The sequence below is a fragment of the Emys orbicularis genome, chromosome 2 (assembly GCF_028017835.1).
Source record: "Emys orbicularis isolate rEmyOrb1 chromosome 2, rEmyOrb1.hap1, whole genome shotgun sequence".
In the NCBI taxonomy this organism is placed as follows: Eukaryota; Metazoa; Chordata; order Testudines; family Emydidae; genus Emys; species Emys orbicularis.
Window position 1 is genome coordinate 150,509,605 of NC_088684.1, and position 288,358 is coordinate 150,797,962.

Below are 288,358 nucleotides of genomic sequence, written 5' to 3' on the forward strand. Positions count from 1 at the left end.
AACATTCTACTGCAGCTGAGATGCTGGAAAGCAGGCGAACAGACCAAGAGAGAAGGGGTTAAAGTCATATATTTGTATTGGATACCAACCTTCCAGCCACGGGGAACTGTTCCCCTTTCACTAGAGTCCTTCAGTCTCTTTGCATTACTTTTGGTGCCATATAACACTTTAAAAGCTCCCTGGCTGACGGATGTGGCCGGAGGCCGAGATCTGCTGGGAGAACTATAATGTATTGAGTAGAGCCTCCTCAGTAAAGGACGGTGGTATAGCTGTTAAATTGAGTATGGAATGATTTTTAGCTTCTCCTGGAGCTTTTTTCTATCACTATTTATTTTCAGCTCTAATCTGGGACTGGGGATTTGGAGAGGACGTGTGGTTTTCTGTCTGGATGATCCATGGTTGTTGAGATGTTGTCATTCAAACTAGGCAAAAACTCAGCAACTGCAGAGCAAGAGAGGCACGAGGAGCTGGCAGCCCTGGAACTGAATTATTGATTAACACAACGCTGTCTACTGTATGTGCATTAAAGAGGGAAGCACAAAAAGTCACCTGAACTGTTCAATAAATAAAGCCGTTAAAAGAAATGAATTTCATGTGTACCAATATTGAGAGCATATGCAGAGCTATAGTACAATGAAGTCCTTTCTTATGGCTGGTGTCAATAGAAGGCAACAAATAAAAAGTAGGTTGGAAGTTTGAGAGAATATTAAAGTTTGACAATCAATAATTTTCCTTTGTTACCGAAGAATATTCAGTTCTGGAGACCTAAAAGAGAAATGTCTTGCATAAATTTTGAAAGTATCTTTATTAAAACCAATTGTTTGGGTCAGGCTTGTGCCTTTTTTTTCCCGTACTGCAAATATCAAACTTTAATCCTTTCTGAAAATAAAGATCAAGCAGTCACTTTAACTAAATACCTTTTCACTGCACTTTAATATCCCATTTTATTAATATCTGTGCATGTCTTTGTTTGCTCTTTAAGTCTTGCAATGAGTCCAGTGTGGTGATGGTTTTGGGGGGAGGGAAGAAGAGAAAATATCCTTTATGATTAGGATATGTAGGGTTTTTTTACTTTCTTTTATTCTCAAAGTTTGTTACATTTCCCTAACCTCCCAATTATGTGTCTTTTATATTGAGAATTGAGCCTATATCTAAGAGTATGTCTACACTACCCACCAGATCGTCGGGTAGCGATTGATCCAGCGGGGGTCGCTTTATCGTGTCTAGTCTAGATGTGATAAATCGATCCCTGAGTGCTCTCCCATCAACTCCTGCACTCCACCGCCGCGAGAGGCCCAGGCGGAGTCGATGGGGGAGTGGCAGCAGTCGACTCACCGCGGTGAAGACACCACGGTAAGTCGATCTAAGTACGTCAACTTCAGCTGTGTTATTCACGTAGCTGAAATTGCGTAACTTCGATCGATTCCCCCCTCCCCCCCAGTGTAGACCAGGCCTAAGAAATAATAACTGCATCATGATTACTGAAAAGAATCAGATTATGCACAAGGAAAAATAACTGTTAACATTGTTTGTACATGAGAAAATATATCCAGTAAGGTAGCTTGCAGTATCTTCTTTACTAAAGGCCATGTTGCAGCATTGGTTTTGTTGTTGTTGTTGTTGTTGTTGTTTTTAAGCAGAAGTCTTCACTGAAATCAGTGAAGACTTCTGCTTAAAAATTAATGGCACACTATGGCCATAACAGTGGTAAATTCCATGGTGATATAAATTGCATTTTGTTTTTTGAAGATTTAAAATGAACCTCTCTTAAACCCTGGAAGAAATTTACAGCATGCTTGAGAAACTGCATTTTGCCTTAGAACATCATACATAGAACTTTTGAACAACCTATCTTTGCTGTCCACAAGATCTCCATCGGAGTCTCAGTCTTGCTGGTATTGTAAATACATGATGGTTGAAGGTGTAAGTTAGGCAGAAAACAACTCTGCTTCCCTGCCATGAAAATAAGCAGTGTCCCATATAAAATAGAATGATTGCCTTTGCTGGCCATCAGCAGCACACAATGAAGAAGGAGCAGTCATATCAGCCCAGGATGGAGAGATGCCAAACAGACATACTTGGGCCCCATAAAAATGCCAAGGGACTAGTCCTGACAATTACACCAGCATAGCATCATCATCATAGCAAGAAACATTTGCTGCCTATGAATACTTAGCTGTGCAGAAAATTCACTTTCTCTGAGCGTTTTTTCAAGCATACTTCAGTTGCTTGAATGTTAGTGGAAATCCAACACAATGGGGCTGTGTGCAGACAGGTTGTGACGTTTACCTAATTCCAAAATCCAGAGTTACTGCATTGACTCCAGTGCAGATTCTGTGGATTTTCACCAGTGAAACTGAGAACCTCATTTCATCTGTTGAGACCTGAGTTCACTTACAAGAGAGCTAGCTTTTGTTGGGGATGGTATGGCATGAGTTAAAATGTATGGGTCTGACCCAAAGCCAAATGAAGTAAATGGGAATCGTTAGATGGACTTTAATAGGCTTTGGATCAGACCATATGTAGGTGATGTGGGTGCTAATTTTCACCATTTATATCCCACTGAATTTGGTGCAAAGACTCCTATGGTAGCTGTGCTCAGACTTTAGTTGGGCTGAATTTGATCCATTTTTAAAAAAAATATTGTAACTGCTTATTTTGCATCCTTCTACCATTGCCATTTTACTAACTACTGACAATGAATCAAAGAATTTTATAAATACAAAAATAATAGAGAGGGAGAAAGAACACCACTGTAATTACACTGGCTGGAAAACACAACATTTTTTTCATCAGTCATATGAAATATTCTACACTGGGGTTCACAGTTTAATGTATTTAATATGACTCACTGAGACAAGCACACAGTCAGACAATATGATTTTTCATTGTTGGCATCTGGCTGCTACAAGGGTCACTACAATTGTAATAGCTCCCTTGATATGATAGTTCTGTCTCAGCCACATAGTTACTGTGCTGATTTATTTTTTAATCTGTAGGTTTGGTATATGTCAGTGTAAATGTGTATCAGTGTCTTGCATTACCAATTTTGTGTGTGTGTGTGCAGCTTTGCAGTTTTCCCCATTTGCTGCTCTTTTGCTGTTTTCCCCCTATGATTATTATTATTATTTTATTTTATTCTGGTAGCAGCTAAGGACCCAGCCCACTCCTGAACTGCAACATCCCTGCCATTTAACACTAGGCCTCTCCTGATAAGAGACCGCCAATCATGACACATGCATTCTGAATCAGTGGTTTTATTTTATTCTGCTATATTGGCATAGTTTCCTTTTCATCCTTTTTAGTTCCTGTGGAATTCACACACTTTCATGTCTCTGAGAATAAGGTTCAATGCAAAGCTGTCTGTGTATAGCTCCAGTTATGGTAAGAAAGGGGGAATGTTTCCAAGGCTTATGTTTTGTGGCGGAGATTTAAAAAAGTACAGCATCCCACCTCTTCATAATTTGGTACACTATACGTCAGTATTTTCTGCATGAATCAAGAGTAAATATATTAGAAATTGCTGAGGTGTAACAAATTTATTTGATAACTAGGCCAAAAAGAGCACTTGTCTTCAGACAGACACAAAAGTAATACTAAACAGAGTAACAATGAACCATTCCTACAGTTACTGTGCAGTATCCTACAGCAACTCAATGCTATCAGCAAAATAGTACTAGTTTTTTAAACTCTGCTTTCTGATCCTCTCTCTCTCTGTGTCTCAGGAAACTAACTAGGTGTGAGAATTTTGATGAACACTTCAATGTAATTTTACATAATTTAATGTTGCCATGTAAATCTCTTTTATAGGTCCCTTTAGATGGAATTTAATGCGGCAAAAACCTTGTCATCAGAAGGATTAATGTCTGCATTAGCATTTCCGCAATAAAATCTGAAGCTAAGTGGTGGAGGCCACAGACACCTCAAACCTGGATTCTACAGCTCTACATTAAGTGCTGGAGTTTTTATTACTTGCTGTAGGGAAGCCTTTGCCAATGCTTACAAGGAACTGTTTATCCCTGCTTCTCTGGGTCCTGTTTGATGGAGGTCTCCTAACACCACTGCATCCACAACTACAACAGACTTTAGAAGCACAGCCGAGAGAAAATGTTGTCACAATGCCAGGGAGGAGGTCATCCGCCCAGCGGGTCAAACGAGGCTGGGTATGGAATCAGTTTTTTGTGCTGGAGGAATACATGGGCTCTGAACCCCAGTATGTGGGAAAGGTAATTTTTTTACTTTTTCTTTAAATGCTGAAGTGACACACAGATAGTAATATAAGCTATAAATGTGTACGTTTTAGACAGGATGAATTTTCTCCATCCTTCCCTCCCCCTCCCAACTCCCATAAAGTTAAACTGAGTCTTCTGGCGTTATATTTTGTGTATCTGGTGGATCATACAAAATATGAATGCAAAACTGTGCTCAAATTAAATTGACATTTAGAAAGTCCCTCACTTTTCCTGCAGCTTAAAAATAAATAAATGAATGAATAAATAAATAAATAACCTATATTTTGGTGTTTCGTACATGTCGCCATGTAAGAAAAGAGAACAACAAAGCTATTAATAATGCAGTTTACATACTGTATAGGGATCAGATCTTCAGCTGGTGTAAATTATCATAGCTCCATTTGTTTCTGTGCAGTTATGTTGATTTATATCAGCTGAAAATTAGACCCTATTTGTTAGAATACTAGGGTACAAACAACTCCCCACCCCAGCATATAATTAATGTGGATATCAATATTTTTTTATCCACAGATTTATAACCTTTACTATCTATGTTCACATTGGACTAATTTTCTTATCCCTTGCTTTGGAGATAAAATAAATCTGGGAATTCTGAAACATTTTGGTGTAGTATGTATAACTAAACCTAGTAGGATCTATTATATTGCTGTTCATTGTTAGAATTAGATGTAAGATCAATCTCAGGGGTTGGATTTGGACCTGCCATTCTAGGGCCCAGGGACAAGCATACTGCCACTTGATCCATACTTAGGTACTGTATGCTTAGACTGTCATTTCTGTGTTTGGGTACCATTACTCACATTAGTTTTTGGCAAACAATTGTTTTTGGTCTGTTAAGGACAAATCATATTATGGTACCATATGCTTCACTTTCTGATCATTTCTACTGTTGCCATGCATGTCTGACAGGTGGACAGGTTGCCTCATATCACATGATTCAAACAAATATATTAATCTGATGCAGCTCTTGTAGTGTGTGTGTGTGTGTGTGTGTGTGTGTGTGTGTGTGTGTTACACTGATCATTATTTCTTCTGTGGTGCATGAATAAGTTGGCAACCAGTTGGGTGGGGTGGGGGCAACGGTGAGAAAAGTGTCTTCAGAAATGAAAGATAAGACACAACCTAAAGTATCCGGCAGTCAATGTTCAGAGTTGCACAGAGGTTGGAGGAGTAGTTAACAGCTCCAATTAAGTTTTAGTAGGATACGTCAAAATCTGTATGATGCACTGGAAATTGACCGAGTGATGTTTTACCTAATTAATATTTTTCCTCTCTTCTGTTATGCATAAATTCTACTTTGACCACAGGACTTTACTCACTGGAAGTCAGAGGCCAATGATTCATTCCTTGGGCACTCAAAACTGCCACTGAAATGAGTGTTGGAGTTTTGCTTGCAGCAGAAATGCAGCATCATGCATTGACTCTCAGCTTATTATCATAGAGATTTTTTTTCCATCATTGTTTTAAATTTAAATGGTTCTGTCTATGTGGGGAATGAATACCATATTCTAACTGTAACCTGAATGATATTTTCAACAACTTCACTTCTCTACCATTCCTGCCCCAAGCAAACCCCTCAGAACCAGGGAAAGAAGAATAGAAGACTCCATAAAATCCAATAGGGACTTTGCTTTGCCAATCTAAAGTGGAATGTGTTCAAATATTATAGCTTTGGGCATTAATAAAATCCTAAAATAGAGATAGATACAATTTTGAAATGCAAAATATATATAATGAGGACAAAACACAAAAGGTAACATGGTGAACCTGTTTACCACCCTCCTCCCCCAGCCCCCACAAAAGCAAACTAATATGATGATAAAATTTGGTCCTTGATGCTGTGTCTGAGATTTACTGTACCTATAGTTCCTGGAGTCATGCAGTGTTTAGTGACATTAGGAAAAGTTGCTCACACACTGTAGTGATCAGAGTGGTATACAGACATGGATAGATAAACAATGTAGCTTTATATCTTATTGTATTCTGTATTGGGTTTTTCAAATTACTTTAGCATTGTTTATTTGAGATTGAGACAGGATTTGTCAAACAAGCATCAAATCAAAGTAGTTGAAAAATCCTGATATACTACAGTGCTGCTGATCTGACACAAGCCTGATCTTCTGAGCACACGGAGGTGAGAAACCCTGTATCTCCTCCCCAGTGGAAGTCAAATTTGCTACAGTTGTACATTATAGTTTCTCGTAAAACCTTGCAATGGGATTTCCTCTCTAGCATCTTCTATATAGGACAGAGGAAGGGATGAATTAAATCACATCGTCTCCCGTGGTACAGGATTGCTAAGCTTTCCTCTGTCGCAGCACACAGAGATGCTAACATAGCACCACCATGGCTCATAGGTCTTTATGATCTTATGTAAGATGATTGGCTAATAATTCTGGGCAATTTTAGACTGACAAAGGGATACCTGGGTCATATTAGGCTTGCATGAACAATGGGTAACATTTGTGCATCTTTACTTGTCAAACCAAAAGAACCATTATGGTTAAGGAGCAATATTGGTCATGAGTAGGATTTACAGATTAACCAGGCCTGTCTTTAATTCTGAAGTCTTTTTTTTAACTGATTCAAGTTGCTGGAAAGAGGAGTTCTTTATCACACATAGGTGTATGGATATAATTGCACTTTAAGATAAGTAATATTGATGCATCTTGAGTACTTAGTGTACACTTTAAGGAAATGTGCCCCTAGTGTGCCACTTCTACCTAGAAGATAAAAATAAAATATGAAGGATCTGCTCGTGGAACACACAATAATTGAGAAAAGGTAATGAATGCCTCATTAAAATTGAGGCAGAAAACACAGATCTGATTCCAGGACATGAAAACTGTTTGAGCTGATCATGTATTGAAACAATGTATGGTTCTACTTTATGCTTATTATCAATTACCTCTGTGAGGCAGAATTTTATCCATCATAAGCATTTATCTCCAAATATATATATACACCTCTACCCCAATATAACGTGACCCGATATAACAGGGGTTCGCATACAATGCGGTAAAGCAGCGCTCCGGCGGATCAGCGTGTCAGCTCCCAGCCACGGTGCTCTGCTTCCCACCGCCGGTGAGTGTGGGGAGGTTGGGGAAAGGATGCCCCCCGTACTCTCCTGCGGTGGGAAGTGGAGCGCCGCGGCTGGGAGCTGGAGGAGTGGAGCGGACTGGGGCTGGGCTGCTCCGCTTCCACCGCTGCCAGTGAGTGCGGGACCTTTCCCCAACCCCCCACCCCCAGCGACACGGCTGGGGCCGGGGCAAGGAAAGCAGAGCGGGCTGGGGCCACGGCACTCTGCTTCCCGCTGCCGGTGAGTACGGGGGCGTCCTTTCCCCAACCTCCCCGCACTCACCAGCAGCGGGAAGCGGAGCGCCGCGGCTGGGAGCTGGCAGAGTGGAACGGGCTGGGGCCGGGCTGCTCCACTTCCCGCCGCTGCCGGTGAGTGCCCGTCAGGGGGCGGGGGTGTGTGGATAGGGGTCGGGGGAGTTGGGTAGGGGGTGGGATCCTGGGGGTGATTAGGGAGGGGGTCTCTGGAGGGGGCGGTTAGGGGACAAGGAGCAGTGGGGCCAAAGCAAGTTCGATATAACGCTGTCTCAGCTATAGCATGGTAAGATTTTTTTGGCTCCGGGGGACCGCATTATATCAGGGTAGAGGTGTGTGTGTGTGTGTGTGTGTGTGTATCAGGGGTCGGCAAAGTTTGGCACGCGGCTCGCCAGGGTAAGCACCCTAGCGGGCCAGGCCAGTTTATTTACCTGGTGACGCGGCAGGTTCGGCAGATCGCGGCCCCCACTGGCCGCAGTTCGCCGTCCCGGGCCAATGGGGGCAGCGGGAAGCCGCAGCCAGCACATCCCTCGCCCGCGCCGCTTCCCGCCGCCCCCATTGGCCCGGGACGGCGAACCGCGGCGAGTGGGGGCCGCAATCGGCCGAACCTGCTGTGTCAGCAGGTAAATAAACTGGCCCGGCCCGCTAGGGTGCTTACCCTGGCAAGCCGCATGCTGAACGTTGCCGACCCCTGGTGTGTGTGTGTGTGTGTTTGTGTGTGTGTGTGTATATATATATATATATATATATATATATATATATATATATATATATATATATATATATGAAATTAACTGCTCTATCCTAGATATACAGCTATTTACTTATTTACTATACTTTCAGTTGGAGATTATATATATATATATAACTGAAAGTATATCTCCAACTGAAAGTATAGTAAATTATAAATATAATCTCCAACTGAAAGTATAGTAAATAGAGTAAATATCTAGAGCAGTAATTTAACCTTTTGAATACTAGCAAGGGATGCACACCCAATTGGGAAGGGGATATTCACAGACATTTCCCCACTGGATGATATGAAACTTCTATTGGAGAGACAAGGTGGATGAGGTAGTATCTTTTATTGGACCAACTTTCTGTTGGTGAGAGAGACAAGCTTTTAAGCCACACAAAGCTCTTCTTCAAGTCTGGGAAAGGTACTCTCAGCATCACAGCAAAATGCAGCAGATTTTTAGTATAAGTACTTACAATATATGCTAAGGGACCATTCAAGTTAGAGTGGCCCGATAACACCTCTGCAGTCATAAGACAAAAAGAGGGGGTTAGTGCATTACAGATTGTTGTAATATGCCATGCATCCAGTGTCACTGTTCAGTCCATGATTTTATGTGTCTAGCAGAGTAATGAGTTTAAGCTCCCAGGCTCATCTTTTGAAAGTGTTTTGCAGGTTTCCTTTGAGGATGAGGACTCTTAGGTCAGACAGAGAGTGATGGCTTTGTGAAAAGTGTTTGCCCACAGGTGATGGGGTGTTTTTGTCTTTTATCATTTTCCTGTGTGAGTTCATTCAAGATCATAGTGATTCTCTAGTTTCACCCACATAGCTGTTATTGGGACATGTAGAGCACTGGATGAGGTACACCATTTGTTGTGATAGGCATGTGTAGGATCCATGAATCTTGAAAAGCGTGTTGAGGGGGGCTGTTGATCATTGTGGCAGTGGAGATATATCTCAGGTTTTGCATGTGGTGCACAAATGAGTTCCTAAATATTTTCGAAAATCCAATGTTTGCTTTATTTGTAATGATTCTTTAGCATCAAGTTAAAGCTGTATATTTGGGAAGCAATTCTTGACTTAGCACTACTTTATTATATCTTGAAGGTCAAGGCCGGCTCTAACTTTTTGGCCGCCCCAAGCAAAAAAAAAGAGTGCCGCCCTCCATAGCGCCACCATAACACACACCCTCAGCACCGCGACAACACCCCCCGCGGAGCGCTGTGCCGCCGAACCCCCCGCTGAACCCCCCAGCCCCCCCCCGTGGTGCGCCGCACCCCCAACCCCCCCAGTCCCCCGCGGAGCACCGCCAAACCCCTCAGCCCCCCGCGGAGCGCTGCGCAGCCGAACACACACCCCCCCCCGCGGAGCGCCGCCGAAGCCCCCAGCCCCCCACAGAGCGCAGCGCTGCTGAACCCCCCCGCCGCCACACACACCTCCTGCCGAGCGCCGCTGAGCCGCCCGACCGAACCCCCCCCAAAAAACTCTGAGCGCCCCCCACCACCCCAAGATTGGCCGCCCCTTACCAGGTGCCGCTCCAAGCACGTGCTTGGTCGGCTGGTGCCTGGAGCCGGCCCTGTTGAAGGTGTTATTAAGTGCATTGGAATGTCCAGGATTTTTCATTTGGCATGTAATACTATATTTTGTGCTTGGAATTACAGCTTTTGTATCTTTTTCTTCCAGCCAGGATAACAGGACAATTCTCTGATGGGTGCACTGTTGGTTATATTGCTTATTATAGAACTGCAGCACTAACAATATCTCTGTAATTTATAAATAAAGGTTTAATGTGCTTATTAAATCAGCTGCCAATTTCACTAAACATTTAGGGATGACTACTTAATTTTGGAAGCCACCTGGAACAGAACGGAAGAGATTTACAGCAGTAATGTCAGATATTATCAGCCAAAACTCTCAATCCAGTTTATGTTGGTTTTCAGGAAACTATTTTAAAAAGTGTCAGGTTGCATTTCAAAAGATAGTTGTAGAAACTGATGGGGATTAGGCTAGTTCACAGTTAGAGAACCTGAAATAGTGCTTAACGTTGACACATTCAAAGCTGTCCGTAAAGAATTCTCTTGACAACACACTTTGGCCTTTGTAAATGGAACAGTAAATCAAAGTTTCAGAAATCCTGTGCCTGCGTATTGGACAGTAGTGTGGGAGCACAGTAAGAATCTGCCAGATTTACAGGCAAGAGACTCAGGGAAGTCTCTATAGCAGTTCTAGATTAAAATGCAAATATTGTGCCCAGTACTGCCCTGCGTTCTATTTGTGCAAATCAGGGGGATTTTTGCATGCTTATTGGATTGTAGAAATAAATCAATTTCATTTGTTGTCCTTGATGTCACTTTCCCGGCATCCTGATGCATTAAAAATCACATAAACATTATATGTGTGTGTGTGTGTGTGTGTGTGTGTGTGTGTGTGTGTGTGTGTGTGTGTATAAATAAATAATGTTTGTAATTTTTAATGCCTCAAGATGCGGAAAAGTGACATCAAGCACAGCAAATGAAATTGATTTATTTCCGTGTGTGTGTGTGTGTGTGTGTGTGTGTATATATATATATATATATATATATATATATATATATATATATATATATATAAACACAAAGGGCAAGATTCTCTCCTCAGACCTCTGTTTGGCACAGAAGGGTGAGGTATATGCGGGGACCCTGATCCTCAGGACTAGCTCTAGCCCCAACACAATTTAAAGCTGCTAGCAGTCCTTGGATATAAGTTTCTTAATGGTCCTTACGCCATTGCAGGATAGGTGTAACACCGTATTGCTCCACTATGCCCTCTCTGCATTCAGTCATGCCCCTGCTGTTCCCTCTACACCAGTGTGGGAAGGCAGATGTCCACACCAGGGAGCCATTGGGGAAATTATCTTTATGGTTCCTGATAATCTGGCCAACAAACATGAAATATGAACACTGGAGCACACACACTCTTAATGGGAAATGAGTTGCTGGCATCAGCCCATTTCATGATGGACAGATATCAATATTACAAAAATCACCAGCATGTTTGGTGCCTGTGTTGGCAGGCTCAGAAGAGATACCAAGGACAGAATGTTCCAGGAGAGTGAACTGCCCTTTCTCACACAGGCTGATGCCTCCAAAACAAAATTGGATGATGGGGACGCATAGGGAAGGAAGCTTGAACGGCATGTGCTATAATTCTCCTCTAGATAAATAGAAGACTTCTGGTTCTGGGGCACTTAATCTGACACTGTTTACAAACACTACATTCACTTGAAGGAAATAAAACAATACAATTAAAAGGAAGATAAGTCCATACGTATATTTTGAAACCATATTGCCCTTTAAACAAAAATCTTAGTCTAAATCTTTATTGAGGCATGTGCCTTGGCTAATCTGATTTTCTTTTAAATTATATGTGTAATAGATTTCTATTGTTGAGTAATACCATGGTAACATTTCATTTGCCAGCTGTCACACAGCTTTTGTGCTAGCACATCTGATTCAAAACTCACAAATGAGAACAGGCTACTGAAAAAAGAAATGGGAAGAGCTCTCTGTATCATTCCCATTAGTCATTCATATGATGTCACTTTCAAGGAGATAAAAGAGATGATGTTCCATGGACTATTGCTTATGACATATGTTAATTCAATCCCTTGAGAAGGACATCCCAGTTACTCACTTGTTGGATATAAAGAATTGTGGGCAAATTGCATTTAAAGTTAAATGAACAGCTTCAGACAGCAGTAGTTCTATTAATAATCTATTCAGCATGTTTTCTAACCCCACCAGAAACTCTCATGGCCATTTTCAACCCTATGGATGAAATTTCCCACAAATTTCAGTGGGAGATGAACCAATGTACTGGAGGTTAAAATTGGGACTCTTGTTTGGTAGTTTAGATGCTTCTGTTCAAATAGAGTATGTCTACACAGCAGCCAGCCTGTGATTTACATCTCATGTACACATACCCATGCTAGCTGAAATCTAGCTAGATTGCTAAAAATAGAGGTGAGGTCAAGACAATGAGGGTTTTAGAAGCAAGTACATTCCCAGGAGGCCAGGGGAATTGTGCAGCCCACACTGAAGCCAATGACACCACATCCTCACTGCTATTTTTAGTGAGCTAACTAGAGGTCAGCGCAGGTATGTCTACAGAAGCTGCAAACCACACCTCCAATTACGTTTAGATAAACCCTTAATCAGTGATGTTCTTTCTTAGCTATATGCCTCTTGTGGGTATTGTTGTGATGATTGCTTTGTTCCTAACACATATACTTTCTTTTAAGAATATATGAGACATTAATAATACTTAGCACTTTTAATCTTCAAAGGGCTTTACAAAAAATCAGGTAATTCTCACAATGTCTCTGTGAAGTTCACTAGCAGAGCAGCAGTATCCCAGTTTTAGATATGGGAAAATTGAGGAAGAGAGGTTAAGTGGCTTGCTCGAGATCACAGAGGGAATCAGCACTGGGATTAGAACTCATGTGACTATGCTCAGACCATTTGACCTCACATCTCTCCTTTAATATTAAGTAGTGAAAAATGGAGGATTTTGAAAGTTTTGCATCCTGTTCATTGCATAAAGTACACAAGACTCACAATATATTTGACAGATGCACATGAAATTGTGGAATGGAATTTTGTAAAGTAGAGCTGTAGAAATACATAAACTCCCAGTAGCAACGTAAATTTGCTTTTAATGTTTCCCTTTGTAAGTTTATCTTTTGTATGAATTTTCTAAAACACAGTATCACTGAAGCATGTTGTAAAGGATTGTGATTTAAATATAACACACTTGTTGCTGCTGTTGTTGATCTAATGGATTTGCTTCTTTAAAACTTGATATCGGGCAGTTTATGTGGAAAATTAGAAACCCAGGTATCTATCACAGCAACAGCTTCTGCCTGTGATTTTTATATTGCTAAGAATTACATAAAATATGTGGTGATCAAACAAACCAGATGAAACCTTCATTTTAATTTGTTTCAGGAAAGGACAAAAAAGTGGATTTATGATGAGAGGGAGACCCAGGTGGAATGGGAGGACAAACTCTTTGAGTTGGGACACACTTTATGATAGAGGTAAAGGGGGCTGATCAATGATCATTCCTCACACACTAAGGAGGTCACAAAAGAGAGGGGTTACGGTTGTGAGACATCAGCAATCAATGGTGATATGGAATTCAGTCAGAGGTAGCAGAGTGTGTTGTGACTGTGAGGACTATTCAGTGGTTTCCCTGCTTGGATGCAACCGATCTCATGAGACATCTAGACACAAACTACTAGATGGTGATGAGGATAAGCCTGTGATTGTGATCTAAGGATGTGTAGGAGAGAGTTCATGGAAGCTAAATTTAGATGATTAGAAAAAAGGCTATTTGTGTGTGTAGTAGGTTTCCCTAAAATGCTTCTGTTTGTACATGCAGGTTCAGACAGATGTGGGATTGTCAGAAGCACAATGAATGGTGTGAAGGAGGAGGATTTAAAAGCACTTGGGAACTTTGTGGATCAATAAGAGTGAATGCATAAGGGATGGGCTCTAATTTAACCAAAGTGGAACATGACTGCTGGCAGAGATGATTTGCAAGGTCTGAAGGGGATTTTAATCTAGATGCTGAGGAAAAGCTGACAGATATTGAGGAACACTCAAGTTAGACATAGACATCTGGTAATCCAAAAACAACTCTGTGTCCAATAAAGGATTAAAACAGAAATTATATCAGAACTGAAGGAGGAACAGGTTGAGATCACGAAATTAAATTCTGGAAAACCAAAAGAGTGTCAGGCTAGGGAGATAAAAATAGCTAGACAGCTAAAAATAAAAATGAATAAATGTCCCACAATCCCTAGATCAATGCAAGAATCTTATAAGTAAAAACTAGGGTTTCTTGAAATAGAAGGTGGTCATAACCTAATAGGCATTACTGAAACATGGTGAGATGATACAAATCAATGGGATACCATAATACTGCCCTAAAAACTATACCTAAAAGATTTAATAGAATCTAGTGAGATGCAATTCAGAATAGACCATACAGTAGAATTTTTATAGATACAAATCCAAAGTAATAAGAATTCAGATATACTAGTAATGTTATTCTGCTGGCCTCAGTATCACCAAAGGATACTAGTGCACAATGTTGTGGAGCCACATAGGAGCCACAACTCAAACATCCCATTTTATATGAAGTTCAGTGGTAAAGTTCATCTTAATGTCTTAGCTTTAATCTAAACTTGGAGATCAACAGCTCTCACTGTTACATGAGTGTTTGAAGCGTGAGAGCCTTTGGGTTGGCATGCCAACTGCTCAAAACATCTTCTCTCAACACCTCACTCAGTAAACTGGCTCCCATACAACATCAAGTCACATTCAAAGTCTCAGTTTTAATCTCCAACACCCTTTTTGGAATTGCCCAAGATACTTTGTAGACTACTGTTCTTTACATGGCGAGGGCCTCTCTCATCAGCTATTTTCATCAGGTACAACAAAACTGTTGATGTCAAGGGTGAAACTTGTAAGAAGCAGAGACAGAAGTGGGGAAAGAAAACTGTCAAAACAAAAATTGACCTGATTGCTTTAATGCTACTAGGAAGGCAATTAGTCCACTGGCTGACTATGATGATATTCTTTGTAAGAGATAGGTGAGGTACAAGGGCATATATGGATAGATGAGAGAATCAGAAGGAAATGGACACGTTTGAACTTGAAATGAAATTACATGTTGTTTTAATTGTTAGTTTCTAGTTTAAATTTTAATTTCCTTTGGACTAAGGTACAGCAACCTAAATTCACAAACACACTAATAAAAGGATCTTGGTTTTTATTGTGTGGCTGTACTAGAAAATGTGAACAGGGCAGTAAAGGAACAGGATGAAAACAGAATAATATGAGATGAAATTTTGAATAAAAACCCTAAAGAATAAAAGATAATGATGCTGAACAGAAGCAGAAATTGCAGCAGTAGAAAGGTGCAGCGGGAGCTACAGAAATGGCATTAATGGAAATAAGGGGTGAAATACTGACCCTGCTGAAGTCAATAGGAGTTTTGCCATTGACTTCAATAGAGCCAGGATTCCAACAGAAACACTATGCTACCAAACCTCCCTGGCTTCCATTTCTGCATACCACTTGCCATGGGATTTATAATTTGTAATCTATCTTAATTTCTTACCTTGCTTCAGCTATTTACTGGTGCCGTTGCTAGTAGTGATAAAGTTTCTAACTAATACAGCAAGCATAATTTTGAATGGCAGTTTGGATTAATCTGTCATCAGCACTTACTGTTAGTTTGCTACTTACTGTGGTTTGTTTTGATTCTTCTTAGTTTATTGGTTTTAATTATATGGATTGCTATCACTCAAAATAAATACAAAAGATTTATTTTGCTGAAGGCATCAAAAGTGGAAAGGGGCAGAACTAGCCTCTCACACAATACATGATATCTCCACATGCTCCATGCTGTATTATTGTTTGGTTTAATCATGTATTTGGTAAAATAGTTCTCTCTACTAGTTTATTGTATGGAGTTGCTATGGAGCCCTTAAGCTTCCGTAGGCTGAAGTCTAAGGCCTGGTCTACACTAACCCCCAAATTCGAACTAAGGTACGCAACTTCAGCTACGTGAATAACGTAGCTGAAGTCGACATACCTTAGTTCGAACTTACCGTGGTTCAGACGCGGTCCACACGCGGTAGGCAGGCTCCCCGTCGACTCCGCGGTACTCCTCTCGCCGAGCTGGAGTACCGCAGTCGACGGCGAGCGCTTCCGGGATCGATTTATCGCGTCCAGACCAGACACGATAAATCGAACCCGGAACTTCGATTGCCAGCCGTCGAACTACCGCGGTAGTGTAGACCTGGCCTTAGTGGTGTCTCAATGGTGCAGGGCAACATATGTGATTAGTGGATGACCAGGGTGTTTCTGTGGTGTTTGCCCAGTGATAGTCATCATCAACCAATGACTTGAGGTGTATCCGTGCTACCCACAGAGCCACTGAGGGCATAAGAACCACCATCAGTTCATTCTCCGACAACTGCCTGCTGAGCAGTCACTGCTGCTTCTGGCTACAAGGAGCAGCAGCTCAATAGCATGATCTAGTCTGGTCTAGTGGAGAAAGTACAGAGTTGAGAGAAAGGTTCTTCTATATTCTAATCCTAAATCTAATACTAATTTCTATGCTGGCCTTTTCCAGCCAGCTGACAGCTTTTTTGCCTCAATTTCATCACATGTAAATTGAAGATATTATTTAATGATTCTGAATCGGGAGTTGTGATAAATTAGCTAATGTTTGTAGAGAATCGTTGCATTCACAAGGATGCATACACACTATTGCCAACCTGAGAGATCAAAAATGATGAATCAGACCTTCAAAAATAAAGATTAGCCCCCAAAAAATGAGATTTAAAAAAAAAATGCCTAAAAGCATTATTTGATCTTTTGACTTTTTAATCCCCTCTGCCTCTGTGTGTGTGTGTGTGTGTGTGTGTGTGTGTGTGTGTGTGTGTGTGTGTGATATGATTTCAGGTTGAAAGATCTACTTTTAATGCACACCTCTCTCTCTCGCTCACTGGTCAGATGGAGACTCCAGAGACACATAGACTTTAAGGTCAGAAGGGAATTGTGATCATTTAGTCTGACCTCCTGCACATTGCAGGCCACAGAACCTCTCTCATCCACTCCTGTAATAGACCCTTAACCGCTGGATGACTTATTGAAGTCCTCAAATCATAGTTTAAAGACTTCAAGTTACAGATTATCCACCATTCTCACTAGTTTAAACCTGCAAGTGATCCGTACCCCATGCTGCAGAGGAAGGTGGAAAAAAGTCCAGGGTCTCTGCCCATCTGACCCCAGAAGAAAATTCCGTCCTGACCCCAAGCATGGTAATCATTTAGATCCTGAGCAGGTGGGCAAGATGCAGCAGGCAGATACCTGGGAAAGAATTCTCTGTAATATCTCAGAGCCCTTGGCATCTAGTGTCCCATCTTCGGCTGCCTGGGGATTTTTGCTACTGGCATTTGCCAATGGGCCACATGCCATGTAGGCATTTCCCCTTTCTTAGAGGTGAGAAGAGAGTAACTGCCATCCATTTCCTATTGCTGTCTTTACCCAGCAGCAACACTTTGTCTCCTGATATCCCAGAGGACTTCTCTACCATTGATCCAGGAGCACCTCTTCCCCAGCTCCCCCATCCTGCCTCCCTCTGTCCCAGTGCTTCTCAGATCCTAACATCTGCCCCCTTCCAGCCACTCACTAGGACTGCTGCAAGGGGATCAAAGTCTTTCACATGTATTAAGCCCCTGGGGCCTGAACGAAGTCCAGCCACTGCCCCAACCCTGTGATGCTAGGCATGCTCACAGAACCCAGGCCTCCTATTTGGCATTCCCTTCTGATAGCTGGACCTGGTGCCCAACCACCTAACACCTCTGAATACCATGATGACCCTTCAGACTCCCTTGTGCTTAAACATACCCTTCCCAGAACTCCACTGAAAGGTGTGAAGCTCCCGGTTTACAGTTTAGCACTCTCAGGGGCAAACAGCAGTTGTGAAGAAGTTAACTCATGTTCACACCCTTGGCAAAGAGTCTAACATGTTAATGCTCTTTTACTTAATCATGTAAAGCACAGAAGAGTACAGTTCATATAAAACAATAAATACTATACATGTTCCTGCTTCAGTTCCTTCACCACTCCAGGGCATTCTTTGGGCTGGGGTCAGAGTCCCTTGGTTTGTCCAGACTCCTCCTTCAGTGCATGGCTTGTGGGCTGCATCATGTGTGGCTGAATTTTCCTCATTCATTGGGGGAAAATGGCCCTTGAGCAAAACAGCTTCTGCCCTTTTAAATCTTTTTAGTCCCCCTCTGTCAGGTGATACCCTTGCCAGCTTCATCACATGAGCACAAACCCCTTCCAGGTGACATCATTGCCAAGGTGACCTCCCCCACTGCTAAACCAATTCCCCTGAATAGGGACCAGTCTTTTGTCTATAGTGAATAGATTTCTAATGTTTGGGGACTTGGTCAGTTGCCCTCTATTGTTGTTCTTTTTTCACCAGCCTTTGGAATCTCAACCCAACATGGATACAAATAGACCAGAGGCAAGACAAAAGGGTCCACATTCAAAATGGAGTTTTCAGCCTGACACAGCCCCATAGGGTTCATAATCTTACACAGAAGTCATATATTGAAACAAGGAAAGAAGAAATGGGACCGCTAAACACTGAGGATGGGTGGAGATTAAAGATAATCTAGGCATGGCCGAAGACCTAAACTAATACTTTGCCTACATTTTTAATAAAGGTAATGAAGAGTTTAGGGGTAGTGGCAGGATGGCTAATGGAAATGAGGATATGGAAGTAGAAATTACCACTTCTGAAGTGGAAGTCAAACACAAACAGCTTAATGGGACTAAACTGGGGGTTCCAGATAATCTCCTCCAAGAATATGAAAGGAACTGGCACATGAAATTGCACACCCAATAGCAAGGATTTTTAATTAATCTGTAAACTTGGAGGGTTGTGCTCTATGACTGGAGAATTGCTAATATTGAATCTATTTTAAGAAAGGGGGGGAAACGTAATCTGGGAAACTACAGATTTCTTAGTTTGATCCCAATGTATGCAAGGTCTTAGAACAAATTTTGAAAGAGAAAATAGTTAAGGACATAGAGGTAAATGGTAATTGGGATAAAATGAAATATGGTTTTACAAAAGGTAGATCGCTTTATTTGACAAGATAATTGATTTTTTAGACAAAGAAAATGCAGTAGATCTAATCTATCTGGATTTCAGGAAGGCATTTGATACAATTCCATGTAGGAAATTATTAGTTAAATTGGAGAAGATGGGGATTTATATGAAAATTTAAAATGGATAAGGAACTGGTTAAAGGGGTGACTACAATGGGTCATGATGAAAGGTGAACTATCAGGATGGAGAGAGATTACTAGTGGAGTTTTTCAGGGATTGGTCTTGGGATCAAAGATATAACATTTTTATTAATGACCTTGGTACAAAAAGTGGTCTGTGCTAATAAAATTTGTGGATGACACAAAGTTTGGAGGTATTGCCAATATGGAGGAGGACTGGAATTTCATACAAGAAAATCTGGATGACCTTGAAAATAGGAGTAATAGAAATGGGATGAAGTTTAATAGTGCAAAGTCATGCGCGGTGGAACTAACAAATATACATTTTGCTATAAGCTGGGGACTTATCAGTTGGAAGTGACAGAGGACAAGAAAGACGAGGGTGGGTTCATTGGTTAATTAGTTGTATGATCCACCAATGTGATGTGGCTGCGAAAAAGGTTAATGCAATCTTAGGATGCATCAGGCAAGGTATTTCTAGTAGAGATAGGGAAATATTAGTACAATTATACAAGGCACTGGTGAGACCTCATCAGGAATACTGTGTGCAATTCTGGTCTCCCATGTGTAAGAAAGATTAATTCAAAATGGAACGGGTGCAGAGAAGTGATTTCTCCTCATCAGAGGAATGGGAAACCTATTTTATGAGAGGAGATCCATAAAAGCTTGGCTTGTTTAGTCTAACCAAACAAAGGCTGATTAAAGATATGATTGCTCTCGATAAATATATCAGGGAGGGAGAGGAATTCTTTAAATTAAACTCCAATGTTGACATAAGAAAAAATGGATATAAATTGGCACTCAACAAGTTTAGGCTTGAAATTAGATGAAAGTTCTACCCATCAGAGGAGTAAAGTTCTGGAGCCTGGAAGCCTTCTAAGGGAAACAATGGGGGCAAAAAACCTAACTGGCTTCAAGAGTGAGCTTGATAAGTTTGTGGAGGAAATGGTATGTTGAAACTGCCTTAAATGGCATGTAGCCGTTCGGTGACTGCTGGTTCCAAATATCTCCCTGGACAGTGATGGAACAATAAATGGGGAGGACTCTGAATTACTAAAGAGAATTCCTTCCTAGGTGTCTGGATGTTTGGTCTTGCCGAAATGCTCAGGGTCCAACTGACCACCATATTTGCAATCAGAAAGGAATTTTCCACTGGGTCAGATTGGCAGACACTTTGTGGGGAGGGGAGGTTTGCCTTCCTCTGCAACCTGAGGCACTGGTCAATTGCAGATTCAAACTAGTGTAAAGGATGGATTCTCTGTAACTTGAAGTCTTTAAACCATGATTTGAGACTTCAGTAACTCATCCAGAGGTTATGGATCTATTATATGAGTAGGTGAACAAGGTTCTGTGGCCTGCAATGTGCAGGAGGTCAGACTAAATGATCAAAATTGTCCCTTCTGGCATTAAAGTCCCTGAATATATGAATCTATTGTACAGAAAGATTCCAATATCAATACACCAAGTCGCACCACAATGAGTTCCAAGATTCCCTATTTTTCTGCCCTTCCCTGCCCCAGGAATCTCTCCTAAAGAGTCATACATGAAGTCAGAGCTCAGTGTGCAACACTCCTCCTGCAGGCACCTAAATCCCATGGCTTGCAATCAGTTTGTGAGAGCAGGCAAAACTGCACCACTGCCCTACCCTTGCTGCTTAGAGGAGATACCCCTCATCCCCCGCTACCCCCTGGCTGGTGGAGCTGCCATCTCCCATCCCCACCACTGTCCTCTGACTCCCTCTTAGCTTCTCTCCTTCCTCCACATTCCTCTGCAACCTTTAAATCTGCCTTCTGCTCCCACAGTGCCCTGCTCCTCTTCACTCTCCCCATATACCTTTCACAGTGCCTCATCTCTGCTGCTCCCCACAGTCCCTATATCTTCTCCAGCCCCCTGAACCACAGAGTAGCAGCCATAAGCCATTTTGTCTGTGGGCTGCTTCAATCTCATTGAAAATAGTGGGATGTGACAGCCAATTTTAAGGCTAGCCTTGCTCCCACAAGAAGATAGTCTATAGGGAAATGGCAGCCGTCTTGATGACTTCAGACTTATTGCTAGTCATAGGAGATGGTGACCATTTTGAATAAGAGAAAATTCATGAGTTGGCAGTCTTTCATCATGTTTTCATGAGACCAATTTAAAAAAAAAACCCACAAAATTGCTAGAGTAGTGATAAAATAATGAGAGTTGGCAATATTGCCCACACTACCCTCCTGTGACTAGTGGCTTACTGGCGCCACACCAACGAAGTAGAGAATTGGCCATTGGAAAACGTTTTGCATGTTGGCAATTAAGTGATAGAATCCAGCACAGTTCTAAAAATAAGATAATTACTAGTAGTAATAGTAAGTTGGCTCTGCTTATCCTCCACTAGATGTCTGATGGTCATCTCTGTTAAGAAAAAAAAAGTCAGAAATGTTTGGCAATGCTCCCCCAAAATCATGTGGTTGACTTTATAAAATCCTGAGGCCAGCCCTATGTATAGAAGTATGATCAAGACAGATAGGAGTCAATTCAAGTTTTGAATTGAAATTTTTCTACCCAAGAATTATCCTACATACTCAAAATTCTTAACTATGATTATGGATTCCACAGTATTTCCCCATACTTAGAACAGGACATTTTCCTGTACTTAGAATGTAAATAACTGCAGTATCTCAGATAACACAATGTGGCAACTGTTTGGTAAATGCTGAATCTTTAATAGTGAGCACTGTAGTACAGTGCAGCTTAAGGAAGTGTTAAGTGAGTCTACGTCTACACTACCAGCACTACGTCTACACTACGTCTACACTACCAGCTTCAGTGCTGCAGTTATGCTGCTTTAGCACTGGTGGTACAGACAATTGATACAGTGATGGAAATTGTTTTTCTGTCACTGTAATAAAAGCACCACCTTGAGACATGATAGGCAAGTCGACAGAAGAATTATTCTATCAACCTAGTGGTGGCTATGCCAGGGCTCAGATCGTTTTAATTACATGTGTCAAGGATATGAATTTTTTACATGCCTGAGTGACGTAGATAGGTCAATCAAAGTTTGAGGTGTAGACCAGGCCTGAGTGTCATATAAATGCTATTTGCTTTGTCAAGAGACAACTGGCCATATCCTATAAGGTCCTGAGTACTACCTGTGGGAGAACTGTGATGAATTGGGGGGGTTCTATCAAGTTCTGACTTGTGGATGATTTTATGAGATTGTATCATGAAATTATTGTGTCATGGAAAGCCTATATGTTTGTGAAGCAATCCTTAAATTAGCCAGAGACAATGGTGAGCATCTATTAAACACACACACACACACACACACACACACACACACACACACACACACACACACACATCTTGGGACAATGGTTCTGCTCTAGCTGGCAGAAGATACTTCCTACTTGTGTCTGGAAGGAAGGGGGTTTTGCAATTAATGGAAAGTTACCAGGCGAACAAAAGGAGCAAGAGACCCCAACAGGAGTCTATACAGGGACTCACGTGGGGGAAGAGGGGAGGAAACTGGGAGTGAGAGCCATCTTGTACCAGAGTAAGATGGGATAAAGGCTGCTGCAAGGGCAGGATAGGCAATGTGGTGAATAGCCTTCCTGCTTACCTGGCTGATGGAACCCAGATGCTCTCTGAAGGAAGGGTGAGCTAGTGAGGGACATTGGATTTAGAATGTTTTATTGTTATGTGTGATCTGTACTAGCCTGTGCTTTTCATGATTAAGTATAAAGAACTTAAAGTCGATAGACTGAACAAAGTGTGTGTTTGTGTGTTGACTGCTTCACAACTATTGATTGTCCCTGATGGAAATAAACTGCAAATCAGAAGCTTCACACCTTTTGGATGGTGTTCTGGGAGCGGGGTATGTTTAAGTACTGGTGAGTCAGAGGGGTCAGGGCTGTGCCCAGAGGGGCTACGTGGTTGAACAGCGGGTTTCAACACTCAGAAAGGAGGTGCCAGAGAGAAGGTCTGCCCCCTAAATACTCTGAGATTGGGATAGTGGCTGGACTCTGTTCAGAAGCTTAACACACCTCAAGGGATCCAGAGCACAGAGGCTTGGGTTCCCTTCACAGCTATCCTAAAGGTGGCCAGGAAGGGGAACTCACTAGGATCTGTGACCAAGAACATCTTCCAATTCCCTCTGAAATCTTTGAGAGTTGAAGGTGTTTAAGACTTTGCAGGGTTGGGCCCAAGGTGGATGTCATGACTCCATGCTGCTATCTTGATTACAATGTTTCTATTCTTCTTATCTATTTAAATATTTAGATTTTTATATCAAATCCAGCTCTGTGATATCCTACATCTTATGATAGATTCTGCACTCTTAGATGGTGTAGTCTTATTTATAATGCCAATGGGACGACTCATGAAAAAAGGCCTACTCAACACGAGTAAGGATCAAACTCTGGCCCCTTGTATCTGTTCTTGATACAATAAATAGCAATAAGTAAGAGGAAGTGAACATAAGGCACACCTGTCTCCTATTTGCTTCTGTGGAAGAACTTTTTGTTCATCTGGTAAGTTCAAAGGGTCCATAAGAGGTGTTGGAGTTTCCCACAACATTCCATGGACCATCCTTTTAAATTATTTTTTTAGGCTCACTTGCTGGTGATGTTCTCCCAAATCCTTTCCCTTCTGTTACTTGGAGCACTGTATAGTAGATGATAATGGATGTTCACTAAAGGCTCAATCTTGTAGGTTACTGAGCACCCCTTTGGAGGTACTGAGCACTTCTCATGCCACAGGCCCTTAGATTTGATGGATTTTAAACAAATCACACTTTGAAACTCATGTGCAGTTAAAAATAAATACATCTAATTTACGTAACTAACATCAACGTTTTGTGAATCTTTATGAGGAAAACTCCAAAATGCAAAGTAAACACCAGATAATTTTTGCCAATAGTATGTGCTGAATGTATGGATTGAGTAAACATTCTTGTCTATAAGGGATGTTTATACTAGACTTCTGATTCTCTGTACTCCTATGACTGTTTAAAAATGTACTCTGATGCCCAATTCCCAGGAGCTCTTTTAAGAAGCTTGAGGGGAGGCTTAAGCATAATGATGATTTTTTTCTGTGTAAAGATGGTTCAAGTGGGGCATGTCAATAAACTTGTTTTAATTAGAAAAGGACACCCTTTTTAACTCTGTCTATGGCCATAAGCAAAAAAATAATCCCTGGAAAATATGTTAAATCACCGAGTTGAGAAGATGCCAATGTTCTGTTAGGATCCTGCTAGTCATGTTGCTTCTTAGCAATAATGAACTAGCAAGTTGTTAACCAACTTGGAGCCCTGGACCATATTCTGAAATATTCTATTCAATTTAATGTAAATATGGAGTATAATGCCGCTGGAGACAGTGGGGTTTGTGGGTGCTCAGCACCTTTGAAAATGAGGCCATTTTTTCTTTTGGTGCCTACATATGGATTTTAATCACCAAGTCTGAAAATATTGAGCGGTGTGTGGGTGTGTGTATACACACACATACATTCACATATTTATAACTTGCATGCACAGTAATCCATTAGGGAGGTGTAGTGAGCCTTCCTCTCTATGCAGTCTGATCAATCATCATAATCACCGTTTGTATTGTGAGGAACCTTCTGTTTGTTCTTGCAATAAGTTTTCCTCCTTCTGAAAACAAAAGCATATCGGTTAAGTGAAAGCCAGGAAAAAAAAAATCTCATTTTAATGATTAGGGCAATGTACAAATCTTGAACACTTTTTCGAGACAATAATAAAATCCAATTAATAGCCCTTAGTTGTCAACACCAGCTGTATCAATCTGACAGCAGGTAACTGCTTCTAGTTTAACCCTAATTGATGCCAGTGGTAGAGACCTTGAATAAATCGATGAATGTCTGTGGATTCAGAAGAAGATTCACACATAATCCTAATTAATTCTGGCAGCTGGCATTCGAGCAGCTTAACAGCTGTCATAAATATGCTGCAAAGATGAAACAATGACCAGTTCAGTAATATATATATATACATTGCAGTTTTGTCAAGAAATAGAAAATCATAGAACTAACTTACAATACTTGCTTTTCGTGAATAGCTCTTGTGCTGTACAGACTAGTTTCATATACCTTAAAAATTAAATGGACACAAAACAATCCTTACCTATGTTTTTTTTTTTTTTTTTTTTTTTGTAAAGGGGAGGGTTAAAAAACTTGTTATATTTTACACAAAATATAAAGTAAAGCTAGACTGATTTGATTTGCTCACATAATACTACAGTATTCCAGTTGCAAATACTATGGGGGATTTATAGCGTCTGATTCTTGACTGCTTTGTGTCCCTAAATAATAATTTATACCTGTGCAAACTGGATATAAATTGCTGCTACTTGTATGCTGTGTCATTTTCCACCCATTTTGCACAGGTATAAAATATGGGTGCAAGGCAGTGGAGAATCAGACCTGTAAATATTTTATTGGTTCACTTAAAAAAAAAAAAAAAGACACTAACATTACGGTAAGGTTTAGTATAAGTATTTTATATATATTTGAGAGTGTACCACATGAAAATGCCCTACATATTGCACTTATTCCCCTCTCTATAAAATGTAAGCATTCATATAGGTATATATATATATATGGGCCTTGTCACTATCGTCTCTGAATATCTCAGTCATTGTCCTCACATTCCCAGATGGGGAACTGAGGAAGAGGGTAGATTCATGGACTTACCCAAGGTCATACAGGAAGTCTGTGTCAGAACCGTGTCCAGGTCTCCTGAGTCATAGTCCAATGCTCTGTATAGACCATCCTTCGTACCTCCTATCTATACTATAGTTAGAGAGCCAAATTCAGTGCAGTGGCACGGGGTATATACATCAGTGCAGAATTTGGCCTTGTGTTTTTCATTCACGTTTAATGCTTTATTTTATTAATTGTCTTACCAAAAATAGTGTGTGTTATGTGAATGACGGCCTACAATTTGGTGGTTGGCAACTACCCTGGTGAGGAGATATGCCCTGTTGAAAATTAAATAAAAGGCTTATTGATGAGGTTTCTCTAAATCCAGTAATTATGGTTCTTATTAGATTCAGTGTGCAGCTTCTAAGTCAGGCAACTTGATATTAACAGTACCAAATTTACAACTGCAAGGTGAACTAAGCTCCAGGGAGTGAAGGGAGGGGGGAAGAGAGGGAAATTGTCATCTCCAACAAGTCTACATGCCTGAACCATCACACTAAACTACACTAGTATTAGACGAACAAGAGAAAAATATGCAACAAAAAAGTACCGTGCAGTTAAAATCATAATATTCTACTCAATTTTTCCTTTACACTTCATATTGCGTCTTTAGTTTTTTTCCCCTTATTTTGGTTGGATAAGTTGCCTTTTATTTACTTCCTGTAAGAGGTGTCCAACTTCCAAAAGTTGATTTTACAGTATTTGCAATAATTGTTTGCTAAAAATATGTTAAATGATTCTGGCACAACTGATCATTTCGTTAAATAATCTTCAAGTGTTAATAATAGCAACTTCTGGAAACAATCACATACATAATGAGCCACCCAATCGTTATTTGATCAATGATATCACTTTTCCAACAAACTATGGGCTTGTCTACACTTAAACTACTGCAGCAGCACCATTGCAGTGCTTCGGTGAAGACACTACCTATGCTGACAGGAAGGGTTGTCCCCAGACGTGGTAACTAGGTCAATGGGAGAGATCTCCCAACAATTTAGCACTGTCTACACTGGGGGTTAGGTCGGCTTAACTGTGTCACTCAGGGGTGTGGATTTTTCATACCCTGAGAGAGAGATGTAGTTATACTGACCTACTTTCCTAGTGTAGATCGGCCTACAGTTATGTAGTTTTTGAAAATAGTCTTTATTTCATATTTTTATTGTCCTGTATAATGGGAGAATAATGGTTGTGTACTCAATATGAGTACATGATGCAAATGCCACAAGTCAGTTGTTTTATATAAAAGAAGTAATTACTAACTAGCAGCACATAATCCACAAAACTAGAAATAAGAACTCATTCATTCCATTTATGGATGTCAGCTCCATTTTTATGACTATTACCAATGGAGAAATCCATATATTAGTGTAAGCCAGATGAATATGCACATTTTTTGCTTCAGTAGTTAGTCTCCAGTGTAACTAAAGTAGCTTGCACTGCAGGAAGAAAGTAAGTTTTAAAAAAGAAATACATGCAAAATTATGCAAGGACTTTGCTAACCATTGATATTATATCATGATTATGTATTTAAATAGCTGAAGTTATTTACAATCTTAATGTGCATGGGTGATATAAATTAAAGGACAGGATGAACAAGGGCCTAAAACAGTGCCCGTGCAAGAGATAATGGTGACATTTGTCAAAATGTTGCCAATACCCTACACATTTTGGCAGATTTTATTAATGCAAATGCATTTTACAGAATCTGTGTTCAGTTAGAGACAAGGATATAAATTTTCATTCCCCCCATCGAATTCCACTTCATTTCATGATATACTAGCACTAATTTTATAAGCAGTCAATAATAAATGTATATTCTTACTTACGGAGAAGATACCATAAATTGTAATTTAGATGTAAACTAAAGGAATAATCACCGATGCATTGAGTTGTATGCTGGACTGAATAAACTGGGTCTTTCCTTTTCTTTTCCTTTAAAAGAGTGAAATATGGTCAGGATAATAGGAAATGTGGTTTTTTTTTCTTTTTCTTTTTCAAAGACCTAGAATTCAAGAGCTAGCTAATATTTTCTCCCAGTTAATCAAAATCAAGTATGAAGGTGTTAAACAGATTGACTTTAGGGCTAAATGAACATTGTCATGTTCAGATTCAGCTCCTCTTTGCTTAAGGTTTAAACAAACCCTCCAATCTTTTCAATATTTTGTGTCTCACATGGTGTTTAGTTGTACTCTATAGAGCTAATGCCAAATATCATCAGAAAGGGGAGAAACTATATAGAACTTCACTATACAGTAATTTATATGATTACTATGTGGAGTCTTTTTTTAGTCCTTTGCCATTAATATTTTATTGAGAATACTGTTGAATGAATGTATGTGCCCAAGTTACCTTTATGGGAGAGTTAAAAAAAAAGACTGCCATTTTTAATCTAGTCAATTAAAAAAAAGAGTTAAAATTAATTTGAGTTAGGGAGCCATTCTGCCATTTTCTTTTTGTTTGTTTGATGGTTTTACAGTTACATTTTCCTCTATTTAAAACATGTTTTTCTGTCTCCTGTTGCTGTGTGAAAAGCCCCCACAAAGAACATGGGCCAGATCTAACACCTATTGATGTCAACGTTAGTCTTTCCATATTCTTCCATGAACATTTGACTTGGCCCTAACTAATGGATTATTGAGGGAAAGAGTGAAATTGAAAATGCAAAGTGTTGCCAATCACAAAGTAAACAACTGGATAAAACTAAGGAAACACGTACACTTATAACAAGTATTTGGTTAAAATATAGGCTTTGATTGTGCAAAGACTTATGTACATAGTTAACTTTAAGTGCATAAGTAGTCCCATTAAATTCAAGTATATGCATAAATCTAAGCTGGATGGGCCCTCAGACACATCTGTAATTTTTTTAAGTCACCAGTCTCCTTTAAATTTGCTAATTTTAAAAGAACACCCCAGAATATGGAAAAGGAGAAGGAGCATGTCTACTGGGGATAGGGAAGGGACTCTGCCATGTTCTATCCTCTGCTGAAGTCTGTGAGAGAATTTATACTAGTGGTGTAAGTTAGGGCTGTCCACGTACAGCCATAATTTACAGCACCAGCCAGCCAGCCCTGAATCAGAGAACTGTAATGCGCTTTCTCTAGCTGCCACTCTCCAATACATCTGAGTGCAGCTTGGGCATGGTTGAGTGTAGGACCTTTGTCTAGTAGCTTGGTATCAGACATGCCAAACCTGTGAAAAAAATGCAGAAATTGGGCTTGTTTTTGGCTTAATTGGCTTGTGAGTTGCTTGTTGGCTAGTTTTTGGCTTGTAGCTTGTTGTAGCTTGTTGCTTCTTTTTTTTGATCGGCTCCCGGCAAGCAGGGGCAAGGGGGGGAGAGAGTCGGGGTGCACAGCGGGCCCACCACAGTCCCAGACTGCACGCCGGAGGGATCTAGTCAATAGAGTGTTGGGGTTCTTAGGGATTGGCTTGTTTTGGCCTTGTTTTGAAATGGGATGAGCTTGATTTTTGGCTTACTGTGAAAGTCGGGGCACTTATTTACCATGTGAATGTTGGGAACTGTGCTTGGTATAACTGTCTTGAGAGGATGAGAAAGGTACATGAGGTAAAGGAAAGGGTTTTGCCCCAAGAAAGACAACAATGTAAAGACAAGACCTTAGTGCAGCAAGCAATTAGAGGCTGGTAAGTGTACAAAATTAATGTGAATAGGTTATTGCAGGGCAAATGAGAAATGAAAAAAGAATGTGATGATAAACTTAATTTAGGAAACAATGAAATGATGGACTTTTGTTGAAATACTGAAAGAAATGCAAGGCAAAGTTCAGTTAAAAAAAGAAAAGGAAAAGGAGATCAACTCAATAACGAATTTGTCAAGAGAAAATTATTTTCCATATGAAAAAAATGTAAAAAGGGCTATGAAGAGTAGAAATCATTCTAAAAAAAAAAAAGCTTGAAAGATCTTAATGCATACTGATTCCTAAAGGCAATAGTTTCTCCTGAAAATATGTTAATGAAATTATTCATTATAATTGCATCTAAAATACAAAAGTGAATCTTGCAAAGTTTTTTTAATATATATAAAAGAGACAGAAAGAGGGATGCATATATTATTCACAAACCTTGATAGAGAATTCTTGCACTTAGAATCCAGTTTAAAATTCCATCTGGTTTCTTTTCCATGTTCCTTTTTAAATGTGTATTTTTGAAATACTTGTCATTTTCCACATGTATAATCCATTTGCCCCTTTGTCTGGAAACATTTACTAGCTGTTTTGTAACCTCTATTAGTAATGCAGAATCTAGGAGATGTGATTTATGTGTGTTTGATCACATTTTGATTTTTCCCTTACAGGGAAAAGAATGAATCAGAAATACAGTCATCCCTCCTTCCATCTATTCATCTATGTAACTATTAGTGATGGGCAAGTTTTAATAACCACTTCATCCAGTTCTTTCCCCATGGATTGATCCTCCACATTTCCCTCTCAGAGTCCCTTTGGATCCTTGATATTTCTTGCTCTTTACTATTCCCATCCTCAAGCCTTCATTGGGTTGACCTACTTTCATACTGAGGAAGGATAAGGGGCTGCTGATATATCTAATTGACCCTGTTCCTCTTCTCCTGAATTAGCTAGAGTAGTGACTAAGACTGATGTGGCACATTCCCTTCTTAAATGCTTCCAATGAAAGCTCTGTGAAGTTAGGTGGCTCTGATTCAAACAAGTTCACACATCTGATCTTCACATTGTTGTTTGTTCTAACACAAAACACAAACTCAAACTGACATTCATCCAAAACTGCCAAGTTATGTCTGGTTTTGGAAAGCAGCCAATGGATAGGGCACTGGAGTGGGCATCAGGAAACTTGGGTTCTGTACCAAGATTCTGCCATTATCCTGCTATATGACATTGGGTAGTCCCTTCATCCCATCAGCCTCTCTCTGATGACATGCAGACTGGCTTCATATTCTTCTCACTCTTACAATTGGATTATCTCTGTTTATCATTTCCGGGTGATCATTGCAAGGAAAAGATGTAGGGGTTATCATAGACAGTTGTCTCAACACACGCTGTCAGTGAAATTCTGTGGCAAAAAGGGCTAATGTGATCCCTGGATGTATCAAAAGAGGATCAGCAAGTAGAAGTAGATAAATGATCTTGCCTTCGTACACAGCATTGGTAAGCTCACTACCAGAATACTGTGTCCAGTTCTGGTGTCCACATTTCAAGAAGGATGTGGAATTACAGGAGAGAGTTCAAAGGAGGGACCCAAAAATTATCCAGGGGCTGGAAAACAAACCTTACAATGTGAGGGTTAAGGGGTTCAACTTATTTTCTTATCAAAAAGAAGGTTGAGAGTTGATCACTATATATGGGGGGAGGGGGTTCAACCTCGTTGGCAAAGACATAACAAGATCCAGTGGCTGGAAGTTGAAGTTAGACAAATTCAACCTTGAAACAAGATGCATTTTTTTTTTTTTTACAACTTCATCTAAAGCAGAAGAGACTGGCCACAGCTGGAGATGGGACATAGGACAGAGCAGACCAGTGCTCAGAAGTGGTACAGATAATCTTTTTTGTTTTGTTTTGTTTTCTGATTGATGTTTGGCTGGTGGGTCTTTCTCATATGCTCAGAATCTTACTGATTTTCAGATCTGGGGTTGGGAAAGAATTCCCCCCCCCGGATCAGTTTGGCAGGGATCACAGGGGTTCTCACCTTCCTCTGACGCATGGGGTATGGTTTTCCTACTGGGATCACATGGATGTATTTCAGGCATTGGTAGCACCTTAGTCTCTCTTGTTCTTTGTCTGTGACAGGGAGCTTAGTTTTCTGAGGTTTCCTATGGCTTAATATAGAGGTATCTGGGTAAAATTTAATAACCTGTGATATATAGGAGGTCAGACTAGATAACCTGGTGCTCCCTTCTGGCCTTAAAAGCTATGAAGCTCTATAAAAAGGTTAGATATGTTAATGAAAGGTGGAATTCTATTTTGTATGGCCCAAATTCTGGTTTTGTTAATAAGTGGCTGATGCAAGCCCTATATGGCTCATCAGTGGTTTGGGGCATTAGCACAGCTGCTCACATATAGATCTTTCATCAGGAAGATGGAAATGCTACTATGTTAGAGTGTCAGCTGTGACTTGTACATAGCATTGGGAGGAAGGAAAATTTATTTTATTTTGCTTTCATTTTTCCTGAGGTCCCCACTGCTCCAGTAGTGAAAACACTGCTCTCAAAAAAATAATATTTCAACCAGATTTTCATCTTAATACCCTTCCTTTACCTTACTATGATCTGTCTAATTCTGCCTTCCTAATGTACAGTGGATAAGTCAAGGTACAGAACAAACATATTAATCAGCATTAGCTAGTCTGGGCAGGTGAGGAAGTTAACTAATAAATTAGAAAAAAAAAGCTTACTGTATTTATGAACGTCCAATTTCTAAGCAGAAGCCTCACCACCTGCTTTCTGCTCTCCAAATGAATATTTGAAAAAAATATGGAGTTTAATTGCTTTCTGTTATAACAAAAGCATCACCCTCAGAAGGTTGATGTTGTGCTGGGGCACAACTTATTTGTACTTTTATAGCACAAAATTTCATGTTGTGACAGGTGCTTGAGATCCCATAACAGCAATATGTGCTTCCTGTAGATGTATTATTAAAATGAAAAAGATGCACTTTTAAGGCACAGGTATAGTAAATCAAAAGCTTATTTTTGTTTAAATATTTTTCTTCATCTATGCTATATAATTTTTGTCAAAGCATATTTTACAGTGCTCAAAGCAAGGCCAGCTGCATGCCAGTGAGTGATGACCCTATGCCAAATGTTTAAAAATGTACTTTATAAGTGAGTGCTTTACTTTTTCATGTTTTTAGCCAGTCTGTTGGAAAACCTAGCACATGCATCGGCAACCTTTGGCCCGCGGCCCGCCAGGGTAAGCCCCCTGGCGGGGCGGGCCGGTTTGTTTATCTGCCGCGTCCGCAGGTTCAGCCGATCTCGGCTCCCACTGGCCGCAGTTTGCCGCTCCAGGCCAATGGGGGCTGCGGGAAGCGGCGCAGGCTGAGGTATGTGCTGGCCGCCGCTTCCCGCAGCCCCCATTGGCCTGGAGCGGTGAATCGCGGCCAGTGGAAGCCTCGATCGGCAGAACCTGTTGACGCGGCAGGTAAACAAACCGGCCCGGCCCGCCAGGGGGCTTACCCTGGCGGGCCGTGTGCCAAAGGTTGCCAATCCCTGACCTAGCATTTGGGCTACATCCTATACTCTAAGTGAGATCTACATGTGGCCCACCATAATAGAGATGATTGTTCTATTGTGCAGAGATGGACAGGGGGCATGGAAAGGTGGGTGTATTTTGGCAGGAGAGGAATGGTGGGCAGGTACTCAAGGCCTGACCTTGTTCTCATTGAAACAGGTGACACAACTATCATTGATTTCAATGGTACAGGGTCAAGTCCTTAGATTATATGAATAGTGAACACTGGGGCCCCGAGCCCTGCTTGTGGCTTTCAGATGGTACAGGGTCAAGTCCTTAGATTATATGAATAGTGAACACTGGGGCCCCGAGCCCTGCTTGTGGCTTTCAGATGTTATTACAATATAAATGACAATAAAGCTATGGAGCACAGCCTAGCAGGAGAGTCCACAGTGGGTGTTCAGTGTGGACTTTTGGGGTCAGATCTATTTCCCTGAGGCTGTAGGAGGGGCTGCATAGATGCTACAAACCTTGCCTTCTAGATAACATGAGCATTCAGACCTAGCCCCAACCTCTTGCATTGGATTTGGCCCTGAATATGAGATTGCTCTGATGAGAACTTTCATTATATATAATTTCTTCAAATAGATGATTATAAATCCTCTGTATCAAGTTTAAAGAGAAGTTTTATTTCCTATGTTAATGGAGTTACAAGCAGTAACTTTTCACATTTTAATATTTAACTAGAATATTTCCCCAAAAAACCTGGATTTGCATTTTCTTGCAAACTAATTTTCTCCAAACTCATTAGCCAATCAATGCAACCACCTGTCTCTAATTTAATTTGCATGAAACAAAACCAAAGTTAGTTTACGTAATAAGTTCCATGAAGAAATTGGGTCCTTACAGTAATTGACTTATTGTCCTATGTAAATTAGATTTCATTATTTCCCATTGTTAAATAAGGATCTTTTTATGGTGCTAATATTGCTAAAGTAATAAACAAACATATGCTAATTAATTTAGGATTAGCTAATCTAATTTCAAATGGCTATCAGTGCTCTGTGATTTCATTAGTGAACATGTAGTTTCTTTATAGCTGTCTTCTCAAGTATGGTTAAGATTCATTATCTTTCAGCAAGGATGGTGTAATGCGTTAGCTTAGCCAAGCTAATTTGTAGCACAAGTTCTCTGTTCCTCAGTGAGTGAAATATATTATTTGCTCTATAGGAAGAATGCAGAGATTTGTTTTTATCATAGATCTTTTGCATTTAGAAGGATTATTTTTAAAGAGCAATCACTCCACTCAATACCTCAAAAAAACTACAATCCACAGTTTGTATTCTGATATCCCTGCACTATTTTGTTTATGAAGTTTAACATATTAGTAGTGAGTCCAGAGGTGGGGCTTTTTGCAAATAAAAATACTTGCTTATAGCAGGCATATTTCTTAATCTACTTTTCCATATGTGGAGTAAGACTCTTAAGACACCTATAATGGGGACTGTGTTGTAAATCCATGAAAATGAAAATTCAGACAGCAATGGGAGTAGGTGTTCTATGCTGCCTAGAAGGTCTCCAGCTCATGAACTCTTATTATCTAATAGCCAATTCTGATTTTGGATTCAAAGAGGCATGAAGAGCTTCTATCTAGAGCAGGGGTCGGCAACGTTTGGCACGCGGCTCGCCAGGGTAAGCACCGTGGCGGGCCGGGCCAGTTTATTTACCTGCTGACGCAGCAGGTTCGGCCGATCGTGGCCCCCACTGGCCGCGGTTTGCCGTCCTGGGCCAATGGGGGCTGCGGGAAGCCGCGGCCAGCACATCCCTCGCCCGCGCCGCTTCCTACCCCCCCCCATTGGCCCGGGACGGCGAACCGCGGCCAGTGGGGGCCGCGATCGGCCGAACCTGCTGCGTCAGCAGGTAAATAAACTGGCCCGGCCCGCCAGGGTGCTGACCCCTGATCTAGAGGGAACATTTCTCCTACTATGAACAAAGGGGAAGGTGTGCTGCAGCTTCTGGAGATGTGGCTGCCTTTCTCATAAATAGAAACTTCATCAAACCCAGATGAATTCATCAGAGGCAAATCTGACTGTCAATATCTATAGCTACTTACCAGTGAGAGAAACCCTCCTCCCATGCGCATTGGTATATAGATAAGGCCAACTCCCATATAACCAACAACTCCTGTGCCAATAAACATACTTCAGAATCATTTCAGTCTAAGAGAAGGATTATTACTAGAACTGTGCAAATCTTCCCTTGATCAACTTTTATTCCTAACATAACTCTCAGACCATTAGTCAAATATGCATAAAAGATTGTAAACATGGGACATTGCATGGTTTTCTATCAAAATCCTGTGTCACTTGTGTGGTTTTGACACGGAACTAGTCTCTAATTAATACTTTCCCCTAAGACACAAGTTAGTCTTAGCACTTTTGAGAAAGAAGATTATTAGTTTGAGTAAGAAAACCAAAATAGCCCTATTTTGTTTCTATTTGTTTCAGAGGGAAAGGGCATCATACGCTTTATAGCAACTTTTCAGGAAACCAAAGGTGAGATTCATTGACATTACTAGGGCCAGGATATCACCATATGGGCACAATTATGCCTCTCTGGTGCCTGGAGAGATTTTGCCTTTTTAAATCCTAGGGAAGGGGTCGGCAACCTCTGGCACGCGGCTCGCCAGGGTAAGCCAGTTTGTTTACCTGCCGCGTCTGCAGGTTCGGCCGATCGCGGCTCCCACTGGCCGCGGTTCGCCGTTCCAGGCCAATGGGCACGGCGGGAAGCGGTGCAGGCCAAGGGATGTGCTGACCACAGCTTCCCGCTGCTCCCATTGGCCTGGAGCGGTGAATCACGGCCAGTGGGAGCTGCGATCGGCCGAACCTGTTGACGCGGCAGGTAAACAAACTGGCCCGGCCTGCCAGGGTGCTTACCCTGGTGAGCCGCATGCCAGAGGTTGCCAACCCCTGTCCTAGGGGCTCTAGATGTTCCAGGGAGGACATGCAGAGGGACTTGGTGTACCTGTAGAACAAGCATAACCACAGCTTCTCCAGAGCACACCTGTCAGTCGGCAAGATGGCTGGGCACAGCCAGACACATCCCTCCCAGCTTGCTCTACTCTTCTCCTATGTGCCTCATCACCTGTAGCCAAATTATGGCTGCTTTCTGTGTACTATGGAGTAATAACTTGTCTGTTCCCTCTCTCCACACCACAGCAATGTTGGAGATGGCCATAGTTTGGCCTCATAAGGATAAAGGAATATTGGTAGGACTACTGGTATAGAAACCATAGGTCTTAATGGATCTATATACTTATGACTGTTCCATTTCATACTGCTCTTTAATTTCCCAATCTATTACACTCTATTTTCCACTAATTGCTCTGGGTATTTTTCATTATTCCTTAAAAACATGCAGTGTTTGTCTACACCACTGCTTAAATTGATGTAACTTTCGTTGCTCAGGGATGTTAAAATGACCCTCCCCCCTCAAGTGACGTAAATTACATCAACTTAAAGTGATGTCCATATCGCACTATGTCAAAAGGAGACACTCTCCTGCCAACATAGCTTCTACCTCTCGCGGAGTGCGTCTTCATAAGATGCACTAGAGTGGTGCAGCTGCGCTGAAGTAGCACGGTTGTTTAGAATTGCCCAAAGACATGAAAAGACAGAAAATTGTTTATGTACATTGAGAGAACATAAATTCAACAACCAAATTTTGATACAATTGTATTGGGATAGCCTGGGAACCAGCAGAGACAATAAATAGCCAATCATTTAAAAAAAAATAAAAACACACAAACAAACACTGCTATACAGAAGATGCTATTCAGTCTCAAGCCATGGAGGATATTTTTTTTCTTTTGGTTATTAGCGCTCAGGTACATATTATAAAAGGATTCACAGAAATAATTCATAATTATATTTTGCAGTTTCTGATGGAAAAACATGAATTTCTTCAAAACTTTTCGTCCACTGCTATCTGAAAGACTATGAAGAGATAAACATAGGAAAGGAAGTGGACAGCTGAGCACTTAAACATCATTATGTTGATTTTCCTATAAACAACTGAAATGCTTGGGGATTTATAATGCATTCAGAATCTTTGTAATAGCATAACATTCTGTATGGTCCAGTATAAATGCTGCTTGATTAAAAAAAAACAAACAAAACCCCCCAAACCTGAAGAACAAAATGTGTCTGGCAGTTTACTTATACCTCAGGAGTCTGCTTTTATCAGTTTTGAAAGTAGATTGATTGAAACACTCCAGTAAGAGAGACATTTATTTGTGCCTGCAAAATTGCCAGAACATATTTTAGTGAGACTAACTAGATAAAAATGCCAACTATACAATGTCCGTTACTTTATATATAGCTGTATTTATTTCTTTTTATTTATATTTACTACACTCACTGGTCCTTCATGCCTCACCTGTATGAATGCACTCTACATGCAAAGTTTCATTGAAATCATTGATACTATCCATAAAAATAGTGCTAACGCATGAGTAAAACACTGCAGGATCATACTCTTTATTCTTATTTATAATATGCAAAAGCTTGGAAATGAAATTTATATCCATACGTTTGATATGTTTTCCTGTTTCTACTGGAGCTTGAATTGAATATAGCTCTCTTGATAAGTCGGCCTGATTCTGCCATTAATATGCACTCTGCTCCCTCTGATTTCTATGGTAGTTCTGCATGTGGAATGATAATGGGGTCATCCAGTGACATCATGCTGCATGGAACGCAAACCAAGCAGAGCTTCAAAGCATGCAATTCCCGTATATTTCCCTTTCTCTTCATCTAAAATGTCCCCATTATTCCAACCACCTCAGCTACACACTGCTGCTCTTTCTGTGGCAGCTTCTTCTTCTTCCTATTATTTCAACCTGTTTTAAGCAACAGTACTTCAGTTTTGACTCTGCTGTTAAGCAGCCACTGTTAAAACTGTACTCACGGGCCTTTAGATGATCCATGGTGCAAAGTTCATCAGCTGATCAGACTGGAAACCAACCACCCAGGAAACAAGACAACACACCTCTCTTAAGGTGGTGTTGGGGCCTCCACTTATTACTGTTTGTATTACTCAGAGGCCTTAATTAGCATCACAGGCCCTTTGTGTTAGGCACTGTACAGGTACATAGTAGGACACTGTTTCAGTCCCGAGGAGTTCATTCTCTCAAACTGTCCCTCTCACAGCTGCTCCCAGTCAGGGGAAACCCTGCTCTCCTCCGCTCTAGCCACTGATGCTGCCTCCAGAGCAACTTCTCCATTATAACCCCCAAACGGCAATATCTTCATAGTGGTAAGAGAACTTGAGTCCTGATCCAGCCTCTGCTGCTAGAACTACTCAACTCCCTTCCACCTCCAGTGCCTGACATTATCACCAGAGAGGCCATTAGAGCTCAGTTCCATCCACCCCAGCTGCCATTGCTGCCTCCATAGCTGCCTATCCTCCATGGCAGCAACTAGCATCAGACATCATGGCTAGTGAGGGAATAACTGAATTTATAATGGAAGGAAATATTTGAATTTTGGCTGTTTTAAACAGAATGAGAGGCTGATGTTCTCCTTTCATTAATGTTATGTTTTGGTGTGTGACTTGTACTATTAACATGGCTGTTTAGAAATTAAATCTCAAGTAAAAGTTTTGAAGAGAAATTCTGGCCCTATTGAAGTCAATGGGAATTTATTCACTGATATCAATGGGATCGAGATTGACACTTGGAAGCTCATTTGCAGTGCAGAACAAGGGGCACTAGTAAAATGCAGTTAACAAAACTTCTTCTGTAGTATGATAACTCTGTGCTCCTAATAGTGTAATCTGGCTTAATCAAACTAGAGATGAGCATGAACCAAATCCCAGATTTGTATCCTACAAACTCCAGAGAAGTGCAAATTTCGATTTAGAACTGAACTTTGTATTTTGGACCCATCTCTGCCAAAGACCGTTCTGATATTACATCATTCACTGATGTGTAGTTAAATACAATTTTGCAGCCAATTAAGGTGCTTGAGCTACAGGCAGATGCCAAGCTGAGGTTTTCCTGAGTACAGAATAAATGTGTGGAAAGAATTAGAGAGACAAAGTGGGTGAGGTAATATCTTTTGCTGGACCAACTTCTGTTGACGAGAAAGAGAAGCTTTTGATGTCCTGGGACTAACACGGCTACAACAACACTGCAAACATGGACAAAATATACTATTAGTGAATAATAATAAATGTAAGAGTTTAAATCTTGGGCTGGATAGTACCAAAAACATGACCAGTATCTTAGGGCCTGACTACACTTAAAATGCTACAATGAAACAACTGCACCCCTGCAGCCACACCACTGTAGTGCTTCAGTTTAGACACTCCCTATACTGAATATAAGAACAGAAAAATGGCCATACTGGGTCAGACCAAAGGTCTGTCTATTCCAGGATCCAGTCTTCCAACAGTGACAGATGCTTCATAGGGAATGAACAGAACAGGTAGTCATCAAGTCACCCATTCCCTGCTTCTGGGAAACAAAGGCTAGGGACACCATCCCTGCCCATCCTGGCTAATAGCCATTGATGGACCTATTCTCCATAAATTTATCTAGTTCTTTTTTTGAACCCTGTTGTGGCCTTCACAACATTCTCTGGCAAAGAGTTCCACAGGTTGACTGTGCATTGTGTGAAGAAATACTTCCTGTTGTTTGTTTTAAACCTGCTGCCTATTAGTTTCATTTGGTGACCCCTAGTTCTTGTGTTATGAGGAGGAGTAAATACCATTTATTTATTTATTTTCCCCACAAAAGCCATGATTTTATAGACTTCAATCAATCCCTCCCCCCCCCCCCCGTAGTCATCTCTTTTCCAAACTGAAAAGTCCCAGTCTTATTCATCTCTCCCAATCACTCTACTGATGGAAGGGGTTCTTCTGTTGGCATGGATAATCCACCCGCCTGAGAGGCAGTAGCTAAGTTGACAGAAGAATTCTTCCATCGCCCTAATGCTGTCTACATGGGGACTTAGGTTAGCTTAACTCTGGATTTTTCACACCCCTGACCAATGTAGTTAAACTGACCTAATTTTCTAGTGCAGAACAAGCCTCAGTTAAGAAGGATGTAATTGCAAATAATAAGTGAGATACCTTAGGGTTGGTCTACACTGGGAACTTACATCAGCATAGCTGCGTCTCTCCGACATGTGAAAAATCCATACTCCTGAGACAGAGTTATGCTGACCTAACCCCTGGCGTAGACAGTGCTGGGTCAAAGGAAGAATTCTTCTGTTGACCTAGCTACTGTCTCTCAGGAAGGTGGATTAGCTATGCTGATGGAGAACCCTTCCCATTGGCATAGGTAGTATTGACACTGAAGTGCTACAGCGGTGGTCTGTCGTTTCTACTGCAAGGCCCCTGGTACAATGAAGTCTGCTTTAAACAACCATCCAAGGAACCAACAAAGCCTCCCTATTTATTATGGGATTTGAGTGTCATATCTTTCTCTGATTATATTTAAGCAAAGTTCTTCTTGAATTAGACAAGATAGGCAAAGGGTGGCAGAAAGGAAACGTTATCCCCATTTTGTTGAGTATAAGCCAAGGCACAGAGAGATTCTGCAGCTTGCTCAGAGCCACACAGTGAAATCTTTGACACGGTGGGAAATTGGATCCAGATCCCCTGAGTCACAGCCCAGTGTTTTAGGCTATTGCCTAAGCTTGCTTAGGCAAGACTATTGCGTGTTTGTGTGGAAGCACGCTATTAAGTGGGAACTCTTGGAGTTAGGCACAATGACTCTCACAGCTCAACAGTGTGCTGCTATTATTCCACCCTTTGACAGAGGACAGGAAAAGCTTACATCTAAGGTGCCACAAGTACTCCTGTTATTTTTGCGGATACAGACTAACACGGCTGCTACTCTGAAACCTATCATGTAAAGTGTCAGTTCTTCTTACCTGTGGAAATCAGGGTGGGGGATTAAGACCAAAGACCATTTTTGCCCCCTCTGGAGAGTCTAGCACCAGTAGGGCTTCTAGAGTCATATGGACTGTGCCCTCCTGGAGCATAGGAGCTGTAATTGTGTCTAATCCTACACAGAGAGGCACAAGGCAGGTTTTATCCTCACACCACCATGCAGGGTTAAGATCTAGCAGACCTTGGCTGACAGGCTATTTTGCTTTTAATTTTTTGACCAAGTTGGAATTTAAAAAGCTGAGGAGAGTGTGAGAGAGATTTAGAATACAGAGGACATTCCACAGCAGATTATGCTGTTGTATGGCAGATCCTATTTTGGGCTTATTAAAGTACTTGACAATTTCTCATTACTATATTCAGTAAAATGATTTTTTCAACTTTGTGATCCAATATAAACTGATATTTTGTTCCTGGTTCAAAAAGAACGAGACCTGGTCAAATTATTTACTGTTCCAGGCCATGTCAAACTGTGACAGGCAGATTGAAGCAGAATTTTTCTGTTCTATTTTTCCCTACATGTTCTGATATATCATTATCCAACAAAAATTAGATGCTTTAAATGACAGCACTTTAAAATGAATGATTTGTATAATATCTTGTTGTTTTTTAAATTCAATGGTATGGGAGGAAAAGAGATATTGTATCTATTTGGAATGTAATTAGTGAAGAGAGAAATTAAAAAAAAAAGATAAAAAATTGCATAACTTCACATAATTCAAATATCAAAATCAAGGACTCTTAATCTATACCAGCCCAAATTAAAAGACTTTTGCTCCAGAACACCATACAATCTTAGTAGAATTTAACAACAAAGTGAAATAAATAAACAAACCAGTGAAAGATTTATTTGCTACTTAGTCTCAATCAATGTCAAATTAAGCATAAGCTTTTATAATCCCTTTAAAATCTTTGACTTCTACAAATGCAGTGGATTTAAATCAATGCTGTTTCAGTGCATGCTGCCAAGAGCTGTGTTTACTGAAAGGGAGTCAAGGGACCACACAATTACAGTGCATATGCAAGTCTCTCTCCTCATCTTCAAGTGAAAGGGATCTTTTCTTCCCTTGATGTAGGAGCAGGGCCTCCCATTCACGTTAATATGGGCTGAATCTTTTGTCATGGAGATTCCGCTGGAACTTTCCCCTGAAATATAGTCACAGTAACATGCTTGCATTCTGTCAGGCAAGCCACAGTTTTCAACAAAGGTATATTTGTGGAAATGCAGGAGGATTCTCTCCAGTAATCTTTGTGTCCCTACTTACCATAAGGGAAACTGGGACTTCAGAGATTAAAAGGAAATGATGTTTTTTGTGGGTTCTACACCATTAAATATGTAGAAGTCTCCCTGTCAACCACAGTGGTAGCTGTGAGGCAGCTGCCATTTTGTTTGTCACTTCAGATACAGAATGGCACAGAGCAGATCACTTTGTTCTCTCTCTCTCGCTCGCTCTCTCTCTCTCCCGGGCATTATATTTTTTCTCCATATATCTCCTTGTCATTTTCCTTAATCTGAACTGAAACACAAAATGTAGTTGCCTTAAACGGCCCCCTACCCGAGGCAGGGAGACTCCTGCACATTTAAAGGTGCAGTACACACACAACAGTATGACATCTGGAACCCTAAGACTCCCTCAGTGCCAACTGGCACAGGGCCCACTGTTCTGAAACAGTAACTCCTCTCAGGCCTGACAAACTCACTGTACCCAACATGTTGCTTTCATATTATTTATCCAAAAAGTGTCTGGTAAGGTATCAAATGAAAGCCAGACACACACTGGTGGCTAATATAATTGTGAAATACTATATAAGGAGTTGTGTATATGTAACCCACACACCTTCTGGGTGTGGTGTTCTGTCCTATCTAGTAGTTGCAAGACCACTTAAAGGGAGAGATAAAATGAGTCTGCTCTACAGCCTTAGCTAACAGCCAGTTGGCTTTTAATTCATGTGGTAGAGGCTCATGCACTAAGCTCCTGGGGTCCCCCGTTCGATCCTGCCCACTGATGACCGGAGTCTGTCGGCGTTACATGTACATACTGAAACTATGCTTTAAAGTCTGTAACAAGGCAGAGCTCACAACCAGGTTTTCTGCCAGACAAAGCATGTCTATTCACCTATCCCTGTTGTAAATTAAGCATTGCGAAGCCAACACAATGGAATCCAGGGCCGCCTGGAGGGGGGGGCAAGTGGGGCAATTTGCCCCAGGCCCCGGGCACCGCAGGGGCCCCCACGAGAGTTTTTCGGGGCCCCTGGAGCAGGGTCCTTCATTCGCTCCGGGGGCCCCGGAAAACTCTCGCGGGGCCCGGGCCCCCGGAGCTTCTTCCGCTCCGGGTCTTCAGCGGCAATTCGGCGGCGGGGGGATCCTTCCGCTCCGGGACCCGCCGCCGAAGTGCCCTGAAGACCCGCGGCGGGGGGTCCTTCCACCCCCGGACCCGCCGCCGAAGTGCCAGGCCCCCTGAATCCTCTGGGCGGCCCTGATAGAATCTCCAATTATATGTGAAAGTCAACAGGAAAAAAGGTTGATATGGGGGAGGGGAGGGGAGATTGTGAAACAAACAGGAGTATGAGAAGACACCTTGAAGCCAACACCCAGGAAGAGAACCACAGGTGTCAATCTGTTTTGGGAGGAGAAAACATTGATTATTGGAAAATATAAGGAGATGCAAAAAACATTCTGTCATCCATTTACAGAGGAAACCCCTTGAAGGGCTTGGGGTATTCATGAAAACATGGATCTTGGTTGTGCCTGAAAACCAGTGGCTCTGTCAAAGGCTGAATCCTTGAGAGGAAATATACTTTATTAAATAGGAAAGATAACTATTGGTAAGTGTAGATTTAGGATTGCATGTTATAAGTTTTCTTGTGGGTATTCACCCACGAAAGCTTATGCTCCAATACATCTGTTAGTCTATAAGGTGCCACAGGACTCTTTGTTGCTTTTTAAAGATCCAGACTAACATGGCTACCCCTCTGATACTTTTATTGTTATTGTTATCCTTGCTCACTAACTCTTCAATCTTATCCTTGTTAATAAACTTACGTTCATTTTCACTATAAATAGATTCCAGTGCTGTCTTGTTATAAAAAGGATCTGTCCTAAATTGTACTAGTCAAACTGTGAGTACACTCTTTCATCAGTGACAGCTTACCTGGTAATTTCTGTGAGTGTCCAGTGACAGGGCTGGATCCTCCTGAGGGAATGCTTTGGGGACTCGGTGGCTGGTATGCCTGTTACTAAGCTGAACGTAGAGAGTGAGGTGTGCAGAGGCCTGGAAGACAGTGTTTGTGTGGCCAGATGGTGTTGGTTTCAGAGAGCTGAGCTACAGCAGGCACAAACAAGACTGCTTCATACTAAGGGGAGGTAGGGCTGAAGTGCCTCACAAATCTGTGCACCCCTGGAGGGTGTTGTAATATCATTTCTCTTCAGACACCTACATAGCTACAAGGGTGCAAGCCCTGAATTTCAAGGTCATTTATTTACCTTTACTGCTTTAATCTATATCTATGTAATACCACCTAGCTCTTATATAGTGCTTTTTCATCAGTAGATCTCAAAGCCTTCACAGTCTTTGACATATTTATTCTCACGACACCCATGGGAAGGAAGTATTATTTCCCCCTTTTAACAGATGGAAAACTAAGGCACAGAGAGGCTAAGGGTATTCCTACACTGCAATGTAAGCCTGTGCTTGAGCCCAGACTCAAGCCTAATGCCCCTTGCATCTACACTGCAATTGCGCTAACACGATGCTCCGATCCAGGGTCTCAGGACCCTGCAGGGCTGGAGGGTCCAAAATCAAGTTAATCCAGGACCCAGGGACCAAACTCTATTGCTCTGCAACATAGATGAAGCCCCACTTGACTTGGGTGTGGGAATCAGCCAAAAGTATCCCATAATTCCATAGTACATCTTCCTTAGTCCTCTCTACCCCAACAATCTGCAATACACTCTATTGAAAATGAAAGCCACCTCTCACTCGCCCCCTCCCTACCCCGGCAAATGGCAGCAACTCAGGTCATTGTTAACCCATTTTCTTCTGATCACTGGTCTGTAAGCACACTGTCAGAGAGCCTCCTGGGTTTGCAATGGAGAGCAAACAAATCAAGCCTTTTGCAAAGTGAGCTGCTTCCTGGTAACATGCAGGGTGGGCAGTAAAGTTTTCCCACAGTGCACCACGCTACTAGGGCTAGAGCAGCCACATTTGGGGCGGGGGCAGGGCAGGAACTAGGGACTCTGCGGTATGGTTAGTTTGACTCGGGTCAGCACACTGCAGTATGTACACCAGAGCCCTAGGTCTGAGCACAGGTTAGAAAAGTCTTGACATATGGTTAAAATACAATGTAGATGCTCAAACCCAGGGTTCCCTAACATTGGTCAGCTGACTCGAGTCCACACAGGAAGTCTGTGGCAGAGCAGTGAATTGAACCTGAGTCTTCCTCTAGGCTAGTTCCCTAACCACTGGACTATCCTTTCTCTCTTAGGACTCATAATTTGGTCCATTAAAGAATTTTCACCCCTCGGTTGTAATAATAATCGCAGTTCTTCCTTGGCTTACATGTGATCATTAACATTTCATATTTTTCTATTTATGTTTGTAGAGGTAAAAAAATTCTAGGTCCGACTGTAGGTCTCATGAATATTACTTTCTCAGCTGAATTTCTTATTATTTGTCAATATTTCTTACACTGGACACAAGCAGAAACCATGCTGTTATTCCAAACTAATATTAGCAGCATATTTTAGTGGCCTAATCCTGCAGCCTTAACAGAAGTATTCCTACTGAAGTCAGCAGTACAATTCATGTGGGAAAGGAAAGGCTACAGCATTGGGCAACTTTTACAGGTGTCCTAAGCAGTTAAATCTAATGGAAATAATTGTTTATGATCATGACCCATTATGAGATGATGTGCGAAATCTCACACGTAAACTATAATTATACATAATTTGAAATTCATGTATGTGCCCATTGTTGTTAATGATATTTCCTTTGTAAAACCTACATAGTTAATTGATGAGGAATGAGGAAAAGAACGCACATTGACATGATTTTATATCTTATAGCTTAAGGCATCCATACAATATCATTCTGCAGAAAATAGGTCACCTTCACACATCCTTGAAAGAAATCAGATTTTGTAATTTCAGTACATGATCAAAAAGACATCATTTTACAGTGAAGAAACCTAACTTGGCCAGCAATTTAATTTCAGTAGCAACTTACACTATTGCATTCCTCCTTGTTCCTATCTTCATGAGCAATTGCAATCTCTTTTCACAAAGAAAATCATCATAAATGTCAATCAATCAAAGTCATAGACTGTCTTCTAAACATGTGTATTTTAAGTTTTCATTAAAGATTTAATAAGTTTAATATGAGAGCTTTGGAAGTAGCACGTATATGTTTCTATTATATTTACTCATGGAACATAAATAATATTTTCATGTCTGTTCATAATTTATGTATGTGTTACAGTGGGGAGCATGCTGTAAAATTATATATATTGCTAGTATTTGGGACACAAAAAGGTGCAGTTCTTTTCTGATATTCATACAGTGAATTCTGTTACAATAAGGTAAGAACTAAGCACATTATTACTAAATAAATAATTGTACTGCAGCTCTACACTTGCCATTTTAATTATAGCAAGGTCAACGGGTTTTCTGTAGACCCGGGCCATAGCCAACAACATAAATATGGAATTCGGTTTTAAGTTCCAATTTATTACATCCACTTTTTTCAAAGAAGAAATAAAAATTATTTGTAGGGTGATATTTTCTGGTCACAACTGTGACTTCCCTCACCCCCACAAGCCTCTTTTGAGTACAGTAGCCCTTCCTCTATTCCTCAGCTTCAACCATCAGAGTTGAGTTCTTCCCTACCCACTTGAAATCTGGCTAAATACTATGACAGAGCTGAATGAGGCCTGATCCTCCATGGGTGTAAATCAAATAGTCTGCTGTCAATGAAAATACTGATTTATACAAGGTGAGGATCTGGTCCTGACTTTTCAGCCACAAGGCAGTCAGTGTATCATAAATTGCAGACCCATGCCAGTGAGAATTTTGGACAAGGCCCCATGTGCTCCACAGCATGCTTTACCTAAATTCTGCATTAGGTCCCTGGATCCACTTTTGTGTAGCTGACTGTTAATTTTGGTGGCTATTTCATATTAATGAATAAAAAGAGAGGTTTTTTTTAAACTAAATATGAAACTCATTAATACAATGAAATTAGTAGCCCCTGTGTAAATTATTGCCATTACATCCCTATGTGGAGAAGTCAGGGAGATCATTGTAAGATGAGCACAAATGCTGGATGTTCTGCTGAGATCATCAAAAGCAAACTAGTTAACAGAGTGGATATTTAAACTGTTGGAGGGGGGGGCAGTGGGAGTTCAAGTATCTCTTTTCTGTTGGTGGTGGTAGTGAATGCACAATGGCCTTGAGAAGAGATAAGCACCCGCCATTTCCCACTGACTTCAGTGGTATCAGACCCTTTTTAAGATGGCTGTAAGCCAGCACTGAAAGCTTGAGTTGCTGAATAGTTATTTGTACAGCATCAGCAGCAAACAGCCTAGGTCAGATTGCACCTGGCCAGGTGGCAAAAATTAAAACAAAACAAAAATAGGTTTGGGGAGTGTTTCATGTTTGTCATTTAAAACCAACCCCAAGTTTAAAAGTGAGTTCTTGGAAACTGTACAGAAATGTACATTGATTCACTGAAGTCAGTGGAATTACACTGTTGCGATCAGAATCAGGCCCTGAACTCAAAGCCCACATGGTGCTGCCTCCTCTTTTATCTCAAGATAGTTAAATTTAGCAAGTAAAACTGCAGAGCTAGTAAAGGTGCCTTATCTTGTAGGGAACAAATCTATTTGTAAAGTTATCTTGTCTGACTGTAAAGATTTTCAAATAAATTAGGTTTGTGCGGACATGATGATGTTGCTAAACACGTACAATAGTCTTCCACTTGCAGCTGCATCTTACAATGAATATTGCATGACACATATTATAGTGCAGTCATTGTGGCTCTGATTCAGGAAAGCATTGAAACATGTGTAAGTCCATCCATATGCAGGACAACACTTAATTATATTCTTACCTTTTAGTGTGTGCTGAAAAATAAGCATGTGGCCAAGTGCTGTCCTCAACAGAGGTGTTTCCTGAATTGGTGCTTACCGTATATACTCGTTCATAAACCGAATTTTTTTAGTAAAAAAGGGAAGCACCAGAGAAGGGGGTCGGCTTATGAATGGGTATAGAGAGGGAGAGGTGGGACACAGCCCCTCCCCCAAAGAGAGGGAGCAAGGAGAGGCAGCACAGCCAGCAGAGACAGAAGGGAAGAGGTGGGGCCAGATTCTCTCCGCTTCTGGCCACGCTGCTTTCCCTCCAGCCTCCGAAGCAGCTGCAGCTCCAGAGCTGGCAGGCTGCAGCCGTGCCACTCAGCCCCGCCCCTCAGAGCAGGCTGCGGCCACGCCACCTGGTGTGGCTTGCCTGAGCAGGCAGCCACCGCGCCGCCCAGCCTGCCAGGGCAGCTCCAGCCAGGACAGAGACATCCTCTGTGGCCCTCCCCAGATAAGGTGGGAAGGGATGGGATGGGGAGAGTGTTGGGGTCCTGGGCTAGGGTAGGGTCATGTGGGGGGTGGTCACAGCGGTTACTCCCCTGACTCCCAGCTTCTCCCCCCAAAAAAATTTCCCCACCAGTTGCTGTCCTGGCCCATCAGGGTAAGCAGCTGGCGCGCCTTTGTTTACTTAGGTTTACCTCTGTGTCTGCGGATGCTGGAGGTAAACAAACAATCTCGGCCCACCAGCAGCTTATCCTGATGGCCCAGGAGCCAAAGTTTGCTGACTCCTGAATTATAGGGTCGGCTTATGAATGGGCTATAAAAAAATTCCATTTTTACTTATTCACCTTGGGAGGGTCGGCTTATAAACGAACCGGCTTATGATCAAGTATATATGGTATATTAGTGACTAGCAAACCATATTGGAATTTTCCATTGAAATGTATTGTTGTTATTAAATATTTATATTGTCGTTGTGCCTAGAGGCCTTGACCATGTCAGGACCCCATTGGGGTAAGTGCTGTACAAACATATAGAAAATCAATCCCTGTTCCAAAACACTTACATTCTGAAAGACAAAACATAAGAGGTGGATGAGAAAAACAAAGGGAGTCAGGGTGACAGCAGGGGGGAGATGGGAATGACAAAAGTACACAAATCTTAGTTAGGATCAATAAGCACAGCTTGCCACCTGACTAACCAGAAATAGACTGTGGCAGTATTGCGAACTCTTGAGATCTTTGGTGTGCTTTTTCTTAAAGACTCAGTTCCTGGAGTCATGAGATTCAGTTATGGGACTGCTGGCTTTAATTATAAAAAACTATAACGAAATTTCTAGCCTTTACAGCTGCAGAGGAAATCTTGGGACCATGAACTCAAAAGACTAAAAACCAAGATGACAAAAAGAATCTAAAGCTTATTATTTTTGAAGTCATATGAATTGTAAGCCTATCACATGATTTTTGAACACTTGGGTTGGTAAGACGACCACACTCATTTTCATGTTAATTACCAACCACTCCATCAGATGGTCAAATCTCTCTATCACTACTCACATGTATTGGATTTGAGCTGAGATGAAAGAACCCTAGCAAATCTTATTTTTTCAACTAGAAATGAATGTTGGTATGGATTCAGGTAAACCAAGCAATAAATAAATGTGTCACGGTTGTATTACTTGAATCCAGTAAAAATAATTTACCACCAGAAGTAATTGCATACTGTATTAAAATAGGATTAGTAAGAAATAAGGCCAGATCTGTCTGTCTCTCTCTCTGTCTGTGTATGTATGCATATAAAAATGTGTGTGTGTTCCAATTTTAAATAAATGAGGAAATCTAGTTACAAAACCAAGTAATTCTTGACTAGAGTTTGGGTGTTTGTTTGTTTGTTTGTTTGTTTTTACTCTTTATATGTGTTACTAGTGCTGCATTTTTTCATTTAGAGGTACATTTTTCATATCTGTGGGTAATCATGTTTTCATAGATTCTAAAGCCAGAAGGGACCACTGTGATCATCTAGTGTGACCTCCTGCATAACACAGGCCATAGAACTTCCTCAAAATAATTCCTAGAGAAGAGCTTTTAGAAAAACATCCAATCTTGATTTATGTAGAACAAGTAAAATATGTATTTTATGGTATGGCAGGGATCGGCAACCTTTGGCACGCAGCTCACCAGGATAAGCACCCTGGCGGGCCGGGCCGGTTTGTTTACCTGCCGTGTCCACAGGTTCGGCCGATCGCGGCTCCCACTGGCCGCAGTTCATCGCTCCAGGCGAATGGGGGCTGCGGGGAGCAGCGTGGGCCGAAGGATGTGCTGGCCGCCACTTCCCGACGCCTCCATTTGCCTGGAGCAGCGAACCACGGCCAGTGGGAGCCGTGATCGGCCGAACCTGCAGACGCGGCAGGTAAACAAACTGGCCCAGCCCACCAGGGTAAGCACCCTGGCGTGCCGCATGCCAAAGGTTGCCGATCCCTGTGCTATGACATGAATTATTGCTGCATGCTCGATAATGCACCAGAATGTAACACACTTGTGATTATGGAAAAAAACAGGCTCTAACGCTGAAGTCAATGAGACTCCACAATGGGTTCCTGGGGCCATAAAGGTCCATGATAACTGATACCTGTGCAGTATCAGGGCCAGGTCAGATCAGGTATAGTGCTGTCTCTTCCCTAATGTCTTTTTTTTTTTTAATCAATACTGTTATTAAAAGGCAGCTGCAGTCCTTAATGGAAAAATTGGGGATGAATTGCTGTACTTAAATTAAACCTTTGTGACAGGAGGAGATAATGTTTTGTTTAATTGGATAATTGGTGGTTTAATTTAAATATAAATAACCTTCAGCTTTGTTTGGCAAACAGAAATAATTAGGAATGGGTTAGATGTTTAATTCCTGTTGTTTAATTCCTGTCTAATGCTAATAGCATCAGAAACTTTATTGGATAGCATATGTAAAGTATTATAATCTTTACTTTAAATGGCTGTTTAAATGCTTCATATGTGCTGTTTATTTTTATAAATCTTTGAAAAGACTAATCAATCTTCCTGTATAATAATAAAATGTAATAATTATATACACACACACACACCAGGAAAAGCAGCTAAAGGTATATGACACCAAAACAAAATGGCCACGGTGATGATCAATGCATAGTTTGCTGATTTCACACATTTTATTAATGCTGGTTATTTTTTGGTGTTATTTTATTATTTGTTATTTGTATTATCATAGCACCTGGGAGCCACAGTCATGAACAAGGACCCCGCTGTGCCAGACACGCTACAAACATAAAACAAAAAGACAGACCCTGGCCCAAAGAGCTTACAATCTAAGTAAACAAACTCTCTTGTGCTTACTATCTATATAGTCATCATTAGTTTCCCTTAACACATAATTCAAGGTACCATTCAAGGAAAAGATTAAATGACCTGTTAATACCTCTCCCATCATAGGGGGGAAAACGGGAGGGGGGGGGAAGGCTGTGTGTGTGTGTGTGTTTGGCTTAAGTGGCTTACAGATTGTTGTAATAAGTCATAAATCCAGTGTCTCTGTTCGGTCCATGATATTAGTGATTTTTGCTAATACAAATATGTACACAATATAGATCTTTAAACAGAGAGGATAGATTTGGATCCAAACTGGAAATTTTCAGAGGTGTTGGTATCAAGACTATCTATATTTCCGATTTCTGCAATGGCCATCGCTCACATAGCCATCATTTTACCAGACATTACACAACAATTAATTTCCCCATGCCTTAACTTACACAGCTAACTATTTTCATGCCTCTACACAAGCCACCATTCCATATTTTCATCACTAAGCTTCAGTTATGTTGCTTTGGTTACTTGGACTGGCGTGGTTCCACAGCTTATTAAAGAAGTGGGAGAATGGAGATATAGAGCAAGGAGGAAAGTAAAAGTAAATAAGTAAGTAACAGAGAGAGAGAGAGTGAGTGAGTGTGTGTGTGTGTGTGTTTGAGAGAGAGAGTAATTAAAGGGGAGAGGGAAGGAGGATCCTGCAGGAGGAATTGTATAATGTAACCCTTCTGCCCATCAGAGCTGGCAGCAACAAGGGCTGGGTTCAATATCTAGGGGTTCTGTTTCAATAACACAATGCAAAACCGGCTCAAGCCCCCACCCAGTGACTTGGGACAATTATATACCACCTCCCTGGGTGCCTCTAAGAGGCAATACTTCCCCTGTCACAAGCACAGAGTCTGAGTGTAGCAAAAGCCTTTTAGTAAAGGAGGGAAACAATGCGGCATTATGTTGGGGAAACACCACAAACAGGATTCATAACACAAACCATGAGCAAAAGACGCACCCCCAAGGAAGTTTGGCAGTGTCCTTTTCCCCTCAGGGTCTTAAATCCAGCAACCCAAAAGTCACCCCTACCACAGTTTCTGTCCTTAGTCAGAGCAGCCCCCCCAGAGTTCAGAAGTTCCTCTGCAGAGTTTGCCTCCCAGCCTCGGCGGAAGGTGGGGAGGTATGGGGGCAGCTTACATGCTCCCCTGCTCTTGTTGATGGCCGATTGCCACACCTCTCTGTGGGCTTCTGCTGCAGTCTTCACCAGGAGCCCCGCTAGCCACTCACCAGTATGCCTTCAGGTCCCCTCCCCCCACACTTAACAGAACTCGCAGTAACTTCAGCTCTTTAATGATTTCAGCTGGTAGTAGGGAAACCTCAGTGCTGGTGCACCAAAAGCCCAAAGTAAGTCTAATGCTTAGACCTAGGTATCAGTGATTTCAGCTTTGCAGCATGTAACAAGACTCCTAATGGAATCAAAATTAGCTCTGTTATTACACAATGGAGAGAGGGAAAGAGAAGAGGTCAACGTGGTGTTTCAGGGCCAATACTACCAGATACAAATACTTATCCCCAACCTCTCTCAATTCACTGGGTTTTGGAACCCATGTCCTTTGCCTAGCGAATGAGTCCCTCCGTCATAAAATGCCAAGTACAGTTCTACTGTCCTTGATTCACATAACCAGGATAACAGCACTTTATCACTCCTGCCCCAATAACAAAGAGACTGGGGATCCCACAGCAGCCAAAGTGACCATTTGGGCAAGTAGTCTCATCATGCTAGGCAGGGTGGGTGTGCCCATGCAAACGAGATCAGCTCCTGGAATCCTTTTCCACAGCTCACCACTAGATGTCAGGGTAGAGCCCATTCTGACTCTGCTTACAATAATAAAAAATGAAACTAGCTACAAGTGGCAAAGACTGAGAAGATTTAGGCATGGGCTGTATAAAGAGGAGGTTGGCGCTCACATGCGAAGGTTAACAATGAAGAGTATACACCTAACATACTGTTTTGCAGCCCAAACCTGCACTGTAATATAGCATCAAAAGAGTTAGTCTGCTATAGGAATTTTCGTCTGTACCCTTAGATAACCTTATGAACTTGGCTAATATAACCTTGCATATCAGAGTATAACAGAGGCTGCATCTGTTAGTTTGGAGTCTGATTTAGGTGTTTGTTTCCCCCCCCTGCTTTTAGAGGTTTCTTTTCTTTTCTTTTTCTTTTCAGAACTGTTACTGAATTCAATAGGCTCACAAATCCACGGGGAACTTAATTATTCAGCATCCATTTTGCAGCTCCTGCGCATTTTGTAAACTACATATAATCTTGGCAAGAGCATAACAGGCCTTGTACACCTTACAAAATGTGTAGGAGTGTATGAGCAACTTAATTATTCAGCATCTGTATCAGAGTTCCTTTGCCCTTTATGAAGTGAATTTGGCCTTTTGCCTACCTAAGGAAATGTGCACTGGTCCTTTCAAAGTTGTGTTGACTTTCTGAGAGGATTAATATAAACTATTCGGATGTCATGAATGGAGCAAGAGAACATCTCCAAGGACCAAACACTGGTAATCCACATTACTACCTGAAGACTATTTGCCAATTGTGCCACGACTCCTGTGCACCTTATGAAGTATAAGGGCTGACACACTTGCTGAAGTTTTATGCACTTTCCAGTGTAATATGCCCCATAAAGTGTGTGGGAATAATTAACATGCTGAATAATTAAATTGTCTGAGAACAGGTATGGACTTCGTAAGGCTGTAACACATTTGTTAAGTTTCTGAAGCAGTAAGGACCTCATTCAGCAAAGTACTTAAACACTCGTTTAACTTTAAGAAATGCTGAATTCCATCCCTGTTCAGTAAAACACCTAAGCATGTACTTATTTTACTGAAGTCAGCGAGACTTCAGCATGTGCTTTACTGGGACCTAGTATGTTGGTATTCCTGAGAGAGTCATCAGATGCCAGCTGTGTGTTCTTAAGTTCCTATACTCCAGCACATCTACTTTTTTCTCAGATGTTATGAGTGTTCTTGCTCTTTTAAAGTTCAGTCTTGTCAAAAACCACTGCATATGTAGAAACATGTAACTGTTTTCCAGTAGGGGCATAAAAGGTATTTATAAAAGTTAAACAGCTTGCATTTTGCAAAAGAAGAGCTTGCTCCTGCATTAGGTTCTTAGCGACTGAGCTTGCTTACAGGTATTCATGTTGCTTGTTTGGTGGCAATCACATAAGGTATAACCCAGGATATGTATTCACATGGGGTTAAATGATATGGAATACCAAAGACAGAATCCTGACCCTCCTAAAGTGGAGATTCCTTCATTAGAAGGATAGCACAAATTCATTAACAGAAGTAGCAGCCAGAGACTTTTTTCATCAGTCAAGCCTTTACAATGTTCTACTGCAGCTAGGAGATATTGTAGAAGAACTTGATCTCCTTCAGCAATTAATTCAATCGGGTGACTGTATGGTGCATAATAAACCTGTGAATTCACAGTTCACATGAAGTCAAATACCATGACTTTATTTTCAAAGGGAGTGAGCAATTGTATGATCACCCATTAAATTTATTGCTAAGATAGCAGTAATCTTATCTCATTTTTAAAGTCATGAGCTCATGCCTGTGGGGCTCAGAAAAAGAATTTCTCCCAGATAAACTCAATGTACATATGCCTTACATAGGTGACTATGTGTATTATGGTGATTTTCACCGCCTCTGAAGCAGAGTATTAGCTACAAGATAGCAGCCTAAGATCGGATGCTAGAGTGGATGAAGCAAATCCTGATCTCTTTTGGCAAATCCTCTATGGAAGACATTCACTCTCTTTATTGGAGTTTATTATAAAATAATGAATTGACTAAGGATAATCTATTAATGTCCAAGTACATTTAGCAAAGGTACTTAACAAGTATCTCCATGATAACAATCATATACAGCTGATATTTTTAACACCCAACTTCTCAATGGTACATGTTTTTTTGTTGCATATATCAGTAGATGATGGTATGATATGTGTGTCATGATAAGTGAGAGATTCTAGAGTTCCTTTTATTAATCATTGTCTTTATTTGCTGTCATACAGAGAAATATTCATGATTTTCTGCACTAACAGTGTTTGCTGTAAGAAATCTTTAATTTTACATATGGGAAAGCTTTGCCTAAACAACGATATGACATTAAAAATTATCTCTATGTTACTGGGATACAGAGAGCAAGAGAGCTAATTTGAATAATGCTGGGAATGAATCCTTCATGTGTTCAAAGCTTCATGGTTTTTTTAATACTCAAGAATTACAAAGAAAACACGATAGCAAAGGAAATTGGCATGGATGCAATAATTTGTAGTTACTGTACAGTAAATTCAGTTCACTCCAATATTTAAACAAAGCTGATGCTCTGAGTTAAGATTTGAGGGGAGGGGTCTATTCTCTTTCCCTTTAGCTTTGCTCAAAGAGCAGAAAAGCAGGAAATAGAAAATAGAAAATAAATAAAAGCCACAAGAAAAAAATGGAATGAAACAAAATTACTGTTGGACACAGTGATAGAAAAAGCGCTCTCTCAAATTTTTATGTGCACTTTTCAACTCGGACTAGACGAGGATAAATGTCTTTTCTTTCAGTGCAGTACACTTTGCAACATATAAATCAGATACAGAATAGCAAGCACTTATTCTGTAGACTAAACTGCTTTCTGTAAAGTTTAAAGCAATGAAAGTCAAGATCAGCCTGTACTCTTGTGCACACCCAGCAGATCCTAGTCTTCTCTCTCGCTCTCTTGGCATCTGATTTTCACGCACCATCTGAGCTGATGTGGGGAACATCAACAATAACACCACCACCAATAGCAAACAGCTGTCTGGATGCAGATCTATAGTTCCATCACCTACACAACTGTTTGTTTATTTTTTTAAATAGCTTCTTATTTGAAATCTAAGTGAATTTGGAACTCAGTGGGATTAAGGCTAGGTGATGCAGCTGGTTAATGTGCTCTTTTTCTGCTGGAGAATTTGGTTCATTTGAGATTAGTGATGATTTATCGTATTTAGGGAGACACTGTATATCTGCAAATCACCTCATAATTTGTATAGCTCAAAATAGACTAAAAGTAAGTGCCAGGTCTGCCTATTGTCCAATAATGGATTTCATCAGCAAAATCAAAGGACAAAACAGCTTGATGAAATAAATATAATGGGCCAGGTCCTCAGCTAGTGCAAAACAGCATCACTCTATTGAAAGTAATGGCGCTACACTGACTGGTGATCTAGCCCATTGCTAGTATGGAACGCAGTGAACATATTTTTGACAACTGAACTTGTAATGCTGCAAAATATAACACTTGCAAGGCCTATTGTGTCTGAACGAACCACATTAATTTGCAGTTGTGCTTCTCTTCCAATTTAAGCTGCTTTTCACTCAACCATTCTCTCAGAAACCTTTATTTTCTTTCCCCCCCCCCTCCATATTCTTTATATTTTTCTCCCAGGGCCACTTTTAAGAACAGCAATTTTTCATTCCTCTCTGGTAGAATGGAAACTCATAGCTACCATGTACAGTGATGTCTGGTTCATTATTAGCCTGTCATGGATTCTCCAACTGGCAAATAGGAATCACAGTCTACCATCCCTGATCCAAAGCCAGAGGGGAAGAGAAATTATGGTTGGTGTGGCTCTCCCTGTTTGCAAATTCCTGTTTCCAAACCACAAACATTTGGCTTGTGTCATTCCCTCCTTCGTCATAGCTACTAGAACAGCTCAGATCACATGATACAGATACAAAAAACATACCTTAATTTCAGTAACATACATGCAGAAAGTGTTGCAATTCTCTGTGCCATATTAAGATTTTTCTGTTTTATTCATTTTCATTTTGGTTTTCTCTTCTTGTACTCCTCAAATGCCTTTAAACCTACATTTGAAAGCAGCTTTAACTGACCAAAGTATAATGGTGCAGCAGGATGCATGGTCACTAACCACTTTAATTTACGTGATGAAGAGAGAGACATTAATTATCTCAGGGCTGCAGCCATTATCTTTTCATTTCACAAACAAAGGGGATGTTTGATTCTCAGCAGCGGGTGGATAAGCTGCCTTTGAATCAAATATCTAAACAGTATTGTTAAATTTATTCACCTAAATTTGGGTTATTGCTGATTATGTACTCTATGTATCATATGACTTTCTAAAACAAACTCTGTGTTTGTGGATAATCTAAGCCCTATACCCATAGGTACAAACACTTTTCTCAACCTATGTATTACGTAATTTTTTTAACATTAGCTTTAATAATTTTTTTATACCTAGCACACAATGGGAGGAACACACTATGCTAAAGTGGTGAGGTAATTTAAACCCCACCTATAGGGTAGCTAGATGCAGGGTCAGGTACCCATTACCTCAGAGAGGAGCAGGGTTGGGCTAAAAAAGCTTAGGAAGGGGAATCTGTTTGTGTGAGTGCTCTTTCTATCCCACAAACCATGACCTCCTCCTGAGTCACAAGAACCTAGATTCAATTTCAAGAGAAGAATGGGCTATAAATGTTAATAAATGTCTTTACCGCTTCCTTTGTAACTCAGCTTCTTGCCCCATTACTGAGACCATTTAGCTAGTTCTCAGTAATGCATTTTTGGTATAATTTACTTTCACTTTCCATGTTTTCTCTATTGTGTTTTGCCTTCTACAATGCATAATATAAATAAAGCCTATAACTGACTGCACGGTTTAAGGAAATTCACTCTGAAGCATCTTGAAAGGTCTTTTCCAGGCTATGTCCATTACAGCAGATCTGCTTACACCTTATTAGATGGGACTAGTAGCATCTAAAATGTCACCCCTTGTTTAAGTCTATGGCAAACCAGGGAGTTCAGACTACTGTGACATAACTTTGGGCATCCATTAAAGTTTTCTAGCTTCATCTTAAATATGAGTGTGAAACCGATATCAGCATGTACAAAAGAAACCTGATGATATTATTTATTGTTACTATTGTGGTAGTTCCTGTCCCCACAAACAGGGATTAAAGCCCTATTCTATTAGGCACTATTCAAACAAATAAAAAAAAAGATGGTCCTTGAGCCAGAAATCTTGCAGTTTGGGTTTTTATCCCATTAAGAATAAACAATTACCATTCCAACGGGCTGGCAGATGTGCGGAACTGTGAGGCGGAAACTACTGAGTTCCAGCCTCAGTTTTCCCTCTGAGGGCAGGTCTACACTACAGATTTACAGTGGCACAATTGCATGGATGCAGCTGCACTGCTGTAGCACTTGTAGTGAAGATGCTCTAAGTCGATAGGAGAGAATTCTGCCGTCGGCTTAATAACTCCTCCTCCATGAGAGGCAGTAGCTATGTCAGTGGGAGAAGCTCTCCCGCCAACATAGCGCCATCCACACCGGCAGTTAGGTAAATATAACTACATCACCAGGGGTCTGGATTATTCGCATCTCTGAGAGATGTAGTTATACCCATGGATGTTGACTCCGTGGGTGCTCCCCGCCCCACCCCCCCTCCCCAGCTCACCTCTGCCTCCGCTTCACCTCCTCCCCTGAGCGGGCCACCGTGTCCTGCTTCTCCCCACTCCCTCCCAGCAATTGTGCCACAAAACAGCTATTTTGCGTGGCAAGCCTGGGAGGGGGGGGGGAGGAGGAGGAACGCAGTGCACTTGGGGAAGAGGCGGGGCCAGGGTGAGGATTTGGGGAGGGATCCTATAGGGGCAGGGAGGGGGCAGAGTCGGGGCGGGGCGCGAGCTCCCACCAGTGCCAACAAAAGTTGGCGCTTGTGGTTATACCAAAGTAATTTTGTATTGTAGACCAGGGCTCTGTGGGGAAAATCACTTAGGCCATGTCTACACTACCACTTATGCTGGCAAAATTTATGTTGTTCAGGGGTGTGAAAAACACACCCCCCCCCCGTGCAACATAAGTTTCACCGGCATAAGTGGTAGTGTGCACAGAGCTATGTCGGCAGGAAACTTCTCCCGCCACCATAGCAACCGTTGCTCGTTGAGGTGGTTTTACCAGTTTCACATTAAACCATTGCTTCTGTAAATCACCAGCACATTTCAGCACTTGCAATAAAACAAAAGTAGGATTGTTGTTTTTTAAAGAAAGGGTACAGATTTAACTAGAAATGAGAGCACATGATGGAAATAAATGGTTACAAGACAAAACAAAACAAAACAAAACCAAACACCTGGATCTACATGTATCAATAGTTTCTTTCCTAGCTAATAAAGTAGGGTGTCCCCCCCCCCCCCCGAAATTCAGTCTGTTGCAGAGCTGGCTGGTTTCACAGGAACAAGAATACCAACATCCATGCGCTCCCCCCACCATGCTCCACAAGGGGCTTCCTCAGCAAATGGCTCACCAGTGCTTCTCCCTCCCTGTGTTATACTGAAAACAGTCTTTTTGTTTACAGTCACAGACAGGGTGAATCTCTCTCTTGTTCTAAAGTTCCATTTTTACCTGCAATTGATTTTGATTGTTTGTCATTTATTGGGAAACCACCAGAGGCAAAGTCCTAGTATCGCACAAGGCTAAACAATTGAGCTTTGCATTGCGTCACTGGCTAAATAGGGCATGGGGGCAACTTCTCCCTGCCCAAAAGGGCCATCACCGAGGCTCGTTATCCATTAGTGACTAATTTTATTTTATTCCTAAAAATATTACCTGTACATACATCTTGCAATTATTATAATTTCTCTAGATACTTTATGGGTAAATATCCTGTAAGATATGTGTTTGGTGTAGTGAGATTGTGAGGTCTGAGGTGAGAGATATTTGTAAAGAGCAGGCGGCCCTTTGCCAAGTGGTTGCTGTGTCACAGGATATAATGAAACTACTGTAGTTCACAGTAGGGAGTGTGCTAAATGATTAATATTTGAACATTGAAGTCAATGGGGTTGCATGGGTATAAGTGAGGGTAGAATCTGACCTTGAATGAGTTCTAATTTCAGATTCCTGGCTTGCTTAGAACCAAGTTATAACACAGTAAATTCATTATGCCTTTTAAATGAAGTTTGGAGTTTTAAACAAACCTATCATCTAAAAGCAAAACTCAGTCACAACATCTGCATGTGTGTAAAAGCCAAATGAATGTCATGTGTTTGACACGCAACTGCAAATCAGCTCATGTTTGCTCTAAACTAGGCCGAGGTTTGCTTAAAGTGGTAGCCAACCTTCTGATGAACTTGGTTTTAGCTTTAAATTTGTAGTCAAAACCTGGTGCATTTGAGCTTTTATGTTAAGGAATTTGCATGGCTCTAATTAGTTAGGATTTTGAAATACTTCCTTCCTAGATATTAGTAAATGATACAAATGACCTTTGGCATATTGCCAGCCATTTCCTCTTATACCTAGAAGACATTAAGAGGGCACAAAATAATCTGTCTTCCAGCACAGAATGATCCATTAATATTCCCCCCCCCCTTCTTTTTTTCTGTTGTTAAGCTTCATTCTGACTTGGACAAGGGAGCGGGCACTGTTAAATACACCCTCTCAGGAGATGGAGCTGGCACAGTGTTTACCATCGACGAGACCACAGGGGACATACACGCCATAAGGAGCCTTGATAGAGAAGAAAAGCCTTTCTACACACTCCGTGCTCAGGCTGTGGACATAGACACCAGGAAACCACTGGAGCCTGAATCAGAGTTCATCATCAAAGTGCAGGACATTAATGATAATGAGCCAAAGTTCCTAGATGGTCCATATGTTGCCAGTGTACCAGAAATGTCTCCAGTGGGTGAGTAATAAATATACACCTCTTGATAACTAACTAGATCCTACTTACTGGTTTTCAATGTTAATTTCCTACTGAGGAAGCTGCAGGGGAAATTTAGCTCCTAAAATTCATGGTTAGAACACAGAAAATGGCTGGGTTTGTTCTTAGGAATATACAGATTTCAATTTTATTTTAGCATTATCTTCTTACATTCAAATCTCTTCTCTTCCCCACAGTTAATGCATAAGTGGCTACCAAGGGATTTAAGTCATAGCCTGCACTGGGAAGGATTGGGGGAAAGTATGTTTAGGGCTGTTCAGCAGTAGGCACCAGGATAACTCAAATAAAATGGGTCCATGGCTTTGTGAGGAATGCAAACAGGAAGGGTGTTTTGCACATTGTAGTGTGCTCTCTCCTTGTACCAGCTCAGTTATCCAGAGCAGAGACTTGGCATGGAACCATAGCACCAGGCTATCTCCTACCCCTGCTCCACATGGTGGTGCTAGATTCACACAGTCTTTGCACTCAGGGTGATTATGACAGGTGCCTGTGCAGTGGTACAATGGGGAAAAGACTCTTGGTGCCTGGTCCCCACTACTTTGTGCATCCACCGGAACAGTCACAATCTGGCTCTTAAATGGTCACAAACTGTGCTCACATCATGATCAGCTATCCATACAACTTGGGGATAGAAACAAGGATTTTAATTCAAACAACAAGAACCAGTTTCTCTCCCAAGGTATCACTACCTGACTAACAATAATTTTGCTTAGTTCTGATTTATGGGGTAGGGGGCAGAAGCTTTCAAATATCTGTGTATAGGGTGCCTGGTTGCTGCTGTTTATTACCCTCTGCACTCACTCCAAAACCGCTTCCCCTTTTCCTAGCACATTCACAAATCAGAATTGCTCATCACCTCCTAGGCTATAATTTAAAACTCCAAGTATGAACAATTGCTAAGGCTGTCAAACTCTGAAACTGTAGAGACGGCTTTTCCTGGACCCCTAACCAAACAGCACATATAATGGAGACTGGATAGACTATCATGGGGGCAAAAAAGGGTTAGCCAGCTACCTAAATTGTCCTATGGAATTAACTGGGATGTATATGAAATTTGTATATGTGATATGATCAGGCAGTCAGATCATATCATTCTGACCTAACAAGTGGGTTCAGAGAAGTTCACTGAGTTCTAAAAAAGCACATGCAGTTCAATTAGTTAATAATAGAAAGGACTGGTTAGATTTTTGAGTTCAAAATATAGTTCCCATGAGAGGATGCATCAGATAGTAAATGGATGCTAACAGGATATGATCTTACACCAAAGGACAAAAAGAAATGATGACCAATAACACTGTTTGCATGATTAGGGAATTCTTTTCTTTTTTTCCCCTATTGTTGATAGGTATGTTTATATAGAAACTAACAAAATAGAACCAGATGTCTTATTGCATGAGGAGCTGCTTTCAGGTTCTGCTGTGCAGTATGTCTATTACACTGAACTAAGCACTGTGAGCTAGATTCACAAAGGGGCTTAGGTACCTAACTGCCCTTGTAGATGCCCACGTCCAAAAAGTAGGCACCACTGACATTCAAATATCCACTGCTCTGCTGCTGCCTAACCCAGTAGGCACATAAATCCTCATACATGAGGAAATTGGGCCTTTTCTTCTCAGATGCAAATCTTACCACTGTTATTGGTGCTCTGTGGATGCTACCTGAGACAAACCTTGAAGACCTCTTGGCAGTTTCAACTGTGCAGGATGTAGCTTCCTCTCTTCTAAGTAGGGTCCCCAGCTAAGAAGATTCTACACTTGTCCTTTGACCTCTGCCCTGGCCACTGGTTCATTTTCAGGTGAAATTAGAGGTGCTGGATACCATGTACAAATCCCCCAGTGGTCACAGCTTCCTTTATCATCTTATATACTCAACTGTTAAACTGCATTGAGATTAAGCATTTTGTTTGACTCTGCTTGGAAGCTCATTGATGCAGAGGACATGAGGATAGTACACTCATTCGCAGGCCTTCTCCCCTGGAATTCTCTTCAGCTAGAAGTTACATTCTACAGGCTGCTGTGCACATTGAGGACTTCCTTTTTCCTTGATACTTTCCCATCACAGCCCTTGTATGTAAGGTAATACATTGTAATGAATCGATTTCAGTATCTTTTTTCAGTGTTGACAGTTGGTGATTTACATAGCAAGTTAAAAGTGTTTATTCATAGAGTGTTTATGGTGAAGCAGTTCTCGTAGAAAGGACAACTGAATACTTAAAGGAATAACATGGAGTTCCTTAGGGAAATACTTTTCAGAGGGTGCCAGAGTTTCTTGTTTACTGTTTGGTTACTAATACTATTGCCTCTCCAAAATTGCAGTGGACTGCAAAGTATCTATTCTAAATTGTTGTACAACCTGCAAAGAAAGAAGATTAGAATGTAAATCAATTGTCATATACTAGGTCAGACCTGTTGTCCATCTACTCGGATATCCAGTCTCTAACAGTAGTCAGTACTAGAAGTTTCAGAGGAAGGTGCAAGAAGTAGTATCATTATTTATTTATTTTAAAATAGTAGAACACTTTCAGAAGTTTCTGTTTTTAAAGACTTTAATGATTAAGTTATAGAGTTCCACACATAACAGTAAACAAAAACAAAAAACCAAAACCAACACATACAGAAATGCACAAATAAGGGATTCAAAGATATCTGGAGGCAGGGCATGTGTGTGTGTAATTGAGCCCATTTATAAGAAAATATTGCCAGTGTTGTCCTTGACAGTGGGAGTTATTCTGCCTCCGCAGCTTTTAATTAATAAGTATCTAAAAATGTGTGCCCTAAAATATTTATATTATTGTTTTACTTGAAAATTCTATTTGGTATAGCTTTAGTACTCACTCTGTACCATGATTGTGATAAAGCAGGACTTACCACCATGGTGCCTCTTGCTGGCCATTCTGGGAATTAGCTCTCGGCCCTTCTAGTCCACCTTTAGCTAATGGTGTCATGCCTGATGTGACTGCTGTCTCCTCTCTTTGGACCTGCATCGTCCCTGGACTGCAGCGTCCTCTTCTGGGCATGGTCCTCCAGCTGTGCCCTCACTCCGGTATCTCCCCCCTTGCAGGGGACTGGCAGTCCTTAGTCCCGCCACTTGCCTCAGTGGCCAACTGCAGTCCAAGGTCCAGCCCCTCGCCTCAGGGGCAAACTACAGTCTGGATACTGGCCACTCTCCTCATTGGCAAGTGGGGTGCAAGGGGGGGACCCAGGCACGCTCGCTACTCTAGGTCCCTACCCAGGGACCCTATAGCCAGCAGCTACCTACTGCCCTCCTCCAACCTGTTGCCTATTTTCCCTGGGCCACTTCCCCCATAGTCCTAGCACCCTCTCAGCCCTTGTAGCAAGGCCCCAGCCTGGTACTGGTCAGCCAGCAGCTCATCCTCACCCTCACACTCTGCTGCCACTGCCCCTACCCAGCACTGCTCTAGCTATGGCACTTCTTCAGGCAGCCAGTCCTCCTCCCTTGCCTTCCAGGGAAAGACTCCCTTGTGCTCTGCTGAGCAGCCCTTTATATATGGTCCTCGCCGGTCCTGACTGGCTGCTCCAGCAAGCCTTCCCCCTATTGGTGGGCTCAATAAACTCTTTCCTGATTCATGGGTTCTGTGCAGTCTCCCTGGTGCTGCTTTTAACCCCTTCTTCTCCCTCTGTGGGGCACCTGCCCCACCACAATGATACTAAAGTTATTATATAAATGTTTTAAATTTGGCGTCCTCCCGAGCTTGCTGCAACAAACATCTGTTTGATAAGATTTTTGGAGAAGTCTGAGGGTATGTTGCCCACCAAGAAGGAGGGGTGCAAAGGAGTTTCTGTAAGTGGCTGGCTAGTAGCATGCCTGTTGAAATAATTAGTTCAATGCTGCTGTGATTTGATTGTATTATGAATGATGTGTTAGGGCATCTAGAGACTTGGATCGGCATTTTTAAAAATTATTATTTAAAACTAAATACGTAAATAATTGAATGCGTAGTATGTTGTTCAAAAGAATAATTATAATTTGATTCTATTTGCCATGGTATAGATGAAGGTGACCATACTGTACAGTAGGGCAGGTGGGATGACATGGTATCTATCTCTCCCTTCTCTGTGCTCCCCAGCTCTTTTATATGATGGATAGTGCCTACAAACTCATTTCTTGCATTTAACTTGGTCCCAGGGTGTAGTGTTTTAATTGCCTACCAAGAAGAGACATAGAGACCATCCAGATGAATTACAGTGATCAATAAGCAAACTAATTAGTGTTAGTAAAAAATGCAGAGGATTCCATGTTTATATATGGAAGTAAGGTGAATGTGAGAAAACATGCACATTTCTCTGTTAGGACCAACAGATAAAATTACGGGGGCATATACTAGACATTCCATACATTCATACTAAATTAAGGTAAAGTCTCTTCACCATATTGCTGGCCCAGGAAAGTTATCCCTCTGTTTTTATCTTTAGCTCATTCTCACTTATATGATCCACCTCACCATAATATCACCATAATAACAAGTAATCGCTTTTTAAATATCAAAGGTCAGCTCACTTAGAACAGTGTGCCCAAGCAGTTCTGGGGAGCCAAAATAGTATTTAACAAGGAAACATCAGTCCAGCTGCCCATATTATTATTTCTGGTAGCACCCCAAAATCCCAATCAGACTAGGCCCCATTGTGCTGTGTGCTCTGCAAATACAAATGAGAAAGTTCCTGTCCTTAAAGGCTTACAGGTTAAAAAAAAAAAAAAAAAACAGATTAAGGCTAGGGGGTGAGGATACAACATACAGGACAGTAAACCTGATATAGAATTGCCACTGCTTTTTTATATTGCATTTTTTTTAAGTGGGAGTGGAGGTAGAGAGGAACGGAGCAGGGAAAAGAAAGGAAGGAAAAGCACTGTCTGTCAATTGCCTAGCCGTGATCATCAGGGTGGGTCTTATAAACTTCATAGCAGAGGAGGGAGTTGATGGAAGATGAGGTCAAGATTGCTTGGATTTTCCAATGCACAAGGAGCAGCCCTAGAAGAAAGCACAGAGGTGTTTAAGGGAGAAGAAGACAGGTAGGGCGCAAAGGCTAGGAATGCTGGTGGAACTAAGTAGGGCTTGATATCATGATAGATTAGCAGAACATATAGATACAGCGTTAAAAGTTATGAAAGGCCTTAAAGATGACAAATAATACTGGCTACTGTGAGCCCATCTGAAATGAAAATGGAAGCCATACTGGGCTGAGTCCTGCAAACCCCTCGGAGCACAATGATTGTAAGTGAGAAATCACTAAAACTAAAGCTAGGTGAAAACTGATTAAACAGTTCTTGCTAATTCACAACCTCAACATTTTGAAGGATGTGAAAACTCAAAAAGCATTATGTAGTAAAAACACACATCCAAATAGTTGCCAACATTATGAAATATACTTTTCCTATGGGTATGTGAGCCGTCTCATCTATATTTGGACAGACTTTTGGTGTGTTTAACTAGAGATGTGGCAAGCCAAAATCCCATCTTGGAAGACCCTCTCAGCACTGGAGAAGTTCAGATACAAACCTAGATCCAAACTTTGCTCCTGGCTCTTCTCAGTGTAATAGTTCAGCCAATACACTGGATCTCATCAACCCAAAATTCAGGGATCTTCAGACCCAGACCTTGAAACTCATCTGTACACAGCTAGCATTTTGGCTCTGAGAGTCAATTATTGTTTTTACACTGAATGGACACGTTACGCACTTTTGATAAGCTGAATATCAGTTGCTTGCTGAGTAGTGAGTACTGGTACGCATAATCATCCTGAGGTCTAGGAGAGGTTGTATTAGATAGTTATGGGTATGTGCTGCTTTTGTCACTGACACTATTGTTGAGGTAAAGATACTGCAATGCTTTGGTATTGGCTTGAGATGTGTAGGAATTATTTTTGTACAGGCACAAAGCGTCTCTAAACATACAACATGTATCGATAGTTGCTTTAGTAGCCACTGATCAGCACAAATGTTAAAAATTAACAAGGTTTCTTTTTTCTTACCACAAAATAACTCTAAACATTAAATATCTTTTTAGCAGGATCTGCTCTCTTGGCCACCAAATAGTTCTAAACATTAAACATATTTTAAAAGTATTACTTTTCCCAGCCACTGAGTGCCTGTAAACATTAAATATGTTTTATAAAAACTGCTTTTCCAGTTACTGGCTGAGTGGCTATGAACATCACTTTTCTTTAAAGTTGCTTTCCAGCTACTGAGCTATTTTTTTTCCTATTAGCTTCCTTCTATTTATATTTCTCACACAAGAAATCAAGCGCAAGACTTCATTGTCACAACTCAGCTTTTAGTTTATGACAAGCAATCATGTCCCAGTCATGGTACCCTCATAAAGACATTGTGGATAATGAGAACAAGCTGAGATTTAAACTGATTATAATAGATATACAGCATAGGCGCCAGGCGCATCTTCATTCTCTCCGCCCCCTTGCAGTCCCCCCCCCCCTTTTGAGTGTATAATTCTGCAGTAAACACCAAAGAGTAAGCAGACATGAACCATCTGCAGCATTAGGGCAAGCTGGTCCAAAAGACCAGACACTGATGGATTGCATGAATCAATCGAGTCATCAGCAGCCCTAGAATAGGACAAAGCAGAAGGCAAAATGTTCTCAAGATTGCTAAGCAAATGGGAATCAGCAAACCATACATGATTAATTACTTTAATTCTGGGTGTAGAAATAACTCCATGTGACAAACTAGCTACAATCCCAGGAAGACTCAAAGTGACAAGAAAGTGATCACAAGTAGTTGGATTAATAAGAGTTTAAAGAGGAAAATCACTGATCACAAACATGGTGAAAATGACAAATTCTCTTTTGTTTATGGGGTGTAAGAGGTTTACAATATATAGTCCAGGTGTAGGACATAAAAGTGATCTTTTAGACAAATTACATGTAAAATAAAGTTTTAAAATCCATAAAAAAAATTATAAAAAGGAGGGACAGAATACAGTGCAATCTGTTTAAACGGCATGCCTAAGTGTGCCTGCCTGTGCACTTTAGTGCTTGTGAGTCCTCTGTTGAGGATCAAATACAACATGGGCAGAAGCAATGAAGATTTCCCTCATGCTGCCCTGCCCAAGCACCCTGCCCTGATCTAGAGAGAGATGTGATGAAAGTTTAAACTCTGTGCCCCTTCAGTCTTTGGCCAATAAGGTTGCCAACAGAGCTGATCAAAAAATTTCCCACAGAACAACTGGAAAATCTAGTGGAAAATATGGTTTCAACTAAATCAAAATATTCAGCAGGAACATGTCAATTCTGTGTAAACTTTTGATGGAAGTTTACCAGGAAGGAAGACTGGTTGGACAACCTGTCTGGTTTCCTGCCAACCAGCCATCTGCCTAGCCAACTAGGGAGCAGTTGGGCTGGCAGGAAACCAGACAGGATGGCTAGTAGCCCATCTGACTGGCAAGCTTGCCAGCTGCCTGACAAGCTAGCAGGGGAACTGGGCATCCCATCCACCCACCAGCCAGTTGTCTGAGAAGCCAGAGAGCCAGACAGTTCACCCAGCTGGGGAACTGGCTAGTTCGCCTGTTGCCGAACTGGTTGGCTGGTGGAAGGGTAGTCTGGCTGGGCAGCCAGGCACACAGCCAGTCGGTAAGCCAGCCAGCTGCCCCACTGCCCGGCAAGCAGTTTGGGGAGCACCAAGAAAGATAGTTCCATTTTGCTGGAAATTCCACAATGTTGATGTTTTGTTCCGATAGAAATCAAAACATCAACAATCCGGAATTTCCTGCAAAATGGAAATTCCCCTTTCTGGCCAGCTCAAATTGCCAATGATGGCTGTGGTTTTTGTTATGTGCACATCATCCCACTAGGAAATGGCTTGAGAGCATTGCTATTTATCGTTTATCGAGCACTGCTGTTGTTCTTAGCACTGTACACAACATAGGGTGCATCTATACAGCATTCGGGAGCTGTTATTGCAGCATGTGTAGACGTACAATGCTATCTAGAGTAACAATAGCAGTGAAGTCAGAACAGCATGGCTAGCCCCTTGAGTATGTACGTATGGTTCTGGATGGGTGGGGCTTGCCTGTGCCACCTATGCTGCCTAGCTAGGGCAAAGCAAGCTCAGATCTGTCTAGATGGGCTGCAATCCCACCTACTGATCGCAAGAAAACACAATCACTGCACCAAGAAGTTTATAATCAAAGTGAAACAGGTAATGCAGTTCAGACACACAACACTCTGGATTTCAAGGAGAAGGCACAGTCGCTGAGTGGTGTGAATGTCACATTTTCTTTAACTAGAATATTAAGACTTAAGGCTTGGTTCTCTGTTGCTCTGCACCATATGTAATCATTTACATCAGTAAAAAGTGGGTTTGAAATAATACCAAATCAAAATGGTAACAGTTTAGATCCAATTTGCACTCCCTTTGCCGTATTCTGAATGACTGCACAAAGTGCAAGACAGTGAAGGAGCTGACCTGTATTTAGGGAATTGGTATAGATAGAGGAAGCACATTTTAAAGAGGGATTGGAATTAACTGGTAGTTATTTAGCATACCCAAATAGGAAAGGTGTTTCAGGCATAAGGCATAGTTTGGAAGGAAGTGGGAAGATGAGTGAGAAAATGTACAGGAGAGATGTGTAAATGGATATTTTGGGAATACTGCAAGTATAGGGATGTACAATACAAGAAAATGAGATCTGAAATTTATGCTGGGTAGAGTACACCCAACAGAAATGTTTAAATAAATCATCAACCCAAGGTCCTTAAGAAAGAATCTCAAACCTCTAGGATAAAATAAAGCAACTATTTATTTACACAAATAGCATTTTATTATTTGATCCACCACTATTAAGATTTTCAGAATAAGAAGTGTTTTTTCTCCCAACTATGAGTAAGAATGGAAAGGAACTTAACAAGACAAGTGTATGTTATAATACCATTAATTAGCTAATTATTTAATATATAAGGGTTTTATAAAAGTGGTACCTAGAGGCAGACTTCAATATTCTTCCCTTATCCTCTCTGGAGCTGCCTCTGTCTGTCTGTCTCTGTGTCTTACTTCTGCTCGAGGTGGCTCTTCTCTAATATACAATAGGTGTGTGACACTGAGACCGATTCGTACAAGTTGACAAAGGCTTCACTGTTCTGTAATAGCAACTCCTAACAGGCCTGACAAACTCACTACACTTAGCACACTACTTTCATTGTACTTATCCATAAAGAATGTCATGTGAGGTCTGCAGTAAAAGCTGAAGTGACACTGATAATTAATACTGTCGTGAAATTTATATACTCATAATATATAATTAGCTTTCTCTGTGTATGTGTGTACACACACACAGAGAAAATATGATCCTAAAAGTCTAAATTAAGGCAGGGTTGACAAATAGGTGAATATACATCCTTTGTCTGGCAGAAACCTGTTTGCCTTGGTTCACATGTGTTGCCTGATCTATTGATTGTATATTGATTATATTGGCTATATTAATTATTTCAGAATCCCCAATTAATAAATTAAACCTCTGAGATTTGATGGGGGAGGGTGTGCAGGACCACATAGGGACAGTGGGGTTGCTGAGTGGGGGCACAGAGACACATGGTGATGGGGGCAGGGTGTTCAGAGCCACATGGGGATGGGGAGAGTGGGTGTCTGAGTTGGGGTGGAGGGACATGTGGGCAGGAGGTGCAAGAACACCTGGGGGTGCAGGGACACATGGGGATATAGTCAAATGTGCCTAACTAAATGGGAGAGGCTAGGGGTTAGCCAGGTCTGCATGGGGGAAGCTCCCTAACAATCCCTCCCACACCAAAAAAAACCCCTGTTCCATACTTTTCCCACCCATATCCAACAACCTTCCAAGTTCACACCTAGGCTCCTTCCCAGCAATTACTTCGTTCTCCCTCAGCTCCTCCATTAGCCCTGACTCCCCCAAGCCTTTGCACTGCTTCTGAGGGTTGTGGGAAATATGGTTCTCTATTGTAGTTTAAATGGATTATTACTCAGAGTTCTGTATTAATAGGCTTAGTAACATGACTGTTTGTCAAAAAAACATTTCCTGAATCTTTTTTGTTGTCTGTATAGTTACAGATATACTTGCTGACAGGTATTTTGAAATAAATCACCAAAAATAATTGAAACTGGTGTGATTATATTGTTTTGTTTTGACAAATAAAATATGCAGAATTTTGCAGAATTTGAAAATATTGTGCGCAGAATTTTTATTTTTTTTGTTACCGAATTTTTAATGTTTTGGTACAGAATTCCCTCAGGAGTAGAGATTGTTGGACTGGCTAACAGACTGGTGTTGTCAGGGAGCTGACATTCAGTTGAGCACCATCAAGTCTCCTTCTCTCTGGAGGCAGGAGGGTAACAAGATGACATAGTCCTGGGCACCGCCAAGAAAGTATCACAAGGCATAAGGATCACCCTTCTCTTCTTTGCTGGCCCCCAGCATTCATCCCCGTCTAGGCTACTTAGTAATCCATGGGTCCTCAATGATAATAACATTCTATCAACCAAATATAAAGCAGCTGTCACTCAGGAAGGTTTTTCTTTTAATATTCTCCACATCCAGTGTCACAGAAGGAGAAAGGAAAGAGGATACAGACACATAACGGGGACAGAACTCTCCCTGCATGAGCGGTATGAAAACAGATCAGAGAAAGGGAATGCTGAAGTTGAATGAGAGTAAAAGGAATATTTGGTGAGGCCAGTGGGGGTCCTGGTGCAGAGTTGCACATTGAAAGTGAAAATTTAGAAGAGCAAGCAGGAAGCAGGAGTGAGACAGGTCATCAGTAGGAAGGTTGAAGTCCCTAAGGATAAGGATAGGGTGTTGGGAGCAGAGAAAGAGGAGAAACAAGTGTTGAGGTCAGAGAGGAACAAGGATGATAGCTGTATTGAGGTAGAGCTAATTGGGGCACACAAAACTCTCTTCACAGAAGCCATTGAACAGCCATCAATAGTAACTTTCAGTAACTAATGGTCTGTGTTGGATTCAAACTGGCAATCAGGAAAGGAATGGCTGTAGATCTCATTACCAGTCCTCAGGGTCACCCAGTCCCTATTGCTGGGAGATATTTACTTTTATGTTATAGTCTGCTTTAAGAATAAACAACCACCAAATAGCAACCATAAGGGAGAAGGCTAAAAGCATGTAGTAAACAAAGGGACATGCAGTGGGAAATGTCTGACACACAAACACCAGTTCACACCTGTTATTGACTGGTAATAAGGTTTCAAGCAACCTTAGGCATACCATTGAAATTGACCATTCACAACTAAATTCACAACACCATTACACTATTCTTCAGAGTTTATGGTGTTCACTGGAGTCGCTCTTTTCTCTGGCAATTGACCCAGTGAAGTGGGTATACCATTTCTAGGATGCAAATCCAGTTATAAGTCTAAATACAAAGCTCAAATATTGATATGGTAACAATATTATCATGGATTCTACAATTGGAAAAGATCTGGTGAATCATGTAGTTCATCTGCCAGTGCAGATTTATTTATGTTAGAACATTAAAAAAAAAAGAGGCTTTCATCACTTAATCTGGTATAAAAGAGTATCCAAAATAACTTGAAATACCTCATAATATGATACCCAGGATTCATATGACATGGGAACATCAGATCGGTGGTGCAGTATGCTCTCTCTGGCAGAGGCCAGTACATCAGAGGAAGGTACAAAAACCCTGAAGCAGATAGTTATGCAATAATCTGCCAATAAGGGAGTTTCATCCAAACAACCATTACTGACTTATGCCTTAAGAATTTATATCCCATTTTTTTAACCCTACTGAGTGTAACTCATTGTTATAAATGTCTTATACTTTTTTTAAATTTCCCATAAGTCTTGGCCTGGTGATCGCTAGTGGGAGAGAGTTCTACAGGTTAATTATGTGTTATCTAAAAATTATTTCCTTTTATCATTTTAAAATTTGCTACCTATCAATTTAATTGAATGTCCCTTTGTTCTTGTACTATGAGAAAGTTAAGTAGGAACAGCAAGTTTACCTTCTCTGTAATACTGATTATTTTATACTCTTTGTCTCATCTCAAAACTAAACAGTAATAATCTTTTAAAACTCTTTTAATATGAAAGTCTTTCCACACCTCTGATTATTTTCATCGCTTGCCTCTGAACCCGCTATATTTCTGCTCCATTTTTTTAGCAATAGGGTAACTAATATTTTCAACAGACTTGAAAGAATTCAGAAGAAAAAAAAACATGTTGGAAGGGCAGGTTCAAATGCTCACCATTGCAGTTTATACTCCTGTGAGAGATGATACAGACCCAGATGGTCAAATTAGCAGCCCCTCTTGCTACTTCTTTGGTTCAATAATTCTAAACTCATCCAGTTTTTCCTGCTACTTCCACTCCATGTCCTCCATCCCTAACAAAAACCTAACTCTGTCAGACAGCTTTTTGCTTACATGTAATGCTTACAAAAGCCTCTGTTCACAGTTTTTTAGATCTAAACCAACAGTAATCACTGAACATAATCCAGTGAGACAAAACACCTTGCTGTTCAAATAATGGATGATCTCACATGACTTCCAGCGCTTTTCCAACTGCTATTACTGTAGGAAAACCCTGCTTTCCTCTAAAAGCGGGGGTGACGGGAGGGGGGTGGGATTTTGATATAATAAACTGATAAAACCTGAGGAGTGCTCCACATATCCATTTGCCTATACAGAGTCTGTATGGAGAATGACAGATACACTTACTTGTTGTGATGATGGTTATTATTAATTATTATTATTATTAATATTAATTATTTATTACAGTAGCACCTAAGTACCTCAACCAAGCTGGAGACCCCATGGTGGTAGGCACTATAGAGACATAGAATGAAAGACAGTCGCTGCCCTGATGAGCTGATCGGTTTCTACATCAGTTAAGCTTTTATTTAAATCAAATCAATAAATAAGCTAAAATTCTAGCCATTATCACTGTGAACTGAATGTTACCTGAATGCAGGGATGTGTTTCAGAATCCTCAGGTGGGCAGCTTAAAATAACAGAGAGGTGTTGAACTACTTATGGCCTATATGCTGGCCCAAAAACACAGCCCAAGAAGCTGGTTGTGCACGGGGGGAGTAGCTGCAAGATTGTGGGGAAAGAATCCTTCCTTCCAGGCCACTGCATGCATGGAGCTCTGTGTGTTTAACTAGGACAGAATGTGTTAGCTAATATGTTCTAACTGACACTCTAAAACTCTAGTGTAAATAAGGCAGCACAGAGTACCTCTATATGCTGTAGCCACTGGTGTGATTTGTAGCTCATGCAGATGTACTCTCACTAGCTGTAGTCTAGGTAGCTTGCTAAAAATAGAAGTGAGGTCATTGCAATGTAGGCTCTGCAAGTGAGTATGTACTTCAGGGTGTCAGGCAGGGTGGTGCAGCCCATGCTGACACCCGCACCATGCCATCCTCACTTATGTCTAGGTGAGGTGGAGTGAACCTTCCAGCCTAGGTTGACAGACTTGGGATAGTTGGGCTCTTACTACTGCTCTAACAATAGCAGTATAGACAGCACTTTGAAGTTGAGACTCAGGTTCTGATGCCCGACCTCCTTCCTGGGCTTCAGAGCCAGAGCTCCAGCCTGACCCGCAATTTCAAAGCTCTGTCTAGACAGCTATTTTTACAGTGCCCACTAACCCATATCTGTCAATCCAGGCTGGGTGTTAGGTCCTGCTTACTCCAAAATACTTCATAGATATACTCCTAGGGGCAGATTTTTAAAGGCATTTAGGTGCCTAAGGATACAGAAAGATGCCTAAGTAGGATTTTCAAAAGTTTCTAACACCCATTGATTTCAATGAGAGTCAGGCATTTAGTCTCCGGTTTTTAAAGGTTCTCAGTGTCACAATGCCTAATTGATTTAGAAGCCTAAATCTCATTTTCCAAAGGAATTTAGGCATTTAGGAGTCTAAATCTCATTGACTCTTGATGAGATTCAGGCTTCTAAGTGCCTAAACCCCTTCTGAAAATGAGATGTAGACTCCTAAATCTGTTAGGCACTACAATGCTGAGCACAGTAATACCTACAGAGCTTTAAAAATCTGGCCTTCAGGCAGTTTTGAAAATCCCACTAGGATTTAAAGATGCCTGTCTTCATCTTTAGGTGTTTAAATACCTTAAAATATCTGGCCCTTAGCACCAGCTATTCAAAAGTGGCATCTACTATGCCTATGTGAATATTAGGCACATTTGATTTGGATGCCTGACTTTAGAAACCCAAATTAGAATTTTTTGACCTAAAAATGTATAATGAAGTAGAGCTTCTGGATACTTCTTATATTGTGTAATAGTTGCTGAGACTTCACAATCAGCTGTGTTCAGAAATCTTTTCTAAATAACTATATCTTAAAAGTAGTTTCTTATAGTGAAGTTTGCAATTAAGGCAGAAGGAACAGCAATTTGTTTTAATGGTTTTGAAAGCTGTCCTCAATCACCACTTTTAAAATGTTATGCTCCATTCACACTCAAGGCAAATCACGTTAACAGGGGCCATTTTGTAGACAGCTTTCTTTAAAATCTATATCTATATCTATAAGTAGGTTAATTTTACAATCTAGAGAAAGGCTAATTGATTCTGTGAACCTAGAATTATTGCATAGCAGATTATATTGCAGTGCTGGAGATTTGGATCTGCAAGTAACTTCAGGACTTAACTCCTGCTCACATGTCCCAGAAGGGGAAGGATAGTCTGGTGTTAGGACCCTAGCCTTGTACCCAGACAATCAGGATTCAGTTCCCTGCACTGCCACAGAATTTGTGTGTGACCTTGGGCAAGTCACTTGGGGCAGAATCCAAAGGGTGTTGGGTATTACAATGCTGAGTGTCATGACATATAGACAATCACAGGAACAACACTGCTATCCACAAAGCTTGATTTAGGTGCCTAGGTTCCATGTACAATGAATGGGGAGAGATAAGTGCCTAAGCATGTGATTCACAAAAGACAGTACTCTAGGCAGGGAGCTGCCTAAACTAGCCAATAGGAGAGATGCTGACAGAAAGGTGTGTTCAGTTTAGGTGCCTGAGGTTTTTCTCACAAGAATGAGTTTAGGCACCTTTCTCACACCACATAAAATGGGGTGGGAGTTCAGCCACCTTATAACTTTTAGCCCAGTGGTTAAATCAGTCACGTGGCATGTGGGAAACTCAGGTTCAATTCCCCTCTTTAGATGAGGGGGAGAATGGATTTGAACAGGGGTCTCCCACCTCTGAAGAGGGTTCTCTAATCACTAAGATATTCTCATATGGGGGTCCCTCAGTCTCTCCTGTGGAAGCTGTTCCACTGTGGATAAATAATGAACAAGTGATTGGAGCAAGGGGACTGGATCCTGGGTCTCCCACTTTGTAGGTGGGTGTCCTGACCACAGAGACTTTCAATCTCTCGCTCTCTCTCATGCACATGCACACCCAAGGACAATTTAAATCCAACTTATCCACAGTGGAACAGTCATTGGGCAAAAGAAAGTAGGAATTGACTCAGTAGTCCAATAGTTAGGACAGTCACCTGGAAGTTGGGAGACCCTGGATCCAGTCCCCCTGCTCCAATCACTCTTTCATTATTTATCTACAAAGAAACAGCTTCAACAGGAGAGTTTGATGTTATCTCCACATCAGAATAGCTCAGTGATTAGAGACATCTCCTGAGAGTTATGGGGGAGCCCTGTTCAAATCCTTTGTTCTCCTTAGGCAGAGGAGGGAATTAAACCTGGCTTTCTCACATTCTGTGTGAACTTTCTTTTCACTGGGCTAAAAGTTATGAGGCGGGCACCACCACCACCTCTTCCTCTGTCCAGATTTTGAATGGGACCCAAGCTGGTAGGCGGCCTCTGAGCATGCCTACTGGATCAAGCCCTGCACACAATTTAGGCAGCTGAACATATATCTGCCTCCAGTAGGTAGATTGCTCTGGGGCTTAGGCAGGAGTTAAGCAGCCAGACCCCTAAAGGGAGACAGCAGTGCACATGTTCAGAGGCAGAAACTTAGGCTCCTAGGAAACTTATAACCTGGAAACATAAGTGCCAAAGTGAGTGTAGGCACCTACTGACTTCAGCAGGAGTTTTGTGGATCACAGTGGAGCCAGATCTGGTACTTATGTGCCTAAATCTGGGGTTTAGGGACCTAAGTACTTTTGTGGATCTGGGACTCAGTTTCCCTGCATGTTAGTTCCCCATCTGTAAAACTGGGATGATAGTACTTTTCTGCCTCACAGGGGTGTTGTTGATACATTGGAGACAGAAAAGTGCTTAGATACAACAATAATCGGGATGGTATAAGTACCTAAGTTGTCAGGGGGGAGTATGCATTACAATGCTTGTGTGCACGTGTCACTTGTTGCATCCATAAATCCAAAACGATGCAGCAAAGATGGCAACGTATGGGCGGGGAAGGGAAATGGAGGAGATCCACACTAGAGAAAATAAGGTGAAGGGGTGTGGGGGGAGAGGGGGGGTGCAGGAGGCAATCAGGAAATTAAACATGAAGGAAAGGAACTGTAGAATGAAGAGGTAGGCAATAGCCCATAGCTGAACACCGAAGGAAAGGTGTTATGGCCATTAAACAGTCAAATAATGATTGACCCAAACAAACGTTATAACCAATCATTTCCTGAGCATAAAGCTCATTCCTAACCATGAACATCCACTCCATAGCATTTTTACTTCCCGTCTTGGTTGTGTAGCTGTTCTTTTGCTATCTGATCTTACACTTAAATTGCAGTGTCTGAAAAAAGGTTCAGCATCACTGTCATTTTCTTTTCTTTAGAAAAGACTTGTATCCACTCTTTGATTGATACAGTGCCAAAAGGACTGGGAAATAGGCGGGCAGGCAGAAAGCTTAGTTTGGAAAAATCAACTCTTATTACTAAGTATCTGTGCCAGAGGAAGTGCCTAGTTGTTTTTATTTTATTTTACTTTATTGTCCTTGTACTGGCATTTAACAAGAGGAATGATATTTTAGTTTCCTCTAGCTGTGTTCTGAGTAATCAGTCAAGAGATTACCAATTTGTAGTAGACAGTAACATGGGATCTGCCAGAATGTTTTTTTTCTTTTAATCTGGGAAAGGGGTTGAAAGAAATACAGTTTGGACAATCAGTAAGTGGAATTTTAGCAATGTATTTATAGATGGTCCTAAATGCATGGATTTGATAGATACTAAAGACAGGCCTGCACTGGGGGCTGATCCAGCTCCCATTGAAATCAGTGTAAAGACTTCCATTGGGACTGGATCAGACATTAAGGGTAAGACCCAACACACATAGATGTGAATAGGAAGACTCCTCTTGATTTTCTCTGGATTATGGATCAGCTCTTATAACTCCTGGATCTAAGCACCCTTCAACCTTGCGAGTGGAAGATCAGCATCTGGCCCCAGATCTCAATTTATCAGCTGGCCCATAGTTCAGTAATGGGTTAACACAAAACCTGGGATCTACATGCACCCAAATTGTTTTTTGTTGGTGATCCTATTGGGATCCAGGAAGTGGGCGGGCAAAGCCCGCCCACTGCTAAAGGATCCCCCCCAGCCTAAGGGGGGGTCCACAGGACCTGGAGACCAAAAAAATTACGGGGGACAACTAATAAAAGAACAGGGACAGGAGTGAGGTCAAAGGGTCAAACGAAGCGAACCAGACAGGGACACCGAGCAGAGAACCCCGGACAGCGCCCACTGCTCCTCGAAAGCGGCAAGGGAGCCAGCGGATGCCGCCCAGAGGAACTCTGCTCGGATACGTGAACGAACGGAGCACCTGAAATATGCCCCACAGTCACAGGAGACTCCATCGGCCAACCTCCTCACTCTGGTTTTATAGATGGCCAGTTTCGCTAGGGCCAGGAGGAGGTTGACCAGGAGGTCCCGTGACTTTGTGGGGCAACGGATAGGGAGTGCTATCCGTTGCCCCACAAAGAAATAAAAAGGTGAGGAGAAAAGTGCAACCAAAATCTTAACAAAATATCCGTGAGGAGCCGGAATAGGGGCTGCAGCCTGGCGCACTCCAGGTAAACATGCGCCAGGGTCTCCCTCACGCCGCAAAAGGGACAGGTGTCTGGGATAGGGGTAAACCGCGCCAAGTACACGCCCGTGCTCACGGCTCCGTGAAGGAGCTGCCAACTGACATCCCCGGTGGGCTTCGGGATCAGAGCAGAATAAAGGCTGGCCCACCGGGGCTCCTCACCCTCCAAAGGTGGCAGAAGGTCCCGCCACTTCGTATCGGGGCGGGACGTGAGGGTGAGGACATGAAGAACATGGAGCACGAGCATGTATAGATGTTTCCTTGGAGCGGTCCGGAACAGAACCGGCTGCAGATGGTGCAGCCGGCTCATGGCGAAGGGACGGGGAGGGGGCTGGTTGGGTCCACGGGGCAGGGGCCCGATGAAAAAGTCTGGAGGGCTCGGAGTGGAGGGTGGGCGGGGCGTGCCCTCTCGCAGGACCCGGTCGAGATAGTCCCGAGCAGCGGGCGGCAAAGCGGCCCTCACCTCCTGAAGTACGCGCCGGGGAGTACGAGGTCTGGAGAGCCCCATGCGCTGAGCGAGCGTCAGAGGATCCAGCCAGTCTCCCCGGTCGTAGTCCAGGAGGTCTCCGACTTTGGTGACTTCTGCCAGGACCAACCTCTGGCGCACCATGGGGGACTCCGCCACCTGCACACGGAGCTGGGGGTTGTGTAGCAGGGGCTCCGCAAGGAGATCTGCCCCCACGGTGGCCGCCACGGACCTGGTCACTGAGAACAGTTTCCGGGTCCGGAGGAGGTCCTGGTAGAAGACCGGCAGCCCGGAGAGGCCTCGCGGAAGACCACTCGGATGGAGACAAAGGAGCTGCCGGTCATATCGGAGCCCTCGGAAGCAGTGCAGGAAGGTGTGCGCCAATACGCTCCACGCCGGACTACCTGCACCATAAAGGAGCCTCTGTAGGGCCTGGAGGCGGAAGACGTGGACCTGAGCGTGCAGACACTTCAGGCCCTTGGTGATGGTGGTGGTGCTGGGTTTTTGTTTGTTCATTGTCTTTTAAAATCAGGATCTGGAAGTTAGCACTTTTGGTCCATCTTTATTAGAAATATACAAAAACATGTTAAGAAAATATTTAGTGAAGAAGTAAAGACATTTGTTTGTATGACCTAAGGAATAGTCACAGGTATCTAGAAAAAAGGTTAGTTATTGAATGTATAGAAAAGTCTTTTTTTCACCTTCAGTATTTCAGTACTTGAATATTTTGTTTATATCAAGTCTCACCAATACATGTGATGATGCTATGTATTTTAGAATTTGTGACTATATGTAAACAAGATAAAAGGAGCTTTTTTGGCTTACAAAGACAAATTACTAGAATAAAATTATCACTGAAGTTAAAGGAGGGTGAAATCACACTCCAGCCTGGATGACATCCAAAGACTCTGGGCAATTTTTTTTTTTTTTTTTTTTTTTACAATTTGAGCTTTATTTTTCATTAGTCTGTTTTTCCCCTTTTTCTTTTCTTTTCTTTTCTTTAATCCTTTGCCACTGTGCAAACTAAAGCAATGTTTTATCTGGTCTCCAGAGGGGAATGATTTTGATCATCAAAACAGGAAAAAATGCAAAGTAGGGGGCAAAACTATCGCAGAGCACACACAGTATAGCTCTAACAAGAATGAGGGGGTTTTATCTGTCATTATAATTTCTACAATGCAAAACACAAATCTAGATATTGTCTGTCCATCATAGTTATAACTCTTCAAGAATGGAGGTATGTAGTACAACTATTTAAATGTTCACGCCTGCATCATGCGTAGGAGTTATTTGCATGCCCTATACTGCCGTTGTCTTCTGTTTGCTGTGAGCCTTTTCTTTTTGTATGAAAAGTTAATAATGGTTTTCAGTAAGTTTGGGGTTACTGTAAAAAGTAACCTGTAACATGAAAGAAACTAAAATAATAATGAATGAGGAGTGCTACAAGCTTACCAGTGGGCAGACACAGACAGTTAGGCATCTACAGTTCATCTCTGTGTCCCTTTGAACCCAACTGATTTTGGTATTTGTACAAGTGTTTGCCGGGGCTCGACCCTCTCTGGGGCGGCGGGGAGCCACACCGACTCACTACCCACTGGGGCTAGGGTACTCTGTCTGGCTGCAGGGTCTCCCCCGGCAGCCCTTGCAATCCTGAAAAGATACAGTCAGCCCGACCCTGGCTCAGGGCGGGCACCAACGTTATGGCAGGGCTCAGACCCTCAGTCAGGGTTGAGCGACAGTAAACACAGTATCTACGCCCAGGCCCTAGGTCAGGGCGGGCAACAAACACTGAGTCAAGAGCTCAGGCCCTCAGTCAGGGCTGAGCAACAATATAAAGTATGTAGGCCCAGGCCCTAGGTCAGGGCGGGGCAACAAACGCTGGGGCAGGCACTCAGGCCCTCAGTCAGGGCTGAGCAATAATATAAAGCATTTAGACCCAGGCCCTAGGTCAGGGCGGGGCAACAAACGCTGGGGCAGGCGCTCAGGCCCTCAGTCAGGGCTGAGCAACAGGATAAACTAAGCCTCAACAGGCCTGGGAGAGGGGGAGACTGCCACTCACGGGTTGGGTGGCAGGGGGGATGCAGGCCCTCCAACTCCACTGCGTCCCAGCCCGGGGCCCTAGCAGCGGCAAACGGCCCGCTGCTTAGTCAGTGGGGATCCTGGCTGCAACACACTGACATAGGCTGTGGTAATGCTGCAGCCAGACTGGGGTCGGCTGCCCCTGGGCTACTTCCACTCTCCCCCTCTGGGCCTACCTGGGGGCCGGTGTCGGCCTCGGGGGGATCCTGGACCATGGGTTCGTCTGGCCAGGCGTCGTTCGGTAGGTCCGGCAACTCCTCCGGGTAGAGGGCGCAGGGCGGGCCCGGTGGCTCCTCTGGATAGCGGGTGCAGGGCAAGCTCAGCGGCTCCTCTGGGTAGCGGGCGCAGGGCAGGCCCGGCGGCTCCTCTGGGTAGCAGGCGCAGGGCAGGCCCGGCGGCTCCCGGTGGCCGCCCCGGGCTGCAGAGGTTTCCCAGCCCCGAGCTAGGCTGGAGACGTCTGTTCTCTTCAGCGGCTGGGGCCTGACTGAGTTCTGAGGGCCAGCCTTTATACTTCCGGGTCGCCCCCTGACCCCAGGAGGGGCGGGCTCAGAGCTCCCTGGCTCCGCCCACTGCGGCCTCCGGATGGGCTCTTCCGCCTCCGGGGCGCCGGGGAGCCATACCAACTCACTACATTATTCAGTGGCTTTTCTTATTCCTTTTTCAAAGGGCATATATTAAAACATGCTTATCTTTTCTAAAAAAATTATATACAAAACTGAAATGAAGAGTGCAGTATTTAAAAAAAAATGCAAAATGTATCCTGGCTAACCTCATGGAGATCTTATGATGCTTAACCAATCATCAACATTTGTAAAGTACACCTCTACCCCGATATAACACGACCCGATATAACACGAATTCAGATATAACGTGGTAAAGCAGTGCTCCGGGGGGACGTGGCTGCGCGCTCCGGCGGATCAAAGCAAATTCGATATAACGCAGTTTCACTTATAACGCGGTAAGATTTTTTGGCTCCTGAGGACAGCGTTATATCGGGGTAGAGGTGTACTTTGAGATCCTAGGAGGAAAGGCACTATTGAATTCTCAAATATTAATAATTATTGTTAATTAAAAAAATACTTTATCCTTCTGTAGCACAACAATGACCCTGAGAGGTAGGTAAGTATTTTTGCCTCCATTTCATAGATGGGGAAACTGAAGCCGATATGTGACTTACCCAATTCTATAGAGGGGAAATCAGTGCCATAGCTGGGATTTGATCTCAGAAGTTCCCAGCTTCCTGTTCTGCCCTTAGTCAGTAGAGGGAGAGTAGGAAGCAGAGCCAGAAAGAGGCAAAAGTAAGACAGGCAAGAACAGTGTAAAGGGGACGGAACTACCTGTTACATAACCACACATCTTTAAATCATTCTAACAATAAATTCTGATGACTTTTGTTCACATTTAATCTTTAAGACCCTGATTCAACAGTCCATTCCTTAAATCCCATTGATTTCAGTGGATTTAAGAATGTGCTTAGTGATTTGCTGAATAGGAGTGTACTTAAATGTTTTGCTTGAGGCCAGATATGTATTCATTCTTATTTTATGTGGCTACAAGGGTATGGTTACCCAAAACAAATGGTCCTTGTATGGGGATGTCAATCTCTTCTGTTGACCCTCCCTTTTAGTTAGTTAGAATCCAGCATAAAGACAGCAAAAAGTTCTGCTGACTCATTGTGTCCAGTGCAAGCCTGTTCCTACCACCAGAAGAGTTGGGTGTGGTCTTGTGGTCAAAAGGAACAAAGGCCAAAGATAGAGAAGTCCTGTAGGAAACTTCAGGAACAGATAGGCTTCAGAAGTAAGTTTAGGCTGAACTTCATGTTCTGTTGTTATTAGAGCTGGTAAGAATTTTTCCATCAAAATGTTTTTGACAGAAAATTTAGTTTCCACTGATTCAAAATTTTCCATGGAAAATGCAAATTTTCTTTTTTTTTTTTTAATTTGGGAAAATTAAAACAAAATGTTTGGTTTCAGATTGGGTTGACATTAATCTGTGTCCCCCTGAGCTGCTTTGACATCTCATAGCCTTAGGAGTTTTAGATCAGTCATCTCATGCCCTATGGGATGGATTCCCTGGCAGGACTATATTTTCCATTACTCACTTTTCTTGCTGAGCTGCCAAAGTGCATCCTGGGAGTCCTATGAGTGCAGTTCGTCATGGGAGCTGTAGTCTGGCCAGAGAGTCTGGCCCTTAGGAGATAATGAGGACATGAGACACCTTAACTACAACCCCCATGAGGCATGGTAACTCAGGTAGATGCAGTTCAAAATTGGACTGACTCACAATGAAACATTTAGACATTTTGAATCAAAATGTTTCAGGAACTTTTCATTCAGTCAAAAACTTTAATAGGAAGGATATCTGGTTTCAGCCACATACTTCCTGTGTGACCTTGGGAAAATCACGTAATCTACCCTGGAATTCAGTCACCTCTCTGTAGAGTGGGCAATACACTTCCCTACCTAACAGGAGTTGTGAGAATAAAATCCATTAAAGATGCTGAATGGCTCAGATCTGGCAGTGATGAGTTCCATATAAGTAACTAGATAGCAGGATTGGAGGATCTCACCTTATCATGGTTGTTTTTCAGCATTACCTACAGTTGCTGTGCTCCAAAATTCTTCTGTATTGCAGCAACAGCAGTCTCTGTCAGCGCCACAGTATGTTTCAGTTTCTCTCCTATGGTAAGAGGCAGACACATGTAAAAGTCTGTGACAGCACTTCTTTTTGACTGTCATGGAGCTTCAGGGGTCACACTTTCTTTTTTCTTCTTCACAGGCTATGTTAGCAAGATACTGATTCCCTGTCATGAGATTTCTTTGATGGAGAACAGCAAACATAACATTTTATATATGTATTTCTATCATCAAGAAGACGGGTGAACAAGTTATAGGAATGCTTTTAAAATCACATCATTATCATCTAGACTATAGAAACTAAAATGCTCTTGTGCATTAGTATTGTTGGTAGCAACTTTAACTTTTTGATACCTGGATTTGAGATTTCTTTATGTGATATGCTGATACCAAATATGGGGCTTCTGGCTTCTTCAGGGTATCCTGAATTATATTTTATTTCCCCATCTTAGTGTTTGGGCTTCTGACATTCCACTGCTATTTGCATAGGGCTAGTCAAATATTTTCCATTAAAACTGATTTGTGACAGAAATGTGGGGTTTCAGCTAAATTAATTTTTTCAAGGAAAGTATGATTTCTTCAGAAAATTCAGTCTGACTTTTTGTAAAAAAAGAAAAAAAATGAACAGCTGAAAAGCAAAAAGTTTTGACCAACACAGTTTCGATTAAGAAATTCAGCCATGGTTACCCATGGGAGTCGTATTTTTGGAACCTCATGATCCCATTCTCCTCTGTGGGCTGGGTTCCCTAGCTGGACTAAATCCCCCATGATGCACTAGAGTTACACTTCCATTATGTACCATGGTAGCTTAGCAAGAGGGGAGACTGTGGTGCATCATGGGAGACATAGTCCAACCAGGGACCCCAGCCCATAGATAAGAATGGAGGCATGAGGCAGCTGAATAATAACTCCCATGAGGCACTACAGTGGCATTTCCAGATCACAAATTTTCAGCTGAACATTTTCAGTGTTCAATTTTTTGCCAAAAAGTTGACATTTTCCATGGAAGTTTTCACTGAAAATGCTGTTGAAATTTTCCATGGGGGTTGGGAAATTTCAGAATTTCTCAGCTCTATATTTGCTTAAAAGGAGTATTCTTCGATTTATATTTGGTGATTTTATGAAGGTAGCTATTGTAAAGTCAATAGGAGTTGTACACTTAGATCTCCCATGTGCTGACAGGACAATAGGCAACATTTTCAAAAGCACCTAAATTACTTGTGTGTCTGAGTTTCATTGGGATTTATGTGTCTAAATAACTTAGCATGTCTGAAAACGTTACCAAATATTCCTTCTTTTGCACATTTTCAATCTTTCCCAAATATCCATACAGGTCTCTAACCCAATTCAGCAAATAAATTAAGCATATACTTTACTTTAAGAACATATTTAAGTTGATCACTCTTCAGAATACAAATTAAGCATGTTTAACTTCAGTTTTAATCACATGCCTAAGTCCCCCTAAAGTCAGTGGGATTTAAGCATCTGTGTAAGTGCTGTGCTGAATCAAGACCTCAGATTTTAAGCACTGGCAATACTTGCACCTTCTGCATGTCCATTACACATATAGAATAAAAGGAACCCAAACTGATGACACATTGATTAAACTAAGAATGTTGAACCAAATTCTTTGGGTGCCTTCCTGATTTGCCAGTGTTTCTCAGGCTGAAGTTCATGGTAACTTTTCATTGTTTTTTTCACCACATCAAGTGTCATCTCATACCCTGGCAGTGACCAGTATGTATAATTCCGCTTTGCATGTTGGCCTGTTTCCTGGAGCAACTGCATAACTTATGAACTGAAGTTTGTCACATTCACCCTTGTTCACTGTTCCTTCTGGTGCCAATTTCTGCCACTGCATTTATTTTTTGCAGGCTGCACATTCATTCTGCAGCATATGCATTCGGACACCTCTAGATTGTCTTGCGATGTTTCCAAGGCATTCGCTTGTTGGCATTCAAAAGTGCCCATAAACTCTATTTATCTTTCTTTCAATCCTCCTTTTGGTGGCACAAAGATATCAATCACTGTGCTGAGATGTAACGAGGCATGTGGCGCTAATACCACTTCAGCTGTGTCATAGGAAACTGGGACTTCCAGAGAGAGGGTACTTGGGGTATTTATATGTGGTACCAATCTAAACCCATGGTTACCTCTCCCTTATAACACAGAACAAAGGTTGGACAAACTTTTCTGCAGGCACAATATTGTTCTAAAGAACAGACATGAGACGGAGCAGGCAAGAGACCATGTACAATGTGTCATGTTTATCAGAATGTTTTCAAGTGTAGGATTCCCAGCCATCAATCCCGGATGTAGGGGCATATCATTACTGGAATGTGCTATTGCTGATCCCACTATAATATGTATAACTTTTTAGTGTTAAAATATATTTGGCATGCAAATACTATTAACAGTGTTGTTCCTTTAAAATTTCCAACCATTATTAACCTTTTAAATGACAGGATAAGGTAGTGGCATGGAGGGAAGTTTTATTTCTTTAGTAAAAGGAAGAAAATTGCCTGGCTCCTGAAAGCTCGACTCTACCCAAACTGACAGCATTCGCAAGGAACAGGCATTACAAAAGACAGGTGCATTGCAATCTCTACCACCCTGTTTTGCCAACACATTTTCTGGTCCCCTCTTGCAACAAGCATGCTATTTCAATCTTGTGCATATCCTAAGCATAAGCTCTCCATCATGCTTAACTCTAACAAAATCATAACACACTCTGACCACATTTGTGATTCTGGGCACTTTTCCTCTGTAGATTAAGTTGAGGCCACTAAACTCATTTCATCTCCAAATTTACTCACAACAGTGGATTATGCTAATTTGGGGTCTTTTAAGACGTGGCAATTAACTATGCCATTGGTCAAAAGGCCTGTCAATTAAACTTTCAGGTGTCTGAAATTCCCACCGAATTACTGGAGCCTGTAAATGGCTGCTGGTGGTATTGAAAAGTTCTTGTACTGGATTTTAAGAGGAACAGGCCAGATTGGTGAAATAAATCATATTGCTTTCTGAGAGAGTCATATAATATTACTCATTATTGAGGATGCCTCTCATAAGACTACTGTAAAAAACACAATAAGACCACCTTTTAACTATGAATTATATATATAAATGTATTTGGGGATTCAGAAATAGAGAATTAAAAATACAGTGACAGACATTATCTTGGTCTGCACCATTTGGAGCATCACCCAGGGTTCCGAAACAAGCTGCACATGACAGTGAAAGGCTGTAGCTGGGAGGAGGCAGCAGCAGTTCCCCACTGTCACCTCCTGGCCATAGCTTTTCCCATCTGCCAGGGAAAGGTTCTGGCAGTGAGGAGGCAGTGGAACACTACACTTCTAAAAATAACAGTGTTAACATGAGAGGCACTGCTTGGGTGTGTAGAAAGTCATGTAGGGTTCTGACATGTGGAGAACCTAGGGTGCTGGTGTGTCTGTATTCTACTCTCCTAAGCAGTCTACACTGCTATTTGCATGCCCAGTTAACACAGATACAATATCTGTACTCTACATTCTGCTGCAAGGATAGGCCATAGACCTAGTTTTAGGGTATGTTTACACTTCAAGCTGGAGGTGTAATTTCCAGCTCAGGTAGACATACAGGCCCCAGCTTTGATCAAGCTGTCATGCTAAAAATAGAAACATAGCCATGGTGGCATGGGGTGTGGGACAGGGTAGCTGCCCCGTGTATGATCATGCCGGGGACCCTAAGTACTTACTCACTATATCAAAATAACTATGAAAGTACTAGTCCAGACTAGCTTGGCACATTTAATAAAAAATAGCCCATTTTTAGCTAGAGAATGGAAAAAAAGTAACATTTTTTAGCCTGATGCAGACCTAAACATTATTTAACCTTTCAAAATTATTTTAGGGTGTTTTTTTTTAATAAAGGTTTGAAATTAAGTACACAAATTCAGTGTAAGCTCAATCTGATTTGAAATGGAGATATTAAAAGCTGAAAATCAGGTTTCAAAGGAAGGAAAAAAAACCCACTTCAGCCTAAACTGTGGTGCGTCTAAATTAGCAGCGTGAAGCTGTATATATGTTGTTTCACTTTCTTTATATTCACTGTTCTCTGTAATCATCACTCCCTGTAGGGTTTCATGTAAATTCTAAACACAAGTGATAGTTAGCTCTTTTAGGAACATTGCATTGTACAACAGCCCCATGATTGGTGATATGATATTCCCAATGCTCAGTGATCCACAGGTTCTTGCAGCCTTATCTTTGAGCCCTCAGGGATTCAAAGCAGCATCTGCTGTGGAACTTCTCCTTTAATAGCTCTGTGAGAGCCTATTCTAGGTAGTTTCTAATTAGACACACCCAGATGGCAGGAACTAAGCAGCTGCACTGCCAGCTTGGTGTGTATTTGGAGAAACTTTTCCTTCCAGAACTCCATAGCTCTTTCTTCTTACGGTGTTTCAGTTTTTTCCTCACATTTAGCACAAACTTTGAACTAGTCTAGCTGTTCTTTGACTATTTATTCATAAACTCTAAATTATCAAGGGCAGATTTAATCTAAAATGCTAAAATGCTAAAATGCTAGGCAAGGTATAAGAAGAAGATAATATTGATTTATTGTTTCTGAGATATTATTACCATGAACGGAATTGTGAATTAAGTTTCAATGCCATCATCTTTATTCTTCATGATGCATCAACCATTAAGATTCTGCTACTGACACTTAGTGAACAATTCTGTCTGTGAGATGTAAAGCTCCTGCTTGCACTCCCATAGCTATGTTAGCTGTACAGAACAAATGAAGGTAACAAGCAGGAGTGGACTCTAATCTAGTCGGTAAGGTGACCAAGTGTGACTCTGAAAACATAGGAAGCAGGAAGCTGCCATTTTTCATAGTTACTTTTCACAGCAGAACCACAGTTTCAATGCTTAACGGTATATGACAGTGAAAGGGCACCAAGACAGAATATTTACCTACCCAGTCATTTGGCTGTCATGCCTTAGAGTATGTGTTCCATGCTTCATTTACTGCAAATGTTGAAACGTTTCACTCAACATCCAAGGTGATGACTGTTTTCATGACAAAGTGCCCACACTAGTTCCCCACTCCCAAACGTCATCACCTCTTTCCAGAGAGAATAAGCTTTAAAGTAGAAAACTCTCTTACCATATCTCAGATTTGTAGTGCAACATTATTTTCTGATCCATATTTCCAGATTGTTAGAAAATAAAGCAGACCATATGTCAAGTGATGCTTTCATTTTACTGTTGAATATAACTATTACAGTAATTAAACATAATTTTACAATAGTGCTTTATTACAGGTGCCATAGATAATTCAGTGAGATTTTATAAAACTGTAAAAAAATTGCAAATGAAAGTTACATTTCAGCTTTGCCACGTAGGTCATAATCGAACATTCAAAGCAAACTTAGTGAAAGTAAATGAATATTATTTCATGTGGAATCAGTGAACATACCATACGATCCTAGCAGCTAGAATGGATGCATCTATAACTGATAAGTGCCAACAACTGTGACAGATTGAATGATAATAGGTATTTGCAAGCCACGTCCGGTTTAGTAAATCCCAGACTATAGAGATATATTTCATTGGGTTCCATGTTTTGATATTTCTGTGTGGTTTTGAGCATGTAGTTACAGTAACTCCTCACTTAAAGTCGTCCTGGTTAACGTTGTTTTGTTGTTACGTTGCTGATCAATTAGGGAACATGCTTGTTTAAAGTTGTGCAATGCTCCCTTATAATGTTGTTTGGCAGCCGCCTGCTTTGTCCACTGCTTGCAGGAAGAGCAGTCCGTTGGAGCTAGCTGGTGGGGGCTTGGAACCAGGATGGACTGGCAGCCCCCCTATCAGCTCCCTGCTCCCCTAAGTTCCCTGTGCTGCAGCCACCCAGCGGGCTATCAATTGCCAGCAGTTCAGCTGTCCCTCCCCCCACCTGCCCTGTGCTGCTCCTGCCCTCTGCCTTGAAGCTGCTTCCGGGAGCTTCCTGCTTGCTGTGCGGGGGGCGGGGGGGTAATGTCAGGGTGTCCCTCTCCACCCTACTCCTGCCCCTTGCTTACCTCTTCTCCACATAGAGCAGGGTGGGGACATGACAGGGCTCAGGACGGAAAGAGCTTGCTGGCCGCAGCTGCTGTCTCAACTTCCTGATCTTTTTAAAGGCAATGTACTTAGAGTGGTGTCAGCATACTTAAAGGGCAATGCACATCTCTCTCTCTCTCCCGCACACAGGGTGTGTGTCTCTGTCTACCATGCTGTCTCCCCTCCCTCCATTCGTGCTGCCTTGTAGAGTGTGAGGCTACATTAACAACAACATGTTAACCCTTGAGGGCTCAGCCGAATACTAGTTCATCATTTAGCAGTAAGGCATTCCCTGGGAAATATCCCTCTTCCACCCTCTGACTCCACCACCTCAACCAAGCTTCACAATCATCATTGCTGTGTACAGTATTAAATTGTTTGTTTCAAACTTATACTGTGTGTGTATATATATATATAATATAGTTTTTTGTCTGGTGAAAAAATTTCCCTGGAACTTAGCCCCCCCCGCCCCCCCTTTACATTAATTCTTATGGAGAAATTGGATTCGCTTAACATAGTTTCGCTTAAAGTTGCATTTTTCAGGATCATAACTACAATGCTAAGTGAGAATTTACTGTATTTAGGTTTCTAGCAGCAAGCTGTGGGCCACTTTTAAGGGCACTGTGTGAGAGACAGTAGTATACACGAGCTAATTATTAACAGATGGAAGTGTAGAATGTTTGGCAAGTTTGTGTTTATCGATATCACACCCATAGGAAAAGCAGATGGACAGCAGAGTTATAAGTGTGTATAGTGAGGGTAAGTGGCCTCGCACTGAGCCAAAGGGGAAGGAACAACTCTCTGCTCCCCGGTAGGTGGAGCCAGGTGAGGCCTGCCCCTCATGCCAGAAGCTAAGGGGCAGGACAGGAAGTATAAAAGACAGGGCCTCTAGCCCAGTTGAGCCTGAACCTGGAAGGAGACAGATGTCCCAAGGCCGCTGCAGACCCTGGGCTCTTCTCCCGAACCAAGGAGCACCCTGACCCCAGAGGAAGCTGAGAGCGGAGAGTAGTGACTAGGATTGCCAGTGCCCAAATAGTCCAATGAGACAGACGGCCCATGGACTACACAACCCCTTGCCAAACTGTGTTAGGAAGTACCTAGGGAAACCTGACTTTAGTCCAGTTTTGCTGTCAGAACCCAAGTCAGCATGTTTTGGTGGGATCCCCACTGATCCAGTGGTGGAGCCCTCTGCCACTGTCAGGGCCCTGGTCTGGGACCCGGTGTAGTAGGGTAGGCCTTGGTTCCCCAACCCCCTGAGTCTGCCCCACCCGTGGGGTGGCCACCTACCCCCTGAGTCCCAGAGGCCTGTGTCTGCCATCTGCCTGAGCCAGGAGAAAGACTGCCTATGACTATGCCCTGCCTCAGGGCCTGAATTCCTTACACTGTTTGCTGCTGTGCCCTGCCTGAGGACCTGAGCTGCTTTGCTGCTCTATCCTACCCCGCCAAAGGGGCCTCAAGCCCTGGCACTTGATTCGCTAATTCCCTGATACTGGACAGTGCCCCAGTGATGCAGTGAGGCAGAGTGACCTCCCACTGAGCCAAAGGGGGAGGGCCAATTGCTAACCCATTACAGTGTGGGAATTTATTTCTATCTCAGGATATATTAGAATTCATTTGTCATTATTATTAAATTATAAAAGCTAAAGATGGAACACACCCATCACCTATATTGCCAATACAGGGTTTTGAGTCCCTGTGACAGGACATAAGTATACAACTAATGTAAAAACAACGAGGAGTCCTTGTGGCACCTTAGAGACTAACAAATTTATTTGGGCATAAGCTTTTGTAGGCTAAAACCCACTTCATCAGATGCATGGAGTGGAAAATACAGTAAGCAGGTATAAATATACAGCACATGAAAAGATGGGAGTTGCCTTACCAAGTGGCATCTTTTCATGTGCTGTACAGTTATACCTGCTTACTGTATTTTCCACTCCATGCATCTGATGAAGTGGGTTCTAACCCACAACAGCTTATGCCCAAATAAATTTGTTAGTCTCTATGGTGCCACAAGGACTCCTCGTTGTTTTTACTGATACAGACTAACACGGCTACCCCTCTGAAACTAATATAAAGTCAATCTTAGTACAAAATAAAGAGATACTTAAATATTCAGTAAAAAATAGGTATAGACAGACAAGGTCATGGGGAAACAAGAAGCAAAAGGCCCTCTAAATAAATCCTAGAACCAAATCCAAACTATTTGGAAAGTTCTGAAATATTTGGTTAGTTTTATTCTCTAATATTTGCACATTCATCTGCATTTCCAGTTTTCCAGCTGAGACTGGTGCCAAAAAAAAATGCAGAAAAATCATTAACAAAGGGTGTTTTTCAATATCTCCAGCCCGACTGGAAGTAGAGTATTGGAAACCTTCTTGAAAGAGCCTTTTCTCATGAGATTTCAAACTCAATTCTGAAGACTCAACAGATTCAGATAAGGTTTGGATTAGCTTTCAGACTCCCGAGGCATTATCTGATCCAAACCCAAACTCTGAACCTTCTGAGGTACTCCTAACACTAGTAAAACTGTGAAAAATACTTTTCCTGCATGTACAGCAAAAAGCTCTTACAGGCCATGATCCAAAGCCCACTGAAGTCAATGGAAGGACTCAGCTTGATGGCTTCTGTTTTGCATGGGGCTCATAATGTCAGGCTATGTCTATACTGCAAAGGTACAACTATAGCTCGGGTAGGTGTACCAGCACTAGCTTTAACCTAGCTAGTTCACTAAGAATAACAGTGAAGAAGCAGCAGCATGGACTAGCATCACAAGTACAAACCCATGTAGATTGTGTGGGCTTTTACAGCCTGCATTGAAGCCCATGTCACTGCATCTTCACTGCTATTTTTAGCGTGGTAACTAAATAAAAACTAGCTTGGGTATGGCTATCCAAACTGCACATCACACCTCGGATTGCAGTGTAGCCATAGTTTGCATAGTGAAAGTACAATTTGGTTAAGCTATGACTACACTACCAAAATTCAGATCTGCAATGCGCTACCAAAACAGCTTTGCTTGTGATAGCAATGGTGGTATCTGTACTGTAAGATGGGGTAAATATTTTTAACCACCTTCACTTGGGGATAGGTGGGAAAGTGATAAAAATGCCTGTACCCCACCTACATTACAGTTCCACTGTTACAAATGGTAAGGAATTATGGATCCATTTTTTTTTACCAGGGTACGTACTTAACAGACATTCCACCACCCACCTGCCTAGCATCTTACCCCACAATAATAACAGCAGTGGGCTATTCAAGTGGAATCATAACTAAGCAGTTTCTCATTTTTATTTTGCCCTTTAAAAAGAAACTCCAAGCTTATTATGAATGTAAAGTCATCAAAGTTAGGAAAAGAAGAAAGAGCTCAAATTCAGCCATCAGTTACCCTATGTTATTTATTTGCATTGATTAATCCTCCTTTCATTTGAGGTTTCCAGCCTTTCATTCCCTCCTCCTGCTCCCTTCCTTACCTTCTTTTCCTAAGAAGAAGTTATTGGGTATCTGATTAAATGTTAATTAGTGACTTCAGTGGGGTTGCATGCATGAAACTGAGAACAGAATATTGCCCAAGGAATTTTAATTAGTCAAATTTATAATAAGAAAAGAAAACCAAAGTAGTGTATAGATTTTAATATAATAACCTAAAAATCTGAGCACACTTTCAGGAATCACAGTCTCTCCATCAGCACATAAGGAAAGCAGAGCCAGGGGCTGAAGTTATGCTGGTAGGGTGTCACTTCAAATTTAATTTAATTTGATTCAATTCAAATATACGGAGATTAAAGAGAAAATAAAAATAAAGTAAGTACAGGTGTGGATTGAAGTTCCTCTGTGAATTTAATTATGAAATCTGAATCAATGTCCTGCAGTTGCTTTGCTCTTTTTAGATTAAAACTTTAAATACACTCGTAATTTGTTTATTTTAAACACAGTTATTTAAGGTGTGTGTGTGGCGTGTTGTGATATACTTGTTTCAATAGTTAATGAGTGTAAAGGGCTTTGAAGAGGAAATGGGATGTGTGAATCCTAATAAAATATTAGGGATTTGCTTTTGTTTAGCTTTTGCTAGCAACAGACTTACCTGAATGCACTGACAGTGGAATTCACACATGGTACAGAGGGTAAAGCTTACAGAACCATGTAAGTCATGCACAGAGGCACCAAAAGGGTGAAGTGCAGGTAGAGTGGCTATATGGGGTGCATATGCACCTTCTAGATGCCATGGAACGAGTTTGTGCATAGACTTGTGTTGAAGGCCATCAAAAGAGATTCAACAGGGAAGGGGCCCTGGGATGTGTGTTTCTCACATCCAGTCACCCGAACACCCTGTTCAACTGGGGTTGTGGCTGCTATTTCAGCCCATGGAGACTGGAATACCAGCCACATGGGCAGGGCGAGTGCAAGGATATTTTGCGCCCTAGGCGAAACTTCCACCTTGCGCTCCCCCTCCGATCTCCAGCCCCCACCTTCCTATGGCCAAGTTCCCCCCAGGGGCCCAGATGTTCACAAAGTGCAGGGGGTACGGGGGGGCTGCAAAGAGGGGGGTCGTATTTGGACTCTTCCAGTGGATGAAGGTGGCAGAGAGGGGGGTACATAGGATTGTTGCAGGGGGTGGAGGTGGCCAAGAGGTGGAGGGGGCGGGGTGTAGTGGCAGGGAAGAGATTGCAAAGAGGCAAAAGGGGCTCGTTGCAGGGGGTGCAGTGGCAGGGAGGAGTGGCACAAGGGAAAAGTGGGCAGGAGGAGTTTGTTGCAAGGGGCTGGCAGGCAGGGGGGGGTCTGTGCCCGGGGTTGTTGCAGGGGGGTGAAGGTGGCACGGAGGGGTTTGCACAAGGGAGGAGTGGGCAGAAGGGAGATGGCGGGGGGGGGGGTGTCCCGAGGTTATTGCAGGGGTGAAGGTGACTGTGGCTGGTGGTGGTGGTGGTGGGGGGTGTTGCTAGGTGGAGGTTGCCCAGAGGCAAAAGTGGCAGGACAGGGTGGGTTGTTGGGGCGGGGGGTGCACAGGGGAGAAGGTAGCTGGTCGGTGGGTGTTGGAGAGGGTGGCGCTGGCTGGGGGAGGGGTGTCCAGGTTGCTACCACATACTTTATTCCCCAGGCCAGGGACTGGACCTACCCACCCCCCGGCGCTCTGCGGGCCATGCGGCTCCCCACGGCCCAGCTAGGTACCTTGCAGGCGGAGTAGACACCCAGCTTCACCGCCCGAAGAGCAGAGCGCAGCTGCGCCTTCTTCCCCGTGCTGCGAGCCGAACCGGGCTCTCCCGCCGCCCCCGGGGCTCTCAGCGGTGGCACAGGCAGCCAGTCCCCCCGCGCCCGAGCCTGCTGCCGCTGCGGCTGAGAGCCCCAGGGGCGGTGGGGAGCCCGACTCGGCCTGCGGCGCGGGGAAGAAGGCGCAGCTGCCAGCGCTAGACCCTCCCCTTCCCCGCTCGGCCGCCGGCTGCTCTCCCGGGGGAAAGGACTGGCCACGCCGTGGGCAGCCCCTCTGGAGCCGGGAGGCGGGGAGCAGCAGGAGCCTTGTGCGCCGCAGTTTAAAAAAAATGTTTGGGGCACCGCTTTTTGGCGCCCCCAACCACTTAGCGCCCTAGGCGGCCACATAGTCCGCCTAGTGGTTGCACTGGCCCTGCACGTGGGAGAATGGCAGCACTGAGGGATGATTTTCACCTATATCTCCTAGATTAATTCCATATAATTTCATTATAACAAACAGTGCTAAAGGGAATTCTTCCCAATTGAAGTGAACAAAAAAGTTTACTCCCCTCCCCATAAAAAGGTGATTACAATAATGGTGTCCAGTCTGTTGTGCTATCAGTCACTTGTATGCTGTCACAGGGCTTCATCCAGCTTGCTCTGAAGTCAGTGGGGTGGGGGTGTCTCTCCATTGACTTAATAGGAAGTTGAATTTGGGCCCTTATTGAAGAGGAATAGGGATGAAAGAAGTGTCAGCATTTCAGCACATTTGATGCTACTTACTGAAGCTTTATAAAAAGAACAGGAGTACTTCCCTTGATGGTAAGGGATGAGAGTGCAATGTATCATGCTTAATGTGACTATATTAGTTCATGATTAGGTGGTTCGTCTTCAGTCCTAATATGGTGTCACCCAACAGCCCTCCTCACCTACCTGCCATGCTAAAAATGAAGCAAGTAATTGTGAAGCCAGTTACATCCATTCTGTCTTTGACAAACCCCACAGCACAGACAATCCTCAGTCCATCAGCTAGGAGAGGACCCTAGGCTCCATGTTCAGCAAAGAGGGATTATCGCCATAGAAAATACATTCTTGTACCATGTTAAGGCAACATAAATTCCCCAGATTGTTTGTTATACTGAGGATACAGTTTAATTAGCAACCTTCAGGTCTGTAGTGTCTTGCATTCAGAAAGCTCATTTACCACTATGCAGCTACCTCTGGGTAGTATTTGTAAAACATGCCGTAAACAACATTGCTGATGGTGGTGATTGTTCCTATACAATTTAAAAAATGGTAGTATTGTATATTCTACCCCGTCTCTGGGCCCAGTGAATATTTCCTTCTGGGGCTGGAAGCCCAAACACTGCAACATTGTACTGGTGTGTAAAAATCAGACCGTGAAACGGATGAGAGAACCTGACTAGTCCAGCAGCCAAGCTTGAGTGAAGCAGAACAAGTGCACACGTTATTTAAAAATGATGAAAAGTCAATTTCGATTTTTTTAAAAATAAAATATTTCATTTCAATGGACTAATTTTCTATTAGCAATATTGGTGAGGAGTATTTGTTTTCAATATGCTCTATCTTGACTGTGTCCCTTTAATTGAGAGCTGTCCCAGGTCCTCTGTGACTTCTACATTCAACACTTAGGGTTGGTCTTCACTACCCGCCCGGATTGGCGGGTAGAAACTGATCTCTTGGGGATCGATATATTGCGTCTCACTCCCTTACCCTTCAAGGTCAGGTATTCTCTGTCCACAATTTGAAACACACATGCATGTACACAAACAAAATCAAATAAATTATATAGACTTATCACTGTTACACTTTTACTCTTTCTTTTATAGTAAGGCTGTTGCGGAAAATTTTGACTTTGAATAAAGGGATGCAATCCTGAAATTTTTGAGAAACACTGGTCCAGACTATTGCTCTTTCAGTTGTATAACATGCTTACAAATGTAATACTATTTGGATCTGTGTTGCCAGTACATAAAAACCTTGTCATAACCACAAGCAATTTAAAATAAGACAGGCATAGTATAAAGTTCCACTGAAGTTAAGTTATGAAATGGTTCAGCTTCCCAAGATCAATAGCAAAAGCTTTTTAAACAATAAAAATCTTTAGGCTTCTCTTTAAAAAAAATCTAGTTAATGCTGTTGGTCATTGTTAAACATTGACCTGATTTTGCTCCAATCAAAATCAATGGGAGTTTTGACTGACAGATCAATTTTGTGTGTCTGTGTGTACAGTATATCCTGGATCAAATACAATTGGATCACCCTTCTATGATGGTCAGATTTTGGAGACTAGGTGTTAACAGAATTCACAGTCTGGATGGGGACTTCTGTGGGGTCTTGGTTAATTTTGCTTGAGCTGATATTTGATTCTAAGTCATTTCCAGTTTTTATCAGTTTGAGAATAAGGTCTAAAAACCACTGCTAATGATAAAAGTCCCTTATTTGTCCTTTACCACAACATGTTTTCATGTAAAGATTCTTAATGGCCTTTAGCAACATATATCCTGTTAAAGAGGTCACTTGTGCATCAAGTTTTGTGTCTAGTGACAAGTGCATTTTCAAAGTCACATTTTTATCTCACTGGATTGTTTACTCCAAGGATTCAATGCTCATTTATATTAGGGCCCCCTTATGCCACTCTGGCAGTGTAAAAGGGCCTTAAAATGGTTGCAAATTATATTTATGCTCATGTTATGGCCCTTTATACTACCAGAGCGGTGTAAAGGGATGTTAGTGAAAATGAGAATTGGGCCCCTTTGCACTTTCTTTAAGGCTTTTATTTGCTATTTCAACTGTGTGTAGATGTGCGTGCACGTGTGCATGCACGTGAAAAAGAGAGAACACAGTTGATGCAAAAAGTTCCATATAATCTTTCTCCTCAATTATGTATAGTTATAATTTTTTTAAAAAGTGATTTAAAATAACAACACATCAGCAAAAAGTGTGCAATTTTTCTTTCTAATGTTTAGATACATCTCATGGCAGAGCTGAATTTGATAAGCCAAAAGAGAAACATTTTAAAAGTATCTTTTAGACATATCAGTGGGCAAAGAAAAAGACATTTCTAGCTAATACATACATGAAAAACTTGAATTGGTGGAGGTTTTTTTTTTTTGGCCATCTACATCTCTGTATATATATATATATATATATATATATTTTGTAGGGAAAATACAGAGTGACAGTGACAAAAGTGTGGCTCTTTGCCACTTCAGCAGAGCAGAGATGCTTCAGCCCATCACACAGATATGCCGCTGATCAGCAGAGGGGAATATTATCTAAATGTTTTGATCTTTATTTTTTATTAAGAAAATATTTACTCTTTTAACCTCAAGTGTAGAAACATAAGTGATAATCTCAGGGTAGCATGCCTTTCTCTGACCTGCCACTATGATCTCTCATGTGTTCTGAACTCGGGCTGTGTGCTGAACGTTCATTCATGTCAATGTACAGTATCCAGTACAGAGCATAGCAGCTCTGCAGTGCAGAGGGTAGGGAAGAATTTGCCCTAAGTGAATAAAAGTAAGGAAAGTAGTTAGCAAATGATGAAAATAAGAAAATGACAACAAGCACATCTGACAATTAGAGTTATGCTGGGTAATCTCTTCCTTGTGAAATATGTTCTGTGATTGGTTACTACCTGTAAATAAACATTGACACAGAACTCATAAATATACAAGACACAGATTAAATAGCAAACAGGCAGATATCGATTATTAAATATAGTATATGAGTAAGAACTGAAGAGTTTGCATATGTTCTATATCCTGCTAGGAAAATGGCGCCATCTCATGGTATGAAACTCATCCTATAAAAGGAATTGTTGAAAATTATAATGAATGCCTTGTTGCTGCACTGAATTAGAATGTTTTATTGGAAGAGGTGGGAATTAACTTATAGGAGGAGGAAACTCAGAGTAGGTGACAATAGAATCACCACATTTTGAGTGGGTGTTGTGTGGTGCTAACATGAGTATTGTTTGTGCAATAAATGTCACTTAGGAAATATTTCAGATGGCAATAAATCTAATAAAAATAAAATAATTTCTCAGGCATTTCCTTAAGCCATCTATACAAAGCTATTAATAAATAATAAAGGAGTAAAGGGCTTAGTTTTGTCTGATCACAATATTCATCATGGCCAATAAAGAAGATACAGAAAATAAGAAGAAAATACAAAGCTGAACTGCTTAGATATGGTTTGCCTTCTACACTGTTTACCCCCAAGGACTTTGTGACTTCTGTAATACTAACTTCTGTGTTTTAAACGTTTTGATCACTTTTTATCACAAGTATGAACGTTGTTTAAGAAAATAATCCAATGGAGAAAGATTTCATCACCCATGTCAGACGTGAGTGGATAAAAACAAACAAAAACCCCAGATACTAATTTTGGTAGTTTAAAAAAAATTTCCAGTCTTAACAAGATTTAGATTATAGGATCAGAACCAAAATATGACATGCTGTACTAATGAGGCTACAATGTGGCTTCAGTTACACAGAATTGTAATTTCAGGTGCAAAATCAGTCACCTATGAGATCCCCAACAGACCAAAGAATGAAATTGAAACACATTGAAACTGACTAAGAAAATTAATTAAACATTTTTACATAATGGCCAAAGAGTATATTCCCTCATTCACAACAACCTCCACATGCATACCAAATTTCATGGAAACCAGACTCTATTCTACATCTCATATTTAGCATCTTTATCTAAGAGATGAATGAGACTATTTTCTCCACTATTTGCGTATACACCTCTCCTTGAAGTGATCATTGTTTTCCTTTTTTGCTTTTGATGTTAGGAAGAGCATGGTGCACCTTTAGAGAAATTCAAAATGCTCAAATTAAATGTCAAACCATTAGAAGTGACCTGACAATTCTTAGATTTCTCTTAAAATTCCACCTTGTTTCAAGTGTCACAGTAATGCTAGTTTTTCCTAGTATCTTGGCATGAAGTCTGTTGTTGGCAATGGATGTCATGGGACATTAACATGGAAAGACTAACTGGTAGAGCTGTGCCAATCATTTTGCATACAATACACGCTCAGAAAACTTGATATCTTCTTTTTAGGTTTCCAACTGGATTGACAAAAAATTAAATTTGTCAATAAAAATATAACCAAGGGGAGGAGGCAAAGAGAGGAAGCGAGGTATTTTGGAACAGAGGAGGAGAATGTAAAAGACTAGAAGCACTGCATGCTGGGGAAGGGGACAAGGATATCAAGGAGCTCCCTTCTGTTTACTGCAGAGAGACTTTGGGAAAGCAGCAGATTGCTGGTGGGACTTTCCATTGATTAGAGTCTGGGCCAAGGCCAGCAGTAGGGCTCCCAGAGGAGAGAGAGTCAGGGAAGGAGATTGGCTGAATAATCCTGAGGAAAGTGTCTGGTAGGAAGTCTCAGAGGAAAATAGGCAAGCGTAGAAAGTGGACATGGGGGAAAGTAAAACAGGAATGGTTGAGTTTGGCTCAGCCAGTCCCTTCACTGTTAAGGGTCTCAGGACAGAGTCCATGGTAGCAAGAGGTATGGCACATTGAGCACCAGGGTACCACCCAGACATGGTGCAATTATACCCTGCAACCAAGGGAAAGAACTGCTTGCATTCAGAGGGAGAGACTTAGTGAAGTACCATTACACCTCAAAGAGGAGAGAAGATGAACAGGAAGTTGGGTGGAAGATTTGAGTTTTCATTTTGTTTGGGCTTTTTACCCCTAAATAGGGGACTTTTTGGTTTGACTGAGGATAAAACTAACTACTGAAAGGGTGTGGAAATTGAGGCATGACTGCATTCAGACATCAGACAATATAGCAACTCCTCCCCACTACTACATGAGCGTGTGTGTACACACAGCCCATCTGTTCTGAGAAGTTTCACAGATGTAAGTAAAGAGAAAGAAGTTCTGCTGCAGAATTACTGCTGAATGTTCTATTGTACTACAGTATACATCGCTTTTATGTGATATTCAGTCTGTATTTGTTTGCCCCAAATCTTTGGAAGTTAAAAAACAAAAACAAACCATAAATAAAATGTTGCATTATGCCCAAGCCCTGTTACTAAGTTTAGCTAGCTATTGTACAATTCAGTTCTCAATTGAGGGAATCAGTGAAGTTGGAAAGTGAAATTGTAACTCTTGAAAAAAAATGGTTATCAAAGAAGTTTTCTTTAGATTTGAAATAGCAACATTATTCAAATGATTCCAATGATCCCTAAAGATTTCAAAGGATTTTCAAATGCCCTCAATGCTAGCCAAAGCTGGCTCCCATTGAAGTCAATGTTAAAATTTCCAACATCAATGATTTTGAATGTTTCACCGTAGGTATTCAGGATAATTGTCAAGCAAAAAATGCTTTGTTTGTTTGTTTAAGAGCTATTAAAGAGGGATAGAGGAAGAGATTAATGTAAAACAAACTCCTTCAGGGCTTCATGTACATCTCAAAGCCAAGAGTGGTCTTCGAGGATGAAAAAAAGGTCTTAAAATGCACATCTGCACTTCCACTGAAGGCTAAAATATTTAAAAAATAGGTTGTTTACAATCTAGTCATGATCTCAGAAGCTGCTCCACCGGAGAGGACCCTTGGGTGAGACCCCACTGATTTTCATGAAGCTCCCAGCAGTTCAGCCTGCAGTAACAAGGTTTTGGCTTTTATTATTATTATTTCCCAGCTGCTGCCTGGTTGGAGAGCAGAAGAAACAGGAGGATATGAAAAATTCCTATGGAACTGAATAGAAAATGATCAATGTAGTCAATCTACACAAGATGACCTTTTCAAAGAATTTTCAATTTTAGTACAAGCAGATTTGTACAGTAAAGTCCTATTGCTCCTTTATTACTTTGCACTTAAAGTGGTAGGTAAGCCATCAAAGAAATGTTAGTGTTAAATTAAAACAAAATCAACACCTTCCACCAGTGGTATATGCTGTTCTGTGCACTATATAATGTAATAGTCAGCATTGCTTTCAAAATATAATTTTGCTTGTTACCACGTGAACATCATGCCTAAGTTTGCCTCTGAGAAGGCTTAGCAATTTGCAGCTGGGGAGGGGAGAGTGGGACCCAACAACCCAAAAGCAGAATCATCAGAACATATTTCAAACTCAAATGGAAGATCGTGCTGTATCTTTTATGAAGGATTTAGCTTAAAATCTTAAGTAGCTGGTAACAAGACAACTAGCAGGTTTGGAATCAACATCCCGAGGAACATCTGTGTATCGGTCCATGAATAATATTGCTTAATATGTCTTGAGATCATCTATACATTAATATTTAACTTGGAGAGGGAAGGAAGGGGGAGCAAATGAAAGATGGAAATGAGAATTTCTGGCACATGGAAAGAAGTTTTTGTGAGGAAAAAGCGAATTTCAAAGTGAATAGATAGGATTTGATTCAAGCATATTGGCAGAGGGAGGAGTAAATTATACCTCTCTGCACCAGCTGATTTCTTGTCTGTCTGAGGGTCTTGCCATCTGCTCTTCCCTTGGGTTTCTACCAAGGGGGTGTGACTTTAAATTGTAGTTGTGTCTCAACAGAAACTGCAGAGGTGATGCATTCCATTCTAAGGCTACCGCATCTAAGCCCCCTTCCCAACCAGCACCACTTAGGGTTATTCTGTCTGCTTAAAGACCTCCCACCATAGGAGGGGAGATTTCATCTTCTTATATTCTGCAGCAGTCTCATGCCTGGCAGATTTAAAGCCACCAAGTGTTTATAGAAGCAGAAGCCAGTGTGGGACCAGAAGTGAATCTGTGCCATTCTATAAGAAATCCATTCCTGAGTCATCTAAATATCAAGCATCATCTCTATGATAGTGTGATATTGTGAGATCCCCACACTAGCCTTGCAAGAGTGGAATTCATACAGGAGGGCCAAATCAGCTAATTAGGCTTCAACCAGGGGAGCTTTTGGCTGTAGGCAGCTAATTAGGAACAGACTCACCTGTGTAGAACAGGTGGGGCTCATAAAGCCAGGAAGCTGTCTTCAGATTGGGATAGCTGCTGAGAAAGGGCTATCATTCTCTGGGAGAGGGTTCTTGGAGCTGGCACACCCAGAGAGAGAAGGGGAGCCAGAGAGTAGGAAGCAGTCCAGGGAAGGAGCAGTGAGGTTAGAGAGAGGAGGCCTATAATTGCTGATCTAGGGGCCCTGGACTGGGACCTGGAGAAGACGCCAGGCCTGGGTTCCCCTATCAGCCATTGAGTGAATGGCGTGGGGGCAGTAAATGGGGGGGAAATGCCTAGGACTGTTGATGGACTGAACCCTGGAAGGGGGAACACTGAGTGACCTAGCTGGAGGGCTAACTCAGAAAGAGGGTGCTGCAGGTCTTGGAGTGAGAGGGGCTGCAGACCAGAGTCAGAGTGATGGCATGCAAATTGCAGATGGAGGCATTAGCCTTGAGAGCTAATCCCCAGAGTGATCAGGAGGAGGTGCCAGACCAGGGGTGAGCAGAGCACCCTGGGACAGATGGCTGAGGTCCCTTCCAACCCTGATATTCTATGATTCTATGGGCTAAAAGATTTTGATCTCAGGTGTGGTTGCGCATAGTATTTTAGCACAAACATAACAACATGGGGGGGAGAGAATATTCCATGTAATTTTTAAGAAACAAGTAGCTAGTTGACTTGTATTCAGCAACAAATCTGCATATGAATCTCTTCTGCCTGGCCATGAAACTGTGTGAGCCCCAGACTAAAGATATATGTGTGACATTCTATACCTTGGGGGAGCATACTGTAACCCCCATATTCCTCATTTTCATATAATAGTGACCTTACATATAAAGCATGCCTTGTAAGGTATCAGGGGAAAGGTTATGATCTGCTGAAAGTCATTTCTCTATCCATATATGTGTATCATTAATGCATATGAAGTTATGAGAATTGTGTTGTATGGTGGTCACTAAAACATGCTGTAACTTGGGGAATCAGCCAGATCTTAGCTCCCAAGAGGCAACAGCAAGGAAAGTAACCAATGCCAGGGTGGGGTGTCAAACAACCCATCAACAACCATTGTCCAGCAAGGGAGCTACAATGCAATGACTCACCTGCATGAGGCTACACCAGGGGAATTGCTCAACCTTGCCTGGAGAGACTCAGCAATGCCCCCAAGACATGCCTGTACTTGTGCTCCCCAAGCACATGGACTGAGGGTATAAAACAGACAGACAGAGTGGACACATACCGGGCCCTTCTCCTGCCTCCACCTATGCTGCAACAACCCAAGACGCTGAGAAGAAGACAAGACTCCAACACAGGAGATTGGCCCAGGTTTAAGGAACAAACCTGTATATTAATGACTGCAATATCCAGTGGGGTGAGGAAAAACTGCTTAATCTAGTTGCTGCCCAGTCTAATAGGGTCGAGAGTTTAGACTGCGTGCTTATATTTCCTTTTCTTTTGGTAACCACTCTGACTTTTTGCCTATCACTTATAATCACTTAAAATCTATCTTTGTAGTTAATAAATCTGTTTGTTTACTTTACCTAAAGCAGTGTGCTTGGTTTGAAGCATGTCAGAGACTCCCCTTGGGATAACAAGCTTGGTACATATCAATTTCTGTGTTAACTTGATGAACTCATATAAGCTTGCAGCGTCCAGCAAGCATAACTTGACACTGCAAGATGGAGGTTCCTAGGGTTGTGTCTGGGACTGGAGATATTGGCTAGTGTCATTCGGTTGCACAATCCAAGAAGCAGCTTACATGCCAGAGGCTGTATGTGAACAGCCTAGGAGTGGGGGTTCTCATAGCAGAGCAGGATAAGGCTGGCTCCCAGAGTCAAGGATTGGAGTGACCTAGCAGATCACCGGTCCAGATAACACCAGAGGGGAACGTCAAAGTATGAAGCTTTCATAAGGAAACACAAAGCAAGCAAAACCCCTTGATCTGATTTTCAGAATGTGCTAAGCCCCCATCCTCTTAAAAGCTGGGTATCATAAGGTGTCCTGCTTGGGCACCCACACTCATGAGCTAGGATTGGAAATATTGGTCTAAGCAAACAAAATTAGCAAAAAGAATCTGGTAAACCCCTGCGACACGGAAACAATGAGTTTTTTGCAACTCTACCCCAGAATTGCAAGCTTTATTTATCTGGGACTCCTGAGTGGTTGATACATGCATTTATTTGTAATCACTTTCAAAATCTGGACTAAACAGTTCAAACAACCAAGCCTTCATGCACAATGCTTGTATCGAATGCAAATCACAAATAAAGGCAAAGTCTTCTGAACTGCCACACACTATGGATGACATTTATTTCAGACCCATATTTCTTTCTGTCCTGTGTAAACCTGCAGTTATCTCACTATTAAGTACTGTGTAAATTATTTGACATTTGAAATGCTGGGGTGTGAAACTCAGCTCATGAACAACTTTACGCATTAAAGAAATGAACGTTATGCTAAGCTTCCTCCTGTGCTCTGTGTCACGTCCATCAATTTAGGTCTGTTTGTCACAATTTAAAGGCCTTTGTCACACCTTCAAGGTCTCCAGGGAGCTACTGGATGGGAAAAGTGTGTGCTGGTGCCTAAATGGTTTTAAAATATTTCATCCATTGGTACTGTTTCAGCTGGTACTTGGAGGATGGCATGGATTTTGAAAGGCATTCAGCATATAATAATGAATGCTGTGTATTTGAATGTCATTACAACCATCTAGTCACATTAATTTTCAAATGCCAGATATCAATTCCAGTATATTACAGTCCCCACTGAACAGACTAAGTGTGGTAATCACACAACCTCTGTTCAAGCTTGCTGAGAAGCATGTTTTGATCATGGTGAGGCTGATACTGCTTTATGGAGGTGAATTGTGCCTTTGGTTTTATTCTGTGCTGCATATTTTCACCCCAAAATACCAAGAACTAAATCCATTAAGGGATTTTGGTACCTAACTGCCACTTTAGGTGCCTTAAGTCCAAAATTTAGATCCTCAAAACCCCTGCTGTGTTGCTGTTTAACCCTGTAGGCCAGTGGTGGGCAACTTGCGGACCGCACATGGCGCGTCAGGGTAATCCACTGGCGGGCTACGAGACAGTTTGTTTACATTGACTGCCTACAGGCACGGCCACTCGCAGCTCCTAGTGGCCGCGGTTTGCCAATGGGAGCTGTGGGAAGCAGCGCGGGCCTCAGGGACGTGCTGGCTGCCGTTTCCCGCAGCTCCCATCGGCTGGGAATGGTGAACCGCGGCCACTGGGAGCTGCGGACAGTCAATGTAAACAAACTGTCTTGTGGCCCGCCAGTGGATTACCCTGATGGGCCGCAGGTTGCCCACCACTGCTGTAGGCACCTAAGTTTCTGCCGGTACCAAACAGCTCAGTGCCTAAATCCCAGAAAGGTTCTCAAACTTAGAGTCTCCCCCACGAGCTATCTAGCCTGCAGGGCCCAGTCTGATAGACACTCTTAGGGCACACCTAACTCATGCAAAACATTGCTGAGGAGGAGGTGGTGCCCCCCCCATATTTAAATATTTATTGGAGCAGGGTCTGGACCCTGCTTTTCCCCAGACAGTGTTCTAACCATGGGACTATAGTGCCATTTTTTTCTCTCTCTGGCCCAATGACTATTTAAATATTGTATACAAAGTTGAAAAGCTTCAGCAGAAGACATCATGAGAAGCCCACCCTACACTATCCCACGGTCCATTGGTTAGAGCAGTGGTTCTCAAAGCCAGTCCGCCGCTTGTTCACGGAAAGCCCAGTCCAGTCCCACCGGAGCTGCCGCAACCGGGGGAGAAGAACCTCTCCCCTGGCCCCAAGCTGCAGCGGTGAAAAAGGGCTGGGGTGGGAAGAGTCCTCTCTGGGCTGGGGTTGGGAGGAGTCACTGTAGCCAAACCCCTCATCCCCGGGCCAACCCCAGATCCTGCACCCCCCCGCACTCCAACCCTCTGCCCCAGCCCGGAGCCCCCTCTCACACCCAAATCCCTCATCCCCAGCGCCACCCCAGAGCTTTCACCCCTAGCCAGAGCCCTCATCACCCCCTGCACCCGAACCCTCTGCCCCAGTCCTGAACCCCCTCCCACACTCTGAACCCCTCGGCCCCACCCCCACCACATTAATTTTGTTATGTGCACCAATATGGCAGTGATGTGTCACACATCACCGCCATATTGGTGCACATAACAAAATTCATTCCGCACATGGATGTAAAAAATTAGAGGGAACATTGAGTGTGGGGTGCATTTTACACTGCTTTGCTGTCATATCATCCACTCCTGGCCTGCTTACACACCCTTCAGCATGCAAATTCATTCCCAGCTAAATACATGAGCACTCTGACCTGTCACTCATTAATTACATATAGGGAAACACCCACAAATTCTTAATTCCAGCCTTGTTCCCCCAAAAATATGCACCTTGTACTTTCCAGCTCATTACTGAACAATGCAAGTTTATAGAAAGTCTGTCATTCCATCAAAGGAAAATAATATATGCACCAGCCTTGTTATCCCAAATGGAGTTTCCCACACACTTTAATCCAAACACACCGGTTAAGATAATACAGTATGATAAATTTAAGTGATTACAAATGATGATACATAAAAGTCAGGATTGGTTACAAAAGAAAATAAGAGTAATACCAAACGTAACAATCTAAGTGAACATAAAAGCAAAAGCTTTTGTCTCACCATACATTGCAGTAAATATCACAGGCTGGGTCTCCTTTCAGCCTGGGACCCCTCCCCCTTAGCTCAGCTCTTTGAGAGCCATTGATGCCATGAGCAGAGATGAAGGAGCAGAGAAGAATGCAATCAAGCGTTTTCCTCCCATCTTCATAATTCAGTTCCTTGTGCTAGAAACATCTTTGCTGAGTCATGGTGACACACAGTCAGTTGTGGATGTGACATTTGCACCATCCCTGTGATAAAATGTCATTTTTTGTCTACACCCTCCCCTGGCTGGAGAATGATGCTTAAACAGGTGATAGCTCTTTAACACTTGGCTGGGAGTGCTAGTGTGTCTGTCTCTGAAAAACTGGTTTGGGCCTGCTTTTCTTAAACTTGGAACATGTTACAACAATACTGTACAGCAGAATCTTGTAACTTTACATTCAGTGTTGATGCACATATTTTACCAGATTATGAGTTTTCAAATGATACCTCACAAGGCACACTTTGTACAAGATTTATCATAGTTTTCTAAAAGTGGTGAACATAATAATGTAGACCATCACAGTCCTGTAACCACAGAGCTATTGGGTGATGGGGTATGGCCAGCACCTTTTTTTAGGTACTCATCTCACTCCCTGTATTGTACAGGGAGCCTGGGCTTCTAACAAGAGTTTGTGGCTGCCACTATGCATCAGGGTGCCTAAATTAGGCATTGCAATGATGAGTCCAAGTCCTCTTTATGGTTCTAACACTACAATTCTCCAAATGAATGGGACAACTCCTGTTTAAAGCTAGGCACGTAGTGAAGCCACTTGGTGAAATCATGGCTTAATGCGGTGCCACTCTGATCATGATGATAAAAACAAGCAAAATGTCAAATATAGGTTTCTCTATTCCTTAAATTCTATTCTTTTTGAAACACCAGTCTGAGTGGCAGTTGGGGTAGTTTTGGCTTTTCACACATTTAAATTACATGAGTGACAGTGCCATAGTCCACAGAATTGAGAATGGAGGGGACAAATCACTCTAAAAAGGCATATATTTTTAATGGCTGGGTAGCAAACCTAGTATTTCCTAATTGGGTCTTGTGCTTCTCTCCCAGTGCATTATTTCTAGCAGTTATTTATACCCAGCTGCTTCTTCATGTGCATTTTTGGGTACAGCTTATTAACTGCTATTTTGAGCTCCTTGCTTTCTTCAGATGTGCAATTGATGTAAATGTTATGGCAGCCCTGGGACTGTGTATACAGCTAGATTGCGTTATAAATAAATAAATAATTGCAATTAATAAAAAATAATTAAATTAAATAATTATTCAAGCAGACAGAGTCACCAATAGCTTAGACACATTTTTAGTGGCTTATATTTGACTGATCACAACGGAAGAGAAAAAATGAATGCCTAACTAGTCTCTAAATAATACAATTGTCTGAAAACAAAGATCCTAGTGTTATAGTTTTCCACCCTCCACTCACACCTCCATCCCAGCTACCAGCATCCAAGGGGAAAAGGGGAACTGGCCTCAACAATTTGCAATGCAAAGGTAGTGTTATAAATTTATATTTCTGCCAGTGAGGTAATGGGTTGACTCTTAAGTGTTCAGCCATGAATGATTTACCCTTTAAACTACTTGGGGCATATTCTTCGAGTTTTGCCTTGAAATGTTGGTTTGTGTGCACAACCAACTTGCAAGAAATCCAAAACTGAATGTTTTGTAGATGTAATCAGAGTGTACTTTTGCTGCAGCCTAACTAAACCTGTTGTGAACTCCAGCCTTCACATTCCCCGCTCTGTCAGCAGTATAAATCAACTTGTGTTATTCTGGAGATATTAGAAATAGATTTAGTCATGCACTAAACACTGAAACTTGTGCCAATTGCCGCTAGCTGCGGGTGCACTGAAGATATTAGCAAAAGGCTGCCACTCTTCATCAATTATAATGGGGTATGGCAGCATTGCTTTTGTGGACATGGCTCCTTCTGACAGCTAAGAGTGAAAAAAGTATTATATTCAGTGTGCTGTCTGGAATGCAAAACAGGACAAGAGTATGCCTTCCCAATTGTCTAGTATTCAAGATATTGATGGAGCCAGCAAGGTTGTGTTATTATCAGGGCAGCACAGCCGTGAAAGCATAAGCTAGAAACAGGCCTCTCTAAGTAAAATATTTCTTCCTCATATTACTTATGTAGGAGTCAGCTTCCAGAGTATATCTTCAGAACATATTATTGGTAATTTTTTTCCTATAAAAGATAAACCCCACAAGGGCAATGTCAGCATCTCTCTTTACAGATGCACACGCTCACACAATGCTGGAGCTTTGCTGAAACTGTCAATGACAGGTCAGGGGAATGTGTTTTGAGACTGGGGGCGTCCTGATCTGAATTGCAATGTAGTGCTGCAGTGAGTCATAAATCTACTCTCCACGTTTTCTAAAGAGGAAAAAAAAAACAAGGTAGGCAGATGTTGATTAGGTTTTGCTTGAGTTCAGAAACGAAGATGAACATTGTTTTGGATGTCAGGCAGCTATTCTGAGAAATATTGATGAGGAATATTGTTGCAAGTGTGAGGTTTCTGGGCTACCGTTTCCCTTCTCCCTCAGTGCCCTTATGAAAAATATAAAAACTTAAAAACGAATGTACAATTGGCCTGATTTTTCAAAGGTGCTGAGCACCCTCAGTTCCCAGCACTGTGACAAACACACAAAATGTATAAACATAGAAAGGAAGAGTTTTTACAAATGAGGTGATGGCGTATCAGTACAGCCAGTTGCAGCTGAAAAAACAAACAAAACAAAAACAAAAAACAAGCATATATAAATAGCTGACAACTGAAGGTACAGTCCTTATTCACAGTGATTAGTTGGAACTAGTCATGAGCATATTTACTAAAAGGTGTTGCTAAAGAACACTCACAGTTCATTCTTAAAAATGTTCAAGAGATCAAATAACCAAACTTAGTCAAATTTATTGTCTGAAGACAAAACAGTACCATATGAAAAGAAGACAAACATATCTTCCTTTGGGGAAGCAAATTTTTGCAACGTGTTCACCTTACACAGAAATTGTGTTTTAAAGATATACATGTCAGTGAGTAGTATTTGCAGTATGAATTTATAAGTTACAAAAACTCTTTACATTTCACGAAAATTCAACACACGAGTTTGTACCGGTTCCTTAGCTTGTTTTTATATCTGTTTTGGATGCTACATTCCAAACTAGGTGGCTTAGAAGAACCTCCCAACCTATGCAGGGACACACCATTCATCTATCTTGGCTTTGACAGGCTTCCTAGTTTCAAATGCCAAAACTTACTTCAGCTTTGCAAAGTATTGTCAGATACTTGACATGGGTGAACAGAATTATGGGGAGAGCATAATACATTCAGTTAACATAACTTCCCTATATATGTGTGTGTGTGTGTGTGTATATATATATATATATATATATATATATATATATATATATATATATATATATATATATATATTAGGGCTGTTGATTAATCACAGTTAACTAACACAATTAACTCAAGACAATTAATCACGATTAATTGCAGTTTTAATTGCACTGCTGAACAATAGAATGCCAATTGAAATTTATTAAATATTGTGGATGTTTTTCTATATTTTCATATATATTGATTTTAATTACAACACAGAATACAAAGTGTACAGTGCTCACTTTACATTATTTTTATTACAAATATTTGCATTATAAAAATAATAAAATAAATAGTATTTTTCAATTCACCTCATACAAGTACCATAGTGCAAACTCTTTATTGTGAAAGTGCAACTTACAAATGTAGATTTTTTTTGTTACATAACTGCACTCAAAAACAAAACAATGTAAAACTTTCGAGCCTACAAGTCCACTCAGTCCTACTTCTTGTGCAGCCAATTGTTAAGGGCAGGTCCACACTGGGGCGGGGGATCGATCTTGGAAACGCAACTTCAGCTACGAGAATAGCGTAGCTGAAGTCGACATTTCCTAGATCGAACTAAATTTACTTACTGCGGGTCCAGGCGGCGCAGGCAGGCTCCCCCGTCGACAGTGCTTCCTCCTCTCGGCGAGGAGGAGTTCCGCAGTTGACGGGGGAGCACTTCTGGGATCGATCTATTGCGTCCAGATGAGACGCGATAAATCGATCCCAGAAGATTGATCTCTACCCGCCGAATTGGGCGGGTAGTGTGGACCAGCCCTAAGAGAAACAAGTTTGTTTACTTTTGCGGGAGATAATGCTGCCCGCTTCTTATTTACAATGTCACCTGAAAGTGAGAACAGATGTTTGCATGGCACTTTTGTATCTTACATTGCAAGGTATTTATGTGCCACATATGCTAAACATTAGTATGTCCCTTCATGCTTTGGCCACCATTCCAGAGGACATGCTTCCATTCTGATGGCCCTAGTTACAAAATAATGCGTTAATTAAATTTGTGACTGAACTCCTTGAGGGAGAATTGTATGTCGCCTCCTCTGTGTTTTACCTGCATTTTGCCATATATTTCATGTTATAGCAGTCTTGGATGATGACCCAGCATGTTGTTTTTTTAAAGAACACTTTCACTGCAGATTTGACAAAATGCAAAGAAGGTACCATTGTGAGATTTCTAAAGATAGCACTTGACCCAAGATTTAAGAATCTGAAGTGCCTTCCAAAGTCTGAGTGGGACAGGGTGTGGAGCACGCTTTCAGAAGTCTTAAATAGCAACACTCCGATGCGGAAACTTCAGAACCCAAACCACCAAAAAAGAAAATCAACCTTCTGCTGGTGACATCTGACTCAGATGATGAAAATGAACATGTGTCGGTCCACTCTGCTTTGGATCATTATTGAGCAGAACCCGTCATCAGCATAGACGCATGTCCTCTGGAATGGTGGTTGAAGCATGAAGGGACATATGAATCTTTAGCAAGTAAATATCTTCCAACGCCGGCTACAACAGTGCCATGCAAATACCTGTTCTCACTTTCAGGTGACATTATAAACAAGAAGTGGGCAGCATTATCTCCCGCAAATGTAAACAAATGTGTTTGTCTGAGCGATTGGCTGCACATGAAGTAGGACTGAGTGGACGTGTAGGCTCTAAAGTTTTACATTGTTTTATTTTTGAATGCAGTTATTTTTTGTACATAACTCTACATTGTTAAGCTAAACTTTCATGACAAAGATATTGAACTATAGTACTTGTATTAAGTGAATTGAAAAATACTATATTTCTTTTATTTTTACAGTGCAAATATTTATAATAAAAATAAATATAAAGTGAGCCCTGTATACTTTGTATTCTGTGTTGTAATTGAAATCAATATATTTGAAAATGTAGAAAACATCCAAAAATATTTAACTACCGGTAAATCATATTCTATTATTTTTTAACAGCGTGATTACTCACAATTAATTGTTTTAATCACTTGACAGCCCTAGTATGTATGTATATATATATATATATATATATATATATATATATATATATATATATATATATATAAATGTATGTTGTGTTAATACTATGCAGATGATACCTATTGATGTGGCGTATACTAGACCTAACATATATTGGCTAACAGTAAGCATTGAGCCCCCATGAGCTAAGATTGCAGAAACGAGCCCTAAGAAACTAGAGGTATAATTACCACCATATTATGTGAGCACCTTCCAGAAGTGCACTAAACAGCGTGACTTCACATCTGCTACATAGTGTTTGTTAGATCATTCTCTCCCCAAGGGAGAAGCATGTGCAGTAGAGAGTCATGTTTTCTTGAGGTTTTAGGTTTGTTTGTATATATGTTGCTTTGCATTTATATTAGGAGGAGGGTAGGTAAAAGAAACGCGCCATGAATTTTCAGTGGAAGGTATTGAGGTTTGTGGTGGTCCCTAGATCCTGGGGGATTCCATGTACCATCTCAGAGCAGCCCACAAGAAAATTCTGGCTCCTGCACAGACTAACTTTACCCTTATTGCAGAGAGGTCCATTGTGCTAAAGGAGCAAAGTTGTTGACCATGGTCTTCAGCCAAGATTTTTTAAGCAACCTTTTAGATACCCTGAGCCCAGGCCATGGAACACTTTGGACATAAGGACTGAGACCCTGAACCTCATTCAAAATTCTATATGAAGCCAGTGCAGAGAGTGAAGGACAAGTTTGATGTGCTCATGGTAGCCTGTGTTACTAAGGAGATGCATTACAACATTCTGTACTAGCCAGAGTTTCCTAAGTGCTGAAGGCTTCATGTCCAAGTATATCATATTGCTCTAGTCCAGTTAAGTGATGAAGGCATGAATAAATGAAGCCATATCCTCATCCTGTAGAACGGAATGCAGTCTTCTAGCCAACTGGAGATGATAGAAAGCATTACTTATGGATGCTGCTATGCGAGATCTTAGTGTCTGCTAAGAATCTGAGACTACTCCTAGACTGCAGACTGAATTGATCAATTTTGGATGTGTACAGTCAACCAAAGGAGACTGCACTGTTGCTGAAAACTCTTCAAAATGCTTTCCCACCAGTATCACCCATGACTTGCTCAGGCCAGCTTCAGCCAGCTGTTTTTCATCCATGAGCTGACCTCATCTAAGCAGTTGGCCATCTTGGTGCTAGTGGTGTGGTTATTTGTAGTAAAGGGTTGGTAGAGCTATGTGTCATCTGCATGTTCAGGGCACTTGAGTCCATGTTGTCTGACCAGTTTATCTAGTGGCTGCATATATATGTTGAAAAGGACTGGACAGAGAATTGATGCTTCTGAAACACCACAAGTGAGGGGTCTTGTGGTGGAGATGTATTTTCACATCACTGATTGTTGGATGCATCTATCCAGAATGGACTGGAGCCATTGTAGTGCATTACTCTGAACCCTTTCCACCTCTCTCAAGTGAGACAGCAATATCTTGTGGTCAGCAGTGTCAGATGTTGCAGAAAGGACCAACAGGAAAAGAGTGGATGTCTGTCCTCTGATCATGGATAGGAGAGGAGATCATCCATCAGTGCCACTAAAGCAGTTTCAGTTCTGTATCCTGGCCAGAATCCAGACACTGCCTGATCTAGAATTAGATAAGCTTGTAGTTTGCCTTTGGCTAGCTTCTATCAGGAATGGAAGATTTGACACTGGGTGGTAGCTGGCTAGAACTAGTGTACCTAGGGTGGGTTTTTTGAGTGTTGGTCAAACTAATCCATATTTGAAGGAGGAATGGAAGATTCCTATAAGATATGTTTTGTAGAGGAACCGCTTCTCTTATAATTGAGTACTGTCAAAGCCCTTACCTGGATCCTTTTGTGCTGCAAGGCATAGAGAGTTTGACCCACCTCACTAATTGTGGCTCCTAAAGTCACATGGACTTCAATGTGTTAGAGGTGAGCTGTGTGAAAAAAAACATATTGAGAGAAGCAACCTGAGATGTGCACAGAGATGCTATGGGCTCTGGTAGAAGCTACTGGTGAGAAAAGGCTTGGTGATTAGTCCTTTTTTATGCAGGTTTTATTTTATTTTAATTTTAGAGACTTATTTCTGTTGGAATTGTATAACTTTAAATAATAGTAGTTATGAAAACTTTATTAGTCCTGTGACCTCATTTTTACCCCTAAAATACATAATATTTTTTTCTGGTCCCAGTGAACTAACTTCTCAATTCTGTGACCTTATGATTTTCAAATAATCCCTTTTCATTTCTGAGGAATAATGTCCAGCAAATAAAAAAGCTCAACAGCTATTTTCTGGTGGTTAGCTGTATGTTTAAAAAAAAGAAAAAAAATCACACAAAAGGTAAACCACCCCAGTTTTATGCTGTGTTGCGAATGTTTCTCATTATTGTATACAAGTATTTGCTACAATGTAATGATTTTCCAGATCCACAAATGTCCATGCTATTTCCACAATGAGGTTTGTGACACACATGGCTACAGTAGTACTGTAGTGAACTAGATTGTACCAAGGGTTAGTGCACTAGCCATTCATTTCTGGAGACTTTGGATTAATTGTCATTTAGGGCACAAGTTTCTGTGTGTTTTTGGCTCAATACTTATAGGTTTGAGCAGTCTGGCCTGATCTAGCCAATCACTTTAAAACATACTTCACTTTAAGCATATGAGTAGTCCCCTAGTACTTGTAGAAATGAACATTTAATTTTTAGAATTATTTGTGGCCATAATATCAGACAGTATCAGCATTCTGTTTGCTGGGTGGGCCAAGGGCTGGAAATGCTGCAGATCCAAACTGTGTGAGATACTTCTCTGAGCACCTACTTTACTTGCAGTAATCTTGATTTTAACTTCTGTTTCAAGGTCCTTATTTCCATGAGCATCCACTTTACAATGCACAACCCTTGGCTTTCTATATAGAAGTTCTCCTAGCCATCCTAAGATCACCCTCATGAACGTTTACAATACTTTTCTCTATCTTTGGTCAGAGTGGTTTAAGTCATGGGTCATGATCCTGTTCCATTTAGAATCAACATGTCTGAAGCAACCATCTGAAATACACTAGTCCTCCAATGTCATTTGCTGTTACTTTAAAATAAAAATACTCCTGATGAACCATTAGAATGTCCATTTTCTTAAGCCTTTAAAGTTATTTGGCATTTCATAGCATTTTAATTTAGCCTTTTCCCACCCTTAAAAAGAAAGAGCAAGGGCTGAAGCATATCAGTCTGTTTCCCTGTATTTTACAATCTCTAAAACAAAGATTTCCAAATTACAGATCAAATATTAATGATATAAAACTTCATTTTATTCTGAATATAGTCTGACATATCTACAGTGGAAGAAATTATAGTTTGTTTATTTTGTCCCTTTTATTATGTTTGTGTATTAATAAAGATAGAAAAATAAAATGATGTTTTTTATTAAAATGCCTGGGGATGTAATAAATTTAACCCTCGATCACTGCTTAGTAGACAATGAATATTTGCTGCTATATTGCACTGTATTATTGAGTGGAGAAATAACTAAGTTATAAAGGCTGATTTTATAATTATTTTTATGCTTTACTATAAAACAGTACATTTGTTAGTCAGGCAAAATGGACAATGCTTAATAACATTGAAAAGATGAGAAACTAGTTTCAAAAAACCTGTTACTGGACATGTATGTGAGTAGTTGAAGAACCAATGAAGCTACATAAGAAAAACTAAGCAAGAAATGACCTCGCTGAAAAACACACACTATACATGTTCTCAAGTTTGTTTTTTTGGGGAGTTGGCAGGCGAATTAATAATGTCTAGATATTATTTTTCAAAACCAACACACACTACTGTTGGGATTCCCAAGCCTACCTGCATCTACTTGCCTGAGGAAAACACGACTAAGTGTTTGCCTTAATAAAACAGTTTATTATTCACCAGTTCTACCTTATTTTGAATAATTTAGCTGGTGTGTGTATGGAGAGAGTATGTGAGAAGGAATTTAAGGTAACATATATAGGCATCTAAAATTAAACACCTACATTGATACTTGGGCACCAAATTAAGCTGCATGATTTTTCAGAGGTTATGACTACCTGCAACTTCCATTTCCTTTGAAACTCATGGTACTTTTATTTAGGTTCCTAAACATAGGTATGAATTTAGGGGCCTAATTTTGGGCACCCACCTTTGAAAACATTGGTCTTAATCCCTTCAAGATAGAACAGGTTTCAGAAACAGGTTCTTTTTCAGGGGAAACAATTTTTATTGGTGCTTCCTTTATCAGCAGTCCTATCAATATTTCACAACCATGGCCAGTTTTCTAACAGTCCAAAATATTTTTCCAGCAGAAAGCTTTTGTTTAACATGATACAACTGTTAGCAATGTTAAAGATTAGGACCTCCAGGGACTGAATCTAATTTCAGCTGGGTTCACTCTGGTCTCTTTTTATTTAATACTTATGTGTATAAAGCCTCGTGCATGCAGCAAAGATAAATGAGCAGGTCAAATGGCATGGTCACCTTTTTTTGTCTGTAGTGATAGTCGGAGAAAAAATATGAACATAACCAACGTGCCCAATAAAATCAGTTTAATCTAATTTGGGACTGCAAACACTGAAATGCAATCATAATTGTATCGTTAACTCATGACATCACTGCAGGACAAAGTTAATATTGTTTTGTGTCTTAATAGGGCATTTCTTACCAAAGTATGTTTGGATTTATTTTAATTGCAACTGCTAAATTTCTTGGGTTTTTACTGCTTGATTTGTCGAGAATTGCAATATTGCTATAATGTTTTTATCCTTCAGTGTTACTGATACATACATTCAACCTTCAATCCACCATAACATAGGTTTTTGGGGGATTGTTTTTTGTTTGTTTGTTTGTCTGGGAATATATAGTGAGGTTCCAATCTGATTCCCATTTGCTTCACTGGGCATTGGATTGAGCCCTTAAACAATGTTATACTGCTGTATCCTAGTGAATCTTAAGACTCTTTTGTGCTGGACTTTCTTTTCTTTCAGATCACTGTGTGAAATTAAATACTATGCTGCATGTGCTGTAATAGCTAGGCATAATGGGTTGAGTTAAAGGCAGAGTTTGCACTCTATTAACTCCAAATTTCTTTATTTTGTATGAGTTTGTATCACAACTGTAATGTTGTATAAGGATAATGGGCCCTAATCATCCTTGGTGTCACTCTATTAACTTACATACATAGAATATGAATGTGAGACAACATTTTGTGTGTAATCCAACAAATAAAAGATCAAATTCTTACTCAGGCAAAAGGCTCATGAAAGCTATACAAGTTTTGCCTAAGTAAGACCAATGTAAAGACTGCAAGACTTGTCAAATGTAACAGTGGGGTCCCACAGAGGTCTCTCCTGGATCTGGAACTAGTCAACATTTGCATTAATGACTTAGCTAATGGAGTGGACAGTATGTGTATACAATTTGAGAATAGCACCAAACTGGTGGCACTTTGGAGGATAGGATTACAATTCAAAATGAACTTGACAAATTAGAGAATTGGTCTGAAATCAGCAAGGTGAAATTCAATAAAGACAAGTGCAAAGCACTTCATTTAGGAAGGAAAAATCAAATGCACAAATATAAAATGGGGAAAAGCTGGCTAGGCAGTAATGCTGCAGAGAAGGATCTGGGGGTTATACTGAATCACAAACTGAAGATGAGGCAACAGTGTGATGCAATTGTGAAAAAGGCCAATGTCATTCAGGCGTGTATTAACAGGAGTGTCATACATAAGAGACAGGAGGTAATTGTCCCACTCTACTAGACATTGGTGAGCCCCTTTCTGGAGTATTTTGTCCAGTTTGGGGTAACACACTTTCAGAAAGATGTGGACACAATGGAGAGAGTCCAGGGGAGAGCAACAAAAATGATAAAAGGTTTAGAAAACCTGACCTAAGAGGGAAGGTTAAGAAAACCCTGGGTACGTTTAGTCTTGAGAAAAAAGGACAGAGGGAGGCTCTGATAACAGTCTTCAAATATGTTAAGTACTGTTATAAAGAGGTTCAATTGTTCTCCATGTCCACTGAAACTATGCCATGATGTAATGGACTTAATCTGCAGTACGGGAGATTTAGGTTAGGTATTAGGAAAAAATATTCTAACTATAAGGGTAATTAAGCTCTGGAATAGGCTTCCAAGGGAGATTATGGAATCCTTGTCATTGGAGGTTTTTAAAAAAACAGGTTGGACAAACATCTGCCAGGGACAGTCTAGATATATTTGGTCCTGCCTCAGTGCAGGTGAGGCTGAAGTAGATGACCTTTTGAAGTCCCTTTAAGCCCTACATTCCTATGATTCTATGAATGTACCTGACCACAGTCTGCCTTGCTTTTTATGAGTATAAACTAGCATATCGGAAGCTGTACTATAAAGTACACTATAATTAAATCTATCTTATGAACTGAGCACCTAATGATTAAAAATAATACCAATGATGGTGATAATTATAGATGCCATGCTGTAGTTGTAAAGGCTAGAAACGAAGTGTTACTGATTAACTAAATCAACACCAGTAATTTTTTTTGATGAAATGTCTTGAAGTAAAATCAGATTTATGATATATTTTTCCTATTTGCAGCTAGAGTGTATCAGCTAGTATTGATTTTAAATTGCAAGCTCAATACAGTATTAGAATTTCAGCTAAAGGGAAAAAAATCCAGGGAATGGATCAATGTTATGTACTATTTTCAAGGTGTATGTGAGCTGTATTGAAGCAGAGTTTCTAAATATTAATCCGTAATAGAGCTTCAGGTGTATTTTCAAATGCAAGACATTACATTTCTGGTATTTTGAGCTCCAGAGTGCATGAAGCAATCCAAAAAAGTTATCTATGTAATACACTGGCAAAATGTGCATTGCATCCCCTTCTGGTAGCTGGCCAACTAGATGATAAAAATAAAGGAGTTATTCTTTTAACTCAACTATTGGAGGGCTATGCCGTAGTGCTTGAAAGCCCCCTAAAACCGTTCTGATAATACATATGAGGGGGCCGTTGTGGCCAAGATTTTCGAAAACAGGAGCCTAAAGTTAAGGTTAAAATCTTGGTTGATTTCAGTGGGACCTACTTAGTGCCCAACACTTTTGAAAATCAGCTGACACATATTCAGAAGCCCCAATGTAATTCACCATTTTTGAAAAATTGGATGTACCTCTCCCTCTGGGGTATGAGTAGAAAGCTATTCACTCTGGGGTACAAATTCAAGGTAGCCCCCCTACTGTTTTGTCAATGTTGGGAAAGAGCTTTGTTCTGTTACTCAGATACTCTTGCTGCCTATATGGGGTAGATAGTCTCCTACTTCTCTTAAAACATGCTATTGAAGTCTGAAATGAGCTTCCCAACTCCTTTTCTCTTCCCCTCACAACAGCAACCAACCTGAAATTTAGGGGATAGTGTGGAGGGAATGGGTTCAAAGGAGGAGATCTGTTTGGGGAGAAAGAGCCTGAAGGACCAGCCAAGCTTTCAGTAAGAATACAAATTTTGGAATGTTTATTTAAATCAAACCTCTAAATCACCCAACTCTAATTCAAACCTCAGGATTCAGGGAATCAGATGATTGGGTTTGTTGTTTGAAATGGGAACAAAAACCAGCTGTATGAGGAAAGAAAGTAGCAGGGTAGGACAAGGGGGGGAATGACACAAAGAAACATTCCCTCAGTCAAAGAATGGAATAAACTGGAATTTTATGGTGGAAAGATAGTAAGATACTGTGTGGTGGGGAGGATATGTGAATGGATAGATAGACATAAGGGCATTTTTCAAGATAAAAGGCTCCATGTTCCATTGGCAATTAGGGCTGTATGTGGGTTGTAGTTACTTGTATTTGTGTTTATTTGTATAAGTAGTTGGGGTTTACTTTTTACTAGCTTCTTTAATGGATCAGGGAATACCTAAAGTCATACAGATCACACTTTTACTAGCCCTATAAATGAATTCCTGAGCATCTCCCCTCCAAAAAGCTCACAGAAACTGTAAACTCTAATTGAAATACTGACACATCCCAAACGTATCTAAATATTTCTGTTTATTCAGGTTCCTGTGGAACCCAAATGCACAGTCTTTTTACCCAATCCCATGAGTCATCAAGTCCTCAATCACTACAACTTAATACATAGTATATATTTATCCTATAGGTTACGCCCTGGTTTAGTATCAAGATTTATGACTGTGGCTGGATTGAGGATGTGAATTAATGTTCTAGTGTATTGTGAATAACCTGGGTTGTGTTATATTTTTTTTGGCACTCCTGTTAGTGTAATTAACCAGTAAGGGGAAAATCTTGCCTTTTCCTCTGCAATGCTAGTGGTCCCTTGGCAGAAGAACCAGTGAAGTTCTACTTTTCAAGGTGGGAGTTGAGGGGCACGATTCAGGTGGCACTATGAAGGATATACCATGCAATCCCTATGCATTCCCCTTCCCTAGTACAGAATTCAGCTTTGTTGGGGTTCCCTGCATTCCAGCAAGTGCTGACAGGGTTGAGACTGGCAGATCCCCTGCTACATAGACCCCTCTATCTCCATCCCCCTGTGGTGAGAGTCCATGGAAGGTTTTGTATGTATTGTAAAACATGCTGATCCTTATCCTGGCATACAGAGAGAACCTCCATACCCAATGCCTCTCCACTGCCCCCCAGTAGAGCTACATAGCACACATTCTGTTATCTTGATTTTGTATTAGATGAGAAGTTTAGGCATAAATGTCTGAGTATACAGTGCTTCCATAATCATTATATTGAACTATGACTTTGATCTTCTGTGGCACCTCATGGTCTCTAAAATGTGACATTCCCCATCCTTCAGCAAATCAAAACTAACCTCACGCTTCTTCTGAAATGAGTCCAGATGATCTCTGCAGTTTTATTTTATTTACTGCATCCCTAATCTTTCCTTTCATTGAAAGTTGACTCTAATTAATGTGCCCTCACCTTGTAAACATGACCAGCATTATTTTATAACTGGTCTTGCTAATCAAATTGCTTTTCATGAACTCTCACACTTCGCCATGATCATCAGTGTAGTACAGAAAAATCTCCTGTGGCACCTTAACATTTTGCTTTGGCCAATGACCATCTGTAAGGGCTGGTCCACACTAAGCCCCCAGTTCGAACTAAGATACGCAACTTCAGCTACGTGAATAACGTAGCTGAAGTCGAAGTATCTTAGTTCGAACTTAAAGGTACTTACCGGGTCCACACATGGCAGGCAGGCTCCCCCATCGACTCCGCCTACTCCTCTCGTGGAGCAGGATTACTGGCGTCGACGGCGAGCACTTCCGGGATCGATTTATCGCATCTAGACAAGACGCGATAAATCGATCCCAGAAGATCGATTGCTTGCCGCCGAACCAGCGGGTAAGTATAGACGTACCCTAAGTGTAGCAACTCTACAAAACTATCCAACAAGCAGTTAATTTATTTTCACTATCAGTTCCACTTCCAATTCCTCCAGCAATGCTGGCAATCATAAGTAGAGTTGTGTAGGAGAGTTTAAAAAAAATCACCTCAAACTTTTCCCTTGACTATATTGGACTATCTTTCACTATCAGATCAGCTGTTTATTTTAAAGAAAAATAAACGTTGACATGCATATCACTGTTAGTGCTAGTACAATGATGATGCTTAAAAACTTTCCAATTGCCTTTATAGCTAATAATTTTGCAGCATTTGCAGTATTCCCTGGGTATTGTCTAGGGAATGCCAGGTGTTCTCAAACTTGCTGTAGTATACACCCCATCCTAACAGAAAGATTGTATGATGGACCACCGTGTCATGTGACCTTCCTTCCCATTCACTCCCCCCTGTATAAGTGATTGTTTAAAATCATTTTGGCAACTACCACAATTAACTACATGGAGGAATAATATGAAAGTAATATACTTTTGCATCAGAAACGTGGAGGGATAGCCAGTTTGCTCTCTGTAGACCACCCTAAAGTTCTCTTCAGACCACCATTTTACAACTACTTCTCAATGTGACACAGAGGGGAAATGGAGTAAACTTACTCTATGAGTATCCCTATATGTATGGACACAAGGCAGACTATCTTACTGTAAACACGCCTGATATAAGTGTCAGATAAAACTATATAAAAACAAGTACTCTATTTCTGCAGTTTTCCTATCTGAAGCTGACCAAGGCAGGTAGATGAAACAAAACTCAAGCCTTGATTTCAAACCCAGCTTAGTAAATAAAATACTTTGTTAATTCTAAAATGTACAGACTCCTTTTTGGACTTGTATTCTAGCACTAGAAAGTTTTCTTCTAGGAGGCCGCGCTCTAATTCTCATGGTATTTTGTGGTCTGGCTGCAGGCAGATCAGGTGGTTGCCTGCCTAAATACTGGTTTCAATGCCAGCTTATAAATTTTACTTTGCAAATGCCAGTTGGGTGCAAAAATGTTGGTTTTGCACATGCCATGAGCTGTGTCTAGCTTTCAACGTGCACTTTAGGCACCCACGTTCTAAATCTGGCACTATATTTTCACCAGTGTCCATTTCATGTGTGAAGGGAAGATTTTTGTAAATAAATAAATAAATTTCTTCAAAGGTCTGATGCTATTGGTAATGGCAAAATGCCCATGGCAGGAGCAGGATCAGGATTAGGCCCCCAGCACTTTTAATATGTCTTTTCAGGCTTGGAGAAATCTTATTATTATTATTATTGTAAGTGAGGTCTTTAGAACCAATATTATTCGTAAACATAACTGTAGAATCCCTGTTATTAGAAACAAGGGAGACAGCCACAAATATTGCTTACTTTTGTATATCTGCTCACCATGGAAACTCTGGTTTCCAACTTAGTGGGGTATCAAGCACTTTAGTGTCATCTGTGTTACTAAACCTGTGGACAAAGAGGTCCAAATACACAAGCTTGTCTAAAATTAAGCGCCTATATCCAAATGTAGACACCTAAATATGTGGCTTGTTTTTCAGTGGTGCTGAGCACTCACATGAATGTCAGCAAACCCTGCTGATGATCTTGGTTTGCAAAGTGTGGGAGCTCCCAAGTTGCATTTGGAGTTTGGTGTCTATACAAATCCAAACGCTCAAAGCCAGACTGGTAAACTGTGTGGTCCCAAGTGAGTGTGGTTAAAACTGTCAAAGCACACAAGAAATACCCTCCTCTCTAGCTCCCTCCCTCCCTTGCCTTTAGACATCTCTTGGAGGGGAAATTGATTATCCTGTTACTCCCACACCTATTTACATTTCCAAGGGTGGGCAACTGGCTTGCTTTCCTGCACATCACCCCTCCCCTCCAACTTGCTGGTAAGCGTCTTCTAAAGAGTGGGTGCCTGCCCATCTTGCCTTCCCTTCCCCATCTGCTGCAACTGCTACTTACATTTATGTCAGTGTGGTGCTGAAACATTACACTGTTCTTTTCCTGTTTCCAAAGAAGCAGGAGCTACAGCAAATGCCCTCATCAAAAGGGGCTAAGCTATATATATGTCAGCAGTATTCCTGATCTTTGTTTTCTTTTGGAAATTAAAACTCCTGTATTGTTTTTTCTAGGCGCATACGTGCTTCAGGTTAAAGCTACAGATGCTGACGATCCAACATACGGAAACAGTGCCAGAGTGGTTTATAGCATTCTTCAGGGGCAACCATACTTCTCCATTGATCCTAAGACAGGTAAATGTTTCATCAGCAACAATATTATCATTTCCCTTTCAAACATTTAAATTTTGATTAAACATCCAAGTGGGCAGCATTATTGGGGTGTATAGAAATAAATACCTAATGCTCTGATACACCCAAAGGCCAATACATAGTCATATATTTGCTTTGTTCGCAGACTGGGTTTTGAATAAATTGTAACCTGCCATATAGTTTGGAATGTCTAAAGTATGTATGTGTTGAAGAGGTCTTTTCTGATGCACTCTTACTTCCACATTGTTAAGATCACTTCTGTCTTTAAGTACTGTTCAGTTTGTGTGTTCTCTCTTTTTTTTCCTGGATGTTTTGACTCCAAATCTCAAGTCTTCATCCTATTGACTCAATTTGCAGTCTGCTTGCCTAGAATGAAGAATACTTTTAGCAGTGATTCTTGTGCTGCATGTTTTTAATTTGAGAATGTGGACAGCTCATTGGTCCCTGCCCTCTTCTTTTGCTGGGGCACAGGATATTGGTCTGAGGTTGTTAGATGTGTTGGCAGAGGAGAAAGGGAGACTGCAATATTTTATCGTGTTCTATATTTTTAAATGCCATTCCTGTTTCTATAATTAATAATTCAGTGAAAGAACCAAGAATGTACACACTAAATGCTACAAACTATATCTTGAATGTGTACAGGAATAGTCACCCATATGCCCCTTTCAACAAATGGAACTTCTTCTCCCAGTGAAGCTGTTCTTGAATGTCAGATGGCATGTTAAAGACTTTCTCACAGATTAATCAATAATTGAAGATGGGAGATGCACGACACTGTTAGTGCAGAATCTCCAAAGGTCACGTTCCTCTGTCACATGCTCCATTTAGCAGTAGATCATATTGCAGGCTGGCTCGATGACTCTACTTTGAAAATCAAAATCTGACTTTTTCAGACACCTGGAAAAAAATCTTAACCTTAATGCTTCTTTTTGGATTAAATCTCGTGGGAAATGGAGAGGAATTTAAAAGTGAACTGAAAAGCTTTAACCAGCCACAAGCTGAATTCAGGTGTCTATATTTCTCATGTAACACTTGATGATATCCCCACCAGCATTCCCTGAACTGTTTTAGCTCTTTGGGGTATATATTTGGGGTATATGCTGCCTTTTGTTGCTCAGTATTGAGTGGAACAGATGGGCAAAGCTTACACAAGAAGAGCCCGGGAAAGTCATGCAGAGGGGAAACCCCATATATCACACATCCACCATCAACCCCTCTGAACATGCTACTCAAGTGGAACTTATATCAGAAATGAGCATATAGATTAATGCTACTCTGAGCAACATTAACTTGCAATATACAAGGGTATATGCAAGCCACTAGAGGGGTTATATTCACACCAAGGGAACTGCACACATTAGTATTAACTCATGAACTTCCTTACAAGATCAGGTGCAGACGCTCACATCCTCCATGTGGGCAGACCCCCAACTCTCCATTAATATCCCTGGAGGGCAGTCCAGGTGCAAGGCCTGTCTGCATAGAACTCATGATAGGAGCTTATGCTTGTCAGTCTGTTGGCAACGTCAGGGACGTTGTATGTCAGTTCACATTCAATATCTGTATTCCTTGCAAAAAACCCAACCAACCAACCAAAAAAAAAAACAAACCCTATAAATATTATTCAATTCTGCGGCCCTCTTGGTTAACGCTAACAGATTTAAAATGGTAAAAGCTGGGAACATTCAGTGCAGTGCTGAATCCATGTAGATCTGTTCATTACAATAAGCCTTGATTTCAAAATTCTAATATTTTTTGTGAAGAGGAAGAAGAAATGCAATGGCTTCTTTCCTGTTAATCATTACTCCATATAATGAATTGCTCTAGCGAGATTCTTAAATGTGCTCTCTGAAACATCCTTAAAAACACATGCCTTTTTATAGAAAAGGTTATTTTTCATTTTTATTTAGTCTTTTAATATAGAGTGCAAAGTGAAGGAAAAATATTGCCATTGGACTATTTTTGACATTTAAATTATTCTCATTGATTTTTATTAGAGACAGAAATCTCTTATGGGAAAAGCTACAGAATGCTTCCAACTTCCAGACAGGAAAAGCAGTGGGTGATTAGGCACTTCACTGCTAGAGTGACAGCCAATTGTTTATGTACTGTAATCTATTAGGAAGATTTTTAACAGATTTAAAACTAACCAATGTTATCTTAAAAAAATAATGTAAAAATCAAGGTGAACTGCACCTCTAGTTCGTGAAATATTCTCTGCTTGTTCCATGGAGTGCTGCACACCTCCATTTTATTTATTTATTTAACTATTATTATTTTGCTCTCTTCTGTTAGTATAACAAGGGGAACAATTAATTTCCATAGTTGTTTACTCCCTGGACTTGAGTATAAGAAATACGTTGTAAAACATTTCAGGATTTAAAATCATGGAACGGGGAAGAGGTTTCAGTCCAATTTACAAAAGGACTTTTGCCACTAAAAAAAAAACAAAAAACAAAAAAAAAACAAAAATTGAAAATACTTCCCCTTCTGTTTTCAGTCTCCAATGACTACCATTTTTAATGATGCTAGTTGGGCTTTTTACTATTTTATTCACTTTTTAAATATGTATTTTCCGTTATTTTTATAATCCTGGAGCTTTAACCTCCAGGAGTTCTACCTTGAAAAGTGGAACCTTTTGAATAGCATTGAGTTTTTGAAAATAAAAGAATCACAACACTTGTTTCAAGACTATGTACACATGTGCTTAATTGTTTCAGACGTTAGTTATTATTTAGTGCCTTAACTGCCATGCTGAGGAAGAAGTCAGTACATTATTTTCAATAATTGTTACTATTATCATCAATGTAACAAATGAAAGAAAACTTCATTCTTATACAATCAATTTATTAGGAATTTTTGATCTGTTGAACCAGTGGTGAATCCAAGCCAAAGTTATTTTTAGACTCCTAACAAGCGTTATAAACTAATTGATTCCATTCTTACTGGTTGACACACGAGTTAATTGCCAAAGAAATAACAAGCATCCCAAGAGAGATGTTTTTTTCTTATCACTCTGTGTACATTGTAACAAAAGGGGAAAAGATAGATTTTAAAACCAACCAGCCTAATGTTCATAGATAATAATTTCTGAAATAATAATAATCCCTCTCCAACTGGCTTATTTTGTAACTACACAGGCTGTCTGCATTAAACTGCCTGCATCGAACCATTTCTGAGAGATATTGTTTAATTATATAGCATTATACGGTGTTGTCTTATGACAAGGTAACATTCCTTTTCCCATGAATTTGGTCACAGGATCCTACATTTTTAACATAACTGAAAGAACGCTGTAGAAGGTGTCGTTAGATGCCAACTGTTCAAAGTCACTCAAGATTAAAACACAATTGATTAATGACTAATTGTGTGTTTGCAACTGCAGGTAGGATATTTACCATACCCTATTCAAAAAGCGCCTGAGCATTTTCAGTAATCGCTGTATCAGAAGAACAGCAATACGTTTTGTAACCAAACACTACTTTTTGTACAGAAGGGACGTTGTCTTGTCCAATGGAAGCTCACTACATTGGTGGTAATAGTGGATGTTTTGTTTCAAATGCAGGAGAGGCATAGAGACAGTCTGAGAAGTAGTGATGTCTACTCACCTCTTTCTAACTTTTTTTGTCCACCCTTCACCCCTTCTTCTCCCACTCATGTCTCTGTGCTTTTATCCACATTGCCCTTTATGCCTTTTCCATTCTGATGTGGGAGACATTCACTCTCTTCTCATTCACATCCCTAGTCAATGACTTGTCAGTCTTAATCCACCATCCAAAATGTTGTTTATTTAAAGTGAGGCGGGGGAGACAGGCCCTGAAATACTACTGTGTAATCAAGCTTCCTTCTGGTCACCCATTGAAATCAATGTGTCTCTCTCTATGGGAGCTGCTGACTGCTGGGCTTTTTTAGAAATCTGAGCACTTCATTCAGGTGTCTAAATGGGAAATGCCAGTTGATGAACTCTTTGGGGAATCTGACCATCAGCGTACATAGGAAAGAATATTATTCTGTAAACAAAACCTTTGCCAAGGCTTTGGTTTATATGTATTGTGTTTCTTTTTTCTTTTTTCCCTCCAAGGTGTAATAAGAACAGCTTTGCCAAACATGGACAGAGAGGTCAAAGAACAATATCAAGTCCTCATCCAAGCCAAGGATATGGGAGGACAGCTGGGAGGATTAGCTGGAACTACCACTGTAAACATAACTCTCACCGATGTCAATGACAACCCACCCAGGTTTCCCAAGAGTATGTTTTATTTTACATACACTAATTTCAAAAGGAGTGCCATTTATAACATCAATGTGAAGACTCCCTTAAATAATTTCTTGGGTTGGAGGTCAGACAGAAGGGAACCCTAATGCATGATGGAAAAGTATGGAATGGACCTTTGCTAAGACAAGAACTGTTTTAAAGAACACAAGGTCCAATCTTGCAAGGTGCCAAACATCCAATGGGAAATGAGGATATGCAGGATCTTGCAAGACCAGGCCCATAGCTGGTAGCAGTTATATTTTTTTTATAACATCAGTTTGGGGCATATATTTTATCCAGGGAAAGCTGCTGTTACTCTTTAAATGACTCTTGATTATAAACTTATTACACTCGAGGGTGGGTCAGACTTTTCTGACCTTTTTATTAAAGGTATAAGGTGGCATTTCTCAAAGAAATAATATTTGGTAAAAGTACTATGAGTCAGAATAATTGTTGTCATAAGCAGGTGCAACTCTGTTGTGCCATCTGGGCCCATTGAGGTTAAGTCTGTACTGGAAAATATTCATGGAATCAGAATAGAGATCATGTACCAAAGATCTTTATATAAATTAGTTGAAATCAGGCTTTTCAGAAATGTGGTCATTTAAAAAAGATTGTTTGATAGGGCGGTGATTTTCAAAAGCACTAGGACGTGCAGATCTTTTTGAAGATTATTGGAGTTGTCAGTGCTCAGGAAGTCTGAAAATTGAGCCCTTGGTATTTATTCAAAACAATAAACTTTGCAAACATGTAGCAATTGTAAACTTCGGTAGTCATGCCAAACTATTAGGGTGGGATTCACAAACGTATTTAGACACCCAACTCTTTCTGGTTTCAATGGGAGACAGGAATCTAATTACCTGCCCTTAGTCGCTAAATGACAGTCAACAAGACAAACTTCTATTATTAGATTAGAATATTTGAATGAACAATTTAGTGATGGCACAGGAGTGTTGGTTTTGCCACTATTTATATGGTTCTACCTTGTTTTGATTACACTGCTCTACAGCCAAAATGCTTCTGAAATAAATGTAGTCAAACTTTACTAATTCTGGGTCACTGAGAACGAAAATGATGCTTAAAATTGTTGATTGGCTCTAGTTTTCAAGATATGCTATTGGGTCAGTATATACGACCCTTGACTTGGGAATGGCGGAGGATAAGTGAGTTATAAAGGGAAGGGATCTCAATTTAAATCAGAAATGACTAAAATACATCTTTGACTGGATCTATGAATAAATCTATGACTGGGTTTGGACAGTAATTGCTTTTTAGGCAAAACAATGAATGATGCAATCTGAAGCTGGTATTGCGTCACACATGATATGGATTGCATCATGTTATTCCTAGAAGTCATGGATGATGCAATCATAATGAAGCTTACATCACTCTGCTGAACAAATTGCCCTATATCAGCTCTAGAAATCATACAGTGCCGTGCTCTCTTATTTATCAGTGTTTGATTTTGCAAAGGGACACATTTCTGTTTAGCCAAAGTGAGCAGAGATGCCTCGTACTTGTGTGAACAGTGCAGATAACTTCTGCTAGGTTTGTGGTGAAGTGACTTTTGCATCACAAAAGCGCAGTATAACAACTATGGTTAAGAAAGCCTATCACCTTTATTTTGGATGCAAAATTGGAGATCAGGACAAGAGGTGGGCCCCACACATATGCTGCAACACTTGTGCAACAAATCTTGGCCAGTGGTTGAACAGGAAAAGGAAATCTATGCCTTTTGCAGTGCCAATGATTTGGAGAGAGCCAACAGATCATACCAGCAATTGTTACTTCTGCATGGTGCCTCCAGTTGGGAAAGGTGTGTCAAAGAAGAAAAAGTGGACTGTGCATTATCCAAACATTCCATCAGCTATACGCCCAGTACCCCACGGAGAAGGACTGCCGGTTCCTGATGCACCAGAATCATTCTCACTTGAGTCAGACGAGGAAGAGGAAGAGGATGAAACTTCTGGTCCTGAACCATCAATGTCACAGGACCCACATTTTCTCCCATCCTCCTCCTCTGAACCACACCTCATAACACAAGGTGAACTGAATGACCTTGTCAGGGATTTGGAACTACCCAAGAGTAAGGCAGAGCTGTTGGGCTCCAGACTACAGCACTGGAATCTCCGGGCAGGTGATGTTAGGGTTTCCATGTTCCGTGACCGTCAAAAGGATCTTGTCCCATTCTTCTTCATGGAAGGTGATCTTGTAGCCTGCAACAACATCGATGGTGTGATGGCAGCCCTCAACATCGTTCACGATCCAGATGAGTGGAGACTGTTCATTGATTCATCGAAGATGAGTCTTAAAGCTGTTTTACTGCATAATGGCAATGTTTTGCCATCAATTCCAGTTGGTCATGCAGTCCATATGAAGGAAACCTATGACAACATGAAACAACTTTGGAGGTGCATAAACTATGACCAACATCAGTGGCAGCTTTGTGGCGATTTGAAGGTTGTTGCTCTCTTGCTTGGTCTGCAGACTGGATACACAAAGTACTGCTGTTTGCTCTGCGAATGGGATAGTCGTGCAAGAGATTCCCACTACATCAAGAAAGATTGGCCACTCCGACAGTCATTGGAGCCTGGGAGGAAAAGTGTTCAGCATCCACCACTTGTTGAATCAAGGAAGATTTTGTTACCACCCTTGCACATCAAGCTGGGTCTGATGAAGAACTTTGTCAAGGCCATTGACAAAACACAAGCAGCTTTCAAGTACCTCCGTGGAAAATTTCCAAGGTTAAGTGAAGCTAAGATAAAGGAAAGTGTCTTTGTTGGTCCTCAGATTCGTGAACTTCTTCGAGATGATGCATTTGACCACGCACTGCGTGGCAAGGAAAAGACGGCATGGAAAGCCTTCCAGTTAGTGGCAATAAATTTTCTCGGAAACAACAAGGCAGACAACTACAGGTTGTTGGTGGAAAACCTCCTCAAGGCATACAAAAGCCTTGGTTGCAACATGTCACTAAAGATAAATTTTTGGCACTCTCATCTAGATTTTTTTCCACCGAACTGCGGAGCAGTGAGCGATGAGCACGGCGAGCGATTTCAACAGGACATTGCAACAATGGAGAAATGCTATCAGGGCAAATGGAGCCCATCAATGCTTGCAGACTATTGCTGGACAGTGACAAGAGATGCTCCATTTAATGAATACAAGAGACAAGCCAAGAAGCGCCGAGTAGAGAGTGAATAGGACTAAACCATGTACATAATAGTTTTTTGCCTTTTGTTTCATAATAAATTTTATTTATATAACCCTTTTGCTGATTTTTAAAGAGTTACATAAACAGGAGAGGTGAAATATCATGTAAAGCAACCATAAACACATGAAAAGACCTAGGTTTACAATTTATGATTAAAACTCTACTATCTACACAATATACATAGACATAAAATGTAAAAACTTAAATATCTTAGAAACAGTAGCCAATCAGTTGTTTTAATTGCCATATCTGAATTCAGCACATCAAAATACATAATAAATAGCACATTTTATCTCTGAAGCAGAGGACTTCTCAAAAATTGTAGACCAGTGTTACATTCCTACATGATGGGGAATCCATAACATACTGTAATTACATATAACTGGCTTTTTGGCGACATAGGCTCCAGATCACACCTATGTCTTCATGAAACTGTTGTTTTCTCTCAAACATTTGTTCTTCCCACCTTCGGGAATGGAATTCACTGCGTTTCTGGAGCGATCCCAGTTCACAAAGCCCTTCTTCCAGCAGATTTTCAGGTGTACCTTTGACTCTGCTGCTATGGGCTTTAGTCACCCCCCCAAATTATTTTATAATGTGACCATTTGACTTAATAGATTGAAACATTTCAAAGTACAAAGGAACAAAATATACTTTAAAAAAAATAGAGATACCGGGAGATTATTTTTTACACTTCCAGGAAGACAGCTTTAAAGGTCTTATTTCATATGTGTACTGTAGTGATGACTTTTTAGTCCAGTCAAGACTGTGTGCAGTGGTTAAAATATCAACAGATCACATTTCTCCTCTCCTCTGCATACTGAGAGTTGTAAAGCTTTTCTCTCTTATTATATCAAATGTCAGAAATCAATTAATAACAATAGCTCTTGATGAAACAGAAGGGAATAATATCTGAGGTGCACAGTGTGTAATGGAAGTAACATGTATTTATTATGGCCAAAGGCTAAAATGTGAGAGAATGATATGGGGTATTCCTTTCCAATAAGGACTTGCATAATCAGGGGTAACCACATCACTGAAACAGTCTTTATTGGGTGTGTCACAGAAGAAACAGATTTAGTTTAAGGAAAAGTAATTACTGCTTTTTCAGAACAGTAATAGCAAAAGCTCTGCTTAATGGGGACTCTCCCATCGGCATAATAGCTATGGCCTCTCACAGAGGTGGATTAGCATCAGTGTGAGAATCTCTCCCACTGACATAGCGCTGTCTACACCAGCGCTTAGGTCATTCTAACTACGTCGTTCAAGGGTGTGCATTTTTCACATCCCTGAGTGACGTAGTTATACCGGAGTAATTTTGTAGTGTGGACCTCCCCTCAATCTGGACACCCACTTGAGATGGATTCGTCACTCACAGAGGTGCAATTCTCAAAGTACTTAGGTGCATCACTCCTATTGAAATCAGTGAGTTAGGCACCTAAGTACCTTTGTGAATCCCACCCTGGCTTGTCGCAATTAATGTATTTCTAGTGCATATTTTTTGTTTGGTGTTAAGCCTCCATATTATGCCCAGGCCTTCAAGGCCCTGAATGCCCTCATCTATTTCAATAGTAATTGAGAGATAGAAGGTGGGTGACATAGTATCTTTTATTGGACCAGCTTCTGTTGGTGAAAGAGACAAGATTTCAAACTCCACAGAGCTCTTCAAGTCTGGGAAAGGTAATCAGAATGTCACAGCTAAATACAAGATGGAAGAGACTAGTAAACATAAGGAGTTAACAAGTTGTAAGAAACCATTCAAGATGAAGTGGGCAATTGACACCTTTGCTGTCATAGGTAGGACAAAGGAGGGTTAATGGGTTACAGATTGTTGTAATGAGACACAAAACCAGTGTCTTTATGGAGTCCATGATCCATGGCAATTGAGGCATTTGGCATCTCACCAAAGTTGCTCAGGACCATGCAAAATTGGGTCCATTAATGGGGCTACTACTCTTGTTGCCAAAGATGCTGCACACCACACTATTCTATAGAGTGAGAAACTATTCATTATGATAGGGGAGGGAATAACTCAGTGGTTTGAGCATTAGCCTCCTAAACCCAGGGTTATGAGTTCAATCCTTGAGGGGTCCATTTAGGGATCTAGGGCAAAAGTTGGGGATTGGTCCTGCTTTGAGTAGGAGGTTGGACTAGATGACCTCCTGAGGTCCCTTCCAACCCTGATATTCTATGATAGAGTAAGGTTTAGGCTTATTTTCTGAATTCAGTTAGGACTTTTTTCCCCAACAAAAGTGAGACAGCGTATATTATTAATACTAGGAAGGAACTTTACACTGATAAATAATGGATTTTAAGCTTGCCAAAAAAATGTCAGGCACACACCACATTCATTTCACTGAGGCTCCTTAAAAGAGCAAGATGGGTTTAGACGGAATAGCAGATTCTAGAGATGAAAGATCATTGACTGTCTTGCAGAACATGGCATTTTTATTTAGGAAATACACTTTTGAAAGTATTCAACAGACAAGTTCCATCTTGTGTATTTTTATGTAATGAAGGTGGACCAGTGAGAAAACAGGAAAACCTTGAAGCATTATACGTCTGTGATTGAGCTGTTTGAGCTGCAGGTAACTCTTGACCCACATTTTGGAAAGCAAGATAACCTGCTTCCATGGACTTTCATATAACTGGAATGATAAATGGTTTTAAAGTTTACATTAGTAGGAATATGTTTCCATAGGAGTTACACATGTCTATTATGACTAACTCTTCTGATCATGCTGCCATTCTAAATTACTGGGCATGATTTGTAGATAAAGACTGAATACATTTGTAAACATGGAGACCATCTTCTCAGATCCAAAAGTCCTTTATATTACCAAAGAGACGAGGGAGTGAAAATGTGTGCATCTTCGGAAGAATAATGCTGATGTCTGGAACAATTTAATCAAGAATGTGAGATAATACATCCTCAGGATGAGACTTTGGATGGAGAAGACTGAGGGTCTTAAAAACACTTTTAAAATGTTACCATTGCACAGCTGAGCCTCTGAAGCACTTCAGCGTAGACACTACCCAAGTCAATGGGAGCGGTTCCCTCATCGGGAGGTAGGTAATCCACCTTCCTGAGATATGGTAGTTTAGGCCTGGACTACACTATGAGGTTAGGTCAAATTTAGCTGCATTAGGTCGATTTTATAAGGAATGCGTCTACACAACCAACCCTGTTCTGCTGACCTAAAGGGCTCTTAAAATCGACTGCTGTACTCCTCCCCGACGAGGCGAATATCACTAAAATCAACCTACTTGGATCAAATTTGGGGTACTGTAGATGCAGCGCTGTGCAATTCGATGGTATTGGCATCTGGGAGCTATCCCAGAGTGCTCCAATGTGACCGCTCTGGAGAGCACTTTCAACTCTGATGCACTAGCCAGGCACACAGGAAAAGCATCAGGAACTTTTGAATTTCATTTCCTGTTTGGTCAGCATGGCAAGCTTAGCAGAACAGGTTGGGGGAACAGCATGGATGGAACGGGAGACACTGGATCTGATTGCAGTATGGGGAGAAGAATCTGTGCAGGCAGAACTCCGATCCAGCATAAGAAATGCTGATATATATGCCAAAATTGCACAGGGCATGGTGGAGAGAGGCTACACCAGGGACACACAGCAGTGCCACGTGAAAATTAAGGAGCTCAAGCAAGCCTACCAAAAGACAAAGGAGGCAAATGGTCACTCTGGGTCAGAGCCCCAGACATGCTGCTTCTATGATCAGCTTCATGCCTTTCTAGAGGGGGACCCTACCACTACCCAACACTGTCCGTGGACACCTGCAAGGTGGCAGCCTCACGCAACACAGAGGAGGATTTTGTGGATGAGGAAGAGGAAGAGGAGGAGAATGTGCAGCGGAGAATCCGTTCTCCCCAGCAGCCAGGACCTTTTCCTCACTCTGGAGCCAATACCCTCCCAGGGCGAATTGTTCCCGGACACTGAAGGCGGAGAAGGCACCTCAGGTGAGTGCACATTTGTAACTACACTACAGGGGTTAAAAGCAATTGTGTTTAATGTTTGATTTGCCCTGAACAATTGGGATGCATTTGCGGCCAGTACAGCTACTAGAAAAGTCTGTTAATGTGTCTGGGGATGAAGCAGGAATCCTCCAGGGACATCTCCATGAAGCTCTCCTGGAGGTACTCTGAAAGCCTTTGCAGAAGGTTTCTGGGGAGGGCTGCCTTATTTCGTCCTCCATGGTAGGACACTTTACCACTCCAAGCCAGTAGAAAGTAGTCTGGAATCATTGCAGCACAAGGCATGGCAGCAAATGGTCCTGGGTTTTAGTTGCATTCATGCAACATTCAGTCTTTATCTTTCTGTGTCAGCCTCAAGAGAGTGATATCATTCATGGTCACCTGGTTGAAATAGGGGAATTTTTGTAAGGGAACAGTAATCCCCTCTCTTTGGTGATCCCTGGCATATTAGACCCCGGTTATGCTGGGCTGTTTGCAGTTGGCTAAAAGGGATCACCCTGGAGAATAGCCACGTGGGGGGCGGGTGTGTGTGCTTCACTTCCACCCCAAAACCACAGCCCCTCCTTTTAAACGGCAAACCCAACCGGCATTGGTTGCTATGGGGAAGGAGGGCGCTGCAGTTTTAAACCATTCCCCCCACGTTATGAACATGGAAGAAGCCAACCCTGCATACCTTTTGGCTTACCATGGCTGCCTGGAAACCGAATGTGTGTGTGTGATATGTCAACATACTGGCAGGCACTCTATGGAAAGGGCAAAATATGACCTGGTACATAAAACACATATGCTGGCTGCTGTGAATTGCTTGATTCACTGTGAAAGAGTCTCCCTTTTGTTTTCAGAAATGTATCTTCTTAAATTCTACTCTCCCTTCCCCCACCCCCCGGCCCCTGCAGCTGCAAATGTTTCTATGCTCCCTGTATCAACTCTGTCCCTGAGGTTATCGCAAATTAGAAGGCAAAAAAAACCGCACTCGCAATGACATGTTTTCAGAGCTCATGCAGTTCACCCGCACTGATCGGGCACAGCTGAATGCATGGAGGCATTCAGTGGCAGAGGCCAGGAAAGCATACAGTGAGCATGATCGGAACATGCAGAAGGAGATGCCAAAGCTAATGGGGGACCAAACGGACATGATGAGGCATCTGGTGGAGCTGCAGGAAAGGCAACTAGAATACAGAACCCTGCTGCATCCATTGTGTAACTGCCTGCCCTCCTCACCAAGTTCCATATCCTCCTCACCCAAATGCCCAAGAACGGGGCAGGGGGGAGGCTCCAGGCACCCAGCCACTCAACTCCAGGGGATGGCCCAAGCAACAGAAGACTGTCAAGGACAAACACACACAGCTATCACACCATAGCCTGGTCAGTCATTAAACTGTTTTTCAAATCCTCTCTGATACACAGCGCACCTTGGTGTGCTCGTCTAATTGCCCTGCTGTCTGGCTGTTCAAAATTGGCCGCCAGGCAATTTGCTTCAGCCTCCCACCCCACCATAAATGTCTCCCCCTTACTCTCACAGATATTATGGAGCACACAGCAAGGAGCAATAACAATGGGAATATTGCTTTCACTGAGATCTAATCTACTCAGCAAACAGCACCAGCACCCTTTTAAACGTCCAAAGGCACATTCTACCACCATTCTGCCCTTGCTCAGCCTATAGTTGAACTGCTCTCCAGCCTGCCTGTGTACGGTTTCATGAGCCATGGGAGCAAGGGGTAGGCTGAGTCCCCAAGAATATCTATTGGCATTTCAACATCCCCAATGGTAATTTTCTGGTCTGGGAAGAAAGTACCTTCTTGCAGCTTTTCAAACAGCCCAGATTTCCGAAAGATGCAAACGTCATGCACCTTTCCCGACTGTCCCACATTGATGTTGATGAAATGGCCCTTGTGATCCACCAGTGCTTGCAACACCATTGAGAAGTACCCCTTGCGGTTTATGTGCTGTTTGGCAAGATGGTCTGATGCCAAGATAGGGATATGTGTTCCGTCTATCACCGCACCACAGTTAGGGAACCCCATTGCAGCAAAGCCATCCACTATGACCTGCACATTTCCTAGAGTCACTACATTAGTTAGCAGAAGGTTATTGATTGCCTTGGCTACTTGGATCACAGCAGCCCCAACGATAGATTTGCCCACTCTGAATTGATTCCCGACTGACTGGTAGCAGTCAGGCATTGCAAGCTTTCACAGGGCTATCGCCACTCACTTCTCAACTGTCAGGGCAGGTCTCATCTTGGTATTCCTGCACTTCAGGGCAGGGGAAAGCAACTCACAAAGTTCCATGAAAGTGGCCTTATGCATGCAAAAGTTTCGCAGCCACTGTGAATCATCCCATACCTGCAACACTATGCGGTCCCACCAGTCTGTGCTTGTTTGCCGGGCCCAGAATTGGAGTTTCACTGTATCAACATGCCCCAATGCCACCATGATATCCCAATTGCCACATCCCGTGCTTTCAGTAACGTCTGTGTCCATGTCCTCCTCACAATCTTCCTCGTGCTGGCAGCTCCTAGCTAGGCTCTGCACATACTGCAGGATAACGCGAGGTGTTTACAATGGTCACAAAAGCAGTGTTCTGCTGAGCAGGCTCCATGCTTGTCGTGCTATGACGTCTGCACGGATAACCCAGGAAAAAAGGCGCAAAACGATTGTTTGCCATTGCTTTCACGGAGGGAGGAGAGACTGACAACATGCACCCAAAACCACCCGCAACAATGTTTTTGCCCCATCAGGCATTGGGAGCTTAACCCAGAATTCCAATGGACAGCGGGGACTGTGGGATAGCTACCCCCAGTGCACCACTACATGAGTCGACAGTAGCCACGGTATTGAGGACGTACTCTGCCAACCTAATGCACTTAGTGGGGAGGTGCACGATTGACTGTATAAAATCAGTTGCTGTATAAAGATCGACTTCTATAAAATAGACCTAATTTCATAGTGTAGACATGCCCTAGTCAATGGGGATTAAGGCTGTCTTAACTATAGTGCTCAAGGGTGAGTATTTTTCACATCCCTGAGAGAAGTAGTTATGTTGACCTAATTATCTAGTGGAGACCAGGCCTGGATTAAAGCAATTCACATTCAGGTGTGTTTCAGCTAATGGGTCTTCTCTCTCTCAGCTAGTAATGCATACGGAGAACTGTTTAAGTAAAAAAGACAATTCAGAACATTATTTCTCTAAGCTAATTATTTCTGCTAACCCTTAACATGTTGGTGTTAGACTATTCTGAGCTAGGCTCTAGGATGGTTGTAGCTGACTTCCAATTGTTAAAATAAGCTTCAGAAGAAGTTGATGGGATGCGTTTGCTTCAACATTTAAATGACAATAGCTGTATAATTAGCTGGTATAAATTATACATTATGGAATCAAACCAATTAAGTGAAGTGGTTAATTCATAATTTGCAATGTTATTGTGCTTTAGCTGCCCTGCCTCTTTCTTCTGCTCAGTGATGACAGAGTGAACGTGAAAGCAATTTAGAGAAATAAAATATTATATATAGAACAATAAATGCTCATAGAAACAGTCTGGTTCAAGGAAACACTTGTTTATATTATTTTAATAAGATAAATATCCTTTTAGAAGATAACATCCCCCACCCCATACAGAAAAAGAATCATTCAATACTTTAAAATTATATTGTTTTCATTCCAATGCTAGCAAACATGAGACTACCGTAAAATGTCTCTCTTGGAAGTCAGATTAGTTATTTCTTTAAATCCTGACACCCTCTTAATTCACCTTTTCCTGAAAAAAACCCTATTCAGATAAAGAGTTTTGTCACATAACTTGCAAGTCAATAAAGAACATGTGACTGAGCATGCTCTTGGGTGCTTTAGCTGTGAAGCTGTTTGCATAATAGTAAAATGACTTGAGTGGTGGATGGTTAAAGAAATATTAAAATGACATAGAACTTTTCACCTTTTGATCACCAAAAATTATCATCTCAATATTGATTGGTAGCTGTGTTTGGAATGTGTTGAAGCACTTACTAGGGGTCAGGAGCCCATATCCCAAAGGGCTCACTCTTGTGCACCTTACTCATTCCACAATCACTGCTAGTGAAACCCTACAAATCTACTTCCATAAGGAGGGATGGCAAAGGCCCACTGGAACATTTTTAACTTTTCTAATGTTGAGAGGCAAAGGATAGAATGGAAACCGAACTGTTCATCTCCTGCTCTCCATCACATCTGTGAAATAAGTGGAGTTACTTGAATTTACACCAGAGTAATTATAAACCAAATTTGGTTCTAGATTTTTGAAGTTAGTTAGCATCTAGGTTTATATCCTCCTGTAAATAATTCACTGTGATCCTGATCCCAAACCTGTTGAAGGCAGTGGGAGCCTTCTCACAGATTAGGCACTATAACAACATATGGTTTTGTCTAGAAAAAAAACAACGTACGTTGTTCTCCACAAATATCCAATTATAATGGCTTCTTTTAAAATACAGATTGTCCCACAAGGAAGCCTCACTCCTCTACCCCCTACCTTCTGTATAAGTCAGTCAATCATTGGCTGCTTTAGTGATTCCAAAATAACCTTTTTGTTGAGGTGTGTCTCAGCATGATTCCCAAGCAAGTTCTGACAGGCAGTGCTGTGGGGTTACACTCCCATGACCAAAATTAGATGCAATGCCTACTGCCCCTCACATCAACAGTACAATGTTTACCAAGGAAGTTGAATAGAATCTATTAAAAATGGGATAAGTTAAATCTAATTGGAGCTGTCACGCTATCACTACTGAACATTATATGCATGTTGACTTCAGCAATATTACAATGTGCAGCACTCCTACTAAAGATACCGTCAATATTGTATAGAGATGTAATGTATTGTAATGTAATAAATTGTAATGTAATATAATGACATTTAACATTCCTATGGTGGGAGGAACACCTCAACAGCCCAACACTGTGGCATTTAATTTCAGAAAGGGGAACTATGCAAAAATGAGGAGAATAAATAAACAGACATTAAAAGGTAGAGTGACTAGAGTGAAATCCCTGCAAGCTGCGTGGACACTTTTCAAAGACCCCATAATAGAGGCCCAACTTAAATGTACACCCAAATTTAAAAACACAGTAAAAGAACTAAAAAAGAGCCACCGTGGCTTAAGAATCATGTAAAAGAAGCAGTGAGAGAAAAAAAGGCATCTTTTAAAAAGTGGAAGTCAAATCCTAGTGAGGTAAATAGAAAGGAGCATAAACACTGCCAAATTAAGTCTAAAAATGTAATAAGAAATGCCAAAAAGGAGTTTGAAGAACAGCTAGCCACAAACTCAAAAGGTAATAACAAAATGTTTTTTAAGTACAGCAGAAGCAGGAAGCCTGCTAAACTACCAGTGGGGCCCCTGGACGATCAAGATACAAAAAGAGCAATTAAAGACGTTAAAGTCATTGTGGAGAAACTAAACAAATTCTTTGCTTCAGTCTTCATGGCTGAGGATGTTAGGGAGATTCCCAAACCTGTGCCGTCCTTTGTAGGTGAAAAATCCGACGAATTGTCACAGATTGAAGTGTCACTAGAGGATGTTTTGGAATTAATTAATAAACTTAACAGTAACAAGTCACTGGGACCAGATTGCATTCACCCAAGAGTTCTGAAAGAACTCAAATGTGAAATTGCAGAACTATTAACTATGGTTTGTAACCTGTCCTTTAAATCAGCTTCTGTACCCAATGACTGGAAGATAGCTAATGTAATGCTAATATTTAAAAAGGGCTCTAGAGGTGATCCCAGCAATTACAGACCAGTAAGTCTAATGTCAGTACTGAGCAAATTAGTTGAAACAATAGTAAACAATAAAATTGTCAGACACACAGAAGTACATAACTTGTTGGGCAAAAGTCAACATGGTTTCTGTAAAGGGAAATCATGTCTTACTAATCTATAGAGTTCTTTGAAGGGGTCAACAAACATGTGGACAAGGGGGATCCAGTGGACATGGTGTACTTAGATTTCCAGAAAGCCTTTGACAAGGTCCCTCACGAAAGGCACTTACATAAATTAAGCTGTCATGGGATAAGAGGGAAGATCCTTTCATGGATTGAGAACTTGTTAAAAGACAGGGAACAAAGGGTAGGAATAAATGGTAGATTTTCAGAATGGAGAGGGGTAACTAGTGGTGTTCCCCAAGGGTCAGTCCTAGGACCAGTCCTATTCAACTTATTCATAAATGATCTGAAGAAAGGGGTAAACAGTGAGGTGGCAAAGTTTGCAGATGATACTAAACTGCTCAAGATAGTTAAGACCAAAGCAGACTGTGAAGAACTTCAAAAAGATCTCATAAAACTAAGTGATTGGGCAACAAAATGGCAAATGAAATTTAATGTGGATAAATGAAAAGTAATGCACATAGGAAAAAATAACCCCAACTATACATACAATATGATGGGGGCTAATTTAGCTACAACTAATCAGGAACGAGATCTTGGAGTCATCGTGGATAGTTCTCTGAATTCGTCCACGCAGTGTGCAGCGCCAGTCAAAAAAGCAAACAGGATGTTAGGAATCATTAAAAAAGGGATAGAGAATAAGATGGAGAATATCTTATTGCCCTTATATAAATCCATGGTACGCCCACATCATGAATACTGCGTACGGATGTGGTCTCCTCATCTCAAAAAAGATATACCGGCATTAGAAAAAGTTCAGAAAAGGGCAACTAAGATGATTAGAGGTTTGGAATGGGTCCCATATCAGAAGAGAGGCTGGGACTTTTCAGCTTGGAAAAGAGGAGACTAAGGGGGGATATGATAGAGGTGTATAAAATCATGAGTGGTGTGGAGAAAGTGAATAAGGAAAAGTTATTTACTTGTTCCCATAATATAAGAACTAGGGCCCACCAAATGAAATTAATGGGCAGCAGGTTTAAAACAAATAAAAGGAAGTTCTTCTTTACACAGTGCACAGTCAACCTGTGTAACTCCTTGCCTGAGGAGGTTGTGAAGGCTAGGACTATAACAGGGTTTAAAAGAGAACTAGATAAATTCATGGAGGTTAAGTCCATTAATGGCTATTAGCCAGGATGGGTAAGGAATGGTGTCCCTAGCCTCTGTTTGTCAGAGGGTGGAGATGGATGGCAGGAGAGAGATCACTTGATCATTACCTGTTAGGTTCACTCCCTCTGGGGCACCTGGCATGGCCACTGTCTGTAGACAAGATACTGGGCTCGATGGATCTTTGGTCTGACCCAGTATGGCCGTTCTTATGTTCTTATGAGGCCTATATGTATTCTACACAACATATTCCAGTTGCCTATTCTCTTTGTATAGAAAGGAAACACATTTGTCTTAAAGCCTGTCAAATGATAATAGAATAGGATTTACAAACAATATTGCCTGTTTCTGATAATGGTCATTGTTTTTTTATGGATTCAATTATCTTTGGAAACATGGTGCCTCATAAAAATCACATGCAAGATTTAGCTATGAGTTTAGAAGAAGACAGGGGTTTTGTTTCAGCCATTTCAACAAAACAAATGATGCAGGTTCCCTTCATATAGTTTTGCAGCTCTCTCATTCCAATTTGGAATTTTCGGTCCTGATGTTGAGGGGCCATGGTGCATGCCACTCCACAAAGTATAGCAATGAGTTTTCTGTTCTACAGTTTTAGATCAGGGTGGTCAAGAAACATTCTTGAATTGGAGGTCTATTGTCATTTTCCAAAGGTTGCTGATGAGGGTGATGGGCCAGCAAGCCAATATAGAAGAGCCTTAGATGAGGGCAGTGTGTCAGTCATCTGCCTCCAAAGACTTCAGGAGAAAGGAACAAAGGACATCTTCCCCATACCCCACTGAAGATACTTTGAGTCAAAGAAGTATCCTGAAGCTATATACTGGAAGAAAAGGTTGGGGGAGAGGGGCTGGCCAAAACATTTCTAAGATTGAATAAGGAAACCATGCAGGGGTCATGCAGTTTCACCCTCTATTACCAAAGATTCAGATGGCCTTAATGTAATGGCTATGGCTGTGTGCCTATGTCCAGATTTCACTCACTGTTCACTCTACCAGCACAATTGTGGTAAAATCAAGAGGTGTTTGGAGGCATGGATAAATATTCACAAATCAATACTTTATACTGTTACAATATTCCCACATGAACCATGGAGCAGAATTGTAGGACAATTTTCTTGTATGCATCCTAATTTTGCCACCCCTAAGCCACATTTCTTCTGGGCTACTAACATCCCTCATCACTCTCAGATTCCATCCCTCTCTTTCCTCCTCAGTATTTCCTGCAACATATGCCCTGGTCTCTCACCTCTAGCCTCAAAAACAAACAAACAAAAACCCACACATTGACCACACCTGCCTCTCATGCTACTGCTGTACTCTCTGCCTCCCTTAATGCCCTTCTCTCTCAAAATGCTTCTAAAATAATTTCATTTACCCTTGATTCTGACCAGATCCTCCATTGGCTTCCCCCATTTCACCACATTAAATTCAAGCTTCTTGTCTTCATCTTCCAAGCCCTGTACAACTCCACCTCTTGTCAACTCTTCTTCTCTTCTCTTATTACTCTGCCCCTCCCTTACCTTCTCTGTTCCATTATCAATTACTTCAGCTTCAGGCTCCTGTTTGTCAGCTATTCACACAGACACCTTCATGCATTCTTCCATGCTGCCCCTTGGGCACTGAATGATCTCCCTGAACTGTTCTGTAGGGCCACTAGTCTTTCCAGGCTTACCTCTGCCGTGAGGCTTCTAAGAAATGACCCAGTTCGTAATGGGGGTGAAGGCAGATGGCAACAGTTGACACTTATCTTACACAGAGTATTTTTAATTATCAAGGGAGAAAATTGCAAATGTCTGTGTGTACATTAGAGCTAGTCAAAATTTGAAATGATTTTTTTTCAAAACCAAAAGCATTTGTAATATTTTCTCAACATTATCAAAACTATTTGCCTATTTTTGTGATCACTTTTATCAACATGGTTATAGAAGTTTTTCAGTTACCTTAAAATCCAGTTCAATAAATAAAATAAAATAATAAGCTGCAATTTTTAAAAACAAAAATGGGTCCATTTTGAACCCTGTAAAATGGAAACAGCTTTAGATATTTCAAAGTTCTTTACGTTATTTTTTCCATTTTTTCCAACAGCTCCACTGTCTCTAAAATGTTTATAGATGATTCTATTTCTCCTTTCTTCCCTTTTGGCCCTGATCCTGCAAACACACACATGCTTAACTTTATGTTCAGCTAGACTACTCACAGTGGTAAAATTAAGCACCTAATATCTATCAAAGTTTGCAAGACCAGAGCTTTAGTTTTTAAACTCATTGCACAGGAACTATGTCTTCCTACATATTTGTGCAACACCTAAGCACAGCTCCAACCCTGCCTGAAACCTTTGGGCTTAGCATTGGAAGAAGTTATGCAATAATTATTATATGGCACTTACTGATTTTAATGTGTATTACAGACTAACAAATTAGCATTCCCAGCACAACTTGGGATAGGTAACAACAGTATTATAGTTTTTTTTCCCCCCATGTGTAAAATGAGACTAATTGAGACCCAGCTCAGTTATGTGATTTTTCCCAAGACTGTACAGCATGTCCAGTCAGTAGCAACGTTGAGACTAGAACCTTGGTCTCCTGCCTCAGTACTGTGGCAAGTAAACAAGGCCACATTGTCCATCAGTCAAATGCAGCACTATGATTTCACAGTTATGGATGTACCTACTTGTTTAAAATAATAACATTTAAAAAATCCTCTAATCCAGGATATATAAATAAATAAAAGTAGCTAAATCTCTATTCAGTTTTCCATTTAACTTTAAGCTAATTCTTTTTAATAGAATACCCACCCTATCATAGCAGAACTTCTCATAAGCTTCCACTGAGAGCAGCTTAGTTCTTCAACAGTTGATTCAGTCTTCGCAGAAGACTCCTAAGGCTTAGATAGTTGTTTGTGTTTGATAGTCAGCTATCAACATTGTATGTTCCTGATCATGAAGAATCTGGAAGAATGAAAAGTTCTATTTAAACTGAAGAATGCAAGGACACCTTTAAAACTTAAACTGAAAAAAAAATGTGAGGAATACTTTCAGAAATCTGGAGAGAGACAAACATTCAGGTAATACATCATCTCAAAATGTTTAACATTTACTGCTTTTTTTGTCTGCCATATTCTTATTGAGTTGATTTTATTTTTAGCTCTCACAAAAATACGTAAGTCAGATGAAGCTTTCTGAAAGGCTGTTCAGAATATTGACTGAATGAAATAAAAGCCTCTGTTACAGTACTCAAACAAGATAGATTGAGCCATCAACAACATCAAAGCAGGTAAACAAAAAAAAATGAATGTTCCTCGGCATTATGCAATGAATAACTATAGTATTTAGATAATTTGTCAATAGATAAAATATAGTACTGTGGTATAGTACACATTGTATTCCCAGAACATAAATGGCAATTATTTACCAAATAGTGGTTAGAAGATCAATATTATTTGTATCTTGTAAAGATGGTGTTATTAGTCTATTCTTATTCAGTTAATGAAATAGGGTTATTTTTCCCTACCTTCAGCTTTAAGTGCTGGCTGGCCATTAACAGCAGAATGTGTAGGTTAATTTTGAAATGTTTTATCATTGCAGGAGACTGTCTTCATTAATAATCATACCTTATATCAGTTGTTTTCTGGATGAAGGGTATATACAAAAGTGCTTCATAGAAATTCAGCAACCTCTGGGTGGAAACATAGCAGTCATTCTTCCCAGCTTGCTTTCTGTGAGGAGGTATGAAGAAATTATTCTGGGGTATTTAGGGAGATGGAATGAAAATTACCCAACTTAGACACATATCATAAACCAAAGTGAATTCACTAGCTGCTGGGATATTGGCTATGCTTTGAAGCAGGAACAATAGAAACTTGAACCCTGGTCTCCTACATACCAGTTGACTACCCAAGCCACTGGGCTGTTCTAGGGTGCTTCTTAGTACTTCCCCCAGCTTGACCTGACCTGAGAAATGTTCTTCAAAACTGATACATTTACTCAAAACATTCTGGGTGCTGACAAAATGGCATTTCTCAGTGGAAAAAAGCTTAATGCAAGTTTTTTTTTTCCCAACCAGTTCTACTGATCACTTTTGAAAAGCTGGCCCCTTATTTGTTTACATGAGAACTAAGCAGTTTTGGAAATCTGGCTCCAAATATATTGTGTCAGGCCACATCTCAAAGAAAGCCATAGGAGAAGACCAGAGGGCAGAAAAACACTGCAAGTGATCCCTTCAGCGTTTTCTATTGAGTTCTCTGCAAATTCTTATTTGTTCTTTGAGTGATTGCACATGTCCATTCCACTGTAGGTATGTGCCTGAGGAGTACACAGTTGTCAGAGAACTTTTTCCTTCAGCAGTATCTGTTGGGATGGCTCAAGTGCCTTCTGCCACTGCACATCTTCCCCGAACTCCTCAGTTCCTTCTTACCACCAATGACTGTTGTTGGAGTGCTTCCCATCTTGATACTGAAAGTTTTTCCCTCACTCTTTGCATATATATCATATGTTCTCTCAGTAGCTAGTTAGGTATAAAGTATAGTGAATGTTAGATTTCAGATTTTGGACCAAATTTTAATCTTGGTACTGGGACTGGAGCCATGCCTCGCTCTGGGGCTTCAGTCCTGCCAATTATTTGCCAGCTGATGTCAGTCAGGAACTCACAACTCAGCTGCCTAGAATGTTTGGGGAAGTGACAAGTGTCACAATTGTAAAGGATTTAAGCCTTGCAGTGAGATTTAAGTGTCTCCTTATGGAGGCAGCACTCCGTCCTCCACCAGAGCCATCGGGTTCAGAGCATACTCCCTTTGGCACTTCATTGTATGGCTCCAGTACTGAAGAAAAGACACGGATCTTCCAAAGAGTCAGTCCCCCATTTAGCAAGATCATTGGTACCAAAGCCATCTAGAGGTAAAGACTCTGGGAGAGACTCTTGAGGAGAAATGTTCACCAGACTTGACTCCGGAACCTGTGCAGGGCATTGAGGCCGACACCTGAAGTTGCTATGCAAAGACATCAAACTCAAAACCTAATTCTGGGTACTGACAACAATGGAAGCATATGCAGCTGCTGGAGAACTACTCAACTTTTTGGTACCAGTGTCTTCATGGGAGCAGGAAGGGTTTCAGCCAATACCAGTGACTGTGTTTCCTACACTAGCTCCTCAGAGCATATGGTATCAATACCCTCTACACTTCTGGTATCAAAGAAGCTGGTAAAATCCAGAGGTAAGCCACTGTTAATATCTCTGGTACTGCCAACCCCAGTCTCAACTCTTTCCTGTCCACACAGGATCTGCTCCACTATTATCACATTACTCTGAGGTATCTTCTTTGGACTTGGAGATGGGGTCTTGTGTGTTCCATGTCAGATGGGATGCATTCCCTCCATCACAGCCTTGGGGTCAGTCCCAGGAGTGGGCATATCTCAATATCACCCAGTTTCAACCTGCCATATCAGGGCCCTTCTTGACAGATTCCAGACTGGACCAGGGCTCTGTGCAGCCAACCAGCACCGTCGGGGTCTTTGAGACAATCCAAGCGGCAGCTATGGCACAGATTAAACAATGATTAAATACACATTGTGGAGGAGTGCCCGCTAACCAAATTCAGTGGTGGGCTCTGAGAGCTCCATTTGGCCACTAAAAACACTGTTGCTTGGCTCAGCAAATATGCAAAAACTAGATAGATAAAAAATAAGGGGCAATGGTCTGTCCAAGCATGGGGCCCGCCACCACCATGTCAGTGGCCCTTGTGGACACTTTGGAGTGACCCTCCCCCTGCTAGAACTTCCCCTCACCTACTTGAGTTGACTTCCTCAAGGATGAACCAAGATTATCAGCACTACAGACAACATTATCCTCAACAACTTGGTGTGTCTTCATCCTTATCACCAGATGAGACTGTAGAGATGGTGAGTGATTCACTGCCACCAGAGGATTACAAGAACTCACCAAGAACTGCCTAAAAGGGTAACCTCAGTGTTACACATTCAGGTGCATGAGATCTGCAAGAAATCCCACATGCTAGTGGGCATATTAGCTTTGACAGGGCCCTCCAGTGTAGAACTTCTGATTAATGAAGCAATTCTGGAGCTGATCAAAACACCCTGGCAGATCCCTCCTTCCTACAGCAAAATGGTCAGAGAGGATACTATGTCCCTTTTAAGGGGTTTGAATACCTCTACTCTCACCATCCCCCAGACTCTTTGGTGGTGGCATCAAACAAGCGGGAGAGGCAGGGGTACCAAGCATCGACACTGAAGGGGAAGGAGTCAAAGAGACAGCACTTGTTTGGCTGTAAACTTTATTCAAGGGGACGGCTGCAACTTAGAATTGCTAACCAGCAAACTCTTATTCACGATGACTTCACTTTGTGTAAAAATATCATGAAGTTTAAAGACAGGTTACTGGAAGTATCTATCAGGAATTCAGTGTGATGGTGGAAGAGGGCTAGCTAGTGGCCAGGACAGTTTGGACATGGCAGACTCAGGAGCTTAATCCATGTTATCTGCCATATCTATGGGGAGATGTTCATAGATGTAGTTTTCCAATCTCCCTTCTGAAGTACAGCAGACCATCCAAGATCTGTCCTTTGAAGGTCCCTCCTTCTTTCTGGAAAAGTTGGATGATTGGCTACTTGCCTGTAAGATTCCAGGGCAATTCTGAAGTCACTTGGAATCTATACATCAGGGACAAAGAGGAAGCCATTCCAGCCCCGGCAGGCTCACAGATATCAGAACTTTATACCTTGGCCTATACCTTGTCAAGAAAAAGGGGCAGGAATGATAGGAGGTGACCACCTCCCATCTCCTCCTCCTCTGCAATAGAAGGTTCCTCTAAACCAGCAGCCCAAACTAAACATGTTTGTCGAGGGCAATATACCAGTTCCTACAGACCCCTCTGTTCCTACCCAAATGTTTTCCAATTGTCTATCTCAATTCCTCTGTGCTTGGACTCACATCACATTGGATCGAGGGGTCCTAATCACAGTGGATCTGGGATATGCCCTAAATTTGTTTTTCTCTTCCCTTCCCATCCCCTTCCATGTCCCTCTTCAGGGACCACTCTCATGACACCATTCTTCAGTGGTCAGTCCAATCTCACCTTCTAGAGGGAGTGTAATAGATGGTTTGGAGGGCTGGGTGGCCTAGTGGTTAGAGGGCTTGGCTCTCAGCCCTGGCATGGTTGAGGAGACTCTTTAAGGCCAGGGGCGTATGGAGACCCAGGCCCTCCCTCTCCATTAGGTCCCAGCCGAGGGCCCTGTGTACATCAACACCTGAACAGCAGGGACTCCCAGCAAGGAGTCAGAATCTGCTGCCCTGGGTTACTCCTTACCAGTCCTTTCAGTTTGAGGCGTGGCCCTCCATGGGTGCTGGAACAATTTTTATAGTGGGGGTGCTAATGATGGAAACCATGTACTTGGTGTTTGTTATTACTACTCCAAATCAGGGGGTGCGGCAACACCCCTAGTTCCAGCACCACTGGGACTTGCTATTCCAGTTTGCTTGGTGGCTTCCTTCCTGTAGAGTCCCATCTTCGGTGGCATCGTGTCGTGGTCCCAGGCTCCTTCAGGTGGGGCAGCCACCAGTTGGTGAGGGTGAGCCCCACAATGTCTCTGGGGTTCACTCATTCACTTGCCTCTGGTGCTGGAGGTTCCTTTACAGTCTCCTTTGGCTGGGGAGACAGTACTTACTCCCAGATAGCTGCCCTGGCTAGCAGGCTAGTGATCCTTTCCCCCAGGTAGGGAGACAGCTAACTCCTGGCCAAATGGAAACTTTTTTTTCTATCTGGTTTCAACAAAAATGTGCCTCTTCAGTGCAAGCTTCCATCAACATCAAGGTCTGACAGTTAGTTCTATTAAAGTACATTTGGCAGGTATTTCAGCTTTTCGCCCTTCCACCCTTTTTTCCTCAATCCCATAGCTATCAGATTTCTAAAAGTGTTAAATTTGTTATAGCCACAGATGCAAAACCTGTTTCCCCATGTGATCTCAGCCTGGTACTAACAACATTAATGGGGTCACCATTTGAATCTCTTGCTGCTTGCTCCCTACTGCACCCCTCTATGGACGTGGGTGAGTTGAGAGCTTTTGTCTCAGAGCCCCCTTCTACAGTTTTCCATAAGAATAATGTTTACCTCTGCCCTCACCCAACATTCTTGACAAAGATGGCTTCCAGTTTCCACATTAACCAGGCAATGTATTTGCCAGCTTTCTTCCTGAATCCTCACACATATTCATTGGATGTGAGAAAAGCTTTAGTCTTCTACTTGGACCACACCAGGTCTTTTTTAGACCCTCATCTCAGTTATTTGTCACAGCTGAGGCAGGGTGAAAGGCCAACCAGTTTCTACTCAGAGGGTTTCCACCTGGATTTCTTCTTGAGCTTGAGCTACCACTTAGTTCATGTCATGCCGCCTCTTAGAGCATGGATCGGCAGCCTTTGGCACACGGCCCGTTAAGGAAATCCGCTGGCGAGCTGGGATGGTTTGTTTACCTGCAGCGTCGGCAGGTTCAGCTGATCACAGCTCCCACTGGCCTCGATTCACTGTTCCAGGCCAATGGGGGCTGCGGGAAGCAGCGTGGGCCGAGGGATGTGCTGGCTGCCACTTCCCACAGCCCCCATTGGTCTGGAACGGTGAACCACAGTGAGTGGGAGCTGAGATCGGCCGAACCTAAGGACGCTGCAGGTAAACAAACCATCCCATCTCGCCAGCAGATTTCCTTAACGGGCCGCGTACCAAAGGCTGCGGATCCCTGTCTTAGAGTGTTGGCCCATTCAACAAGAGCACAAGCAGCTTTAGCAGCTTTCTTCGAACAAGTACCTATTTGAGATATTTGCCAAGCTGTGACTTGGTTGTCAGTTTACACTTTTGCTGTTCATTATTCCATTTCCCATCAGTTCAGGAACACTGCCAGTCTTGGATGTGTTGTTCTACAATCGCTGTTCAGATAGACTACGAGCCCACCTCCATGGTAATCTACTTGAGAGTCACCTACAGTGGAATGAATATGTTCAGTCACTGAAGAAAAAACAGCTACCTACCTTTCCTTGATTGTTGTTCTTCGAGATGTGTTGCACATGTCCAATCCATGACTTGCAATCCTTCCCTTCCGGTCAGAAGGAACAGGGAGGATTGACAAGTGCAGCTTCATCCTCTCATACCTGCATGTGGTGGCATGCAACAGCAAAGGGTATTGAAGCTGCCCTGACAGGTACCACTGATGGAAAAATTTCTCCAACAACTGTACACCTACAGTGGAATGGACATGTACAACATACCTCGAAGAACAACAGTTACAGAAAGATAGGTAACTTTTTTTTTCTCTTTCGGTGACTTACACAGCAAGTTTGTACAGTATACAAAAGGTGGTGGCCAATATTTTCAAAGGAAGGTGTTTAAATCCATATTTAGGCACCTAAATAGGTGCTTTGACTTTCAAAAGGGCTGAGCCCCTACAGCTCTCATTGGCTTCAGTGGGAATTGCAGAAACTCACCTTTTAGGCACACAAGTTTGAAAAATTTTCATCATTGTCAGTAAACTGATCAATTTTGTTATGGAAGTCAGAATGAACAAATGTGAAATCCCACCATCCCAATTTTAGAGTTATTTTTCTGACTAGATCTCATTTTTAAAGTGAAAATCTGCAGAGAAAATTAGCCTAAAGCAACTGCATACAGAAAAGTCATAACGTAAGCAGGGTTAACTACATTTTGTATTTGTAATCACATATATATGGACAATTACATCTAGATACATCTTAAATCTTATTTTCTGTTTCAGACCCTGTGCACACAGTTTGCTGAAAAGAAGTGGACATTTCTCCATAGTAGAAATTGACTGTAGAATTGTGCGTAATGGGGATGTGCAAGTTATGGTTCCATAATAAACATTCTTGTGAGCAATACAAGTGTGGGATATCAGGAAAAGAATATTAAAAGATGATGGGTTAATAAAATGTTGTTATTTGTGGTTCTGTAATGATGGAGAAAGTATGAAAAGTGCTTCCACAAGATGTTAAGAAGCAATGTATTGAAATATTAATCAGAGCATCACAAACTCCATGTCCTATCCCAGGCAATATATTTTTATCACTTTGGTGGTCTCCTATACCATACTGTTTAAGTTCTATAGAAGGGATAAACAAAATTGTTGTGTTTTTCCCCCATGGTAGTATAGTTGACTCTCCAGCAACAAAGCTATTTTTTCCTTTTTTTTATGAAAATGTTTGAAACAAGGTTGGTTACTTTTGAGCATAATCTTTTTTGTGTCTATGAAGCACCATACATCCTTATGGTGCTTTATACATATTATAGAAATACTTACATAGAAATGTTTGATTAAAATCTTTAGAATTAACAGAAAACAAATCTAACCATATTGTTAGCATTTGTGCTTAACTTCCATATGCATGGTGTTCCTAGCTTCTGTTTGTCAGAGGGTGGAGATGGATGGCAGGAGAGAGATCACTTGATCATTACTTGTTAGGTTCACTCCCTCTGGGACACCTGGCATTGGCCACTGTCGGTAGACAGGATAGTGGGCTGGATGGACCTTTGGTCTGACCCAGTATCGCCATTCCTATGTTCTTATGTTTCAAAATCTCTGGTGTAAACTATGTCAATGGAAGACATTATGTTTTCCCATTTAAGAGAGAAAATACATATTTTTTTAGTCTAGATGGCTTTTATTTCAGATTGTGAAAAAAAAAACCAAGAAACTAAAAAAATAAAAAAGGGGATAATCCAAAGCCCATTGAAGTCAGTGAGAGTTTTCTGTAGACTTCAGTGGACTCTTTCAAAGTGCTAAACAAGTATTAATTAACATTATCCTCCCATGACCCTTCTGAATCAGGTAATCATTACTGCTGTTCTTAGTGTACACTTATTTAAGAGATTATGTGTTTTTTATCCCTTTACCCTTACCTGTTTATTTGCATACTTTAAATGCTTTGCTTTTTTATCCTATAATGTTATTTGGTATAAACAGGTTATTAACTCCAAAGTTAGGTAATGAACTTAGCTTAAAATTATGATTGTTTTTTCCTCTGAATTATCCCCATTTTCCAAGTGAGGAAACTGACACACAGTGATTAACTATGGTATGTGCTACATTGTGCAGAACAGAGAATCAATTTCAGGAGTTCCCATTGTCCATTAGACCACTCTCCCATATGGCTTACCTTACCAGAGAAATATTTTGCTATAGGCAAAAATATTGACCAGATTTTCAAAACCAGTTTTCAAAATTATGCCTGAAAAACCGGTGTAGAAATCAGGTAATTGCACAGGACACCAAGTAGTTACACATATGCTCAGCCAGCTCTCCTATATCATTTAAGGCAATAGTCCAGTTATAAGTGGCTAATTTGCCCTCCTCTCAGGCAGCACAGATCCACAATAATTTGGGGGAACTGCTTCTCACCTGTTCTGTTAAAAGCTGTACTTCAGAATCAATTTTCAGTGCATAACAACAACTTAATTGAACTTACTATTGTGAGAATATGTTGTATTGTTCATGTGTGTTAGTAAATGGTGCTTTTGGTATTAAATAACTATATACACACACACACGTTCCTCTTTTCATAGCATTAGTGTAATGGCTCCCATGCAGAAAAGCACTCCCTTCCCATCCTCCCCAGGTAGTCCATGAAGTCACTGAGCAACAGCTCACACAAAGGTAATGATACCAGCAGGCCAGATAAGCCTAGTTCCATAGTTTCAGGCCTCAGCCTTCCTCCTGCAGGCCCTTCCTTCCCCTCCCATCTGCCCACCCCATGGAAGTTTAGATAAATGGGCCTTGAATCTGAACATTAAATTTGGTTTTGTAAAACTAAAACCAGGCTGACAAAAGTTTGGTGAACTCAATACCACTCTTGTCTTTGTCTTCTGACTTTTTTATTTCAAAGATACCTCAATATCCCCAGGGGAAATGCAGTAAGGCATCAGTTAAGAAAGGTGTATAGGCCTGTTTCTATCTTTCGGCACATAAGGAGCCCCAATAGTCAGTTGGACTCCTAGATCCTGCAGTCCTTGTTCTGGCACAATTCCCATGAACTGCAATTGATGCGGGTTTTCCCCCCCCCCCAAGAAAGCTCTTCAAGAGAGCTTTGGGGGGGGGAGGGATAGCTCAGTGGTTTGAGCATTGGCCTGCTAAACCCAGGGTTGTGAGTTCAATCCTTGAGGGGGGCACTTAGGGATCTGGGGCAAAAATCAGTACTTGGTCCTGCTAGTGAAGGCAGGGGGCTGGACTCGATGACCTTTCAAGGTCCCTTCCAGTTCTAGGAGATGGGATATCTCCATTAATTATTATTATTATAAGACAAAGTCCTATGAGGGGGAGATTGTAATAGTATTGAGCAACTATTCCCATAAGTACAAGGAATAGCTACTTAAACAATATTATCACAACTGATTAAAAAAATGTGAATTGTGCCCACTATGTAAGTGCCAAGTAATTATTTTATTTTACCTTTTACATTTGTCAGTACAATAACAAATTATATTAGACTATAGGCAAGTAACCATCAAACACTGACCATCCTTCTTGGATTCTCCTTAAGTCAGGCAAATATCACCTCAAAAAACTTGCCCAAACATCTCTGATGCCATTGTGGATTGAATAATTGAGATGTCTTGGTGGGTTAAGATAACAAGAAGCACAATATTTGTTTTCATTTTATTTTTCGAGGGATGGTTCTCTTCAATTAGATTACTTTTGAACATTAGCATTTCAAGGTTCATAATAAATTGAAAATTCTGCCAAACAAACAAACATACAACCTTCCTCCCACAACAACATATGAGATCTGGATCAAAGAGAAAGCTACAGTAGGAATGATATGTTGTTAGGTTGTCTATTACATGGCATTAATAGTGAGCAAACTGTGCTTTAGATGTTACTTTTTAAAAGAAAAGCTAAAAAAAATATAGCTGAAGAAACAGCAGGAAAGGATAATTTTACACACATAAAAGCACTTTTGTGGATGACTAGAGGCACAGAGGTTTGTTAATGAGATTTATAGCCATTATGCTGAAAGACAGTATGGATCCTGCCCCTGTTGTTAGTGACTTGGCTATAATACCATCTAATGGCTGTTTGCTGGTCTTTGTGAAATGAAATGGTGATCTCAGGCCATTGTTCTTATCATAGCTGACAACTTTTCTGGCAGGCATACCAAGGGTTGACTGGGCATAAAGGCTCTGATCCAAGTCCAGACTAGAAATCAATGGAGACACATCCACTAACTCCAGGTATAGAAAAATATTTGCGGTGAAAACCAATACACATCAGAACTCACCTAGTTTCGGGCCTCAGAAAGTGAAGCTTAACCCAACTGAGCCAAAAGAGTTGCACACCTGGGCTGAGTTTCAGTCAAATATCATTGTTCTCTCCTCACTCACACAACCCTGTCCCTCTCCCAAAAATATCTGGGATCCCATCCCTTGCTTTTGAAGCTTTCTGGGTGGGATGTAGCAGGTGGTTGTATTCCCATCCCTCACCTTGGCCTTGTCAGTGTCTTCGGGGGCCAGCTGAGATTCTTCATTAGTCTTTAGGCCTGAGATCTTCAGTGGTATCAAGATTGCCCCAGGGCCGCCCAGAGGATTCAGGGGGAATGGGGCAAAGCAATTTCAAGGGCCCCTTCCATAAAAAAAGTTGCAATACTATAGAATACTATATTCTCGTGGGGGCCCCTGTGGGGCCCGGGGCAAATTGCCCCACTTGCCACCCCACCCCACCCCCCGGCAGCCCTGGGAAAAATAAACATTTAAAAACCTTCCACATCTCGGCACAAACCCAGTTTTGAGAAAACTTCTTTTCAAGTCACCTTTACAAGGTATCACTGGTTCTCAGCATCAGCTAAAAGGCACTAAAGCTCATTAAAAGGGCTGGACAAATATTTTCCGTTAAACTATTTTGGATCGAAAACTAGGGGTTTTTAAAAAGAAGAAAAAAATCACGGACAGTGTCTGCTTTCCTTCTAAATTTGTTGTGTTTTTTTAAATTGAAAAGCTGAAATTAGTCTGCCAAAACCTGAACATGGTTTGGGGTTTCAGAAGTGTGTGGCCAAATATTTGCTGTTTGCTGTGTTTGATTGTTTAAAGAAACAATAAAAAAATTCTGCTTAAAAAAAATCCAAAAGTTTTGAACCACCTCAGCTTGTGACCAAACGCCAGAGCCTGTCCCAGTCAGAGATGTTTCCAGGTTTCTGATACTCTGCTGGCTTCCTTGACTCATATCTGTCTCCATAACTTTGGGTTCATTTAGGTTAGACCATAAGAACATAAGAATGGCCAGACTGGGTCAGACCAAAGGTCCATCCAGCCCAGTATCCTGTCTACCGACAGTGGCCAATGCTAAGTGCCCCAGAGGGAGTGAACCTAACAAGTAATGATCAAGTGATCTCTCTCCTGCCATCCATCTCCACTCTCTGACAATCAGAGGCTAGGGACACTATTCCTTACCCATCCTAGCTAATAGCCATTAATGGACTTAACCTCCATGAATTTATCTGTTTCCTCACAAACTGGAGACAGTTACTGTGGGTTTGTCTTTAGTATAGCTTATGTACATACTCCATGAACTGAGCGTTTGAGCTTGTTCCAGAATCTGGGATGAGCCTATGTTGTGAAAACTGAAATGCTCAAAATAGCACATGCATGTGAATGGACACAGGGTGCTAAAATTACATTAACCCAGGGGTTCTCAAACTGGGGGTCGGGACCCCTCAGGGGGTCACGAGGTTATTACTGGGGGTCGCGAGCTGTCAGCCTCCACCTCAAACCCCGCTTTGCCTCCAGCATTTATAATAGTGTTAAATATATAAAAAAGTGTTTTTAATTTATAAGGGGGGGGGTCACACTCAGAGGTTTGCTATGTGAAAGGGGCCACCAGTACAAAAGTTTGAGAACCACTCAATTAACCCCTCTGGAGCCTCGGGGAATGCAGGGGAGGGGGTCTCCCTTGGTATGGTTGGGAAGGAGGTAGGTGGTGTAGGATATTGCTCTTCTCATGTGATCCCTCCCCCATGGCTCTCTTGGCTCGATCACTGTTAATCTAAAGTGGCTAATTTTAAATGAAGCTACCCTCCCCTGACATGAATCTCCCTATGGCACTGAAATTAAATGTAGACTATAATTTGGCATTTGAGAAGTGAAAGGGATGGTAGCCCTAAGGGAAAAGATAACAGCTTGGCTCTTTGTGTTAAATAGCTATCTGCAAGCCTCAAACTGCTGAATGAGCTTTAGGGTAGGGCAGGCTGTGCCTCCCCAAACAGCCTGGCCCTGCCCCCTATACGACCCCCACCCACTTCCTGCCGCCCAACTGCCCCCCTCAGAATCCCCGACCCATCCTGCTCCTTGTCCCCTGACCGCCCCCCCCCCGAGACTCCTCCCAACCACCACCCTGGGACCCCACCCCGCTCACTGTCCCCTGACTGCCCTGATCCCTATCCACCCCCCCCCGCCGAGTCCTGACAGACCCCCTGACCGCCCATGATCCCCGTCCCCTGACCGCCCCCCCACAGAACCTCTGCCCCCTCCCTGTCCCCTGACTGTCCCCAGGACTCCCTGCCCCTTATCCAACCCCTCTGGCCCCAGCCCCCTTACCATGCTGCTTACCCCCACCTCTCCCCTCTCCCGGAGCCTCAGCGCGCCGCGTCCAGGAGCGGCCCTGTACAGCGCTGCAGCTGCGTGGCTCCAACGGGACCTGAGCTCCCACCACTTGGCTGCAGCTCGCAGCCCCGCCCCCTTACCACGTGGCTCTGAGCGGGAGGAGCTCAGTCCCCGCTGGAGCCATGCCGCTGCAGTGCTGTCCAGGGCCGCTCCTGGACGCGGCGCGCTGAGGTGCCGGGGGATGGGGGAAGGCGGAGGTGGGGGGGAGCCCCCGACATTCTCGTGGGGGCCCCTGCGGGGCCCGGGGCATGGGGCAAATTGCCCCACTTGCCCCCCCCCCCGGCGGCCCTGGATTGCCCTGACCCCCCCTTTTTCCATGAACACTGCAAATACCTCCTCAGTCTGCCATTCTCCTGCATACTCACAACATAGACTAAGAACTGGGTAGGTTGCCAATTTGTGCTATTGACAGCTGTGGTGTAGAAAACCATTTTGCCTTTCTTTGTGCCTGCAGCCTGAAACATTCCTGAACTCCTTGCATTGTAACTAAAGAATCACTGTTTTTGGCTATTTACTTCTGTGGGGCGTAGGCTGAGTTTCAGGCAAACTCAGCTGAGATTGACAGTTTATATAGATCTGTGATTAGACACACTAACTTTGATTTGCAAAGTCCACCAACATTGAATCTAATTGATCTCACACCAGTCTTACAAGTTTCAGCCAGGTTAGGGTTGAGGGATGTTTACAGGGTGCTATAGTGAAACCTGCACTCTCACTGGCCTTACAACACAGGACTTGTCCTGTGGCTAAATCATACCACTTCATGGCTATACTTGGCTAAATGTGACCAAACGGAGAAATAGCTAAAAACTGACCTAGTGCTGATTGAGAACAGAAAGGGAGTGAGCTGCTGTATCTCTGGTAGTTCCCCATAATCACCTGCCCTTTACAAAAGTCAGCACCTATCTCTGATTACATGTACCAAGTCTTATACAAAAGCATTTCTTGCTAAATCTGTATGTTTAGCCACTTTATAGAACAGGCATGTGCTGAATTTTTGCACTGCCACTCTCCACACAAGGCCCAGACATTCACCTCTCCCTGCCCACACTGCTACTGGTAAAAAAAACAACAACAACAGGAAATCAGATTGCTCTGAAATCAGCATGTTTCTCCTGTCAGTCCCTATTCTCCATAGCCCTGGGAGACTGCCCATTTGTGACAAATGCTTCTGCAGTGTAACTAGTTTCTGCATAAGCTTGTTTGTCCTGCTTGTCCCATGTTTCATTTTGGCTCTGGAGGACCACAGAAGGTCTCCAGAGTGTTAGGGAATAGGCTGAACAGACTGCTAACCCAGGTTGATTTCAATATAGTGGTGCAGTGAATACATGCAGGACTGTATTCAGGCAGAACCGAAAATAACAATTTACCAAAAGAAAGGTGTCACAGCAAATCCATTACAGTGGAACATTATAATCTAAAGGCAGGCCAGATCTCTCCCTGAATGGTCATTCTGGTCTTTTTCACAAGCAGTCCTTATTATCCAATATTAATTCACATTTTTCTTTACAAAGAAGAATTTTTGAGAAAAAAAATGGGAAGTTTTGTTTTCATAAGTTATACTCTGTTGATGCTTTTTTTCCTGTGTTGTCAGAAATCTACATTATTTGCGTTCATTGTTTTTACTTTAGAAGTATGTTCTCAAGGTAGCACCATTAAGCGCTTCCACATGCTATGAAGGTACTATTATGGGAGCATGATGGAAGCGTGGTTACATAGTACATCTTCAGGGATCTGACTCTGATAGAGTTGAAGATTGCTTCCGATTTCAGATTAATCTGAATGACCCTAGCTTTAATGCTGTTATACTTCTGGAACTGATAAAATGTCAGGTCACTGAAAATAAACGGATGTAGCCTAAACAATCTGAAATGAGTAATGTAGAGTTTCTTTGACTCCATATAAGTCCCATGCACTTCACAACCAGGCGCAATATTTTATCAAGAAATGTTTTGTTCTTAATGAATCTGAGTGCTTTTCAGCTCACTAAGTATATATCTACTAGGGAAAGAGGGAGGAAATTCAGTCTCTTGTGTTCCTTTGCTTTATGGTTGTTAAAATTGTGGATGTACAGAGCAATGCTGCAACAATGATTTTTGTGATATTCCCCATAAATATTTGGGGAAAACTCAGACAACAAAGTTAAAGCTAAGTGGGGGCACAATAAATAAAACCCGGTTGGTCGATGTCAAGTTTCTCTTTTCTTTTAGCAATAACTTTCCACATGGAGCTCAAATCTCATTAACTAATAATAAGATTTGTGATTGTACCTCCTGTACACCACTTACAAAATTTACTCCTTAATCTAAATCAATGAGGTACCACTAAGAAATAGCTGAGCCTAGGCTGACTTGACATTTCTTGTTATTCGCCTCATAATTTTTTTTCTTGTTGAAAAGCAGATTTCAGCATGTTACGTCAAAAGGGAAAAAAATAGTGAAAAAAGTATCTGAGCAATCTTTTACTACTTAGTTCATGCATACTACAAAGCCATACAGGTAATGTATCAAATGGGGATGCTGACCCAACTAATTTTTTACACTTGGGGATTCTCTCTTAATCACGGAAGCCAGACTGTGTCCTCACATCCACGCCTCCTGAGAGGGAGGGAGAAGGCAGGCAGTGTGTAATTACACAGTACCCCCTCAACTAGGCCAGCAAATAATGCATGTACCACAGTACAGATATGAATAATTACCGGTGTGTTGCTAACTCACAAGAGAGCAAAGGTTTGTTCCTAATCTAGTACTGCTGATGGAATCCCTTGAGAATGTTTCTCTTTGCAAAATTTTGCAAAGCTGAATAAGTTGACACCAAATGTACTGTGCAGTTAAAAACCAACAAGAAGGTGGCTCTCCTGCAACCCCAAGCAGGAAGCCCTCCAGCTTCTCTCAATACTGTGAATGTCTCCTGTCCTGCCTTTAGGTGGGCTATGAATTCACCCAGCCCTTTCCAGTCAAGAGTGACTGAACCACTGCCTTGGTGAAGTCTTCCGTAGGTCTCTATCATATGTAGTCAAAGCTGCCTATGTTGACACTTCTTTTTTTTTAATTAAAGGTTTGTAGGTTTGGTCTAATCTATCTATATGTAAAGAGCAATATATGAAAACCTTTGATAAGCCAAAGGAAAAACAGTGGGAGAGTTGCAAGACGGTGATCCAGCGCAATTAGAGTCCAGCACCTTCCCGGTTCGGTTGAGCGTCAGGGAAGTGATAATGTGAACCAGGCCAATATGGGCCTGCTGAACTGAACTCCTAAAGTTGCAAATTAGTTTCAGCAGACATATTGTAGTATCATGATATATGATTGAATCTTAGTGCCAGCAACTCAAAAGAGCTCTGAGACCCTATTCTTAATGCATAGAGAGGAGCTTGGCTTCACTAAAATGTATTAACACTAGGATCCCTGCCTCTCCAGCACTTTCCCGGACCCAGAACTATGCAGGGGAACCCTCCACCACACCCCCAGTCTAGGAGCAATGCCCCAGCCATGCATCCCTGTGGAAAAATTGCAGAGAGAAGCCACCCTGAGACTACAACTGTTAGGATCACAAGCAGCCAGAACAGGGACCTTTAGACAGTATTCACAGAACTTTCAACAGTTTTAAGTGGCCTTTATCTGCACTGTGCTGATTGGCTGTTTGCTCCAACCCCTTCCTTCCCCTCTCCAATGGTCTCTCTACACCTGAGCTTCACTCCACACCTTTCCCTCTTCTCCCCTGGCCACTCCTTCACCCTTTTCTTCCCTTCCCTTTTCTTTTCATTTAGCTGGTCTCCTTCCTAGCTTAACTCTCCTCCCCACCCCAAAAAAATCATTTCACTAACATGATATTTGTCACCATCTCATAGTTCACTCTGTGTGTTATACCCCGTCCCCCACTCTGGGTCTAGATGGTATGTACAGATTGTAAGTTCCTCAGGGCAGGGACCATCTACTACTCTGTGTTTGTGCAGTGCCTAGGCTAGCTACAGTGGCCCTTAGGCTGCTGCCATTTTCATGCTTTTTAATACGTAAGCACTATCGTAATGAACACAAAAGCCAAAACTTGTTCTGGTTTTGTTGAAAGGTCAATAATAATAATGCAGCAGACAAGCTAAAGCTTAATGTTATAGACATTTGTCTTCCTCTTCAGTCAAGCAGCAATGCCTCAAGGTAAGCCTCATTGTCCTGATTACTGGCCTACTTCTGTTGAAGTCAATGTCCAAACTCCCATTGGTTTCAAGGGAAGCAAGATTAGGCCATTTGTTGGGGTGGAATTAATGCATTCAGAAGCCCTTTTATGAAAGTTATATTAATTTCGATTTTGGACTCAGTTCCAAGCCACCTTTTTATGTGAGAGCAAAATTTGCATAGGCATACACAAGTGGGTATAATTATGAATGAATATTGAAGTTTGATTCATGGTTGTCTGGTTTTTCAAATGAAAAAGAACATAAAAAAGCCCTGGTGTGCACAATTGGAGCTTTAGAAGTCTGGCCTTAAAATTTTAGTAAGAACACCCTCTGGTAGCTAATATTTTAATACCTGAAAGCTTTGTGTGTTTTGCTCTAGAAATTGCATAACTTATTGATAGGGCTGAATTTTATGAAAAATCCCAGAGCACTAACAGTAAATTTAGTAAGAGCCATACATGTGCTGGGACAGCTGCCTGATTTTGATAAGGAATGTCCTCCTTCTTATCTCACCATGGGGGCAACAACCATTCTACTCAGCACTCTCCGCTCCTGGGACCACAACCCTAATCCCAGCCCGGACATGATGGTAGGGAACAGATGAAGAGTCACTCCTACCTCCCATGGGGCTGGGCCCAGGTCTTCACTCCAGACATTGTAATCTAACAGGTGTGCGGGCTCAGGTTTGATCTGCCTCCCCATCCCTCCCTGTCATGGCAGAGGGAGGCCAGGCCAAACCTGAGTGGTGGTATGACCTGGTGCACCAGGTCACAATGCCCAGAGTGGGAAGCTAGGCTGAGCACCAGGGGACAGGGGCCGAAAAGCATATGTTGCTATGGGGTGAGTCACGGACAGAGAAAAATATCATGGAGAAATAGAAAAAAGTAAATCACACTATCTTTTTTTCCCCACTGTAACAAATCTGCTGTCCTATTTACTGGATATGGTACTCTACTGGTATTTAAAGTGACAGGGTCAAATCTTACTGCAGTTATATTTTTCCATTAGCCATCACTATGAAATGGATGGATAAACTCTATCAAATTTTCCAACCAAAACAAAATTTAGCTGTTGCAACATTATATTAAATATTCTTCCAGGTGTTGGCAGAAGTAAACAGCTCCAGGTTCCATTTTCTAAAGTGTATGAACACTAATCCCGACCTCAGTCCTCCTTTGGCCACTGGGAGTGGCTGATGTCTTTTAGATGTCATACATGTGCTGGAACTGCTCCCCAGCTCCTACTCATGGTTAGCTGCCCTGGATTGGAGAAGTTCAAGGATTCTAATAGGTCAGTGCTGTGGGGCTGGTTAGAGGCCCAAGTAACTAACTCAGCTGGGGATGATTTCTATTTTAATTGCTAGGTAGGGAGGCCCACCCCAGAATCACTTGGGTAGGCTACTGCTTTTTCTGAGGTTTCAGACCAAGCTGCCTAACTCTGCTGCTGCTCCACACCGTCCATCCCTCGAAGGTGCCACCACCACTCTGAGCCATCTGTCACCATAGAACAACTGCTGCTGCTGCCACTTGGCACCATCTACCACCTTGCAGCTACTGCCACTGCTGCCCTGTACCATCTGTTGCCACCAAGCTGCCGCTACTGCCTTGAAGTTGCCACCAGTCTGCACACTGCACAATACAGCAGGCTTGGCTCAGCTCTTAGAGAGAGATCATTGATATCTAGGACCTTGACAGAGCCCTTACCACTAGACAGCCTCTCCCAATAGCAGAAAACAGTCTTTTCCCTCCCTCTCCCCCTCCCCCCCTCTGCTTTGTCCAGGCTCCCTGACCCAATAGCGCCTGACAGCAGTGTCAGTTAGGGTGAGCCCAGGCATATTTAATATCAGTGTCATGGCCTTTCATTTCCCAACAACGTCAATTCCATGTTGTTGTCCCCCATACTCAAAATGTAACTGAATTTTAACCGCAATGCGCTGAACCATCACAAATGTAAAATGAGGCCTGGCCCTTTCCATCTACTCTCTTTGCTCTCCAACAGATGCCAGCTCTCCAACTCCCTTGCCAGTGGAGTCCCAGCTCTTAAGCACCTACTCCCATTTCACCAACAGACGATTGTACTGACCTCCTTTCAGTCTAAGTCTTCAGGCCACAGGGCTTACATTAATTAAAACATCTTCAATAGACTATGTAGTAATGCTCATAAACATGCACTAACTACAATTTTTAAAGGGTCAGCTATAGAGACAGACTTTTAAAACATACAATTAAGCTCTCCAGGGTTCGTAAACCCATATTTGGGGGCTCTGGGAATTTAACTGTACCATGTTTAACTTGTCACACTACATGTCTTTTTCTAACCTGATATTGTTGTGAGCACATAATCTTTACAAAGGCTGGTTTAGTTTGATACAGGATGCTTTTTCCTGATCAGGTGTATTGTGTTAACTCCCAGAAATTATTGTTTAACACTTTCTCTCAGGTATCTTCCATTTGAAAGTACCCGAGTCCTCACTTGTTGGTTCAGCCATTGGAAGAATCAGAGCTGTGGATCCTGACTTTGGGAAAAATGCAGAAATTGAATACAACATTGTCCCAGGAGATGGAGGGAATTTATTTGACATCACCACAGATGAGAACACCCAGGAAGGGGTCATCAAACTGAAAAAGGTATTCATTTACTACAAATCTAGTGGCTGAAATTTGAAAATGAGTCATACAACTAAACATGATATGTGACGTATCGGGTGAAATCTTAGTACATTGAAATCCGTGGCAAAGATCCCATGGACATCAGTGGAGCCAGAACTTCTCCTCTTGTGTCACACACAATCAACAATGACCCATGGCACATGAGTTTTATTTATGTACTAATTAGAGCTGGTCAGAAACCAACATTTCCATACTTCAGGACATTTTGACATTTAAAAAAAATGTTCCAATTCAGAACAAAAAGCCAAAATTTCCCATAATATGAAAATTTGGAAAATATGTAATTCCAGGTCAATCAAAACATTTTGCTATGATTTTGACATTGCTTTACTTTATCAATTTATTCAAGATGAGTTTTATAGCCTCTTCCCAGTAAGGTTTCTACCCCTGCCTATGCCACATGTTTCTCCAAGCAGGTCTTCCACCTAGCTGATGCGGAGAGCTTCCTTCCAGGTACTTCAACCATGGCGGTTTGCTCCCTGCTGGTCTCTCGTCCATTATAATCTTTTGTTGACCTTTAATCAAAGGACAAGGTCACCTGCAGTTTATCACCCAATACCTGACTTTCATTTCAAGCTTTCATTTCCATATCTAATCATTTCCAGGACAGCCTTTTTTTCTTTCTTCATTTGCAAAAGTTTGGATATAATCTCTTTTGTCATTTTTAACTGATGAATTATTGGGAAAATTGCATCTCTCACTTTAGGAAAATTCTGATTACCCATTTGCCTGAGCAGATACCTCAAAAACAACTACATTTTGAACTATCACACTTGTAAAAACACAGTGAGGGACACCAGATACTAAGTCTGAACCAATAATGAGTATAAATGATTGATTGGAAAAACAAATTTGAGCAGGCATAGTAGGCTTTAGATAAGATTAAATTCTCCCTGGCCCTGGGTTTTCTCTTAAGCCTCTACTATGCTTTGTCTGAGGGGAGGGAGAGAGGTTTGCACGACGGTGTAGCTTTAGCAATGCAGCTGCACCACAGTGTATACATACTGCACTTGTGCAAAAAAATTTGAAGCAGGGATAGGCTGCACTATTTGAAAATTTTTCCCGCACTGGAGCAACACATGCGTACCAGGGTTTGCACTGATGCAACTGCACTAGTGAAAAAAAAAAAAAAGGCCAGTGTAGATACCATCTTAAGTTGCTTCCATGTAGAGGTGGTCAACATTTTTCTGTTGCAATGATTTTCTGATGAAAAATGTCCCCTTTTCACAAAACTAAATTTTTCTGAGAGAGAATTTCTGTTTGACCCAAAACATTCAATTTTCTGTTTTTGTTTGTTTGTTTGTTTGTTTGTTTGGGGGGGGGGGGGTGTCAAGAAGGATAGCTCCCTGACTGCCCTTCTGTATGGCTCTTGTGAATTGCACTTTTGCAGTGAAATTGACAAAAGCTTTCCTGGAAGACTGCAAAGTCAAAGAGCCAGGCCACTCAGCCTCCTCACTCCCCCCCGGACAGAGAAGCCTGCCATGTCTCTACCATCACTTCTGAAAGTCATAGGAGCCCAAGCTCTTATTAGGGGTTGGCTCCCAGCTTCACAGCAGGCAGCCTGAAAGCCCTGAGAACCCTAGCTCTAGCCAGAGCTCTCAGGGTTGTTAGAGCCTAGAGGCTAGGGTTCTGGGGTAGCAGGGAAATTAACAAGAATGTCAATTTCATTCAGCCACTCTCAGGTTGGCTCTCAGGTTCCCAGAGAGCAGATTTCATTTCCGAAACACCATCTGTTGGTGTTTCCAAAACAGAATTGTGTGTTGGGGGGATTTCTGGTTCATGGGAATTAGAAAAACAAAACAACAACAACAACAACAACAAAACAGATTAATTCTAATATGAAACAAAGACAAATTTCAAAAACAAAAAATTTCCCACAAACACCACTTTTTGGCCAACTTTACTTCAATACTGGCTTATGAGGAAGAGGTTAATGTCTCATTGAGCCTCTCATAAAAAATCATGGACACAGGTAAATCCTCAGTCTGATTATTTTTGGGTCTCCACACTATTTTTGCTGTATTTACTTATTTTAGCTTTTGCATTGTCAACCTTTACCTGTTTTCTTCTGAATGCATTTACAACAATAAAAACATCCCCACTGTAATATATTGGCCAATCAACGTTACTTAATGCAAGCAACAGAACTCCGGCACTGAATAGGAAAAAAATAAACAAACTAAAAAAACCCACCCAAATCCCCTCTCAATCTTTGCCACCAGAAAAAGCCTGCAGCTAGAGATACGCTTTGAAGGTCAAGAATTCTTGCTCTGTAGTATGAAGTAATGCAAAAGAAATAATTCCAGAGTGCAGGGCTCTTCACTGAAGGATGCCTTTACATAGGCCCTGATCCTGCATTTTGCCCTTTGAATGATTTTATTCAAGTAAAATTCCCATTGATTCATCCCTTCAGTTTTCAATGGCTCGGGTGCTTAAAGATTCACAAGCTTAAAGTTGTGCACCGATTTAGGTGCTTTACTGGAGGGAGTCATAAATAAGAGCAACATGGGATTTTCAGAGGTGTGGAAAACCTCCTGCTCCCATAGTTGTCTGTTATAATAAGTGCACACATATGGTGTGACCAGGCAGTGAGATACACCCTCTATTTAGGGTCAGGAATGAGTATTTTAACTGGAATATTGTCCCAGTAAAAGGGTGCTAATATATTCCATGTTGAAGTTTGGCTTAGCATTGTTCCTATAAAATACAGCAATTAGGCTCTTCATCTGCATTTTTTATGGAGACTTCTACCTGCTGATAGTGGGAGGGGGGAGAGAAAGAGGGCAGCAGCTGCAGCAGGTGTCATTGAGCATGCTCAGTACAAACCAAACAACATTACCTCTGTCTGGGATACTAGTAGTTACTGTATTGTTATATGCACAATGAAATCCCTTGCAAACACACTAGCCTTTCATACTTGTTAGTCTTTACACTAAGGAACATATTTTTAAAAGGACCATCACATAGCCTCTAAAATTATTCATGAATTTTATCAGCAACATTATTTATGCATTTTAAATCAAGACACTTATTTAGTGGACTTCCTTGGAATACCTGCATGTTTAAAATTAAGCATAATTTCAACTGTTTTGCTGGATTCTGATCTAGGTCCTGATTTTCAGAGGTGCTGAGCATTCACAACTCCCTTATATATGTGCTATAATGTGTGTTATGCTCACTACGCATATAGTCAATGGGACTACTCACATGGGCCTAGTTGTTGTGAAGTTCAACATTAAAACTGTTCAAAGTACATTCTTAGACTCAACAGGACTACTTAAAATGCTTAAAGTTAGGTATATGCTTAAGTACTTTGCTAAATTTGGACCTATTAATGTGCAGGTTCGTCTAAGACTCCAGTAACTATTTGACTAAAAATCACAATTTGCTCAGTACCACCACTTAACCAAAACAATTATTGTCTGCTTGGAAAGCCAGTTTGCTTTCCCCTCTCTGCTTCCTGTATCACAGCCTATTAACATCTCTGGACCACTGCTGTAGCTCAGCACGGAGCTGTATCAAAACACAGTCAAGCTATTCGTAAAGCTTGTTTTTATTTGTCATGAAAAGTTTCCAATGGTAGAACCTCTTATTCACCACATAAAGCTTTTTCTTTCAATTTCTATATGAAAATGAAACATGTCTTGCTGAACATGTCTTTGTAAATTTGTTTGGGTAAAAAGCTGTATTTGCTGGCAGAAATGACACATGCCAGGTTTTTCTCTTCAGTATTCCAAGTGAATTGACAAGGAGAGGGAGTTTCGTGCTTCTCTGGCACTAGATGGATTTTGTAAGCCAATGCTTTTCATATGGAATAGGTGCACATCTTAAATTTCGGAATGGAGTTGCTGACCATTTAGCTTCAAGATATGATCCGGTATATAAGCTTAGTTATTACAATGATCATTCTATAAACAAGAAACAGATTATGTTACATTCTGCAAGTCAGAGGCTCCTACTGGCATTTAGCACCACTGTGTGGTTGGTATAGGAATAGCTCCAAGGAAAATGAAAGCAATGAAGCTAAAAAGTGTGTGTGTGTGTGGGGGGGGGAATTCCTTATAGCTTAAAAACAACATCCTAATCAATCTGCTTTTTAAACGATTCATAAATATTAGTAGTTAGACATATCATTATTCATTTCTATGCACATAAATGTATCTTTGTTTCATAGATAGTGACTATCATTTTATAGAGAAATAAGGTGGGTGAGTTAATATGTTTTATTGGACCAACTGTTGTTGGTGATTGAGACAAGCTTTCACACTTACATAGGGCTCTTCTTCAGGTCTGGGAAATGTACTGAGGGCAAGTATACACTACAAAATTACGTTGACCTAAGTTACATCGTTGTACAGCCCCCACAGTGACTGAAACGGTTTTACATGTCCACACTACACTCCTTGTCTTGGCAGTGCGCGTCCTTACCAGGAACGCTTGCACCAATATAATTTTCAGTGTGGGTCATTCTGGGATGGTTTTGGAAAGGCAGCAACAGTCAATGTAAACAACACAGTGTCTACGCTGACACTGCATCAACCTAAGTACTGCAACTTAAGCACTCTGGTGATGGAATCAGTTTCCATCCGAAGCACATGGCCAATCCATCTCCAACGCCTCCTGACAATGATGGTGCTCAGATCCTCTTGGCTGTACTGTGTCAATAAATCTTCGTTTGAGATTGTTCTGGGCCAAAAGATATGGAGGATTTTTCTGAGGCAGGTTTTATTGAATGAAGATAGTATGATATGTTTTACTTTCCCATTCCCCAGCATTCTGCACGATAAAGTAATGTTGAAAGTACGTTAAAGCTCTGATAAAGCTTGAGTTTGGTTTTGTTTTTTTATGTTGATGATTTCCAGACTGTATGTAAGCTCCTGAAGGTGTTCCTGGCTTTATTGATTGTGTTCCGGATGTCCTGGCTTGTTCCACCATCCTAGCTGATGGTGCTGCCTGGGTTTATGAATGCTTCTACATTGGTGAAAACATAATCCTCTATCCGTACTGGTGATTGTGAGGCAATATTAAAGGTCATGATATCTGTCTTATTGCGGTTGATTTTCAGTCCAATTTGCTGGCTGAATGCATTGAGTCGAGTTGTTTTTTCTTGTATATGGTGTTGGGTATGTGATAGGAGAGCGACATCATCTGCGAAGTCCAGGTCTTCAAGGGATGAGAAGGATGTCCATTTAATGCCTTTTGACATGTCTTCTGTTGTACATTGCATTACCCAGTTGATGGCAATGTTGAAGAGAATTACAGACATGACACAACCCTGACGTACTCCTGTTTTCACTTCAAAACTGAGCTCACTGTGATCAACATTGCATGTAAAGTTGAAATAAAAGCTGGTCCTGTGAATGCTATCAAAAGCCTTCTATGATCTTACACAATACTTTGCTTGGGACAGATAAAAGTGTGATACCATGCCAGTTATCACTGAGATTTCCTTTCTTTGGTATCTTCACTATAACCCCATTGATCCACTCATCCGGCACTTTTTCCCTTTCCCAGACTGATGTAAATAGAGGGGCCAGGATAGATGCTGCTAACTCAGGATTTACCTTGAACAATTCTCCATTCAAGTTATCCTTGCCAGGAGCTTTGCCATTTTTTAAGGATTTGATGGCTTGAATGATCTCTTCCTCAGTTGGGGTGTCTGTTTTGATATTAAGATCTTCTTCTGCCTCCTGGATGTTTGTTTCCTCTTTAGGTGGCTCCCTGTTCAGCAATTCTTTGAAATGCTCTGTCCAGCACATTTCTTGTTCTTTTTCTGTTGTTCGTAGGTAGCCCTGTTTGTCCCTGATGAGAGTGTGTCTTGGTGTCTGCTGTTTACCACTGATAAGCCACGTCATTTTATAGATGGTTTCTTGTTCACCATGAGCAGCTGCATCCTCTGCTTGTGTTGCCAGCTTATCAATATAATGTTGTTTGTCTGTTCTCACAAGGCATTTGATCTCCCAGTGCGCCTTGCTATACTGCTCACAGTATTTGTCCTTTAGCTTCTGGGATTCTGTGTCTAAAACATTTTCTTCATGATTCGTTTGGTTTTTATGGTATTCCATGTGCTGGGTGTAATCCATCCTTCCTTCTCTTCTGTCTGTAGCCTAGACAGGCTTCACTGCTCTGTGTATAAGTTATTACTTTGTCCCACTTCTTGTTGCTCTCATCTTCATTCCCCTCCTCTTCATCAAGGTCTGCAAGTGCTTGAAACCTGTTCTTTAACTGCAGAACAAAGGCTTTCTGTATTTCAGGGGACTTTAGCTTGTCAATGTCATAACGTCTATGCCCCTTGTTTGGTGGACCACACTTCTCAGTTTTAGGTTGATGGAGGCTGTCACCAGGTGGTAGTCACTGACAACATCTGCTCCCCTTCTCACATCTGTCAGTGAGTGTTGCCATTTGCCATTGACCATGAAATGGTCAATCTGGTTCTTATCTCTGCCATTTGGAGAACACCGTGTCAGCTTGTGAATTTCATGATATTGAAATAGGGTTCCACCAATGACTAGGTCATTCATATTACAGAAATCAACAAGCCTATCTCTGTTTTCATTCATGATGCCATACCCATGTCTTCCCATTGCTCTGTCTTTGTTTGTGTTGTCCTTACTGACCTTGGCATTCAGGTCTCCCATGACGATAGTTAGGTCGTGGCATGGTAGTGTCTCTAACTCCGCCTGTAATGTAAGGTAGAATTTGTCCTTTACTTCTCCATCACTGTCATTTGTCGGAGCATAGCATTGAATTAGTGTGATATTATTATGTTTCCCTTTCAGTCTGGCTCTCATAAGTCTTTTGCTGATGGACTTTCATTCAAGTCGGAATGCTTCACTTCCTTATTCAAAAGATTGGCAACATCCTCATGGTGTTGTTCATCATCCCATCCAGAATACAGCAAAGTTTCTCCCAAGGCTGTTGTTAATCTTCCTGATCCCATCCATCTGCTCTCGCTGACACCCAGTATGTGTAAGCTGTAGTGTCTCATCTCTGCTGTGACCTGAGCTAGCTTCCCTATTTCGTACATTGTCCATACATTACAAAAAACAAGTTTGGTTTTTGTCTTGGTGTTGAGCACTTCAGTCTTCATGCCAGTGGCTTCCTTTCGGCTTTCACCACTAGCAGTCATACGGGTCATTGACTCCTGAAAGCCATCACACACAATAATGGTCGATTTCTCCATCGCTGTTCCTGTAACATATTTTGTTTTTTTATGGGACAGGGTTGTTAGCCCTGTGCCTAACCCCGAACTTGGAGGACCAAAGTGTCTTTTTTGTCTGTCCCTTCCCCCACAGACCAATCCAGCATGGTCGAACCTACCAGAAGCAAAAATCCCCGCTGACACAGACTCTGGGGATCATTAGAGAATGCAAGCTGTCCTGCCACAGCAAGGCATGGACACCAGAGGACAGATTCACGGTGAAGTGGTCCATAAAACACACCTGCAGTCATGGGAGGAAAGGAAGAGAGGAGGGAAAAAAACAGTTGGGGTGTGGGGGGGTTGTTGGTGGCGTATCGATTGTTGTAATAAGCATCAAACCAGTGTCTCTATTGAGTCCATGATATTTAGTGTCTAGCAGTTATGAATTTAAGCTCTCAGGCTCGTCTTTTGAAGATGTTGTGCAGGATGTGGATTGAGAGATCAGATACAAGTGATTGTTTTGTGAAAAGCATTTGTCCACTGGTGAGAGGATGTTTTTGTCTCCTACTATTTTTCTGTCTGCGTTCTTTCAAGAGTGTAGTGACTGTCTGGTTTCACCAACATAGTTGTTATTGGGGCATTTAGTGCATTGGATGAGGTACATCACATGTAACAGGCATGTGTAGGACCCATGCTTCTTGAAAGGTGTGTTCTGGGAGTGCTGATCATCATAGCAGTGGAGATATGTCTGCAGGTTTTGCATCTGTTGTTATAATAGGGTCTAGTGTTGATTTGAGTGAGTGTGTCCTTGTCTTTAGGGAACTTGCTTCTAACAACTCCCTCCCACCCCCACCGCCCCAGCTGCTCCCCCCCTTCCTTTCCCTCCTATGACTGGAGGGATGCTAATGGACCACTTCACCTACAATGGGCTCTTGAAATATGTGCTAACTACTTCTGCTAAACAATCTGTTCCACCTTGTATTTAGCTGTGACACTCTGAGTACATTTCCCAGAGATGAAAAAGAGCTCTATGTGAGCTCCCAAGCTTGCCTCTCTCATCAACAGAAGCTGGCCCAATAAAACAATATTATCTCACCTACCTTGTCCTCTCTAATATCCTGGGACCAACACAGATACAACACCACTACATATACCTTTTTTTTAGATTTATATAGCTTATTTCATCCCAAAGGACTTCACAAACTACAGCAGAAACAAACAAGTTCAGTAACAAAAAGAATTCTCACAGTAACAAAAAAGGAAAAGTTTCATTAGCCAATAAACTGTGCTGCCTGTTAATGACAGGACACTTGTACATGCCCCAGGATATATTACAAGAGCACTAAAACCTATAAACTAAGGTGACCCAAGGGAATGTCAAGGGTTTTTGCAGACACTGATATCCAGCATAGCACAGACGGTCAATTGTAAGAGAGGATACTCCATGTGTGTGAAGTATGGAGAGACGTCACATTTTAACAAGGAGGAGTAGACACACCAAGCCTTTGGCATAGGTAGATACCCACAATAAAACAAAGAATGCTATCAGAAAGATGACGGTGGTCATTAAAAAAGTACAAAGCTAATTAAGTGATCAAAAACAGGAAGTGGAGCTCTTGAGTCCCTGAAGACCAGATCAGCCAGTGTTGCCAGGTTTTTTTGTTTGGTTGGTTGAGGTGGTGTTGTTTTTTTGGTAGCAGTTCAAGAACTGAAACATTTACTGCAGGAGTTTGTATAGGCTAGTAAAGTTTTTGGAGCTCCCTATAGATGATTGGGAAATTTATCCTTTGCTTAGACATCTATCACCACCAGTTCACTTTAAACATTCTAGCTGTTATTGTGTACTGTCTGTATACATTTTGCTCATAATTCATTATTACAAGGCTGATTAACTCCATTCTTAGCACACTGCATGCAAAAACAAACATTGCCACACTGTCACGAGATCTTACCTTATAGTCATGGGAACTCAGCCATTTCCTCACTTGCTCTCACTGGGAAGTTGGATTAGATCTCCATTTTAACTAAGCCACACCTTTCTGGAATAATGATAGTCCAAATATACCAAAGTACAAAATCAACCTCCCTTTCCCCATTCTTTGCCTGGGCCACAGGCTTTCTCCTGAGCATCTATGTCCACCTTGGTGAACTGAGTGAGGCAGAGCTTCTGTCCCATTCCAGCTGGAAGCCCCTAAAAGGAAGCTGGCACCTAGTCCAGATATCAAACTGTTTCTTCAAGGTCACTTCCTTCACCTCTGTCTAAAGTCCTTGACATTTTCTGGGGTCTTAACAAAAAGATCAAAACCACAAAGGTGCAATGTAAATAGTAAGCCCCAACCCCTTCTTTTTCATGGCTTCCTGTGGGTCGCTGAAAGCATCGCCATCTGCAGGCTGCTTTACCCTGGCCATGTGGCTTCAGATCCTTCTCAGGCTGCCACCCAAGACCAAGAACTCCTCCTTCTGCTTCTTCTCTCCCTGTTGTGAGGGAATGGAGCTCATATGTACATCTTGTTCCTTCTCATCAATCCTGGAAGTAACTGCTAACATTTCCTAGCTGTCCCTTGGACCAGAGCTCCTAGCATACTGCTTGTTCAGCACACATCAGGAACATAGGACACTGTTGGAGCTGGAGCCTTCCTTAACAGACCAGCATGTCCTGTCACTTTTATCTTTAGTTGTACTATTTCAAATCCAGCACAGGTCAGTAGTTACTGGGGGGGGGGGGGAGGAAACAGTTACCATCCGTCAGTTATTTCGGAAGTTTGTGTTAAAGTTGGTGATCTCAACCCATTTCTGTGGATCAGGTGTTGAAACATTACAAAAACACATCATCCCAATGAGCGCTCATTGACTTCCTTGTTGGCAGTCTCAACAGATCACATTTTATGTTCATTCAAACCTTGGCCAACCATCACATCCCCAAATCCCTCCATGACAGAATTGTGAAATATGGATGTGGCAGCTTGAGGGAAGCTCACACCGCCTGTGTCATGCTGTACTTGTTCTGTGGATAAATATTGGAGGTCATGAGGCTGCCTGTCCAGCACTTTTTGTGAGCTCTTCTTTTTCTTCTTGTGAGAATGAGATGAATACATACAGTCATTTCCCCACCTATGTCATTCTTATCAGGATAACTCATTAAGCCACTTTCAATCTATGGCATGTTTTGCAACTTTAGAATTTTAGACAACCTTCTATTTGGGGAGGAAAAAATCTCTATTGCATTTTATTTACACAATTTACATTAGAGTATTATTTCTCAGTATCCCTTCACTTCCATATGGGGTAAGGGAAGCACTAATATTTCAAAATACCTTTACTTTCAAATCAGAGGGGTTGATGTGCTTTCCTGTTCACACTAAATAAACCAGTTCCTGGTACCTCTATGAGGCTAAATAATGTGGTTTGTCATTATGTGTTATTTCATTTTAGTATTTACAAAGTGGCATTGCTATACACAGCTCTGCATACACTGATAATGTTTTACTAGGAGTCTGTATACAGTAGCTAATAGCCGAAACAGAGAGAAGAAAGACAGGGCCTGCCAAGGGAGCCAAACTCCTCTGTTATGAGACTGACAGGACATCATTACAAAATGCTCCCATAATAGCTCTGCAGCTACATGGTTGAAAAAAATAGCCAAGTTGGTGCTAGCAGAACTGTCATTCCCTTATGGGAAAAATCCTATGAAATGTAACAAAATGATTGCCTTTCTTTATGGTAGATTTTTTGTAACTGTCTATTTAAATTTAATAGAAGTCTATAGTACAGATAAGAATTTTCAATAGGTTTAAAAAAACTATGGAAAGGAGCTCATTACATATTCAGCGCTATAGGTTTTTAGCAGAACTTTCATAGACCCTTGCTTTTTAATAGAACCTCATTTTTGTGTCTATTAACGTCTTTCATTAATTTTAAAGCATTTTAATCATTACATTAGAAATAGAGATTTCTTGAACATCAAAGTTACTATTTTACTAGCACTAAGAACTTTACGTGCATAATAGGGTTTAGTTACATAGATCAGACACCAGGTGGCAGCACAGATGTGAATTTTTTTGCCAGCTAGAATATGTTAACATACTACAGTTAACTGGCAGGAGTAGGGCACTATATCGCTTCTTTTGTGATGTGAGAAGCATCCACAAAAACAATACCAAGGAACTACATTCCAGACCTTGTAAAACTTGAAAAGTTTATAGACATCTAGGCTGGGAGATAGGCAGCTCCAGGCAGGGCCGTCTCCAGCATTTCTGCCGCCCCAAGCAAAAAAAAAAAAAAAGCCGCGATCGCAATCGCGACCGGCGGCGGCAATTGGGGAAAAAAAAAAAAGCCGCGATCCGCGGTGGCAGTTCGGGGGCAGTTCCTTCGCTCCTAGAGGGAGTGAGGGACCTGCCGCCCCCCAATTGCCGCACGTGCCGCCCCTCTCCCTTGGCCGCCCCAAGCACCTGCTTATTAAGCTGGTGCCTGGAGCCGGCCCTGGCTCCAGGATATTCAAGCATCAAATTTTCTGACAGATGCCCAATACGCCAACTGGATGCCAAGATTTGAGGTGTATAGAAAGACCTGCACTAATTATCTGCATGGTTGAGGTCTGCAAGCAATCTCATTTACATACAGCTACAGGTTGTAAAGCAAATCTTTCCTATGCCTGTTCTGGAGTTGAATGAAATGAAATGAAATGTCTGAGAGCACTTTGGGTAGGTAAGCAGCTAGATGAAGAGGAATGAGGACAGGGAACAACTAATGACGCTTAAGAGCTTCCACACTTCAGTGCACTTGTTTCTTTCTTGTCCAAAATTATATTTATGGGGGGGGGGGGGAGGGGATCCTAAAATTTGAGTCAGTTGGCATCTACAGACATACTTTGACCTATATAAATCCCGTTTACATTCATTTGGCAGGCAGTCTTGCAAATGCAGTATTGCCATGATTAGATAGTGGAAGATGTCACCATTTGGGCCATTTGTATTTTGTCTGAAATAGTGCACTCATCACTAGTGTATTTATTAGTACTATAAAATGTATTATTTTGACTCTTTCAATTCAGTACAGTTTATGTTTCTGGGCAGTCCATATTACAGACTCACTATGCCAGGGAGAGATGGTGAAGCAGACATCCAGTCAGACAGGGCTATCTGCAACACAAGTAACTTCTTTGGGTCCCAACATTATTCCTGCCTAGTGCTAGGTAAAAAATGTTGTCCAAAACTTTTTTTTTCCCCAGTGAAAAATGCACATTCAGCAACACAAACTTTTTCCAATTCATGTTGGTGTTGCTAACTCACTGAAGTAATAAAAACATAAATCTGGATCAAGGCATTCACTTAGACATTTTACAAAACAAATTGATTGGATTTTTTGGTTCAAAACTATTTTTATTTTGAAATTTCCTTCAAATATATTTTAAAAAACTTGGAACATTAAAAAAAAGCTCAAAATCAAAACTAAATGTTTAATTTGGGTTTCAGCGAAATGTTTCATTTAACCTGGAATATGGGGTTGTTGAGGTGGCACTGGAGGGGAAGGCGACTTAAGGTATGACTAGACTGTGTGTTAAAACCCATGGCAGTGAGTCTCAGACCCTTGTTCTACTGCCTCGGGCTTGCACTATGGTGCTAGAATATCTGTGTAGACATTTTGGACTGCAGCTCAGGCTCTGAAGCTCAGGGAGGGGAGATGGGCTTCAGCACCTGTGGCCTTAGCCACAATCTCTACACAGTTCTTTTTAGCACCATAGCACAAGCCCATATCTGTAGACCTGTTCTCAGAGACACGTGGCTACAGGTTTTGAAACACCGTGTAATCATACCCTTAGAGGCTATCTACTCCCTCCCTCCCCCCCACCCCCCGCTGCTAACCTGGGGTCCCACAAATCATAAGGCTGGGCCTAAAGTAAAACCTCTGAATATGTATTTAGACTCATGCTTTACAACTGATCCCTGTCAGCCCAATTCTGCAGTCCTTAACCAGGAGAAATTCACACTGACTTAATAGCATTTTTTCCTGAATGAAGACAGCCCAGTTTGATATTAGCAGCACATCATAGTCAAAGTTTTCAAGCTTGATTATTTACATGACATATATAGACTTAGATGCTTAACATTAAGTCCCCAGCTTTGAAAAGCTTGGCCATATAGTCTGTTAAAAATATAAAGCCTTTCACCGGGATTTAAAACCATTATACAATGTGTTTAGCTGGTGTAAATCAGCATAACTCCATTAACTTTAATGGAACTACTCCTATTTATGCCAGCCCAGCCTCTGGTCAATTACAGTCTTGTTGTGACAAGGGCAGAAAATGGCAGAGTTTAAACCCATGCTAGAAATGAAAACTGATTGGGAGACAATGTAGCAATGGTTATGATGATGGAAATGATATAAACATTAAACTATTCTTGCTGCAATCCTACAGTTGTAACCTAGTGTTTTTCTTCAAAAACCATATCCTTTTAAACTGAAATTTTCAAACTTGGCTATTATAACTAAAAGCCACTAGATGCCAGTATTATCTAAACATCAGGAAAAGGCTGTTTCAGTAAAATGCTAGAAGCCTGAGAGGCAATCCAGCCAAATGCTGTATTGATAGTAAAGCTTTTGTATCTTTCTGACTAGATATGAGTACAATAATGTACAGAATATCACTGCAATAATGCACAGAAGAGATATCCCCGGTCACTTTACTAAAACCAAGAAGACTAGGTTCTTTTATAATGAAAGAAATTCAAATCAAAGTAGTCCCATTTTAGTATGTATGTCTGTCAAGCAACTACAGCTTGCTGTACCCAAACTGCCATGTTGCATTCAATCCACTATAGGTTAGAGCTGTTGCCAATTTGCAAAATAAAAATCTGGATTAGGACTACATCCCCTACTCAAATTCTTCAGGTTTGTTGGGTGTTCCTGGCTTTTTCTTCATAATAAAAAGAAGAATTCGGGTCTAGGTTCAGATTTCAAGCCAAACCCTAAAGTTTGGTTTGGACCCATCTCTACACAGCAGGATTTTGGGTTGGACCCATTTCCACCATAACTGTTCTTTCTGTTGTTCCTTGTGGTGAAAGGAAAAATGGGGCTTGTGTTTAAAGTACTAGAGTGGGATACAGAAGATTCTGGTTCAATTCCCAGCTCTACCCCAACCCTTTCTGTGTGGACTTGGGCTTGGTTGGGAGCCACCATAATGCTAATAATAAATATTATAATCCAACTATTTGGAGGGATCTCAAATCTGCTGAGAGTGCATGGGAACTAAGCTTGCCAATCTCTGATACATCAATAGCAGGTTAAACTGTACAGTCTGCAGAGACTTTTACAAAGCGATTTTGCCAGATCTGATGATGTTTTTTTGTCTCTCCTTACCACAGCCATTAGACTTTGAAACAAAAAAGGCATATACCTTTAAAGTAGAGGCCTCCAATGTTCATCTTGACCATCGATTCCACTCTGTGGGTCCATTCAAAGATACGGCCACTGTGAAGATCAATGTGTTGGATGTGGATGAACCTCCAGTTTTCAGCAAGCCTATGTACACCATGGAGGTTTATGAGGATACTCCTGTTGGGACGATTATAGGTGCTGTAACTGCACAGGACCTTGATGTTGGCAGCAGTTCTGTTAGGTAAGGAAACATTTTCCTTCTTACATACCTTTCATACAAATCAAACTCAGAAAAGTTCAAAAAAAGAATTATATAAAGTTTGCAGAGGATAGGTCCATCAATGATTATTAGCTAAGATAGTCCACAACACAGCACCATGCTCTGGGTTTCTTTAAGCTTCTGCCTGCCAGAGGCTGGGAGTGGATGACAAGGGATGGATCACTTGGCAATTGCACTGTTCTGTTCATAGCATCTGGCACTAGCCACTGTCAGAAGGCAGGATCCTGGGCTAGATGGAACATTGCTCTGACCCAGTACGACCATTCTTATGTTCTTGTTTTCTAAATTCATTCTGAGAATGAGATTGAATGGATCAGGAGAATGGTAATGATATATGAACCATTTCACATGAAAGTCAAAATCCCAGGTAATTGTTGCTGAAAGTAATTAAAAAAAAAAGTACATGCTGCATTGGGTGGCATATATGAAATGAGTTGGTCTATATATATAGTAGATACTGGAGAACAGGAGTCCATATCACAAAAAGCACCATGCCAGTTGGCATTAACTAACACCCTTGACCTCAGCAGAGGTTCTGGGTACTGAACAGGTATGGAGACTTGTGTCATACCGAGGTGGAGTCCATCAAAAACTGTTTAGAAGTACATTGGGAGCAAATGTGGAAAGGCAGGGTGGGGGAATTGGCAATGCTTTGGACATACTACACCTATATTATGCATAAATGGAGGAATATCAGTGCTGCACCTTTCCCAAGCAATAGTCTTTTTGTCACACTTTATATTAAGATTCCATTCATAAATAGTTTATAAAGAGTAATAAATGATTAATCAATTGTTATAGATTGTTAGTGTCAAAGAGGTAAATAGGCGGCATATAACAATCCATCGTTAACACCTTCTAATGATGTGCTCACAACCATTTATTATGCATGGTATTCGTGTCTATAACATGAATAATTTATTAACCCTTTATTTAAAAAATGGAAATTCACTATAAAGTGTGACAAGTCTCATTCTTTCTAAAACTGCCTCAGACTTCCAGAAAAAAAGTCTGATGCTAATGATAAATATACTTTATGTAAACAGAATTAATGGTTCTGATTTAGAAAAGGCACATTAATGATTGCATAAAATTAGATTCTCCTAAAATACCACATGTAGTTAATATGTAAAAAATAATTTACTCTACTCTAGTCTTGACACTTGAGTTCACATGTTGGTGGAGATTACATTTAACATGTGAAAATAAATTGTTAATCTTGTAATTGTCCTTAGTAACCATTGCCCAGTGGATCTCCAAAACTACAACACAATTCAACAAAAATGCCAGTCTTTTCAGAGGTGCCTAGGACTAGAATGCAAATATCGCTGGAGTTCAGGATCTAACATAGCTGACATAGCAATGGGAAGGGTGATTTCATTCCCACAGGTAGTTCTTGTGCGTGCCCATCCTGCATTCTTTTCCACCACAAGATGGTGTAGTTTCATATAGACTGGGGGGCATATGTTACATTCCCTCCCCTCCCACCCCGCCACTAACAAAGGGCCAGGTTGTGAACCCCTTCCTCCAGCGGTGAGCTTACAAAAGTAGTCCCATCAAAACCAATGTTATCTTGAAAATTGGACTCTCTCTTAGGGCCAGATAGTGAGCCCCTTACTCATGTTTCTGAGCAGTTTCTTATTCAAATGGTCCCATGTTAATCTCTTGAATAAGTAACTGCTCTCTGACAATCTTGCCCTAAGAGAGACCATTTTTCATGCTTGAGTGCCTTAGGCCCTGGTCCTGCAACTGAATCTGCCTGAAGGAACCGCTGGTTAAGTCTTGTGGGTGCAGTAGCTTGTGATATTTTTATAGTGAGCAGAGCGGTGTCAAGATAAACCCTTTATTATGTATAGAAGCTATATATATAGAAATGAGGTAACAAACTTTCTGCTACTCTGTGTAGCTGTAGTTCATGACTGCCGTGTCCTGGGCTGCTTTGTTTCTGCTCCAGAAGGAAGTGTGTCCCAGGAAACTAAAGACTGCATGAAGAATGGCATCTCTTAGTTTCCTGGAGGACTTACTCTATAGTGCATCTTCCCTTTCTTGGATCACTTTCTTGGATCTCTTTCTTAGCTTCCTGACTTAGTTAAAACATTAAATTAAAACTATGGCAAATACAATAACTGATTTAACAATTCTTCGGAGCCCACCCAATGGAGCTCATTGCAGTACTGGGGCCTATGTTAGGTTGAGGTGCTCATTTCCACATTTACCCAGTCAAGAGGCGACTTGTAGGGAAGGGATGGGGGGGGGGGAGTGCCCCCCCCCACCCCCGATTTACCTGCCGAGGGCTGGGAAGGAGAAGGGCTCTGTCCTTCTCTCCCTGCTCCTCCCCACCCAGCACATTCAACCGCTCTCCCTGGCAGCGGAGTAGGGAGATGGATGGGACCACTTCTGCCTGAGAGACCCTGGCTGGGAGGTCAAATGTCCTCCCCTTTAGATTGTGCACTGCCCCTCCCCCCCCAACCCCCCCGTATGGCGAGGCACAAGTTGTCTATGCCCTTAGGTGTCCAAGTGCCAGTCTGAGAATACAAATGAGGGATTAGATACTCTGATTTAGGCTCCCAGATTTGAAAATTGGGCTCATAGGGCCTGATCCAAGGCCCATTGAAGTCAGTGGAAAGATTCCTATTCAGTTCAGTGAACTCTGGATCAGGCCCAGAGTGTAGGACTCTTGTGCTTTAAGGACAGATAAGTGAGGCAGTGCCAGAAGGCCAATAGACATACTGGGACAACAAAAAGAAAAACAACTACTAGGTACTGTAGAGGCAGTACATCTCTCTCAGTTTGACTCTGAAAGATAATTTCTTTCAGCCAAACCATCATGATTTTGGTCCTGAAAACACATACTTATCTCTTCTATCTTATCTCTTATCTCTTATAACTTTCTATCCAAATACCTTTGGGCCTTGGTGCCTGATACAAAGCTCCTTAAGTCAACGGAAAAACTCCTATTTGCTTCATTGAGCTTTGGATGAGTCCCTTATAACTGTGGAAATTGCCAGTTAAAGAACTCCCATATTTGGGGGGTGGGGATAAGATGTTCATTGGTTACTATTTAACCTGTCTGTGTTCACATATTGGTTAGTTCAAGTGAAATAACATAGATGCAATTGTTAATTACTTACGTATTAGAGTTCAATACTCCATAAGGTTTAGATCCTCTAATTGAAAGGAGTCAATCAAGAAAAGTTAGCAAAAGCCTAAATTAGTTACAAAGAGCTGCATGTGATTACAACTTTTAAATGGGTCTTACAGCATTTACTAGTCTCTTAGCTATTTAAAATCTAGATTACCTCGTAGGGGTAAATAATGGTCTGTCAGTTTTACAATATTTTAAAGAAGGAGCTTAAGTAGTGTAACACTGCTTCCAAATAAATAGACCCTCTAAGTAGACACAGAACGGCAAGAAATGTTCTCTGAGGTAATAGGCAATATAATGTGCTGGATGGTACAGTTTCTTTACAAATTAATTCATGTTCCCAGAGATGTTTTCCTAGAGCAGTTTAGCCATTATGATGCCTATTACAACAACAATCTGCAAAACAATGGAGACTAGAATAAAAGACAAATCTGCACTGTATGCAGCAGAAGTTATAACTCAACAGAACAAAGCAGTCTAAAACAGCTCACATTAAAGGATGCAATACTAGTCACAGTAACTTAATCCACTTTATCAGGCAAAAATGTTTAACTCTGTTTTAAATGTATGGGGAGGGGGAGATAGTAGCTTAATAATAGTGGAGGTTGAATTTAGGGCTTTTGGCAGGGGCTGGGGGGGGGAGAGGAAGGGGAGACTATGTTGCTGGAAATCACTGAAAATGCTGAGGTTTATTTTTCTCCAGTAGATGGAATTAGGGCTCTTGAGGTTTCTGAGAAGTTCAGAGTTTGAATAAGTATGGATTGTGGGGATGGAAGTTGACAGAAATATGGAAATGAAGAGGCTCAGAACACACATTCAGAGAAAGAGAAATAGGAAGACACAGAGAAAAGAAGGCGCCTTAGGTAGTCAGCACCTGCAAAGATGACTCTATGTGACACTGTTTCAGAACATTGCCCTAGTGCACCTGATTTTCAAACTGTGTTAAATTTAGATTTTAGTACTCGCGGGAGAGATGTTCTGTCCATTTCCATTTCCGTCATACCGCAGCAAGAAATGCTTGGCATAAATGTTAAGATGAAGTCCTGTGTACTTTGTGGCCATTAAAGATCCCAAAGCACTTCTCAAAGAAGAAGAAAGAAAATATTCTCACATGTTCTTCTCAGATTCCTCTAGCCCATGACAGTTACAAGCCCTTCAGGACAGACGAGCATCTGTACTCAAATAATCACTGAGAATTTATGTCATTTATAAATCAGAAAATGTTGGTATCAATTAAATCTAATTTCTTTTGGTGGGAGATAGCATCAGGTTTTTTTATTAAAATCATGCTTACATCTGCACATACTCTATATAGTTTGAGACCAATGTGACATCATAGGGATAAAGCTAAGTAACGAACAAAAATGCCAGCATAAGTAGATGGTAGGGAAATCACAATTACATACAATGATATCTGGAGTATAGAGATTTCTCTAACATTGTGTGAGATTAAGCCACATTTCAAGTGGCACCTTTGAAGATGTCAAATTTCCTAGGAGATGATGTATCTTACTGGATAAAGGATTTTTACCTTTGGTCTGAACTACAGATGTGACTTCAATTAAAATGAGTTTGATATTCTCCTCCATGACATTGCCCTGCAGAACCTCCTTGCTTGACTCACATGCCCTACCTCATGAGCCACACCATTTAAAGCAAAAAAGCCCTAGGGGCTGTGCATTCATCCTGCTCAGATCCAGAATTCCGGAACTAGGATATAACCCCCCCTACTTACATCCTTCTGTACTGTTGGGAACATAAGAAAGGCCATATTGGGTCAAACCAAAGATCCACGTGACAGGGTGCTGGGAAAAGGGTTGCTGATTCAGCCCTCTATCAGGCCAGCTCCCATTTAGGGGAATAAATTAGAGCTGGCTGGAGATAACCTGGCCCTAACTGGGGAAGCAGAAACAGCTGCCACCTAATTAGCCTGAAAGAAAGGGAAAAGGCAGGGAGTGGAAGCAGGGAGGTAGCCCCTCCTGCCTGCCTGCGCACTGTGATGGGCCAACTGTATATGGCAAAATGGTGGTGGGAACAAGCCTGTGAATAAACTGCACCAGTAGATATTAACCCCAAGACTTTGTGGACTTAGCAGAGGCAAGAGCCAAGGGGGCCTGCCATGCTCTGTGACAGTTCATCTAGCCCAGTATCCTGTCTTCCAACAGTGGCCAATGCGAGGTGCCCCAGAGGGAAAGAACAGAACAGGTAATCATCAAGTGTTCTTTGGAGATTGATGCTACCTTGGAACAAATCCCTCTTTTCTGCACGGAATTCAACAGCATAGTTTAAAGTTAGCAGACAGTCCAAGATTTAATTGTATAGGTACTTTGCTGTCCATGAAAATTCTGAACCTTATCTTGTTTGATCAGAGCAGAACTTTGTTGTAATGGTGGGCATGGAGAAAAAGATGGATTTCTAAATATCCACGTACAATGATCAGACCCTTTGTTTTAAGATGTGTGGGCAATGAGCATTCACCACACCACTGTAGAGATTGTTCAGAATTCACAGCTCAAGCCAGGAAGGAGAGGACCCACAAACTTTAATAGCAATACCTAGTTCTTACATAGTGCTTATCCACAGTAGATCTCTAAGTGCTCTAAAAGGAAGTCAATATCATTATCCCCTTTTTACAGATAGGGAAATGGAGGTGAAGTGACTTGCCCAAGGTCATTCAGTAGGTCAGTGGCAGAATTTGGAAAATAACTTAGTCCCAGTCCAGTGGGCTATCCACTAGGCTTATAAAAATTGACTACTAGAAAGTCAAATACTACTTTTGATATTTTACTTGAAGAAAACAAAGTATTTGTACTCTTCTAGGGTGACCAGACAGCAAATGTGAAAAATTGGGATGGGGGTGGAGGGTAATAGGACTCTATATAAGACAAAGACCCCAAAATCGGGACTGTCCCTATAAAATCGTGACATCTCGTCACCCTAGTACTCTTCACTCAGTAGGTGGGCTGTAGCTCCATAAAACATAGATTCACTCTTTAAGGCTGGAAGGGACAATCATGATCATCTTATCTGACCTCCTACACATCACAGGTCACAGAACCTCACCCACTCACCCTGTAATAGGCCCATAACCTCTGGCTGAGTTACTGAAGTCCTCAGATCTTGATTTAAAGTTTTCAAGTTACAGAGAATCCACCATTTACTTGAGTTCAAATCAATAAGTGGCCTGTGTCCCATGCTGCAGAGGAAAGCGAAAGACCCCAAGGGGATCAGCCAATCTGACCTCGGGGAAGATTCCTTCCCAACCACAAATATGATCAGTTAGACCCTGAGCCAAGGGGAGAGACCCACCTGCCAAACACCTAGAAAAGAATTCTCTATAGAAACTCAGAGTTCTCCCATCAAGTATCCCACGTCCAGCCATTAAAGATATTTGTTAATAGCAGTCATGGGTGGGCCATATACCATTGTCATCATACCAGCCCCTCCATCAGTTTATCAAGCTCTGTCTGAATGAACAGTTTGGTCAGAAAGTGTGTGCTGTTAGCTCGGGAGAGTGTTTAGCACTAAAGGAGAGGGGAAGAATTGGCATATGTAAGGGGACTGGTGCCCCTTACTAACATTCAGTGGGGGTGTTTTGGTTGGCTAGCTCCCAGCACTAAAAGGGGAGGGGTCGATGGGAAATCAGGACACTGAGACTGACAGTCCCCAGGAACAATGGCGAGAAGCCAATGCTCCAGGTCAGCCTGATTGACAGGGTGGGCAGGCTAATCAGCATGACAGGAGGCCAGGGTGGGTCCCGTCCTCCTTGTGAGTTGGAATTGCCTGGGTCAGACTGAGTGGGGCCGAGCTAAGGAGAAAGCAGGGGCCCAAGCTGAGCTGGAGAGCAGAACCGTGCCAGATCCAGAGGGGCCAGAGGCGCAGCCACAGAGCCAGGGAGAGCAGATCCTGTGCTGGGAGCAGAGCTGCAGCCACAGAGCCAGAGATGCAGCCCAGGGAGAGCAGATCCTGTGCTGGGAGCAGAGCTGCAGCCACAGAGCCAGAGACGCAGCCCAGGGAGAGCAGATCGTGTGCTGGGAGCAGAGCTGCAGCCACAGAGCCAGAGACGCAGCCCAGGGAGAGCAGATCCTGTGCTGGGAGCAGAGCCGCAGCCACAGAGCCAGAGACGCAGCCCAGGGAGAGCAGATCCTGTGCTGGGAGCAGAGCCGCAGCCACAGAGCCAGAGACGCAGCGCAGGGAGAGCAGATCCTGTGCTGGGAGCAGAGCTGCAGCCACAGAGCCAGGTGTGCTGAGCAAGTGGGGCCAGCCAAGGGGGGACCTTGGGCAAAGGGCCCAGCACAGAAAGACACCCCCAGACAAGGGCCCTTGCAGGCCAGACCGGGAGGGGGACCTTAACCTGACGGGGGGCTGACGCTGGGAAGAAGGGTCCCACCACTCAAAGCCCGGAGGTGTGTGGCCACCACCATTGCAAGTGTCCAACCCGCAGCATACCTGCAGCACAGCCAGGGCCTGAGACGGAAATCTGGGACCTACAAGGAACAGACTGCGAAGTGCCCTGATGTCCAGAGACACTGTTTGTGATGTTCCCTGCCACAAAGCAGGGTGATGTGTTTTCCTTTAACCTTTCCCATTTTTCCTTATTCTTTTCTTTAGATTAATTGTTAATTAAACAATTTGTATTTGTTTTAAATTGTATGGAATAATCAGTGGGTCAGGGAGGTGCCCAGTGCAGAGAGAGTACCCCGGAGTGGGGACACCCTAGCCCCTGTCCTAGGTGACCACAGCAGGGTTGGGGGTTGAGCCCCCCCAGGAATCCTGGGCCCAGCCTTGTTGGGGTTACGAGGACTCTGCCAGACAGTTGAGTGGAAGGGGAGCCCTCAAGGGCAGGGAGGCCTCTGGGTAAAGGGAGTGGGAGCGAGGACTCAGATCCTTTCGCTAGCCCACTTCACCGGGGTAGTGCAGAAGCCAGGAAAGTTCCCCACAATAGCGGGACCATTCCCCCGCTTACACATAGAAGGCTCCTAAATTTGGTTAGGACCAGCCAGGAAGCAGGAATGAGGGAGGTAAGTGCTCAGCAATGTATAATGATCTGACCACCCACATGTAGTTTAATGGAGCAGCAGCATATTATGATTTTTCCCCCTAGTGGCTAGATTCTGCAAAGAATATGCATTCTGTTGCAATTGTACTTTAGCTCATGTAGTAGAACTGCTGCTTTTGGATGAAAGGTCCTCATTCCAAGTCTCTGCAGCAATGGATTCCTCAAACACTATAAAATGCAATCACTGGATTAGAAACAGTGATTTTGTGTGCTACAGCCATATCATCTCAAACAGTGATCTTGTCATGGCTCAAAATGCATCTTAATCTTGCTTAGGTCATTACTTGGACTAACCTCTAAAGAAACCCAGGTGCTACAGGGAGTAGTGTTGGTCATTTTGTAAAGTGGTTCTCTTCCCTTAGTCAAAACTGAAATCGTTCCCCACCACATAAAACTACATCCCTGAGGACTTGTGGTAATTAAAGCGCCTACTGCACTTTTCACAAGATCAGTGGTGTTAGCTCTTGAACTCCAAGTACATGCTATCTAAATTTCCCTTTTAATTAAATTGGATATGTTAGTGCTAGCTTCCTGTCCAACCTGTTGTGTAGTTTGTTGGTGTATATGTCTAAACAGTTGTTGCATTTCATTCTTATATTTTGGGCCATTGTTTCCTTGCAGCATCATTAATGTAATTTTAAGCTAGGATTTATTGACAGTCACATATATTTGGGGTAGAGGATGGTCACATGCTTGGAATACAATTTCAGCATGGGATGGCCCTAGACTTCTAAAAGAAATGGATCAACACAGGACAGTAGCAAATAAACTGCTGAGGCCACCTTTTTGTATATGGATGACACGAAAACGCAGACATAAAATGGGATGGGGCTGATGGCATCCATGTGGATCTTCACAATCTTCAGTCTGATATTAACAAACTTATTTAGGCCTTAATCCCCAAAGATATCTCCTCCGAGGTCACAGCCCAAGAGGAAGTCAAGGGGTACCAACGACCACCTTCTGGATTCTGGGTTTCTGTGGGGTTTGAACAACCTTCAATGTAAACTGGAGCAGCCTTGGGACTATTCTAATTTATGGCCACCTCCTCACGGCTGGCTATGGGCTGCACAGCACCACAAGATCCCTCACAGTGCTTAACACTATAGTCATGCCCCTTCAAATCCCCAAATCTACCTGTACCAAACCCCTCGCTGCAGGGTCTGTGAGGCCCCTGTACAGGCCAGAGTAGGTGACAGAATCATCCCACTGTGTGTCCACAGCTCCCATTAGTGTAATTTTGGCACCACTGGTTTTCAGTGTGACACCCTTTTTCTCTTGGGCTTCCTCAGCTTCATTACGGTTTTGATTTATGCAATGAGAATAGGTACTGAGTTAATGCATCTCAAAGACTAAGATAGGATACTGAATGTCAAATATTTACACACTGGTAAGTGGACTCAAAGCAGCCAATTCCCGCTGGGTGAGAGAAATATTACTAGTATGAAGCTCTGTGGCCTCCTCTACCAGATCTGCTGTCACATATGTTTGCACCACCATTTCCTGAACTGGAAATTTGCTTCCTGGTTTAAGGAGAGGGTCTGGGTGTGTCAGGAGAAGGACAGAAATTGAAAGGGGTGTGGTATAGTGTGGCTCCGTTCTCCTTGATTCTTGGTTGGTGTTAAGACTCTGAGGACATTATGCCACGGTGTAAATTAAAGCTGCCTGGAGACAGGCAGCTGAGAATGAGGGAGCCACAACCAGCTCCCTGTCTGCTCACAGTCCACTGTTCTAAGTGTTTTTTTTTTCTTTTAAACTTATACATCCCCAAACCATCCTCAAATGCCCCTCCCATCACCAGAGATTCTAGGATGCTATTTAATGTCCACGCCATCATGGCCTTCCTCCATGGAAAGCTGGCAGAGCAGGAACACTTTCACATAGTCTGATCTCCCATCTGCAGACAGTGGAAATAAATCAGCCTGTAGCAAACAGATCTCCCACTAATGCTGGACCAGTAGACTCAGATGGTACCATCCTTCCCTCATTATGGACAGGTTAGAGAGAGAGAGCACATGCAGAATGGCCTCCACAATTCAGGTCTGCCCCAAACCTCAGCAATATCTAAAGAAGCATTTCATGACCCAATACAGCATCAAGCAGAATGGGGTTCTGAGGCTTTGTCCTTAACCTTATTTTGTCCTGTAGGTTCACCACAGTTGTACCAGCGCTGGAGAGATATTGTGCATGGTAAGCTTGTATTGAAGGGGTTAAATGCAAGATTCCTGAAGATGTAAATTTTACCCCAAACATCTAAGCCTGAAATACAAGTTATGGCTTTTCATTCTCTCTCGGTCTTGCAGCGCTGCCTGCTCAGTGTACTAGTAAAAATAAAAACAATGCATTTTCCAAATGACAACAGCTTTTGCTAAGATATGCATCTCATCATGAGAAATGCAAAGCAGACAACAGAGCTGACTGAAGATTTTGATGAGCATATGAACAGCATTTTAGATGGGGAGGGCGAGGAAGCGATGAAATTTGTAGACAGGAACAATTGGCAGTTTGGAAGTGTTGATAATTGAAGTGCAGCAGATTTTATTCCCCATTTTGTCTAGTGTGTTTTACTAAAATTCGTATGTAAAATTTATAGGGCTTATGAAAAGTTTAACAGCTTCTTTCAGTTAAATCTGATGTAGTCATCAGAATCAGTGAGTGTTCCCACAGCCATTGCCTTCATGTAAATTAGTTCTGCATCATGCCAAATAAACATTCACTATTCTCATCAGAAGCTAAGAGCAGTGTTATTTGTTTGTATTGACATTACCTGCACCACATCAGGTGGCCTGCTAGCTGCTGAAAAACATTAATCTTTCACCCTCATTATTTAGAAATGGAGCGAGATTGTAGCTCGCTGTGAGCAAGACTGCAACTCATGTATTATAGTGTGCAAAGAATTCTAGTCAGTGGAAGTGTTGAATTTCTTCATATGTTTTATATCTAATTCACATGTGAAAGAGCTGGCCATGTGATAAGGTGAAGAGAAATGTTTTCTTCTTCTTCTCTCCAAATGTAGAATTCTCCCTCCACCCTCCTGAAGTCACAACTACCCAATGCCCACAACGTGCAAAATTCTGTCTAGCACCAGTGAAAAGTTTAGGGTCTGAGGTCTCACAAAAATCAAAGCTTTATAACACTTTAAAGTCAAAACATTTCTAAATCTAGAAAAGTCATCGTGGGTCATTTATACAGGGGGGTTAGGTATGTTAGTCAAGTATCAGAGGAGTAGCCGTGTTAGTCTGGATCTGTAAAAAGCAACAGAGAGTCCTGTGGCACCTTTAAGACTAACAGATGTATTGGAGCATAAGCTTTCGTGGGTGAATGCATCCGACGAGGTGGGCATTCACCCACGAAAGCTTATGCTCCAATACATCTGTTAGTCTTAAAGGTGCCAAAGGACTCTCTGTTACCTTTTACAGGTATGTTGGTGTTACTCTCCCTGAGAGGTTTATACAGTTTCATTTATAAGTGGCATTTTTAAAAGTGCCCAACTGTGACTATAAGGTCAATGAGAGTTGACTTGCATAGGAGAAGAGTTAGGCCAATACTTCTGAAAACCTCACAGTAACGAAGACACTTGGTTTTACAGGTGGAAGGGTACAAAAAAAAGTAATCCCATTGCACATTTTACAAACACTTTACAATATCTGTAAAATAGATTTTATGGAAAATATATGGCACATTTTTTAATGCTTATCCAGTGAGGTGCAAAATGAAAGGTTTGTTTGTTTGTTTGTTTGTTTTTTGTCATTTGTTAGACATGACCTACCCAACTCACTGTTGACTTTGCCAATGGTGAATAATGCAACCATTTCAAATTCATGCTAATAAGACCTCTAGATCATACCATACCTCACTGTTCTTGTACACATATTGTATGCTTTGTGTGCTAGTAAAGACATTTCAAGGAGCATATGGGGAAAATACTGGATGCTAAGTAAGGGTTTAGTGAAGTGAGTTCATAAGCCACACTGCCTAAGAAGTCTCTGTTTGTTATCTTTGACATTTCTGCCATTTTGTTTGTATTTTGCTTGGCTAATATCCTCCTGCAAGTATTTATGCATTGATGTTATAAATTGTTTGGGACATATTTGCATAGATTGGCTTCTTTAGGGATCAAGCTGGTACCCATAGGGTTACATGGAGGATAAGATAAGAGCTGACAGCAACTCCATTAGGATTTTATTTGGTTTGACCTTTAATGAAATAACAAGGCTTTGAAAATCCTCAGCATAGGTATAGGGAGTTCATGCCCCCATTAAGAGAAGATGAGCTAGCCTTACTAAATTATTTAAAGAGGAAAAAAAACTTGTGGGGATATATTAGCCTCTTTTGAGCTCTATTACCAGTCCTTCCTGTTTCTTGGCTCAGAATAAATAAAAGATAGAGAGAAAATTCAATGTTGGCTGGATATTATGAGAAACAGTATTAGGTCTTTTTTTTTTTAACCCCATTATTAGCCATTCCTATATAAGACCACATTCCCTGTTTGCGGTGGTTAAACCTACTAATTGATTTCTGTTGATATTCACAGGATGTTTATCATTTAAGTAGGAATGCTTCATTATGAAAAACTCCCAATATTAGAACTGGCATACATCAGTGGTGTGATTTGCCCTATAGGTTTTTAGTAGGTTAAAATATGTTAACCTTCACCTAACTTCAAAATAAATATGATTTATCTAAGAAAATAGTAGTCTTATTTGATTGTATTGAAAGATACCTGATACAGGATAGTCAGCCCAATGTATATACGAAATGCTATGGGCACTGGATAGTACAGAGTACTGAGGAGTTGAAAAATCATGCAGAAAGGATTTGGGGACTGTTAACACAGAACAACTTGAATTTTATGTGGTCCACATCTATGAAGACTTTTGTCTTCTGTGCTTATGAAACATATTTCATCTTTGATACAGCTATTTCATAGGATCATATTAGTTGAAACATGGAAATGGCCTATTAGAATCCATCCTCCTGCAAGACCTTAGAACACAAAAGAAGATTCAACTAAACCTAAACCTTTGTAAGTACAGATCAGGATCCCAAATAATCTTAACGTTGTCCCAAATATGAAGGCCCTGAGAAAAAGAAGCCACTCTCTGACTGTCCTGTCTAGCCATAATAAGAAGTTTAACAGCATCTGTCATAACTATAAAGGGAAGGGTAACAGCTCTCCTGTGTACAGTACTAAAATCCCTCCTGGCCAGAGACTCCAAAATCCTTTTACCTGTAAAGGGTTAAGAAGCTCAGGTAACCTGGCTGACACCTGACCCAAAGGACCAATAAGGGGACAAGATACTTTCAAATCTTGGGGGGGGAAAGGCTTTTGTGTGTGCTCTTTGTTTGAAGGGGTTGTTCGCTCTTGGGACTGAGAGGGACCAGACATCAATCCAGGTTCTCCCCATCTTTCTAAACAAGTCTCTCTTATTTCAAAATTGTAAGTAAAAGCCAGGCAAGGCGTCTTAGATTTACTTTGTTTTCTCAACTTGTAAATGTACCTTTTACTAGAGTGTTTATCTTTGTTTGCTATACTTTGAACCTAAGACAGAGGGGGGTCCTCTGAGCTCTTTAAGTTTGATTACCCTGTAAAGTTATTTTCCATACTGATTTTACAGAGATGATTTTTACCTTTTTCTTTAATTAAAAGCCTTCTTTTTAAGAACCTGATTGATTTCTCCTTGTTTTAAGATCCAAGGGGGTTTGGATCTGTATTCACCAGGAGTTGGTGAAAGGAAGGAGGGGGGAAGGGTCAATTTCTCCTTGTTTAAGATCCAAGGAGTTTGGATCTGTATTCACCAGGAGTTGGTGAAAGGAAGGAGGGGGGAAGGGTCAATTTCTTCTTGTTTAAGATCCAAGGAGTTTGGATCTGTATTCACCAGGGAATTGGTGAGAGGTTTTCTAAAAGCTTCCCAGGGTAGGGAATGGTGGCAGCGGACCAGAACTAAGCTGGTAGTTAAGCTTAGAAGTCCTCATGCAGGCCCCTACATTTGTACCCTAAAGTTCAAAGTGGGGATACAGCCTTGACAGCATCACTGACCACAAAAACCAAAATGACTTATTTCTGATCAGTGTTGGTTGTACCAGTCCTAGCTGCCCTTAACAGCCATGAAGAGCTCTCTGAAGAAGACATACTCGTAATACAAGCTTGTGATTGAATAAATAGCAAACTGAAGGCAATCCTTCATCACTCTTGATTAGAAGTCCATGTGTTGCCAATTATCGAGGTGTTATTAGATACAGGCCCTAGTTTACCTACCTGTATAAATCTCCTATGTCCACATCAAGAAATTATGCAATTTCCACAAGAAGGACAAAGGTTAGTATGATAACAAAGCATCTCAGTGAGTAAGATATGTATGTGTGAACCAGTGCTCTGTGGTGCACATTTTTTATGCTCTAGACACAAGGTGTTTTCTCCCAAATTTATGTTCTTTATGCCTTTAAAAAAAGTTTGCAATCCAAGAATAACTCATCCTATAAAGTAGATATGAAAGAAACAAGGAAATTGAGATAGGAGGCTAGGAGGACAGAGTTAAGGTTATTTGCACCTTTTTAACTTCATTACTTTAAAATATTTGGATTTCTTTTGGGCATAACTTTAGAGCCAAATGTTGTCAATTTCTTCTTGTATTTTTGTTTTTTTAAATAACTGCAACATTTTTCTAAGTCTTTAATCTTTAATTTGTTATTATATACTCAACTTTAATTCCAACTTAATGAAAACTTTGACTGTGAGTATTACTATATTTAATTAGATTCTTAGTGTGAAATATCTACTTGTTTATAATACTGCTCTACAGCCAAAATGCTTCTGAAATAAATGTAGTCGAACTTTACTTATTCTGGGTCACTGAGAACGAAAATGATGCTTAAAATTTTTGATTGGCTCTAGTTTTCAAGATATGCTATTGGGTCAGTATATACGACCCTTGACTTGGGAATGGCGGAGGATAAGTGAGTTATAAAGGGAAGGGATCTCAATTTAAACCAGAAATGACTAAAATACATCTTTGACTGGATCTATGAATAAATCTATGACTGGGTTTGGACAGTACTTGCTTTTTAGGCAAAACAATGAATGATGCAATCTGAAGCTGGTATTGCGTCATACATGATATGAATTGCATCATGTTATTCCTAGAAGTCATGGATGATGCAATCATAACGAAGCTTACATCACTCTGCTGAACAAATTGCCCTATATCAGCTCTAGAAATCATACAGTGTCGTGCTCTCTTATTTGTCAGTGTTTGATTTTGCAAAGGGACACATTTCTGTTTAGCCAAAGTGAGCAGAGATGCCTCGTACTTGTGTGAACAGTGCAGATAACTTCTGCTATGTTTGTGGTGAAGTGACTTTTGCATCACAAAAGTGCAGTATAACCACTATGGTTAAGAAAGCCTATCACCTTTATTTTGGCTGCAAAATTGGAGATCAGGACAAGAGGTGGGCCCCACACATATGCTGCAACACTTGTGCAACAAATCTTCGCCAGTGGTTGAACAGGAAAAGGAAATCTATGCCTTTTGCAGTGCCAATGATTTGGAGAGAGCCAACAGATCATACCAGCAATTGTTACTTCTGCATGGTGCCTCCAGTTGGGAAAGGTGTGTCAAAGAAGAAAAAGTGGACTGTGCGTTATCCAAACATTCCATCAGCTATATGCCCAGTACCCCACGGAGAAGGACTGACGGTTCCTGATGCACCAGAATCATTCTCACTTGAGTCAGACGAGGAAGAGGAAGAGGATGAAACTTCTTGTCCTGAACCATCAATGTCACAGGACCCACATTTTCTCCCATCCTCCTCCTCTGAACCACACCTCATAACACAAGGTGAACTGAATGACCTTGTCAGGAATTTGGAACTACCCAAGAGTAAGGCAGAGCTGTTGGGCTCCAGACTACAGCACTGGAATCTCCTGGCAGGTGATGTTAGGGTTTCCATGTTCTGTGACCGTCAAAAGGATCTTGTCCCATTCTTCTTCATGGAAGGTGATCTTGTAGCCTGCAACAATATCGATGGTGTGATGGCAGCCCTCAACATCATTCACGATCTAGATGAGTGGAGACTGTTCATTGATTCATCGAAGACGAGTCTTAAAGCTGTTTTACTGCATAATGGCAATGTTTTGCCATCAATTCCAGTTGGTCATGCAGTCCATATGAAGGAAACCTATGACAACATGAAACAACTTTGGAGGTGCATAAACTATGACCAACATCAGTGGCAGCTTTGTGGCGATTTGAAGGTTGTTGCTCTCTTGCTTGGTCTGCAGACTGGATACACAAAGTACTGCTGTTTGCTCTGCGAATGGGATAGTCGTGCAAGAGATTCCCACTACATCAAGAAAGATTGGCCACTCCGACAGTCATTGGAGCCTGGGAGGAAAAGTGTTCAGCATCCACCACTTGTTGAATCAAGGAAGATTTTGTTACCACCCTTACACATCAAGCTGGGTCTGATGAAGAACTTTGTCAAGGCCATTGACAAAACACAAGCAGCTTTCAAGTACCTCCGTGGAAAATTTCCAAGGTTAAGTGAAGCTAAGATAAAGGAAGGTGTCTTTGTTGGTCCTCAGATTCGTGAACTTCTTCGAGATGATGCATTTGACCATGCACTGCGTGGCAAGGAAAAGACGGCATGGAAAGCCTTCCAGTTAGTGGCAATAAATTTTCTCAGAAACAACAAGGCAGACAACTACAGGTTGTTGGTGGAAAACCTCCTCAAGCCATACAAAAGCCTTGGTTGCAACATGTCACTAAAGATACATTTTTTGCACTCTCATCTAGATTTTTTTCCACCAAACTGCGGAGCAGTGAGCGATGAGCACGGCGAGCGATTTCACCAGGACATTGCAACAATGGAGAAACGCTATCAGGGCAAATGGAGCCCATCAATGCTTGCAGACTATTGCTGGACAGTGACAAGAGATGCTCCATTTAATGAATACAAGAGACAAGCCAAGAAGCGCCGAGTAGACACTGAATAGGACTAAACTATGTACAGAATAGTTTTTTGCCTTTTGTTTCATAATAAATTTTATTTATATAACCCTTTTGCTGATTTTTAAAGTGTTACATAAACAGGACAGGTGAAATATTATCATGTAAAGCAACCATAAACACATGAAACGACCTAGGTTTACAATTTATGATTAAAACTCTACTATCTACACAATATACATAGACATAAAATGTAAAAACTTAAATATCTTAGAAACAGTAGCCAATCAGTTGTTTTAATTGTCATATTTGAATTCAGCACATCAAAATACACAATAAATAGCACATTTTATCTCTGAAGCAGACGACTTCTCAAAAATTGTAGACCAGTGATCAGACATCAGAGATGGCAAAGACCTAAGAGATCACCCAATACATCTTCCTGCCAATGCAGTATTCTTCCGTACAATAAATGTATTATGATTTTGCCCAAATTAGTTTTTAATTTGTCCAGTGATAGGACTTTTGTCATTTCTCTCAGGAAATGACAAAAGGCAGCTTAATATGTATCACTGCCAGGAAGATTTTGTTATTGAACCTACATTTCTTTCTTAATTGCATCCCGTATTCTTGTTATATCCCCCTATATAAAACTAAATAATACTCGTCCCTTTTTGGTATTTAAACCCTTCCGTTATTTGTAGACCATTATCATGTCTCTCTTGTCATCTCTTATACAAGGTAAACATATTTTAGCTCTTTTAATGTTTCCTCAAAATTAACTGTTTCAAAACCCAGAATTATTTCAAATACTGTTCTCTGAACTCCCTCCCATTTGCTGATATCTTATTTGTCATGTGGTGCCCAAGACAAAATTCAGTTTTCTTGGTATCATTTACCAGAAACAGGGTCTATTATCTCCCTGCTACATTACATAATGCCTTTTGCAGACTTTTGTGCAGCCATATCTCAAACTCAAGACTAATTTGCTTTCTTCCAGTCCACCACCACCTGTCCTCATTGTTGCTTCCCAGGTTCGTTCCCCCTGGGAATTACGTGTATAATTATACAGTGTCCTTAATTGGCATCTTTAAAAAAATCAATCTCATTTTATTTTCTTCCAGGCTCTTTAGGTCCCTCTGTATTATTTCCCTAACCTGAATGGTGTTTATTAGAAAATAAGAACGGACATACTGGGTCAGACCAAAGGTCCATCTAGCCCAGTATCCTGTCGTCTGACAGTGGCCAATGCCAGGTGCTCTAGAGGGAATGAACAGAAAAGGTAATCATCAAGTGATCCATCCCCTGTCGCCCATTCCCAGCTTCTGGCAAACAGAAACTAGGGACACCATCCCTGCCCATTCTGGCTAATAGCCATTGATGGAGCTATCCTCCATGAACTTATCTAGTTCTTTTTTAATCCTGTTATAGTCTTGGCCTTCACAACATCTTCTGGCAGGGAGTTCTACAGGTTAACTGTGTGTTGTGTGAAAAAAGGTATTGGAATATTTTTCTTCCTTAGAAGTATGGTTCAATATGCTATTAGTAAAGTAACAGCAATAGAGAAAGTGATTAAATGCTGCAACCACTGGACACAATTGTTCAATTAATTTGATGATGGTGATTCCACCCCTTTTTCAGACCATTGCCAGCACTACTAGCATAAATAGCCCATGCTGTTTTCATAAGTATGGCCAATTTTTGTAAGGATGGTCAATTGTTCTCATCCCAAATTGTTCTTAATCCCAGTGAAGTCAGTAGGAGTTTTGTCATGGACTCTGAGGGAGCAGTGTTAGGTCCACTGTGTGGGAATTAAATGGTTAATCCTGGATCCTGTAAACACATATGCACATGAGTAGTGTTATTGGACTCATATTCATCAAGTTAATGACATGCATTAGGGTTTGCAGGCTGGAGTCCCAAGGCCTGCAAACATTTATGCATGTGCTTAACTATAAACATAAGATTGATCCTATTGACTTCAGCAGAACAATTCACTTTCTTAAAATTAATCACATGCATAAGTATTTGTAGGATTGGTACCTTAAACTGTAGCCTCCTAGGTCCAAGGACCTGAAGTCAATAGAAAACTCCCACTGATTTCAAAGGGCTATGAGTCAGATCCTGAGTCATCTTCTCTGATTCATGCAAAGATATTTAAGCAAACATAACTGGCATAGGCATCAAAGAGGGGAAGATAAATGAAGCTGCCTTCTCATGATCGTCTCCAGTATATTTCAGCATTGATCACTAATTAAAACATGTAGCAGACACACTTTATTAAACAAGAAACTTCTGAAAGCATACTGCCATATTTTACCTATGAGAAAGACAAGGTGGGTGACCTTTTACTAGACCAAGTTCTGTTTGTGAGTGAAATAAGTGTTGAAACTCAAGAGAGCTCTTCTTAAAGTCACTATGAAGCTTGAAAGATTGTCTCTTTCACCAACATAGGTTAGTCCAATAAAAAATATTATCTCACCCGCCTTTTGTCTCTCATATCCTGGGACCAACAACACTATAAACAGCACATTACCTATATCAATGTTTCTTTTTGATAAATTGTATGTAACAACTTACTTTGAACACTGACACCCACATTTTCAAAAATGGTTGTCTAATGTTGGTCACCTACATCAGACCATTGCAATTCAGTTGTATACAACTATACACCATGCCTTTAACTAATCATTTACAAGGATTTTAAAATTAAGATGTGGACTGGCAAAGCTGGCTGCTAATCAATAATATATTTCACGTATATATAGGATTTTCTTGGAGGGCATGTACATTTGTAATGAAAGCAAACATCTCCCAAGGAATACTTCATCTCAGTCATGAACTTTAATTTAACTCTTCTCCAATTGAAGTTCTTGAGTTTTAGTTGACGTTGGTTTACACTAGGATATGTCAAGCACCGCTTTTACTCATCACTTCATTCAGCAGTGAGGAAAAGTCTGGTATTCTACTGCTTGCCTTTACAGTACATATATTTTCTTCCTATAAATCACAGGTAATGAGTGAGAGTGATAGCAAATGGGATACTACTTTACATTTACTCTCACTGGTTCACAAGAGAGTGGAGGGAGCATAAAATCACAAGATGTGTGAAGTCCACAGTCCTCCGATATTTACATTCTATTAAATTCACCTACAGTTACGATCAGTTTTATCCTTATTGTCTACTTTTCGCAAATGACTGTGTCCATTCCACCCTGCCTACTATTCAAGCAATGGCAGCTAGATGTGCAGCTGTTGTTACCTAATAATGAAAAAGAAAAAGGAATTAGTAGCTCAGGGCACTGCATTGGAAAAAATATTATTCTCTTATGATTGCAAACAGTACCATCAGATGAGAAATTACACTAGAAATTAATTTGAATTCAAGGGGAATGGTTTTGGAACAAATTATCAGATTGTAAACAGAGCAGTTCACAGACAAGCACATCTACTTCTTCTATTAAGTCCTTCCTAGAACAAAAACACACGGAGCTTGATTCTCTGCTGTGCCAGAGCTTCGCTTGGCACAGAAGGGCTCAAAGGAAGTGACAGGAAGACAGTTACAGCTCCCTGATTCCCACAGACCTGACAAAAGTCAGGGATGCTTATGGGCTGCTCTAATTTGATATATTGATACAGGGTCCTCGATGGGCTCTACACCAGTGGAGGATAGATGTAGTGCAGTGGAGTTATAACACACCCACTTCCCACCCCTGTCTCCCCCCAACATGACCCCTCCTGCCCCTGATATGCCACCTAAGCCAAGAACGAGAGGACTGATAGGCACCCAGTATGAAGTCAGTACACTCATGCCTTCAAGGAGTTCATCTCCAACAGGGGGATTCACTCCAGGCCAGTTGCTGCCAGTTTCCGGCATTTTAGTGCCTCCTGATGGTGAAAAGCACCCATATCTGATTAGAGAATCCAGCCCTTTGATGCTGTTTCACATCCCTTCTTCCTTTCCCCCTACAAGTCTCTCTGGTACTTTCAGCAGTGATTTGTGGTAGTGATCGGAGATCATTGAAGCTGGGTAGCATGTGATGAGTTTGTAGGTATCAAGGGCTTAAAATAATAGGAACTTTAGTAGTACTAAATCTTTCATTCTTTCCCATTTCCCCTTTACTTTGAAATAAAGAAATCATTGTTTACAAAGGGGGGGGGGGAACAAAACACGTCAAGCTAGCCTGGCTGCCAGTATGATAAATGCATAATCATTGCACATTTGCATCTACTTTTTTCATATGCAGGTACTTCATAGATCGGAAGAGTGATTCAGACAGCTACTTTACAATAGATGGATCTGAAGGAACCATTGCAACTAATGAATTACTGGACAGAGAAAGCACCGCACAGTACAATTTCTCTATAATTGCAAGTAAAGTTAGTAAGTATGGCATGAATTGAATTAAGATGCTAAAGTGGTGTCTCTCAGAATACAATGTTCAGAAGTGAGCCTCCTCTAAAATGTTTATTAGTATGAAATGATTTAAGGATGCATAACATGTATCAGTTTGGTAAGGCTAAGTATCATATTCAAATACTCACATATAGTCAGGTTTGATCCTGTACTCCTTATGCAAGCACTGTTCCCACTGAAGTCAATAGAAATTTTATCAGAAAGAGGTTGGGGTTAAAGGATGATATTAGAACATGCATTTTACTGAGACTATTGTGATTAAACAATTGATAACTGTGGTGTAACTACTGTGGTTTGTGTCTCGTATGTGTACTGAACTTTTAAATGGAAAATAGTACCTCCTTGCTGCCTCTGTGGGTGTTACAGAGGAGAGAGAGAGTTGGTGCTCTCACATGGAGACCTTTCTTTTGTTCTTTGTTTTGTTGTTTACTTAACAAGATCAAGTTGAGGACAATCAAGGAGAAAGCATACCTTTCCTCTTTGTGTGGGGAAGAGTATAATGGTTATTTTAATTCCCAGACAAAAACTATATTAGAATGGAGTTAAGGTTGAGGTGATACCAGTAATGGAAGGCTCTGTGTGAATTCACCGGCCTGATCCATCTCTCCTCTCAATCTGCCCAAGCCCCCCGCCTAATCACTCCCCTGGTTGTCTTCTCCCATGCTCTTCTCTGTGCCTTCTTTTAATCTGCCCCCCTATGTTGGGAATTCCCTCCTTCTCATGGGGCATCAAGCAAGCATCCCCCTCTTCATTCACATCCTTCTGTATAGCACACCTCTTTCCCTGTCAAAGTTAATTCTCCTAGGTTTGTTTCATCCTTTGGGAAAAAAACCTGTTGTTCGATCATCTGGCATCTGATCCACAGAAGTCTTTCCATTGACTTCAATAGGCTGTGGATCTGGACCCCTGGTGCACTTTACAACAGTACTGTATTGATTATCCATTTTAGAATGTATGTTACAGAGGCAGGGACCATGTTTTCCCTTATGCATTATTCAGCAATGATTACCCAATAAACAATACATACTAATAACGTAGAAGGTAGGACTTTATATATATATATTATTAAAACTTACTCCAGCTGAAAAAAAAAAATCAGTTGTAGTTATCCCAAACTGAGCCGGAGGAATATCTCTAAAGGCTGAAGATAGAACAGGAAATAAAATAAAGTGCCTATGCACTTAAACTGAAGGAGTCATCTCATTATGTATATACCCTAAATCTGTGACTTCTGACCTTACCTTTGTATGGGGGAAGTACATTTTCTTGAGTGAATTAGAAAAAAAAATAGGCCAGCAGAATTGTAATCTGATTTCAGAAAATTTGAAAGGCATGCAGAAATGGTGTTGCAGCATGGAGATCTCTTAATAGGCTGTGCTTAAGCAAAGCTTAAATATTTAGATTTATTGGTAAGTAATGAGCATTTTTGATTTGCGAACTTGTTCTGAAATAAGGCATTTGTTCTAGCGAACTCATTGTGAATCTATTATTCTCCCAGACTCCAGAGTAATTAAAAAAACAGGTAAAAAAACCCAGGTTCACTTCAACATGGCATATAAAGGGAAATAAAGTTATAGTAATATGTGCTTATGTTAAGAGTTGTTGCATGTAGCCCACATTATGAAATTCCCAATTCTAACCATTAGCCAACCTAGTAAACCTATATCTCTCATACATTTGAAATTCATATCCCCATATACCTTAATATTTGTGCATCAAATGTTATTCATGTCATTAAAAATAAATGTTATACATACAGTACACCTATAATTGGTAATACTTTGGAGAATGAAGAAATATTACCTGTCAAAGCTTCATATAGGTCTGTCTGACTCAGAGGTAACAGAGGGAAATGCTGGGATTTCAGAAATGCTAAGTAGAGGAGGGGAAAAGGGCAAGTTTCTGAATTTCCCTGCCATGGAAACATTTTAAATATTTTATCATATGCACTGCCTTTGTCAGGGAGAAGGACTGAGGGGACCATTGGAAAAAGACAGAGAAAGCTAATTTAATTATTTAGACGAGTTCCTGCTTTAAAACTGAACATTATGGCAATTACTCAATACTGATGTAGGAACTGTGGAATGGCTACACCTGATCAGATTAATGGTCCATTTAGCCCAGTGTCCTGTCTCTGAAAGTAGCCATTACCAGCTGCTTCAAAGGAAGGTGAAAAATACCTCATAATGGACAATTATAGAATAACCAGCCCATCAAGAAAGTTTCTTCGTAACCCTGTCAATTGGAGGTTATCCTATGTCCTGAAGCATGAGGTTTTATATTCCTTTTGAATTGTTATCGTAGCTGTGAGCAAAAGATGTTCACTTATCTTTTTTTCAATTGCCTTTTACAATTTTGATGAAATAATCTCATATGTTCCTCATTCCAAGCCACCCCAGCAAAACAAAATTTATATAACTTTTGAAAATTAGGACATACAAAAATTGACATTTTAATTTTAATTCTCCCAGGATGAGGGAGAATGATTTGGTTAACAGTATCATCCATTCAAGTAATTGTATATAGCCCTCAGTTCTAGCCTATTAAAAAAAAAAAAAAGCCTAACCATGTGTGTATTTATGGAGTGATATACATACAATTCAAGTACGCAAGGTATGAATTTAATAGCTAAGGGCCCAAATTTCCAAAAGCAATCTCTAGGGCCCCAATTCTCCACATGTTTTATTTTACAGATAATGGTCTAAGGAACAGGTGAAGCAAATTGCCCAAGATCACACAAGAGTTCTGTAGCCAGGAAGTGAACTCAGATGCCCCAGCTCCCCACCCAGTGACTTACGCACAAACCATCCTTCTCTTGTCTTCATTAGGAATTTGATGTATTATATTATAGACAAGATTATATTATAGACAAGATCCAGAGGGTTGTACCACCATTGTCCAAGCACCTGCAGTTCCTACTGACTTCATTGGGATTTGATTGTGCTCAGGTCTTCAGAAAATGTCAGATCACTTGTATTTAGGTGCCCAAATCAGCATAGGCACAATGGATCACAAAAGTTAACACTTTTCTCTGCTGTCTAAAGTTTTCTCCTCTCATACAAAAATCTACATTTGTGAAATGAACAAAAACAAAATATTAAGATTGTTCCCCTCAATTTAGAGAAAATCCCACATCTGGCTGGCTCCTAAGGCCCTTTTGCAACTGACTATGTGGTCTGCTTCTTGTGTTTATCACTTAAATACTGCCCATCATCTTGGCCCCCAGCAGCCCAAAGAGAAGTACAAATGAAACTGGGCCACAAAGCCACTTTGCATGGAAAATAATATCAAGGTCATGAACAAGTTTCTGTGATTCAGCTATGCCTGTCTTATCCCTGGGACACAGTCCTTATTGTTTTCCATTGCGCATCTGTAGCTTCAAGAGGGGCTGTATTTAAAATCAATGACAATGCTTATCTTACCTTTCTTCCACAGCAACTACTCTTGACTAGGAGTGATTGTGTAGGCCTCAAGAGATCAAGTTACTTTCCAGTAATAGCACAAGTACAATGCAACTCAAATTGCTAAAGATAGTGGCAGGCAATATATAAACCTGAATGCAGATATGGATGAATAATGCAGACTTTCCTTACAAGCTGATAATGCTGGCTATGGCTCATATAATGCTATTATTAGCACCAGAGCACCTCAGGTTATAATTTTTAAAAGGAACTATATTGAAGGACCAGAGCAAGAGAAAATTCTATTTATTATTAATTATTATTATTATTATTATTTATTATTATTTATAGTAACAAAGTCTGGTAGCCCGACTATTATTCTTATGATTATAGCTAGACTCAGGCAGCACTCTTGTAAGGTATTAGCAAACATGAGTAAGGATAGAGGAATCTGCCCCCTTCTATTATCTTTCATGATTATCAGTGACAGGCTAAAACGAGTATATTTTCAAAGTGGTGAACAGGAATTAATAAAAAACCACAACCAAACCACTCCCATTGATTTTTATGGAAGTCACTTGAATTCCTTCTTAACTTTTCTTTTTTTTAAAATTTACCCCCATTAATTTCTACACTGTGCTACAGAAGCTGAAAACAAAATGAAAATAATCTTTCATATGAAACACTTCCAAAAGAAAATTCAAATCAATATGATATATAGAGAGATTACTACTTTAATAGGAATTACCAAGATTTTAAACAGTTTAACTAGTCAGCTGCTTCCATTTACAAGACACTTGAAAGAACATACATCATTCACAACTAATGCATTATTAGAAAAATATTTTAATATATTTTTAATGATAAAAAGGAACTGACAGTGATGACTGTGCCCTCATATTGTCTTATTCGTCTACAACTTAGGTTCAGAACTTCTTCTGCAGCTATCTCTCATAGAATCATAGGACTGGAAGTATCCTTGAGAGGTCATCTTGTCCAGTCCCCTGCACTCATGGCAGGACTAGGTATTATCTAGATCGGGGTCCCCAATGTGGTGCCCGTGGGTGCCATGGCGCCCGCCGGGGCATCTATGTGCGCCCACCTACTGGCCGCCGGACAAGCAGCTGCCGAAATGCCGCTAAGAAGCGGCAATGTCATGAAGCGTCGCCGCCAAAATGCCTCTGATTTTCGGCGGCATTTCGGTGGCGACGCCTTTTGGTGACGCTACTTCTCGGCGGCATTTTGGTGGCGATGCTTCTTGGCATTGCTGCTTCTCGGCGGCATTTCGGCGGCTGCTTGTCCGGCAGCCATGCTCCTCGGCGGCTAGTCGTCCGGCCCCCACCACACGGAAAGGTTGGGAACCACTGATCTAGATCATTCCTGACAGGCATTTGTCTAACCTGCTCTTAAAAATCTCCAATGATGGAGATTCCACAACCTCCCTAGGCAATTTATTCCAGTGCTTAAGCACCCGGACAGGAACTTATTCCTAATGTCCAACCTAAACCTCCCTTGCTGCAATTTAGACCATTGCTTCTTGTCCTATCCTCAGAGGTTAAGAAAAACATTTTTTCTTCCTCCTCCTTGTAACAACCTTTTACATAATTGAAAACTGTTGTTATGTAACTCCCCAGTCTTCTCTTTTCCAGACTAAAGAAACCCAATTTTTTCAATCTTCCCTCATAGGTCATGTTTTCTAGACCTTTAATCATTTTTGTCGTTCTTCTCTGGACTCTCTCCAATTTATGCACATCCTTCCTGAAATTTGGCTCCCAGAACTGGACACAATACTCCAGTTGAGGCCTAATCAGCATGGAGTAGAGCAGAAGAATTACTTCTCGTGTCTTGCTTACAACACTCCTGCTAATACAATCCAGAATGATCTTCATTGCTTCCCCTAAAATGAACTTACAATAGACTCAAAGTCTCATGTATGACCGAGTTATTCTGTATGAATATACAATTTTCCTTCCAGAGAGCACCACTGTATGGGCAAGATTTTTAAAATGAGGTGCTGTTGAAAGAGAAGCTGTGAAAACAACACCTTCTTACTTGACCCATCTGATCTCTGTGTATTCAGAATCACTGTTGCTTTCTTTAGTGACTAAAATAAACTTTTGCTACATTTTTATTTTTTTAGCACTACAGAGGCAATTTAACCTTGAGAGAGTAGGGTAGAATTTATTTTAGATTGTCTATCAACAGAATTGTCACTTAATTCTCAACTGCGGGGCCAAATTCTGTCCTCTGTTATATACATTTGGCTTCAGCGAGGTTGCACACGTGTAGCTGATGATGAATTTGAAAGAAATGGGGTTGCAAAGGAACAGAATTTGACTTGCACTTGTACTAGTGTTGATTCACAAGAAGAAATAACACAGCTTATATTCTTTTGTTGTTGTTGTTGTTGTTGTTGTTTTTTAGATCCTAAATTGAGATTGCAGGGCTAGCAGCAGTACTTTACTTGTATATTTATAACAACAACTTTTTACTTGCAATGGAATGAATTTGGTTTGGAAATCATTCAAGTCTAGATTGTGGCTTTGTAAGAGGTAGCATACAGCTGTGCCACTGGACAGGAAAGAAGTTGTGCCTCTCAGAGGTATAACTCTCACCATGCTTGTATGTTGGTCTGGAGGTGGGGAATTGTAAATTGCTAGCCTATACACAAAGCAAATTATTATATCCTCCATCCCCGCTGTTGGCTGTGCTGGCCATAGATCCCAGGCTTGCAGTGGCTTGTGCAAAAAATATTAAATACACAAGTAATCCAAATAATTCAGCACTTCTGAAAGGTTCTGTGTAAATTTGGTTCTAAAAATGGGTGAAGGTTTAAGAGAGTTCTTATATTTTTTATCCTATGTTGTTGTGTCTCTGCCAGGCATGACTCATAGCACATACACCATTTTTTTTATGGCTAATTGTAACTGCATCGAAGCCTGCATATTTTCAATCCTGAGGGACAAAATTATCCTTTGATTTTCTAACACAATTGCTTTTAAGTCCCTAGGATTAGCACTGTGTAATGTAGAGAATTTTGCATAGTGGAATTGTTCCTGCTTACACCAACACTGAATTTGCACATAAATCTATAAACAACTTTCCAGTAATATCTGTAGAACACAGCAGTTTGGGAGAGTTGGAAGGTCATCGCCTATTAACATGATGCATACTCTTTTTAAATATTCATTTTGTGCACATATGTATGTGTTACCTGTACAATGAATGGATAATCGTTGCAGAATCGTTTAGTGGACTAACCATTGGTTTATAATCTAGAAGAGACACCTGAGTTCCAAAGCTGACTGTCACTGGCTTACTCTGTGGCTTTTTGGCAAGTCACTGAACCCTTCTCTCTCATTTTCCCCATCCATACAATGTGTATATCTATTTACTTTCCTAATTAATTACCATTTATACAGCATCTTGAAGATGTATAACAGCTTGTAAGTATTAAGTTTATGGGTTTTTTTATATTTCATCATTAGAAAAAATGAATACAGTTTTAAATCATGGGAAATGATAGCAGTAGAATTATTTTAAAGTGGTTTTAAAATAGTATACACCTATAATTTCCATCTGAAGAGTCAATTTCAGATACCCTTACTTGTATTGAGTAGTTACCTTACTCCATGAATAGGAAGATACTACTCAGTGTAAGTTAGGTAATCAGGATCTGGTCCAAAACAATAAAGCCCTTGAATTGAGTCAGATCTCACACTGGTAAGAATGAAAACTAAGTCCGTTGAAGTCAAGGAGTTGCACTAGTGTGAAAGCTGTGTATCTGGAACCCATGACTGTTTCATGCAAGATAATGGGCACTGCTGAGAGGGACATACAGAAATAGTATTTCCTAATTTTTCTTTCTTTCTGTCTAAAATTTTTTATAGGTAATCCATTACTAACCAGCAAGGTCAATGTTATAATAAATGTCTTAGATGTCAACGAATTTCCTCCAGAAATTTCAGTGCCATATGAGACATCTGTATGTGAAAACGCAAAACCGGGACAGGTATTTTGATATTTTGGTTTCCTTTTAATGTTACTATTATTTTATAAAAGTAAAAGCCAGTTTAAAATAAAATAAAAACTGTATTGTTCATGGGACACACTTAAAAATAAAAAATTGTGGATGAGATTTTTCAAAGCTGCCTAAGGGATTTGAGCACCAAAGATTCAGCATCCAAATTCCCTAGAAAGCTTTGATAGTATCAGCTTGTAATCCTTTTGGAAATTAGCTATGTGTTCCCAATGAAAACAAGCATTGGCCTTTTGAAATTCTTATTGTTGCCCATCACATTTTCTGTTATTGGGACTATTTATTTATATTATGGTAGCACCTAGAGGCCAAGGCCCCATTGTAGGCACTGTACAAGCATATAAAAGAGACAATTCCTACCCCAAAGAGTTTAGGATTAAGCATAAGATTATATACAACAGGTGGATAAAACAGCAGGGGTGGGCTCAAGGAATCAATTAGATGATACTTGGTCAGGTGTCTTTATCCATATGTTCCTTACCTGGGAAGAAGTCTCAATAAAGCAGACATATTTTCACCCAAAATCAGCAGTCTGAAATATACACATTACACTCAGGATCTGATTGTGATACCCTCACTCAGCTGAACAGCACGTTACTCCACAAGTGATCCATTTAAGTAAATAGTAAAATACGCAGAGTAAGATGTTTCTCAACTGACTGAAGCATCAGAATTTGGTCCACAATTCTTTGATATGTGGTCCTGTTTAAGTGCTGAACAGTCAAAGGTCTGCAAAGCCCTAGGCCATAACATCTTTTGTAATGTATTAAAATTTTGCCTCAAGGAAACAGGGCTTGCAGCTTTAACAGTTTGATTACTTCAGTTATCAGCTGTGTTCCCTTTAAGTGCGCGCCTGTGTGGCCGCACATTAGGCCATCAAGGGCCACGCACCAGCCACGCAGGCATGCACACCGGTTTGCATGAAGAATGTGGAGGGTGGGGGCATTGGGGTGAGGTGGTGGGGGTTTGGAGGAGCTTGGGGCATGCTGGACTAGGGGGAGGGAGAGATGCCTCTCTCCCCCAGCCCCAGTTCCAGCTGGGGCTGCAGCAGGGATGGGAGAGACGACGCTCACCCCAGGCGCCAGGTCTGCCCGGGGCTGTGGCTGGGACCGGAGAAACAGCTCTCTCCCCTGGCCCCAGTCTTGGGGCTGTGGCGGCCGGGGAGAGACTCCTCTCCCCCAGCCTTGGGGCCACGGAGGAGAGAGATGTGTGCGTGTGTGTGTGTCTCTTTCTCTCTCTTTCACACACACACACATTTTCTCTGTGTCTCACATTCACACTTTGTGTCTCACGTGCACACGTACACACAGTCTTTCACACTCACCTCCCAACACATGTATTCTTCTTCTTGTTGTTACTTCCTGCAATGCGCACATAGTCTCTAATTTTATTCTTTCAAAGTGCTATTTTATTTTTTTGGCTGGTCTACGCATTTCATAATTTTTATTTCTCTTTTATGCTTAAATTTAATTATTTGAGTAGTGAGTTCTAAAATGCCTAACCTGTCCTGGCTGAAGTAATTATCCCTATGGTAACTTTTTAAATATATATATATTATATCTAGGTTTTTTGTTTCTACTGATGGTGCACATCCGCACATTACATCCATACTGGTGCACATAACAAAATTAATTTCACACATCAGTGGAAAAAATTAGAGGGAATATTGGTTATCAGCTATGGAATTAGAATGATTTTGCCTGCTCTATAATCAGTGACTAGCAAAAAGCAAAACACACCTGCCTATGTAACCATCATACTCATTTTTAAGTGACAGTTTTGTCTGTGATTTCAAAACACATGAATATATAAAAATTGACTGACAAAAAATTGTTGGTTCCATTGAGAAGCCAGGGAGCTAACCCACATCTATATTTAGGTGGTGGCAGTTTTTCAGTTTTTGTACTTCATCCCAATGTCAGTGCCAACCCACTTGTTTTTATTTTGGGAGGAAGGCTGGGAGAGCTCAAAATTTACCACAAAAGGAGCATTGTGTATCAACCAGTATCAGTGAGGTGCTGTAATAATCAGTGGGCATCTATGGTCTGCATGTACCTCTGTCTACTAATCTGTCTTATGTATTTTACCTTCTTATTTCACCGGTATAATGTAATATATGGTGTTTATAAAGCCTCTATCAGTGTGTTATCTAGTCACTGATACTAGTGATGGGAGAATCTTAAAAAAATTGGCTCAAGTGAGCATTGCAAAGCTTGAACAGGTACCAATATTAAGTGTTTTCTAAACTAAAGTGTTTTCTTTTTTAAAACCAATGAAAGCTCTTATAAAGGCATACAGACATCAGTTTACACCATGCTTTTATGGGGCTTAGTGGATAGAGCACTGGACCAGGGACTTAGGAGACCTAGGTTCTAGTCTCATCTCTTTCCACTGGCCTGCTTTGTGACCTCGGGCAAGTCATGTCATCTGTCTGTGCCTCACTTTCCCTATGTTTAAAATGGGGACATGGTACTAACCTCCTTTGTAAAGAGCTACGAAAGCTGCTGATGAAAAGCATTTTTACATAAGTTTGGTATTAAGTTGGTAATCAATAAAGCTGGTGCACAGTGACTTAAGAGCATCCACAAAGGGGTTTGTATTGGTTTTACTACATCAGCTTTAAAAACAATTTTACTCTAACCAGTGCAAGATGTACGTGTAGATAAAGTCAGAGTCCCACACATACTCCCAAACTATTGCATCTCTGGCCTTCTCTCTTTGCCCTGATGCTTCCCTTCCGCCATTTGTGTACAAAAGAGGTCTTCTGAGACAGACTCTTGGGCATTCCCTCTAAACCAATTATAGCAAGAGCCTATGGGGAGCCAAACTTCCACAGAGTTTGTGAAAGGCATTCAGATCTGGAGTTTTGATTCAAACCTGTCTCTATTTTGAAAGTCTCATTTATTTCATCCCAATTATCATGTTATTCTTAATGTGAACTATATAGTATGACATTACTACTTGGCAAGAGAATATCTATATCTATCCTGTGACTATCACTATGCTTTTTAGGTACAAGTTACAAAATATTTATTTGTTTCCATTTTTATTTTCATGGGATGATTTTATAATCTCATTCAGACAGCTCACAGTGTGACTTGCTTGGATACACCACTCCGCAAGAGAATGTGGCATTCTGCCTTCATCCTCTTACCTTACAACACAGAAGAATGGCACTTTATTCCAGCAGGAAACAGACTCTGTCATGTCTTATTGCTTAAATGTCCATTTCTGTTGTTTCATTTGATGACTACATTAAGGTTCTTGCAAAGCTGTTTCTTTTAAAAGAGTGAACTGACCTCAAATTCAATTTCAATCTGGTTTCAGGTAATTCAGACTGTCAGTGCTGCGGACAAAGATTTGTCCCCTGCTGGACAAAGGTTTTCCTTTAGACTGTCACCTGAGGCGTCCACCAAACCAAATTTCACAGTCCAAGACTACAGGAGTAAGTTGTTTACCCATATTACTAAGGGAAATGATGGATTATCAGCTCTTGATGACTTCAGTTCAAGACTGGGTGCCTTTCCAGAAGATATACTTTAGCCAAACATGAGTTACTGAACTCAATAAGGTGACTGGGTGAAATGTAAGGATCTGTGGTATACAGGAGGTCAGACTAGATGATCTAATGGTCCCTTTTGGCCTTAAAATTTGTTAATCTGTGTAAATAATTTACATATTTTGTAAATTGAATATCTTAATATTATTGAATATGTAAATATAATACAGTATGTAAATAATACATTACAGTTTTATATTTACATAATCTATTGCCTTAATTGTTCATGAGTCAAAAAAAAGGCCAACTAATCTGTACCAGCGTTTGTATTTTGTTGTCAAAGCCAAAGAGAACTACACAGCATCGGTATGTACACGCAATAGCCCATTTTTGTAAGTGCATTATGATTCATGACTCATGCACAGTGAAGTTTTACACAAAGAGTTTCACCTTTCTTCTTTTTTTCAGTTCATTTACATAGTGCATTTGATAGCACTTATTGCACAATCACGTTCACTGTTTCCCCTACATAGTCAGCCAGTGAGCCCTTTCTGATGATAGAAGGTGAAAAATAAGAAGCTGATGATAGAGTAAGAGAAGCCCAGAAATAGGAAGGTAGGGGCTTGAAGGAATGAGGTGAAGTAGAATGTAGGAGGAATACCTCAGTTAATTTATTCTATTTACCAGCTCTATTTACTGCCCTGAAAATTTTTTCAAGATGTCAGAATTTTTCCCATTGTATATCATGACAAAACTGAGACCTTAAATTTTTTCCCATTAAAAAAAAAAAGAGGGAGACACCCCCAAATAGCCTGAATCAGAGGGAGTTGTGTCTCTCACATCCCAGGTGAGTGCCTTTACCACTGGGCTATTGGCTATTCTGGGATGGCTTGCTCTCTCCCTCTCCAGAAATTCCATCCTGGGCTTGAGAAACCTCTCTCATTCTGTTACATTCCCACAAGAAGCTTTGGTTTCAAGAAAACAGCACTTTGTCATGAAACAACTGCATCCAGTTCTACCTCAAGTTCAGCCATGAAATGAAGAAGGAAGGCACAGAAGGGAAATGAAGCATGAACGAGTTTGTCTCATAACACTGATTTTCTTCTTTTGGGGGGGGGGGTAGGTGGAGGCAGGGGGAAGAAATCAGTGGGACCAAAGGCTGAGTGGAAACCACACCAAAGTAGTCTACCAGATTCTGCTCTTAATGACGTGTACTGACTCCTAGCAACTGCAATGGCAGCAGTTTTGCCAGCCCCAACCATTCAAACCTTATGAGTTAAGGCTCCCAAAAATCACAAATGGCATAAAATCATGAGATATTTAAAGAAACAAAAAACAATATTTTAAGTGATTTCATGTTTTTAAGCTTCTCTCTGCAACTATGAGGTTTTAAAACATTTTTAAATGAAAGCTGAGATTATCCTGATTCCAGGAGTTTGGGTATAAAAGAAAGAAAAAACACCAAGCACTGCAGGACTCACAATAAAATACAAGTTACCAGAATAGTCAACACTGTGCCAGAGGCACACACATACATCCAAAGAACCTTTTTAGGCCCATTTTATGCTAATTTCCCATAACTATTGATATTTGCATTTAGGAACAAATCCTACCTGTCTGTTATTGTACTTACAAGGCCTGTTCTACAATGAAAAAAAATGGTTGGTTTAACGACGTTAGTCAGGGGTGTGAAAAATCCACACCCTCTGAGCAACATAGTTGAGCCAACTTAAGTCCCCTAGTAGACAGCGCTAGGTCAATGTAAGAATTCTTCTGTTGACCTAGCTATCACCTATTGGAGGTGGCTTACCTAACTGACAGGAGAATCCCTCCCATCAGTGTATGTCGTTTCTACACTGAAGAGCTACAGCAGCGCAACTGCAGTGGTGCAGCTGTGGCATTTTTAAGTGTAGACCAGCCGTAAGGCACCTAATCAGAATTAGATCTGTGTGGGAACCACCGTTTCTGTTTTGTGATACATTCCAGAATTTTTATATTCTTTGTCTTCATTCTGATTTAGAAAAAAAAAAAAAAAAAACTTCAAAAATTACCCATGAAGGGAGTGGGGGGGGAGTGTTTTGGGACTATTGAAATCTTTTGTTTCAATTTTGACATTACTATACAACATAAAATTATTTTCTTAATGGAATGCCATGTTGATACTAAAGAAATCAAAATGTTCAGGTCAAAAATGGAACTTTTAGACCTTATCAAAAAAGCTCCCCCCCTGCCCCAGCATGACAAAATGTTGTCAAAACTGACACATTCCTGTGGGAAGTTTCAATTTCAATGAAACACCATTGTCTGACAGAAAGATGTTCAGTTGGACAACGTTCAACCGGCTTTAATCAGAATAGTATCTAGGTGCTTAAGAAATCTGGTCTATAAATACTTGCACTTAACTCCTATCAGCTTTAATGATTGTTGAACATAGGTATCTGAGAGCTGGATGTGGCTCTTAATCTTTATATTCAGTGGCAGGATTCAAAGGGGGAAGGGAAAAAACATCTAGTAAGTGAACTCTTGTAATGTTGCAGCAAATGATCTGAACTAGACAGTAATGCACATGGTGGGGGAGATGGTAAAGGGGAATGAGCACTGCAGGCTATCCCTAATCAGACTTGACAGTAAATTGCTTTCCAATCATGCTTTTCCTTTCGCCTCTACTTAATTCTTTTAATCTTCACATCATTGATTTCCTACTCAAGTTTGCTTGATTCATGTAAAGCAGTGGTAAGTCAGCTCCTGCTGGGAAGAAGTGGCAAAACTCAGCTCCTGGGAGCTCTGTGCAGTTTGCGCACTGATTAGTGGCAAATGTACTAATGGTATGGAGGGCTCAGTTGATTCCTGTAATTTTCTTTTAATTGTCTGTTTTCAGTGGGGTGGGGAAATCGAGGGGTATTGTGCTTCCTCCAGCTGCCTCATTGTCAAATCCAAAAAGGGTTAAAGTGAGACATATTCATAATGGGGACCTGATCCAAACTCCACTGCAAGGAAAGGAAAGGAAAGATTGAAATCCCCTGCTAATGGAATACCTGTAACAGGAAAAAAAAAAGGAAATATATATTCTTTTTCATTTCTGCTTTGAAATGTTAGCTGTCAAGCTTAGCAGGATAAATGTATACAAACAACAAAGATTAGTTGTTGCCTTGAAAAAAAAAAAACTTGGCTGCATCTGATTTGAATTTGACAACTTCAGTAATAATGTACCAAGGGATTTACAGAGCATATATAATCCACTGATTCAGGAAGCCAGATTATTTGTCTGCTGTTCAACAAAATACAAACTTTTAAATATTAAGTGAAGCACAATAGAAACAATCCTATGATGACTGTCATGTTTTGCAGACAACACAGCTGGAATTGAAACCAGGAGAAGTGGCTACAGCCGTAGGCAGCAAGACTTGTATTTCCTCCCAGTTGTGATAGAAGACAGCAGCTATCCTGTACAGAGCAGCACAAACACAATGACTATCCATGTTTGTAGATGCGATTCTGATGGTACCATCCTATCCTGCAATGTTGAAGCAATCTTCCTACCAGTTGGACTCAGCACAGGAGCTTTGATCGCAATATTGCTGTGTATTGTTATACTTCTAGGTTAGTTTTCATCCTGTAACAAAGTATGTCTCTGATTCTACTTGTGAATTAATTTGCGTCACCGTAGTTCCATTTATTGTTTAACAAAGGCCACTGAAAATGTACAACTATTTACAAAGAGAACTTTTATGCTTCTACCTTTGTAGAAAAATATCCCAAAGCACTGACCATTAATTTGAATCCGAGCATGCAATCTGCTAACTACTACACATTTCTTATGGAGTAGGGAAAAAATACCTTACAGTTTGGTTTGAAATGCAAATTTTGCTCTGAAACAGTGTTGATTAAATACATTTCATGAGGAACTGATTTCCATATATTTAAAATTACTAAGTCCGCACTAGCAGCTACCTGGTAAGGGCCTTTCTTCAATTATTATGAGGGATTAAGTAAGAAGAATGAAGAAATGAGACAGGAAGACATAATTATAATGTAGACTGTGGCTGACTGGACCATTGCAAAATAATATAACATTTGTACAGAAACTGATTCCATAGCATGACATTGCTGTTTGAGTACAAGCGCTCTTTACCATGAGGTCTTACTTATACAGTAAAAAGAACAGGAGTACTTGTGGCACCTTAGAGACTAACAAATTTATTTGAGCATAAGCTTTCGTGGGCTACAGCCCACTTCTTCGGATGTAGCCCACGAAAGCTTATGCTCAAATAAATTTGTTAGTCTCTAAGGTGTCACAAGTACTCCTGTTCTTTTTGCGGATACAGACTAACACGGCTGCTACTCTGAAACCTACTTATACAGTGTAATTGGCAGCCCATGCTACTGCCTACCTTCCCCAGAATAAAGCCCTAGTACACTATTAGTGTAATCAAACCTACTTTATTACTTACCCAGTAGACTCTGATTCTGATAGGTGTTAGCTTATGCCTAAAATAGTACTTCAAGGTGTTAAATGCCCTGAATCCAAACTTTTCAGACCAGCTCCTTACACACAACTACTGGTGGAGGACACACACCTGAACACACTCACTCCCGGCATATAAGATAGTTATGCACTGGAACAAATTACCTAGGGAGATTGTGGAATTTCTGTCCTTGAAGATTTTTAAGAACAGGTTAGGCAAAAACCTGTCAGGGATGGTCTAGATCACTGATTTACAACCATTTTTCATTTGTGAACCCCTAAAAAATTTCAAATGGAAGTGTGGACCCTCTTGTAAATCTTAGACATGGTCTGTGGACTTCCAAGGATCTGGGGGGCCACAGGTTGAAAACCACTGTTCTAGATAACACTATTACTACTAATAGTCCTGCCTCAGTGCAGGGGACTGGTCAGGTCAGGGTATCTCAACCCCGGGGTCGGGACCCAAAATCGGGTTGCCAGAATGTTTCAAAGGGTCAGATGGCAACTCCAATTGTTCCTGTCACATGGTGCTGGATGGCCTGCCCCTGATGATGGGAGCATGGGTAGGCAAAATGTGAGTGAGTGGCACTGCAGCCCCATGAGCCAGGTAACAACTTCACTCTCACAAATTTAGTCCAGTGAGGGGGACAGGCCAAACCTGAGCTGTGCTTCAACCCCAGATGTTGCAATGCCCAGAGAGGAGAGCCAAGCCCAACAACCAACCTCACAGTACAGAGCTGCAGGAGCTGCCACTGAGGAGCGAGTGCCTGACAAGACCCATCCCCCACAGGGGACAGGATCTGACCGAAACCATCCCAGGACCTCCACCCTCAGACTATTTACTGGGTTGAGACAGGTCGTAAACTTTTACAAATGGGTCCTGAGCCCAAAAAGATTGAGAAACACTGTACTAGATGACCTATCAAGGTCCCCTCCAGTCCTACATGTCTATAATTCTATGATGTGACACAGCAACTGGGTAACACGGACTATAGCAACAGCTGCTAAGAGACTCTGGAGTCTGAGGGGTCAGTTCCATCACTGATTCCCACAGAACTCTGAGGGCCATTTACTTTGGCTTTGTACAGAGTAGAGGATTTGGGTCTATTAGTGGTTCTCTGCATTCCACTCAGTGTGGTAACAGTGTGCTATGTTACACTTGCCCTAGGAACATTAATTTGTCAATGACAATCTTTAGTACTCCCCATAGCCTAAGGTGATCTTCTATATCTCAAACCCACTTCCTACTATTTATTGTTGTATCTGTAACTTAGAAGCCTCCTCCATAATTGTTATTTAAGAAACCTACCTGATACAGAAATTTTAAAATCAGATATTTCAAAAGTCAACAATCTGCTGTACCCTTAAGATTCATTTTCACTAGAAAACTACACTGAGTTAGAACACCACCTTGAAGAGCCATGTTAATTAACACAATATTATTGGCCATGATCCTGCAGTCAGTGTAGCCAGGGAGAAGTCATGTTCAGTACTGTGTCACTGGTTCCTGGGTAAATTATTAGGACCAGGGTTTAAGCCCAACCTTTTGATATCATGTTGAACATGATTTGTTCCTGACTGCAAAGTCACTATCAGCATCATGTCATTAGTGTGACTCCTCAAGGTCATGTTCAAATATTATTATGAATCGCTTTTCCACCAGAATATGCTGGTTCGTTAATAATCAAAACATATAGCAAAAATATGTCACCATTAATGAAAATTAATTTCCAAATTGGAAAAAAAAACAACAACAAAAACAGTGATAAGGAACATTTTGACCTCTTTGATACAGAACATTGGTTTTCTGTTTCAAAATTATTTTTGTTTCAGTTATTTTAAAATGTGTTTTATAAAATACAATATGAAATAAAAAAGGCAAAATCTGAATGAAAAGTTCTGATCAATCCAAACAATCCCCCCCCCCACACACACACACACAATTTCAGCTTGCAGGAAATTTTAACAATTTTCAATTTTCTTCCATCCATTTTGGAACGGAATAAATTTTCACATTGTGAAACTACCCTCAAAACAAAAAAAATATGATTCCTACATGGCTCTATAGTAAAGGCAAGCCCTCTGGGGGCTTATTCATTATTCGGTGCATAGCTAGCAATGATGGGAGTTAGGTGCGTCAAGCTGCAAATATTACCTTACTGATTATAGCACTGTTTAAAAAAAAAAAAGCAGCAGGAGCATGTCTTCTAAAGAAAAGGTCCTTTTGATTGCTCTTATCTATCATAGAAGGATATATTAGTGTGTCAGCAGACAGCCAAGGTATTTCCATACTTGTCTTAATTTACAATTCTTCCCTTGTTCCAGTCATTGTTGTGCTGTACGTAGCACTTCGAAGGCAGAAGAAAAAAGACACCCTGATGACCTCTAAAGAAGACATCAGAGACAATGTTATCCATTATGATGATGAAGGAGGTGGGGAGGAAGACACCCAGGCTTTCGACATCGGTGCCCTGAGGAATCCAAAAGTGATTGAAGATAACAAAATACGCAGGGATATAAAACCAGACTCTCTATGTTTCCCACGTCAGAGACCACCAGTGGAAGACAACACAGACATAAGAGATTTCATTAATCAAAGGCTGCAGGAAAACGATGCGGATCCCACTGCACCCCCTTATGATTCACTGGCAACCTATGCCTATGAAGGAAATGGATCTGTAGCAGAGTCTCTGAGCTCTATAGATTCACTTACTACAGAGGCAGACCAGGATTACGATTACCTGAGTGACTGGGGACCCCGCTTTAAAGTCTTGGCAGAGATGTTCGGAGAGGAAGAAAATTATAATACTGATAAAGTCACTTAAGGGGTGGGGGGGCAAAAGGAAAGAATAAGAAAACTAGAACAACAACAAATTAAAAATAAAACCCAGGCTTTATAGGACACGATTCCTTTGATTATAAAAAGACAGCACCTGTTTCCAGCAAGTTACTATATTTATCATACTGTCAGTTTTGATTTGGTCTGCAAAGGGAGGATAAACCCTGTAAGATATACTTTTTTGTTGTTGTTTTTTGTTACTTGGGAATAACACTGAGACAAGCTCAGGCCTATTAGCTACAATGTACTGATATGACAACTTAGACGGAAGCTAGCTTTCTGGCATCACGGTGGAAGAGTGGTAGATTTTTCTTAATTCCACTAAAGTGCCTATTGAAACTTTTATCATTTAAAGTGGTAAAGACTCTGCTATGATAGTGTTACAGAACTGAGCTGTAAACTGGACATAAAGGACATTATCTTTATGTCAAGAAGCAATAGCAACATGCTGACTTCTAGTTCTTTTAAAACAAAAATGAAGATAACTTTCTGGAATATATCCAGTGACCACAACTCAAGGGGTAATGTTTTGGATTTTTATTTTATTTTAAGGAATAATAATAATAATTGTATGCCAAGATATCACATTTCTTCTGTCCGCATTTCACTGAAAAATTGAATAAAAAATGCTATTACTCAATTTCAAGATGTAAAGCCCAAAATTAAAAACACACCACACTTTGATCTTAGCATACATAAAGGAATATTTAAAAAGTTAATCAGTTACACTTTTTCCAGGATGAAAGAGAAAATTATGAAAACATCTATTCCTTTATAGGAAGGAAACTTCCCTTGACTCCCACTCATCATGTACAGACAGGTTATTGGTACATCAGTGGTGGTTTTAAGAGGAGTAATGTATTTTTTAGTATCTGTTGGTTTTTTTCATTGTAAGTATGACTAATGAAATATATATAAAGAACCTCACATCGCTTTTCTTTGAAATTAGTTTGTCATTCTGTCAATATTGTAGACATACATGACAGACAGGACATATATGTTAAACTCCTGCTGGAACCTGCGCAACTGGTCCTAAAATTCAGGATATGTCATACTTTGGTATCAGTACCACTATGGTGTCAGATGTTTCAAATGTCTTAGAGCACTCTGAAAATGAAGCCTACAGTAGTCTTCAAGAAAATATTCAGCGTCAGATTAAATTATACATGTAAAATGTTTTATATACATAGTCGTATACTTAGAGGAGTGGATATAATTTCAATCATGTGGTACACAGGCATCATTCCACTGAAGATTTATTGTGACATCATAAACAAAGTTCATGAAACTGGAAGCTCCAGCTGGCATTTCCTTGTATTACATTTTTGATATATTTTTTTTTCCATCTGATTTTTTATTGCATTTTTTCTTACACTTTCAAAAAACAATCAATCTGTGGAAATATTGATCATTTTGATACTGATTGGCCTGGATGATGCCACATCAGTATTAATATTAATGTTGAATTGTCTGCTTATCTAAAGTATGGTAATTTTTTTTAGAAGCAGCAGTTTACGGCCCAAAGTGAATATACATCCCCCCCCCCCCAGGCTTCTACAGTGCTCCATAATCTGCTTAAATAACAGGAGTACTTGTGGCACCTTAGAGACTAACAAATTTATTAGAGCATAAGCTTTCGTGGGCTACAACCCACTTCTTCGGATGCATATAGCTATATGGTGTAAAGGGACTGTAGCATAAATGAGAATCAGGTCACTACTGTGCAATTGTAAAACAAAACTTCATGTGAACCATTTGCCAGAGAGGCTTGATCCAGCCAAAATTCACATTTGTGGAGGCACCCCTTTCTGTGTGTTGTATATGTGATGCAAAAACAATGAGAAATCCTTGTGGCACCTTAGAAACTAACACATTTATTTGGGCATAAGCTTTCGTGGGCTAAAACCCACTTCATCAGATGCCACAATCTCTCACCATAGTCTGTGGGGTGTGTTGATTGTAATGGATTTATATATATGATGATTCATCTCTGTTGTGGACAGGAATTTCATCAGCCCTCTTCTGCCATAGCAAAATGCTAAATTAGGAATCCCATACTGTACATTCCCCCAGTGAAGTCACAGAGCTAGATTCAGCTCCTGGTAACATTACTCAGGGTTCTTTACATATATTTCACCAGTAATCCCTACAGTAGAGAGCAGATTCTGACTGTCTGACTTTACAGAGCATGAATGTCACTAAAAGTTATGATTCCACTGGATACTGGGAAACGGGATATTGGGGCTCTGGAGAAGACTGGCATTTACTCTGGATATTGCAGCCTGGACTCCAAAGGTGAGTAGGCAGAGAATATGATCCTTGTCGTGTCATTGCACACAATACATATTTAACAAGAGAGTTCTTGTTTGCTAAACAAATACAAAATGATTATCAAATGCATATATTTTTGACATTTAAGAGGTTTGTAAATGTAAATGAGATGTTCCTATCATCTAGCTAATCAACTTCCAGCAAGATTTTTTTTAATTAAATGAATTGTTATGCAATTATTAATATTAACTGAATTGTCAATCTTAATTAAAATGTTTATTTCAGCCACTTAATTTAAAGATCAATCAAACAGTTTTAGCTCAGCCTGCTGAAGTTACTGTTGGACATGGATATCTGGAACAAGAATGGGGTTGTAGTTAATGTGTGGTTTGGGCACTCCATTCAATTCCTGCCTTTACCACAGACTTGTTGTGGGACCTTGTGTTGATTTTTAGAGCCAGATTTACAAAAGTATTTAGATGCCTGAAGATACAGCTAGGCGGCTAGTGGTATTTTGAGAAGTGCCTTGGTGCTGAACTCCCATTGAAATCAGTGGCATTTGGCACCTAAGCCTTCTGAAGATTGTAATAGGTGCCTATTTGCAGTACTTAAAAAATGTGCACACGCACGTGGAGTGGGGAGGCACTATAGGTCACAGACACAGCAAAATAAATAAATACATAAAAATAATTAATTGAGCTGCTGCTCCCAGATTATGATAGGACACCCCCCCACACACATACACTTTTTGAAGACCGTTTTTGCATTGCCTATTTGTATCTTTAGGCACCTAATTACCTTTGAACATCAGGCCCTTAGTGTCAAATCCAGTTCTCATTAAAGTCCATGGAGTCTTTCCATTGGATTTAAAGGGAGATGGATCAGGCCCTTAATCTCTCTGTGCCTCAATTCTCCATCCTTCCTGCTTCTCAGTGGTGTCATGATAGTAAATACTTAATGACTATGAGGCTGTTGGATATCATGATGATGGGGGCCATGAAAGAACATAGATAGATATCTAGGTCTACAGGTTCGAGCATGACTGATGATTTTGAGTGTCTGACACTTCTCAAAAACAGGCCCTTTTAAGGGGTCACAAACTGGACATCCAAAACACTCAGTACTTATTTAAAAAAAAAATAAGGCTCCAATCCTGCACAGTCATGTGCATGTAAAGATCCCTGTGCTGTGGAGGAACCCCACTGACTTCAATGGGATTTCTCCAAACTGGCACAGGGGTCCATCTGCATACATCTGTTTTTTTGCAATCAGCACTTGTGTGTATTGGGATGGATTATCCGAGTGCTGCTCACCTGGCCAGCCTGTTATCGTTAGCAATTCTTTTCTCTAGCACTGATGTAAGAAATTCCTTTAAAGATAGAGGTGTAAGGAGATCTGAGTTAGAATTAAAAAAAAAGAAAAATGATGGGTTCAAATTATGACTATATAAGACTACAGACCTTTTTGTGTCATAGTCTGAAGTGGGAGTTTTATAGTACAGGGGGGAAAAAGATTTATTTTTAAATGTCTCTGTACTGAAAAGGTTAGTAGTAAGAAAAGTTCAGATGGTTTAACTACGTTATCAGAATTAAAATATGCATTGAAATGTAGACTCAAGAACATTCTCCTTTGTAAACCTGAGATCCTTAAACATGGCCCTTAAAATGTGGATTTGCAACAGAGCCAAAAATTCAAACTGCAAGAATTTGGGAAGAGATGGAAAGAGGGTGTTTCACACACAGAGATCAGTTTGCATAGGATGTAAAGGAAGTCTGGCCTAAATTGTTCTGTGCTACTCCAGTACAAATCCAGCGTTACTCTCCACTGAAGACAATGGAATTAGTTTGGATTTACACTGGAGAACCTGAGAGCAGACTTTGGACAGGTCCGCACTACAAATTTACATTGGTACAGCTGTGCTGATGCAGCGGCTCTGTTGTAGCACGTCTGGTGAAGACACTAAGCCGGTGGTAGACAGCTCTCTTGTCGGGTTCGTAAGTCCACCTCCACGAGAGGCTGTAGCTATGTCAGCGGAAGAGCGTGGATTTTTCACGCTCCTGAGCAACGCAGTTATACTGAAGTACGTATGTAGTGTAGACCAAGCCTTTGTCTCTCAGAGTATATTATAGACCACAGGGTATTTAAGTGCATCAAAGGACAACCTACTGAGTTATTATGCTACAGAGGCTTCATTGAAAATATTCTTACATTAAGAAGAGTATCCACATCTAAAAGAAAAAGAAAAAAATCTTTCTTTGAAGACTTATCAAAGCCTTATCCTACAGCACTGCAAGCATTGTATTTATTTTAGCATTAATTGCATCTATGAAGATAAAGGAGTTCTTAAAACTGTGTCTGACATAGCACAGTAAACTGTGACCCTGTATAAAATAGAGCTAAAGAAAGAGGGTCTACTAATCCATTAAAGTGTAGTTCATCATTTCTTCACATGGCATGTCTGTTTTTCGTTTGGTAACTTCTGTTTGTGTAAGTTCCTTGCAATTATTTTTTTTAAATGCCATTAGCATAGCTATTCCACTCCACATCTCCTGAACAGTGAGTGTTTTGAGATTTAGAGCATGATGAAAACAAATAATAAAACGACCCTTAATCATAACCCTAATGGGGGTGACATTTAAGTGTGCCTGAAAAATCAAAATGCATTATAGCACTACCTGGCCTTCTGCTAATGCAAAATCAGGTTCAATAATAGCCTAGTTCATTTTTATTTAAATCAAGAACAGAATAAATTGTCTAAACAAAACAATAGCAATGCAAAACCTATGTAACTTTCTGTTATAACTGATCTCTCTCTTCTAAGAGATTGCATTTGATTCTGATTCAAACCAAAGAAACAACATTTCAAAATTTCCCACAAAATGGAAATGATACGTTTTGACCAAACAATACAAGTATAAACTACGTCTCTTTCAACCCCAAAAAGACACCAAGACTGATGTGAGATGTCTCATGGGGCTTCATTCTTTCAAGTAAATAAAAGCTTGAATGGGCCTCATAGGAGAGAAAATGCTTTTGCAGTTTGTACATTGAGATTGAGACAGAGACTGTTTTAGTGAGGGGTCATTTTCAAATGGTCACAGCCAGGGTCTCTGACTCAAGATTCCTGGATTCTATTTCTGCCACTGATCCACTGTGTGACATTGGGAAAGCCATTTTGCCTCTCAGTGCCTTCACTTTTTCATCTGTAAAATGGGTATATATATTACCCCTTTTTGAGCAAAGTGGGTAATCAATATTCAGAGCCGTGTGGCTTGTTTTTATTAGGAGGGAAAAACTGATGATGGAATAAGGTATTTATTTGAAGAAATCCTGTTTATTTACAAAGAATGTACACCATTCTGTTTCCCTGAAGGCAATAGGAATCAAACATCAGGGGGCAGTTTCCTTGCTCACAATTCAAAGCCTACTTTTTCCAGCCAGCGCTGTACTGAAAAAGGTCTCTTTCTCTCAGGCCCACACTCCAAACACTTCTCTGCCTGTTTCTTCCATTTTCTGGTCCTCTCTGCCTACTTTTTGCCTGCTTCTGATGCACATACAACACAGCACACAGTCCCTGCATTTGCAACCAATCTCCAGCCAAACCCCTCCACCCACATAGTCCAGCTTCTGGCCAGCTTTGCATGTTGCCTGTTTTGGATGGTGAATCCCATTATTTCAACTATCTTACTCCACAAAAGGGGCTTAATTGTTTCTTACATTTATGCTTAATGAAGGGCAGCTAGCATGCCCTCTAGTCTAGCACCCCTATCTCAGCTTTGTCCCCAACGGAGCTTAACATACTGACACCCTAACCACCAATCCCAGAGAAAGAAAAAACAAAAATTACAAACTACAAAATCTTAGCTATTTACATAATGTCTTTCTGGGGGGATATTCACACATCACCAATCCAAAACAATTTCACGTCCATCCATATTTACCTGGAGCTTCTCTCTCCTGGCCTAATTTCCTTTCAATCTCGGAGGAGGCTCTTTCCATAGGCCCCACGAAGAGTATCTATTTTTTTCTGTACAGTGATAAGGGAATTGTTTGCAATTAGCCTCACTACAAGGCAGTTTGGACAAGTCGTCAGCTTGTGAGGAGAATGAATTATTCATTTTTCAGTTCAGCGGCCAAACTAAAACATAATAATAAATAAAAATAACAATAATACTTACTAATAAAATCAGTTCATTTAGAATCAAAACGCAGTTGATTTTTGTTTTTCTTGACAAAATGAAAACAAAACAAAACAAAATTGTTTGGGTCAAAATGAAGCATTTTGAAAATACTGAATTGATTTGACTTTTTATTTAAAGTGGTTTGTTTCAATTATTTTTCAAAAATAAACCATTTTGACATGTCAAAAATTTTAATGTTCAGGGGGATTTGTCTGCAACTATTCACCAAGTTCGACCCATATTCTCGAATAATTTTGGTATTCTGGGGGGGAATACAGGCATTTTTGGTTAATTTACTATTAAAAAATAATTGCCCAACTGTACTCATGGGCAGCATGTGACTAAAACAACCCTGCAGTTTTTCCAAACACCTGGCAAGTTGTCTCTTAGGATTCCTGAATCTAAAGAGCCATTGCAGAGACGCATAGTCTCTCCCGACTAGAAACTTCTTCCCATTCTATAGTGGTGAAAATTTTCTATAGATTTAACCACAGCAAGGAGTTCTTTTTGGATGGTGCAATCATTTCTTTCTGGACAGCTTAGATTTTTGTTGCAATACGCCACTACTAGTTGTGTTCTTGGATCAATACTGATGCCATGCTGTAAGCACTAGTATCTGTGTCCAATAAGAAAGGGATTTTGAAACACAGGTAGGTTAAGACAGAAGCAGTCACTAGAGACTTTTTAAAACTCTGCTGACCACTGAAGTGATTGCCCTTCTTCTCCCAACTGACACAGTGTTTTTGAAATACTAGAAAACACTTAAATAAACCTTCTGCAAAGTCCTACAAAACTCTGCACATCTGCGAGTATCTGGGGAGCTGGGCCAATCTGAACAGCCTTATTTTTATGGTTATCACTGGAAATCCCCCCTTCACTGGTTGTGTACCCAAGGTCTTTTACCTCTTTTTGAAACAACTTATATTTCTTTGGGTTCAGTTTCAGATTGGCAGCCTTTAGCTTATCACAGACCACTTGTAAATGTTTCAATTCCTATTCAAAGTTTTAAGTATGCCTCGGTACCTCATCTATGTCTAACAAACAAGTCCTGCCTTGTAATAGCCTCTCCAACGTGGCTGGTGCATTATACAAGCCAAAAGCCATCACTTTAAATTGCCACAGGCTTTGCCCTGCTGTGAATACCCATTTTTAAGATCCAGTGTGGAAAGCCAGACTGAACCTGCTACATCATCTATTCACCATAATGAAAGTGAATCATTTAAAGTGACTTCATGTTGCTTTCTATAGTCCCTACACAATCTGGCACTGCCATCCTTTTTCTTAACCAGCACTATGGATGAAGCCCAAGGACAGGTTGAAAGCTCAAATATGCCTTCCTGATAGGTGTCCTCAATAGCCTTTAAAGACTTTTCCCTCTTTGCTACTGATATACGGTGATGTGACTGTTTAATGGGCTGGCGTCCCCCATTATCACTGTTGTGCTAGACCTCCCCAACCTAGACTATGCAACATATATCTTTGTTGGAATGGGAGAACTACTTCCAATTCCTAACCAGAAAGTCTGGCTGTTCTGTTGCTTATTTAAATGAACAGCACTGCACTGGAACAAGTCCAATAGAAACTCTGGGAGCTCACTTTTACCCCTTCCAGTTTTCTTCTACCCGACCATTTACTAGATCCACTGGTTCACATTTTGAAGCTGTGGCTCTCCTTTTTACTATTTGCTGCTTGTCAGCAACATTCATCAAAGAAACGGGAATGCATTCCTGCTTCAGATCCACAAGAACTTTAGCAGCTAAAATTTCTCCAATACCCTGGGTCACAAAGCTGCTCTTACTCCTGCACTGTCCTTTGCTAGAAAGCTACCTCAGCAGATAGCTATTACTATGGTTTCTGCCTGAGGAGGTAGGACAACTTGTTCACTGCAAACTAATTGTATATAAATAATTTCTCTCACCTGGGCCATATTTTTAGAGGGCATTTCCACAGACTTAATTTGTAGGACCCCTTTCCCTGCATTTATTACAGTTAGCCATAATGAAATCCAAACCAATTATTAGCTCGTCCATTGCCTCAGAAATCTGGATTTCTTTCTTGAATTTCTGAGGTCCAGTTTTCAAATAATTTTTTCCCCTTTTTTGGACTGGTGCACATTCCCCAGTCTCTGTTTTCATCTGGGACCAATTAGGTGCTTCACTTTGGATACCCTATACGCCAACCTTTTTACAATATTTGGTCCAATGACTGTTATGTTTGATCCAGTACCCATTATCCCCACACATTTCACACATCCTATTACACATTCAGTAGCCATTATTGTTGTTCAACTGCTGAGACCTTAATAACGTCTGTAGGGCTGATCCTCCAAGATTTGATATACTTCTCCATGTGATTTTTCAGTCCTTCAGTCCATGTGACAGCTTCTCTGTTAGCGAGTTCCAAATTGGCCAGGCTTTCCTCATCTTCCGTAGGTCATGGGAAACCTTCTGATCCATGGCAATCAGGTTGCTGGCCACCTCTTCAATTCATTTTGGCATTCCAGATTAGGAGTGTTGCATCTGGGCTTCCCAAGCCACCCAGAGACTTTGTAGCTGCTGTCATAACAAAATTTTCATCTCAGCCTGCGTTTCATTTCTCAGTCCTTTCTGGGACGCTTCCAGATGTTGTTGTAATTCCTTTTTGCAAAGTGTTTAGCTCTTCTTTTTAAACTCTTTTGGCCATCTTTGAGTTCCACAAGAACTTCTGTCATTTTCTCCATCACGGTTCAACAGGAATACCAGCTCACATTTTCTCGCCTTGGAACCTGGATCCCACCAACGACACCAGTGTTACCCATTTTTTACCCAAGTGGGTAGCCAATATTCGAAGTCTTCCAGGTTGTTTCCATTAGGAGGAGAAACTGAAGATAGAATCAGGTGTTTCCTCAAAGCAATCTTGTTCATATACATTCTTTGTAAATGAAGTCTTGCTTCTCTGAACATAGTAGGAATCAAACAACAGGAGACAGTTTCCTCTTTCACAATTCCAATCCTCTTTCCAGCCAGCCCAAAATGCTCAAGCTTGACTTCCTCCTAGGGCCACTCTCCAAGTGCATCTCTGGCTGTCCCATCCTTTTTCTGGTCCTCTCTGTCTTCTTCTTGATTGCGACTGACTCCTGCTGACACAGCCCCTGAGTTTGCAATCACCCCCGCCCCAGCCAAATCCTGTTACCTACATAGATCAATGTCTGACCGATGTGGCATGAGGCCTGTGTTTTGGGTGGTGACTCCTACTGTTCCATCTATCTTACACTGTAAAGGGGCTTAATTGGCTCTTATATTTATCCTGAATGTAGGGCAGCTAGCACGCTCCCCAACATACGTACCCACAGAGAGGTATAGTAATATTTCCCTACCTCACATGGTTGTTATGAGCCTTAATTCATGATAAAGTGCTTTGAGTGTCTCAGAAGAAAGTACAATGTATAACTGACATCTTTTCTAAGAACATGAGATAATTTATTGATGAAGTTGGGAGTAGGGGGAGGTTGAGATCAAAGCTGAGGTTCCATGTACTGTCGCTTGCAACCCTCATGTGTAACAAGCGTTTAATGCTAGCTTTTCTGCTGCTAGACCTGTAGAGGAAGAAATGTAAATTAAGTAATTAATGTGAGAAAGAACCATTTATAAAATGAACATTAATAATCCATGAAAGTGAGAAGCACCACTTTTTGATGACAGCACAATTTATGGTGTGAACCCTTTGCAAAAGCTGATTTGTTCCCAATCTACTTTCAGCTTTAAAGCTATGGGTGTTCTTTTTGCAGAGGGAAATTATTTGGGTGTCCTTTCCGCTTGGGCTGCAGAAGACTCTGCTATCTTGATTTTATAATTGTTATTATAAAGCTAAAGTGCTCTTGCAGGAGTTTCCTTTCACAACTTGCAAGCACACATTACCTCGTGAAGTCAATCATATCAGTCTGAAGGGCAAACGTGTGTGTTTCGCAGATCCAGAATACAACTTATTCATGATCTCTAGATATGAATTTCATTGATTTTTCAAATTGCTTGTTGCAAAACTCCTCCCCATCTCATGGTGCAATATCAGCAGTTAGATCCATTGTCTTAAGCCCATTTTGATTGTTTGTATACATGTGCATGTACGTAATTTGTGATTTCCCTTGAATCATAAAATGTGACTTATACACCCTATAGTTATGAATATCTTTATATTGTATCTATACTATTTTGTCCTTAACATGGAAAATACACAGGTAGCTATGGACTAGTAATGTTGGGTTTTGCTTAGTCTCTATTTTATCGATTATTTTATTATGGGGGGAAGGAGAAACCTCTGCTCTGGTTATTCCTCTCTATCCTAAGAATATATCTAGGAAGCCAAGGGGAAATAGGAGTGACCTCTCTAGTAATGTTCTAAGAGAAGCCCCATCATAGTGTCAATCCTAAACTCAGGATGCTGTTGCAGCTGAGAATACTGCTGCACTACATACAAGTTATTTTACAACAGGCATTGTTTGTGTCTCAGAACTATAGTTCTAACATTCATAAGTGCACCGTCTTCAAATACAGAGCATCTCTCTTTGGAGACCTCCCATTCTAGCTTCAGATTCCCAATCCTTCACCTGCAGCTAATAGAGTGGTAAATTGCATTAAAAAATTATATTGGAGGAGAGTAAAAATAAACTTGCCTTAATAGAATGCTTTCTACCCTCTGGTTATGCTCCCACATTTTGTGATGTTTATTTTCTGTCAGTAGGTGTCAGACTTTACATTTAATTGTACTGAATATGACCTTGCTGCCTTCAGCCCTCACTTCTCTCCTCTGTCCAGATCACTTTGAAGTCCGGTTCTATCCCCCTGTGTACTCCACCTTTGGTGCTGGCTGGAAATTTGATTATAGCTGAATCTTCACTGTGGAAACAAAGCACTACACAAAGCACCTGCAGAGAGGAATGGTGGAGTTGGTCTATTTACTTAGAAGGGGATTTTGAAAAGCTCTTAGAATTGCCCTAACTCTACTTCCATTGACATCAGTAAGAGTTTTACAAGAGACTTCAGTTGGGAGCAGAGTTGGGTCAAACGTGAACACTTTTCAACATTCTGACTTTTTTTGTTGGTGTGTGTAGGTCATATATTTGCTTTCCTTCCTGTCTATCTGTTAGGCTTATAGATTTTGTATGTGAGAGAGAAATTTACTCTGTATGGTCTCCAGCGTTCTGTGTATGTTAGTGTGTAGCAGAGTGGACGTTTACTGAGAGCCTCCTCATGGCCAGAGTCACTTTGCATGCACGCTGCCTCTTCTAGCCCCCTCATGAGGGCCCCATATGAACTGCAAGCCTTTCACATGGATAATGAACACTCTTGCCTCTAGTTTGTTTGTTAAATAACAAACATTTTTTTTTAAAACAATCCTCAGGATCCCAAAATGAAGTCCCTCACCATGCAACCATCCATATTTAGCTCTGGTATTCTCTCACAGCAAGAGCTCTTCTTCTGTCCTAATCTGTCCTCCCAGCTCTTGCTAGCTGGCACTTAGCCTTCTAGCACTAGCATCTAGGTCCTCAAACTTCTAGGTCCAAATGCTATCCCAATTTCCCTATAAGAGCCTCCTGCTTCTCAGGCTTCTCTCTGTCATAGCTCCTTTGGTCATCCCTGCAGGAGCCCTTCACACTCTTTGTGAACATCAGAAGTATGTTTATATACTAACAAATTAATTAGGCTCACAAACTTTTTAATTAGATCTAGTTCCCACGAGAATCTTAGATTTGGATAACATGTTCTGTCTATGGAAAAATACACTGAAAGTGTCTGGCAATAAAATTAATGGGACAAACAAACACAAAATAAGCGGAACATGCATTAAATACAATATATTAGTATACAGGAAAATGGAAATAGTGGAGAAAAAATCATGTCTACTAACATTAAGATAGTAGGTATTCCTGAATTTTTAGTGGGAGAGGAATTATTGGGAAAAAAATGGTTTTTTTGTTTGTTTAGTTCTTCTGCTGAATTTAGCACCTTGCTTAATGGCCCAAGTTTACAGTCGTGCTTTTTATTTCTGTGGGCCTCATTCCCATTTTAAACTACTGCAATTACACTGGGATTAATGGAATGACTCCTGATTTACTCCAGGTAAATGAGCTCAGAATCAATTCCAGTGTCTCTTCGTCCTTTTGGCTGTGATTCAGGTTAGAAGCAAAACCTAAAGACAGATCCTAAACTGGCTTGACTTCAGTGGTGCTATGATAATTTATACCAGCTAAGGATCCCCATCTTCTGGAACTGAGTTTTTCCTCACAAAGGATATGAAAAGGGCTACAGTATCAGCAAAGTGGCCCCAATACAGACAAAGGGCTTGTCTACACTACTATGTGGGGTCCATCTAAGATACGCAACTTCAGCTACATGAATAGAGTAGCTGAAGTCAATGTACTTAGATCTACTTACTGCGGTGTCTTCACTGTGGTAAGTCGACAGCTCTCGCTCTCCCATCAACTCCGCTTGTGCTTCTCGATCTGGTGGAGTACTGGAGTCGACGGGCGAGTGCTCAGCGGTAGATTTATTGTGTCTATACTAGACGCGATAAATCAACCCCCGCTGGATCTATCACTGCCCGCCGATCTGGCGGGTAGTGTGGACAAGCCCAAAGATTGCATGTTTAACTTTAAGCATGTGCTTAAGTACTTTTCTGACTCGGCACCTCTCTCCTGCAGTTGTAGAAACTGTGCCTATCCTTTGTGAGGAAAAGCTCAGTTCCATATGTTTTAAATAAATTAATAGAGATATTCTATCTCCTAGAACTGAAAGGGACCTTGTAAGGTCATTAAGTCCAGCCCCCTGCCTTCATAAGCAGGACCAAGTACTGATTTTGCCCCAGATCTCTAAGTAGCCCCCTTAAGGATTGAACTCACAACCCTGGGTTTAGCAGGCCAATGCTCAAACCACTGAGCTATCCTTCCCCCTTACCAGAAAAGATACTCTTATCCAATGAATTTATTCTCAAACTCAGCCCTTTTCTCTTGGGTAATTTCTCCCTCTTATTTACTCAACTCCATGCCTGCCCCCTTGCACTGTCATTTTCATTCCACAACTAACAAAGCCCAGTGTTATTGTTTATGCCTATTTCCTAAATGACTTTCCATAGTTACTTGAGTCTCCCAAGAAAGTGCTAGATGCGTAATTATTGACAATTGTGCGTGTAAATACACAGTCATTAAACTATTGGTATTGAGTTCAAGTGAAGAGCTCTGTAATATTTTTCAGTTTAACTATGTAAAGCATTACTCCAGATAGATATAAATACTGCACTAATACTATTTTATTTTTCTACAGTAGAAACTTGTTAAAATCAGTTTGTTAAATAGAAAACTTGCTCCTTTGACAGTCTGATCTTTTAAAGTTTATAAACAGATTCTCCTTATACTTGTTTTACATTGGTGCAACTCTATTAACTTTAGTGTAGTTACTCCTGATTTACAATGGCATAACTAAGAAGAGGAAACAAAGCTTGCGTATTCAACTGTATGTATTCATGCTCATGAAGTATACTGAGGATTAGGTCACAGAACAAGCTTAATTTTTAAAACCCACAATTTTTAATGGGTTAGTTTTCAAATATTCTCAATTGGTAGATGACTCTGAAGCTTCAGGGTATCTTTTTTTAAACAGGTTTCTATCTTTACTAGATAATATAGATATTCTGCATATATTTAAATTTGGTGCAGTGAAATGTAATCCTTTAACAGGGTATTTTTTTTAAAAAAGAATAGAGCTAAAAAAAAAAAGCCACTGAAAAGGATTAGCATGGTTCATAGGCTAGACAGAAGTGAGCAGAGTTAATGAAAACTAATGGATATTAATGCAGTGTAGCTTAGCTCTGAAAGTGCAAACAGCATCTATATTTTCTTTAACAAAAGATATATATTTCTCAAATGAAAGAACAGCTGGTGGAAAGAGCCAGTAAACATTAAAAAAAAAAAAAAAGATACTGCACATCCAGGGACTAAAACACATTTTCCCAAGCCCTGTTTTCAATTATCTCCCTTCCATGTGGTATATTTTCTATTCCTTTAGTGGTCAGATAGCTGCATTTGGGGTATAGTAAATATCTACAAAATTGTTGCATAGTGGAAATATCAGACCACATCTGGATTTGGGATGGCTAACACCATTAATTAGCTTGTATTTTGGTTGGGATGGGTTTTTGTTGTTGTTTGTTTGTTTTGTTTTAAATACAAATCTCTCTCCCCCCTCCCCACCCAAACCGTCTCAGGGAGCATCAGAAGTTATGTCACTAACTGTATATGTTAGTTACACCTTTTTGTCAGTGCAGAAGGAAATTTGCTTAGGATGATCAGAGCCAGATTCCTCAGGCTGTGCGTGCACCACAGAGGCATGGCAGCTATGCTGCTGTAGTGTAGACTCTTCCTCAGCAATGGAAGGGTTTTTTCCTGACACTGAAGTAAATCAACCCCCTCGAGAAGCAGTAGCTAAGTTGATGGAGGAGTTCATCTATCACCTAGCCACATCTACAGTGGGGATTAGGTTGACCTAACTACGACTCACAGGGCACAACATTTTTCACAGCCCTGAGTGATATAGCTCAGTCTACTTACGTTTTTGGTGTAGACCAAGCAATAGTCTACATAGTTCACTTTGCACAGCTTATAAAATGCAAACTAAACTTAAATCAGCATGTGTAAGAGGAATCGCCAATCAATGTCAAGCGGCTCTTCTCAGTGTAAGGGGACAGGAGGGAAGAGAAGGTAACGTGACAGAACAAGGCTATGGTGCCACATTCCATGCTGGTGAAAGGCCTTCACTAGCATCATAAGCTAAAGCTGCCCCCTTTAAGTTCCACCACAATCAGACAAAGTAGACTCAATGAGCCACTTGTGTCACCCTGCTCCACTGCTCCCAGCAAAACTGATCGCCATATAACTTTATAAAGTCTGGACTTTGATGAAGTTCAAAGGGGTTGGAGAGTGAAATCCATCCTTGATTCCAGGGATAGGGCACGAACTTAGTTCCTCCACCATTCCTCCAGCCTCTGGGGTGCTGCACCACCCTATTCAAGCCCACCACTCCAGAGTAATTTTTACCTTTTCTTGGTAGTAGACTGGATAATTTGTGTACCAGAACCTCTGATGCACCAGACAGCCATTCCCAGATGTCATCACTCCTGTAAAAACTACCCACTAAGCATGTCCTTAACTAACATTACTTTGGCTAGTTCTGACAGTACTTGGGAGTGCTGTTTTTTGGATTTTTAACATTTAATCTTGGATGCTTGAGTAGGATAATGAATTCCACTTCTTTTTACAGTCTGAATATTGGTAAGGAAAATACAATGGGACAATCTCTCTGCCTCATAATTCCAGTAACTCAATGTAAGTCCATGCAAAAAAGTGTTAGTGGCCAACTTATCTGTACCATGATGATAGCATCAGGAGGGTGCTTCAGTCCCAGCTTCACGTTCTACTATATACATGTGAACTAGTTTATTTCTGCATTCCTGAAAACATCCTGCTGCCACTACAACAATTGATTGAGGTAATGTCCATGTTGGTAAGCATGGAAGTTGCAGCAAGTGACAAAGGTTATGTACCAGCTCCTGAAATGCCTGGGGACACACCATGAGTAACAGGAATTTCATCAGATCTCTAATAAGGCCTGTGTGGCATGGATACCAAATTAGTATAGAAAATTCTAGCTGAATTTGGCCCAGTCCAGCTTGACCTTCAGTTCACAAGTCCTGATAGGTGGGATTCCAGATGACTGGAAAAGGGCAAATATAGTGCCAGTCTATAAAAAGGAGAATAAGTACAACCCGGGGGATTACAGACCAGTCATCTTAACTTCTGTACCCGGAAAGATAATGGAGCAAATAATTAAGCAATCAATTTGCAAACATCTAGAAGATAATAAGGTGATAAGTAACAGTGAGCATGGATTTGTCAAAAACAAATCACGTGAAACCAAACTGATAGCTTTCTTTGACAGGGTAACAAGCCTTGTGGATGGGGGGGAAGTGGTATATGTGGTATAACTTGACTTTAGTAAAGCTTTTGATACTGTTTTGCATGACCCTCTCATAAAAACTAGGGAAATGCAACCTAGATGGAGCTATTATAAGCTGGTTGGAAAATCATTCCCAGAGAGTAATCATCAGTGGTTCACAGTCATGCTGGAAGGGCATAACGAGTGGGGTCCCACAGGGACCAGTTCTGTGTTCAGTTCTCTTCAATATCTTCATCAATTATTTAGATAATGGCATACAGAATACACTTATAAAGTTTGCGTACGATACCAAGCTGGGAGGGATTGCAAATGCTATGGAGGCTAGGATTAAAATTCAAAATTATCTGGACAAACTGGAGAAATGGTCTGAAGCAAATAGGATGAAATTCAATAAGGACAAATGCAAAGTACTCCATTTCAGAAGAAACAATCAGTTGCACCCATACAAAATGGGAAATGACTGCCTAGGAAGGAGTACTGCAGAAAGGGATCTGAGGGTCAAAGTGGACCACAAGCTAAATATGAATCAACTGTGTAACACTGTTGCAAAAAAAGCGAACATCATTCTGGGATGTATTAGCAGAAGTGTTGTAAGCAAGATACGAGAAGTAATTCGTCCACTCTACTCTGTGCTGATTAGGCCTCAACTGGAGTATTGTGTCCAGTTCTGGGAGCCACATTTCAGGGAAGGATGTGGACAAACTGGGGAGAGTCCAGAGAAGAGCAACAAAAATGATTAAAGGTCTAAAAAACATAACCTATGAGGGAAGATTGAAAAAATTGGGTTTGTTTAGTCTGTAAAAGAGAAGACTGAGAGGGGACATGTTAACAATTTTCAAGTATGTAAAAGGTTGTTACAAGGAGGAAGAAGAAAAATTGTTTTTCTTAACCTCTGAGGATAGGACAAGAAGCAATGGGCTTAAATTGCAGCAAGGGAGATTATGGTTGGACATTAGGAAATACTTCCTAACTATCAGGGTGGTTAAGCACTGGAATAAATTGCCAAGGGAGGTTGTAGAATCTCCATCATTGGATATTTTTAAGAGCAGGTTAGACAAACACTTGTCAGGAATGGTCTAGATAATATTTAGTTCTGCCATGAGTGCAGGGGACTGGGCTAGATGACCTCTCGAGGTCCCTTCCAGTTCTTTGATTCTACTTAGTTTGTGAGATGTTATAGCACAAGATGAGATGCCTGAGACAATACATGTTGTTTATTTGAAAAAGAGATTAAACTGAGAACTTGTGATGGAAATGAACAAAACTCAAAGACAATTTACCCTCAATTAGCCATGAGGACTCTCTCATAAGTTACTATGAAACTGGTATTTATGCTGCTGCCAGTTACAATGTATTATTCTGGAAAGGCATATCTGATTTTTTCCCCTGCTCACAGATCATTACATACAATTATATCTTATGAGGTTAAGTTATTCAGTATGAGTCCTTATCTCAATAGCTTGCAATGACCAGGAGAGAATGCCTACCCCTGCCTTCTATTGGCTGGAATGAGTACTTTTAAACATTAACCACCCTACAAGAATTCTCCAATTGCAAGGCTATTTGGGAACAGAAGATGTAAATGTTGGCTCTTCTCTCACTGTGAAGTTCCTATTGGCTGTGATGCTATGGGATTTCGCCAAGACCTGCAAGGGGTTGTGTCACCACCTGCCCTGTAACCCTCGGTGCTTCCGTGGTGTGCAGCTTTGGCTCAGATCCCTGACACCAGCAGCATTTTCACAACACAATGGCCTCAACCTGGCTTCCCCCAGCTTGGCTGCTCCTTGCAGGGTGACACCAACAGTCCTTCCAATCTAAAGTCTCCCCAAAACCATCTCCCTTGCAGCTTCCAGTCCCTCTCATTGGATACTCATAGGCATTATTCAGTTCACTGCTTCCAAAGAGACAGAATATACACCAGCCTGGTAGTTCAGCTGAGGATTTCACCCTTTGGCTTTGCAATAAAACAAAATTAAGTTTATTAAGAAAGAACTGATAGTGAAGTGATAAGCAAGAAAAGACAAAAGATCCATTTGGCTACAACAACATTGCAAACAATAAGTAAAATAAACATGCTTTCCAGTGACAAATTTAATTTCCTCCATGGTGGATGCCAAAATGTCTTTCTGCCTTTGCTTATATTTTCCAAAGTCTATTGTCTCTGTTTCAAGAGCTAGGAACTGGAGGTGGACGCTCAATCCTTCATTATGATCATTAAGCAGTCTTCCCACCTGTGCCCTCCTCTCCCATTTGTTTAGCTTGATGACTTTGTTTAGCTTCCATGCAGATGTACTTTTCATTGTCTTCACAGGTATTACCTGGTTCAGTTTACTTTGGGGACAAAGGAAAACAGGGAAAACAACATCCCTTTGTCTTGGACAGTCTGGGCTTATGCACTGCTTGCAAAACACCATTTAAGTACACATTTCCAGCACACATCTATAATTCTTTATACACTGCCTGCACATACATTACACAATATTATTAATTATATTAATCAGGTTACCAGTTTGCATATGATATCTTACCAGACACCTTATAGACACAGATTCTGACAGCAGTATGTAGGGGCAATGAGTGTGTTAGGCTTGATGTGAGTTTCGGTATTGTGTGCTCTCTGCAGTTGCCATTGAGGGGCTCCCACGATCACAATGTTCATGGAGTACACTATAACAACCACCATGAAGTCTACAGCTTTGTTAAAGTAACACAGAAATTAAACACCTGTTAGGCCAATTAATCCATCTCAAGGCTGTAAAGACTGTTCTCTACATTGGAAAAGCACTCAAGAATGCATTGTAGTCTTAAAATGACTCCAGCAATGGAGCTTCTATCATTTTCACACAAATTAATTAACTATAGATATAGGAGGGGGAAAGAAAAATGTAAAGCTATCTGAAGTGATTATTTTTTTAGATGCTCTTGTAACCTGCAATAAGAGCATAGGTCTTTGCTCCCCTCTCAAGGCTAATAGATTTATGAGTTGTCTACACATGCCACTTAAGAGATTTAGTCCTTTAGCTGCTTGAACAGTGCTTTTAACACCATAGAGCACAGGATCAAACTCTACAGTTTGCCTAGCCAGTGACATTCAGATGCCATCAGTACTGCTTAAGACCCTAAATTCTGTAAGCTGACTGATTTTCTTGAAAGGCTACACTGTAATCTAATAGTTTTCACCATTAAAGGGTTTTTCCTATTCAACCTATCTTTTTTTCTTTTCTTAATTTCACTGTTACTGTACATTTAATATAAACACACACACTTACCAAAAATCTCTCATGCTTTCAGTTAATTCTAAATTAATTGATTCCCCATGTGCTATACTCAATCAACTCTACATGTATTAAGACGTCATACGTCAAAATGGTAAGAGATACACACACATCTTCCTATCTATCTGTTAATAGGTTGTGGTTAAAGGCTGACATCCTGGCCATGCAAAACTCCCTTTGTGTTCAATAGGGTCAAGATTTCACCCACTGTACACATCTTGTTTATAGTTTGGAAATTGACTTATTACAATCTAACACTGTGCTCATAACACAAAGCTAGTTGTACATATAATTTCTTACGCTGTACAGTTCAGTGCATTGAGTTTCTTTTGAAAGTCTCACTATGCAATAGAACACACAACAATTCATTGAATCATCCCATCTACTAGCTGTTTCCACTTACTCAAGTAGGTTTTTGTCAACATTAACTCTTCATAAGTGGTCATTTTATTTTTTGATATTTGGTATTTCTAGCATTTATAATTATGAAAACATTAGTAATAGTCAGAAATTAGCATTTTTAAAAGGTACATGTGATCTGTTTAATTTAAAAAATGGTATCAATCTATGATGTTATACTGACAACACTGATAATGAACATTTTTTAAAATAAAGGGTTTTTTTAATTGTTTGAACATACTTAAATTCAACAGCAGGGAGAATGTTGGGCAATCAAATCCCTGCTAATAAGAAACCAACAGCTCTCTGCTGTTTTCAGAATTGTTGCTGACTGCAGCAAGAGAGATTTGAATCCTAATGGAGTGTTATGGCACTTTGCATATTAACATTGTGGAGGATTCTATGCACTTTGCAGCTATGAATTAATAGCATGTAACTTATAGTGTCGTCTCACAGTCTAGATCTTTAGCATAACGTTACTCCTATTAAGTGGGGAATCTGATGCTCACAACTTAATTAAAAGCAATGGACCAAATTCAGCCCAGACATAAGTAGGTTCTAATCCCTTGAAGTCAGTGAGAGTTGTGTCTGCTTACTTCAAGGCTGACCTACTGACTCTCAGGAAGATCTTATATGGAGAACAACACTTTAATAACAATAAAAAGAGGAATCAGAACGCATGGTACCCAGTCAAATTGAAAAACACACACACTAGTAGTATTACAAAAGTAATGGGTGGAATCCTGTAGGCCTGGAACATATACTATTGCATCTGAAGTCCATGCACAGTACCTCCATTAAAGTTTGCAAGATCAGGCTATAAATTAGCATCTCCGCTAACTCAGCTAATAGGTGCCATAGCATGATGCTCCCAGGTAAAATGCTAAACTTAATATAATGTCTTTTGTTAATAGGAGCAAATATCTCATGAGAAAGACAAAGATTTTTAGCCCTACTTTTGGTGGGGGAGAGGGGGAAGGGAGGGGAAGAAGGCAGTCAATTATTTCATTGGTATCATAGGAAGGGATGACCTAATTTTGCTAAGATCACATCATATAAATCACAAAAGCAATGCAGATCTCTTTAGCTTGGACATTCACTAGATTCTAGTGCCATGGAGTGTTCATGCCACAGCATAAAACAGCATAATAGAGTGCCCAGAATCAGACCTGCTTTCAAGTGTACTAAGCTGAAAGGCTCTCACTGCAGCTTATTCTAATGCTGCAGAGGGATGTGTGTGTGACTCTAACCTGGCATGTAGTTTATCATTACTTAAATTAACAAAAATGTACATGAGGGTTATTTTTTTCCTTTCTGTTGCTCATGCCACATAATGGAATGTATAATTCTATCAGCTAGAACTGAAGTGTACTGGATTGAAATGGATTTTCCTCTGAGGTGTAGAAAAGGCTTTTCATGGTGTGCTGTAAATGTGATTGATGGACAGCCCTTGTAATGCTTCATTCTGAAAAGAAAGATCTCTATAGGTTATGTTGTGGGTAGGGGGAACCCAGCCTTATGGTAATTCTGAAACCAGCACAATACAGCAAGGGTATCTCTACACTGCAGATAAACACTGTGACACATGACCAGAAAGCGTTAAGCATCCTGCAGGATAAATGACTCAAACTCAACCCTTAAAAACATATGGGGAGATAATGTTTGTGTTTTTGTGTATTTACATATATATTGGTAGAAATCAACAATGTAATCAAACAGTCCCTGCCTATGCTGAATTCTGTTAACTCAGAGATCAAAATAACATCTTAACATTTAAATGAGCTATAAACAGAGGATATCTCTGTATTCATCTCTTTTTGAAGTGAATGGCAAGTCATCTGTGAATGGTGGAAAAACAGGCAATTGCCTTGTTTTAATCTGTGTGGATAATTACCGGCTATGCTTAGGAAATGGGTCCACTTCAAAGTCCACATAAGTGCCTATTGTTCGACTAAGGACTCTGACCTGTCCAAGAAGGCCTGGAATTGTATAAATGACCCTTGGGTCCTGATCTTGTCATCTCATATCTGTTTGAGGTTCCAAGCAGGGAAAGCCTAAGCCACAAGGTCTGAGATCCCAGTTCTGACTGGACCGCCCTGAAATATAAACCTTTGAATTATTTCTGAAAGAACTCTTTGCATCTACAAAGCTCACCATCTCCGCTATGAATCTGAATCTCAAGATTGACTCATGTTTGCATGTAAACTGTTCTTTTAACCAACTTCCTCTTCCTTTTGTTTTTTAATAAATTTTAGTTTAGTTAATAAGAATTGGTTATAAGCATGTATTTGGGTAAGATTTGGAATATTCATTGGTAGAACCTTTGTTGTATGATGAATAAGATTTTCATTAATCCTCATCATATCTGACTTGGGTGCCTAGATGGAGGCCTGAGGCTGGGTTACATTAAGGGAACTGCGTTGTTGACTTCTGAGTAACCAGTGAGGTATAATAGAAGATTGGCCAGGACCCCCCCGTCCCCCACGGACATCTGGGGCCAGCCCACGGAGGCCTGATGCCCCACACAGCCCTCCCATGGAGGCCTGGAGCCAGCTTCCCGCGCTCCCACCTGTGGAGGTCTGGGGCCCCAGGCTGCTCCACTCCCCTGGCTCCCAGGCTTGGTGGGAGGGGGGAAACTGCCCCCCAGCACTCGCCGGTGGCATGTCTGGGAGCCAGGGGAGCAGAGCAGGCTGGGGCCAGGTCGCTCTACTTACCACGCACTCTTCAGGGAAGTGTGGGCGGGGCTGGGGCAGAGCAGGGGCGGAGCAGGGATGTGAAGGGGCTATGCTGGGGTGGAGCAGGGGCGGGGGCCTGGGGAAGAGACGAAGCAGGGGCTGCAGCAGCACGCAGATTTCCTGGTGCCCTATGCAGCTGTCTGCTTTGTGCATGAGTAAGGACGTCCCTGTAGGCGAGCAGCATAGAGAGCCAGTCTGAAGTGGCACGCTTGCAGGAGATGGGCCCTTGCCTCCTAAGAGTGAGATATCTGGTTCAATTACCCCAGCCTGTGGAAAAAGGTGCCAATATTCAGAATACTCTCCCTAGGTGTGTATACTGATCCTCTTTGCAAACCATCCAGGTCCTTTTTCCCTTCTTGCCCATTTCCCCTTCCCAACCTCCCCTCTCCCACCTCCCCCACCAAACTCACATATTTGGACCTCTCGCTGAGCTGTATGCTAGCAAAGGGACAGTGACAAAGAAGTGTATGTGACTTTTGTGATTCACGGCTTTGAGTGCACTCTCAATACTGTCTTTATTAGAATCATAGAATCATAGAATATCAGGGTTGGAAGGGACCTCAGGAGGTCATCTAGTCCAACCCCCTGCTCAAAGCAGGACCAATTCCCAACTAAATCATCCCAGCCAGGGCTTTGTCAAGCTGGGCCTTAAAAACCTCCAAGGAAGGATATTCCACCACCTCCCTAGGTAAAGCATTCCAGTGCTTCACCACCCTCCTAGTGAAATAGTGTTTCCTAATATCCAACCTAGACCTCCCCCACTGCAACTTGAGACCATTGCTCCTTGTTCTGTCATCTGCCACCACTGAGAACAGCTGAGCTCCATCCTCTTTGGAACCCCCCCTCAGGTAGTTGAAAGCAGCTATCAAATCCCCCCTCATTCTTCTCTTCTGGAGACTAAACAATCCCAGTTCCCTCAGCCTCTCCTCATAAGTCATGTGCTCCAGACCCCTAATCATTTTTGTTGCCCTCCGCTGGACTGTTTCCAATATTTCCACATCCTTCTTGTAGTGTGGGGCCCAAAACTGGACACAGTACTCCAGATGAGGCCTCACCAATGTCGCATAAAGGGGAACGATCACGTCCCTCGATCTGCTGGCAATGCCCCTACAGCCCAAAATGCCATTAGCCTTCTTGGCAACAAGAGCACACTGTTGACTCATATCCAGCTTCTCGTCCACTGTGACCCCTAGGTCCTTTTCTGCAGAACTGCTACCTAGCCATTCAGTCCCTAGTCTGTAGCAGTGCATAGGATTCTTCCGTCCTAAGTGCAGGACTCTGCACTTGTTGAACCTCATCAGGTTTCTTTTGGCCCAATCCTCTAATTTGTCTAGGTCCCTCTGTATCTGAGCCCTACCCTCCAGCGTGTCTACCATGCCTCCCAGTTTAGTGTCATCTGCAAACTTGCTGAGAGTGCAGTCCACACCATCCTCCAGATCATTAATAAAGATATTAAACAAAACCGGCCCCAGGACCGACCCTTGGGGCACTCCGCTTGAAACCGGCTGCCAACTAGACATGGAGCCATTGATCACTACCCGTTGAGCCCAACAATCTATCCAGCTTTCTATCCACCTTACAGTCCATTCATCCAGCCCATAATTCTTTAACTTGGCGGCAAGAATACTGTGGGAGACCGTATCAAAAGCTTTGCTAAAGTCAAGGAATAACACATCCACTGCCTTCCCCTCATCCACAGAGCCAGTTATCTCCTCATAGAAGGCAATTAGGTTAGTCAGGCACGACTTCCCCTTGGTGAATCCATGCTGACTGTTCCTGATCACTTTCCTCTCCTCTAAGTGTTTCATAATTGATTCCTTGAGGACCTGCTCCATGATTTTTCCAGGGACTGAGGTGAGGCTGACTGGCCTGTAGTTCCCCGGATCCTCCTTCTTCCCTTTTTTAAAGATAGGCACTACATTCACTACATTCACTGTTTCTTTGGCTTCTGCAGATGTGCCTTTCAATACCAAACCATACACACTGGCGGAGCACCTCCATCAGATAAGTAGGCAAACCAGGAGTAAGGATGATATGTTTCGAGAAGTGCTGAAGTCAATAGATGCAGCACATAGCAAAACAAGAGCATGGAGAGAGAGAATGAAGGAAAACCTCAGTCTGGATAGCCTGGAAAGGAGACATAGGCAGGAGCAGAGTATAAAGCTACTGACAGGACAGACAGAAATGCTCAAGCTCAATGCGCTGCAATCAGAGTGCATGACTTTCCCTGCAACCAATATATAATGCCCTCCCCAAACTCTCCAAACACATTCCTCGCATGTTCCCATTCAGTCGCAGCACCCCTTGCAATCCACACCTAGGGCTAGGTCTACACTACCCGCCTGAATCGGCGGGTAGAAATTGACCTCTCGGGGATCGATTTATCGCGTCCCGTCGGGACGCGACAATCGATCCCCGAATCGACGCTATTACTCCACCAGCGAAGGTGGGAGTAAGCGCCGTCGACGGGAAGCCGCAGAGGTCGATTTTGCCGCCGTCCCTACAGCAGGGTAAGTTGGCTGCGATACGTCGAATTCAGCTACGCTATTCGAGTAGCTGAATTTGCGTATCTTAAATCGACCCCCCCCTTGAGTGAAGACGTACCCCTAGAGACTGGTTTCATGATGAAAGCTAGAGTTACATACATCTGCAAGAGCCTGAACCGAGAGACTGCTCCTCATTGCCATGTCCCCCGTTTGCAAAAAATTGGGTGAGTTATTTTTTAATTAACTACTAGTATTTGAAACAAAAGGAGTCTCTCTTTGTGTCACACACACAGTAGTTGCTGCTTAAATTCAAACACAGTGGCAATAGGCAGGAACATTTGCTCAATACAATTAAAGTTCAGAAAGCCAGCATTAGAGGGATCATTTGAGGTGGCATGTAAACATTGCCTGACAAATGCATCATATAAAGAAACATAACTCGTGCTCGGTGTCAAAATGCTCCTTCAGAGCCTCCCTTATTCTAATAGCTCCCCGCTGAGCCCCTCTAATTGCTCTCATATCTGGCTGCTCAAAATCAGCAGCCAGATGATCCACCTCAGCGCTCCACCCCAAGGAAACTTTTCCCCCTTTGATTCACAAATGTTATGCAGAGCACAGCAGGATGCTATGACCATCAAATATTTTTTTCATTGAGGTCTAACCCTGCCAAGGGCACATTCAACAGTTATTCAGCACCTGCTGAGCCAGTTGTTGAAGCACTCCTTGCTGCTGTCTAGGTTCCCGGTGTAAGGTTTCATGACCCATGGGAGCAAATGGTAGGTGGGGTCGCTAAGGATCACTATGGGCCTTTACACATTATAATCTTCTCATCTGGAAAGAAAGTCCCAGCTTGCAGCTTTCCATACAGTCCATTGTTCCTAATGATGTGTGCATCATGAACTTTCCCTGACCACCCTGCATTGATGTCAGTGAAATGCCCCCAGTGATTCTCCAGCACCTGCAAGATTATGGAGAAGAAGACTTTTCTGTTGATGCACTCTGTCACAAGATGGTCTGGAGTGAAAATTGAGATGGACTGCATATCCACTGCCCATTGCTGCAAAGCCATCAATTATTTCCTGCACATTACCTAGAGTCCTTTGTAGCAGGAGGTGATTAATGGTCCTGCACACTTTCATCACTGCAGGCCCCACGGTGTAGTTTCCAACTCCAAACTGATATGCGACTGAACGGTAGCAGTCTGGAGTTGCTAGCTTACACACAGCCATCACCACTCGCTTTTCCACAGTGAAGGCAGCTCTCAGTCTGGTGTCCTTAAGCACACAGTTGCAGGAAGATGGCTTTGCGTATCCAAAAGTTCTGCAGCCACTGCTTATTACCCCATACATGCATCATGATGTTATCCCACCACTCAATGCTTGTTTCCCAAACCCTTTACCAAGGGTCCACCATGTGCAGCTGCTCCATGAATGCCTGCAGCAATCTTGAATTGTTTCTTTCCATTGCACACAGCAGGGAAGGCACCACAGATTCACTTTCTGTATCCCAGCTCATGAAATACTGCAGGACCAACCACTTTGTGTTCAAAATGCTCATCACCAAACTGGTCAGCAGTTCAGGATCCATGCTTTCAGGCAGAGATGGTGGGTGCACAGTTTATAGGGGCTGTTAAAAAAACTGCATGAAATGAAGTTGGAGGCCGATGGAATGCTGAGATGGAAGGAACTGCATCCTGGGATAGTGAGCACACCATCATGATGCACTGCGTTCTGTTCCCAGATCTCCCAGCAGCAGAGGGTGGCAAGTTACACAGTGGGATAGCTAACCACGATGCAACACTCTCTCTGTCGATGCAAGAGCACCAACTGTGGACGCACTCTGCCAACACAAGGAGTATTGTGTGGACATGAACAACTGATGCAATTTAAATGGCATATGGTCATCAACGTAACTTAAGTTGAATTAACTCTGTACTGCAGACAAAGCCTTATGGGGAGAAAAAGGTTTCATAGGGAGATTCCCGGTCATTTAGGTTTTTGACCTATAAAGCCCAACATCTTAAAATCATCCTGGCGAATACTAGGTAGCCAACTGCAGGGCACAGAGCACAGGCCTAATAAACCCTCCTCTTACCAACCAAATGAATGAATTCTGCACCTGCTGCAATTTCCATGTGGTTTTTAGATGTAGTCCTCTACAGAGTGCACTGTAACCTATTCAAGGTTAGTCTCAAGGTGCATAGATGGCTGTGACTAGGTCCACATGGAAAAGAAAACCTCCACAATCCTTTTCCTGTGTTAAAGATTGGGTGGGGGGGGGGGTTGAAGGAAACTAGCCACGATTACTTTTCTAATAGCAGCTGGACTACAAGGGAGTGTGACAACAAAAAACATCTGTAAAGTCCTGATTCAGAAAGTGTATGTGCCTAATGTTAGCAGTTCCTTTGATTTTGATGTAACCCTTTCATATGCTTAAAGTTGGGCATATGTTTCAACACCTTCTGAATTAGGCCCTATATCAGCTAGACATAGCACGAAAATAACTACTAGTGTAAGTCTGCAAAACTCATTTGATTTTCTTCGAGTTTTTTCCCTCTTATATTATTGTGAATTTGGCCCGGAAGACTTATGACATTCTTTATAATTCAACTTTATTCATTTGGAGGAGGTTGTTAAAGATAGAAAGTGAATTTAAACATCTAATTAACCTTAGGATTTTTGAAAAATCCTCATTTCTCCCTTCCCCCCTTCACCCTCCAAGTTTAGTTGCTCTAGCACAATAGAAAGGGGACTACTCTCCGTGCAGACAAATCTCAGTTATATAAGCTAGGTGGAATTACTGCTGTTGTACATGTAATTATAAAAAAGGCCTGTCAAGGCTTGTCAAGGCTGTATCCCCACTTTGAACTTTAGGGTACAAATGTAGGGGCCTGCATGAGGACTTCTAAGCTTAACTACCAGCTTAGTTCTGGTCCGCTGCCACCATTCCCTACCCTGGGAAGCTTTTAGAAAACCTCTCACCAATTCCCTGGTGAATACAGATCCAAACCCCCTTGGATCTTAAAACAAGGAGAAATTGACCCTTCCCCCCTCCTTCCTTTCACCAACTCCTGGTGAATACAGATCCAAACCCCCTTGGATCTTAAGACAAGGAGAAATCAATCAGGTTCTTAAAAAGAAGGCTTTTAATTAAAGAAAAAGGTAAAAATCATCTCTGTAAAATCAGTACGGAAAATAACTTTACAGGGTAATCAAACTTAAAGAGCTCAGAGGACCCCCCTCTGTCTTAGGTTCAAAGTATAGCAAACAAAGATAAACACTCTAGTAAAAGGTACATTTACAAGTTGAGAAAACAAAGTAAATCTAAGACGCCTTGCCTGGCTTTTACTTACAATTTTGAAAATAAGAGAGACTTGTTTAGAAAGATGGGGAGAACCTGGATTGATGTCTGGTCCCTCTCAGTCCCAAGAGCGAACAACCCCTTAAAACAAAAAGCACACACAAAAGCCTCCCCCCCCCCCCCAAGATTTGAAAGTATCTTGTCCCCTTATTGGTCCTTTGGGTCAGGTGTCAGCCAGGTTACCCGAGCTTCTTAACCCTTTACAGGTAAAAGGATTGTGGAGTCTCTGACCAGGAGGGATTTTAGTACTGTACACAGGAGAGCTGTTACCCTTCCCTTTATAGTTATGACAAGGCTGTATCCCCACTTTGAACTTTAGGGTACAAGTGTGGGGGCCTGCATGAGGACTTCTAAGCTTAACTACCAGCTTAGTTCTGGTCCGCTGCCACCATTCCCTTCCCTGGGAAGCTGTTAGAAACCTTTTGCCAATTCCCTGGTGAATACAGATCCAAACTCCTTGGATCTTAAAACAAGGAGAAATTGACCCTTCCCCCCTCCTTCCTTTCACCAACTCCTGGTGAATACAGATCCAAACCCCCTTGGATCTTAAAACAAGGATAAATCAATCAGGTTCTTAAAAAGAAGGCTTTTAATTAAAGAAAAAGGTAAAAATCATCTCTGTAAAATCAGTATGGAAAATAACTTTACAGGGTAATCAAACTTAAAGAGCTCAGAGGACCCCCCTCTGTCTTAGGTTCAAAGTACAGCAAACAAAGATAAACACTCTAGTAAAAGGTACATTTACAAGTTGAGAAAACAAAGTAAAACTAAGACGCCTTGCCTGGGTTTTTTACTTACAAGTTTGAAATATGAGAGACTTGTTTAGAAAGATGGGGAGAACCTGGATTGATGTCTGGTCCCTCTCAGTCCCAAGAGCGAACAACCCCTTAAAACAAAGAGCACACACAAAAGCCTTTTCCCCCCCCAAGATTTGAAAGTATCTTGTCCCCTTATTGGCCCTTTGGGTCAGGTGTCAGCCAGGTTACCCGAGCTTCTTAACCCTTTACAGGTAAAAGGATTTTGGAGTCTCTGGCCAGGAGGGATTTTAGTACTGTACACAGGAGAGCTGTTACCCTTCCCTTTATAGTTATGACAAGGCCATTTCTGGAGTATACAATTTGACTGTGTGGGAAGGAACATTGTATTTGAAGTATATTGTATTTGTTGCACCACAGTAGGCATTTAAAAATGATAATGGAACAGTTATGGCTCTTAGCTTCAGAAATAATGCAGCATTGAGACAACTGCTCCCTAAAGAGAAAAAACAAAAACCCATCAATATGCTAAAATGCAGGTCCAAGAGAATATTGTATGCACATAAGTAATAAAAAAGAAGAAAATGGTTGGTTTTGAACAGTGTAGGAACAATTTGGGTTACCCAGAATATTTACTTATTACTTTTTTAAGATGACTTGAGCATGGGGTTGCCGACTTTCTAATCGCCCAAAACCGGACACTCTTACCCCACCCCCTGCCCTGAGGTCCTGCCCCCACTCACTCCATCCGCCCTCCCTCTGTCACTCCCTCTCCCACACCCACACTCACTTTCACCAAGCTGGGGCAAGGAGTTGGGGTGTGGGAGGGGGTGAGGGCTCCGGCTGGGGATGCGGGCTTCAAGGTGGCACCAGAAATGGGGGGTTTGGGGTGCAAGAAGGGGGCTCTGGGCTGGGGCAGGGGGTTACGCTGCGGTAGGGGGTGTGGGCTCTGGCTGACGGTGTGGGCTCTGGGGTGGGGCAAGGGATGAGGGGTTTGTGGTGTGGGAGGGGGCTCTGGGATGGGACTAAGGGATTGGGGGTGAGGGGTGTGGGCTCTGGGAGGGAGTTAGGGTGTGGGAGGCGGTTCTGTCCTGGGGCAGGGGGTTGGGGTGCGGGAGGGAGTTTGGGGTGCAGGCTCCAGCTGGGCAGCACTTACCTCAGGTGGCTCCTGGAAATGGCTGGCATGTCAGGCTCCTAGGCGGAGGGTCAGCGGACTCTGCGCTCTGCCCGCACCTGCAGGTGCCACCCCCACAGGTGCTGCCCCCGCAGCTCCCATCAACCGTGGTTCCCAGCCAATGGGAGCTGCAGAGCTGGAACTTGGGTCAGGGGCAGCATGCGGATCCCCCGAGGGTGCCCCTGCACCTAGGAGCCAGAAATAGCAGCCATTTCCTTGGAGTTGTGCGGAGCCCGCTGCGCCACCAACTGGACTTTAAATGGCCCGGTCAGCAGTGCTGACCGGAGCTGCCAGGGTCCCTTTTCAACAGGTATTCCGCTCGAAAACCCAATAATTTATAATTAAATACAAACAAGAACATGAAAGAAATGACAGAGATGTTGCGTGGACACAAGGAAAACAATGGTCATATGATTAAGCCACTGGACTGGGTCTAAGGAAGTCAAGGTTTATATCCCAGATGTCACACAGGAAGTCTGTGGGATCTTATGCAGTTCAGTTAGGAATTGATTTTCAAAGACACAAATGGCAATTAGACATCTAATTCCACTGAAAGTCCCTGGGAGTTAGACACCCAAATGCCATGTTTGTGTTTGAAAATCTCCCCCACAAATACATTTCTCTGTCTCAGCTCCCCGTGTGCAAAACAGGGATAATACTGTTTCCTTTCTCTGTCGGCATAGGTAATCCACCTCCCTGAGAGGCTGTCGAATTCTTCCATCAACCTAGTGCTATCTACACCAGAGATTAGGTCAGTAGAGGTACATCTCTCAGGGATGTACATCAGTGTACAGTGTACCAGGGGTGTAGACCTTAGTGCAGGACAGGCCTTAGATTGTAGGCTCTTTGGAAATGGGACAGTCCCTTGTTTGTCAAACAGGTCAAACATTTCTTTGTGAAGTTGGGAAAGTAATAATCTCTTTGTGCTCACAGTTCCCGTTTGCTAATAGAGGAAAGTAGTAGTTCCCTATTTCAGAGGGATTTTGCAAGGATTTTATTTTGCAAATAATTTATTAACGACTGTGAGGCACCCAAATACTACACTGATGGGAGCCAGATAAGCACACAAACATTGGTTAGAGAAATTTGAGCAGGGGGTTGGACTAGAGACCTCCCGAGGTCTCTTCCAACACTAATATTCTATGATTCTATGAATATTTCCTGTATTTTGTGAATACAGCTGTTCAAACCTTTTTAGTTCTCATGGACTCACAAGTCCTGTATTTCACTTTGAGTTCTGGGTTCCATTCGGAAACTCAAATTAAAACTGAACCAAGAGCACCAAGTCTTGCCTGATTTCAGGTAGAAATTAGAGTTGGTGGAATTATTCATTGTGCACCCTTTTAGCAGACAGATTTTTTCTTTTCTTCCTCTTTGTGAATTTATGAGAAGACTTATTATGAATTTGTTTGTTGTTTGAAATTTACACAAACAAGTACAAAAATTCACATAAACAAAAGAAATACTCAGATTTTTTTTTATAATAAAAAACCTTCCAAAATGTATGTATTTCACCTTTTGGCTAGGTTCAAACAACAACATTATAGTGAAAGATTCTGGATGAGATCCTCAGCTGGTGTAAGTTGTTACGTATCCTTTGATTTCAATGCATCTACTCAAGTTGAGGATCTGGCCTTGTATTGTGCTATTGATAAAAGAATTTTCTCCTTTTTGAACGTGATATGCCCAGTAGTTTCAGATTTTCTGCTCAAACATGAAACAATGCCCTAGTTACAAATATCATCCCTATATTGTACTTCCTGTCAGGCAAAGATGCTTCAAGTTCCATCAATTCTACATGAGTAAGAAAGGAAGAAAGGCTTGGCTTGCAGTTTCCAGTTCATTTCTTTAAGATCTTAATTTTGTCAGATATTTTTGTTTTCTCTTCAGTAAGTGTTAAGTCAGTCATGTTATATTACAGCCATTCAAGGCCCTGACTCATATGGACACCAGGCACTCTTTCATCTCTTTTCAAAAAGACCAGAAAAGCTTATTTAAAAGTGGGCAGTTGTGTCAGCAATTTTAAAGCAGCTTGTGGAGTTTGGGAATGCAAACTCCCTTCTCTCCTCTCATGTACAGAGAGGTTTTCAGATGACCACCGCTACTATTAAAATTTCAATACGGTGTCAAAGTAAAGTGCAATAAAACTAGATGGACAGGACAAAATTCAAAACCTGCCTTACTTCTTTGGACACAAACCGTTGTGCAGAATGTAAAATGTCTCTTCATTTATTTATTTCATTTAGCCATTCTGACTGTGAAAACTAATGAAGGCTTGATTGAATTTATTCCCTACTGAACAAAACTAGCACCAACAGTCTTCAGGAAGTGCTACAGCTGAATTCATTTTGTAGACTCAAAGGTGACTCACCTCAGCAATTTCTTTTCAAGCCTAAAAATACCCAGAAAGGCAGCTTTTATTCAAAATGCCAAAAAGTGCAGAAACATGTACTATAGCAGATGTATTTTTTTTTTTTACTCTTTAGAAATTAAAGGAGGATCATCGTAATAAATGTTATGGCTCATATTCTACTCCAGTTCTACTAGTACAAGCACATTAATTTAAATAATGTTGCAAAGGTGAATCGGGCTTAACATAACATACTTTAAAAGAAATCCTTACCTATGTTACTGATAACATTATAGATTAGGAATTTAAAAATGGCTACAGTTCTATTTATTTTTCATTATTCACAGAGCCTTGTTTCCTTTTCTGTTTCCATAAGTGAAAGGGAACTGCTCCATTTCTGGGCATTGTTAATTTTCTAGTTATTATGAACTGGCACAATGGTGTAATGTTTGGGATAAAACTACTTCTCAAAACCAGTAAATTGTGCATGCCTTACTCAAGTGAGCAGGTGTTAAAGTGTTCTGCCCTTCATTTCTTGTATCAGGATGTTGACACACAATCCCACTGAATTCCAGCATAAACCAAACAAGTAAGGTTAACAAGATTTTACCTCTGATCTGTAAAACATTTGACAGTGGATGAATTCAGGACCAAATTCTACTGACTTCAATAGCAACAAAATTGGGCTATTTCTTCTTTAGAAGAAATATGATGACTAGCCGTAAAGCCCTGATACATATCTACATAGATAAAACCAAAAAGTAAGTGTCTCAATTGCTAATTGTCACACGGAGCCGTGTTCAAAATCCCTCTGCTGGACATTCACTAGGCTGCTGTGTTGAATCCCAATCCACTGGACTCATGCTCTCAGTAGGCCACAGTACTCTCTCTCCCATTGTCCTCTCTGGGACATTGCCTGACCCCAGGCTCTGTCTATCCCTTCACAGAAATTGGTCCCTGTGGCCTAACTGCTTTAGGCCCCAACACCAGTGCTAACCACCCAGACTCCCCAGTACCATAAGGACACACTCTTCCTGAGCTCCAACCATGTGGGTGCTCTGGGTTTACAGAGTAATTCATCAGGGGCATATGATAGTGAAGCAAACAGACACAGATAGTTATTGTGTTTTTAGAAACCCTTACAGAACCTGTCTACTCAAATATCACATGAGATACACAGATCTAGACAAAATAATAAACAAACCTGTCCATATTCCCATACCTCAGTTTCATCATCCCTCTGGGAGTTCTTTGGGCTCAGACCGGATTTCAGGATCCCCCTCCTGCACATGGTTTCTCTTCCAAGCTATGGAGTTATCTCCTTCTATGCTAGGTCACACCTTGCTTCCTTTAACCTCTGTTAAGCTCCCCACCACAAACTCATGCCCATTCTTCCTCTCTATGGCCTAAAGCGTCCTGTGTGTCCTTGTAGTTTTAAAGGTTAGCAAACACCTTTCTCTTTCTTTGTCCTGTGTTTTGGGAATTTTCTGCTCTCCAAATACTAGGCCTCTGTAGAGAAGCTGGAGAAAACTGACTTTCCCAGCCTCAGCCAGCTTATTGTCCTAAACCATTTTGAATAGGCAACAGTTAAGGTCTAACAACCCACCATTGCACATGGCCTGGGAGGGACATGTTACAGCCCTGACAGCAGTTGAAAGACTTCACGTGCACTGAGGTATTCCATGAGTCAAAAATTTCATAACATCATAATTAAAAAGTTGTATATAAACAGATTCCCCAAATAATGTTACCATAGCAAAGCTGGAAAACCTAAGATTAATCACTTTTAAGGTAAGAAGAAAACATTTCTGGCCATCTCACCTAACCTCCTGCATAATAGGGGCCATAGGACTTTACCCAGTATTTCCTGTATTATGCCAAATAACTTTTAATGAACAAGTGGATATCCTTTAGAAGAACATATAATGTTAATTTAAAGACTCTAAATGATGAAGAATTTACTCTAATTGCTTGTAAGCTGATCCAATGTTTAATTTCCCTCACTGTTGACAAAAATGGTGTTTTATTTTCTGTTTCAATTTTTTTTTTCATTCCAAATTCCAGGCACTAGATCTTCTTATTCCCAGAATATTTGTTATTTCCCCCCCTCAGCCTGGATTTTATTACAATATTTAGACTCAAGGAAAGTTGCCTGATGATCAGAGGTGCTGAGCACCTGCAGCTCCCACTGACTTTGGGGAGAACTGCAAGTGCCCAGTATCTCTGAAATCATGCCACTTATTCGGGTGCCTAATTAGGCACCCAAATTTGAAAAGTTGGGCCTAAATGACTTTTGCAATGGAAGGAAGCCTATGATAGGACCAGAAACAGAACCGAGATCTCCTGATTCCCTGTCCTGTACTTTAGTTTCTCACAGAACCACAGGCAAACATTTAAATATAGCGCCATGATAGGCATCCCTGTAATGTCCTTATCTGTAGATTGCAATTCAGGGTTGCAAATACTTTACTTCATTCAAGAATTTCCTTCATTGATAAGAATCTTTGAAGATAACAAATAATACTTTTACCAAGTGATTTGAAGGAGCAGCCATCATAGTGGCACCAGCAGGAGACTCTGTATGCTCCAACCATTGTTCCGCAAAGGGTCAGCAACTATACTGCCAACAACAGATATATGTACGATGTCTAAGTAGATACAAATGTCAGATCAGCTCAACAGAGTCTATAAACAGTTGCCTGAGCTTATTGTGGGACAACTTTTTGAATGGTTCCCCCCCCTTTTTTTTTGTTTTAATGTAACTCCTTTCCCCTGTAATCTCCATAGCTGTCAAAGGAAGCAAATATAATGAACCCATCACCACATACCTACAGCAACCACTCATCTGCAGGAATGGAACCTAAGCCCTTCAGCTCCAAAACTCCCTAGCACTTGAGTTAAGGGAATAACTCCTTTAGCTATGAGTAAGTAGCAGGGATCCTCAATTCAGGCCAGGTGCTAGGGGAAATATGATCACCTGCAATTAGCAAATGTACTTACACAGATACATGGGAAGTATCAAAAAAAGTCAAGTTAAGTTTCTCAGCCCCAGCTCATTTTGACACTGTAAATAATTGCAGCCCAAGCAATATTGATTATTTGTCATTGTCTGTTAATGACACTTGATGAAGCACCACAGCAGAAATGATAAAATGTAGTGGTGAATCAACAAGGCTAGGACAATTTGGATGAGAACAGTCCATCTACATGTTGGTGGGCTTGATTTCATTATCATTAAATTATTCCTAGTTGGTGTTTATTGATAAAAAGGTAAGGTTATTGAGGAACTCACAAAAAGACAAATTTTATGCATGACACATTTCTACCATGAATTAATAAAATCCTCTGTGTATAATCCGTCATTTGCCTATTTGTAAATTAAAACACCACAAAATTAAGCAAACTTGTTTTTCCTTCTATTTTTAAGCTGAATTATTTAACTATCGCTATCCTACTTACTGATTTTTTGGGTCCACATTCTGCCTGCTCTGTGGCAGGCACAAACCTGCCCTAAACCCAGTGAATACAGCTGCTTTAGGAGTCCCCATTCACAGAGGGATCCAAGGAAAGCATATAACTGGGTGGCCAAACTGTACGGCTTTTACAGTTAAAGTGTGCCCCCCTACCTACCAGATTGGGGTGGAGGGAGGAGCTCAGGGCTTCTGCCCTTCAGCGAGGTGGTGGGGCTAAGGGCTTTCAGAGATGACTGGTGCCTGCCAAGAGGGGAAAGGGCACAATTTAATGATCCCACCCACACCCTGAGTCACACACCTCCAAGCATGTCCTCCCTCTCAGCAGCCTCTTCTTGCAGCTCCCAGGTGTTAGCTCCATGTAGAGAGGCAGTGGCAAACAGCTGGAAGCTGCAAGGAGGAGCCACAGCCTTAGCTTCCTGAGAAGAGGCAGCAGCAAAAGCAGCCTCTTTCCCTGAAGCTCCCAGCTGTTTGCCGCTGCCTCTTCCCATGGCCGCAGTTCCCAGCTTGCCGGCTCCAGCAGCTGCCCTGCAGGGAAGCAGCACCATGTGACCAAGCAGGGCCAGCAAACCCCAGCAAATATCTTGGGGGACATGTGGCATGCCCCCTCATGTGTCACCTCTGGCTTCTTCCCAGTGGGGAAAGAGGGGATCTCAGGGCTTCAGCCCCACAGGGCATACTTGCTGAGGCGGAAGCTCCAAGGCCTGGCAGGCGCACCCCAGCTCTTGAACTTCCAAAGATTATCGTATCTGGCTTGGATGGTCAGTAAATGAGGCCACACCTGGCGTACAGCCTCCTTAGTTCCTCACTCATAAACCTCCCTATGAGATGCCTAGAGTGTGTGACCAGGTTGTCCCTACTTCCCAACAATCTATGACTGCTTGAATAGCCCATGGGGGCATCTGGCAGGTGACAGATTATTATGTAGCTCACACACCTCCTGGGTGTGGTGTTCTGTCCCATCTAGTGGCACCAAGACCACTTAGAGAGAGAGTAAAATGAGTATGCTTAACAGCCAGGTGGCTTTTAGCTCATGCGATAGAGCAGGGATTGGCAACCTACGGCCCGCAGCCCACCAGGGTAAGCACCCTGGAGGGCCAGGCCAGTTTGTTTACCTGCCGCGTCCACAGGTTCGGCTGATCGTGGCTCCCACTGGCCGCGGTTCGCTGCTCCAGGCCAATGGGGGCGGTGGGAAGCGGTGCGGGCTGAGGGATGTGCTGGCCGCTGCTTCCTGCCGCCCCCACTGGCCTGGAGCGGCAAACCGCGGCCCATGGGAGCCGCGGTCGGCCAAACCTGCGGATGCAGGTAAACAAACCGTCCCGGCCCGCCAGGGTGCTTACCCTGGCGGGCCACGTGCCAAAGGTTGCCAGTCCCTGCAATAGAGGCTCATGCATTAAGCTCCAGAGGTCCCTAGTTCAATCCTGCCCACCGATGTCTGGGGTCTGTCAGCATTACAATAACACCCTTTGGGTTACTTTAATTTATGATTGAGATTGACTTAGTGCAAATGGCCCCAAGACCGGAAAGCTACTTTTGCACACACACGCTCCTGACAGCTGCATTTAGCACATCTCAATCACAGCTGACGATCTGTGACTCTATGTTTGAACTGTCATGTCAATGGTCCTGTTGTTTTGTTTGTTTTAAAGCATAATTTTCGTGGTAGAACACACTCTTTTTTTAGAAGTCAAGGTTTGAAAGCCCAGACATATTTTCAGTCCAATACTGTCCTCAGATATGTATAGCCAGTCCCCGTAATGTCATGGAGAGCTGCATGGAAAGTAGGATTGGACCACGAGATTCCAAGGGGATACTGTGCATGGTCCCAAGTGAACACCGTGTAACATTTGCAATAAATCACATTAATAGGTGATTCAGTTTCAGGTACAGTGACTCATTAACTCAAAATAATTTACATTTAAAAAAGAAATCCAGACATATAAAGGACCAAAAGATAAAATATTACTATTTATTGTGTATAGATGGAAACTTATATCCTCAGAGATTTTGTACTCAGTTCTGCTTTCCATTAAAGCAAATCATTATTCAATTTACTGCCCTGACAGCTAGCACACTGGATGAAGATAACCGGATGTTTGTTTAACTAACAGCCCAGGACCAAGTGTTTAAGGCAAAGAAAAATGGAGAATGTAGTACTCAATTATTCTTGGTAATAAAAGCAGGATTCATTCACCTCTGGTAGCAATAAATAGGCTTTCCAAGGGAGAGATACTGAGAAGACTAACATCTCAGAGGTTTCAAGATCTATAGCCTCATCACAGAAGTCCTGATGCCATTTACAAGCTAACCTTCAGCTTATGGTTATTAATTTGACTGCTGGGATGTGTTGTGCTGTTGATTGGTGATTAATCAGCCTTGTCCCAGAAATGACCCTGGCAGCTACATTTCAAAAGGTGCTCCACAGTGAAGAAGTTTACAAAGAGGCATTAAGCAAATCTGACCAGCGACAAATGTAATATCTGCATGGCTTTCATGCCCAATGTAAGCTTTTGTTGTTGTTGTAGTATTGTTTTTTGTTTGTTTGTTTGTTTTGTTTTGTTTTTTAATGTAACTATCTAGTCACTATGACACTGATAAATTTAAAATGGGGAAACTTTGTTTCAAGATATTCTACACTGCATGATTTTCATCTGATTGATGAAGAGATGTTGGATTACATTCATATATGATTTAAATATTTGGTATAAATTGGTAAGAAGATGGGTCCAAGTGACAAAGTAGTCTAAATTGCTCCAGTTTATAATTCATAAGCTATGTACATGGAGACAATATTGATTGCATTTTAGTGCCCCATTGATTGCAAGCTATTCCAAAAGGGATAGGGAGGGGCAATGTCATGGCTCTGACTCTTGTTCACAATGTCCAGAGGAGCTTGCATAGTGGTTGGCAGTCACTTTGCATAGTTCAGAGCAACAGAAGGCAGTGTGTTTGCTCCTGGGGCAGTGCAGCTATGCACACCACCATCCACTCATACTCAGACCTTTGGGGGAAATCAAATTAAAATATCATTTTAAAAAGAGTCAGCTTCTCCAGTTAGGCAAACTAAGGCCTTGTCTGCACTACCAGGGTAAGTCGACCTAAGTTGCGCTACTCCAGCTACGTGAATAACGTAACTGGAGTTGACGGGAGAGTGTCTCCTATCGACTTACCTTACTCCTCTCATTTGGGTGGAGTACCAGAGTCGATTGGAGAGTGCTCTGTGGAGCACTACTAGGAAGGCAGAGTTAAGGTTGCATGGGCAATTACTCTGTATTGCCTGCTTTTCAGCAGTCTGAGTTTTGCTGAACTTGACATTCTGGAAGGGAACCAGCTATCACTGGGAACCTTAGTACTGTGCTAACGAGGGTTTTTTTGCTATTTAATTAAAGACATAAATTGTTCTGTGTGTGCCTACTATGCAATTCAGATGCTTTGCCACAGGTTCCAGATGTGTTCTATCCACGTCCAAGAGCATTAAAGCTGTTTGAGTTAGCACGACTCACTTTGTGCAGAAAGCATCTTAAGGCAATTGTCTCCAATTGTACTTCTCAGCTGTGCAGATTTGCTGCCTAGAACTTCACAGGGTTCATATGCACATATATTTATATCACTCTAACTTTGTTGTTTCAGCAATTATAGTGATGACAGCCTGAAGCCATATAGTGGCTTCCCCCCACCCCCTTTGTGCTTCAAGTTGAATTTTTCATTTATCATCTGATTACACACACATAACTTGATCAGAAATCTACTACTACTACTGAAAAATAATTACCTTTAATATTGTTTTATAAAGAAGTTGGCAGGATGACATTTCTTTTATGCTCTCACAGTGAATTAACGCTAACATTGGAGCAACAGTATAAATTTTTGGTTCACATTTCATAATCATACAGAATGATAATCTCTGTTGTTCATCATAGCATAGGCCTTGGTCAGGTTATTTCGCAAATAATGTCACTTATTTGATTCTGCTGCCCAGGACAGCTTTACTTTGTGCAGCCTAATTAAGTGCACTTTAATAAACTACTGTTTCTGTGCTAAGGGTCTAATTCTTTACTTTATTTGAATGCAGTAGTATTCACTCCCTCAGTAGTCTCATTACATAACATCTTCAGCTGGAGTAAATTGATGAAGGTCTATTAAAATCAAATGTAGCTACACAGATTTACACCAGCGGAACCTCCGGCCCATTTAGTTCAGTGCGACTATTCAGGGAAGTAAGTCGCAGCATAAATAGTACAGAACTGGATTCTCAGGACACAGTTGTATTAAAATGCTCAAAATCCACTCCAGATTCTGCCATCCTTACTCATGTTGATCATTAGCATATTACTCTACAACAGGGGTTCTCAAACTGGGGGTTGGGACCCCTCAGGGGATCACGAGGTTATTACATGGGGGGGTCACGAGCTGTCAGCCTCCACCTCAAACCCCGCTTTGCCTCCAGCATTTATAATGGTGTTAAATATATAAAAAAGTGTTTTTAATGTATAAGGCGGGTTCGCACTCAGAAGCTTGGTATGTGAAAGGGGTCACCAGTATGAAAGTCTGAGAACCCCTGCTCTACAAGTATTCCACTACAGTCAATAGACAAGATTCTGCCACTTTATTCAGACTGAACAGAACCTTAGTCCCTCAGTAGTCCCACTAGAAGGAAACAAAGTTGGAACAGAGTTGACAGGGTAGGGTGCAAGAGGAGGAGGAAATGAGAATTGAGATGCAGGCAGAAACACAACTGTACATACCAGTGATGAAGTGTTCTTTATGCCATAAAAAAATCCCAAGTATGAAACCTGCTCTAAAAATAAAAGTAGAACTGCAGGTGTCAGATAACTATTAGGGTACAGCTACATTTGAACTGGGAGATGTGATTTTTCAGCTCATGTAGACATACATGTGCTAGCTCTGTGGCGCTAGCACCTAAAAACAGCAGCGTGTCTGTGGTCACATAGGCGGCAGCTCAGGCTAGCCACCTTAATAAGTAGCCAGGGAGTCAGGCAGGATTGTACTCTGTGCATCTAGCCCAAGCAGTCACCTGTGCAGCTGTAGGCAGTTAGTGTCAGGCACTAGCTCATGCACAGCTACTGTGAGTATGTCTTCATGCGCTGGGAATCTCAAATGTAGACATATGCTGCATTTGTGAAATTGTATAGTATATATTGTCTCAGACTATCACACTGGAAACATGAGGTGCAACACTTAAAATATAGCCAGTTTAAGATCTCTCCCACCCGAGCACTTTAATACATAATATAATGTAAGGGCTTTTTGTAAAATACTTTGATGCACCCTTTAACATTTTCTGAACATTAAGAATACATTAGTAATGGTTGTTACATCATTAAAACTTTAATAAAGTGTATAAAACATGAAAAAAATACCCAGAGGATATGTTTAAAGTTCTTTTTCTCATTGCCCATTAGGCACAATCCAAGCTAAGTGACGGTGTGGAGGTAAGACCTTCACAGGGCAAATGCTGGAGGAATTCTCACAATACCTCCAAGTGGTCCCCATTGGAAGGAGGGGGAAATCTGTTTGAGATGCAGCATACACACTACTGTGCAAACAGCTAGCTGTGCTGGTTAGCATGTGTTGGTGCAGCGGTATTGCTCCATCTGCTTCCTTTCCAACCCGATCCATTTGCCCCTGGAAGGAAGGAAGGGGGGTGCATCCTCTGTGTTCTTCCGAGCCCAGGCTGTATTTGCAAACTGCTCTGGAGTGCACAAAGATAGGGGAGTGTCTTTACACCTCCTATCCTCTGTCTGGCCAAGTAAGGCAAGGGCAAAATTCAGTCCATTGTTATGAGTTTGGTCAAATTAAAACAAATGCCTAGAAACAATTCAGGATACTTTCCTTCCCCCAAATGCCTGTTTGTTATTGCTTTGCTGTGATAGTTATGACTGTGACATTAAACCCACTGCTGCTTTGAATCATCAATGTACATCCGAATACTGTTTTTAGTACTCTGTCTTGACTCTCCTGGCACATGATACATTTGTTTTCCCCATTCAGTTGGACTAAATATGTCTGCAGTCATCTTTCATTTTCCTCATTATTGAGCATTGCGGTAAGAGCATATTGCTTTCTGACCCTTTTCCATAAATCACTGCAAAGAGAATTTCCCAGGAGGACATTTGAATCTCTTTCAACTTTCATTTCTAAATTTTGAGCAGAAACAAACATTTTTGCCTTGCTGTACTAGGCATTCTTCTGACCACCTCCACCCTTCCCAGGGTTCATCTGATAAGGCTCAATGCACCTTAGGAAAAGGAACAAAATACTAATAAGCTCATGAGCAATTAAATAATTAGAACTCATGCAGAGGTCAAGGAATATCCTGGGTGGTGGAAGGATAAGGTTCGTAGAGGTGAACTTCATCTCCTCTATTTACACTTCCTCTATTTAAAATTCAATTTGAGTTATTTCAGTACTGTATGTTATCACCTAATGTTATTGATACTTGTCATTCCTATATCTCAGAAGCCTCATTGTCCAATTTGGCTTTTCAAACAACCTTCATCCCCAGCATTCAATTGTGTACATCAGACCAACATTGCAGCAAGAACTACTGTAGGAATTCATAGATATTTACATTACACCTCTTGTTATATATTACATCAGAGTATGAGACCAGTCCAAATGGTTAGTCCTGATTGCAGACATCACAGATATGCTCACACATTTTCTGGTACAGGACATCTGAACACAGCAATATCTTCTGACTTGTAGAGTTAATGTAATTTGTGCCAGAGATTGCTGTTGGTGAATATTTTTGTTGCCCACTCACAACTTCAAACAAAGGTTACAACATAAAAAGAAGACAATTCTCTCAATAAGGCTTAATTATAATACAGCCTTCTCATGGAATCATCACTTCAGTGATTTTAGATTAAACGTATCAGGAGTCTTCCATTATCTTCAATCACCACCTCTATCCTGATGATTCTGAAATCTATTCTCATTGTCTCTGATCTTGCCTAGTTTTGCATCTCCAGTCTGAATGACCAATCATGTCAAGCTCATCTTTCCAAAACCAGACTCTTTTGGCCAGAACTCAAGAAAGGATGAACTGTACAGATTGTAGGTTCAGGGATGGATATGCAAATATGGAGATGTTTGCTTTTTCACTGTCCTGATCTTGCCACTGATATGTGCAGGGCTTGCACCATATTAAAACAGTGACTGTCTAGCAATATTTAGATAGAAATTAGTACAGCTGGTCCCAATTTTTTCGGCAAAACATGTTGGGTCAGAAAATGCCAATTCATCAAAACAAAAGCAGTTCATGTAAAAGGATTGGGTTTGGTGAGTTTTCTATTTAAAATGTGAAAAACGTTAAAACTTGTCAAAATTTCCCATCATTTCATGTTTTCAAAACTAAATGAAAAGTTTCTGTTTTCAGATTGAAACAACTTTTCATTTCAAGATGAGAGTTAATTAATTGGAAAAAAAAGTTTGAAATCAAAATAGAACATTTCAATTAATCCAATCCAGTTCTCTCTCTCTCCCCTCCCCCTTTATGTTTTGGTTTGTGAAAGTTTGAGATTTCAATTTTGTATCCCAATTCAGGAGAGTAAAGTTTCTTAACAAAAATCACAAAAATTCTCACAGGAGAAGAAAGCCTTTTCACACTCAGCAATAGTAAATAACACATCAAATTAGAGAATATATCTTCTTTAAACTAGATTATGCCTGATTGTCTCATGGGTCAGACAATATGTCTCCCTTGTTTTCAAGGATGTGCAGGTGTTCCTTCCTTTCTTCTCTTACAAGGGTACCCAGTACCCAAAAAAAGGAGTGGGAGTTGAGGGGGAGGAAGAATGACCATGGCTTTACCTCCTCCCCATGTGCTGAACAGTAAGCTGAACCCCATAAATTGGTAGAGTAGAACTCCATGAGGATGATGTGGCTCCACAATGCTCCCTTATTCTATATTGTGCCTAAATGACACCATTAACCCCTTCAAGTACAACACACAGTATCCAACACCCGATTCTGCCGCTCATTCATACACCTTTCTACCTCTCCCTCTGAAACTCAGGGTGCTCTCTCATCACGGGTTTGCCCTCTGGCCCAGTCAATATAGATCTCCCTTTTGAGGGTAGGACAGTCCTACAAGCCAACTGGCCCAGGCAGTGTTCTGCTCCTCTGTCCAATCTCTGCCACTTCCCCAGTTGTTCAGAGGGGAACCCAGGCCCACCCTCTATGCTGGGCTGCAGTTCAGGGACGTTAAGCAACTGTGGTCTGCTTTCTCCCACATTCCATTGCTATATCCCCAGACTCCTTCCTACACCTTCTAGCTCCCAGGTTTACTAGTCCACACTCCCTCCTCTCAGAGGGAAACTACGGACTACTTAACTCTGTAGCCTCAAACACATCTGCCTTCTCCCAGAGAGTAACTGAAGACCACTTCCCCTACAGCCCTTTCTGCTACCCACTTCCGGGCTTTATATCAGCCCCACCTGTTCTCAGCTGGGCCCAATCAATGAACCTATCAAGCCCTGGCTTTCCCTCAGGTTAATTACCCTGATAGGCTGTACCTACTTTAACCTGCTCTGCACTGGATGGGGTGGACATCCCATCACAATGAATGATGACTGGAAGTCGAGGCTTTATCCCATCTGAGAACAGTATCTGGAGTGGAGTGGAAATAAAAACAAATGGAATAATGGATTATTGAGCAAAAAGCCTTAAATCTATCTCATAGTCTTCCTAGCAATGCAAATCCCAATTTATTCTGTTATACAATCATATGGCATTTTGCACAGTAATAATAAGCATGACACTATTTTAATGACATTACATCTGTGGAACACAAATTGATAATCAATTACTTTAACCATATACTTGACAGTTTAGTAACTCCCCCCTTTTCATACTGTTTTAGTTTGTAATTCACCAGTAGTCCTGTCAAACTGTTAAATAACACTCTAACTTAGTTTTCTTCATCACTCATTCAACTTCTGATTATCCCCTAACAAATAATAAATCCTTGAGTCTTCACTTGCCAAGAGTGCAACTGTTTTACCTGGCACATTATAAGACTCTGGTGCCAGGAATTCTTGTGTGCACCCCTCTCCACTCTGAACATTATATATGCACCATCAAAGATCTGTAACCGGTATTTTCCTCCAGCCAGAAATTCAGCTACCATCTATCTCCTGCCAGCAATTGGACTGCACATTTTTGTTCTTCTAGAATGAGGTTTCTTTAAATTGTCCTTATAGAACTGCACCTGCAGTTCATTCGTTGCCAGGAACTCATCCTCTGCATCTGCCCTGATGAAAATATGAACTATATTAAGGATGGATCACTCACCACTGTTATTCTAGTGAGACTGCAGTATGTCGTGCTGGGGATTGTATGAACTTGTCTTGGTAGAAAATCTATTATCTATGTGCCACCTAAGTAAAAAAATAAACTGAAATTAAAGTACTAAAAATGTATATTCTTGGTTCTGCAGTGTGCAGCTAGAATCTTGGTTTAGTTTGTTCTCTCGATTACTGCAGGCAAAAGTCACAGGGGGTCGCACCTCCAGCTTAGTCATTGCCAGTTGTTAATTCTTCTATATTTATCTTAATAGGAAAAGTAATTGATAAGATTGAAATATATATGTCTCTAGTTCCAAGAATACAGCTCTCTACTGTCCATATATTTCTTACTAGATAATACGTGTATTATGTTCTGGCACCCAAAATAGAGTTAAATTCATAGAAGAACAATGCAGGTGCTTCTATAATCAGATGTCTTTTATTCTTCTACAGAGTAGCAAATGCATCCATATGAACTGTGGGAAAGGAAGAGGCAAAGTTACCTTATTGGTCTAATCCTATAATGTATGGTTCTTTGCCGGAAAATAAAAAAGAAAGTTAGAGAAATGTACAAGTTGAATAACTGATGGGGTAAAGATATGTGTGACTGTGGACAAAGATAGTTGGTGGCACTACAGTAAGGCCTTCTCCCTGCAAAAAAAGGCTGAATCAGACTGTGGAATAACAGTGATACATTGTAGGCTTGCTATGTTCCTATATGAAACGCCTGGCTGCATACTGCTAGCCTAAGCTGGAGGAGGCATTTTAGCAGACAAGTGCTGTATGTTGAAGTTTTGGCAGATGCTAAAGATCCCTTCTTTAATAATTTCTGGTTAACAGCTGGGGGAAATACAAAGTATTAAAGAAGAATTTAAACTGATTTTTTTTAAACCAGTGCAAATATAAACCAGATTTATTTTCATTTCAAGCATTCTATGTAAGTACTTTATTTTAAGGACAATCTAGCTCTCTGTTTTTCTTCATCTATCCAGTTATGCATATACTACCTACTTTCTTGCAGCCTCCTCATGCTCTATATACCTAAAACTCATCCTGCCAGTTTTTTTTGTCCGTCCTTCTCCTTTCCCTGCCTTTTTCAACCACTATTAAAACCATTCCCATCTTCTCCACTCCCCAGACTTGCAACTTCATTCTTAACTGTCTCTCTTCTCTCCCCACTTCCCCGTCTTAATCTGGGCTCTTGCTAAGGGCTTGACCAAAGTTCACTGAGGTCAATGAGAGTCTTTCCATTGATGACAAATGGCTTTGAATTAGATCCCAGTTTTTGTCCTTAAGATTCTAGTAAGATTTCTAGTACTTCCTGTGTCTGGTTGGGTTATAAATATTGTGGTCTTTCTTGGGGCATTTCAGCAATTGTGCCTCTGGTCCAGATTAGAGTTAGAAATCATTGAAGAAAATGAAAAATAATTAAGTAATTTTAACCAAACTTTTTTTTTGTTTTTAATTCAAAATGCAAACAAACAGAAACAGATTCTATTCAAATTCAGTTCAACCTCTGGATGAAGGCTTGCGTCAATTCTTGCTTTATTGAAACAAGTCCACATAGCCCTCATGAAAATATGCAATTTTTAAAATCAGGTAGATTTTCAGATATGAGAGTGACCTTTTAAATAAAATATATTTCTCAATAAATAAAATTCCCTGAAGTCAATGGGAGTTGCAAGTGCTCAGAACCCCTGAAAATCAGATAATATACTTAGGATAATATACTTCTCTCTAATATCCTGGGGGGATTGATCTGTCTACTACAACACTGCATTGAACAAGGCCACACAGCCATCCTGGGCAAAGCTGAAAATACAATCCAGGTCCTGATTCCCAATCCTCTAACTCTACCGAACTATGCTTCCTCCATTGGCTAACCCTTGGCATTTTTATTGATTGACTGATTTCAGTGTACTATAGCTATTTGTGCTGGGCTATTCTGATTTTTCACACAATGTTCAATCTCTTTTAAGCATACTTTTGCTAACCACCCCCATGAAAATCTTGGTGTCTGCATATATATACTGAGCACCAGTAAGATCTCTGAGCCTGGGTGTTTTGCTTTGTTTTTCCCGTAACAAATTCTAATAGCATTGATGAAACTAGTGCATAGTTTTGGCTGTGCTTAAGTCATATTAATGTAATTCTCTTCAGAGTCATCACATATAAAGATGCACTGCAAAAGGAAAAGAAACTATCATGGTCTTCATTGCCCTCTTGGAATTAAATTCACTTCTTTACTGAGGGCCGGCACAAGACCTAAATATCACTTAAGTCTCACTTTTTCTGACCCCCTGAACCCAGGTGGATGTCACCTCTGAAGTGTAAAGTCTCTGGTTAGCTCCCAGAAGAGTTTATTTTCTGTTCTATTCCTCCCTACTCCCACCATTTTCCCCTCCCATTAAACATATCAAATTTTGGAGGTCTCTTTTGAAAGAGTAATGAAATGGGACAACGACATCCCAAGACGTGGAAACCTTAGTTGCATCTTCTACTGTATATGGAACTCACATGATTTATACCACAGCATTTGACTTTGTTTCTTCTGAGGAGAGGGAGAGAAGCAGTGGAGAGAAGACATAAATCTTAGTTGGATATTCTGTGTCTCTGCACACATGTAGAGAAGCAAGGCAGGGCAACTGAATTAGAAACATCCAGAATGGGGTGTTACAGTTAATTATACATGTTCAGTAGCTATTTCTGAGGCTGTGTAGGATGTTTTCACTGTTGGCAACCCACCTGGCAGGGCACACCCTAGTCACCCTTTGAAACTGAACCAGTCAGAGTCCAAGGGGGGAAGTCATAAATACAGGAGTTAAAGACAGCAGTATGGATGCAGCAATTGATCAGAAAAGGACCAAGAAATGTATCTGCTGTGAGGGCTGGGGTGAAGATGGTGCTCTATAGAGTGGGAGTCTTATAGAGATCCAGGAAATGGCTCTTTTGTATGCTGATCCCAATTCCTATATTACTTTGAATACAGGCTACAGACTTCTGTTTCACCAGCAACCAGAGTTACTAACCCAAGGGATGGAATGCTGATGTCTGTGGAGATCTCCAGACTGTTTGTTTGCTGACAGTGTTCTGAAGTGTTTGAAAGGATGGAGATGGGGCCATTTTATCAAGCTCTGAAGAGCCGGATGACAGCCACTACATACCACTCTCACATTATGAAGACTAAGAAATTATTTCTGTGAGAATATCAGAAGGGAATGTATTTTGATGTGTGCGCTGAAGTATAGAAAATGTTATATTGAAACCTTATACTTGAATGTTTGTCACAGAAACAAAAGGAAGAAAGTTTGCATAAGGAACTCCAGTAATTTACTGTATAAAAGCTTTTGTTCAAAAGTTATTCATAGTATTCCAAACCTTATTTACAATGTTTTATAGATGTTCATTTTACTAAGAAAGTGTAAGGTGCTCTCTCTTTGAACTTGACTGGGGGCTATTCACATCCATTTACCAGGATTTTACATACAATAGCCCTGAGATTTAACTCTGAGTAATGCTTTCCAAAAGGTCCTGAAAACACACAACACTGGCCTGCGCTTCAGCAAAGAATTAAGCTAAGATGCAGGAAGAAGGGGAGTGTATAGTTAAACAGAATTTTGCCTGAGCATTCCCTGCCCCTCATTACATATGCACCTATGTAAATGTAATGATCTTTTAGCAGATGTACTGTAACTTTAAATATCTCGGAGAGTCTGCCTCCTACAGTTGCCATTCTGTCAGGCAGTTGCTGCAGCATCTTAAAGAAGAGACACACTGTCCTGTCTCATGGAGACAAATTTTTGTTTTTTTTCTTTTGTTGTTGTTTTTGTTGTCTGTTTCTTTTAGTATAAAATATAATTTATTCCCCCTGAAAGCAAAGGATCATCTGGAAAATGCAATACAGCTTTCCCAACCCCCTGCCTAGGAGGGAGAGGAAGGGAAGGGAGTATGCTGACACAATTTAAGACTCATGTTCTCCAATGTTCTGAAAAGACTTTCAGCAAAAACAAACCAAGACCCAATGTTTCTAGTATTAAAAAAGCCAAGCATAAAAATGTTTTAAAAAAACTCAACAATGTGTTGCTTTCTTTATATATCATAGACGCAATAAAAGACACAATTTCCCCCTGCCCCGCCGCTCATCTTTAAAGGGGTATTTTTCAGATACATTGTGTCATTATGAACAGAACTGTTCTTACATGTCACCTAGTCAGACAAGAATATTTTTGAATCACAGCCCCAGGCCATCAGGAAAGAATTTCCTCTTTCCATGACAAGCCAGGGAGTTGTCTCCATGCAATACATCTTGGAGCGGTCCATTAAAGGTCTAAAATGCATCAGAGAGACAAACTTGTCTCTCTCACCAACAGAAGTTGGTCGGATAAAATATATTACCTCACCCACCCTGTCTCTCTAATGTCCTGGGACTGGCATGGCTACAATTACACTCCATAATAAGGTGCATCAGACAGTCAAACATTGGTGGATATCATATTGAGGTGTCTGGGAGAGCAGTCTTTGACAAACTTTATTTACATGAATCAGATGTAAATGCTGATGTAGTTGGGTCTCTCACATAAGCATATCCAAAAATAAAATAAATAAAAATCCTCCTACATGGGTGGTAACAGATAGCAAAAGAAAGCCCTAGCTATCGTTAAGATGACATATTTCAACTTCTCTTCCTCTCGCTCTGAACTGTTGATCTTATGTGTGCTGTGTCAGCTTCAAGGGATGATAATAAAAGCCTAGACTGCCTCAGACAAAAAGAAAATTTTTGGTGAGCAAGGGTCACAGTATTGAAAAGAAAAGACCACTATAACAAAAAATATAGCTCTCCTTTAAGCAGTTCCTAGCTATGAAATAGAAAGAAGAGCCTCTTAAAGCATTCATCACAGGATTAGCACTTAACATGGAAAATGAATGAATCTAGCAACTCCTTTTCAACACCAGAAAATCTGTATATGACTCAACCCAGGCAGTGATTTCAGTAATGTGCATACTGTGCTTTAAAGCAGTTGAGCTCATAAGCAAATCTGTGTGATACAAAAGGACATGCTGTTTCAAGATTATCATCATGCTATTGTATTATTTGGAGGGATTTAACATTGGCAGCTGCATATAGAGTCTTTCTTTGGATAATTTATATCATCATTTCTTAATAGACACAAATATTAAATCCGTTTAACTAAAGGGCCAAGTTCACAATAGCTCTTCACATCTGCACACCTTCATTTGTGTCTGAGTTTATGGTTTGCCTTTGATTTATTTATTTAAGAAGAAAAGTTGGTGGGGAAGGACATACTCTCTCTATTTGTTCTCTGGTGGAGTTTGAGGGCACAGATTAAATGGGTTCAGGGATGGGAAAGGTGACGTGTCCTAAGGAAGATGTAAGGCCCGGCAATGTATTGTCAGGCAGGTTAAAGGGCAGTCTAGATTGGTGGTCAGCATTCACACAAGAGGTCCAATAGGCAAGAGATTCAATCCCAGGGGAACGCACAGCAAGGCAGCCGGCAGGGTCAGGCAAAGCAGAAAGGCAGGATTGGGTGGAGCAGGAAAATACTCCTCCTCCCCCATCGGTGTAGGTATTCCACCTCCCTGAGAGGCAGTAATTATGTCAACCTAACAATGCTTCCATTGAACTAGTGCGGTCTACACAGGGAGAGGGGCGGGTAGGTCATCTTAACTACACCACTTAGAAGTGTGGATTTTTAACATCCCTGAGCAACACAGTGAAACTGAATTAATTTTCTAGTGTAGAGTATGGTTAAGTGTTTGTGTTTATTCTAGCTTTGTCACTGTAGCGGGAAGGTGAAATCTAACTGTGAGATTATGTAATTGGTGAATTAGATAGGAGCATAAAAAGAGCTAAGAGGTTTGTATATGCTCATTAGAGGGATGGCTTTTCATAAAGTATACCTTGGTGATGACAGGGGGACCCTCACCTTAGTCCCCTTCAGCAAATCCCCTTGACTCCGACTCAGGAACAATCATGAACCCTGGCTGAAATGGGCTTATTTAGATCCCTTGGTGCTTGAGTTAATTAATAATTATTATGTTGATTATAATTATAATGATTATAATCACTATTTATTATCATTTAACATTTGTATATAGTGTGATGTTGTCTAACAGATTGCCTGCTCAGGATAGAGCAATAGGGCAATTCACTTGTGTGTGACTATCAAGGAAATGTTCAAAGGTCATAGCATGTTCAAGCCAATTCACTTGTTAGAACAGATCAAAAGGAAATGTTAATAGTATTTGTGATGGGTTCGGTCACAGAGAACCCCTTGGATTACCTCTGAGCCCATTTTCCCTGCCAGCTTGGGACTCCAGAACCCTGCCTTGTTGAGCCAGACATGCTAGCCTGCTGCAACACAAACCCAAGAGCTGGTCCACACCCCCAAAGCTGCAGACTTTAACTAAAACAGCTCCACAGGTTACCTGTCTCCAGCACCCAGACACCCAACTCCCAATGGGATCCAAACCCCAAATAAATCCATTTTACTCTGTATAAAGCATATACAGGGTAAATTAATAAATTGTTCACCCTCTATATCACTGATAGAGAGCTATGCACAGCTGTTTGCTCCCCTAGGTATTAATTACTTACTCTGGGTTTACTAATAAACAAAAGTGATTTGATTTTATTAAGTATAAAAAAGTAGGATTTAAGTGGTTTCAAGTAATAACAGATGGAACAAAGTAAGTCACCAAGCAAAATAAACATAAACACACAAGTCTAAGCCTAATGCATTAAGAAACTGATTACAGGTAATATCTCACCCTCAAAGATGTTCCAATAAGCGTCTTTCACAGATTAGACTCCTTCCTAGTCTGGGCCCACTCCTTTCCCCTGGTACAGTCCTTGTTAGTTCCAGCAGGGATCTCAGGTGGTAAGCAGGGGTTCTCAGGACGGGCAGCCCCTTTTGTCCTGCTCCACCCCTCTTTTATAGCTTTGGCACAAGGCAGGAATCTTTTGTCTCTCTGGGTCCCCACCCCTCCTTCTAAATGGAAAAGTACCAGATTTAAGATGGATTTCATTATCAGGTGACATGGTCACATGTCACTGTAAGACCCCTAGTCTCCATTCCCCATGGGCTGGCCCACATGTACACAGGAAGGCTTTCAAGTAACTAAGGCCATTTACAACTGATTGTTTCTGGAGCACCCTTAATGGCCTCCATTTAATATGTTTACATCGGTGAAACAAGTTGGATTTCATGGGTTAAGGGAAAAAGGCAGATTGTAAAGATAAACTAGCTTAGTGGATGCCAGAAGGAGGCTCCTGATAAATAGGCATGGCAAAGGTAGGAGAGAGGTCCTGAAGGCTAAATTTAAACTGCTAGATAAGAAATTGAAGTCCAGGACCTCGATGATAGCATTCTCTGAAATGCTTCCAGTTCCATTTGCCGGGCCAGATAGGGTCTCAAAGATTGGATGAGACAATGGTATTTGGAGGTTTAGGTTTATTAGGAACTAAGGAACCTTTTGGGAAAGGAGGAGACTATACAGGAAGGATGGGCTCCATCTAAACCAAAATGAACCTGATTGCTGGCATGTAAAACAAAAAATATTGTAATGGAGTTTTTAAACTAAGGGCTGGGGGAAAGCCAACAGGTATGGAAGAGCACTCACTTTAGACAGAAACATCCCTTAGGGAAGGATCTATTAATGGGGATTCACTAGATCCTAGTATAGTGGAGAGGCTAGAATTTGATAAAGTACAGGTAGGAGCTGAAGAGAAACCATCAAATGAAAAAGAGTCCCATTCAGTTACATCACATGAAATCAGGCAACTAAATAATGACAATTTTTCTAAGTGCTTACATACAAATGCTAGAAGTCTAAATACTGAGATGGGTAGACTTGAATGCCTGGTTCTAAATGAGGATATTGATATAATAAGCATCACAGAAATTTGGTAGAACAATGATAATCAATGGGACATGGTAATACTTTGTACTATTAATACTATATATACATGTATATAAATGACAGAGTAGGTCATGCTGGTGGGGGGGAGTATCAATATATTTGAAAGACTGCATAGAGACAAATATAGTAAAAATCTTAAATGACTCAAACTGTACCATAGAATCTATATGGATAGAAATTTCATGCTTGAATAATAAGAATATAGCAGTAGGAATATATTGCTGTCTACCTTACCAGGTTGGTGACAGTGACTGCGAAATGCTCCCGGAGATTAGAGAGGCTACAAAAATAGAAAACTCAATAATAATGGGGGATTTCATCTATCCCATATTGACTGGGTAGATGTCACCTCCAGGATGGAATGCAGAGATAAAATGTCTAGACACCATTAATGACTACTTCTTGGAGCAGCTGGTCCCGGAACACAAAAGGGGAGAGGAAATTCTTGAATTAATCCTAAATGGCACACAGGATCTGGTCCAAGAGGTGAATACAGCTGGCCTACTCAGTAATAGCAACCATAATGTAAATACATTTAACATTATTGTGGGGATGAAATACCAAAGAAGCCCACCACACTAACAATTAACTTCAGGAAGGGGAACTACACACAAAAATATGGAAGCTACTGAAACGGAAATTAAAAAGAACAGTCACAAGAGTGAAATTCCATCAAGCTGCATGGAAATTTTTTAAAAACACCATAATAGAGGCTCAAATTCAATGTATACCCCAAATTAAAACAAACAAAAATACCCAACACCAGTAAGAGGAGAAAAGAAAAAAAAAAGCCACCATGGCTAAACAACAGAGTAAAGGAGGCAGTTACAGGCAAAAAGATATTCTTTAAAAATTGGAAGTCAAATCCAATTGAGGAAAATAGAAAGGAACATAAATTTTGGCAAATCAAGTATAATTAGACAGGCCAGAAAGTATTTGAATAGTAACTAGCAAAAGACACAAATAACTAACAGCAATGTTTTGAAGTACATAGAAGTAGGAAGCCCACCAAAAAATCAGTGGGGCCCCTGGACAATTAAGGAGCTAAAAGAGCACTCAAGGAAAAGAAAACCATTGCAGAGAAGCTAAATGAATTATTTGCATCATTTTTTTACTGCAGAGTATGTTAGGGACATTTCCACAACTGAGCCATTCTTTTTTTGGAAGAAATGGATAAATTAAATTGCATTAAGTCACCAGGACCTGATGGCATTCACACAAGAGATCTGAAGGAACTCAAATATGAAATTGTAGAACTACTCACTGTGGTATGTAACCTATCGCTTAAATCAGCCTGTGTGCTAGATGACTGTAGGATAGCTACTGAAACACTCTTAAAAAAAAAAAAAAAAAAAAGGCTCCAGAGGTAATCCCAGCAATTACAGACTGATAAACCTAATTTCAGTATCAGGTAAATTGGTTGAATTACACTAAAGAATAGAATTATCAGACACATAGATGAACAAGGTATATTGGGGAAGAGTTAACATGGCTTTTGTACAGGGAAATCATGTGTAACCCTTCTGCCCATCTAAGTTGGCAGCAACAAGGGCCGGGTTCTGTATCTAGGGGTTCCGTTTCAATAACACAATGCAAAACCGGCTCGAGCCCCCATCCAGTGACCTGGGACAATTACATACCACCCCCCTGGGTACCTCTAAGAGGCAATACTTCCCCTCTCGCAAGCACGGAGTCTGAGTGTAGCAGAAAATGTTTAATAACATGAGGTAAACGACATCAGCATAAAATTGGAAAAACACCACAAACAGGATTCATAACACAAACCATGAGCAAAACCCACCCCAGCAAATTGGGCTGTGTCCTTTCCCTTTGGTTCTTGAATCCAGCAACCCAAAAATCACCCAAAGTCCCAAAAGTCCAACCACCCCCAAAGTCTCTGTCCCTGGTCAGTGCAGCCCCAGAGTAAAAGGGGGGGGCACGCAGGGTGTTAAGGGGCACCTTACGTGATCCGAGGCTGGCCAGCCGTCTGTTTCTCCGTGGGGGTTCCGCCGCAGCCTTCACCACGAGCCAGTCCACTTTCCTGCCATCCCACGAACTGCTCCGCTCTACAAGCTGCTCCGCTCCACTCCGCTCACCGACCTGTGAGCCGTTCCAGCCGTCCCCACAAACAGCTCCGCTCGCCGTTCCTTGGGCCACTCCAACCGGCCCCGCAAGGCTCCACGCCGCTCGCTGCTCCTCCAGTCGTCCCCACAAATTGCTCCGCCAGCTGCTGAGCAATATAGCTTCAGGCTCCCCCACTAGTTAACACAGCACTCAGTGATCTCAGCTCTTAATAACATCAGCTCTTTTGTGATTTCAGCTCTTAGCGATTTCAGCTCATAGTATAGTAGGGGAGCCCCAGTGCTGGTGCACCATTGGCCCAAAGTGAATTCAGCTCAGCAGCCTGTAACTAGACTCCTAAGGGAATCAAAGTTAGCTCTGACATTCAACAGTGGAGAGAGGAGGCGGTGCAATTGGTGTTTCAAACCCTCAGAGGGGGCCCATACCATCGGGTACAAATACCTGTCCCAATCCTCTCTCAATTCACTGGGTTTTGTAACCCATGCCCCTTGTCAAGCAAGTGCTACTTAGGTAATGGTGAAGGACTCACTCAGTCCTTCTGTCATACAACAGTTCCACTGGCCTTGATACACAGAATCAGGATAACAAAACTTTATTCTTCCTGCCCCAATAATAGAGAAACTGGGGATCCCACACCAGCCAAAGTAACAACTTTCAGTTGCTGTGTTTCATGCCAGGCGAGTGGGTGTGCCTATGCAAACAAGATCAGCCCCTGGAGTTCTTTTCCACACTCGCCATAATTCACCACCAGATGTCAGGGTAGAGCTCATCCTGACTCTGCTTACACATACCTTAACAGTCTATTAAAATTCTTTGGGGGGGTCAACAAATATGTGGACAAGGGTGATCCAGTTGATATAGTGTACTTGGATTTTTAGAAAGCCTTTGACAAGGTCCTCACCAAATCCTCTTTAGTAAAGTAAACAATCATGGGATAAGAGGGAAGGTCCTCTCATGGATCAGTAACTGGTTAAAAGACAGGAAACAAAGGGTATGAATGATACGTTTTTACAATGGAGAGAGGTAAATGAGTCACCTGTATGGCACTGGACCTGTGCTATTCAACATATTCATAAATAATCTGGAAAAAGGGGTAAAAAATGAGGTGGCAAAGTTTGCAGATGATACAAAATTACTCAAGCTAGTTAAGTCCAAAGCTGACTTCAAAGAGTTACAATGGTATCTCACAAAACTGGCTGATTGGGCAAGAAAATGGCAGATGAAATTCAATGTTGATAAATGCAAAGTAAAGCACATTGGAAAACATACTCCCAATTGTACCTACAAAATGATGGGGTCTAAATTAGCTGATCCCACTCAAGAATGATCTAGCAGTCATCATGAATATTTGTCAGAAAACATCTGCTCATTGTGCTGTGCTAGTCAAAAAAGCTAACAGAATGTTAAGAACCATTAGGAAAGGAATAAACAATAAGACAGTATATATATGATAATGCCACTATATACATACATGGTACTCCCACACCTTGAATACTGCATGCCATTCTGGTTGCCCAATCTCAAAAAAGATATAATACAGGGATCAGCAACCTTTGGAATGCGGCTCGCCAAGGTAAACACCCTGGCGAGCTGGGCCGGTTTGTTTACCTGCCGCGTCCGGAGGTTCAGCCGATTGCGGCTCCCACTGGCCGCGGTTCACTGCTTCAGGCCAATGGGAGTGGCGGGAAGCGGCGGCAAGCACATCCCTCGGCCTGCACCACTTCCCGCAGCCCCCATTGGCCTGGGACGGTGAACTGCGGCCAGTGGGACCTGCGATTGGCTGAACCTGCAGACGCGGCAGGTAAACAAACCGACTCGGCCAGCCAGAGTGCTTATCCTGGAGAGCCGTATGCCAAAGGTTGCCGATCCCTGATATATTAGAATTGAAAAAAGTTACAGAGAAGGGAAACAAAAATGATTAGGGTTATGGAACAGCTTCCATATGAGGAGAGATTAAAAAGACTGGGTCTGTTCAGCTTGGAAAAGAATCAATAAGAGGAGATATGATAGAGATGTATAAAAATCATGAATGGTGTGGAGAAATTGAATGAAAAAGTGTTATTTACCCTTTCAAATAGCACAAGAACCAAGAGTCACCCTATGAAATTAATAGGCAACAGGTTTAAAATAAACAAATGGAAGTACTTCTTCACATAACACACAATCAACCTGTGGAATGCATTGCCAGGGATGTTATGAAAGCCAACTGTATAGCTGGGTTCAAAAAATAATTAGATAAATTAATGGAAGATAGACCCATCAATGGCTTTTTGCCAAGAAGGTCAGGGATGCAATCCCATGGGTGTCCCAAGCCTCTGACTGTCAGAAGGTGGGACTGCACAACAAGGGATGGATCACTCAAAAACTGACTGTAACAGGTTATGACAACACTGAACCATGGCAATGAGTGTATCTAAAGCGAGTTGTGTAAGGTGTCATATGAAAACTGGCAACACACTGGTTATTAATATTATTGTGTGATGTATGTACAGGCAGTGTATGAAGAATTACAGATGTGTGCTCGAAATATATTCCAAAAACTGTGTTTAGCAAGCAATGCATAAGTCCAACCTGTCCTAGACAAAGGAATTTTGTTTCACTGGCTTGACTGTGTCTCCCCTGTAAATTAAGCAAGGTGAGGCCTGTCACCATGCCTCTATGGGTCAGAACTGAGAATACCAAATTCAGGACAAGCTGCTGAGAAATAGGGCAGACACACCCCAAAATTGGTGATCATTCTCCCATAAGATATACCAATCCAGCAACAAAAGTAAACTTCTGTCTCACCACACTGGCTAACAAAAAGTCAGAATTGCCACCTCCTTAGGTATTCCAGTCTTTGATTCAACACCCAGACACTAGACTTAATGATGAGTGGTTATTTAAAACCAATTTCATCAAACAAAAGGGTTCTTCTGATCCCAAAGGACCAGACCCACACGCAGGTCAATATATAACTCAGAACTTACCCAATAATCACGATGTTGCCAATATTTAGCATCTATAATCTAAACGTTTATTTATAAACAGAAAGAAAGAAAGAAAGAAAGAAAGAAAGAAAGAAAGAAAGAAAGAAAGAAAGAAAGTTAAAATTGGTTAAAGGTATCAAATACATACAATAATTGCAAAGTTCTTGGATCAGGATTGTAGCAGTGATGGAATAAACTACTGGCTTGTTAAGTCTCTGGTTGCTTCCAAATCACTGGAAGGTCCTCAGTCCTTTGGTTAGAAGGCTCCCATTAGTATAAGTTCATAGTACAGAGGTTTGAGCAGGGAATAGGCAAAATTGAGATGTTTCCAGGGCCTTTTATAGTTTCTGCCAAGTAAAGGGAATCCCATTGTTCTCACTGTGGAAAATTACAGGTAATAAGATGGTGTTTGGAGTCACAAGGGAAGTCACATGACCATGCGTGATTTCACTTAGTCATAGCAGAGGCCACTACAGGAAAGTCCATTAAGTGTAGATAGGCATCTTCCATGATCCATCATGAGTTAAGTGTTCCTTGAGGAGCCATTTAACTTGAATAGTCCTTTCAAGATATGCAGGCTAAATACCATGTTGGTGTTACCACAGGAGCAAACATTTGAAATACAAGTACATAATTAATATTCATAACATCAGATACAAAAATGATACATGCATACAAATTGCATAATCATATTCAGCAAATCATAACTTTTCAATAGATATCTTACTTGACATACTTTGTGCAAGATTTGTTGCAGTTATATAACAGTGGTAGCAACAATGATCTACATGGTCATATTTTAATCAGATAATGTCACAAGGCCAAAGAAAAAGAAAAGCATATTTATAAGTATGGACAGCAGAGCAATCGGGAGAGCAAGTGGAAGAAGATGACCACTTAACAGTCTTAACAGGGGATGGAGACTACACCCCCTAGTCTTCCTGACCCTTGAAACAGGGTAAATTAAATTTGGGAAAATATAAGCAGAACCAAAAGACCATTTTGGTATCCATCACTGAGGGGACAATAGGATAGAGAAACCTTAGAACAGGGGTCGGCAACCTCTAGCATGCGGCTCACCAGGGTAAGCACCCTGGCGGGCCAGGCCAGTTTATTTACCTGCTGATGCGGCAGGTTCGAGCCGCGTGCCAGAAGTTGCTGACCCCTGCCTTAGAATCTAGTCAAGCTGGATACTTCTGGAGCACTAGGGATGCTGATAACTTGATGTAACTATGCAAACTGCTTAGGCAAAGATTGTAACTTACTAGAATTAAGTTTTAGTCAGTAGAAAGCATGTTTTGTTTGCTTTATTTGTAACCTTTCCTATCTCACTCACTCTTACTTGTAATCACCTAAGCCTACATTCTTTATTAATAAACTTTGTGACAGAGTGCTAGTAACAGCACCCTGATTGCTGACATTGCTGCAGCACAAAGAAGGCTGCAGGATCAGCTGTGAGCAATGAAACACTTTCTGTTGGGGGATTATGAGCACCTGGGTGGTAATTATTGAGCTCATGATGTAATTAAGAGGATATAAGTAGAAGGAATGGGTGGAGGAGTCAGAAGGGAAGCTGTGCTATGAGATGCCTATGTTATGTATGTAAATGAGCAGAGGAATAAAAGGTATATGTGGTGAAAGGAAAACAACTGGGGTGTGTTTATGACAGTAACTAGCTAGACAGTAAGGCATGTAGGATACCTAAGGGAGCACCTTATGACATACTTATTTTTGTTTTATTACAAAGCCATCTCAGTGCTGTGTATTTAACTGAACTGTGGATCTTCAGCCAAACTATCAGGCTGGTGTTTGTTCTGTCTCTTTGGAGGCAGCAAACTGTGGATAACTTCTGTGAGTATCCAGTGTGAGAGACTGGATGCTACAGAGGAGATTCTTGTGGGGAGACCTGGGAATGGCAGGAGTGTTGGTGTCACTGTACTTGGCATAACCAGGCTGCTGGAAGCCAGGGTGAGGCCATTGTGCTTTGAGACAAAGCAGCACAGCACAGAAGTGCCCAGGGTTATAGGGCAGACAGTGACCCAACACCTTACTAATCTGGGTGAATCCCCAAAGCATCACAAAAGTCCAAATCAATTGTAGTTTATTAATAGTGATGGTCTTAACATATTAAGAACATGAAATTTACATAGCAACAGTCATAGGCAAGTGTGAGGTCAAATCCTCGAGATAGATTTTAAATAAAGGGTAGATATTTTTGAGCAACTATTTGTAACTGATATGAATGCTAAAATAAGGCTAATTAAATCTCATACTTCAAAACTATAAGCATTTTTTGTGAGGTGCAGAAATGTATTTCCCCTTTTCTCTGAAATCAGGAACTGGACACAGACAGAGGGAGGATTCTGGACTTAATGAACCAATGGTCTGTTGTGATATGGCAAATCCTTGGTTCCTATGGAAAACCATTTTGAAAGACATCCAAGTTGATTAGACTGTCAGAGGGCAAAAAATGTATGTGCTGATGTGTACAAGCACAGAGAGGGTAGGAGTATTTCACCCCGCCCCAATCTCACCTCCTTTAGTTCCATGCTCCCTGGAATAAGGGCTGCTTAGATTGTGGCTCCAGCCACACAGGGGATCACTGGGTATTACAGTGTTGACTACATCTCTCTACAGACCTTGCTGTGTCTTCCTCCTTAACATCTCTAAATGCTTTTCGACGCAGAAAGTTAGCGCTCAGAAAGCTAGGGTGTGAATTTACATCACACTAGCTGTTCTGCACTAATTCCCCATTTTGACACTCTTTCCTGTGAACAAAAAATGCCTTTGGACAGCTTAGCTTAGTAGACTTTGGAGTGTATTAAGCTAAAGTGCACAAAGTCATTTTTAGGTCACAGTGTCTACCCAAGGAGTTAGTGGGGAGTAGCTAGTGCAGAGTAAATTCACAGCCTAGCATCAGAAACCTTGATGGGTGTGGTTGGGCCTATGGGTTGGAGTCGTGGCAGTTGGACTTACTGGTGGGAGCCCCAGGTCAGAGCTTAATCAGGCTCTCATTCAGGGATGACTCATTTCCTTATACCTAGCTAGCTCCGCACTAACTTTCTTGTGTAGACAAGCCCTAAAATCTAGCCTTTTTTATCTGTTCACATAGGTAAACTTCTAAGCCAGGTCCTCCTCCTCTCCAGCCTGCCTAACAACTCCCTTGACCGACTCAAGTCCATTCAAAATGCTGTTAAGATTATCTTCTTGTTCTGTCCATATCTTATCCTCTTCTCCCCCTCCAAAAATTTGAATCCTCTCACTGGCTCCTCTAGCTCCACTTCATCAACTACAACCTTCTTGTCCTCACCTTTAAGGCCCTACCACCCTATCCCCTCCTTACTTGTCTGCCACTATAGCTTATCATTTTTTCCTCCACTTCCTCTTTTCCAGCCTGCATGGTCCATTGGTCTGCTTCTTCCACAAGCATCTTTGCACCTTCTTCGATGCCTTATGCATAGAACATGCCCCATCTGCAGTCTCAGAGGTGGGGGAAGGACTTTGTCTGGAACAGCAGGAGAAAGAAAACCCTTGACACCTCCTCAAGATTGCTGTATACCTCTTTCCTCATGCAATTGAGGAATTGTGCTCTGTGGCTGATTGGTTGAACAAAGGGGTACAACATAGGCCTATTTTACTCATGTATAGCCACGGGAAGGGTTTATAAGCCCTTCCCTGTACTTGGGGTGACCATTCTGCATTAGAAAGGCTGCAAGGAGCCTGCTGTGCTTACACACACATCCATTACTGTATTGAGCCTCAGGGTGACCAGCAGGGTGCCATGGGGACTGGATGGAAAACATCCCCAGGAGCACAGAGGTGGGCATCCCCAGGAGCAGCAGCCCAGGGGCCAGGCCCTTTAAATATAGCAGCACCACTAGGTTTTTCCCTTGTGGGGACAGCGTGACCCTTGTTTGCCGCAAGCAGAAACCGAGAAAGATGGCAGTGACAATAGGTGTTCTCTTGGCCAGGGGTGGGTGAGTGGGCATAGGGCGGTTGATATCCTAGCCATATTCTTCCCCCTACCAAGCTATGAGGGGAAAGAAGAAGTGGGGGAGAGGCTGGGAGTTTTCCAGGGCTGGAATCGGTGATCTAGGGGAGGAAGTTAGAGGATCCTCTGCACAAGGATTGGGTGTTAGAGGAGTTTTCTGTTCCCTTGGATTTTCCAGGGACTAGCAGTAGTCTGTAGAGTAGGCTCCACCTGCTGCCAGCAGCTGGACTGCGAGACCAGAATGGGATTGTGGATTTTGTGGCCCAGTCTTTAGGGGGTGGACAAAGCATGCGCCCTGTGGTAGAATCTGGTGTTTGGCCCTTTGCAGTCATGCCTTTGTGCAGAATTGGGGTAGCGACAGTAGCCAAAAGGGTGTGGGTCATTCCAGCCAGCAGCATGTTACAGATCAAATACCTTTGAAACTTATGCAGATGGGGAATGTAGGACCAGGGACCAAGGCCACTGAGCACTCCCCCATAGGGTGGTGAGTTCCCAGGAGGTGACACTCCTAGTCTTTTCTGAAACAGGAGTGGACTGTTCCAACCATGTTACACCTTCTCAAAGCCAATAGAGATAATATTTAAAAGGTAATATAGAGAGATTCTCATTATTGCCTAGGGAAACCATGACAGAAACTGGGGCAGAGGGAAATCATAAGGGCATGATGAGTAACAGAGTAACTTGGATCTGGGAAAGTGGGCATGCCAGCCACCTGATTGTCTGACAGCATCCCTGCACAAGACATTTGGAGGGAGGCTTAGCCTTTTCAAAATATAGTAAATTAGTCTGTTAGATCCACTCTACATTTAGGGCTATGGCATGGACCTATTGGGAGGGATGTAGACTGAGGGCTGCGGTGTGCACGGGAATAAAGTGGGTACCAATCCTCTATTGAAATATGAATAGAATGAATGACTTTTGTTCATCCGGTGTTATCCTTTGTACCAATGGTGGTTTATAAGTCATAATCATGATGATCATTTAATTCATTTTGTGTGTGTCTAAGACTTTCCTACTCTTGTCATGTAAAACGAAAAATGTTTGTAAATACTGAATTTAAAACAGCACCACATGAAACATGTTACTTTTTAAATGACAAGTCATTATAGACAGACAAAGCTCCATTGAAGTCAATAAAGCTACACCAACTTCCCCAGCTGGGAATCTGATCAATTCTTAGCTTCAAGAGGAAATCCTTGAAATATTGACTTTATGCAAATCCTTTCCCTGATTAGCCATTTTTCCCTTCCAAGGGATCAAGAACAAAAATGTGGGAGTGCTGCCAAGAAACCAAGAACTCTTTGTGTATAGGGTCTGATCCAGAGCACATTCAAGTTAACTGTAGTCCTACCATTTCAGGCTATGCCATTCCTCCAGGCTTCACTTGCCTTGATATTTATTTTAAAAAATTACCTCTTTGAAAAACTGTGTTGCTTTCCTACAACATGTGCACATTGGAGCCATCTTCAGATAATCTTTCTTTATGCTCCTAATGTGAGATATATCATCAGAAAACAATGAACTGCTAATTGTATAAACCTAGACATATATATATCTTCTCAGGCTATTCAATAAAGAGTTAATTTGGAGATCTCCTGCTTTATCAGACACTTTATCACTTACTAACCACTAATAATTTTAGACTGTAATTGACTTTTCCCTGCCACAAAAATTTTCAGGGCTACTTCAAAGTGCTTCAGATAGGTGATAAAGCTTGAGAATGAGAAACCCTTGTACATCCAATAACTTCTGAAAAGCTCATAAAGGAAAGGCTCCTGGAAAATGCAAGTTCAATTTGTGTTGAAATGATTTTTCATTTGCTTTCCCCAAGGTCAATGGATCCCTTCCCTTAGAATAGCTTTCAAAATAGGAGTGTAGAGTCTAGCTGCAACATCGTAAGTGAATTTAAATTATTTTCATTTATATTTCAATATTTATTTTCCAAGTTCACTACTAAAAGATGAACAACATATGCCATAAAAATAACCACAAAATGGTGAATAAAGCTATAAAAAAGAGGTGTGAATTTAATATTCACAGGTCAAATCACTTTCTACAGATATTCATCAAGTGACAATCAAGCTCCTGGGGCAGTTCAACTACACACTGCCCCTTTCTCAGGGCTTGTGATAAGTCCACAATCTAGCCCTAAGTGGCTATTCTGGAGGACAAGAAAGCAAATCCTCAGTATTTATCCAAAACTCATGACAGTGAAGGAAAAGAGAAACCCTGCCATGAAACAATGAAGAATCATTAGCCCCATTTCTCACTCATGATATACATTGATGCTGATGCACAAGGTAATAGTTCCAGGAATCTTCTATATTTATCATATATGGGCATCCATAATATGCTGGGTGAGTCACATAGAGATAAAAATATAAGGTATCTTCCCAAAAGAACATCATCTTTTTAAGGCTGAGGACTTAAGACACCCACCTCCTATTGAAATTCAATGGATGGGAACTGGGCACATTAGACTCCTTTGAAATCCCAGCCCTAAATGGACAGCAAACAATTTAAGTATGGTGGAAGGGGAGCAAAGTGGAAGAATTTTAAAGACATCTTGTTATTTATACTGTGTGTATTTTGGGACTTTTCTCACTGTGCATTATGGGATGCATAGCAGAAGCCAAGCTAGTTCAAATTTTGAAACAAATCCCACTGTACTTCCTTTACAGGTGGGCTAGTGCCCTTTTTCAATTGCTGTCAGCCAGCATGGACCCAGCAATGCTGCATGCCACTATCGTGGCAACCACGAATTCACAGAGGCTAGCACTCAATGCTAGGTGAAGTCAGCTTGGGATTTTGCCTGCTGCACCACCAAGCAGTTGAGGTGGAAGCAGCAGCAGCAGGAGCTTCAGCCACTATTAAACCAGGATGCAGAAAAGGAAGATGCTGAAAAACTGATAGGAGAAGATTGGTCCTTGGAAAAGCTTCACAGCATGCAACATCCTTTCTGGGTTCAGGAAACCAGCACAGATTGGTGGGAAAGGAGTGTTCTGCAGACTTGGGATGACCAGCGGTGGAGAGAGAATTTCAGAATGGGGAAGGCAATCTTTTTGAAGATAGGTGTTGAACCTACCCTGGAGCTGCAGTGGCAATGTACCAACATGTGGTGCCCCATACCCATGGACAAGTGGGTCACCACTACCATAAGGAAACTGGCCACCCCTGAATGCTACCATACCATGCCGAACTAGCTGGCTACAAGGAGATTGATTGTTGGGCCATTGTCATGCAGGTTTGTGATGTCATGAATAAAGTATACAGTTGCACCAGGTTATAAAGCTTGGTAATGCTCATTACTGGTAACTTTGGAGATTACTGATGACTTTGGAGACACAGGGTTCCCAAACTTTATTGGGGGAATTGATGGGACACATGTGCCTCTTATTTGCTCCTCTCTCTACCACCCAATCAGGGATCAGAATTCAAAAATAGAAAGGGATGTAGCCCCATAAATGCAGGGTTGCTTGGAAGGGTTCACGATCCTAGGATCTTTTGAAACTCAAATCTGTTTAAATTAATGGAGAAATGACTTTTTGTATGCAGGAACACTATGGACATTAATGATGGGGACATTCCTTTGGTTGTCCCAGCTTATCTTCTGCTTCCTTAGTTAATGAAGCCATCAGAGTGTGCCGTTTGAAAGAGAGATGGTGCTGTTTGTGGAATATGGTGGAAGCAGCAGCAAAAGACATCCCAAAAATCATAGTAACATGTTGTACTTTTACACACTATTTGTGAAAGTAAGGGAGATAGTCTTAGTGATGGGTGGGAAACTCAGGTGCAGAGACTGACTCAGTATTTTGAAAGCAGCCAGGAAGGCGTCCAATACAAAGTGAAAACATCTGGGTCAATATTGTCATGGACGGCGGGTATAATAGGCCGTTTGTGAGTTTGGCGGGGGAAGTTTTTGCTTATTATTATGCCCCATGTAGGTTCCGGGGCAGCCGAGGAGGTGGTATCTGCTATTCAGTTTCCTGGGTTCATCAGTAATCTCCCTAAATTCCAGCGAGATTACTGGTGAACCCAGGAAGCTGAGTAACACATACTGCCTCCTCAGTCACCCCGTAACCTGCATGGTGCATATCAAAAGCTCAGGTTCTTCTTCTGGAAGAGAAGAGACAAGAGCTTTTCCTGCAGGGCAGCTTGGGGTCTGGGGAGGTGTGGTGCAGTGGGGGGCTAGGGGATGGGCTCCAGCTGGCCTGTGACTCCTCCAGCCGAGGGGAGGGGGCAACTCAGGGCTCCAGCTTCGGGGTGGGGGGTGGAAAGGGCAGAACTGGGAGCTAGCCTCCTAGAAGGGGGGCTCCACCTGCCGCTCATGAATATTGTCAGGGATGTCCATTGCTCTTATTTTGAGTCTCAGGCCTGTAAGTGTGCAGATGTACATTGAGCTGCTAACCTGTAGAGGGCAGAGTTGGAAGTAGTTCAGTTCAGCATTATTTATGGGCATTGGAATGCCTCAACATTGAGGCAATTTCTATTGTACATGGTGTGTTTGCCTAAATGTTTGGTTATGAAGTATGAATTATCTTATGAATTAGTACAAACATATTTTCTCTTAAAGATGGAGTCTCAATTACTTATGAAGGAAACTTTAAAGGTTTTTATTATTAAACAATATTTTGTAACAAACATAAATGAACCGTCAACTGAAAAAAACAGATTTTAATTAAGAAACAATACATTAAAAACCCTTTCATTAAAGCAGCAGTGAAACAAAACAGCGA

The 288,358-nt window shown here is 41.3% G+C and overlaps 1 protein-coding gene across 2 annotated transcripts; it reads left to right on the forward strand.

The window, feature by feature from the left end:
• The first annotated feature begins 3,995 nt into the window (after nt 1–3,995).
• Nucleotides 3,996–220,875, forward strand: CDH12 (cadherin 12). Of its 2 annotated transcripts, XM_065399706.1 has the most exons (11): nt 3,996–4,226; nt 60,825–61,119; nt 125,159–125,278; nt 129,378–129,545; nt 166,053–166,240; nt 180,785–181,038; nt 202,477–202,613; nt 209,938–210,059; nt 213,414–213,531; nt 216,934–217,185; nt 220,376–220,875. In XM_065399706.1, exons 1-11 carry the CDS (start codon nt 3,996–3,998, stop codon nt 220,873–220,875), a joined length of 2,385 nt encoding a protein of 794 aa, XP_065255778.1. The 2 variants fall into 2 exon arrangements, with proteins under 2 accessions (XP_065255778.1, XP_065255779.1); XM_065399707.1 differs by lacking the exon at nt 125,159–125,278.
• Nucleotides 220,876–288,358: the final 67,483 nt, after the last annotated feature.

Excerpts from the sequence above, each read along its gene's own strand:
- CDH12 (XM_065399706.1), top strand. The coding sequence starts at position 3,996 with ATGCTTACAAGGAACTGTTTATCCCTGCTTCTCTGGGTCCTGTTTGAT. Across the intron at positions 4,227-60,824 it reads AACCCCAGTATGTGGGAAAG|CTTCATTCTGACTTGGACAA; the intron begins GTAATTTTTTTA and ends TCTGTTGTTAAG. Across the intron at positions 181,039-202,476 it reads GTTGGCAGCAGTTCTGTTAG|GTACTTCATAGATCGGAAGA; the intron begins GTAAGGAAACAT and ends TTTCATATGCAG.